Here is a 288358-nt window from a genome sequence, read left to right on the forward strand (position 1 = left end):
CAGAACCTGGGAGAGGCTTGGTCTCAGGGATGCCACCACATGCAGAGGAAGGTGCAAGGGACACGTGGAGCCTGAAACAAGGGGATTAACTGAAAGCCGACAGGAAAGCCATTGACTGCTGTCCCTCCCAACCCTACACCTACACACGGATTGCAAAGAACAATCAAATAATAAGAAGGGACTCTGAGAAATGAAACAATGAATACACAAATGAAAAATTCAATAGAATTAAAAGGTAAATTCAAGGAGATCTCCCAGAACATAAGACCAAAGTAAAAGAGGCAGGAAAATAAGAATAAAGGATTTATTTAAGGGTTTCAAAAACTGACTAATGGTAGTTCCAGGAAATGCTAATTTAAAAGAGGGGTGGTGTGGAAGGAAGAATTAACAAAGAAATAATACAAGAGATTTTCCCACAGCACAAGGACATGAGTGTCCAGACTAGATCACTGAATTCTCAAATTGAATGCATAAAAAGAAGCCACAAACAGAAGCCAATAAAACATTCAAGAAGAAAAATACACGTTACCCGAAAAGGACGGAGTGGCATCGAATGGCATCGAATGTCTCCTAATAAAATCAGAAGCAATATTTTCAATATCCCCCAAATTTTGAGAGGAATGATTTTCAACGAGAATTTATACGCCCAGCCAAACTTGGTCAACGTACGGAGAAAGATCACCTCAGAAAGTTTACCTCCAGTGCATCCTTTTTAAAGGAAGTTGCTTGAGAATGTGCTCCGGCACAGTAACAGGAGAAGCCAAGGAGAAGGAATACGTAATGTCCACAAAATGATGGACCAACCCAGAAAAGCAGCAGAGAAATTTCAGACAAGGCAATGCAGCAGATTGAAGGAGGAACAGTCCATACTGGAGATGCAGTCTCCTGGGAAGGGAGGCTGGGGACAATACAAATATGATCATGGCAAATAGCACAAGGGGAGGTGGCAGGTGGAAATTCCAGGGGAACATGGTCTTCAAAAAGGAAAATATGGCACATTACATGGCTCTGCAATGAACAATATTTAACAAAAAATTTTTTTAACGTTTACGTATTTTTGAGAGACAGAACATAAGCAGGAGAGGGGCAGAGAGAAAGGAAGACACAGAATCTGAAGCAGGCTTCAGGCTCTGAGCTGTCAGCACAGAGCCCGACGTGGGGCATCTTCAAATCCATGAAGGGTGAGATCATGACCTGAGCCCAAGTTGGATGCTTAACCGACTGAGCCACCCGGGCGCCCCTGCAATGAACAATGTTTAAATAGTGTTTTCTGTGAGCTAAACCCTCACCTATCACCGCAGGAATTCAATGAATAATGTCTAAGGTCTATAACAAGAGACAGAAATGGAAGCGTGTTACGGGAAGGTATCAGAAACACTATAAATAGTAGCTAAAGGAGTTGGAAGTTGCCTCAGGGGTGAGGGCTGGGAGATTAGGGTAAATAGGGCATAGAGATCTATTGTTTTTAACCCCTGAGTATGATAGTTGGATGTAATTTTTTAAATTGCAATTTCACTCTGGCTGCAGAGTGGAAATCTGACGGGAGGAGGTCAAGGCCAGGTACAGGGAGATGGGTTAGGAGAAGGTTGTGGAAACAAGAGTTTGTTGGACTAGATTGGTGGCAGTGGAGATGGGGAGACGATGGATACAAACTTGAGTAGGAGGGCACACGGACGGGACTTGCAGTGGGATGGATAAAGGGATGCCGAGAAAGACAGAGCCCCAGCCCCAGCTGTGACGCCTAGTTTCTTGCTTGTATATTTTGAGTGGACAGTGGAGCTGCCTACTGAGAATCCTGGCCAAGAACTAGGTCATTAGGAGAAAGCAGTGAGTTCAGTTGGACACACATTAAGTCAAGGTGCCTTGGGGACATCGAAGACATGTTAGGTAGACCGTTGTAAACACATCTCTGAACTCAGATCAAATATCCAGCGATAAGTCGTGACGAGAGCTGTTCATTCAGATGAGATCCCTTCAGGTGACAATATGATCCAGTGGCACTGAAGGGATGGAGTGATCAAGCTAGAAGTAGTTGATGGTGTAAGATTGACACGAAGTCTCACGTCAGGTACATCCAGCTCGTGGTTCCAGATGTTACAGGTACAGACATATTCACATGGTCACGGTGTCCTTACGGGCATTTTATAGCCCAGACGCCCAAAGATTACCCCTTCCTTTGTATTATGCGGATATTTTACACGCACGCTCTACCTGCCGTGGAAGGTCTTCCCCAGTGTGTGGGTGTCCAGACGGACTCCCCCGTCGATAGGCTCTATTCCCAGCCCCTGCCTGTGGCTCTGACCTCCAACTTCAGCTGTTCTCACCCACTTCTATCCCCAGCCACCACCACCAAAGGCTACTGTGTGAACAGACTTCTACTGAAGACTCGGGGCAGTGAGGACAGTTCTAGAACACAGTAGGAAGAAAATGAAAACTCAGCGTCAGACCTCACTACTCCTAGAAGTGTAATTTTGCATTGGCCGTGACTTTCCATGGAATCCCTGCCTCGTCCCGTGTTGGGTTCTCTTGCACTGGCCTTTCTTCCCACCTCCTTTTGTCTTGTCTCTGTGCTCCTCACCCCCTGCCTCCCAGGCCGTCCTTGCAAATTCTGCTGAGAAATCCAGCTCTCTCTTTGTTCCATCCCTTGCCTTCCAGGCCTTGCCAGGCCACTTACAACACCCAAGGGGCCAGCAATACACTTTCTGAAACAAAGAGCCATCTCCCCTGAGATGAATTATGTTTGTCCTCTACAGTGGTAAACTAGCTGCCTTCTGTTCATTCTCTAAAAAGCACTTACGCACATACACTCACATGCAGATACGCCCTCACCTTGACATTCACATGTACTCACATGTGGATGTGCACATGCTACTGCATGTACATACTGTGTCCACGTGTCTGCATGTGCATGTGTCTGTCTGTATGCCTCCTCTCTGCTGCTCCCCTCAGGTTATGAACTCGTGTCTGTGAATTCAAGTCCCATGTCGGGCTCTGTAGTGACAGCTTGGAGCCTGGAGCCTGCTTCAGATTCTGTGTCTCCCTCTCTGCCCTCCCCTGTTCACACTCTGTCTCTCTTTCTCAAAAATAAATAAACATTAAAAAAATATATATATATATATATATATATATATATATATATATATATCTACAATATGTATATATATATATATATATCTACACCCAACGTGGGGCTCAAACTTACAACCCTGAGATCAAGAGTTGCATGCTCGGCTGACTGAGCCAGCTGAACACCTGAGAGTGTTCCGTTCTTCTCTCTGAAGTGGTGTCTCCTTGGCCTTAAAACTAGAACTGAGCTAGTGAGCCAGAGATCACTGGGTCATGGCTGTGCCCCCAGGGTCTGAAACATGGTCTGTCACGGTGTCACCAAAGCAGCCCCGCCTTGAGCAAACAAACCAGGAATTGGACCTGTGGTGGTCCAAATAATGGTCCGCCAACGATGTGCGTGTCCTAATCCTTGGAACCTGTGAATATGTTACCTAATGGCAAAGGACCGTGGCACATGTGATCAGGCTGAGGATGTTGAGGTCAGCTCCGTTTAACCACAGCAGTCATAAGGGAAAGAGGGAACCAGGAGCATCTGAGAAGGAGATAGGAAGACGGAAGCAGAGGGCAGTGATGTGATGCTGGCTTTGGAGATGGAAGCCACGAGCCAAGGAATGCAGGCAGCCTGTAGATGTGGGAAAAGGCAAGGAAAGAATTCTTCTCGAGAGTCTCCAGAAAGTACACAGTCCTGCCCACATTCTCAGTTTAGCCCGGTGAGATCCATTCCAGACTTTGACCTCCATAACTATGAGATAGTAAGTTTGTATTAAGCCACTGAGTTTGTGGTCATTTGTCATAGCGACATGAGGAGCCTAATATAGGGGCCCTGTGATGTTGCCAGTTCCAGAAGGCCAGAGGTCAGGAAGCATGGATGGTAGGGAGGGAACATTAGGGTCGGACCCTGGGAGGAGGTCCCTGTAGGGGGACTCAAGGCCAGGCCTTCCTCACCTCCCTGTGGTTATCTGAGGGGCTCAACCAAGATCAAGGGGAAATTCTATGCCAGGGGCCTGGGGGACAGCCATAGGGGAGAGGGCTTCAGGGCCTAAAGGGACAGCCACCTCCCGGGGGCTGTGTGATGTAGCAGCAGGAGAAGGTTGAAAGACTAGAGAAGGAGCTGGGGCTCATCACCAAGAGCCCCTCCTCCACACCCCCTTTCCTGGAGGTAAACTTGCAGACATTGAGTTGCCTTCCAGTGGGTCTGTGGCTGAGGAAGGGGCAGATGTTGTCATCCCACAGGGCTTTGGATGAGACCTCAGGTTCTTTGGCCAACTGAAGCCAAGCCCCTGGGCTCAGAGAGAGACCAGTGTATTCTGACTAGTGTTAATTTACCGGATTGGGAGCTCCACAGGTGCAGATCTGTCTTCGGCCTATTTCTGGACCCCGTGGCAGGGCCAGCTCTTCAGTGGGTGCCACTGAGCATTGTGTAGGTGGCAGCAATGGACAAGCCCCAGACCAACCTGGGACAGCTCCAGAAGAGGATACTCTTGAGCCTATGCAGTGACTCAGCTATGTTTTTGGACCTCCCAGATAGAAGATTCCAGAGTACTTCCATCTTAGTTCCTCACACACCTGGATGAGATCCTGAGTATCTCCCTTGACTTTGTGCTCATAATTCCAGGCCAGGGCTCTACTGGGCCGTCTGTGGCACCCTCCAGTATAATCCAGTATAATCCTAAGAAATGACCCTGGGCAAATGTCTTGATTTCTGTGGTTCTCCATCTCATGGGTCTCTGTGAAATAGTATCAAACTCAAAGTGCTGTCATAAGGATTAAGTGAAGTAATGAATATAACTTCCTGGAATATAGTAAGTACTCAAGAAAAGGTACTTTTTCTTTCTTTTCTTTCTTTTTTTTTTTTCTTCATCTTTGATAGTCTGGAGAGCATGTTTCTGAACCACACTCTGGCTTACCACTATCTGATGCCCATCAAGCTTTGGCTATCCTAAGAATTTTCCGGGATTGGCAGGTGATCAGACCTCCAGCCCCTGCTGTCCTGTTGGTAGAGTTTCTCAAGAACAGGTAGGGAATCTTAGAAATTACGTCTAAGAATTTAGCTACAGATGCTGAAGGACAAGAAAGCTAAAGTACATAGTGGTATTTACAATGGTAGAGAACTGAAAATAACCTACCATCTACATGTCCAATAGTAAAGATATTTTTAAAAAACGAAAATGGATTTCAGTAAAATATTATGCATCCATATAAAGGAATCTGAGCATTTTCTAAAAATGATGATAATATGTATGTTTGGAAATGGAAAGATCCTCATGCTATATCTTGTAAAAAAGCCAATTATTAGAAATTATAACAGTAGAAGCCCATTTGGGGGTGGCTGCGTACGTGCATATGTGTGTGTATTAGATACATATGCATATCATAGATACATATACATACATATGTATTGTGGTTATATACACACATCTTAGATGCATATAGATAATATACATAAATATATATATCTCATATATGTATATGTGTGTTCATATATGTATATGTATGTGTTTGTGTGTATATGCATAGAAAATAGGAAAATAGTTTGAATCTAAATAGAGCAAAAAATTAGCAGTTGAATTGGTTATTAGTAGTTAGTGGAACTGTAGATGCCATTTATTTCCTTCTTTATAGTTTTATGCATGGTCTGCAAAACAATTTCACTATGTATGTACTAGCCTTTTTTCATATTTTTAAATAAAATGTTTCACACATATGGGGCGCCTGGGTGGCTCAGTCGGTTAAGCGTCCGACTTCGGCTCAGGTCACGATCTCGCGGTCCGCGGGTTCGAGCCCCGCGTCGGGCTCTGGGCTGATGGCTCAGAGCCTGGAGCCTGCTTCCGATTCTGTGTTTCCCTTTCTCTCTGCCCCTCCCCCGTTCATGCTGTGTCTCTCTCTCTGTCTGGAAAATAAATAAACGTTAAAAAAAAATTTAAAAAAAAAAAAATAAATAAAATGTTTCACACATATAAACAGTGTTGATAATGTAATGAAATATCATGAAACCATCAGTTTCAAACATATATTTTGTTGAAAGAATTCTTTTAAGTTATTTCAAAAATATGTGCTCGTTATTACTCAAACAATACAGAAATATATAAAATAAGGTCTCTCATCAATCTCCCTAACCACTGAATTATGAAAATTTATTGAAAATTTAAAACATAGTATAAGAAGATGGCAAATATTTTTAGATAGAAAATCTTAATATAAAAATGTCCATTTTCCCAACACTGATGTATAAATTTAATGTACTCCTTATTATAGTACCATTTTTAATTGGATGATTATGAAGTCCAGGTGGGAGAATTAATGTCTGACAATGGCCAAAAAATATTTGAAGGAGGAAGTCTTACCTTGTGGATATTAAAATATATTATAAAGCCACCAGAGTCCAATAATACAGTATTGGCATAGGATTATTGGATTGACAGAAAATTTTGAAACAATAAAAATATCCAGAAATACATCCCAGTATATATGAGAATTCAGTACATGCTAAATATTTTGCCTCAGTAAGAACAATAACAAAAAAGGTTAAGTAATAAATAATGCTGGAAAAAGTACCTTATCTATTTGCAAGGAAGTGAATTTGGATCCTCACCTCACAACATATAAAAAATTGAATCCCAATAAATTAATAGGGATTAAATATAAAAATAAAATATGAAAACCTTAGGAGAAATTTTAAGTGAATATATGTATAATCCTAGGATTAGAAGGGACATTTTTACCCATGATAGGAAACCTAGAGTCTATTAAAAAATTCATTTTTAACTTAAAATTTTTAAAAATTATTTTTTAATGTTTATTTTATTTTTGAGAGACAGAGAGCATGAGCAGGGGAGGAGCAGAGAGAGGGGGAGACACAGGATCTGAAGCAGGCTCCAGGCTCCGAGCTGTCAGCACAGAGCCTGACCCAGGGCTCGAACCCACAAACTGGGGGATCAAGACCTGAGCCGAAGTCAGACGCTTAACCAACTGAGCCACCCAGGCGCCCATTTTTAACATAAAATTTGATCTTATCCGGTTAACTTTTTATTTGATATTGTATGTTTTGGCTCTCGATTCCCATTTGCTTATTTTTATCATCTGTTTCTGTGCTGAGGTTTTCTCTTTGATTGTTCATGACTAGCATATTTTCTTCATGTCCTTGAACATAGTTACAATAGCTATTTTAAAGGCCTTGTTTCTCAATTCCAAGATCTGAGTCATCTAGAGATTGGCCTCCATGATTGCCTTTCCTCTTGTGTATGGGTCACATTTTCCTGTTTCTTCATACGGCTAGTTATTTTGGATTGTATCCTGGATACTATCAATGATAAGTTTTAGGGACTGTGGGTTCTATTGGAAGATGTTGATTTTTTTATTTTATCAGGCACTTAACTTGGCTGAGCTCAGACTCCAAACCCATCCCCCTCTCTGGTTGGCAGCAGCTGAAATCTCTCTTTAGAAGCCCCAGTTAGGCTTCTCAGCGTTTCTCCACTGAAGTCATAGTTCAGAAAACACCCTGATGTTTGGGTGAAGTTTATAAGCAGAATTTGGAACACCCCCTCCGTGGGTTTCTACTTTCTGGTATTACTTTCCCACCGCTACGGAAGCCCCACGTTACGTCCTCTGATTTCTCAACAAGTAAGAATTCAGATTTCTATCAACTCACATGGTATTGCCTGGGGCCTGGCCTTAGGCACAAAGAGATAAACATGAGAAACTCTGGTAATGTTGTTCACTCCCAAGTGTTAGTCCCTCTAATTTCTGCCTGCTTGTGATCACTTTCAGTACCTTTACATAGCCTTTTAAATATTTTGTCCAGAGTTCATGGTTGTTATCTGTCAGAGACGTCATCATTTACAAGGTATTCTGTCATTTTTGGAGGCGGTACTCTCCGAGGACATAAAATTTCAACTTTTTAAAATAATTGTTTTAAAGTTTATTTTGAGAGAGAGACAGCAGGGAAGGGGCAGAGAGAGGGAGAGAGAGAAGGAAAGAGAGAGGATCCCAAGCAGGCCCCATACTATCAGCATAGAGCCTGACACGGGGCTCAAACTCAAGAACCATGAGATCAGGACCTGAGCCAAAACCAAGACTTGGATGCTTAACCGACTGAGCCATGCAGATGCCCCAATAATTTTTTTTAACTTTTTTTTTTGTTTGTTTGTTTGTTTTGTTTTTTTAGAGAGAGAGTGTGTGTGTCAACGGGAAAGAGGGGCAGAGGGAGAGAGAGAATTTTAAGCAGGATCCATGCATAGTGCAGAGCCTGACACAGGGCTCGATCCCACGACCCTGGGATCATGACCTGAGTTGAAATCAAGAGTCCAATGCTCAACCAGCTGAGCCACCCCAGCGCCCCTAAACATTTTTTTAGATGGCTCAGGATTCCCATAAGCAGAACTGAAAGACAAACACTAAGTTGGGAGAAAATATTTGCTGTGCCTCATGGCAAGATGGATAAAGAGTTAATTTCTAGCTCTTACAAATTGTTAAGAAAAAGATGAAGCATCCAATAGAAGAATGTTCCCAAGGTATGAATCGGCTCAGAGAAGAGTAAACCCAAATGGCCAATAAACATATGGCTCAACCTCCAACTACTCAGGGAAATGCAAATTAAAGTAACTCCTTGCCCATCAGATTGGCAAAAATTCAAAAGAATGTTAACACCTACTACTGTTGGGGGTGAGAGGGAAGGTATATTTTCATAGTTAACTGGTGAGAAAGAGAACCGATGCTGCCTTTTTGGAAAGCAATATGGAAACAATCTGTTGAAAAATTTGAGTATACATACCTTTTTAACCCAACCATCTCGACTCATAAGAATTTGTCTCCTCCGACACCCCCACCCCCCAAAAAAAGAATTTGTCCCATAGAACTAGAAAGTGTCTATGAACAGGAGAGTGTTTAAATCATGACATATCCATGCCATGAAACAAGATACAGCCGTTAAGAAAAATAGATTCACTTAGGAAGGGTTTCCACTATATTATTAATTGAGAAATTAAAGAAATATGTGTAATATGATCCATGCTGTCAAACAGTAATTTGCAAGCCCTACATGTATATGACTGCATGGGCATATAAAAGGATATGAAAGGATGTATACCACACTTTAACTTCCGTGGGTGGCATATTAGAGAAGGACCAGGGAGATGGAAAAAGGCATAAGATTAAAAAAAAGAGTTTAGAAAGTGTTTGGTGTCTGGGGCGGGACCCATGTATGATATGATACACTTATATACAAATGGGTGAAAACAGAGTAACAGACAGGTGGTTGGGCATAATCATCAAAATGTGAATGGTTAGGTTAGGGGAGTTATTTGTTCTTTATACACTACTATTTAAAAAAAAATCTTTTAAGTATGTATAAATCGCATAATAGAAAACTTAAAGGTATTTTTTGAAGCTTATTTTTTTTATTTTGAGAGAGGGAGAGAGAGAGAGAGAGAGAGAGAGCAGGGGGAGGGGCAGAGAGAGAGGGAGGGAGAGAGAATCCCCAGCAGGCTCAGCACTGTCTGCACAGAGCCTGACTTGGGGCTTGATCTCACAAACCTGTGAGATCATGACCTGAGCCAAAATCAAGCTGAGCTTAACTGACTGAGCCACTCAGGTGCCCCAGACTTAAAGCTGTTTTTATCATGAGAAAGATTTTAGGGGCATCTGGCTGGCTCAGTCAGTGGAGCATAAGACTCTTGATTTTGGTGTTGTGAGTTCGAGCCCCATGTTGGGCATACAGATTACCTAAAAATAAAATCTGAACGAAGAAAGAAAGAAAAAGATTTTAAAACCATAGACATCTGGGGTACCTGGGTGGCTCAGTCGGTTAAGCGTCCAAGTTTGGCTCCAGTCATGATCCCGCAGTTCATGAGTTTGAGCCCCGCATCGGGCTGTCTGCTGTTAGCATAGATCCTGCTTCAGATCCTCTGTCCTCCTCTCCCCCCTGCACCTCCTCCACTCTCTCTCTCTCTCTCTCTCTCTCAAAAATAAATATTAAAAAAACTACGGAAGTTGACTTTCTCCCTAGATGATGTCCTCTTGGCCATGGCTCCCTGTATGCTGATGATTCTTGAATATTTATTTCTACTCCTAACTATATTCAAGAGGTACAGGTTCATTGTCTAAGGTGTTTATTCAGCAGCTCCACCTGTAGGGGCATCTCCAATGGGACAGAGCCAGCCCTGTGTGATTCTGTCCCCTGCAGTGGGCTCATGCCCCAGTCTTTCCCGTCCATTACCATTCAGCCAGTTGATCAAGACCTTTCAGGTCAAATGCTGGAAGTTAGTCCTGAATCTACTTGCTTTCTCCAATCCCGCGGTCAATCCATTCAGCCCCTCTCAGGTCTGTGTTCAAAACATGATCTCCGTCCTGCTATTTGCAAGGCTAAGTTTGGTTAAGGTGGCGGCTGCCATATTTTGCCTTTGTAAAGGAAACTTCTCCTCTTCGAAATCGAAAAGTCATCTTTCAAGTGATACTTTGAAGTTGTGTGAGTGTTCTCTGTCCCCAGCATTTTTTTTTTTTTCAACATTTTTTATTTATTTTTGGGACAGAGAGAGACAGAGCATGAACGGAGGAGGGGCAGAGAGGGAGGGAGACACAGAATCGGAAACAGGCTCCAGGGTCCGAGCCATCAGCCCAGAGCCCGACGCGGGGCTCGAACTCACGGACCGTGAGATCGTGACCTGGCTGAAGTCGGACGCTTAACCGACTGCGCCACCCAGGCGCCCCTGTCCCCAGCATTTTATCCAACAATCTTAATATCCATTAGTGAGCCTTACTTGAATCGGTTATTACTTTGGTGGTTGCAAAGTGGCAATTTTTCTAATTGTATCATTTCTTGTATTTTTATTCTATATTTAGTTCTGTAAAGGACTTTTCTTCCTGTCCTCTCTTTTGAGTATTGATGTGGATTCATGGATTATGCTTTAATTCAATGTGCTATAATCCATTTTTGTCATCTTCCTTTTTTACGCTCAAATTTTTAAAAGTTGGCTGTTTCTGGCAAGCTGTCTTTTGACATGTCCTCATCAGTCTTGCGAGACACGCTTGCTTTCTGGCCCAGCAGAATTGGGATAATTGGGAAAATTGAAATATAGACTTTATATTAGATTAAACTCGGGCATGATCATTGTGGTGTGGTTGTGTAGGAGAATGTCCTTGCTCTTAGAAGATATTCTGAGGTCTCACAGGGCACAGTGTTGTGATGTGTGCTACTGACTCTCAAATGGGGGGAGAGAAGGAGGAAACAAATGGCACAAAATTTCAACAATTGGTGAAGCATAATAAAACCATACCTTTCATTCAGCCTCTTTGTAGGGTGGCTGAGCTTTTTCAAAATAAAAGTCATGGAAAAGACAAGTCCTGTATCCAGCCGCTGGTCCTGCCCTCCCCCGCTGCCATGCTGATCGTCAACACTGTCGTGACCCCTGCACTCCTCCTTACTGGGCCCCGCTTCTTCCCTCCCCCACACTCCATTCTCGAAGAGCTGCTGAAGGAGGTGATTTTTTTTTTAATTTTTTTAATGTTTATTTATTTTTGAGACAGAGAGAGACAGAGCATGAACGGGGGAGGGTCAGAGAAAGGGAGACACAGAATCTGAAGCAGGCTCCAGGCTCCGAGCTATCAGCACAGAGCCCGACGTGGGGCTCGAACTCATGGACTGTGAGATCACGACCTGAGCCGAAGTCAGATGCTTAACCGACTGAGCCACCCAGGCACCCCTGAAGGAGGTGTTTTAAGACTTAAATCGAAACTTGCCATTCCCTTGCCTAAAGCTCTCCTTGACTCCTGAATAGATCTAAATTTCTTATTTAAAAATTTTTTTTATTTATTTATTTTGAGGGAGAGAATGAGTGTGTGAGAGCAGGCACAGGGAAGGAGCAGAAAGAGAGGGAGAGAGAGAATCCCAAGCAGGCTCCACATTTGTCAGCACAGAACCTGACGTGGGGCTCGATCTCACAAACCGTGAGATCATGACCTGAGCCAAAATCAAGAGTCAGATGCTTAACCAACTGAGCCACCCAGGCGCCCCAGATCTAACTTTCTTTCCAGGGTCTCTGAGGCCTTCCATGGTCTGGCCCTCCCCACCTTCTGTCTTCACCTCCCACCGCTTGCCCATTCATGCTCCCCACCCTCAGTGCCTTTGCACGGCTCTTCCCACCATCCGAACACTCTTACCCCAGATTTTCACGTGGTTTTTTTCTCATCATTCGCACTTCTGCTCAATGCCGCCTCCATCATGAAGTCCTCTCTGACCACTCTAACTTAAAATAACCTCCGCCCTAGTCAGATTCTATCCTTGACCCAACTTCATTTTCTTCTTAGTGCTTGTGTGTTGTCTGTCTCCCCTGCTGGAATGTAACATGCCCCAAAGCAGAGACCTTGTCTCTTCAGCACTGTATCCTTAGCACTAAGCACAAAGCCTAACACAGAGTAGGTGTACAATAAATACTGAATGAAATGCTGGAGACACATACCTAGATGCGTTTGCAACAAATGCACACTCACACACAGGCACACGCACAAATGTTCACAAGGTACACAGAGGGAAGCAGACCTGTAGAGAAACATCCATGAGCAGACATAATAATTACATAGTTCCTACACACACTTGTATGGTACATACGAAGACAGAAACGCTCACACAGTAATGCACATGTATCTTTAAATTTTTTTTAACATTTATTTATTTTTGAGAGAGAGAGAGAGACAGAGCACGAAGAGGAGAGGGAGACACGGAATCCGAAGCAGGCTCCAGGCTCCGAGCTGTCAGCACAGAGTCCGACGCGGGGCCTGAACTCACAAATTGCGAGATCATGACCCGAGCCAAAGTCCCAACCGACTGAGCCACCCGGCGTCCCTCTGTAAGCATATATCCACTAATCTGTATACGTTCACACATTGACGTGCACAGGCAGAAACATGCTTACACAGTCACACACACACACACACATGCACACACACACAAAGAGACAGACGCTCAGGTGTAGGGATGTAAATGAATACCTACCACCCTCTTGCACGTGTGTGCACACACACACTTCGCCTTTGCCTGACCTGCCGAGACGTTTGCGTCCTTGCTAAGCCTGGTTTGGGTGGGCGCTGCCGGGTCACTCAGCAGCCCTTGGCCAGGCGGGCCCCAAACCTGGAAATGCTCCTCTTCCAGGACAGATCCGGGCAGGCGTCGGGGCTGCTGGGCAGGTGCCCCTTGATTTATAACTGCTCCAAGGCCGCCGTTGGGAGCAGTCATGTCACAGAGGCCATTAGCTGTCTGGGGCAGAGCCGTAAAACACGGCTGGCTCGGGACCCTCTGCGCCGGCCGCTCTCGCCTCTGCAGCCACCCAGCCTCCCGGAGCGGCGCTCAGTACCAGAAGCAGTGACCTCTTCTAGCTACACACTAAGGAGACAAGGGCAGCAGGGGAAGCCGCCAGACTCCCGAGGGGTCTCTCCACGTGGCTGGGCCGAGAGTGACCCTGAAGGGAGGGGGCAGGCAGAGGGTAGTGGTCCCGAGGTAAACCAGTATGTCCCCTGCTCACATACAGCTAGGGCAAGCAGGGGCTGAGTTTGGAGAGGGCTGCAGTTACCAGGGGAGGAGCTGAGAGGTCACCAGGCCCCCCAGGTGGGCTCGGCTGGTGCCTGGAACTCCCAAGGCACACTCAGGGCCAGACCCTGGATCGCAAACCAGCTGTAGAACCCGGTAGCTGGTGCAGCTCAGGCTGTCCACCGCTACCTGCCTGGCCTGCACAGGACTCCAGTCTGAGCCCATGAAATCTTGGAGGCTGAATGTCTCTGTTACCCAGACACCCAGGTGGGAGACCCGGAGGAAGTCTTTGTGGCCAGCTCTCGCAGCCTCCTATTCATATGGGGCCTTCGGAAGCCTTTGGCAGGCTCAGGAAGTGGAGGGGCAGGTTCCCAAGGTGGTCCCGATGGTATGTTCAAAAGCCTAGAAGCTGGACAGGACGCAGTTTGTTCAGGGACTCCATGGCATAGCTGTGAACAAGGGCCAGCACAGTGGAGGGCCGGGGCTGGGGAGGACATGGTGTGTTCAAGACTGGAGAGAAGCCCAGCCCGGCTGGAAGAAGGGGTGAGGGAGTGAATGGTGGGGTGGGAGACCACAGGCAGGTGGTACCCAAACCCTGCAGCTCAAGACGAGGATTTGGGGCTTGAACCTAAAGGCACCGGGGAGCCACAGACAGGTCTAGAGCAGAGGAGTGATGTGATCTGATTTGACAGTGTTTCCTGCCATCTCACGCAGCACATCATTTCATTATGGAAGGGCAGAGGTGGACCAGGACAGGAAAAGGGAGGGAAGACAATCTGTACAGTGTTAGGGACTCTGCACCAGCCCTGTTTTCTGCCAAAGGAACACTGCACCCAGTGTTCAACCAAGAGGCTGGATTCCTTCCTTCCTTCCTTCCTTCCTTCCTTCCTTCCTTCCTTCCATCCCTCCATCCCTCCCTCCATCCATCCATCCATTCATCCATGTGTTCATGTATCCATCATCGTAGAGACCTCATGAAGATGAGAAATAAACCAGGGCCTGCCATCCAGGGGTGTTCCAGTAGAGGAAGAGGAAAGGGAAGATGCAAAAGCTGGGATCAGCATTTATGGGGCATCTATTGTATGCAGGACACCGAGTCAGGCAGCTGACATTCAAGATCTTTTGGTCACAATCATCTGGTGAGGGAGATCCTTCCCGTTCCGTTTTACAGGCAAGAAAACTGAGACCCAGGGATTGAAGCTGCCTGTCCGAGTCCTCACAAAGGGCTCTGGCCCCAGGCAGAAAATGCTTGGAGAGTGATACAGAGCAGCCTGAGGCACTTGAAGGGTCATTTCCGCCCTTGTCTTTGGGCCCTCTGAGGTTCTGAAGTTCCTAGAAAGGATGAGACCCTGGGGGATTGGACCAGAGGCCCTGAGCTGCCTCCCCCTCAGCCCGAGATTAATGCCTGACAGTCCTTCTACTCGCAGGGAACTCATCAGACTAATATTTCCTGATGTGAACTCCGTGTTGCCCTAGAATGAGAAATCCCAGCTCCCTCGCGTTCCGTGCCCCAGATGAATGGGCTCCCGTCCTGGGGCCTGTGAATGATGTGGCCCGTGTCTGCAGAGGGAGGTCGATAAAAGCCCTTCATCAGCAGAACTGCAGCCTCTCCCGCCTGGCCAGCAGACCCTGGTTCCCCTCACCATGCCTCTCCCCGGGGCCGGCCCTGGACTATCCATTGGAGATGGGGAGACAAGGTCAATGCCCAGCAGATGGGGAGGGAGGGTCCTGTGAAGGGAGGATCTTCTCCAGCCTTGTCCCAGAAATCAGGGCCCTTGGGGACCAGAGGGAAGGGGCAGGGCCTGCTAATGTTTTATGTAGACTTCAAAGCTCCAGTGAGCCCAAGGAGGGCGTAGGCCTTTAGCCCAAGGCTGTGAGCAAATGCCTGTTTAAGGCAACATAGGACCTCAAAGGCTTTGTGGAGGATGCTGGAATCAACTGATTTCTAGGAATAGAAGCACCAGTGGTTGTTGCCATAGTAAGAGAAACAAAGAAACAATAACCAGTACCATTTATTGAATGCTTGCCATGTGCCAGGCATGGTGCCCAACATTGATAATGCATTATTGCATTCAATCCTCATAAAGCCTTATGGAATAAGGTGGTATTTATCCCATTTACAGATGAGGAAAGTGAGGCCAAGAGCAGTTAAATGTCAGCATTCAACTCTAGATATTTCTACCTTCAAACCTGTGCTTTTAGCCATTCACCATCCAACCATCCCACGGATACTTGTAAAGTAGGGTCTGGGCTCCAGGCACTGAGGAGAGTGCCCAGAATACACCAGACAGGCAGCACCCCCGCCCTCACGGAGCTTGTGGTCTTGTGGGGAACCGACATGAAACAGAGCGGCTGCAGTGCCTCAGTGAGAATGTGGGTGCGGACAGGGTGATCAAGGAAGGTCTTATCAGGAGGAAGGGGTGTGTCTTGTCCTGCCCTAACACAGGGAGAAGCCAGTCCCAAGTCCCAAGTGGGGGTCTTGAGGACAAGACCTCCTTGAGGTGACCAAAGGTGGAAAGAATCTAGGGCCGAAGGTCAAAGCATCGAAGGCGAAGAGAGTGGCCCTCCCGTGGAGCCATTACCAGAGGACAGAGTCGGGATGTGGACGTGGATGGAAAGGAAACAGCCAGAAGGAAGCAAGGGGTTTCCTATATGCAGGAAGCAGCCACCGTGATCTGAGCTGTGTGGTCCCTGACTGGGTGGCACATTGCACTGGCCTGAAGGTGGAGGTTGCGAAGGACAGCTAGCCACACCCGAGGGGTGTCCTTCCGCAGGAGGTAGACAGCACCAGGGCCGTAGGTTCACCGGAGGTCTCCAGCCAGCTGCCAGTACCCCCAGAGCAGTTGTGACTTTGCGGGATGGGAGCTGGCAGGGATTATGCAGGAGATTCAGGCCCCAGCCAAGCAGGGTGGAGGTTCGGGCCAGAGTTTAAAGTTCAGCCGGAAAAAGGAGGTCCAGGGTGGTGGCCAAATCTGGGCAGACTCAGAGCCAAAGTGCAGGGCAGTAAGAGTAATGGCTGAGGCCACCTGCTGGAGGCGCCTTAGCCACCAGTCAGCTCTTCGCAGTCAGGACTGGGGGGAGGGGGGCTACAGCTGGGAGGGGCAAGGAGGCAGGGCCACCCCATTCCCGAGGCTGAGTTTGTCCTCTGCCCTTCTTGCTCCTGTCTCCACCCTGTTTCCGAACCTGCCGTGCATCTGACCTGCAGTTCATCCCTGACCCTTCCTCTGTCCCTGATCCCCATTCCTGAGCCTTACGCCAGTCCTGAAATTTCTTCCATCTCTGAGCCTCAGCCCCTCCTGGGCCCTCCATCCCCACCTCATCTCACCCCTCCTTATTCAGCTACCCCATCTCTGACTCCTGCCTCACCCCTGCCATCTCACACCCAATCCCAGATCCTTTCCCCGTTGTTCCCCTTGCCCCTGCCCTGCCTCTGAATTGGGCCCAAGATGTGTTGCTCCTATTCCTTATAAAGGATTTTAAAACCGAGAGGTTCCTGTTTTCTTTGGGGGCCGAAAAAACAGGTGGGGATTTCAAAATGCCCTCGTCAAAATGCCACATACAAAATCAATGCACAAGCTTGAGATATCAGAGTAGTGCCCCCCCCCCCCTTTGCGGGAGGAGAGAGGGCAGAGAATGGAGGGAGGGCGCAGGGGCCCATCTGGGGGTTTCTGTTATGTTTGTTGATAGCGGTGTTGGGTGCACAGGTGTGTTCAGTAGTGAAGATAAATCAAGCGATATGATTTGTGCACTTTTCTGTGTCTATGTTATACTTCCGTAGAAGGCTTTTTTAAAAACGCCCTGTAGTCTAAGCAGTTTGGGTCCTCAGGTCAATGAAGATGGCCCAAGGTCCCTGTAGCAGTTGGGACACAACCTGGGAGACTGGTCAGGCTGGTTCTGCCTTAAACGGACCCTAGAAAAGCACCGTGAGGTCCTCAGTGTTCCCAGGACAAGCGTTCACCCCGACGGGATGCTGACAGGTCCCCACCGCCCGACCATATGCCCCGCTGTCCCCTGGGACCGTGCCTCGGTGCCAGCTGCCTTTCCTACCCTAACAGCTGTATTTTTCAGGTACAATATGACAGGCTCAATCTATTCCTGTTATATATTTCCCAGTAAATGGACAAGGTGAAAACAGTGTCAGTTCAAATCACTATCATGACACTTAATTCTGATTTACTGTACCTTTTGCTGCAATCTTGAAAGTGCCTGCATCCGTGCCGAGCTGGATTGCCCAGCCAGGCCCCACGGGGTCGATGTTAAGATCAGCTTCAATAAAAGAATTTAGGGTAAGGCGGCCCCGGGTGGGCAGGGGGCAAGCCGGGGGCCCAGAGGACCAGCCGGCGGAGTCGCTGAAGCCGCAGCTCTCCCACGCCTCCCTCCCACCGACTCTTTGTCCCCAGCCCTGTGTTTGCAGCAGCTGGGAAATTTATGGAGGCTCCATAAACGGGTTTTACAGACAGCTGTTAGAGCGTGCGGAGCAAGGCTTGGCTGTCGGGGGACCTAGTCGCAGGCTTACAGCCAAGACACTTAAATATTATGGCCCTACATATATAAAAAGTGTGCCGTGCACGTCCTCTGCTACCTCCCTCCTCCTGACCCAGGAGCATGGGGTTGCCGGCTCGCCAGACGCAAAATGCCTGCAAGCCCTGGCTCCAGCCCCTGCCACCGAGGCCAGGAGCCTCTGGCTGGGCCGGCAGCCCGGACGTGGGGAGACATCCAAACAGCCGCGCCAGGCATGCGCCGGCCGCCTCCTCCCTGCCCTCCTGGCCTGCTGTGCCCAGGCTCAGCTCACCAAGTTCTTTTCCCCTCAGGGCCCTGCTCCAGCTGTTCTCTCCTGTCTTGAAACTCTCCCTTCCCCGCCCCCCACCCCCAACCCCCAACCTTTTCTTGTCCTGGCCAGTTCACACCGACCCTTCCGGAACTCAGCTCGAAACCCCTGCTTTCCCAGAGGCGGCACACCCACCCTCCAGAGTCGGGTGTCCCCAGTCAGAAAAGCGCCTGTCCTCCCTGGACTTCTTCATAACATCTATAACAATTGTAATTACATAATTATTGGTGCCATTATCTGTTTAATGTCTTTCTTCCCCACTGGACAATAAACTGTGAAAACGGGGGCTCTTTTCTGAATGTATCCCTAGTGCCTTGCACAGAGCCTGGCACTCGATAAATATTCAATGAATGAATGAATGAAAGAACAAACGAAGGCCCCGGGGATGAAACCCACACGGCACAGGGGAAACGGTGCTCAGATCTTAAGAGCCGGAGAAAGGTTTGTGGGTGTTCAGTAAAGGGGAGCCACTTGGCAAGGGCGAATCAGGAAAGGCTTCTAGGAAGAGGTGCTGTGGGACCTCCTGGAATAGTAAGGTGCTTTGATTCAGAAGTCCCAGCCGTGAAGGTTAAGGTGTGAGTCAGAGGTCCAGTCGCTTAGTTTCACTAAGCCTCAGCTTCCCTGTCTTTAAAATGGGACCAGGGTGGTGCTTACGTCAGGTGGTTTTCAGAAAGGTTCGATGTACTTAGCACAGCCCATGTAATAAGAGTTTGCTTAAGCTGCATTACTACTGAACGAAGCCGGAACTTGGTAATTCCAGGCAAAGGAAGCAGCATGTGTGAAGGCGTTTATGAGGGATAAAAATTCCATTTGATTCCCTGCTGCCTTGGAAGCCATGTTTTGTAACTCATACCCTGGGCCTGAGCTGCTTGGCCAAGGGGGAGTGTCTGACCCGGTAAGAGCCGATCACAGGCTGGCCAGCGACCTGTGACCTGTCGCCGGGCCCATCAGATTTCCTCTCTGGGGTGTTCGATTGAAGAGACTTGGGAAGAATTGGCGGGAGAGCTGAAGCTGAAAGACCCATGGTGGAAATATTGCGTAACAAAGTGTTAATTAGAACTGAGCACAAGGAAATCAGAGCGATGCCTCTGATGCTTCCGCTCCCAACCCATCTGTAACTTTATGAAAGAAGTTTCTATTTTTTTTTTTCTTTTTTGAAGAGGTGGGATAGCAGTACAATTAAATTTGACTTCTCACTCAAAGACATCTTAGCTGTGTGACCGTGGACGGAGGGCTTGGCCTCTCTGAGCTTCACTTTTCGTGTCTGCAGAATAGAGATCATTAAAGCATTTCTCTCAGCAAGTTGTGTAGATTCAATGAGATAAGATATTAGGCCATATTACTGTTCACTGATATCCTCCTCATTAAGAAAAACCAGGCTCATCTAAAAGATTGTGAATGCTTAAGCCTTAACTTCACTCTTTGGGTCTCTAATCTTTCGTGGAGAAAAAAGGCTGAGAAATATGCTCAACCCCCACACCAGGCGTATTTTCCAATGCTCTTGGGCACTTAAAATTGTCAATATTCAATTCAGCGTTCTATGGACATTTTGATCCATAAAAGTGGATTTTCACATGGTTGACTCTTCGAAAGGAAGGATCCCCAAGAGCCACAGAGAGCACTGGACTGGGGCATTCCTACCCACCCCTCCCCCGACCCCACCCCACCCCTGCCACCAGGAGATGGATGTGAGGCCTAATCAGGGAACATTCTCCATGCCCAGGGAACAGACCCCGCAAAATGTATGCCCAGAATGATTTCAGAATCAATAGAGCTGTGACTGTCGTGTATCTCCTGTTCTTGTGTCTTCAGAGTGGAAATGTTTGTGATGTCCTGTCCAGTTACACCGCAGTATTTGGGGCCTGTGGGGTGTGGGGGTGGGGAGGTATCTGGAATTTCTGGTTCTTAGATCTCAGAACCAAAATGACCCAGTTCTCCTCTCTCTGTTGGAGGGTATTCTAGGCATCATGCAGAAATCTTGGACTTTTACACCAGTGTTTGGATGGGACTTTGGATGGCTTGTCTAAAGGTGAAAAGGTTCTATATGGAGGTGATAGAGGGTATTAAATCTGTTGTGGCCAGAAGGGCAGACCGTGGTAGATTATTTTATCAGTCACTACCACCCCAGCCCCTTGAAGTCAGCCTTGGCCACGCAACTTAACTTTGGCCGGTGAGATATGTGTGCAAGTCACATGTTGTTCGAGGCAGAAAATCTAAGAGCTAGTTAATGCTTCGCCACACTCTTTCCTGCTGATGTAACCACAGCCGGTAATGTTCTAGACGGAAGATGCTTCAGACGCCTGCATCCTGGAAGAAAGCAAATATGTGGCCAGGCCGCAGCCAGTGTGCCCTGGACAGGTGGCGTGGGTGAGATACAGACGTTGGCAGTCGTAAGAACCTAGAAATTTCGAGTTGTTTCACCCTGCCACGCAGCTGGCTTATCCTGACTGTTAGCATGATGTGCTACATGAAGGGGTGTAGTTAACAATAAAAGTATAAAAGGGGGGCGGTATCATGGAGGACTTGAAATACAAGCCATATGTCTGGCTGAACCAGCATAGGGAGTACAAAATAAAGTCACTTTTTAATATTCCAGGAACTCCCTGAGCCCATCTCCCCGTAAAGAGTGTCTTTTCTTCTCTCCTCACAGCACCTGCCGCCTCTGTCTTCTCCCCTCACCCTGAGTTAAGTCTGGAATCCTCCGCAAAAGTCTGTTGAAGTTACTGCTCACAGAGAGGATCAGAAAATCTAGTCTGTCCACCAGAGGGAGGGCCTGTGTTCCCAGCTGCTGGCTTCCCTGCCTCATGGTGTCACTGCTGAAAACAGAACGGCCAAGGAACAATTGATAGATCTCTCTATACGAAAATGTAAAACTTCTGAATGACAACAGACACCATAAACAAGCTAGAAACAAGCTATAGCCTGGGAGAAAATATTTGCAATTTATATAACAGATAAGGGATTAGCATCCAGAATATATAAAGAATTCTAACAAATCAATAAGAAAAAGACAAATGGCCCAATAGAACACTCAGCAAATGATAAAAAACAGTCGATTTATGGAAAAGGAAATTCAAATGGCCAATAAACTTGAAGAATGTTCAATTTCACTGGTAATCAAGGAAATAAAACATTAAGCGACCATGAACTATATTTCACTCGTCAGATTGGCAACAAAAAAAAAAAAAAAAAAAAAAAGATTTGGTGTTAAATGTTAGTGAGGGTGTGTGGAAATGGGGACTCTGGGCCACTGTTGGTGACCATGCAAATTGGCACAGCCGCGTGGAGGGACAAGTCTACTTGCTGGTGTATCCCCCAGAGAAGGTGCTTGTCTATAAGGATGCCTGTGTAGAGACGTTTACTGCAGTATTGTTCAGAAGAGTAAAAACCTGGAGAGGGGCATCTGGGTGGTTCAGTCAGTTAAGTGTCGGACTCCTGATTTCAGCTCAGGTCATGATCTCATGGTTCGTGAGTTCGAGCCCCGCATCGGGCACTGCGCTGACTGCAGGGAGCCTGCTTCGGATTGTCTGTCTTCCTCCCCCTCTGCCCCTCCCCTGCTCTCGCTGTCTCAAAAATAAATAAATAAACTTAAAAAACAAAACAAAACACACAATCCCAGAAAACCTAAATGTCCATCGGCAGCCAGATAAACCCTAGCAGGCCTGCTATGCAGGCCCATGCAACAATTCACAAGAACGAGATCAATCTATGACATAACATCAAGAGATACCATTGGGTGAGTAAAGGAAGTGTTAGAAAATACGTAAAGTGTGGCATCGTTTGTAGAGACAGAAAGAGAAACCTACGTAATGCTTTGGAAGTTTTTTTATAGATATAAATGTATAAAGAATATTCGGGAGGATGATTCAAAGGGCAACGACAGTAGCAATCTTCGAGAAGAGGGAGAGGACCTTGCCTGGGGGCACTGGTGGGAAGGTGGTTGGTAGGTGGGGGGGGGGGGGGTGGGTGGTAAGAGGTCACAGGGGACTGAGCTTCGTTGCTGGTATGTCTGTACTGTTTTCACAGAAGGGAGAAAGGAGAAGGTATGTGTGAACTGCTCGTGTCATTAAAAACGAACTGTTCATAAGGAGAAGCAGGCTGGCTTGTGAACCCCCTCTTCACTGACAGAAAGACAGTGGGGAGCCAGGAGCACCACCACCCTGCTTCAGGGTGCAGGGGTGTGTGTGTGTGTGTGTGTGTGTGTGTGTGTAGAAACCAGTCAGGAGAAGGTAGCTGCTGGCACTGACTCCCCCAGCATCTCCGCGCCTCAACACAACCAAAGTTTCTTTCTCGCTCGTGTCACAATTCAGTGTGCGTGGTGGGGGAGGGGATGCTCTGCTCCACACAGTCACTCAGGGGCCCCGGCCCCTTCCGTGTTGTGCTTCTGTCATCTTGCGATGCCTTGTCTTCCTCTGCATTTGGCTGCCGAGTGGGACACAAGAGACGCCATGGAGGACTGCTCAGGAGATTTCTAGTCCTCTGGCCGGAAGTGACCAAACCTCGCATTCCATTGGCCGGGGCGTAGTCACATGGCTCCGCCTCAGTGCAAGGGAGGCTGGGAAATGTAGTCTAGCATGTGCTCAGGAAGAGGGAAGCAGCTTGGGGATCACAGAGCAGTCGCGGCTTCATTCAGCTGTGGAGCTTTGGCTCCTACACATGGTTGTTTCAGGCCACATGCCGGCCCACCTTCTGAGTAGGGCGCCGGCCGGCGTGATGAAATACGTGCTGGAGAAAGATGAGGAGGGGAGACTGGGTGAGGAGAGGAGGAGGGGGCTCCTGCAGGGGTCCCAGTGATGGGCAACGAGGTCTGTGTCCAAGCAGCAGCAGGGGTGGGGTGTGGAGCAGAGATAACAGGTCTTCTAGAGGCAAACTCTGTAGGACGTGGGGGTTACTGTACAGAGGCCACACAGGGTGGCTCCCTGGTTTCAGAAGGACAGTGGCCCCTCACACTGAGCTGGGGAACAAGTTTGGGTCCGGAGGTGGGTAACTCCAGGTCTGAGAGGTCTGTAGACACCTGTAGAGGGAAGGCGAACGCAGAAGCAAGGTGTGGGCTCCTGGCGAAGATTTGGGGGTTCCAGCTGGTACTTGAAGTGATGGGATCATAGTAAGTCTGTGTCCTAAGAATAAGACACACTCAGCTCTCCCCAAAACAGGCAAAGGACGTGTCCCTGTAATTCTAGCATCCTGAAGTCAGGGCAGCCGAAAGGCTGGACTTCCAGACACCGCGTGATTGCTGACACAGGGCAGAGGAGACGGACCAGGTTGGGGAGGGGGGGAAGCACCCGACAGTGAAGGGACCTCTGCATGGGCCCCAGTCTTTCTGAGAGGGAGGGGCTGGACCCAAGGAAAGAGAAGCTGCGAGCTCAGTCTGTCCTGGGGGCAGGAACATGGCCAGGACGGGCAGGAGATAAATCTATGACCTAACATCAGCTGTGCCCGCGTTCAGGAGCACCCCGTGCTTAGTTTAATGCTCTGCTACTGTCATTTTGACATTGAGAATAATTGTATCTTTGAATCTGTGGGGAGTTTTTTTCTTTTATGTTTATTTATTTTTGAGAGAGAGAGTGAGCACGAGCAGCAGGGAGAGGGGCAGAGGGAGAGACAGAGAATCCCAAGCAGGCTCCGAGCTCAGCACGGAGCCTGATGCAGGGCTCGATCTGATGACTGTGAGATCATGACCTGAGCCGAAATCGAGAGTCAGACGCTCAACCGACTGAGCCACCCAGGCCCCCCTAAACTTTTTATAAGTTTTATAAGTGAAGTCCAGTGGGACAATGGGGCATGCCTGCGACCAGAGGAGACAACACGCAGTGTTGGTGTCCACCGCTCCTTGCCTCCCTGTTGGCATATAGTGTTTGCTGTGCCCCTCGAGCACAGAATTCCGGTGGACCCACAACGGGTGGGAGCCCAATGAGACGCCAAGCAATTGAAAGGTAACCGTGTTCCTTTGACTGCGGGGGGCGCCCACAGCCTCCAGTGGCCACTCTTTCCCTTCAGTTAAGAATTTGCTTGGGGCATCTGGGTGGCTCAGTCTGTCGAGTGTCTGCCTCTTGATTTCGGCTCAGGTCATGATTTCACAGTTCGCGGGATCGAGCCGCACGTCAGGCTCTGTGCGGACAGCTGGGAGCCTGCTTGGGATTCTCTGTCTCCCACTCTCTCTGCCCCTCCCCCGCTTGTGCATACTTGCTCTCTCTCTGTCTCTCAAACATTAAAAGAAAAGAATTTTCTTGGAACGGTTGAAAGAAGGCGATGTGAATTACTAAGCAACCCTTTCGCATCCTTTCGCACTAGTGTTGTTTCTCTGCATTAGCCAGCCACTTCAGTCGAAAACCATGATACAGAAGGAACGGACAAGAGTGACCACAGTTCTTTTTCTTCTCAATCTTCCTACTCAACAGAAAGCTAAAGGCAGGTAGTGTTAGTAGCCCGTGCGTAGATCAAGAATTGTGAAATAAAACCACTTACGTTCATTTTGTGCAGCGTTCCTGCTATTCTGGTGAGAAGAAATATATGTACCTATATGAGCTACAAAATGGGTATATGGTTTCGGTGATTCTGTGTGGGAGTTAAATGCTCTAGTATTTGCATTTAACATTGGTATTGCCTAAGTGGCATTAAATCTCAAGTAAAAAATGTTCCGGTCAGTTGTGAGAGAGACCACTGAAAAAAAAAATTTTTTTTTAATTAAATTTCAAATCATTTTTCATTGTACTTTTCCCCTGCTCTTTGGACAGGGGGCCAACGTTTTCATCTTGCACTGGGCCCTGCCAGTTATGTGGCCAGCCCTGAATGCAGGGTTTTGCCTAGAACCTCAAGACCCAAGCGACGTAGGACAAATGTTTTGGCTCACCCACTTCTTGACCCAGTGTTTGAGATCCTCTGTAATTTGGCTCTGTTTCGGATCCCAGTGGCAGATTGCCCCACGACTCGGAGCTAGGCTTGAGCTCCGCTGCCCCAGCTCAAGCCTCAGCTCTGCTTTTGCTGGCCGTGTGGTCTCAGGCAAGTTACTTAACCTCTCTGTATCCCACTTGTGCCATCTCTTAAATGGGGATTTTGATAGTAGTACCTCCCTCAACGAGTTGTTGAGAAGGTTAGATGAGATAATAACCACAAAGTATCTGGAACAGCCCTTGAAACCTCCGGTTGGGGCTCGACGTGGGCGAGCGGTTACCATTCTAGCATTTTCTACAATTTTGCTATCTGGTGGAGGAAGTCCCTGGCTGCCCTCCCCTCTGGCATCTTGGTGATGCTGGAAGATGGGATCAAACTCAGCCCCTGTGCTGAAGAAGGGGCTGTGGAGAGTGGGGCTCCCCAGTAGGACATGGGCTTCAGGCCTGGGTGGGGGGTGTTGCCCTGAGGGCTCCGGGTGAAGCTGTGAAGGTGGCTGTGGGTCTGGGGTTGGGTTGGGAGGATGTTAGAGATCTCTTGGTTTCCACGTGTGTATTAATTTTCTAGGGCTGCCAAACGAAGTGCCCCAGACTGGATGGTTTAAACAACAGAAACTTATTTTCTCATAGTTCTGGAAGCTAAAAGTCTGAGACCAAGGTGTTGGTGGGCTGGTTTCTTCTGAGGCTCTCTTCACGGCCTGCAGATGGCTGCCTTTTTCCGGTGTCTTCGCAGGGTTTCCCCTGTGTGTGTGTCTGTGTTCAAGTCTTCTCTTCCTGAAAGGTCACCAGTCATATTGGTTCAGGGCCCACCCAGTGACCTCATAATCTTAATTACCCCTTGAAAGTCCCTGGCTCCAGGGGGCCTGCGTGGCTCAGTTGGTGAAGTGTCTGACTTGGGCTCGGGACATGATCCCACGGTTTGTGGGTTCAAGCCCCGTGTCGGGCTCTGGACTGACAGCTCAGAGCCTGGAGCCTGCTTTGGATTCTGTGTCTCCTTTTCTCTCTGCCCCTCCCTTGCTCATGCTCTGTTTCTCAAAAAAAAAAAAAAAAAAAAAAAAAAAGGAAATAAAAATAAAGTCCCTGGCTCCAAATTCAGTCACCTTCTGAGCTAGTAGGGATTAGAACTTCAACATGTGAATTTTGGGGGACGCGGTTCAGCTCCTAAGAGTGTCTGTGAATGCATGGCTGTTCGGTGGGTTCCTGTGACTGCCTGATTGCACACCCATGTGTTTGTGTCAGTGTCTGAGTGTAGGTCTGTCCATCCTAGTGTCTGACCTTCAAGACTTCTGGGTCTTGGCATGCCTGTGGTCATGAGGCCTCCACGGCGTTTGGGGTCAACCTGACCATTCTGTGAGTGCGTCTGGAGGTGGTCCTCCAGAACAGCAGAGATCTGGGGGCCTCGGGGAGCGGGATCTGCCCGCCTCTGGGTCCTGTGCACGCGAGCCTGTCTTGCGTGTGTCGATAAACTCGAAATCTGACCGGGCATGTGGCTGCAAGGCAGGATTTGAAAGGAAAGGGGAAGGATCATATTCATTTGAGATCTGAGAGAAGACAGCGTGTTTACAAAAACGAAAGAACAGCGGGTTAAACATATGTTGGCAATGACTGTGAGCCGACAGCAGCTGAGGCTGGGCTGGCTGCAGGGTGGATGCTGTGGCATGTTGGCGTCTTTAAAACTGTCACCAAACCAGATACAGAAGCAAAACAATGGGACTGAGCAGAATCCAGTGGGGGCGGGGAAGGAGGAAGCACCGGTGCCTGGGGGGGGGGGGGGGGTCATCATGAAGGTCACTGTCAGCACATAGCTGCTCCCCCCACCACATTGACCCTTTCTCACCCTCTCCACCCACTTCTTTCCAGCTGAACAGTCTGCACCCTGAGCCCTGGAGCAGGGGGCAGGCATGACGCCCCCACTCAGGCTGTGCTCAGTGCTTTGCAGGCGTTTACTCCTCCCTGTAAACCTGCAAAGGGGTAATTATTATCTCCATCTAAGAGTGGAGGAAATCGAGACCCAGGGAGACACAGGGCCTTGGTCAAGGCTGTAGCAGCTGGGATATGAACTGAGGTCTGACTGACTGTTCTCAGGATTCTTGGATGTGTTTGTTAAAAAACAATGAAAGAGAAAAAGAAGGGAGAGAGGGAGGAAGGAAGGATGAAAAGGGGGAGGGGAGGAGGGAGGAAGGGAGGAAGGAAGGAAGGAAAAAGAAGTATTCCCCATGCTTTGAGGTGGAATCTGTGGGCAGGCTCGGTTAAATAGTGTATGTTTCCATCCCTCCGTTTATTTCAGCAAACAGGCTTACATGCACAGTGCTTTCAGGAGGTTCTCTCATCTCCAGGTCTGGAGGTACAAATGTTCCCCTTGGATGTACCCACTGGGGCCTTTCTCTCGGTGACTCCTTTCCTTGTGGGCTTTGTAATTGTCTGTAAACTCACACTCAGCAAGGCTTGTTTCCCCTGGGGGCCCATGTGCCTGGGTTGTATCGATGGAGCACTTTGAAGCCTGCCTCCACTGGGGATCCAAGGTTTTTGTCTGGTCTTGGATGAGGTTGCTTTTTAACTTCCCGGGAGAAGTCTCCAGGCTCCAGGCTTTATGCTGGAGTGTGGCGCGGCCCTGAACCTCCCGTTTCCTTTTCCACTCCTGCCCCGGCTGGATGGCAAGTCTTTTGTCTCTTTCACGGAGCAGCAGGCAGAAATTTTCCCCCAGAAGTTTTGATAGGTAGAGTTTCTGTCCTTGTCTGTTTGTAAGAATGGTACTTTCTCATTTCTATGACAGTATCTTCTTGGACCCATCGTAACCCGGAATTGTCTTTGTGACCAGCCGATTTTCTCCCACACAGCTCCCACATTCATCCTATGCGTCGTCTTTCCTCGTGGTGCTTTTCAGCTCCGTCTGCAGCCTGGTTCTTCCACCACGGACTCCTTCGAGGGCAAAAGGCCCTCCGTCCGGGTGGCTTTGGCTCTGTTAATCTCCACGTTTTGCTCAGGAGTGTGTTCCAGCTCACGCCTTCTAATGGCGATTGCAATTTCGTCTTTGATTTTTCCTGGATTTGCGAGTGCTTCGTTTCCTTCCCAAGGTTTCCTTTTTCCTCTTTATCTTTTGTCAGTTCTAACAGACTTGCAAAGTGGATACTAACCAGAAAGGACAACTAGAGAGGTGTCTAGAGATGGTTTATTTAAGTTGAATGTTTAAATAAATCGACAGTGCCTGATGGTCAGGACGTAGGCAGGGAAATCAGGTGGCCAGGCGGGACCCCCTGCTTCGGGCCAGACTTGGCCAGATGCTCCAGCATTACTAAAGGTCCTGTGGCCTCTGGCTGCTCATAGGGAACACGGTGGCAGGAAAGCTGGGGCAGAGTTGTCCCAGTGCCTCTTTGTCTTAGCGAGCAACTCCCCTGGGGCTCCTGGCTCCCACCGCCCCCTCCCCAGGGAGCTTCTCAACCTCACTTCCGGCTCGCTGTCCTGACCCTAAATTCCCTCTTTGTCTGGCTCCTGGGGCTCCCTCTTTCTTGGCTTAGAGCTCAGCCACGCATTTATATCCTTTGGTTATATTTTATCTGGCATTTTGATGTAGAGTAGGAGTGGGGATTTCCCATATTGACCCAATGCACTACCTCCAACTAGAAGTTTGTGGCACAGTTAGCTATATACCTTTGAGCAAGACATTCAGCATCTCTGAACTTCAGTTTCTTCATCTATAAAATAAGCAGGTTTATGATAGGGATATCTACAAATAGGTTGTTACAAGGAGTATGGGAGCCAGGCATGAGAAGAGTTTAGAATATATGGTGCCCGGAACATGGTAGGCATCACATAAAAAGTAGGTGTTATTATTACCTTTGCTCCTATTTTCTTTTTTTTTTTTATTTATTATTTTTTTTTTAATTTTTTTTAACGTTTGTTTATTTTTGAGACAGAGAGAGACAGAGCATGAACAGGGGAGGGGCAGAGAGAGAGGGAGACACAGAATCAGAAACAGGCTCCAGGCTCTGAGCCATCAGCCCAGAGCCCGACGCGGGGCTCGAACCTATGAACCATGAGATCATGACCTGAGCTGAAGTTGGACGCTTAACTGACTGAGCCACCCAGGCGCCCCTTAAATGTATTTTTAATGTTTATTTATTTAGTTTGAGAAGGAACATGTGAGCAGGGGAGGGGCAGAGAGAGAAGGAGAGAGAAGATCTCAAGCAGGCTCCACGCTGTCAAGAGCAGAGCCCGACGTGGAACTCGAGCTTACGAAATGTGAGATCACGACCTGAGCCAAAACCAAAAGTCGGACCGTAACTGATGGAGCCACCCAGGTGCCCCATCCTGCTCCTATTTTATTTATTATATAAAGATCTCTTTATTATATAAAGATTTCGGGCTCAGAGAGATTAAGTAACCTGCCTAAAGTCACAAAGCTGGTCAGTGGAATAAACCCCAGATGTTTGAGTCTTCTCAGCCCAGGTGCGCGACATGTGAGTAAAGAGGTCTTTAGAATGAGCCGGGCCCCAGCCACCATCTGAATACACCCTCATGACAGATCCTAAATGAGAGGACATAGCAGAACCCCATCAACCCCTAGATTTGTGAGCAAAGTAAATGATTGCTATTATTGGACGCCACTGTTTCGGGAAGGTTTGTGGCACAGCGTTGGACACCAGGACCCCCGTTTGGTTGCTTACTAGGCACAGTGTACCCCTTGGATAGATACAAGGCCACGGTACCGTGTCGTTTGTTCGTTCATCCATCTACTGAGCAAATACATACTGAGCCGCCGTTCTGCCCGGGGCTCTTTTCTAGGCACTGGGGATTCGGCAGTAAACGAGACAGACAAGATGAAAAACAGACCAACAAATAAAAAAGAAAATACCAGGTAGTGATAAATGCCAGGGTGAAAATAAAACATGACGAGACAAAGTGACAAATGGAGTCTTTGCAACTTAGGTGATCGAGGAAGCCTTCTCTGCTACTCTTAGGGTGAGGTGAATGTCAAGAGAGTAAGAGCTGGCAGCAGAATATTCCAAGGCAAAGAATTGCTAGTGGAAATGCCCTACGGTGGGAATGAGCATGTTTGGGCATCCTTGGAAGGCCGGTGTGGCTAGAGCATGGTGAATGGGGGTGCAGGGGCCACGAGAAGGACTCTAGGAGCTGTGCGGGGGAACACGTACGGCTTCGTAGGCCCAGGAGATGATGGTGGGATTTTGTCCAAATGCAACGAAAAGGCATTGGCAAGTATTTTAGCAAGGTGGTGTGTCCAGTGAGAGTAGGACAGGCTGTGCTGCTATAACAGATAAACCCTAAAATCTCAGTGGCTTTCCACCACAGACGTTTGCTTTTCTTTTAAATAGCCGTCACCTATGTGTTCGGGGGGATTTCCTCTCAATGGCAGCTCAGAAGCTCAGGCTGCCTCCATTTGGTAGCTCCATTATCTTGTATCTTCCAGGTCACCGTAGGTCATCTACCTCGGGGCAGGTAGGAGGAGGGGACAGCGTGGGGAAGGCACACCAGGTCTTATCCGCCTTAGCCTGAAGCAATCCAGATGGCACTGCTCACATCCCATTGGCCAGAACTGGTCACATGGCCAAGCTGACCATAGAGAGTCACGGAACACGCAGAAGACCTCACAGATAACACCTGAGAGCTCCCGACAGCCTCTACCAACCAGAGAGTAATAGAACCTGATTTGTATTTCAAGTCGGCACTTGGGGTGACTGCGAGAAAAAAGTGACCCAAGAATTCCCGTTCCCATTGGGAATCCCAGCTATGAGGAGGTTCGGAAACTGTCGCCCAGCTGTCTCCTCTTTTGAATTTGTCACTCGTGGCCCTTAATGCTGGGCAAATTTTACCTGCTGGCACAAACAAGAAAAAAAGAAAGAAACAAAAAAAAACCCCACAAAAACTTGCATCTGGCTCAGGTCAAAGCTGGAGCCAAGATTTCAAAACCAAATGTTTCATCAGGGAAGCCCTGATTCCCAGACTTTGGCATCATGGAGTTGTAAGTTCCCAAAACAAATATGGAAACCAACAAGAGTTATTTTGTCTCATAAGTACAGGCTGTCACTTTATTTCATAAAATAATGGGCATCTTAATATTTATAAGTCAGAAGGAAATAATGGCACAATAAAGAACATTCTTTTTTTAATGTTTATTTATTTTTGAGAGAGGGAGAGAGAGTCTACGGCCATACCACCCTGAACGCGCCCGATCTCATCTGATCTCGGAAGCTAAGCAGGGTCGGGCCTGGTTAGTACTTGGATGGGAGAGAGAGAGAGAGAGAGCGAGAGAGAGCCGAGCAGGGGAGGAACAGAGAGAGAAGGGGACAGAGGATCCAAAGTGGGCTCCATGCTGACAACAGGGAGCCCAAAGTGGGCTCGAACTCATGAACCTTGAGCTCATGACCTGAGCTGAAGTCAGACACTTAACTAACTGAGCCACCCAGGCGCCAGAACATTCTTTTCATAGGAAAGACAGTTGACAACTTTACACAGGTCATACACATACATGCGTGCACCACGCACGTGTATCGTCACGCTAGGCCAATATGCACTAATAACGTATGTTCGTCGGCTTTCTGGAATTGCCCGTGAGAACCTTTTATCATCATTAAATAAGTGAATCTGTGCCATGAGCTACTGTGTAACTATTCTGAGTTGCTGTGTGAGAAGCTGCCTGAGGCAGATTAACCACTTTTCACTCCAAGAGTCACCCTCAAAACTTTCAGTTTGGGAGTCACGTTTGAAATCCCTGTTCGTCTTCTTATACTGTGATATCTTAACACTCACGCCATGCCCCTCTCAATTGGTAGCCATCCAGGCCTCTTCTTGTAATAACTGCTTACCAGTTTGAAGTGTCTTTCCCCTTAGGTGGGGCTCCTGAGATGAATTCCGTGCTTACCCTGTAGCCTAAAGTTTAAGCCGGAGCAGTCTCAACATTGTGCTCCCCTTCGGTATGTCCCGCCATCGTCCCGCGATGTCGTAACTTACGGACGGAAATGCAATATTCTGCTCGTAGAATGCCACATTGTCTTTATTTCTCTCGTTTCCCTCCTCGCATTTCCTGCCTCGTTGACAGGCACTGGGCCATGAACGGATACTTGGAGGCTACGGGACTGAGGGGACAAAAGCAGCCAACGTCCAGAGCCAAACGGACTCCAGGAGCCAAGGGTGGCCACCCAGGCCAAGCGCAGGAATCTGGGGCAATGCGGGGGGAGCAGGCACCTGCCCTGGTGGTTGGGGACAGGCCAGGGAGGAGCAGGGGGAGCTGGAGGGCTAGAGAAGCCTCGTGAGGACCTGCAGGAGCTGGCTGGACCCCACCTGCTTCTCCAGTCTTACTTCCCTCCGCCCCCTCCAGTCAGACTGACCCTGCTGGACCTCCTCTTCACACAAGACCTCCTTCTACTCTTGTGCCCTTTGAGCACGTCCTTTCTGCCTAGAGGACCTCCTTCTTGTGCCCCAACCCTCCCCGTTCTGCCGGGCCAACCCGTAGGCATCCTTCAGACGGAGCGTGCTCTGCCTTTTTTCCGCACGGCGCTCACTGGACATGCCTCGTTTGCTGCCTCGAGCCTCGAGGCTGAAATTCTGGATGTGAGGCATACGAGAAAGAGAGGGGGCCGAGATGGCCCCAGGTTTTGGGCTGAGCAACTGGAAAGATAGAGTTTCTAACAGGCGAGATGGAGCAGACGGAGGGAGGAGTGGGTTTGGAGCAACCAGAAGTGTGACACTGGAGATGCCCGCTACACATTCAGACGGGCATGTCGGGTGGGCTGTTGGGTAAAAACGTTTGCGGTTCAGGGAAGAGGACTGGGCTAGAGACAGAGTTGGGAGTCAGCAGTACCAGGCTGGTATTTAAAACCGTTTTTTTTGGGTCTGAGAGTCTGTGGGGTGTGGGTCTTTTTCTTTTTCTTTTACATTTATTTATTTTTGAGAGATAGAGCACAAGTGGGGGAGGGGCAGAGAGAGAAGGAGACACAGAATCGAATCCGAAGCAGGCCCCAGGCTCTGAGCTGTCAGCACAGAGCCCGACGCGGGGCTCGAACTCACAGACCGTGAGATCATGACCTGAGCTGAAGTCGGATGCTCAACCGACTGAGCCACCCAGGCACCCCCCCCTTTTTTAAAAATTCATTTATTTATTTTGAGAGAGAGAGAGCGTGTGAGCCAGGAGAGGGGCAGAGGGAGAGAGAGAGAGAGAGAGAGAGAGAATCCCAAGCAGGCTTTGTGCTGTCAACGCAGAGCCTGATGCAGGGCTTGATCTCACGAACTGTGAGATCACAACTTGAGCCGAAACCAAGAGCCAGATGCTCCACTGACTGAGCCACCCAGGCACCCTGGGATGCATGTCTTTCAGACGCTGTCCTTTAGCCTAGGACGGCCGGTCCTTCCAGCAGGCCCTGGGCCACCCCTTAACCTCACCTTCCTCCCTCCAGCCATGAACCCTTCACAGCAGCTCCAGCCATTCTTCAAGGACCACATCCTTTCTCTCTGTAGTCTCTTCCTGGAAGAATGAGTATTTCTGTTCTTTCTGTCACAACAGCACTTTGACCATATGTTATCGATACCCTTGGGCAGATTGCTTCACACTATAATGTAATACCTGTGTGGTTGATACATATTTTAGAAGATTACCCCAATGTGTTTTCTCCTTGGTAATTCCTTCTAGACCCTCAACCCGAGCCTCTTCCCTCCTTAAAACCTCTTTCCCAGGACTTAGTACTTCAGGGCAGAAATGATATAAAGTAAACCCAAGAACAAACAACCAACAAAAACAAAGGGTAACTTCTTGACTGTGAATTCTCAAATTTCACTATTAAAAATCCATGGCATTAAGAGAATAAGAAGACAAGCTACAGATGGGGAGAAATATTTCTAGATGATGGTGCCTGGCCCGTGGGTAAATAGATGCGACCCTCCCCTGTGTCCAGTTTATTTGGTTCAGGGTAGACCTGACCTCTCGTCGGGAATTAGAATTCTCTCCCCGTAAGTCTGGAATTAGAGCTTAGAGACACTTGTCTGTGTCTCAGATCACCGGAACTACGTGATGCATAGCGGACTGAGGGGGCCATTATGGCAGCCATGTTAGATTGGGAACCAGAGAGAAGAGAAAAGAGGTCTGTTTGAAAGGGGGAAGGATAGAAGCAGACACATGGGGAGAAGGAGTAACAGGAGGCCACGTGACCCTGGAAAAGCCCCAGAATTTTCCTTCCCTGTGACTGTTTTCCTGTTTGTTCCACAAATTCTCTTTTTTGCCTAAGCTGGAGTGCGTTTCTGTTACTGATAACCAGATGATCGTTAGCAACAAAATCTGAATCTCCTCCAGACTGTGTGCACATCTTGAGGGGGAAACCGACTCTCTAAGTCCAGAAGCCTGACCAGGACTCTCCGTGAGGGATTGAAGAAACAGGCACTGTCCGTGGAAGAGTAGGACCCCATCCACCAGAATGTTGTCCAGGACTCTGGGAATCCTGTTCAAGAATTGCGTATAGCAAAGCTACAAGCATTCGATTTGGAGTTTGACGCCTCTGACCCTCACTTAATCACAGCATGACTTAGGAAGCCCCAATTTCCATAGCTGTCATATGGGGATCACAGTCCCCGCATCACGGGATCCAAGTCGGCATTGAGTGAAAAAATTTACGCAGGAGAGCCGAGCCCGGTGCCTGGCACAGGGGGAATGCCTGTGAATGGAAATTGTCGTGATTTCTGCCATTGAGAATGACACTGTTCATCCAAGAAATATATGTTGAGTGCCTCCCGTGTCCTGGTGTGACGGAAAGAGAGAGAAGACTGCCAAGGTGCTTGCCCTCCTGAAGCCTCCAGTCTAAAGAAAAGGAAGTGGCTGCTCTGGAGTGCCTTGCTCGTGCCAGCTCTCCAGAGCAAGCTCCTCTATGACTAGGAAGTTTAGTGAAAGAATCTCAATTTGGGTCTGTCATTCTGCGGTGCCCCCGTGTAATAAAAGCAGTTCTGCACGTGGTTATGGTTTCTGAGTTTCAACAGCGCTGTTTGTGGTTGTTCTGGGTTTATTTTTCCTATCCTTACAGTCAAACTCTGTGAAAGAGAGCCAGCCACCTCTGCACCCCTGTCCCACAAATGCATTCAGCCCACCTGCCCGCCTTCTGCTTCTCCGGGCGTCTGTGTTCAGTCTGAGAGCACAGACCAGATCAAAATCTGTGCAGATCAGAGCAAAGTTCTGTTTCAGCTGGCAAGACTGATAAACTGATGAGATTTCCCCCTTGCTCTCTTAAGGCAGCATCCATCCATTCTAGTTCCCACGGATCAATGCCGGAAAACAGCTTGAGGAGTAATGATGTAGTTGTTAATTGCGAGAGCTTTAAGGGAGGGGGCAAAGAGGACAAAAGTGAGCGGTGGGGATCTCAGGTTCAGGAGGCTGTCTGAGTTGATGCTTGGGCCTGTGTGCTCAAGGCCTGCTAAGCTGCAAAGACCTGCTCCCCGAACTTAGCCACATGTCATTGAACACCCTCTGGGATCTCGCCATGTCTGAAATACACTGACTTTTTTCTTTCCTGATTAGATTCATTATTAAAATATTTAAAAAAAAAAACCTTAATTGTCTTCCTCCCTGATAAGGAAACTATGATTGTATTTTATTTTATTTTATTTTATTTTATTTTATTTTATTTTATTTTATTTTATATCTTTTTCCAGATTTTCTGAAATACAATTGACATATATATTGTGTAAGTTTAAGGTGTACAACACGATGATTTGATATACATACGTACCGTGAAATGATCACCACCGTAAGGTCGGTTAACACACTCGTCCTCTCCCACACTTAGCATTTGTGTGTGCAGCGAGAACTTTTAAGATCCACTCTCTTAGCAGCTTTTAAGTGTACAACACAGTGTTACTAACTGTAGTCACCAGGCTGGACATTAGATCCCCTGAACTTGATCATCTCATCACTGGAAGTTTGTACCCTTTGACCACCTTCACCCATCTCCCGCCCTCACCCCCCATGTCTCTGGCAGCCACTAATTTGGACTCTGTTTCTATCAGTTCCGTGTTTTAGATTCCTCATATAGGTGAGCTTATACAGTACTTGCCTTTCTCTGTCTGACTTCTTCTTTTTTAATGTTTACTTATTTTTGCGAGAGAAAGAGAGAGGGAGAGACAGAGTATGAGCAGGGGAGGGGCAGAGAGAGAGGGAGACACAGAATCCGAAGCAGGCTCCAGGCTCTGAGCTGTCAGCACAGAGCCCACCATGGGGCTTGAACTCATGAACTATGAGATCACGACCTGGGCCGAAGTTGGACGCTTAACCGACTCAGCCACTCAGGTGCCGCTCTGACTTATTTTACTTAGCATACTGTCCTCCTGGTTTGTCCATGCTGTCACAAATGGCAAGATTTCCTTCTTTTTAATGGCTGAATAATTAAAAAATGTGACCCTCCCCTGTGTCCAGTTTATTTGGTTCAGGGTAGACCTGACCTCTCGTCAGGAATTAGAATTCTCTCCCTATAAGTCTGGAATTAGAGCTTAGAGACACTTATCTGTGTCTCAGATCACCGGAACTACATGATGCGTAGTGGACTGAGGGGGCCATTATGGCAGCCATGTTAGATTGGGAACCAGAGAGAAGAGAAAAGAGGTCTGTTTGAAAGGGGAAAGGATAGAAGCAGACACATGGGGAGAAGGAGTAACAGGAGGCCACGTGACCCTGGAAAAGCCCCAGAATTTTCCTTCCCTGTGACTGTTTTCCTGTTTGTTCCACAAATTCTCTTTTTTGCCTAAGCTGGAGTGCGTTTCTGTTACTGATAACCAGATGATCGTTAGCAACAAAATCTGAATCTCCTCCAGACTGTGTGCACATCTTAAGGGGGAAACCGACTCTCTAAGTCCAGAAGCCTGACCAGGACTCTCCGTGAGGGATTGAAGAAACTGTTTCACTCTGTTTCTATCAGTTCCGTGTTTTAGATTCCTCATATAGGTGAGCTTATACAGTACTTGCCTTTCTCTGTCTGACGACTTCTTTTTTTTTTTTAATTTTTTTTTTTAACGTTTATTTATCTTTGAGACAGAGAGAGACAGAGCATGAGTGGGGGAGGGGCAGAGAGACAGGGAGACGCAGAATCCGAAGCAGGCTCCAGGCTCCGAGCTGTCAGCACAGAGCCCGATGCGGGCCTCGAACCCACCGACCGTGAGATCATGACCTGAGCTGAAGTCGGACACTTAACCGACCAAGCCACCCAGGCGCCCCTGACTTCTTCTTTTGTAATGTTTACTTATTTTTGTGAGAGAAAGAGAGAGGGAGAGACAGAGCGTGTGTGCGTGTGTGTGTGTGTGTGTGTGTGTGTGTGAAACTTTATCCACTCATAGGTTATTTCTGTGTCTTGGCTTTTGTAAATAACGCCACGGTGAATGTGGGCGTGAGGTGTCTCTTTGAGATCTTATTTTCATTCCCTTTGGCTATATACCTGGAAGTGGGATTTCTGGGTGACACGCTAGTTCTATTTTTTAATTTTCTGAGGAACTTGCACACTGTTTTCCAAGGGAGCAGTGATTTTAAGTGGCCCGTCAATAGGCCCAGCCTCAGGAGGTGACCTGATTGACAAAGCCGATTTCCTAGCGTCCCTTTACAGTTGTGTGTATGTGTGTGTACAGCTGGGAGTGGCCATGTGACCCATTTCTGGCCCATGGGATCTAGCGAGGTCTGCTGGGGAGTTTCTGGGAAAGACTTTGCTCCCTGTCCGCCTTCGTGCTATGAAAGAGGAGACCAGGACGTCTAAAGCTGGAAGAGCCAGCCGTTCTGTGCCCAGGAGGCCACAAGTGTGAGCATAAAAGACAAACCACCTGAGGGTGTCAGCAAAGGATGGAAGGACACGTGCTCTTAATGCCTTCATTCTCCTATAACAGGAAGACCGGAAGTAGATGACGCCAGGCCAGCAAAGTAAATGCCTGTTGTTCAAGCTGCCATTGGTGGTTGGTCCTGTAGTTTGTGTCCATATACCTAAGATGCTAAAATACATAGATATGCTAAAATAGAAAATGAAAATCTCTATCCTCCCCTTACCCATAGCCACTGTTAAACTATTAACGTTTGGTATACGTTTTCCAGGGGTCCAATGTATTCTAATACCTATAAGTATTTATAAATACATATAAAATTAATGGGCTCATAGAATAAATGCCTTCTGTTCTATACCCCGTTTTGGTTTTTTGTCTTACTTAACCAAATACCATGGTATATTTCGATGTCAGTACAGCTTTCCTTTTTTAATGACTCAATCTTCTATGGCTGGACATTTAGGATATATCCAATATTTTCTCATTATAAGCAATGCTGAAATAATTATCCTTGAACATACATCTGTGTGCACTTGCCTGATTGTTTGCTCTGGATAATTATTAGACATGGACAGAGGGTATGCACATATTAAATGTTGACACATCTATGTATTAAACAAATGTTTATTGAGGGGCTAGTATGTGGGGCACATTTATGCTTGATGAACAGATATCATGGTGGAGCTTTTAGTCTGGTGGGGAGACTGAGAATTGAACAGGTAAACAAATAGTAAATAGCTACAAATTGTGATGAGTGGTAAGAGGGAAATGAATGGATGTGGTATGAATACAAAAGGAAGCTACTTAGATGACCAGCGAAGGCCTCCAAGGAGGTGACATTTAAACTGAAAGTTTAAGGATGAGAAGGGCCCAGGAGATCACTCTGGTGGCTGTTTTCCATTATATGAATGGAGGCAAAGCCAGGAGACTGGTAAGGATGTTATTGAAGTCGTCTGGGCAAGATAGTGTGGTTTCGAGTGGAGTATTAGGAATATACAAATGGATCAGTGGACAAAAACTAAACATTCATAAACAGGGAACCCAGTATATTATAAAAGTGTGTATGCTTACAGTAGTGGCCCACAATTTTATTTACTGAAGTTTTACGTTACATTTTAATATGTTAGTAAACAGTATTAGCACTGCTCTAACAGACACTAAAATATAAGTTAAGAGGAGAGCAATATATAATATGAAATATGAGTTATAATGTAAGTTTTACATTATATTTTATATTCATTAGGATTACTATTCTTGTAAGAAATTTAATATAATCTTCAGTTTCAAAAATTTTCTGCATATTTTCCCATATTTATCAAGATCAGTTTTTTCTTGATGTTTATTTGTTTATTTTGAGAGAGAGAGAGAGTGTGTGTGAGCAGGGGAGAGGCACACAGAGAGGAAGAGACAGAATCCCAAGCAGGCTCCTTGTCATGAGCACAGAGCCCATCATGGGGCTCAATCTCATGAACCAAGAGATCATGACCTTAGCTGAAATGAAGAGTTGGACGCTTAACTGACTGAGCCACCCAGGCACCCCTCAAGATCAGTTTTAAAATAATTTTGTCATGTTCCATTGCACCCCTCCCCCCAATCATATTGGTTTTTTAATTTAGATTCCACTAAATTTATATATTGAGTTCGGGGAGATAGACATCTTTGCAATATTAAGACTTCCTCCCCAGGGACTTGTTATGTTCTTCCTTTTATTAAAGACTTTTATGTTTTTCAGTAAGGTTTTATGGTTTTCTTTCTATGGCCTTGCCGTTTCTTGTTAAGGTAAAGGCCAGGTATTTTATAGTATTCATTACTACTATGAATGTAATTTATTTTATTTTATTTTTTAAAGTTTATTTATTTTTGACAGAGAGACACAGAGCATGAGCGGGGGAGAAGCAGAGAGAGAGAGGCAGACACAGAATCTGAAGCAGGCTCCAGGCTCTGAGCTGTCAGCACAGAGCCCGACACGGGGCTCAAACCCACAGACCGTGAGATCATGACCTGAGCTGAAGTCGGACACTCAACCGACTAAGCCACCCAGGCGCCCCTGAATGTAATTTTTTTAAAAAAAATCATACTTTCTAAATGGAAATCACTGGTATTTAGTGCTGTATTTAGGGGATCCTATAAGTAATAACCTCTTTCCCTCTTCTGAATTTGGAAGAAAATTGAGGCATAGATACAGGAAAGAGACGTAGGAGATAAGTCCTGGAAATTGACAGGAAAATGTAGCTTTTGATCAGTAGCCAAGTAGGCTTTCTATAATATTTCCCCTTGGATGGGATGATTTACCTCTATAGTAGCAGGCAGTGCGGGACAATAGTATCTCTCTGCACCAGAAATAGGTCCATTTGCCGCATGGTAGAGAACACAGAAATACTTGCTGTCTGTGATCAGCCAAAGCCAAAACGAACACAGAATTCTTCTGTATAGAAAAGAAGTCTTGTCCCTTAACAGGAAAGTGATTGATTTCAGTGTTTATCTTATAGCTAGCCATTTTACCAAAATCTTAAGATTTTTGACTGATTCTCTTTAATTTTTGCTTTTAGGTACACACTTAAATCATGAATAAATAATATCAATTTTGTCTTTTCCTATCCAATACTTATATTTCTTATTTATTTTTCTTCTCTTATTTCATTGGCTTTAGTTTGTAGCAGTTATAGCAGGCATCCTTGTTTTGTTTCTGACTTAAATGAGAACACCTTTAGTGTGTCACCATTAAATATAGTTGTTTATGGCTTCTGATAAATAAATTTTATCATGTTAAGCTTGAATTTTTTTCCTCATTTACTAAGAGGTTTTAAAAATTTATAAGTAATTGGTGTTGAAGTTTATCAAATACTTTTAAAGCATCTGTCTTGCTGAACTATCCTGTGATTTATTTTTAACAATGCAATGAACTTATAGACTCCCTGAGGCTGAATTATTCTTGCACTTTTAGAATAAATCTTGCTTGATCATAGTGGATTTTGGCTTGTTTTCCATCAAGTTGGACTCAAATTGCCAACACTGTGCTCGGTAGCCTTACGACTATCATATACTTAAATAGGTTGGTTTATAGTAGTGATTCACATATTAGAGATAATTGGTGAACTTTGAAAAGGTGGTCCTGACTCAGATGAGTTTGAGAAATGCCATATTTTTTACTCCTGGACTTCACAGGGACTTTACTATACTCATACTTACTGTGGTTCTCCAGAAGGTAGACTGTAAATGGCACGCAGCCCTTTCTCAAGTTATTTGACTGTAGACCCTCTTTTTCAAACAACCCTTATTAAATTATCTGGAGACCAGTGTTCTATACTGATCTGCAGTTCTCCTTTTTGGTGTAATCTGTCGGATTTTGGTATCAGAGTTCTGCTAAATTTGGGAAGCGATATGGAATATTTTTGCTTTTTTTCTGTGTAAGTTTTTCTATTAAAAAACTTTTTTAATGTTTATTTATTTTTTAAATGTTTATTTTTGAGAGAGCAAGCAGGGGAGGGCCAGAGAGAGAGACAGGGAGACAGAGGATCTGAAGCAGGTTCCATGCTGACAGCAGAGAGCTTGATGTGGGGCTCGAACTCAAAAGCCGTGAGATTGTGACCTGAGCTGAGGTTGGGGCTTAACTGAGCCACCCAGGCGCCCCTGTTAAACATTTTAAATAACATCTAAACACTTCTGAGCAGAATTGCCCTAAAAAAGGGCTTGTCTGTGTAAAACAGAGCAAAGTGGAGTTGTCCTGGCTGAACTTGGCCACCAGCTGAGGCTATTTCCTCGGGGACACTGGGGAGGCTGACAGGAAGCCTGGCCTGGCCCCCTGCCCCCAAGTGACTGCCCACCGCACAGAGAACAGCTAAGTGCTGACGGCTTTAGGGGTCAGTCCAGAATGTGGGGCTCGAACTCACAAACTGCGAGATCATGACCTGAGGGGAAGCCAGACGCTTAACTGACAGAGCCACCCAGGCGCCCCTCTGTGTAAATTTAAATAACGGAGGGATTGTCTGACCCTTAATGGTTTGAAAGAACTTGTCTGTAAAACCATCTGAACCAGTGGCATTTCTGAGACAGACGCTTGGAATGCACACACTTGCCTGGCTTCCCCACAAGACATTTTCCCCGACAGCCAATTCTGCTTAGAAAAACCTAGAATGTGTGAAAATTAGACTTGATGTATTAGCAAATTGATGCCAATCACTCTTTGCATGGTCCTCAGCTCTAAAGGCTCCAGCCTTCTGACCACAGTTCTTTCAAATGGCAGGCCAGCCTCTGCCTGGGAATGCCTTGCTGGGGCTCTGTGGGGCATTTTTCGTTAAGGAATTATGCAGAGCCTGCTCCTGTCTTTGGTAGCAGCCATTCTAGCTGAGAGTCAAGCTCTGGACTCCACTCCTCATGCAGTCTTATCCTCTGGCCTATACCTTTCCCCGAGTACTGTAGGGCATCACTTCTGTAAACCTCTCCCTCTAGATGCTTCCTGAGGGCAGTCCCATGGCCCCTGTGGGTTGATCATTTGCCCCGCATAAAGGGGAGGCAGAGAATCGCTGGGAGATTGGGGTCATTATGAGAGGCCTGTTTTTAGTGGAGTCTGGGACCTGGCTAAGCTTGTATTGGGTCATTTGGGAGAGTGGGGGTCCCCTGAACGGAGTGAGCGGAGCTGAAGGAATGGCCTGCAGTTCACGAAAATCGAGGAGGGCTGGGTGTCCCTGCTAGAGGACAGCGTGTGTGTGTGTGTGTGTGTGTGTGTGTGTGTGTGTGTGTGTGGTGTTCATCTAAGGCGCCAAGGGGCCTGGGGGCGTCCAGGGTTCTAAGGCTGTGCTGAAGGACTGATCCAGTGAGGCCTAGGAGAGCTGAGCGGGCTGCGGGGACCCTGGAAGAGAACAGCTTGGCGGAGGGGATAACTAGTGCCCAGGCTCCAAGAGGCCTGGGGCTCCCGGGGCTCTGAGGCCGGGCTGGGGAGGGGAGCGGGTTACCCGCCGGCTGGGGGAGGCCGGGCCGGGGGGCTCGCGGGCTGGGCCGTGGGGGAGGCCCGGGGTAGGCGGGGTGCCGGCCGGGGCGGCGGCGGCGGCGGCGGCGGCGCGGGCTCCGGACGCGAGGGCTCCCGCTCCCTCCTCCCGCCCGAGCCAGCCTCGGGCGCCCGGCGCCTCCCCCGGAGCCAGCGCCAGAGCCGGGAGGCCCGGAGCCCGGCCCGCCGCCGCGGCCCGCCGAGGGAGCCGCCGCCGCCGTTGTCGCCGCCGCCGCCGCCGCCAGGCCGCGCCCCGCCCCTGCCGCCGCCGCCGCCGCCGCCGCTCCCCGGTGAGGCTCGCGCTCGAGCTGCGGCGCCGGCCCCGCCGCCTGGGCCCCGGGCCCGGCCCCTCCCGCGCCGCCCGGGCGATGAGAAGCTGCTTCTGCGTGAGACGGAGCCGGGACCCACCGCCGCCGCAGCCGCCGCCGCCCCAGCGGGGAACAGTTAAGTGAGGTCGGGCGGGCCGGGCGCCGCGGAGGCTCGGCGGAGCCGGCCCTGCTGCCCCGGCGGACGGGCGGGCGGGCGGGCGCGGGCCCCGGGCCGAGGGGCGGGCGGACGGGCGGAGCCGGGCCGCGCCGAGGCCTGCGGGCTCCGTGCCCGGCCCGCCGCGGGGACAGGCCCGGCGGCCTCTTCCCGGGCCCGCGCGCGCCGCGGCTTCCCGAACCCCGGCTCGGCCTTGCAGCGGACAGGCGGGAGGGAGCTCGGGGACCCGAGTGCCAGCAACGCCCCCAGGGCCGGGCAGGTGAGGGTCTCCGAGAGCCACCGCCGCCCAGGTGAGAGGTGAGGCGGCCCACCTGTGCCCAGGCCGCTGCGGCCACCTGCACAGACTGGGGACATTGATTTCACTGGCCTGGCCTGGGGTCCGGCCTCTCTGTGGTCACGTGGGTGCAGACCAACTTGCACCTGAGCCTTGAGCATCACCTGGGGTGCGGCCTCACCTGTGACCTGGGCACAGCAGAGAGGACACCCAAATGCCAGGGCACCTATCTAAAGGTGAGGTGCCCGGAGTGGGCACCCAAGACCCAGAGGACCCATCCTGGAAGTGTGATGGCTGTGTTGATGAGCACCCCACAAGGACTCCAGCCTAAGTGAGACAGACTTAGGACGGGGGGACATCAGATCCCCAGTGACAGGCCCAAGTGAAGAGGGCAGACCTATGTGCATCTTTGTTCTCTTTGTTACCAACAGACAACTCTGCCTAAGTTATCAGCCTCTCTCACCACTAAAGATGTGACTCTTCTTTCCCCTGCTTCTCAGCAGTCTCTTCAGCAAGGCGCAGAGGAAGGCCCCAGGAAGCAAAAGGCAAATGGCTGTTGCCCCTTCTCTGCTCCCCACCCCCACCCAAGAACAGATTTCTGCCACAAAAGCCACAACAGGCCAGTGACTCTTTAGGGGCCTTTGTCTCTGGTGGTTCCTTCTCAGTATAATCTCATTGTACATTTCTCGACAGCTGGCTGGATCTCATCTCGTTTTAACAGGGGGAAAAAAAAAGTCTTATCAGCTGCAGCAGAGAAGCTTTAGAAAAGTTAGGGGATAAGCTCTGCAGAAACCTAGGCAAACCGAAAAGCTCAGGGTCCTCAGAAGGTTAGTTACACGACACAGGTGACACCTTTCTAGCTCCCTGGAAATTGTTGCAGTGCTTTGAGATACTGGGCCATGCGGAGAATATTTAAATGGAGCCTCTGAGAGGTGGGGCCTCTCCTGGGACCTGGGCACCAAGACCCATGTGAAGCAGTTGACATGTGAATTACTGGTTCATTTGAATCCAGAATCATCTTCTCTAATCAGCATTTAAAAAAAATTTTGTTTAATTCATTTTTGAGAGAGACAGACAGAGTGCAATTGGGGGAGGGGCAGAGAGAGGGAGACACAGAATAGGAAGCAGGCTCCAGGCTCTGAACTGTCAGCACAGAGCCCACCATGGGGCTTGAACTCATGAACTATGGAGATCATGACCTGGGCCAAAGTGAGGCGCTTAACTGACTGAGCCACCCAGGCACCCCTCTAATCAGCATTTTTGATTCCTTCCTTCTAGCTCTTAGGCCACACTCCTGATTTATGCTGAAGGTATTTTCCCTGCCTGCCTCCATCCCACTGGCAGGCTCTTCCCACTTCCAAATGGAGCAGTGCACCATGGCTAAATGCAAGGGCTTTAGAATTAGACCTCAGCTTAATCCTTGGCTTTCCTACTTCCTGTGTGTTCTTGGGTAAACCAATGAACTTTTCTGAGCCTCAGTTTCCTCATCTGTAGAGCGAGGCTAATGATAATACGTATCTCATGGGATTATGGTGAGCAGTGAATGAAATATTGCAAGAGAAGCATTTAGCTCTGTGCCTGCCTCAGGGCAAGTGGTCAGTAAAGGTTAGTGGTTATTAGTAAGTGTTTGTTGGCTTATTAATCAGAAGAAGAGCTTTATTTATTTTTTTTCTTTAGAGTGCCTTTCTGTTTGTAGCTCTCCTTAGGGCAATCAGGAAGGGATGTTAGAGTAAGAAGAACACAGGGCTTGGATTTAGGGGTTTGGATTTGAATCTCAGTCTCCTTCCTGCAATCCCGGTGACCCTAGGCAGGTCATGGAACCTCACAGAACCTTTCTGAATTCCGATGTCCTTATATGTAGAAGTGGCTTAAGAATAAAACCTACCCCATAAGGCTGAATGAATTAATGTATGTGAATGCATGTGGCACTACAGAGGGTGTGGGGGAGTCCTCTCTAAATTTAGGTGGACTCCAAAGGCAGACCCTGGTTTTCTGGGTCCATCATTTAGACGATTTGGAGGTGGGAGGGGTTATAAGAAAAAGAATACAAGAATATCTTGCTTTTGTGCCTTTCACAAAACCACACGGCCATGTGAACGCATTTCTGGGTCCCCTCTCAGGGCCTTGGAAGGGGTAAAGGGTGGGGGTGGCTGAAGGTTCATTGCGATCAGTTTCACGGCAGATGGGCTTCTGGGGGCGTCAGAATCTAGAAGTCCTGGGCCCCTCCACCTTAGCAGGTTGGAAGGGTTCCACGCGTCCCGCTCGAAGAGCGACATCTTTGCCACACTGGAAAGTAATGATAGTGTTGGAGCCAAGCATGGGAAGTGTCAAAGGTGCTATTATGATCATGAAGATAACAAATGACTACATGGCTGGATGTGGTGGGCTGAGAACACTGTATTTAGTTGGTTGCGGTTGAATGAGCAGTCTCCTTTGCTAGTTGGGTTGTGGGAGGGGAGGCCTGGGGTCCCTGAACGAGCTGCCTCTCCCAGGCTGTTCTCGCGCTCTCAGAGGCCCTCCCTGGCCAACATTTTCCTGGCCAACATTTTCTGGCCCCACTGGCTCCGGTTGGCCTTCTGCTTGCTGGGCTGCCCTTGGGAATTGTGGTTTCCCTGCATCGTCTGCGCTGTTTGCAATGAGGTTGCCTATGTCAGACCTCCTCTCCTCTGCTGCTTGAGAGGCAGAGCCGCTGCGGGGTGTACTTGACATTGCCTCCCTTGTTGGGGACATCCTGCGGGCACGTGTTCGGTTTACCTGACACACTTCGGGTGAGATGTGGAGCTTGCGCTGGTGGAAATGTGAGAGGCCCATGGGCCTGGAGCCCCGGAGTCACATGCTCAAGCCTTGTAGCTCCTACCTCCCTGAGGACTGGGGGACCACCTTGTTGCGCTGTGGTTATAATCTTTCTTTATACATGAGATCTTTCTATACACACACGGACACAGACGTAGCTGTTGTTTTTTAAACAGGTACTGATCAGCAAAAGCAAAATACTCAGGAGAATATCCCTTGATCCTTTAGAACTACAGCAGAATAAATGAATTCTTAGTGTGCAAAATAACCCTAAGATGTGTATGAAAATGCAGATTCCAGGGCCTCACACCCAGACCTCCAATCGGAATATCTGGGGAAGGGGCCCTGGGATCTGTGTGTTGAGTAAGAAATGTGGGGTTGTGCTTCTGCTTCCGGAAACTTGAAAACCCCAATTGTGGAGGCTTTTTTTTTTTGTTTTAAAGTATACGACACACATAACATAAAATGAACCATCCTGATGGTTTTGAGGTGTGCAAATCAGTGGCATTAAGTACATTCACGCTGTCATGCAGCTCATCTTTGGAACTTTTTCATCTTGCAAAACTGTATACTCATTAAACAGCTTCGCTTTCCTCTTCCCCCAGTTTCTGGCAGCCACCATTCTCCTCTGTGTTTCTATGAATCTGACTAATCTAGGAACCTCATACACGTGGAATTATATAGTATTTGTCTTTCTAGACTGGCTCACCTCACTCAACATGATGTCTTCAAGGTTCATTCACATTGTGGCATATGTCAGAATTTCTTTCCCTTTTAAGCTGAATACTATGCGTTACATGTATATACCGTGTTTTGCTTGTCCATTCATCTGTCTACGGATACCTGGGTTGCTTCTGCCTTTAGGCTCTTGTGAATAATGCCGTTGTGAACATGGATGTACAGAGATCTTTTCAAGACCCTGTTTTCAATTCTTTTGGGTACATACCCAGATGTGGAATTGCCAGACTATACAGTAATTCTATTTTTTTTAAGTTTATTTATTTATTTTGAGAGAGAGAGAGAGAGAGAGAGAGAGAGAATCCCAAGCAGGCTCTGTACTGTCAGCACAGAGCCCGACTCAGGGCTCGAACTCATGAACCGTGAGATCATGACCTGAGCCGAAGTCAGAAGCTTAACCAACTGAGCCACCCAGACGCCCCTATTTTTAATTTTTTGAGGAATCACCCTACTGTTTCCCTTAGTGGCTACATTTCCATTCCCAGCAAACAGTGCACCAGGGTGCCAATTTCCCACGTCCTCGCCAACACTCACTTTTAGACTTTTGATAGTAACCATGCCAGTGGGTATGAGGTGATAGCTCGGTGTGACTGTGGTTTGCATTTCCCTAGTGATTAGTGATGTCGAACATCTTTTCATATGGTTGTTGGCCGTTTGTAGACCACTTTTGGAGAAAGGTCCTATTCAAGTCCTTTGCCCGTTTTTTTCCCATCAAATATTTAATTTCTGTTGTTGATAATTGTAAGAGTTCTGTATGGATTTGGATTTTCACGCCTCATCGGATATGTGATCCAGAGAAACTTGCTTCCATTCCATAGGCTGTCTTGTGCACTCTCTTGACTGTTTCTCTTGATGCAAGTTCTACAAGTTCCTTACACGACACAACCCTGTGAAGGAAATATTATCTGTCATTCCAATTCTGCTGGGGAGGAAACTTAGGCCCAGCTCAGCTAACGCGCCTGCGGCCACACAGGTTTAAATTAGTGCCGGAGCTGGGATTCAAGCTCGGGTCCCTCTGACTCCAGAGCTTGCACCCTCCCCATCGCTCTGCTTCGCTTTTCATTCCCGCCCTGACCTGATACTGTAAGGAGGCCCCGCGGTGGTCTGCAGGAACGGGGCGTTGGTTTGAGAAGCATTCGGTTACAGGAGAGGAAATAGGAACAAAAGACTTTCGAATCTCTTCCTTCCTTCCTGAAGCCCTGCATCATTGCTTGGACCTTAGAAATTGCAGAGAAATGCCAACAGGCTTTTAACGTTTTGTTTGTTTGTTTGTTTGTTTGTTTGTTTGTTGTTTAAGCACCTCAGAAGCTTGTTTCGGCCGTCCATCTGCCACCCACAGTTCCCCCAGTGGTCTGTTCACGCCGCTGCTGATTCCACGTCTCTTGCCCACAGTACCTTCACTGCCCTGCACCCTCTCTCTTTCCAGGAGGCCAGGTGGAGCGCAGGCTCTTCCCTCACATCTCCCTGACTCACCAGGCAGAAGGAAGCGGGCCCTCATTTGCAGTCTCTTTCTTTTGGGATGTTTCCTCTGGCGTGTGAGCTCCGTGGGTGGTGGCCACGTCTGTTTCATCGCTGTACCGCCCAGCACGGTGGCATTTCACCTGGGCTGTGCATTATCCAGTCTTGGGCCCAGCCCAACCCAATTAAGTCAGAACCTGGGGGTTGGAAGGGGCAGCCGTGGCTTTTACAAACCCCTTAGGGGAGTCTTCTGGGCGACCAGCCTGGAGACACCCTGGCCCCTGCCAGGCCCTCATCCAGCCTGCTTGGACTGGGTCACAATCACTTCTGGAGCTGCTGGGAGCTCTGCAGTCCCGCCTCCCTTCCTCTGCAGCCTGCCTGTCCCTGGAAGCGTGGTGTTTGTCCTGGGCTCACTGACGCCCAGCCTGGCGTTCTAATTGGAAGGGGCCCGCAGGTCTGCTCTTGCCGTTGCCCTTGCTGTTTTATGTGCCCACCTTAATTCAGCGAAACGTGGGCAGTTTGGGAGGATAGGAACTTGATTCATCCATGCATCCACTCACCCACCCACTCACCCATAATCCATTTATGGAGCACCCACCGTGACATAACACCTTTGAGCAACTAATGTTCTGCTAGGGAAAGTGTACTAAACCTTCTGAGAGGCAAGGCTGCGTGTTTCTGTGTGTGCATACATGCGTGTGTGCACACGTGTGTGCTGAGACCGTGTTCTTGGTGAGCGTCGGCGTTCTCAGTGACAGCAGCTGTGTGTAGGGGCAATCGAGGAAGGTTTGGGAAGAACGGGAGATGTGACCTAGGTTTTGAATGGTGGGGTGGGTGTCATAGGGGGAGAGCTGGGTGCTCTTGGCTGACCGTCTGGGGAGGGAGAGACCGAGGGACTCATTCCGAGGCTGTTCCTCATGGATAATTACCTTCGGGTTTTTTTCTGTTCATTCATTCGTCAGACATCTCATGAGTACCTGCTGTCTTGTACAAAGTTCAGATTGTGGACCAGCAGCTATTTGACTATCACCTGGAGCTTGTCAGAAATGCAGCTTCTCAGGCCCCATCCTACGCTTATTGGATCAATATCTCTGGGAGTGGGCTCCAAGAGTGTCTGTCTTAACCAACTCACCAGGTGACTCAGGCCAGAGTTTGAGAATCCCTGCTCCAGAATGTTAGATTTCCAACCGTCATCATTGCATACCCTCCCTCATTGCTTAGCACAAAGGCTCCCCATAAATGTTTGTGGGCTCACTGCTGTGTGCCAGTGCTGCTGGGTACTGGCAATGTGAGAGATGCTTCAGGGGGAGGATGGCATGTTCAGCCAGGACATACGGTGATGACAGCCAGCAGGACGCTAGACACCTACCACTGAGTCTCAGGAGAAAAGTCCGGGCGGTTGGAAGTATTTTGGAAGTCATCGGCGCACAGGTAGAATGATTAGATGACCAAATGTCTGAAAGTCAGAAAGGGGTTGGTAGTGATGGGACATGCCTGGTTGACCTGAAGCTGGGTGTTCTGATTCTGGCCCGAGAGCCCATTTGCTGGGTGTTGAGGTGACACATTGGCATTTTTACCCTAGACACTGGCCATCAGGGTAAGGGTGTGCCTGACCTTATGTCCCTGAATAGCAAGAGAGCATTTCTCTTGGGTCCTCCTGGGATGGCTTCATCTGTAGAGCATCTGCCTTCTGTTGGGGGTCCTCCCTCTTCCTTCTCTCCAGGGGACAATAGGGCACCAAAACTTGATGGGAGTGGGCAGGGCTGACCCTCATTTGCAGTGTTCGTGGGCAGGTCGGAGTGGGGCTCACAGTATACTGGAGACTGCCCCCAGCACCAGGCTCCCAGGTTTTGCAGAGTTGGGCCTGTAAGAGGCAGGACTTTGGCTACAGCAGTGCTGGAGAACTTGATCCCGGATTTATTTTTGGAGCGAGAATTCCAGGATCTAACATTGCACCGTGTGAGCTGCAGCACCCTGAACCCCAGGCCCGCATCACATGGTTTGTAGAAACTCTGTTTGGTATACAAACGGTTAATATAAATCTAGGCATAGGTCCGATAGAATGGATACATTTATTCAGCAGACTCTTTTATTAGAAGTAACTGGGGCCTTTACTGGGGAAAAGGAAGTGCTCGCCATTGTTAGTTTCCCTGGCTGGGAAATTCTTTGCGATCTAGGAGAGCTTAGAAAAATATTTGCCTTAGTTTCCTAATATCTTAGCAGCCTTCCCAGCAGCTTGTGGCCTATTGCCACCTGACCATACTCAACAGTGTTTGTCAGAGTGATTTGGCTTCTGACCAGGTAAGTGGTCCAGACCAGAGTGCAGGAGGCACAGGGATGCCATTCTGAGCTTCCACCGTGGACGCCTCTCAGCCTGTGCGCTGTCGTCCAGGAATAGTCCAAGAGCTGGCTGGCCATTTGCTTGGGTGCTGCGTGGACCCAGGCCTCAGCCTGCCATCTCCTAAGGAGGTAGGTCTCTGCACCTTAGCTGCATGGAGACCACCCAGCTTGCGTGTTTGTGTGTGTTGTGGTGTGCATTGGTGAAGCCTGGCCATGGGCTCCCTCCCATGGGAATGGGGCCGTGTCCTTCTGCACCTGCTGAAGATTTGTTAGCAGCAAGATGCCAGTAATCGGGGCAACAAGAGGGCCTCGGTTCCTGTAGACCACTACTGCCACTGGGCAACAGGCAAAGAGCTGCCCGATGTGGGCACAGCAGCAGCTTTTATTGGGAGACAGCCCGTTCTCAGTCTCCACCCTGCTGTTGGTCAGGTTCCCACGGCAAGTGAAATATTTATCCACTTCTCTTCCCCAACCCCGCAAGCTGGTGGATGTGGGCAGACAGTTTTATGTCTTTTGTGCCCTTGACTTTGGATTTCAAGCAAGCTGATTGCAAGTTCATCCTTCTGTAGGGATTTAATTAATCCACGGGTTTTGTCATTTCAATTACGGTAGCCCAGTTTAACCTGCCCCCCCCCCCAATACTTTGAAATTATTCTCCTCAAAAGTTGTGTGCAAGTCGCGCCTTCAGCCCTTGGCGGGCAGTGCTGGTGCTGCTTCTGAGCCAGCCTTCCTCACTGCGGCAGGGAGGCCGAGTTGGGGTTCCCGCTGCGCCTCCTTTGATGGCAGCGCCCCTTCCCCCCCTGCGGTTATTGCCCCCCACCCCACCCCGCCTCTAGAAGGGCCTCGGCGGAGAGAGGTCTGAGCTCTGTTAGTTGGGTTTTGATTTCAGTACAGGAGTTGATAAAACGAGATAAACCCCAGGCTCGAAGGGCCGGGGAAATTAAACAGAGATGATATCAAAGTTCCCCTGAGTTTTCAACTGTGATACAGTAGCTTAGTTTTCTCCCAGACTGGGGCCGGGAGGCACGCCTTTGATTCTGAAACAATATTCAGCATCAGTTAAGCCCAGCACTGCTGACTTTCAGGGATTAAGCACACTGTTGTAGTAATTCTTTGATCAGCTACAAGGGAGCAGTGTGCTGTCTGTATGAGAGGCTTTATAGTTAAAGTTCATTTCTCTGTGAACCTGGGATGATGGCATTGCCAGGGTGCTGCAGGGCTGGGCGCCGGGGCCTTCCCCAGGCACTGTTTGCAGCATTGCAGGCAGAAGCAGGAGGCGGATTTTCTCCTACCCACCCTTGTTGCATCGTATTCATCAGGCACGGCATGGAAAAAGTCCTCCTGGATTTTCCTCCGGAAAACACACCTCACTCTAACTGATCCCATGTAGCCCCCGTATGTACAGGCAACACACACACACACACACACACACACACACCCCACAACACATTTACACATATTCTTCTGTCTGGCGGGGAAATCCTCTCGGGGTAGACCCAGGAATAGCTGCCCAGAATAAAGCTCTGCAGCCCCTGGCCTTGGAAATGACGTAGTGGAGGCTGGCCACGCACTCGGGGTAAAGATTGGGATGGGGATTGGGGCCAAATGACCTGCAAGGTTAAATTGGGAGGACTAGCCAAGTCCAGTGTTGCCACTGCACTGTCCCTGTGCCCACGCGCAGACGTGACTCCCGGGGGGGGGGGGGGGGGGCATCACGACCCGTATTCCTCGAGTGGCATTTACCGAGAACTGACTTAGTTTCAGGTTGGTTCAGTCTTAGGGCTCTGAGAAATCTCCACCTCTGTCGTCTTGTTATCTAAAACACTGGTCAACTTTTGGCTTTCCCCCTAGAGACCTTCCTTGCAGCCACAGCTGGGATGGTAGAAGTTTCCCCAAATTGCTCCCCCCACCTCCTCCCGGTTGGCCTCGCGACTTCCAGTTGGTAATGGAGCCCCTGTGTGCTGTCGATTGCGCTCGCACGGTGCTATACATCAACCTATTCCCTCCTGTGCAGTGCTCGGATCTCCCTCATTAGGCCTAAATTTACCTCCGTCCTACACAAACATGGCCTTAGCTCATTTTTATTGTTGTAAATTATTTATGAGGGAAATGTTGAATCTTGAAACTGAGGTGTGAGGAAAATTAATCCCATGTTACTTTTATCTTTCTGTACTTTTCTCCCCCTTGCTTCACTTATTGGGCTATGGCTGAAGAAAGAAGAGCTTTGGCATTTTTAAAGATAATTAGTGTTGAAACTGCCTTCTCGATCTCTCGGACGGGATGTTGGTCTCCCTCGGCACAGTGTCACGGAAAGCAGACCAGACCTGGGAAGGAGGAGTAAGGGTCCTGTTTAGGTCTGCCAGCTGCCAGGTGCCTGGCTTCTGACAGCCATGGGCCTCAGTTTTGTCTTCTCTAAAATAGGGGCGATAAGACCCAGCCGCCTCCCAGGTTTGGTGTGATCATCAGTGGGGCCTGAGAAAGCTTTTTGAGAAATGCAAAGCACCATACGTATATAGTAGAGGGGTGTCAGTGTGTTTTGTGTGCAGTTAGGGTTTTGACACAGGGGTGGGTCTCTCTCTGCTGCGTAGCTGCTGAGGACGAAACCAGGGGGTTGTTGCAAGTAGGCCTTGGTATTTTACGTTTCAGACCCGCATTGCCTCTTGCCAGACAGGTTAATGTTGGTCTTAAACAGCCCGCTCCCCCCTCTCGGGCAGATCTGCTCCGCAGGCTTGCATTAATGGCCTCTTCTCCCCTCTCAGAGGCCTGGCCTGTGACCCTGGGCGGCCGAGTACTCGGCGGTGCCATCCCTTCTGGCTGGAGGCTCCACACAGCCCGGGAAACGTGGAGTGCCAGTTAATAAATGGCCTTTTGTTAGGAAGGTCAATTGAAGTGACGGTAGAGACGCTGTTAAAAGTAATTTGCAGTCAGAAAATATGTAATTCAGGGCAAGCTGCTTTGAGTGATTGCCTCTGCCATGGATATCTTGGGCGTTTCTCATTAAAAGCTTCCTTTGCCGGTGGTGGGGCTTCCTCCACCGCCGAGCCGGCCGCGGCCCCGCGCCGCGAGGAGTCATTTGTCTGTATTTCACAAAGGCTGCCTTGATCCCCAGGGTACAGCAACTGGGGGGAAAGGGAAGAAAGAGGCGTGCATCCGAGATGCTCTGTGCTCATGCTCTGCTGTCGCATCCTCCCGTCTGCAGGCCGGGCTGGGACCGTGCACGCGTGGGCACGGGCCGCCGGCTCCTTTGTCTGCCTCAGCCGGAGGCAGCCCGCGGCCATCTTGGAACCTGCCGCTGGGCTGCCTCCCCGGTGCATTGTGGGAGCGGCGGGGCTCCCGAGGCGAGTTTCCCCACCGCCCTTGACCGAGGGCTTCGGGAAGGGAGAGGCCTTGTCGTGGGCGTCCGGGGCCCGACGTCGTGACCCGGGGCCGGGACTCTATCAGCGAATAAAACCTTTCGTATTTATTCCCATGTTCGCCTCCTGTCTCTCTGTCTCTGCCTCGCTCTCTCTGTCTCTCATGGTAGAGGCGGTACTATCTTAATAATAATAATAATAATAAAAAAAGACTTACCTCGGATGTTCTTTATTAAATTCACAGCGTGGTATTGTAGCACTGGCAGAATTTGTACATTCTGCTAATGAGTTGTTAATTGCAAAGCGTTTGGGTAACCAACAGCAGGTACCCGTATTTTTCCAACTGCAGCAAGGTTATTTTCGTGCTACCATACTATGGGATTTTCCAAGTGAAGATACTTTTTTGATTAGTGTTTGCTTCAGATTGGGCTGGTACACTTATTTACCTCTACACCTTCTTTACTGGGGCACGCATATCTCCTCATTCAGTAAGTGTTTACTTCATGCCTACTGTGTGCCAGAAGCACCAAGCCCTGTGCTTTATATAAGCCTGGCTGGTAAATGAAATTTGAAAATAGAAAATGTGGCATGGTATGCTACCCCCTGCCCCGGGCTCTAGAAGCTTATTTTCAGTAGACTTAAGCATAACTTAGTTTAGCTTTTGTCATAAACAGAAGTTGAGAGTGTGGCTGCTGCCAGGTGCTTCCTAGCCTTGATTGGAGACTTGGCTCGATTTCATTGGCAGGTCTGTTTTCCGGAACTTTTGTGGGCTTCGGGGGACACTGATTACTTGGGTGACTTGCATATAGCATTCTGATTGTTCCTATTTAAAAGGCTGCAGTCATTTTTAGTGGCCTCCGCCTTTTCTGATTCTAGGCTGAGAACTAAGAGTATTTCTTCTCCCTGCCTGTTTGGTTTGCTTTAGAAGCAGTAACCAGCTTTGAGAGATCTGGTAGACCTACAACCAGTGGGATTTAATTGCTGCAGAAGGAGGTGGAATTTAACTTGCTCTTTTTCACTGCCTGTCCTTTTAAAAGAACTAAAAGTCATTTACATAAGGTGTTACCTCTTTTATTTGCTTTCTGGTGCACTGCCTCTGGAGCTGCCCAGACCCAGTGCTCTCTATATCCTACTTGTCTCCTCTGGTCACATCAGGAGGCAGTCAGCAGCAGAATAATAATGCCATTTCCCCTCCCTGTCTCCCAAAGTGCCCGGCAAGAATTATGGTCATTGTTAGTGTTTAGCTTTGAGTAAGTGCCCACATGACCTGCAGGATTAAACGCAACAGAGGCACCTGCCAGCCCTCCCAGGAACGGCACCTACCACGTTTCTAGCCAGGTATGCTGGACCTGTGTGCCCCAAGCCTGCCAGTCTCGTCTGCATTTTATTGAGTGCCTACTGTGTGCTAGGGACCCCTCTGGGCTCTTCATTTATATGACTCCCTTAGATCTCATGGCAGCTCTTTGACTGTCAGGACATTGACCTCTTGCTTGCTCAGAGTCATGAACCAGTAAGCCATGGAGCCTGGACGTGAATGTCATTCCTTTGCCTCCTTGCCCAGAACACTTTCTTCCATGTGTCTGGAAGCCTGCCTGCTCCACAGTCCACGCTTGGTTGTGGTGGAGGCTGTAGATTTGGAAGTCTGCACCTCCCCAAGGAGATAATGTACGGGAGAGAGGTGAACAATGCTGTTACATTTAGCTGTGTCTGATTTATCCTCAGAGAAGCTACTGGCATCTGTTCAGAAATCAGGCAGCTTGTCGAGAGAGTCAAGAATGGTTTGCTTTTGGGTTGGAGTCAAAGTCACTTCAGGGAGGCCCTCCCTAACTCTGTTAGCCCAGAGTTCAAAGCCAACTTGAGAAGATCAGGGGTCAGAGATAACTTGAGTTCTTGATCTGAGGAAAGGGTCAGGTAAGGTCAGGGCTCCTATAGCTGGTTCAGGTAGACAGAGCTTGGCTCCGGATATTTGCCCCAAGATTCTGGTTCTAAGTGTTTGAGAGACTTTGTATCATTCACTTTAAATGGTCAGTTTGAATTCTGTGCTTTTTTTTCCCTTCTTGGAACCAGGACCAGTCCACCATGCCTGAAGTCAAAGACCTTTCGGAAGCTTTGCCAGAGACGTCGATGGATCCCATCACGGGAGTGGGAGTGGTGGCTTCTCGGAACCGAGCCCCAACAGGCTATGATGTAGTAAGTCAAGATCCACTGATTCAACCGATATTTGCCTCCTGTGTTCAAGCCCCTCTGAACCTTGTACATAAATGTGCTTCTTCCCTCTAGGAACTTAAACAGAGGGGGAAGGCATCACCAGTGGGAAGTACGGGGAGTGCCCTAGTTTGGGAGTCCAAGGAGCTGAGTCCATCTGGGCTGTTTCCTGGCCTTGGCTAAATCTCTTGACTTCTGTGATGGTCAATTTCACCTTCTATAAAACTAAAGGGTTGGCCCTGTTGATTTCTAAAGTCACTGCTAGTTGTGACATTTCATGGAAAAGGATCCAAGAGCCTAAAAGAGCCGTGGCGGTTGGCATCGGTGGTCCCGCATGTGTTAATGTCATCAGTGTATCGCCCTATGTTTGTATAGCTCTTTGCAGTTTGCAGAGCGGTTTCCTACCTGGGAACTCATTTGGCTGTCACGGTTCTCTGGAAGGCTCGGAGGATAAGTAGCTTTATCTTCCCTTTGCTGATTAAGAGAACCCAGGCTCTGATAAGTGGAGTGACAGAGCCCCAGTCCTTGGGAGTGGTGACTCAGGACCAGACCCCCTTCCGAGTCCAGTGCTCTGCCTGATTACACCACTACAGTTTAGCAGAGAACTTGCTGTGCTTTTCAGCAGGTGTCTGTGGTGGTGTTCAGTAGATGGCTGGAATTGGTTATTTTGTTGTCTCGTTACATATGTCGCGATTTCGTGATTTGGCTCGGGCTTAAAAAGTGCTGAGTAACACGAGGAGGGTTTTGTTAACAGCGACTGTGGTCACATGTTCTGAGATTCTCAGGTGGCCTTATTTTTACTTTCCTCGTTTTGTTTAAGACTGTTTTATTCCTGTTTATTGAAAGCGTGCACCAAGAATACATACGAGTAGAAGATTATGGGTCTCCTTAGCCAGCACTGAAAACCTGCCGCCATGATTATGTTAGCATCTGATGTCCCAGGGGTGGGAGGGCTACCACAGCCGGGCCCAGAAGAAGCCCTAAAGCATGCTTTCTCTGCCTTGACACTGTTGACATTTTGGGCCAGATAATCAGAGACTTCTGTGTTGTGGGACTGTCCCATGCCACGTATATGGGATGCTTAGCAGCACGCCTGGCCTCTACCTACTAGATGCCAGTAGCACCCCCCCCACCCCCGCCCAGTTGTGGCAGCCCAAACTGTGTCCAGACATTACTGGTGTCCCCGGGTGGAAGGGATAGAGGGGCGAAAGCAAGCGCTGCTGGGAACACCACAGTATGTATCGGGCCAGCCAGCACTGGGTCCTGTGCAAGGCAGCAGCAGCCTGTTAAAATGCTCCCCATCACTTCCCCGACTGTTTGAAAGCTTATAAACATTTTAAAAGTGAAAGGGCGAGGGAATCTTTTCTGACAAAGATTTGAGTCTTACCTGCTGTCTGACTTCAAAGCACTGTTTGAATGTATAACTTACCATAAAATAGAATCATTAGATATGGCTCTGTGCCATAAAACTCTTGGGAAGCTAATAAAAATGTTCCTGATTTGAGAAGCCAAAGTGTCTTTTGATGAATTAGATATGAAGCAGCAAGTCATGAATCAGGGCAGGGGCTCAGCGCTCATGCTCTCTGGGAGGACTGGCTCGGGGGTCGCTCTCCTGGGAGGGCTCATGCGGGGGGCTCACCCCCAGGGCATGGGTCTCCGCGCCTTCTTGTTATTCTCCTCTGTTGATCTGTGTCTTTAACATTCGGCTTGTACCTTTGGGGTCATCTGGAAAGCTTGGCTGGTGGGTGGCGGATGGCCTTTGATAGTCTGGTTTTCTGAAAGTCTTGGGAAGTCTGACAGGAGCAGAATCTATCCCTATCATTTTCTCCTAACATCTAGCTCAGGGCAGAAGAGCGCAGTGTCAAATGAGTAAAATTAATAAGCACATTTCATGATTATGCCGTACCACGCATTATAGTAAAAGGTGAGCAGGGCAAGAGGCCCCCGAGGGTCAGCCTGGCAATTACCCAGCCTCCGCACGCGCAGATAGAGAGTGTCCGGGCTCCCTCTGAAAGCCCTTCCAGGGAGAGGGGTGGGAGTCCTCTCTTTGTGCTGACCACTGGATCGTCCTCAGGTAAGATCTGGTTCCCGAGAGGTCCGACCCCGAGTTCAAGGGGAATGGCGGGGAGGCCCATTCCTTTTATCTAGAGTTTCACAGAAACTCAGCCTCCAAACCGAAATATAAGGCGTTTTATGGTGGCGGGTTCAGAGTTGCTGAGACCCAACGTCAGTGGCCGAGGAAGCCCTGCTGTAGATTTGTGGCGAGACCCCTCTCTGCCCGTCACATCTGCTGTAGGATTAGTCCCTCCAGTGCACAGAGTACGTTAAGTGCCGTGACCACGAAGCCCTGAGAGTTTGGCACCGATGGGCTGCTGGGCCTGGGTAGCACGGCCGCTTTAAAGTGAGCACAGGCCTTGTGGCTTGCTTGAAGTAAAAGATGCCGCCTGTGTGTTTATAAAAATTAGATTTTGTAACTTCTCTTTCCTCCAGGGCAGGGGAAGCTTCTTAGGCTAAGGGGCTGGGATTATTTGTGAAGCTTCTCAGTTTATCGTCCCTATTTCTGCAGCCCTCTGTGAGATCGCCTGCCCCCCTGCCCTTTCTGTCCCACCGCCGCACTCTCAGATCTTAGAGCAACTGGTGCGGATGTTCCCTGGCGTCACAGGGCAGGCGGGTTGCACGTGTGACGCCGTGGCATCTGCGTCCCGACTCTGTTGTCGGTGCCTGGCATTTGCTGAAGGTAGCACATGCTGTCGTATCTTCTTTGGGTGGTCAGTTTTCCGTGACTCGGGATGCCAGAGACGCACTTCGTGCTAAAACTCTCCTGTGCAGAATTAACCTCTGATTTCCAAGTCAATCTGGGATGTAGCAATCTGAGGACATCAGGCTGGCCGTAGCTGATGACCACTGTGGGTGTATTTCTCATGTATTTCCGCTGAAATACGTCCTAATACGTCCTACCTTTTATTTACATTCTTTGGCCTTTCTAAACGAGTGTTTACAACTCGGAGACTAATGCCTCAACACCGTATTTATGGGGCGACTCTTTCCAAAAAGGAAATAGCTTCCTTTGACAATACGCTTTCCGGTAATATACTTTCATATGATAACATACTGCTTTGGCAAAAACTAATGAAACGAAAAGTCAACAATACAGACAAAGAATAATCAAACACTCTAGAGTGTTTTAATTAATTGATTTTATTTTTTTTTGAGAGAGAGCAAGCGAGCAAGAGGGACAAGAGGGAGAGAGAGAGAGGGAGAGAGATCGAGAGAGAGAGAGAGAGAGAGAGAGAGAGAATCTTAAGCAGGCTCCACGCTTAGCGCAGAGCCCAACGTGGAGCTCGATCCCACGACCCTGGGATCATGACCTGAGCCGAAATCAAGAGTTGGACGCTCAACCGGCTGAGCTACTCAGGCGCCCCTGGAGTGTTTTAATTTAAATTGTTTATTTATCCAGCCTGTTCTGTGAGTAAATACTATGTGCCGGCTAGGAACTGGGGATATGCTGATGCATGAAAACATCCAGTGTTCCTACCTTCACAAAACTTACAGTCCAGAGGGAGAGGAAGACAATCAAATGACCACACAAATAAATGTAAAATAAAATTGTGCTAAGTGCTTGGCAGGGAAGTCCTAACAGACTGTTGTGTTGATCAGATCTAGCTTTCCAGATCAGTCTACCTTTCTTGCTAAATTCCAGGTTATGACAGCATGAACCTGCTTCAGCTTCTAGAAATCCCTCCTTTTCTTCTCTACTCTGAGACCTGTCTGCCCCCTAGCTTTTTCTGAGACCCTCCCAGGGCGCCACCTCAGGTGTGCTTGGGGTTCTTAGCTCTGGCTCTCTCCCCTGCCTCTGCACTGTGCCATTTTTCCTGGTGACACCTGTGAGGTTGCCCTTGGCTGGGTACATACAGCTCCTTGCTAACCTGTCAGTGAGTGACTGCTCCCACCTTCTGCCTGACTCGGGTCGGACAGTGTGCCTTCTACTCTACCAGAGTCACTTTTTTTTTTTTTTCAGTTTATTTATTTATTTTGAGAGAGAGCAAGAAAGAGCAAGAGGGGCAGAGAGAGAGAGAGAGGGAGAGAGAGAGAGAGAGAGAGAATTCCAAGCAGGTTCCACACTGTGAGTGCAGAGCCAAAACTGGGACTCGATGTCATGAACCATGAGATCATGACCTGAGCCAAAACCAAGAGTCAGACACTTAATGGACTCAGCTACCCAGGTGCCCCAAGAGTCACTTTTAATGAGACTTACCTGGAACTTTAGGGGGAAGGAGAGTGAGAGAGTAAAATTCAGAGAATATGGACGCCTGCTACTGAGGCCCAGTGTCCTTTGACCCCTACTTGCCCAGACTCTTCTTTTATTCCACCCACCTCCCAGCAGCCTTTAGGGTTGAGTCCCAGCCTCGGAGAGAGTAGGAGATATTTTTCTTTTTCCTCACGGCAATCTAACACCGCCTCCATTCTCTTCGTGAAAATTCTCACCCTACACACAAGAGTCTTTGTGGCACAGTGACCCCAAAGTGACAGATTATCCCCTAGCTCAGTGAGTATTTTCAGATGTCCAGGTGGAGGATTCTCAAGATTTTGTGAGTCTCAATCCTCTGGAGGACCCCACGCCCCAGATTCCTGCTGCAGTAGGTCTGGGCAGGGCCTGAGAATTTCATGTTGACCACTTCCCAGGTGACGTAGATGCTGCCGGTCCAGGGGCCACACTTTGAGAACCACTGATCTAAATCAAATCATTCTTTTTATTATTTTTTTTAATTTGAGAGTGAGTGAGAGGGAGAAGGAGAAGGAGAAGGAGAAGGAGGGGCAGAGAGAGAGGGAGACACAGAATCCGAAGCAGGCTCCAGGCTCCGAGCTGTCAGCACAGAACCCACGGACTGTGAAATCATGACCTGAGCCGAAGTCGGCCGCTTAACCAACTGAGCCACCCAGGTGCCCCTAAATCAAGTCATTCTTAAACAGTCTCCACATGTGGCCACCACACATCTACCTCAGGGAGGGCTGTGCTAACTTTTTCTGTTGTTTTTCAGCCTCTCCTGATTAAGAGTTCTGGAAGTCTCTGGGGATGTGTGTGTATGTGGGGTTTGTTTTTTTTTTTGAAATATATTTTAAAAATATAAAATGGTACTATTGCTATTTTCCCAGCTTCTAAAAAAATAGTATATTGTGGGCATAGATAGCTTTCTATCAGTCCATGTAGGTATATCTCATCTTTTTTTTTTTATCTTTTTTTTTATCTCATCTTTTTAATGACGAATATTGTATTGTCTGGCTATGCCAACATTTAGCTAATCCCACGTTGAAGGGCACTTAGTTTGTTTCCCATTTTTGTTTGTAATACGCTAAACAAAATCCTTGTATATGTATCTTGCTGTGACTGTCCTATTAGCTCCCTAGAATAATTCCATAGGTTGGAATTACTGGGTCAGGATATTCACATTTTAATTTGATTAACATTACTGATTGCCTTCCAGAAAGGCTGTGACATTCTGTCAGTTTCTATTCTCATTAAGGTGAATGTGAATAAAATGAATTTGGGGGGGCGAGGGTGCAGGGGAATGAAAGGACTGAGTCTCCCCCTCCCCCCAGGCTCTGTGCCCAACTTCCGGTGGTGCTGGCACACCGCCAGGAGGGAGGGCCTCGTGATTCTATGACACTTGTCGCAGTGCTACCTGTGGATCTTCTCCCCACGGGGGCTGTCATCCCTGAGAAGCAGATTCTGTATAGGACAGAAATCCAGCTTTAATTTCACGTGATTTCAACGTTATCTTCCAGCCTCACGTCCTTCTAGTCGCTTCTTTGGCCTCATCGAACCTCTCACTTCCTCGTGTTCGGAATAAGCAGAAGCTTTATACCGTCGTACCGCTAAGTCTCCTTTTTCCAGAATTCCAGAATTCCTGTACCTCTCCCCCACCTTTCTGGGGTAGAATTTGACTTCTCCTTCAAAACCCCGTTTGAGTAGCTCCTTGGCGAAACTTCACCTGACATTCCTCATTCGCGTATTTATTCACGCATCGGTTTCGCGAATATTGTCGATCCCCAGCTGTCATGCGAGGCCCTGGGAATCCGAGGTCTGGTGAAAGGTGAGAGGTGAGCCTGGGAGGGTGGATGAGGCCGGACCACAACACAAAAGAGCCGGCTGCTCTTCTGAGGGTGGTGGGGGTCGTCAAAGGGCTTCAGGAGGAAGAGATTCTTAGATTTGTGTTTGCACAAGTTCACCTGGCGTGTGCAGCAAGGAGAATAATTGGAAGATGTAGGTACCAGGGTAAGGGGGGGTGGATTTGGAGGCCGTGTGCTAACGCGGGGTGAGAGACTGGTGGGCTAACCACAGCCGTGGAAACGGAAGACGTAGCTGGATCTGAGGGACAGGGGAACGTGGGACGTGGGCACCCAAAGACATATTCTTCCACAGAAAAAAAATGGATTCGAGTGGGGGGAGGCGGGCGCAGAGGCGAGGAACGGAAGGGCCAAGATGACATGTGGCTGTCTTGCTGGGCAGCTGGTGGATGCTTATGCTGTCGCTGAAATGGGAACGTGGACGGCCGGTGGGGGGGGGGGGGCGTTGCGGGGGGGGTGCGCGTGGAACAAGGCGATGCCTCAGTGTGGGGCACGCTCGGTGAGGTGCTTGTGTGACGTCCAGGACGTGGTCCTGTCGCATCAGGGTCCCCTGAAGCGGGAGGGGACCTTGAAGGCAGGGAGGGAGAGGGAGATGACAACGGGAGGGCGGCATGGGATCAGGAATCTTTTTTCCTTTGTGTACAGGCGGGAGCGTGTTTGAGCACGCCCAGTGGGGAGGAACCCGGGGAGAGGGGCTGTCTGAGGAAGCAGGGCCCACGAGGGGCAGAGGACTCGGCGTCCAGGGCCCCCCGGAGAAGAGCCAGGAAGGGATGCTCGCGTGGCTGCTGCTTCCTCCTGGCACCGTGAGCTGGGAAGCCAGCCTTGGTCACGGCCACGACCGGCGGGCGGACATGGGCCTCTCGTGCCTTAAGCCTGCGCTTCCTCCGTCCCCTTTCTCTCAGCACAGCTGCTTACTTCTGAAACTAATTAGACGACAAAACCTTTCTTAAAAACTGCTGGACCTGAATAATTTATATATGCCCTAAATGTATGTGGGATTTTCTAAATAATTAGAAGTTTCGAAGGCTTGAACTGTCAAACGTGAGTGGCGCTGGGGGGCCTAGGCGAGACCGGCTTCCCTCTGGGCCGGTGGGCTGTGTCGAGGGGGCACAGAGAGGGGTACGTTTAAAGTCCTATGCCCGCAAACGAGGTCCTACTTAGCACAGTGGTGAAAGAAACAGGTAATCTGCTAGGTGCTGAAGCAGGTTCCAATAAGCTGGTCTTCTTATGTAGCGCCCAAGGAATTCTTAAAAAGTCACATGAAAAGCGTGTGAAGACGCTAACAATATCTTATTAGAAACCTATGGTGGGGGACCCTGGGTGGCTCAGTGGGTTGAACATCTGACTCTTGGTTTCGGCTCAGGTCATATTCTCACCGTTCATGAGATTGAGCCCCGTGTCAGGCTCTGTGTTGAGAACGTGGAGCCTGCTTGGGATCCTCTCTATCCTTTTCCCTCTGCCCCTCCTCTCTCTCTCTCTCTCTCTCTCTCTCTCTCTCTCTCTCTCTCTCTCAAAATAAACATTAAAAAAAAAGAAACATATGGGGGACATCACATGGGAAATGTGGGGTGTAGTCATATGTCTAGTCTGATCCCAGCTGACACGCAGCCCTCCAGAAATCTGAGGTGCTACTTGTGACCAGAAAGCGGTCTCCTGACCAGAGCCCATGGCCTCGAGGAGCTGCCCCCCCCCCCCCCCAACTCTCTCTGCCTCCACGGAGCAAAAGCAGAAGCAAGGGGCAACAGCTTCTTCCTGCCGCCTCCGGTCCCCTCCCCACCGCTCTGCTGTCCAGAGCGGAAACCACTGCAGGCCGAGACCTGCCTCACACACGGGTTTATTTTCAGAACCCGAGCTTGTTTTGAGAAAAAGCACCAGGTGTTCCTCCCTTTTGTTTTGTGAGAAAATACATTAAACGGAGAATTACTAAAAACACGGATAGCGGTTTTATGACCGGCCCCTGAGCCTTTGTTTCCTGTGGCTTGGATTAGCCAACTTCGTGCAACGCTGGCCTCCTCCCTGCTCGTTTGCCTGTGCCCTGCAGAGCCCTGCCTGGCCTCGGACATCCAGGAGGTGTGCGAGAAGCGTGCCTTGTCTGCTCTTAGCATGAGTCTGTCAGAAATAGTGGCTCGGTCTGTTAAGTGTCCGACTCCTGGTTTCGGCTCAGGTCATGATCTCATGGTTCATGAGTTCGAGCCTCACTTCGGGCTCCACACTGACCACACGAAGCCTGCTTGGGATTCCTTTCTCTCTCTCTGCCCCTCCCCAGCTCATATGCTCGCTGTCTCTCTCTCTCTCTCTCTCTCTCTCTCTCAAAAAATAAAAAAAGAAACATGAAAAGAAAAAGAAAAGAAATAGTAGCTTGAATTGTCTACTTCTAGACTTCTGTCCCACCAACTCTGCATTTTGGTTCTGACCCAAAGACTTTTTTCTCACTAGTGACTTTCTCTGTAGCTGATTTTTCTAGACAGCGGGGAGAACTTGACAGCGCGGCATTCTGGTCCTTCCTCTTGTTCGCTCACCTTCCTGTTCACCACTTAGAAGGGCTTCTGAGAAAGAAACCCCAGTTAGCTGGGTTAAGGGAAAAGAGGGACCTGCTTTAATTTTCCTTTTTTTTTTTTTTTTCAGTTCAGCTTTTTATTTGGAGATCACTGTAGATTCACATGCAGTTGTAACGAGTAATACGGAAAGATCCCGTTTTTACCCAAGTTCCCCTTATAGTAACATCTTGCAAATTCAAGTACCACCTCACAACCAGGATAGTGACCCTGAAACAGTCAAGACACAGAAAGCCTCTGTTTTCAAATGGACCTGGGATTTTATTTTCACCCAGGCATGATGAGGCCAAAGGATCAGGCGACAAGTGCCGCTAAAAAGGTAGTTTGTTTTAGTCCCAGCTCCCAGGGGGAGGAGACAGGCCATGCCACTGCAGGGCCACACAGGGAAGCCCCAGCAAGGGGCAGGAGGCAGAGGGAGGAAGCAGGCGCAGGAGGCTTTACTGTGGTGTCTGTGCGAAAGGCAAGGCAGGTCAGGTGAGCAGACTTTGGACCGTCTGGTTGAAATCATTTCCGTGGGCTCTGGGCTGGAGGGCTGGTCTCCAGTTGTCAGATACCTGGCCCTGGGGTGATTTAGGCCAGGGGAACAGTGGAAGGAGCCTGGTAAAAGGAGGTGGGTGGGGATATAGACTCGGGGTTGGTCTGTGCAACTCAAGGTTGCGTGTGAACACTGTGCTCATAGGCAAGTTGTATACAATCTCTAGCAGTTAGCTAACCTCTTCCTTAAGCGCTGACAACGCTAATTTGTCCTCTGTTTCTATAATTTTGTCATTTCAGGAACGTTCTGTAAATGGAATCCTGCAGCATGTAACCTTTTGAGATTGGCTTTTTTATTGTTGTTTTTCAAAAACTCAGCATAAATCTCTGGAGATTCATCTATTGCGCTTTTCATAGCCAAATCGCATTAATTGGCGTGGCTGCACCACACTTTATTTAGCTGTTTACCTATTGAAGGACATCTTGGTTGTTTCCAGTTCGTTGCTATTGTGAAGAAAGCTGCTGTAAATACTTGCGTACGCGTTTTTGTGTTAACGTAAGTTCTGCTTCCTCTGGGAGAAAGGCCCAGGCGTGCGGCCGCTGGTCACATGAGAGGTGCATGTTTAGCTCTTTTAAGAAAATGCCAGATTCTTTTCCTGGGTGACTGTAACCTTTTACATTCCCGCTGGTAATGTATAAATGACCCAGTTTCTCGACCTTCTTTCTGACATTTATTATTGTCCTGTTTTTTAGTATTAGACATTCCGATAGGTGTGTAGTGATACGTCACTTGGTTTAATTTGTATTATGCTGGTGGCTGATGACGTCAGACGCCTTTTCACTTATTTGCCATATGACATCTGTCTCTTCCGTGAAATGCCACTTCATCTCGCACTCCTTTCCTGATTAGTTGTTTGGGGTTTTTCCTGTTTGAAGAGTCTATGTGTATTTTAGGTACGAGTCTTTTGTGGGTTATGTGGTTTAGAAATATCTTCTTCTGGTCCATACTTGTCTTTCTATTTTAACAGGGTCTCGGACGAGCAAACATTTTAAATTTTGACAAAGCCCCACTTACCAATTTTTCCATTTATCAATCATGTTTTTGGTGCCAAGTCTAAGAACTGTTAGCCTGGCCTTAGATCCTGAAGATTTCTCCTATTTTTGTTTTTTCCTACAAGATGTGTAGTTTTACATTTAAGTGATACATTTTGACTTAGATTTTGTATAAGGTGTGGACTTAGGTCTGAGTCCTCTTTGTTTTCTGCTGCGGATGAATGGTTGCTCCAGTACCATTTGTTGGAGAGGCAACCTTTCCTTTCCTCTTGAATTGCTTTTGAGCCTTTAGAAAAAATCAGTTGGGCGTATTTGTGTGGCTCTCTCTTAGGTTCCATTCTGTGTGTATAGCCCTCCACCAATACCACACAGTATTGATTACCGCAGCTCTGTAATAAGTCTTGAAATTGGGTAGAATGATTCCTCCCACTTGATTCTTCTTTTTAAAAATTGTTTCAGTTGTTCAAGTCCTTTGTCTTTCCATATAAATTCTAGCATGATCTTGTCCATATCTATAAGAAATATGCTGGAATTTAGATGGGAACTAACATTTAAAGGGGGTTCTGACCCAGTTCCAACATGGCAGGCGGGGGGGGGGGTTCCTCCACACCAACAACAAGCAGTTCTGACCCCAGCAGTAGGTGTACTCCAGATCAACCATGACACTGTCTGCCCAGAGATAGCATCACGTCCTACAGGTTGAAGGCTCAGTCCCGCAAGACTTCCCCCTCCCCCACTTCAAATGACCACCGCAGGCTGGGTTGTCACCTGTGCTTCTGACCTACCAGTTACAGATCAGAGGTTCCAACTACCGCTTCCCTGGGTTCAGTTAGTTTGCTAGAGGGGCTCACAGAGCTCAGAGAAACATTTTACTTATGAGATCACCAGTTTATTATAAAAGGATATAACCCGGGGGGGGGGTGCCTGGGTGGCTCAGTCATCTAAGTGTCCAGTTTCGGCTCAGGTCACGATCTCATGTGTGAGTTGGAGCCCCGCGTCGGGCTCACTGCTGTCAGCCCAGAGCCTTCGGATCTTCTGTTCCCCTCTCTCTGTCCCTCCCCCATTCCCGCACATGCTCTCTCCCCCTCTCTCGAAAGTAAATAAAACATTACATAAAACAAGGGATATAACCCAGAACAGCCAGAAGGAAGAGAGGCCTAGGCCAAGGTGTGGGGAGAGGGCGTGGGACTCCTGTGCTCTTTCTTCCAGTGCACCATTCTCCCCACATCTCCACGTGCTCACCAACTTGAACTTGGAAGCGCTCTAATCCCCATCCTTTTGGATTTTTGTGGCGGCTTCATTCCATAGGCATGATTGATTAAATCATTGGCCATTGCTGATTGATTCAACCTCCAGCTCCTCTGCCCTCCCAGAAATCAAGGGGTGGGACTACAAGTTCCAATCATGGTTGGTTCCCTGGGCAGCCCCCATCTTAGGTGCCTCTCCAAAGTCACCTGATTAACATAAACCCAGTTGTGGTGGAAAGGGGCTTGTTATAAACAGTAAGACACCTCTCTGACCTTTATGGCTCTGAAACAATTTCAGGAACTGAGGACAAGAGGCCAGATATTATAACAAAAGATGTTCCCATTACTCTTACTGTTCAGGAAATTCCAAGGGTTTGGGGAGCTATGAACTAGAAACCGTGAGTGAAGACCAAATATGTATGTCTTTTTTTTTTTTAATGTTTATTTATTTTTTGAGAGAGAGAGAGAGCGAGTGAGGGAGCGCAAGAGTAGGGGAGGGGCAAAGGATCCAAAGTAGGCTCTGTGCTGACCGCAAAGAGCCTGACACGGGACTTGAAACCACAAACCCTGAGATCACAACCTGAGCCAAAGTCGGATGCAGAGCCAACTGAGCCACCCAGGCACGCTACCAAATATGTATATTGATTATTATAAATCACAGTGTCAGGGGGCCCCTCGGTGCCTCAGTCGCTTAAGCATCCAGCTTCGGCTCAAGTCATGATCTCACATTTTGTGAGTTCGAGCCCTGCATAGGGCTCTGTGCTGACAGCTTGAAGCCTGGAGCCTGCTTCGAATTCTGTCTCTCTCTCTCTTTCTCTCACTCAAAAATAAATAAACATTAAAAAATTTTTAAATTACGGCATCACAATATTAAATCTATATCAATTTGAGGAGATTCACATCTTTACTATGTTGAATTTCCCAATTTGTGAGCATAATATTCTCTCCATTTATTTAGTATTTTGATTACTTTCACCAGTATTTTTTAGGTTTCAGCAGATAAGCTATATACGTTTGGTATAATTAAACTTAAGTACTTCATTTTTAATTTTGAGCAATTGTAAATGGAGTTGTATTTTTATTTATTTATTTGTTTATTTTCAAGTTTATTTATTTGAGAGAGAGAGAGAGAGAGAGCAAGAGGGAAAATCCCAAGGAGGCTTCCCACTGTCAGTGTAGAGCCTGATGTGGAGCTCAAACTCACAAACCATGAGATCATGACCTGAGCCAAAATCAAGAGTTGGACACTTAACTTACTGAGCCACCCAGGTGCTCTCTATTTTTAATTTTGATGTCTGTGCGTTCATTGCTATTATATAGAGATAGAATTGGTTTTTGTATGGTTATCTCTGCTGAACTCACTGTTGTATGTTTATCTTTGCTGAACTTTTGAGACCTTGCTGAACTTACTTATTAGTGTATATTCCTTGGGATTTTCTGTGTAGACCATCACATCAGTTTTTCTTCCTTTTTAACCTATATGTCTTTTATTTCTTTTTCTTGCCGTATTGCAATGGCTGGAACTTCTAGCACTGTGTTGCATAGAAGTGGTGGCAGTAGGACATCCTTGCCTTATTCCTGATCACAGGGAGAAAGCATTCAGTCTTTCACCATTAAGTATAATATTATCTGTAAGGGTTTTTTTTTTTTTTTTAATTTTTTGTCTGTTTATTTAGTTTAAGAGTGACAGAGACAGTACGAATGGGGGAGGGCAGAAAGAGAGAGGGAGAGAGAGAAAATCCCAAACAGGCTTTGTGCTGTCATCACACAGCCCCATGTGGGGCTTGAACTCACGAAACCATGAGGTCATGACCTGAGCCAAAACTAAGAGTCGGACACTTAACCAACTGAGCCACCCGGGCTCCCTGCTGTAGGTTTTTTTATAGATGCTCTTTATCAAGTTGAAGAAGTTCCCTTCTATTCCTGTTTTTCTGAGTATTTTTATCGTGAATGGGTGTTAAATATTGTCAGATGCCTTCTCTGCATTGATTGATAAGATCATGTGTTTTTTTTTTTCTTTAGCCTGTTAATGGGTGTATTACATTGATGGATGTTTGAATAATGAACCAGCCTTGCAAACCTTGAATAGATTCCACCTAGTTGTGGTGTATATTTCTTTTTACTTATTGTTGAATTCTTTTTGCTAAGACATTTTTTGCTAATATATATCAGTATTCATGAGAGATATTGATCTGATATCTTGATATTAATTTTCTTTTGGTACCATTTCTATCTGGTTTGGCAATACTAGATTCATAAAAGGAATTGGACAGTGTTTCCTCCTTTTCTGTTTTCTGGAGGGTATTGTGTAGAATTGGTGTTAATAAAATGTTGGATTTGAATGTTAGGTAGAATTCTCTAATCTCTAATGAGATAGTCTGAACCTGGACATTTACTTTTTGTATATTCTAAAATGATGACTTCGGTATCCTTACTAGTTATAGGGTTATTCAAATAATTTATTTCATATTGGGTAAGTTATGGTAGTTTATGTTTTTTGAGGAATTGATCCTTTTCATCTAAGTTATCCAATTTATGAATGTAGTATTGTTCATAGCATTCCATTATTATCCTTTTGATGTCTGCAGAGTCTGTAATAATACTCTCCATTTATGATATTGGTAATTTGTGTCTTCCTTCTTTTTCTCTTTGTCAGTCTCTGTAGAAGTTTGCCAATTTTATTAACCTTTAAAAAAAACCCAGCTCTTCATTTCATTGGTTTTTCTCTGTATTTGCCTTCTCAATTTTATTGATTTCTGCTTTTATCTTCATCATTTCCTTCCTTTGCTGACTGTAGGTTTATTTTGCTCTTTTTCTAGATTCTGGAGGAAGGAGCTTGGATTATTGATTTGAGACTTTTCCTCATTTCTCATGTATGCATTTAGTTCTATGAATTTCCCTGTCAATAATGCTTTAGCTACATCCCACAAATTTTCATACATTTTTTTAAAATTTTCGTTCTGTTCAATGTATTTTTAAATTTACCTTTAAATTCTTTTACCCATGGATTATTTAGAATTGTGTTATTTAGTTTACCAGCATTTAATGATTTTCCTGGAATTTTTCTGTTACTGATTTCTAGTTTGATTTGATTGTGGTTGGAGAACACACTCTGTATGATTTCAGTTATTTTAAATTTGTTGAGGTTTGTTTTATAGTCCATGAAATGGTCTATTTTGGCATACAGTCTATGGTCACTTGAAAGACTGTGTATTTGTTACTGAGAGGAATTTTCTTTAAAAGAGGATTAGATCCTCTTGGTTGATAGTGTTGTTGTGCTCTTCTGTATCCTTGCTGATTTTCTGTCTAGTTATTCTATCAGTTTTTGAGATCAGGGTATTGAAGTCTCCAACTACAGTTTTGAAATTTTCTTTTTTTACTTTCAGTTCTATAGTTTTAGCTTCATATGTATTTTACAGCACTGTTTTCTGGTACATACACATTTAGGATTGCTGTCTTTTTGGTGTACTGACCCATTATTATATAATGTCCCTTTCTGTCTCATAATTTTCTTAGCTCTGAAGTCCTATTTTATCTGATATTAATATAGTTATTCCTGCTTCCTTTTAATTAATATTTAATAACTTTTTCTATACTTTTACTTGAGCCTACCTATAGCATTATATTTGAAATAAGCCTTTTGTAGGCTGCATATAGTTAGATCATGATTTTAAATCTACTCTGCCAATCTCTGTCTTTTAATTGGTGTATTTAGACCACTTATGTTTAATGTAATTATTGATATTTTGGGGCTAAACCTGACATTTTATTTTTGATTTTCTGTTTTTGTTTGTTTGTTTCTGTGTTCTTTCTCCCATCTTCCCATGGGTCACTTGAACATCTGTTAGAATTTCATTTTTGCTTATCTAATTGTTTTTGAGTGTCCCTTTAATAGATTTTTTAGTGGCTTCTCTAGGTATTACAGTGTGTGTGTGTGTGTGTGTGTGTGTGTGTGTGTGTGTGTGTGTGTCTTATAACAATCTACTGGTAACCTCATTTTACTTACTTCAGGTGAAGTGTAGAACCCTTACTCTCTTTTATGTCCCTTTACTTTCCCTCATTTATAATATAATTATCTTAAATATTTTCTCTACATATATTTAGAAGCTTGTCAGTGTTGTGATTTTTGCTTCCACCATCAAACATAACTAGAAATTCAAGAGAAGGAAAGTCTATTTACCTGCATTTTTGCTTACCATATTTTTTTTCTTCCTTCCTGATGTTTCAGAGTTTCCACTTTTATCATTTCTGTTTAGAGGACTTCCTTTAGCCATTATTTTAGAGTATTTCTGCTTATGACAAATTCTCTTAGTTTTTTTAAATCTGAGAATGTCTCTATTTCCTGTTCATTCCTAAAGGATATTTCACTGGATATAGGATTCTGGGTTGACAGTTCTTTTAGCACTTGAAAAATGATGTGCCATTTCCTTCTGGCTACTGTGATTTCTAATGAGAAATCTGCTGTCATTTGAATTGCTCTTCCCTTAATAGGTAAAGAATTGTCTCTTTCTCACTTCTTCAAAAAAATGGTTTTTTTCCCCTAATTTTTCAGAAGTTTGACTGTGATGTTTCTTGGTGGGCATTTTTTTGGATATATTTGGACTTTGCTTACCTTTTTTGACTCTGTAGCTTTATGTCTGTTGCTAAATTTAGAGTTTTTCGCCATTATTTCTTCAGATACTTTTTCAAACTTACCCTCTTTCTCTTGTCATGGAACTTTGGTGGCAGAAATGTTAGATCTTTTGTTGTATTGCCACAGGTCCCTGAAGCTCTGTTTGTGATTTGTGCAGTCTGTTTTCTCTCTGTTGGGTAATTTCTGGTCTGTCTCCCAGTTCACTGATTCTTTCTTCTCTCTTCCATGCTGATACTGAGCCCACCCATTAACTTTATTTCAGTTACTGTATTGTTCAGTTCTAAAATTTCAATTCAGTTTTTTGTATTTTCTATTTCTTTCTGAGACTTGCTGTTTCTTTGCTAAGACTTTCTATTTTTTTTTTTCATTTGCTTTAAGCATGTGCATAATTGCTCAGTGAAGCATTTTCATGATGGCTGCTTTAAATTGTTTTTTTCCGATAATTCTAACAGGTCTGTCATCCTGATTTGGGCGTCTATTAATTATTTTTATTCAGTTTGAGATCTCTGTTTCTTTTTTTTTAATTTTTTTTTAATTTTTTTAATTTTTTTTTTTTTTTAACGTTTATTTCTTTTTGAGACAGAGAGAGACAGAGCATGAACGGGGGAGGGTCAGAGAGAGAGGGAGACACAGAATCTGAAACAGGCTCCAGGCTCTGAGCTGTCAGCACAGAGCCCGACGCGGGGCTCGAACTCACGGACCGCGAGATCGTGACCTGAGCCGAAGTCGGACACCCAACCGACCGAGCCACCCAGGCGCCCCGAGATCTCTGTTTCTTTGTGATGTTTTTGACGAGTGAGTTTTGATTAAAACTTGGAAATTTTGGGTATTATGTTGTGAGATGCTGGATCTCATTTAAACCTTCTGTTTTAGCTGGCTGCTTTTGACACAATTCTGGTAGGAAAATGGGAGGAAACTACCTCTTTACTGCCAGAAAGAAATAGAATTCCAGTTTCCCCACTTGGCCTCTGTTGACACCTGAGAGGTAGGGCTCCTTGTTATTGCTGGACAGAGGTAGGAGTTCTGACTCCCTGCTTACCCCCCACTTATACCTCCCTGATAGGAGTGCCTCATTACAACTCCCCTGTGGCTTCTAGTGACATCACATGGTTGGGAAGGTGTCCTTGTTAGATATCAGTGATATCTAACAGAGAGGTCCTGCCTGTCTGTTAGACCTCTTCAACATCACCCCATAGGGGAGAGGGAGAGATGTGGGGAGGGGTACCACATTACCATCCGGTGGGGATGAAAGTCCTGGCTCCCTACTTGACCTTCCCTGACACCGTCTTGGCAGAGATGTTAGGATGCACCATGACAGCCTGGTGAGGGTGGGAGTCTAGATTCTCTACTCTGACATTGCTGGCATGAGTGGGAGTGGGCACAGTATTTTATATCGTGTCTGGAGTAGATCTGTTAATGTCTAAAAGTTTCTGTCTTGCTAGGATGCCCCTTTGGCTGGAGAAAGCAGACTTTTGTTGGGGCTTTTTTGGTCTGTGTCTGTTGCTCTTTCTGGGTTGCTGGCTTCTTTAACTCTAAGACTGGGATATGTAGGGCAAAAAGAAACCCACAGAACTCACCATCATGTTGTTCCTTGGGTCCTGAGGTCCCTAGCCGTCTGCCTTCTTCTGTCACCTTCCAGGGTTTACTTATGTTTGTTTTGTATAATGTCCAGGGTTTTTAGTTGTACTTAGTGGGAAGAATAGGGAAAAGCATATGCATCCCATTTTCCTGGAAGTGGAAGTCCTGGCTTGCTTTAATTTTATGTTAATTCAGGGTTAACCAGAGAATCTGTTTGTTGCTACGCCTGTCGGAAATCTTTCTAAAACATTTATGTTTCAGCCTTATTATGTTTATAGGCAAGAAATATGCTACTGGGAGCTTGCAAAATACTTGCCAGTTACTCCTTAATGTCGACAAGACTCGAAATGCTTCAGGGCCACCTTTCTAATTTTTGTGGCCCACATTAAAGTATTAAGAGACTGTTTGCGTGAGGGATGGTGCATATTTGGAGGAGAACATGTGGTTGAAGTTGAGAATTGTGGGTGATGAGCTATGTTATTGAAAGATTGAGGATTACTGGAGGGGAGGAAGAGTCCATGAAATGTCTCCAAATAGGGGAGGTGACAGTGGAAGGCAGCATCTGTCCTGATTCTTGAAGTGGGTAGACACCCAGGGGTTCTAGCAACCAGGTGTATTTATTAAGTAGTTATTTGTAAAGTCTTGCTTTGTTTTAATAGCAGGTAACTATTAATAGTTTGGTCTCTATCCTTCAAATCCCTTTTCTGTGAATTTGAATATACAGTTGATCCTGGGCACCTGAGTAGCTCAGTCAGTTAAGCGATCAACTCTTGGTTTCAGCTCAGGTCATGATTTCACAGTTTGTGAGTTCAAGCCCTACATCAGGCTCCACACTGTTACAGTGTGGAGCCTGCTTGAGATTCTCTCTCTCTCCCTCTCTCTCTGCCCCTCCTGTGTGTTCTCTCTCTCTCTCTCTCTCTCTCTCAAAATAAATAAACTTTAAAAAATATTTTTAGAAATACAGTTGATCTTTGAACACCATGGGCTTGAAAAGTGCAGGTCCACTCGTGTGGATTTTTTTCAACAAGTACAGTGAAGTGCCATAAATGTGTTTTCTCTTCCTTATGATTTTCTTAATAGCAGTTTCTTTCTCTAGCTTACTTTATTATAAGAATATGGTATAGGATACATATAACATACAAAATATATGTTAATTACCTGTTTATGTTATCAGTAAGGCTTCCAGTCAATAGTAGACTATTGATAGTTTTTGGGAAGGTTGTAAGTTATACATGGATTTTCTGCTGCACACAGGGGGTGTTGGTGCCCCTAACCCCCACATTGTTCAAGGGTCAGCTGTACTTATATATAAAGAGAGAAGGTGTATAGTTTAGTGGTAAAAGCATAGACTCTGGAACCCACCTACCTGGGTTCAAATCTTGGCTCTGCCATTTATTAGCTGTGTGATCTTGGTCAAGGTACTGTAGCTCTTAGTGCCTCAGTTTCCTTGTCTCTAAAGTGGGGATTAATAACAGCTTTCCTCATAGAATTGTGTGGGGATTAAGTGGGCTAATGTTTGTAAAGTGATTAAAATAGTAACTTGTCTTAAGCTATGTAGCTGTTACTATATTATTATTAATATACATATGCTATACATAATATTTTTTGACTTTTCTCTTTTCTTAGCTATGTTTGTAGGAAATCTTTCTATGTCATGACCTGTATGTCAACCTCATTCCTTTTAATCACTGTTTTCCCACTGTGTAGTAACTTGTTAACCATTGTCCTGTGGATGCAAATTTATTTATTTATTTATTTATTTATTTATTTAGTCAGTCAGTCTTTGAAAGACAATGCTGTGATAAGTAATAGATGTCTGGGTGTGTGCTAATGGGTCAAAGGATAGGTACATTTTAAATCTTAGGAGTTCTTTCCAATAGCTTTTCAAAAATGCTTTACCAATTTATATATATTCCAGTAAATGACATACGGAAGTTTCTATTTGTCCTCATCTTTTCGATCACTCTTTATTAGCAGTCTTTATCTTTATCATCAGTCTTCTTATTTTTATTTTCCCCAATTAGGAGCTCACTGTGTGGATTTGTAGTATTGTTTGTATTTAGGTTGAGTATCTTTTCCTGTCGATTGGCCATTGGTATTTTTTCTGTCAATTTCCTGTTTTTATAGACATTGACTCATTTGGTTAGCTTCTTATTGATTTGTGGGATTCCCTCATATATTCTATTTACCAATTCTTTGCCTATTACATATGTTACAAGTAGTTTTCTCTCAGACTATCATTGTCTTTCAAATGTGTTCACAGTATCAAGTTTTATTGTTTGTTCATGTTATCAGTTTTTGGTTTTTATGTAGTCAACATCTGTCAGGTTTTGTTTTTGTTTGTTTTTTTTTTTTTGTCTTAATGCTTTAAAAGATTTGTCTGGATCATAAAACTTGTAAATGAAAATTTTCTGAGAAACAGTACATTTAAATAGTCTCAAAGTATCGCTCACAAAATATTTATTAATTACAAAAGAACAAAAGTGGGGAAACCAAACAGATACCAGCGTAAGTAGGTGATCCAAGTTAACATTACCTGTAGTGACACAAATAGATATCATGTGCCTCTTGATATGATACACTGTGAAGGACATAGCATATGAATAAATATGTGAATATATATATCGCACATATATAGAGAGAGAGGAAGAGAAAAAACAAATGTCGTAAAATGTTAACATTTTAGGGAATCTAGGTGAAGGGTATACAGGAATTATTTGTATTATGTTTGTGACATCTCTAAATCTTAAATTACTTCAAAAGAAAAATTTAAAAAAATTAAAGAGACGCAAAAGAGCCTATCTACCCCAGGATTATAGAAATATTATCCTGTATTTTTAGCTAATACTTCATGTTGTTTTGTTGATTGGGCTTTTTAAACATCCAGATTTTTGTTTTGGGTTACAGTATAACGTAGAGTCTTAACATGTTTTGTCTTAACGCTTTCTGAGCACTGTCTTCTACCTGTTGGTTTGATGTACTGCTGTTGTCATAAACCAGACCCCTGCATATTTACAGGTTGGAGCTTTAGACTGGTTGAAAGCTCATTTCTGGTCCCAAAGATGGAATTCAGCAGCTTCTTTTCCCTTAGGGACAGGGCCCTTATGCAGAGTGGAAGGCATGAGGCGAACAAAAATAAGCTGTGTTGCTGTCGCCTTCTGACCCCCCTGACCCCTAGCCAGCCCCCTGGGATTAGAGGGATGGGGGAGGGGAGGAGGGGAAGACCTGATCCTAGGGGTCTGCAAAGAATCCTGGGTAGGCCTTGCCTTCAGGGTTGGGATGTGAGGCTCCTGTGTGTTGCCAGTAGATAGGACAGCAGAATCTATACAGCAGGCCCAGGCTGGGGGGTTTAAAAACTCTCCGGTTAGGTAAGACTGTTCCACTAACAGCAAATCATGCCCTTAAAATTCAACCTTAGCTTTTGTGAGTAAATCTAGATCTACGGCGTCATGACAGTGTTGCAGCATCTTGCTGTTCACTTAAGGCCCGCGGGCCTCAACGGATTTAGAAAGCAGTCTGGTGACCACAGGGAGAAATCTTGTTGCCAGGTGGCATTTGCTTGAGCCCCAAAGGCAGGAATTTTTCCAGGCTATTTCTAGGTTCTGTTCCTTACCATTTATCCATTTCACCTGTTCTTCTACAACAACACACTGTTTCTGTTTTCGAGACTTTAGAGCATGTGGGGTTTTTTGAAGTTAGTAATTCTTTGATTTTCTGAAAATTGAGGTGAAGTTCCCATAACATAATATCAACCAGTTTAGAGTGAACGATTAAGCAGCATTTAGTATATTCTCAGAGTTGTGCAACCATCACCTCTCTCTAGTTCCAGAACATTTATTTCATCATCTGAAAAGGAAACCCAGTAGTCATCAAGAAGCTGCAGGCCTTTCTCCCCTCCCCCAGCCCCCAGCCCCCAGCAACCACCAGTCTGGGTTCTGTTTCCATGGATTTACCTGTTCTGGATATTTTGTATAAATAGAATCCTATACTATACGACCTTTTTCATTTGGCTTCTTTCACTCAGCATGATTTTTCAAGATTTCCGTAGCACATTTTGATATCTGATAGAGCCATTTCCTTCCTTCATGTTCTTTTTTTCAAAAAATTTTGGGTATTTACAGCATCTTATCTTTTTAAAAAAAAGTTTTAATGTTTATTTTTGAAGGGGGGGAGAGAGAGAGACAGAGACAGAGACAGAGACAGAGAGTGCGTGAGTGGGGGAGGGTCAGAGAGAGAGAGAGACACAGAACTCGAAACAGGCTCCAGGCTCCGCACTGTCAGCACAGAGCCTGATGCAGGCCTCAAACCCGCAAAAGGTGAGATCGTGACCTGATCTAAAGCTGGACACTTAATCGACTGAGCCACCCGGGCGCCCCGTGTCTTATCTTTTCTAAAAGAACTTGAGAATCAGCTTGTCACCTTCCACAAAATATTATGTTTTGATTCTCAGTACAGTTGCACTGAGTTAGCATGTCGATCTGAGGGGAATCTGCATATTTACAATACTGAGTTTTCCCGTCTAGGAATATGGTGTGCATTCTCTTTATTGAGGTCTTGTCTTATGTCTAGTCAAGTTTTATAGCGTTCCTCATATGTCTTGTCATTCCTGTATGTGCTTTTCTGTTTGTTGTGCATAGGTTCTTTTTTTGTATAGCTTTAGTGAGGCATACTTGACCTACAATATACTGCATAAGTTTAAAGTATTCAGTTTGACGAGTCTTGACATGTGTATGTTTACACCTATGAAACCGTCACAGTCAAGATCATGAGTGTGTCCATCACCCCCAGAGGCCCTTCAGTAACACGTCCCTCACTATCCCAGCCCCATCCCTAGAAAGCCACTGGTCTACTTTTTGTCGCTGTAGGCTAGGTAGCATTTTTTGGAAGTTTATATAAATTCTTTTTTTTTTTTTTTTGGTCTGGTCTTTTTTTCTCAGAATTCTTTGTCTGACTTTCTTCTCTCAGAATAATTCTTTCAAGATTCATTCACCCTGTCGACTGTATCAGTAGTTTTTGTGTGATTGTTAAACGAGTAGTAAGCACTTCATTGAATACTTACATGACAGTTTATTTGTTGGTGACTATTTGGGTTATTTCCAGTTTGGGCTAGTGAAAAATAAAGCTACTATGAACATTCAGATACAAATCTTTGTGGGGACATATGCCTTCATTTCTCTTGAGTAAAAAATGTAGGACTGGGTGCTGGATTGAATGGTAATGTACATTTAACATTTTAAGAAATTGCCAGTGTTCCGTATCCTTGTCAACATTTGATTTGCTCGCTTTTTTGAATTGTAGCCATCTGGGTGTGTACTGGGTGTGTAATGGCCGTTGATTATGGTTTCAGCTTGCATTTCTCTGGTAACGAATGGCTTTGAGTACCTTACCTTGTGCTTTTTTGCCATTAGTATGTGTCTATGTTGGTGACGTGTCCGTTCCAATTTTTTGCCCGTTTTTTATTGGGCTGGTTATCTCAGTTTGAAGAGTTCTTTGTATATTTTAAATACAAGTCCTTTGTTGGATATATGTTTTAAAAATATTTTCTCCCAGTTTGTAGCTTCCCTTTCAGTGTATTTGAAAAGCCAATGGTTGATGAAGTCAAGCTTATTAATTTCTTTTTTTTTTTATAGGTAATGCTTTTTGTGTAACACTTAAGAAATCCTTGCCAAGCCAAAGGTCAAGATTTTTGTCCATAATCCCTTTGAGAAGTTTTAAATTTTTAGCTGTTACATTTAGGCCAAACTTACTTGAAGTTAATTTTTATATATGATAAGATACAGGGATCAAGGGTCACCTTTACAAATAGCTGAAGTGAAGATTACCCTTCCTTCACTGAATTGCTTCGGCACCTTTGTGAAATATCAAATGATCACGTATTTATAGGTATATTGCTGGGCTCCATATTCTATTCCATGATGCAAATATCTGTCTACATGCTAAAACTGCACCCTTAGATTACTGTAGTTTTATGATAATTCTTAAAACCAGGCAATCCTCAAACTTAATTCTTTTCTAGCTATTTTGGTTATTCTGGGATATCAAAAACGTCCTTTGAATTTTAATATAAATTTTAGAATTAGCATGTCAGTTTCTAAAGAAAAGGCCTGCTAGGACTTGTGATTGGGGTTGTACTCAATGTATGGACCCATTTGCATAGAATCATCATCTTAACAATATTGAACCTTCAGATTTATTAACATGGTTCATCTCTTCATTTATCTAAGTCCTCCTTCGTTTCTCTGATAGATCCTTTTTGGTTTTCAGTGTACAACTCATGCAGATCTTTTGCCACATTTATCCTTAAGAATTTCATACTTTTTGGGGTACCTGCGTGGTTCAGTCAGTTAAGCGTCTGACTTCTGCTCAGATCATGATGTCACCATTCCCTGAGTTCAACCCTGGGGTCGGGCTCTGTGCTGATGGCTCAGAGCCTTGAGCCTGCTTCAGGTTCTGTGTCTCCCTCTCTCTGCCCCTCCTGCATTCGTGCACTGTCTCTCTCTCAAAAAAAAATAAACATTAAAAATTTTTGAAAAAAAGAATTTCATAATTTTGATGCTATTGTAAATGTCATTTATTTTCATTTTAATTCCATTTTAGGTTTTTTTTCATTTTTTTAATGTTTATTTTCTTTTGAAAGAGAGAGACAGAGCATGAGTTGGGGAGTGGCAGAGAGAGAGAGGGACATAGAATCCAAAGAAGGCTCCAAGCTCTGAGCTGTCAGCAGAGCCTGTTGGGGGGCTCGAACTCACAAACCTGAGACCGTGACCTGAGCTGAAGTCAGATGCTTAACTGACTGAGCCACCCAGGCACCCCTAATTCCATTTTAGTTTATAGAAATACAATTGATTTTTGTGTATCCATCAGATATTCTGCAACTTTGATTAGTTTTTATAGCTTCTTTGAATATTCCTTACAACGTTTCTACATAGACAGTCATGTTGTCTGTGAATAAAAACAATTTTCCTTCCTCCTATCCAGTCTGTATGCCCTGTTATTTGTTTGTTTATCTCTACCTTACCACACTGGCTAGAACTTCCAGTACACTTGGCTAGTACTCAGTACACCTGAGTTAACCTGGTGAAGGCAGACTCACTCGCCTCGTTCCGTGTCTCAGGGGGAACAGCATACAGTGTCTCACTTAAATATAGTGTTAGCTGTAGACTTTTTGTAGGTACTGTTGCATAGGCTTAGGAAGTACCCTTCCAGAAAGCTTTTATCGTACATGGATATTGAATTTTGTCAAATGCTTTATCTATATTGAGATGATCATGTAGTTTTTGCTTTTTAATCTTTTAATATGATGAAATATACTGGTTGCTTTTGGGATGTTAAACCAAACTTGCTTTTTTGGGGATCGACATCACATGGACATAATATGTTGTCCTTTTAACATATTGTTAGATTCAATTTCCTAAATTCTGTTAAAACAGTTTATGTACATATGCATGAGAAATATTTGTTGGCCTGCAGCTTTCTTTTCTTATCGTATCTCTGTCTGATTTTGATATTAGGGTAATGCTGGTCTCATATAATAAGTTGGGAAATATGTCTTCCTCATATAAGTTCCTCATATATCTTCTGGAATATTTGATGTAGAATTGGTATTAGTTCTTTAAAATTTTTTTTCTCTTAATGTTTATTTGAGAGAGAGAGAGGGAGAGGGAGAGGGAGAGAGCATGAGTGGGGGGAAAAGCAGAGAGAGAGAGAGAGAGAGAGAGAGAGAGAGAAGACACAGAATCTGAAGCAGGCTCCAGGCTCTGAGCTGTCAGCACAGAGCCCGACGTGGGGCTTGAACTCACGAACCATGAGATCATGACCTGAGCTGAAGTTGGACGCTTAACTGACTGAGCCACCCAGGCACCCCTAGAATTGGTATTATTTCTTCTTCAAATGTTTATGGGATTTACCAGTGAAGCTATCTGGACTTGGTCATGGGAAGGTTTTATAAACTCAAGTTTTTAAGTAGATATAATGCTGTTTATCTCTTCTTGAATGAGCTTTGGTAATTTGTATGAGGGAATTTTTCCAATTAACTGAAGGTTTCCAGTGCCTGGGCATAAAGTTGTTCATAATATTTCCTTATCGTCTTTTTAATATCTTCAAGATCCATAGGATGTCTTCTCTTTCATTTCCTATAATGGCAGTTGGTGTCATCTCTCTCTTTTCTTGCTCAGGCTACCTAGAGTTTTATCAATTTCATCCATCTTGAAAGAACCAGCTTCTGGTTTTATTGATTTTCTCTATTATTTTTTCTTTTCTATTTTATTGTTTTCTCTTTATTATTTTCTTTCTTCTGCTTACTTTGGATTTAATGTTCTAGTTTCTTAAGGTGAAAGTTATAGTCATTGATTTAAGATGTTTCATCATTATTAGTATAAACATTTTTAGTACTATGGATTTCCCTCTACACCTTGCACTAGCTGCATCCCTCAAATGTTGATATGTTGCGTTTAATTTTAATTCCATTCACAGTACTGTCTAATTCACCTTTTGGTTTCTTCTTTGAACCATAAGCTATTTAGATATGTGTTGTCTCACTCCCATGTATTGTGAATTTTTTAGATATATTTCTGTTAGTGATAACTTACTTCATTCTAGGCCATCAGAGAATAAACTTAGTTTTTGGCCTGGTGCAAGAGTCAGCAAACTTTTTCTGTAAAAGTCCAGATAGTAAATATTTTAAGCTTTGTGGACCAAATATGTATATTGATTTTTTTTAACCCTTAAAAAATATAGAACCATTTGTAATTCATAGACTGTACACAAACAGGCTACTGGCTAGATTTAGCCTGTGGGCTGTGGTTCAGGCCTAGATGATCTGTCTTAGTAAATGTTGTATATATACCTGAGAAAGTATATATATATATATTCTGCTGTTGTTGCAGTTGAAAAGTTTTTGATAATTGTTAAAATAGTTCTTCTTCACCTCTCCCTTTTGTGGGGGCTCTAATTACATGTATATTTGTCTACTTGATATTGTCCCAAAGTTCAAGTAGGTAGACAAATCCTAGAAGGAAATAACAAAAATGAGATCAGAAATTAGAAGTAAAGGAAGAAAGAATTGTTCATTGAGAATTGATTCTTTGTAAAAAGCAGACTAGATAAACTTGTAGCAAATATGGCAGTAAATGGAAATAAAATGAAGATAAGCAGAATTTTGATTGAGAGAAGGAAAGTAAGAGTATAAAAAGATTTGAAAATTGTAAGAGAATATGATGCGTAACTATTATGTGCAGTCTTATGCGACTAAAATTAAAAATCTTGATGAGTTAGATCATTTCCACTGCTATTTAAGAAGAAGAAATCCTATCGCAAACGTGCATTGAAGGAAGAAATTGGAAAAGTCATTAGAGAGTTATTTCTAACAAAAGCATCAGACCCAAATTGTCTTAAGGTAGCATTCCCTAAAATTGTCAAGGAATGGGTAATTCCCACGGTCTTCAAACTATCTTAGAGCTTTCAAAAAAGAGGGGGAAGCTTCTCCTTTTGTTTTACAGAGCTAATTTAATTGATAATTGATATTGCTATTGTGCATGGTACTATTTTTTCCCATTGTTTTCTTCAAACGATTATTAGTTTTGGCTTGCATAGTTCGTATAAAGGAAAACTAACTTTTAAAATACATTTATCATGAGATGCTGAATGGCTCAGTTGGTTAAGTGTCCGACTTCGGCTCAGGTCATGATTTCACAGTTTGTGAGTTCGAGCTCGTGTTGGGCTCTGTGCTGACAGCTCAGACCCTGGAGTCTGCTTCGGATTCTGTCTCCCTCTCTCTTTACCCCTCCCCTGCTCATGTGTGCGTGTGCTCTTTCTCTCTCTCATAAAAAATAAAAATTTTTAAATGTTTATTTATTTTTGAGAGAGAGACACAGAGTGTGAGCAGGGGAGGAGCAGAGAGAGAGGGAGACACAGAGGCAGAAGTAGGCTCCAGGCTCTGAACTGTCAGCACAGAGCCCGATGTGGGGCTCAAACCCACGAGCCGTGAGATCATGACCTGAGCCAAAGTCAGACACCCAACCAACTGAGCCACCCAGGAGCCCCAAGAAAAAAAAGTTTTAAATACATTTATCTTGTGTCCAACAACCTCATTGAATTATTTTATTGCTTCTGATTTCCCTTTCTATTCCTCGGCCGCCCCCATGACCCTTTGGACCATGGTTTAAGCAGATGACAAGTGTGTAAGGTTTATGCAGTAGGAAATGATATGATTGCAAATTCCACTGTGTTGTGAGGGGGAAGAGTTTAAGAAAGCATTGGCCTGCTGACTAAGCAGATGTCCATTAACAGCATCTCTACTCTCCTTTGCTGAGACCTGTTGAATTGTCTCCCCACCCATCTCCCTAACTCCATTCTGACCTCCAGTCTTCCCCATGTGATTGCAGATGGAAACTTTCTAAAAGAAGCAGACTACTCCTGCTCAGAATTCTTCTCCAGCTCTCTGTTCCTAGATTCAGAGGCCAGTTCATTGTTTTACTTAGATACCCGGCAGTTAACCCTGGGTAGGTGTTTATCAAATGGATGGGCTTCACTGGGATCTCAGACCTTTTTCTTGATTTGCCCCTTCACTGCCTTTCCACCCCCATCCTGCCCCCTTCAGCTCTGTGTGCTTCTCCAAATGTGCTGTTCCCATTCTTGCCTGTGTGCCCTTGGGCGTGCACGCCATTCCTCTCCCTGGGGAACTGTGTTGGCACTCTTTGTGTTTTGGTACTTTCCTCTCTTGCAGCTCTTACCACTCTGATTGCAGAGGTCTGCCCATGCGCACCTTCCTGTGAGGCCCCTGGAGGCTGTGGAACAGTGTCTTTCATGTGGCTGCACCCCCAGTTCCCTGCACAGTGCCTGAGAGTATACGTACCCCACCAGGCACGCAAAGAACGTTTATTGAATTGAATTAGCTGGCTCCTTTGTTCTGCCTTTCTGTGCCTGGGATAGCGGATGCCAACATCCAGCTAAGTTATGTTTGTGTTAAACATGAATTGAAATGCAATTACAGCTGGCAGTGTGGTTTGAGAGCCGAGCAGCAGAGTAAATAAGAAGGGTGACTTAGCCGCAAGTGCCAGTTCATCTCCTTTGCTTTCCTGCCTTCTGTCACTGAGTGTGACACATGCATGAGCAGCACGAGTTCAAGTGTCCTCCCTATACCCCAGCGCTTTAACTCTTTCCGTCCTCCTGGTCTTCTTGGCTCTCTTCCAAGGGCCCCTTTGTCCAAACCGGCCAGAGGCCCAGAGCCAGGCCCTGCGGTCGCAGGTGGCTGTCTCCAGCAGGAGGCTGCCCTCCCCACTGCAGGTGTCGCCCGAGAGCTGGGGCAGAGGTGGAGTCAGCAGCAGGGAGCAGGGGAGCCTGGGCCAGGGGTGCAGGCCAGCCTCCTTCCTGAAGGCCTGGGGGAAGCCGTGTGGGGTCACTGGATTTTCTGCCGATCCCAGAATTACTAGTTTTTGCTCTTTTCTTAACCATATCTGCTAGGGCCCCAGCTAAGGCAAAAACAGTACAGCTTACCAAAGACATTGCCTCCTGATCTTAGACCCATTTGGGGTTTTTTTGACTTTATTGAATTGCATGCAGAAACCGCATCTTATAAATGGACCTACCTTGAGGTCAGTTGAATTGGCCAGAGAGAGAAACTTCCTTCTTGTATTTGGGAAGGCACTTAGATGTCTTGGAGTGTCAAGGTGGGGGTCTCCGGAATCTTTCAGACCCGTGCAGTTGCTTGTTAATGAGCATTCATATGGCCTCCGTACATCAACTGGGCATGCTTCTTTGTATAAGCCTGCTCTCGTGGGCTCAGGGGCTTTCTGAAACTTTAGAGATGGAGCTGAAGGGGAGAGGAAATGTCCACTGACTGGCAGACATGTATTGAGCCCCCACCGAGTGTAGGTCCTGTGCTGGGTCCTGGGAATGGTGAATGTCAGATGTGGTCCCTGCCTGCGCGCAATTTACAGACCTGAACAAAAGGGAAGAGGTGCGTATCCTTGGGTAGCCCTCTTCCTTCCCGAGATTAATCTTCCCAGGAGAATCCTCATTCCCTCTCCTTCCTGCCTGGGTTCTTGCTTGTGAATCCCTCTCATTCTCCCTCCCTCTTCTCCCTCTTTGCCTCCACACAAACGTACTGCGGTCCCCTCTGTTCCTAGAAACTGATACAGCACCACCCCCATCACTTTCCTTCACCTTACCGTCCCCTCCAGCTGCTGTCTTAATAGTCCTTTCCCTCGAGGGTTGTTTCTGCCTCTCCTCTTCTTCATGGTCTCCGCTCACCCTTACTTCCGAATTGTCTCCCTCAATGGCTTTTTCCTAATTCTTACTCTCCTTGATCTCATCTCAACTTTGGACACCATTGGCCAGTTCCTTCCTTCCTGAACATAATCCGTTTTCTGAATGCAGAACTGGCCTATGCTCCCTGTGGACAGTTTGGAAGATAGAAAGTACAAGGAGGGAAAAAAGGGGTTTGTAATCCTACACTCAGAGGAACAATGCCAGTAACATTGTGACCTGTATTTCTTAGTTTTTTCTTCGGTGTGTGTGTGTGAGGGGGGTCAACAGTAATGGGATTCTGCTCTCTATTCTGTTTCTGATGTGTCTGCACCACACACTGTGCTTATCATTGCATTGTGTGTTTTTAGTGTATTATTGTACTATTTTCTTAGGTCATCAAATATTCTTCTATAGCCCTTCTTTCTTGAAACACTCTTATCCCTGAAATGTGATTTCAGCTGCTTTCTACGTCATTCTTCTCCGGTTTCCCCTCCCGTGTAGTCCCTCCCCAACACTACGACATCCCCGGGTTGTGTCCCAGCCTCCGTCACGGTGCGCTCTCCTCCAGCCTGGGTCCCAGCCACCCGGAGCCGAGCCGCATCCTCACGTGGGCAGCCTGTGCTCGGGCCGCTGTCGTTAGCCAGACCCATGTTTCCATCTGCCTGCCAGACTCGTCCACGTGTTGCAGTGGTGGCACTCAACCTGAGTATTCCCAGAATGAACCGTCTTCTGTTTCCTTACCACTGCCCACCCAGCCCCCCAAACCACAACCGCCCCTCCTGCCAACTCCTTCTACCAGGTGGAGACCAGACTCTTCCTGGACCACCCCCCCCGCCCCCGGTCACGGCCCCTACCCCTGGCAAACAGGTTCTTGGATTCTACCCCCGTGTCATCTTTTACACTATCCCTTTCTGTCTCTACTCTCACCGAGGTCAGCCTTCACTATTCAGGTCCCAGGTGGCCTCTTCCAAGAGGACTCGTCCCTCTCTTCTCAACTTCAGGGTTTGTCCTTGAAGCATTGGGGCGAGTCCTAACTCCTGCACCCGCTCTGCTCCCCCAGGTTCTGGCTCCTCCCACCTCTGCTCCTCAGCGCATCCCGCCTGATGCTGCTCCTCTAACTTTTTCCACGCCGCCCCCCTCCCTGCACCCTGATGTGCTTTCTCGTCCTTCCGAGCACTTCCCTCCATTGTGGTACTAAGGGAGCTCTCCTTGCTCTTCCGGTAACTCCGAATATCCCTGCTATGTCTGGGCCTGTGCTAGTTGTTTCCATAGACAGTATTTCCTTCACGCAGTGACCCTGTGAAGTTACTGTTGTAATCTTCTTTTACAAGAGGAAAACGAAGCCCAGGAGAGCTCGAGGGCTCTTCCTGAGATCACACAACAGGTGTGGATGAGCGGAGATCAAACCTTGGTCTCCTGCGTGTACACACTGTACCCCCACTGCTTATTCAGCTTACCTGTCGGCCTTCCTCTGAGGAAGGGACCGTGTCTGCTCATATTTGCATGTGCGGAAGAGCACCGTGCAACGCCTCGCGTGTCTGAGCGCTTAGTAAATATCTGCGGAAGGAAAAGTAAAGACGTGAATTGCACCCTAGCGATGACTACATAGGCAGGTAGGGGTCCCCGTTTAAGGCCAGATCAGCCTGCCTACCTGAGTGTGGGAAGGAGTGTTTCTGCTACATCAGCACCAGATTTGCTACTGACTAAGGGGTTACTGTGTTGTAGCCGCCGGGCAGAGCACTGAATTTGCACTGTCTCTTTTAATAATTACACAACTGTCTGAGATAGAATCTGTTGTTTCCCTTTACGGAGGCACAAGCTGGGGCTCAGAGAGGTTGAGGAACTCAGCCAAGGTCACACAGCTACTAAGTGGTGAAGCCACGATCTGAACTCACATCTGTCCAGTACCAAAGCCCGTGTTCTAAACTGCTACGTTCTCCTGCTCTCCTGGCCCAGGAGAGGAGGGACTGGGTGGTGTGAGGCATAGGTTGTTATCCCAGGGTCCCGTGAGGAAAGGGTTTTGAAATACTGTGCCATGGTTAGCAAAGACAGAGAGGAACTAGCCTTAGGAGCAGCTCCTGTTTTCTTCTCTCTTCTTCTCTTCATTCAGCAGACGCATCCTCCATAATAATTCTCTCTTACTCTCTGGATCCTGTGGTAGAGAGAGGATTAGTGAACCCTGCCCTCCTTTTTTTTAATTAAAAATATCTTCATGACATTTAAAAAATTATAAAAGCTCATTTCAGAAAATCCAAATCATATAGAATTATATGAACTGAAGAATGAGAATATTACCTTTCTTTTCTTCTTAATCCTACGCAATATTATTAGCAGTTTGGAAGTATCCTTCTAGGCTTGTTTTTTTTCCCCCCTTTTTTGCAAAAAAAAAAAAAAAAAGTATTTATTTTTAATTAAATAAGGGATACAAAAAAATCTTCTTATTTAAAAAAATCAAATAATACAGCCGAAAGCTCAAGTCACTCTCTACCACGCCCCTAATTTCTGCTGAAAGCTCAAGTCACCCTCTACCACACCCCTAATTTCTGTTAGCCACTCTCATCAGTTTGTTCTTTTTTTTTCCTTTTCCCTCGGCACTTACGTGTTTAAATGACTTACAGAACTATGTTGCTACAACTTGACTTTTTAATATAAATTAGATCACACAGCACGCTCTTGCTTTATTTTTCCCGAACGATGCGTATGCCGGTTAGATCTTTCTAGATTAATGCGAATAGGACTAACGCGTTCTCATTCCCTGGAGTGTGATGCTCCGTGGCAGGCTGAACGCTCTACACGAGCATTCTCCTGATGCCCAGCGTCATCCCTGTCCAGTTTTTCACTGCAAAGAGCCTCAGGGCACACCCCCTTGTTTGCGTTGCCAGATTTAGCAAATAAAACTGATCGGATGCCCAAAGAAATCTGAAAAATTTGAAAATTTTTTAAATTTGAAAAAAATTATTCACTGTTCCTCGTGTATCTGAAATTCACATTTAATTCAATGGGGCGTCCTGTGTTTCCTCTCACAACTCTTCGCCTTTTACATTTATGAGTATTTGAAGGCCCTACTCCTTTTTTTCTTAAGGTGTCTACGATATCTGATTTTTTTAAATGTTTATTTATTTTTGAGAGAGAGACAGAGTACAAGTAGGGAAGGGGCAGAGAGAGAGGGAGACACAGAATCTGAAGCAGGCCCCAGGCTCTGAGCTGTCAGCACAGAGCCCAACGTGGGGCTTGAACTCACAAACCGTGAGATCATGACCTGGGCCGAAGTCAAATCCTTCGCCAACTAAGCCACCCTGGTGCCCTGATCTGATTTTTTAAAATTAAAAATTGTATTACTAAATATTTCCTATACAGTTCTTGAATAAGGGGGCTTGGGGGCACTGAACCCCTCCACCACTGGCACAATTGAAAATCCATATATAACCGCTGACTCCCCAAAAACTTAACTACTAATAGCCTACTGTGGACCAGAAGCTTTACTGATAACATAAACAGTCAATTAACATCTTTTTTTGTTATATGTATTACGTACTGTATTCTTACAATAAAGTAAGCTAGAGGGGAAAAAATGTTATTAAGAAAACAGTGAGAAAAAGAAAATACATTCATAGTACCAAACTGTATTTATCTCACACACACACACACACACACACACACACACACACACAATTCGCAAAGAAGTGGATCCACACAAACCGGTGTTGTTCAAGGGCCAGCTGTGTATAGAAAAGTATACAGAGTAATGTAACAAATATCCATGTAACTATCATACAGCTTCTTCAGGTATTAGTATTTCAGTAAGTTTATGTGGGATCTTTGTTTTTTTTCAATAAGAGAGAGAGAGAAAACTTTATTGGTGCCTGTGTACCCTTCGGACCGTGCATCCTTCTTTACCCAGAGTAACTACTGAGTTTGGTATTTTTCATTCCTATACATTCTTCCTGTTTTCAGACTTTGTATAGGTGACTTCCATGTGGAATCCATTATCATATTGTGCATATTTTTCAACTTGTTCTTTCGCTAAGCATTGTTTTCGAGATTTATCCTTGGTGATACATACAGCTCTAGTCAATGTATTTTCAAGGCTGTATAAAAATCTGTTGCATGAATATACTATGACATATTTATTCATCCTTTTGTTGATAAGGATTTGGGTTATTTCTAATAATTTACCATCATAAACAGTGTTGCACCTAATACCTTCCTATCTTTGTGCTAAGAATTTCTCTAGGGAACACTTACGGTGTGGAATTGCTGGGTCATTTTCACCTTACTGAATTTAGTAAATGTGTTCTCCAAAGTGGCTGTGCCAGTTTGTGCCCTACTCGTTTTTGTCAGATATTTACAGGTTAGTCAGTGGTTTGCTTTGAATGATATAACATTGTCATTTTTAATTTGCATTTCCTAGAGAGGTTGAACGTTCCCTCCCGTGGTTTCTCCATATTGTATATCATTTTTCTTTTGGCTTATCTCTTTTTCTCATTGATTTGTAGGAGTTCTTTATTTATTTTGGATATTAATCCACTGTGAGTCCTGCATCGCTCACTGTCTGAGGCTTGTCTTTTTACTGTTTTTAGTGTCCTTTGCGGTACTGAGGTTTTAAGTTTCAGGGTCGTAAAATTCATCAATCTCCTCTCTCACGGATTTTTCCTACACAGGCATCCATTTCTTTAACAATTTCCTCTATTGAAATCATAAAGATTTTTTAACATTTTTTTGAAAAGCTTTAAAATCTCGCTTTCCACCTTTAATCTTTAACCCACCCGGAATTTGTTTTTATGTGAGGTAGGGCTCTAATTGCATTTTTGGTTTCACAGGATGTCTGAGTGGTATTGATTGAAGAGTGCATGCTTGACCACTGCTATGTCATCTGCAGTTCTGTCATAGGTTGTGGTGGAGAGGAACCCGCCTCTGTGTGGCTGCCAACCAGCCGCAAGGAAACCTGTTGCTGTTCTCGGTGCAGGTCTCCGTGTGGAGACCCAGGGCTGTGTCCTGGCCGGCCATCTGGGCGTGGCAGAGGCAGGAGCACTGTGGCCCCAGCCATCTTTCCCAATGACCCAGAGGAGCGGACATTTCCACTTTGCTGTAGCCGAGCACCCTGCCCGTGTTTGCATCCCATTTCCCCACTTATGGCTTTGCAGTCCCCAAGGACTGACTCCTCTGTGTGTCTGTCTTTCCCCGCCCCCCCAGCAGGTGCAGAAGCAGGGCTCCTGATTTCTGGGGGTGTCCCCAGGGGCCTCTGCTTTCTTCCACCCTGCCCCGCCTCAAGAAGCAGTCTTCTCTGTGCCTGCTGGAGTCACGGCAGCTGTGCGGCAGGTAGAATGAAGAAGGGTGTTCTGCGGAGCCCCTCGTGCCAGCCGTAGTTTGTGCATTTTCTCATTGCCCGCTCTTTTCCTTACTCACTCAGCCAGTTGGCAAATACCTGATTGTGTATCATCAGGGGGGCTTTCCAGGGCCAGGGGTCCTTCAGCCAGGCCCTAAGTGAGGAGAACGTTCCACACAACGAGGTTCCAGAGGGAGCCCCAGGAGCGAAGCCAGGGAGGCAGGAAATCGCAGAGACTAAGGGAGACGGGGCAGCCTCAGGGACAGGGGTGTGCATTCATTTCTTTCACTAAAAAATGTTAGACATCCCAGCTGAAAGTCTGTGGCAGACCTGAGCCGGCTGTTCAGGATACAAAATGATAAAATAGTGCAAATGGAATCAAAACCAAACAACAACCAAGAGTTTCTGGACTCGTCTTCAGTCAGATGGCTCTCTCCACTGTAGAGTTTTAGAAAGCCTTTTGGGCACACAGCCTGTTAGGGAGTCAGAAGGAAGGCCACTTGGGCTCCCATTCTCCATGCTGTGCCTAAACTGCTCTGACGAAGAGGTGAAATGGCTTCACGGTTGGCCACTGTCCGACCTGGGCCAAGTGTCTGTGTTTCCACAGTGGATGATCTAACACGTCGAGAGCCCTTTGAACTTCATTCTTATTCACAGTGTCAGCCAGATATTTCCTTTGGAATGTCTGCAGAGTTTCCCGGCCCCTTTGATTGTTTTGTGTCTGCCAGATACATCTTTGGATTGTGGGTGGGCTCCCTTAAAACACCAGGGTGTGAACGGGTTGGCCGGTCTGCTAGTTAGCCTGGTGGTGAGCCGTGGTGTCTTTTGAGAACCCCTCGTTAGGCAAGGCGAACTTGATGCTGACATCGAAGAACTGTTGATGGCTGCGAGGATTTACTGCACAGCCCCTCTGCGGGCAGCTTGGTTGGGTAGCTGATTTACAAAGTGTTTCTCAAGTTTAAATCCGACAGATCGTCATTTCTCACCCCATCAAACGAAGTCTTTTAGATTGTTGTTTTTATTATAAAAGCTGCGTAGAGTCAAAAGGTACAAACTTCCAGTTGTAAAATATGGTGTTCATGGGGAATGATGTCCAGCATGGCAACTATAGTTAATAATACTGTGTTGCATATTTGGGAGACTAAATCTCAGAAGAAAAAAAAATTCCGTAACTATGTGTGGCGATGGAGGTTAGCTGGACTTATCGTGGTGATATTTCATAGTATAGACAAATATCGAACCACTGTATTGTAAACCTGAAATTAATATAACGCTGTATGTCCATTATGCCTCAATTAAGAAAGAGAACACCAGAAAATACCCAGAAATCTCAACTGCTCACGACCAGACGGTAGTTAATGCTTTGCTTTATATTTGTCTCGATCTTTTTGTACACAGATGATTTTTAAGAAACAAAATATGACATTGTACTACGTAAATTATTTTGTAACTTCGTCTTTTCCCCTGAACTTTCCATGAGCCTAGATACGTGTCCTCAAAATCATTTCCAGTGGTGCTGAGTCATCCGTCTACTGTAAGGATGTTCTTTAACCATTAGAAATTTATCATTCCCCCCTTTTGCCTTTGTTTTGTTATTGTTCTTATTTATTCTTGAGAGAGAGAGAGAGAGAGAGAGAGACAGAGTGCAAGTGGGGGAGGGGCAGAGAGAGAGGGAGACACAGAATCTGAAGCAGGTTCTAGGCTCCGAGCTGTCAGTGCAGAGCCCGACTCAGGCCTCAAACTCATTACCTGTGAGATCATGACCTGAGCCAAAGTTGGATGCTTAACCGACTGAGCCACCCAGGAACCCCCCCCCCCCCGCCCAACTTTTGCCTTTAAACACTGTGCCCCAACGGACATATAGATAACACTCCTCCCGTCTGACCCCACTCTGATCACAGAGCCCCCCTTTCTGTCCCTTTGATCCATCTGCCTGGTTTCTACCCTGTCTTCATGGTAGCTGTCCCCTTGCCCTGCAAGGCTGTTCCTCCACATCTCACGTGACCGTTTCTTCTTGTCATCCAGGTATCAACACTGAGGCACCTTATCAGAGAGAGCTTCCCTGGTCACCCCCCTGAAGCAGACTCTTTTCTTCAGTCACTGTCCCCGTTCCCCTATTTTATAAAGGCACTTAGCATTCCCTAAAATTATCTTACATATCTGTTTATTGTGTGCCTTCCCCCATCGAGACTGTGACCCTGGGGGTCAGTGACCAGGTCCGGCTTGTTAACTGCCTATCATCTGCACCGTGATCAGAGCTAGGCGCTCAGAAGTTCAGTGTGAATGAACAAATGATGTGTGTATTCTTGTGTTCACATATGATCTCTTCCTGAGGCTCTCCGCCCAGGAGTAGAATTCTTTGGTCACACTGTGACCCATGTGCATGTCTATTTTTAAGGCATTTGATATGCAGCACCGAATTAATCTAATTTAAAGTTATACTACTTTATACTCACACCAGTAGCAGTTGGGGTGCCTCTTTCCCCCATAGCCTCCCTTGACTGTTGCCATCTCCCCTCTTTGAAACGTGTCTTTGGTAAAGAAAAGTGGCATCTTGTTGGCACTTGAATTTACTAAGTACGTAGGTGGAACATATTTTCGTGTTCGTTGGCCATTCGTCTTGCTTCTGTGAACCGCTGGCTCATGGCCACAGCCTGTTCCTCGACTGGAGTGTTCGTCTTGTCCCTGCGGCTTTCTAAGAGCTGTGTAGATAGGTTCCCTCTTAAGCTTCTTGGTAAGAAGATTTTTCCCCACACTTAATATACCATGGACACAATTATAAATATACCGCATCCTTTTTTTTTTTCAAAATTTTTTCCTAATGTTTATTTACTTTTGAGACAGAGAGAGACAGAGCATGAACGGGGGAGGGGCAGAGAGAGAGGGAGACACAGAATCGGAAACAGGCTCCAGGCTGTTAGCTGTCAGCACAGAGCCCGACGTGGGGCTCGAACTCACGGACCAGACCGCGAGATCGTGACCTGAGCCGAAGTCGGACGCTCAACCCACTGAGCCACCCAGCCACCCCTACCACTTCCTTTTTAAGAAGCGAGTAAATATTCTATGGCATAAGCATGCCATGATTGATTGAGCCAAGACCCTTTCATTCTTCAGTTTCCTCATCTATGAAATAGATAGTAACTCATTATCATTCATCGTAACTTGTAGTGTTGTTGTATAAATGCATTGCTTACTCTAATGATCTAGGGCGAATAAAATACTGCACTTAGGCTCCTGGCACACAGGATGTACACCATGAATGTTAGTGAGTGGGGTGTTTTTACCCACAACACGTGGGGGATGCAGTGGAGCAGACTGGACAGGTGTGGCATCAGGTAAAAGTCCAGCGTGCCCCCCACCCCGGGGAGGCCTGAGCTGGGTGTCGGCCCTCCAGAGAAGCAAAAGCGCTGTCTTTCACTGAGGTCGGCTTGCTCAGACTTGTCTTGGTTTCTGTGTGCTTGTGTACTAGTTCTGGTTGCATTTGCCTACCCTCCCCCTTACACAGGTGAGCTCCAGGACCTCTGTGTCTCGCAAGCAGAGGAATGCAGTGAAAACACGGGGCCTTGCCTGAGTGTAGACGCCCTTTTAAAACCAGTGGAACCACATGATCCTCTTAAGAGATACTGAAAAAGCATTTGACAAAATATAGCATTCTTTCTTGAGAAAAACCCTCAAGAAAGTAGGGATAAAAAGGATCATAAAGGCCATATATGAAAGACCCACCGCTAATATTATCCTCAATGGGAAAAAACTGAGAGCTCTCCCCCTAAGGTCAGGAACATGACAAGGATGTCTCCCTCTCACCACTTATTCAACATAGTGTCGGAAGTGTTAGCCTCAGCAATCAGACGACACAAAGAAATAAAAGGCATCCAAATTGGCAAGGAGGAAGTCAAACTTTCACCCTTCGCAGACGACAGGATACTCTATGTAGAAAACCCAGACTCCACCAAAAAACTGCTAGAACTGATACATGAATTCAGCAAAGTTGCAGAATATGAAATCAATGTACAGAAATCAGTTGCATTTCTATACACCAATAATGAAGCAGCAGAAAGAGAAATCAAGGAATTGATCCCATGTACAGTTGCACCAAAACCCATAAAATACCTAGTAATAAACCTAACCAAAGAGGTAAAAAATCTATACACTAAAAACTATAGAAAGCTTATGAAAGAAATTGAAGAAGACACACAAAAAAATGAAAAAACATTCCATGCTCATGGCTTGGAAGAATAAATATTGTTAAAATGTCAATATTACCCAAGGCAATCTACATATTCAATGCAATACCTATCAAAATAACACCAGCCTTCTTCACAGAGCTAGAACAAGCAATCCTAAAATAAATATGGAACCAGAAAAGACCCTGAATAGCTAAAGCAATGCTGAAAAAGAAAACCAAAACTGGAGGCATCACAATTCCAGACCTCAAGCTGTATTACAAAGCTATAATCATCAAGACAGTATGGTACTGGCACAAGAACAGACACATAGATCAATGGAACAGAATAGAGAACCCAAAAATTGACCCACAATCATATGGCCAACTAATCTTTGACAAAAGCAGGAAAGAACATCCAATGGAAAAAAGACAGTCTCTTCAGCAAATGGTGTTGGGAAAACTGGACAGCGACATGCAGACGAATGAACCTGGACCACAAAAATAAACTCAAAATAGATGACAGACCTAAACATAAGACAGGAAGCCGTCAAAATTCTAGAGGAGAAAGCAGGCAACAACCTCTTTGACCTTGGCCACAGTAACTTCTTACTTGACATGTCTCCAGAGACAAGGGAAACAAAAGCAAAAATGAACTATTGGGACCTCACTAAGATAAAAAAGCTTATGCACAGTGAAGGAAACAGTCAGCAAAACTAAAAGGCAACTGACAGAATGAGAGAAGATATATGCAAATGACATATCAGATAAAGGGTTAGTATCCCAAAATCTATAAAGAACTTATCAAACTCAACACCCAAAAAACAAATAATCCAGTGAAGAAATGGGCAAAAGACATGAATAGGCACTTTTCCAAAGAAGACCTCCAGATGGCTAACAGACACATGAAAAATGTTCAGCCTCACTCAGCATCAAGGAAATACAAATCAAAACCACAATGAGATACCACCTCACACATGTCAGAATGGCTAAACAACTCAGGCAACAACAGATGTTGGCGAGGATGTGGAGAAAGAGGAACCTTTTTGCACTGCTGGTGGGAATGCAAACTGGTGTGGCTACTCTGGAAAACAGTATGGAGGTTCCTTAAAAATTAAAAATAGAACTACCCTACGACCCAGCAATTGCACTACTAGGTATTTATCCAAAAGATACAGGTGTGCTGTTTCGAAGGAACACATGTACCCCAATGTTTATAGCAGCACTATCGACAATAGCCAAAATATGGAAAGAGCCCAAATGTCCATTGACAGATGATGGGATAAAGAATATGTGGTTTATATATACAATAGAATATTACTCAACGGTCAGAAAAGAATGAAATAGTGCCATTTACAACAGCGTGGATGGAACTAGAGTGTACTATGCTAAGCAAAATAAGTCATTCAGAGAAAGACAAATATCATATGACTTCACTCATATGTGAAATTTAACATACAAGACAGATGGATGTGAGGGAAGGGAAGCAAAAATAATGTAAAACAGAGAGGGAGACAAACCGTAAGAGACTCTTAAATACAGAGAACAAACTGAGGGTTGCTGGCAGAGTGTTGGGTGGGGGGGGGCGGGGAAGACCTAAAGGGGTGAGGGGCATTAAGGAGGAGACTTGTTGGGATGAGCACTGGGTATTACATATAAGTGATGAATCACTAAATTGTATTCCTGAAATCACTATATGTTAACTAACTTGGATTTAAATTAAAACAAAAATAAATAATAAAAAAAAAATAAAACTAACAGAGTCAATAGCTTAGACTTAAGTCTTACAAGATAAGGAAGGCGTTTCAGCATTAAAATTAAAATCACCATTTTCTTCCATACTTCACTACCAAAGCAAAACCCTCCAAACCTACATGCTTCCAGAAGTGTTCACAAGCGTTACCTTTTCTGCGGCATTTGGTACTGAGCTGAAGAAGTATGTTCCCAGCCTCCTTTCACTGTGGTGATACTGGTGGGTCTCTGAAGTGGCCCCGAGTGGGTCTTTCTGTTTGGATGATGTTCTTCTGGTATATTCCAGGTATGCCCCCATGTGGCTTGTCAAAGGCAGGGCCCATAGGTGTCCTGGTTTTGACCTAGCAGGTTGACTGTCCTTCCCTGGGCGGTGAAGGGTGACTGCTTCCTGAGTGTTGAGGTGGAGATGCAGGAGTGCACAGTTGGGCTGGTGACCCGAGAGGTCCCCCCATCTTGGTTTACTGAGTTGACGTTGCTAAGTTTGCCTCACTTCTCTGAGCCTCATTTTGTCACGTGTCATCTGTGGAGCAAACAGTACGTATGTCATTGGGTTGTTGGGAGACTTCAATGAGAAGTGCACGTGACTTGCTTAGACCCGTGCCAGGCAGACAGGAAGTCCCCTGCAAGGGTTCCAGCCCCACTGCCTGTCCTGAAACCAGGAGGATTTCTTACATTTGACTTCACGGTTCTGTTACAGCACCCGTGCCCCATAGGCCAGCTGTGGGGAGCCAGTCACACCGCACAGTGGCTGTTCGGGCTTCCCGTGTACACATTTTTTCCGTAACTGCTGCGCAGTGGTCCAGAGTGTGACCTCTGAACTTGGGCCAGAGAAGGATTCAGAGGCCTGGGCCGAGAGACAGAGGCTGAGTCCGGATCCTGGTCAGGCAGCTTCCTCTAAGGTCTTGTGGTTGGTTCTGCAGGGCTGGGACTATCACTCACAGGGGACCCCCAGGGTACCTCTAGGCGGATTCGAGCAGTAGAGGAGGCCAGAATCCTCTGTGCGCACAGCTTTGGACATTGTCACACTCTTGGGAACCCACTGAGAAGGTGACTAGCATTGAGGTCATGTTGCACCTGGAGGAACATCCCTGATGGTGGGGGTTTCCCTAAAAGGAATCGTCCATTCCCATAGTGTCTCCCATGATACATTTCCCAGCTCTCTGATTCTTTTAAGGTTAAAGTTCACTTTTCTTTCAACAAAAGGATACATAGGTTAAAAAAAAAAAAAATCAAAGAGTACTGAAAGGCTCAGAAGAACATGCAACAGCCCCCAGCCTGTCTCTTCCTTTTTTACTCCCCAGAGGCACTTTCAACCCTTAGATTTCTTCACTTCCGGTACTTTATCTCCACGTTTCTAGATAGTTTGAATGAACTACTTATTTCTTAATTTACCTGTCCTACACATTCAGTTCTCTTAAAATCTCCCCCAGCAGGCAGCCTCACAATTTTTGGTAATTTGGTGGTCAGTGTTTACGTATTATGACAAGGCAGACTCTGGGTACCGCTCAGTCAGGTAATGTACTATGGGTAGTTTTTCTTTCTCATGCATCCTTCTCATTTTCTTGGAATTAGTTATTGACTTGTTTCTTTCATTTTGCTTAACTATCTAGGTGCCTATTTCTTTTATATTCTAATTTTTAAATTTTCTTTTTAATGTTTTCCCAGCTATCATTTTTATTTTATTTTGCTGTGTTGTGTTTTGTTATTTTATTTCCAGTATAGTTAACATACAGTGTTCTGGTAGTTTCAGGTGTATAATGACATTCAGCACTAACATACATCATGACACGGCACTCCTTAAGCCCTGTGACCTATTCCCCCATCCCCCCTACCAACCTCCCCTCTGGTAACCATCAGTTTCTTCTCTGTAGTTAAGAGTTTGTTTCTTGGTTTGCCTCTCTCTCTCTTTTTTTTCCACCTTGCTCGCTTGTTTTGTTTCTTAATTTCACATAGGAGTGAAATCATACGGTATTTGTCTTTCTCTGACTGTGTCCTTTTGAATTAGTATTTTTGTATTTTGGGGGTGTGATTACTGGATCATAGGGTAGTTTTCTTTTTAAGGAACCTCCATACTAAGTGCCTATTGATTTTTACATACAGATTAAAAAATTTTTTTTTAATTTTTAAATTAATAAATTATGTTTTCAAACAGCTTTATGCCTGTGTTTTTCTTTTTCTAAGTGCTCCAGTACATCTGTCACACACCCATCCATATTTCTTCCCAGGGTTTAAGTACAGTTCCAGAAACTGTCCTAGCCACTCTTCCTCCAGATGTCCCACCGTGGCTTTCTCTCCTTTTCCTCACATCTAGGCCTGGGCACCCCTGTCGTCACCGTCCCATGTAGGATCTGTTTCCTGGGGTTCATGGTTTCCTCTTCATTGATTTCATCCCCAGTTTTGCTGATGCATTCTCCAGTAGGTTCCTAAGAGAGGGCTGCTGGAAGATTAACTTCTTAAATCCTTGTATGTCTGCAAATGTCTTTATTCTGCCCTCACATTTAATTGGTTTGAGTGGAGAATTCAAGAATTCCCCAGAATCTTAAAGACATTTTTTTCCCTTGTCTTATTTAGCACTCGGTGTTGCTGTCGAGAAGTCTGATGTGTTCTGATTCCCATTCCTTTTTATGTGACATGGTACTTCTCTCTGGAAGTTTTAAAGATGGTTTATTTCTCCCAGATTTGGTGGGATTCTCTCTTGTTTTGCTTTGGGGTGGGACTTTTTCATTCACTTTGCTGGAACACTCACGTCCTCCTTAGTATGGACACTCACCTTCTCTTCCATTTTTTGTTTCTCTTTCTGGAGATTTCATCATTTGGATGTTGTCCTGATCCCTCAGCCTTCTTTGTTTGACTTTCCTATAGTTTATCTCATCTTGGTATTCTGCTTTCTGGAAGTGATCCTCAATTTTCTCTTCCAGTATTTTTTTTTAAATTTTTAATTTTAGCTATAACTTTTTTATTTCTAGGTTCTCTATATTATTCTTAAATTGATCCTTTAAAATGGTTTTCACAATATTCCATTCTTTGGTGGTTGCAATATATTTATTAATCCCTTTGAAGATATGAATTATAGGTTTGGCTGCCTGTTTCTTAATTTTAATTGTTGCCTCATACTGTCTCTGCTACCCTCAAATGCCCGTTGTTCTTTTTTCTTTTTTTTTTTTAAGAAAGGATTCAATTTTGTTTCTTTTTTTTTAATGTTTATTTTTGAGAGAGAGAGACGGAGAGCGATTGGGAGAAGGGCAGAGAGAGACACACAATCTGAAGCAGGCTCCAAGCTCTAAGCTGTCAGCACAGAGCCCGACGCAGGCGGGTTATGAAACCCGAGATCATGACCTGAGGCAAAGTCAGATGCTTAACCTACTGAGCCACCCAGGTGCCCCTAGATGCCTGTTTTTCTAATTTGGACCCTGTCTATCATATTTGGGACTTACCTTCAGCACCTGGTGATCCTTTGCTGATGTTTAAGAGTGGGGCACTAGTTAGTGGGGGTGGAGTGCCTGGGTGGGGGTGGGGCCTGTGGGCTGGTGGGTGGTGCACAGGGTGATATAGCAGGGAAGTAGCTTTTGTAGCAGGAGACCCCGAGAGTCTATGCGTGCTGGTCTATTGTCTGGCACTCTTTAGTATCTCCAGAAACGAATCCTTTGGTATCCAGTGCTTAGGGGATACACACAGCTGCTGAGACACCAGAACCAGGAAGGAGGATAAGCGTGGTGGTAGCAGGGGAGGGGGGTCCACCATTCAGTATGCACGGTTTTCAGTCTGGAGTCTACATCCTCCTTATGTTCTGGAGCCTTACTGGTTCCATTTATGCAGAAAATGCATCTGAAATGGGGATGGGGATCTGGGAGCGTGACTGCTGTGTTTATAGACCTTGTTCCAATCTTCCTGTTTCGCCCTCATCCCCAGTGGTATCTGGTGGCTCTGGGACGGTGTCCCGGGGTGCAAGTCATTAGACCCTCCACTCTGCTAAATCCCAGCCTTTCACTTTACACATCTCTTTGCACAGACGGTTGTTGACATCTCTCTTGCATCGTGCTCTTCTCCTGCTCTGTATTTTAGTGGGTTCATGCCTTCTCCATGTGGTTGTCATTTGAGAAGAACATCGGCAGAGAAGGGAAACACCCCATGTGTTCAGTCTGTCACTGCCCACCTACTCCTCCCCACAGGCAGCTCCTATACCCAGGGAAATGCTGGAAAGACAGGGAGGGCATGAAAGGGTGAGTGTGTATAGGAGAGAAGAATGTGTATATGTGAGTGTGTAATTAAAGAGCGTGTATGAGAGAGAGAGAGAGAGTGTGTGTGTGTGTGTGTGTGTGTGTGTGTGTGCGCGTGTGTGGCACATGTGAAGCCCTGTAATAAATACTCTGAGCAATGCACTCAGCAGCAGCAACTCCAGTGATTTGGGGAACAGGGCAGGGTACAAACAAGATAAGCAAAACAATAAGGGACCTCGTTGTTGAAATGGGTATGTGGCCTCACAAAGTGGGGATTTTGAAGGGGATACACTCAGCTCAAGGGATTACATCCTGGAAACTTCATTTAAAATTTTTTGATTACCTTACTTGGGTAGCTAGCAAGGTGTGTGGCTTTTCACATTTTGACCCTGACTGAGTGGCAGGTTCGTTCACTCCTTCGACAAGCTTTGATTGAGCCCGTATGTATCAGGCACCGTGCACAGTGCAGGGGATGGATGGCAATTTCCATTTTCCTTGTGAAGCTTGTAGTCCAGGGGCAGGATAGTAGGGGGCAGGTAAACATTAAGTGCACATGTACATAATTTGTGTTTGAAGACCAAATCTAGTCCCAGAGATGGGGAAGGAATCCCAGAGGACCAGCTGAACCCCAGTGTGGCAGTTTAGGACTTTTTGAATCTTGACGTAGCACGACGTCACTTTAAAGGTGTGGTTCGATGTCAGACCAGCTGTCCTCATTTTCGGTTTTGACGTGTTAGTGCTGGCTCTCTGGGTGCCCCCTGCTGAGCACTGAGGCAGACGCTTTGCATGTACGTCATCTCTAACCACGGCGTCCCCAGGAGGAGGGGGTTTGCTTAAGCCATCCAGTGTCAGGTTCAGGTCTGCCTCTTAATTTCACGGGCTGTGCTGCACCTCTTCCTGCAGCCCTCAGCCCACCTCCCCATGGTCTCTCCCATCCCAAGATTCAGAGGCTGGCCACTGAGTTCTCACGGTCAGAGTTGAAACGTGAATTTCTGCAGGGGGGCCTGCGCAGCCTCCCACCTCACACGTAACTTATCGTGTAGCTCGTTAGCTCATCTAATTTGGGACACAAGCATTAAGGTTCATAAACACCTTTATGTGACTGGATTAGAAAGAAGCTTCTGGCTACATCTTATTATTACAGGGAAGGCGAGGCTGGGAATGCCCGGCCTTGTTACCCCAGGGCCACTTTCTCAGTGCTTCTGATGAGCTGGGACCCGGGACCTTCTTGCTCCTTGTTCTAGTCCACCCTCCGTGTGGGTCCGGGCTCTGGGCACCTCTGTGTTCTGCCCAGACACACACACACACACACACACACACACACACGTGCATACACACACATATGTGCTTGCACTCTCTCTGTCTCCCTCTCTCTCTCTCTCTCACCACCCTCCTCACCTCCCCTTGGTTGGGGTTGGAGGGCATTACACGTTTTTACTTCATTGCAAATGAGTTGTGGCCTCAGGGCAAAGCCAGGCCTTTGGTTGTGCATTTTTAATGCCTTTCCAGTGCAGGTTGGAGGGCTGTACCGCCTGGGCCTCCCAGGTAAGGGGCAATCCCGCTGCGCACCTGTTCTCTTTACACGCTTGCACCGGCCTCATTATCATAGTGAGGTGTCTTTTCCACCCAGAAAAAGGAAAATTCAGGCAGTGGGGTGAGCAGAGGGGGAACCATCCTTTTCAAGTCCTGGAAACAATAGCCTTGATTTAGGGTATACCCGCCCTCCAGTGGAATTACTAAATATCCAGGAGAGCCCTTCTGAACTCCATTCCCTTTCTGGTGGGAGGTTAAAGACAGCTCTGTTTTCTGAGGTCCCAGCCTGGGATTCCACAACCTTCCAGTGTTCTGCAGACTATTTTTTTAATGTATCGAAAATAAGGCATTTATTATCGAGAAACCACGGTTTGTGTAAGTTCCCTTATTTCTTTGTTCCTCTAGCATCTTTTATTTTCACATCTTCATGGTTCTGAAATTGGGATGCATCTTAAAATAGATCTGTACAGTTTGATATTTGATTTCCTTTTTTCCTAAAGGGTTATTCTTTCCATCCCTGAGTGATTCCCAAGTGACTACATCCTAGAATTGAGGAAGTACCAGAAAAGTACAGTTTGGGAAATAAAAATCTTTCAAAACTTAATGTGCTGACTTCTCCAGTCCTTTCTTGGTCCGTTGCAACGAAGGTTGCTCTTTTCTCGTTAGAACCACTCCATTCTCATGGAATCCACAGGAGAAAACAAACAAAAGAGATGCTTGGAGGTGGAGAGTTAGGGCCCCTGCCTTATAGCTCATGTTTTCCAAGAAACTTTATGTAAGATCATTGTGGGGGAAAGTGCTGATGAGGCCTGATGCTGTGCCAGGTCGTCTCTTTCTGTGGGGGTGACATACTTGGAGCAAACGGTTCCTGAAATTATCCCCATACCATTCCTCCCCCACATTTCAGGTCAAACATATTTGCACATGTAGCATAAGGATCTGTCTTTTTCTCGTGTTGCACTTGCTAATTTACGATTGTTCAGTTTGGGGTGGGGGGAAAGGCATTTTTCTTTTGCCAGTTGGCCTTTGGGCCTCTCTGAGGCAGCCTCCGAGAATGTGGCTGTGGGGGGCCCTGGGGATGCCCCCCACGCCCCCGTCCTGCTCATGTGACCACCAGAGGCCGTTGGCGTGCTGTGTGGAGAGTCCACGGGATGGGGCTGAGACCAGGCAGTTTTTGTGCAAAGAATGGAGGTGCTTTCAGGGATTTGTCAGATCGAGAACTGCCCCGAAGTCTAAGGCCCAACAGTATGACCAGGGAGACAGCAGAGAACAGATCGTCTTGGAGCTCAGTCTGAAACAGGGTGCTGCCCCCTCAGTCTTCCTGGATGTGCCCCCTCGGGATGCTGTCCTCTGGGGCTACTGAGTGAGACAGCAGAGCAAGCCCCGGCGGTCCGTGAATAGAACAGTCTGGAAAGAAATGGGGGGGGGGAGGGGAAATGCTGTCCTCATCCAGCCATTCCTCTCCTGCTCTCCAATCTCCTCGTCAGCAGGTTGTCCCAAAGCAGGGGCTTTCACGCTAAGCCCCCCGCCCCGGCCCAGTACACAAGTCCTTTAGGACTCAGATCAAGGCTGGCTTCATGCTTGAGCGCTTCCGAGAGGAACACCTCTGCAGCTGTGGACGGGGAAATGGCTTCTTAGTGAGGCCATAAACAAGGAGCTGAATCTTTTTTATTTTTCCATCATGATACAGTTTCCGACCTTGAGTACCACTCGTGGAGCCTGCGTACGGAGGAGACAGAGAGGAGCGGGCTTCCCTGGTACCCCACCCCCCAGCCCCCACTAGGGTCCCCTTGACGAAGCATCCTGGCTGGCCCCAGGGCCCTGGAGCAGGTGGTGCTCCTCTCAGGTGGCATTTCACACCCCATTGGACTTTTTTCTGCACCCTGTATGTCCCCCGAGTAAGTGGTAATGAGGAACTTAATGTGCTGACTTCTCCAATCCCTTCTTGGTCCGTTGCAACAAAAGTTGCTCTTTTCTCATTAGAACCATTTTTGTCAGGGTGTCTTTAATCAATGGCTTCCCTGGGGACAATATTTTTAGAAGTTGTATTTTTCACATTCTCCCTTTTCCCCTTTTGGAAAATCTCTTCCCAGTGCCTAGTGAAATGAACTAATGAGATGCCATGAGAGTTCGGGCCAGTGTTAATTGGCACAGGTATGGAGAAGATGCTCACACACGCCTCCTTTTCCAGCCTGCCTTACCTGTGCTCTTTTTCTCTGTCTCTTTGGTGTAGGTTGCACAGACAGCAGATGGTGTGGATGCTGACCTCTGGAAAGATGGCTTATTTAAATCCAAGGTTACCAGATACCTGTGTTTCACGAGATCATTTTCCAAAGAAAATGTAAGTCTAGTAGTGGTGTCCGTTTGCTGAGTGAGCACAAGGCATTTACGTGCCTGGCTGAAATTTCCTCTTTTTTTTTTTTTTTTTTTTTTTGCTGTTGTTGTTGTGGTTTATTTTCATTGCCATATTAATCTGTGGTTTTAGTGAACTGGGTAGAAACCAGCAGCTAGCGCTGTGTTTCATTTATTAACGGTATTATTAGTCACGTACCCAGGTGTACCGTGAACTCCATTAAAATGTGTTCTCAAAAGGGAACCAGGAAATTTCTCCCCCAGCCATCATTTGCCTACCTTTCCCGTAAGTCACAAATCACAGGGTAGTGTGGACGTGAGAGTTTGCTAGTGCAGCTGGATTTAAAGCCGGCCGATAAACGGAAGCATGGCTGGAAGGACACTCCATGATCACCTCTTCTCCCAGACACGGCCTCGTTTCCCAAATGACTTTCTCCCTGAGTCTCTGTGACGTTTGACATGTCACTGTGTCTGCAGGTAGGTGTCTACCACGTGTGGAGATGTCTTTCGGTGTGGTGTTCTTAATTCTTGGGCCCGTAAATTAGGAAACTTTAAAGCTATCCATTCAGGCTCTTCCAATAGAGTGTTTTAATGAGTGGCTTAGAAAAAAGGGAAGTAGCTTTCGTATCTACCCAGAGCTACTCTGAGTGAGGCCTCTTAGAGGCACTGCAAATAAACCTTTTCCATCCTCAGACAGTCTCTGCGAGTATTAGCTCCTTTCCCGAGATCAGAGAGTTTCTGTGCTTATCTAAGGTCACCTGTCTTCCCTCGCCCCAAACGGGGAGCTGTCAGACTTTGATTTTCAGGGGTGACATTGTATTTTTGGCCTAGATGTCATTGTCTCTTTCTAACGCAAAAAAAAAAATGGGGGGTTATTAATTTATTTTTATAAATTTTATTGTAACAGTAACAGAAGCTCATCGTTTAGAAAGAAAAACGATTTTTTTCAAACATCCTCATTCGGAAGTGGGAAAGGGGAACAGTCGGTCTTTCTCCCCATCACATACCACACGGACTGTGGTCCCATCCCTGGGTCCTCGGGTGTCCCTCAGTGATGTCTGGACGTAGACAGTCACGTGGTTCTGTGGCTTGCACACTCTCCCACCGGCCGTCCTGTTATTTATTGATAAGTCTTTGTTAGGAAAATCATTTCCTCATGTATCCAGGAGTGCGGCAGAAGTCATTGCTTTAATTTTTTCCCCCTAATTACGAGAATAACATATGCTGGTTGTAAAGGACAGGGTTCCTAATGGGGCAGGGACAGTCCCGGCACTAAACACTGAAGTCCTTCTCATGCATGTGGGAAGATGGCAGCTAAGGCTGTAAGGAGTCTGAGCAGGTCCCTGGGTGCCGCCCTGGGAGACACTGGAGGCTGGGTTGCCTTTCCGGACGGACGTGGGCTCGTGCAGTTAGGGGTGCGTGGCCCCATTCCTCCTCCCTGCATCTGTGTCCACACTCGGTACACTCTCCCGCCCCCTTTGTCCCTGAAGTTGACCTAAACCCGCTTTTGAAATGATTGATATTTCTAGCTTTTGTCACCTCCGTCCTGTCTGCTGGCTGCCACTTTCCGCAGGTCAGCTCATTCACTGCCACTTAGGGCGGGATGGACGAACTCCCCGAGGAGTTGAACAACTCACTGTGGCCTGGTCTCTCGGCTCATCACTGATCTCTGCTCAGCCTCTTCTCCTGACCGAAGAGGCTGCAGCTCCAAACCGTAGCCTCAGAGGACAGCTACGATGTCTTTGATAGTTTTTGATTTCTAGAGTTATTTTGTTTGATTCTTTGTTTGTTTTTGCATTTGCCCTGAAGGCTGTGGGGTGTTGTAGTCTAGGCCAGAAGAGTCCTGGATCCCTTGGAGCTGGGGATGGTGACAAGTCAAAAAATGACAGAAGTCACCAACGCTTGTTAATTTTGGGTGTCCCGGGTAAGTGTATTACATATTATAGAAGATGCATCGAGTTTATCAGCCTTTGTTGAACATCAAAGAGATCTTACTGAGTGCCTGCCTTGCAGGCCTCACTCCAGGAGGGCCAGGCGTGGGGGGGTAGGGTGTTAGCAAAAGGCTGGGGGAGAAATCTCGCTTCCCCTCTGAAGGAGTATAGGAAATCGGTGCATTTTCTTTTCCGAGGAAGAATGACTGAGTCCGGGAGTGAGATCCAAAGGGATCCAGACGAGGGGGGGTTGGCAGGGACCCACTTGCCAGCTCAGGAGCACAGGAGGAGTGGGGCGTGTTTTAATCCCATACAGCCAGTCTGTCCTGGTTGTGCTGTCACCACCAGGACTTTGCATAGTGTCATTTTTTACAACTGTAGAGGAGGGATGTGGGATCTCAAGACTGGACAGATTCTTAATTAGGCGGCTCGAGACTCCCAATGTAGGAGTTTTGGGACACTCCTTTGGAACCTAAATTCCTTTCCCCCAATAACGCTATTAATACAGAAACCTGGCTTTGGAGTGACATTGCTTCCTGGGGAAGGATCGAGATTAATTGCACTTTTCATGCCCTGTACTTTCTGCATTACCTGTAATAATAATGTACATAGATTAGGTAGGGAGGATATTAAACAGAAGGATTTATGAACATTTGAATATTAAGTTGGTTATCTGTGGCTACCTTAAATGCAAGGTTGTCAAAAATAATTACAGTATACTAGCAAATACTGGCTACCAGAGACAATATAAATACCCTGAGTCAGTGCATATTGGGCTTTTGGCATGAATCATTTGCTCAACAAGGATTGGGAATACGTTCTTCATATTTATGAGGAGGAAATGAAAGAGAGCACGGGATGGGGGAGGGGAGAGGAACAAGCAAAATTAATGGTGTCGCAGACCTACTGTATTAAACCCAGTACAGCAGCAGCCCCGTGCACGGAGGGACCACACTTGGGCTGCGGGCAGCTTTGACAGTGCAGCCTCCCGTTTTGTATGCATGGGAGGGTTTTTGATGCTTTTTTTAATGGCCACACCACTGATGTTCTGGTTTTATGATCAGGGACATTTGTAGAGTGTGGAGGGTGAGGTCGCTAAGTGGTTTGCAGTTGACTTCTGTGAAACCCAACTTGTCAAGTAAAAGACATTTGAGAAGGATATTGATGAATGCCCATCCATCTACGGGGCAGGAAAACACAGCCAGTTGTTAATTTCTCAATGCAGAAAGCAGTGATGACACGGAAAAGCAACTGCCAGGGGAAAAAAAATTATGATAGATTAGATCAGGCAATTCTGAAAGCAGCTGATGTTTTCGAGTTAGGTTAACGGTTCAAACCTTTTCTACACGGTCAGAGATTTATTCTGCATTAGTAAGGCTCCCCTTTCCACTTGCTGCACTGCACTGGGCATTGTTTCCCTGAGACCCAGCTACCTGAAATGTAATAATATAAAATAGTCCTCAAACACGATCGTTCAGGGAGAAAGAAACGGTTTTGCGACAACAGGGCCATGAAAGCACTGGTCACAGTTTGCACTTGACATGCCGACCTTCATAATTAAATCTGGAGAAAGTATTTCATTTGTGCACTTTTGGGGTATGATGGGTTTATCAAATATACTTTCATTTTTATGTTTATTTTTATTGTTACTTTTGTTTTTGCTGATAGTTTTTTTTTAATTTTTTTTAACGTTTATTTATTTTTGAGACAGAGAGAGACAGAGCATGAACGGGGGAGGGTCAGAGAGAGGGAGACACAGAATCGGAAACAGGCTCCAGGCTCTGAGCTGTCAGCACAGAGCCCGACGCGGGGCTCGAACTCACGGACCGCGAGATCATGACCTGAGCCTAAGTCGGCCGCTTAACCGACTGAGCCACCCAGGCGCCCCGCTGATACAGTTTTGATTTGTCATCCAAGCAGATCCAATCTCGTTGCTGACTCTGGCCCACTCCGTTGAAATGTGCCCCCCAAACGTTAAATTGTTCAGATCATTGTTGAGCACCTGCTGTGTGCCAAGAACCGTGCTAAGCTTCGGTTTAGAGTAATGACAGATGGTTTGGGTCCTCGTGGTTCTTGAACCCCAGTGGTGAGACAGACGTTAAACGACTAACCTCACAAAGATGCCATGACAAATTGATACGAGGGAAAATAGAGAGTGACCAAGAGAGAACGTAGCGTAGAGTTTAGATGGTAAGAATCCCCTGACTGGTTTTCTGAGGTCTTGTTGGCACTGAGCGTTTCCACCCGAAGTGCGGGCTGCAGGCACCAGTATGTTTGCAGACGGCCCCCTCTTGCAGTTCCAGAATGGGATGTGCTGTCTGCAGGAGGTATTTTTGCACTGGTTACGGAAACTGCGCACTGTGGACCACCATGTACTGCCACTGAACAGAAACTTTAAGAGGCCCTTGGGCATGTCATTTTAGGAGATGTGTAATACTGAGGCAGCAGGGCTTTTCACTCGGTATCAGTTTATGATTCTTGGGATTTTACGGAATACATCTAGCAGCCAAAACGTGTCAATATGCAGACCGGCCATCGCGCAGGAGTGTGACTGGTTCTCCGTTAGGCTCCGATGCAGCTCTCTCCTGCTGTGGTGACTGCCCCGGGAACGTGCTCTTTCTAAAACCCGCTGGCCCCCCCGAGAGCTGAGGCTCCAGGCTGAGTGGCAGCCTGGTCCCAGGACGCGTGAGCACAGCTGCCCTCTGCTGGGTTATGTGTCGAGCGTCTCCCGGGTTGCTGTCTAGCCAACTAACCAAAGCCGTGGCTGAGTGAGTGGCTTTGAGGTGCCGCAGATGAAACTCCTTCCCGGGGGCCACACGCGTCCCCGTGTAACCGCTGGGGAACATTAAGTGGCACCTACTCTAATTAACCTGCTGTCGTAAAGCTGCACCAGTCATTGTGTTAAATATGCATCTCGAAGCCAAAATGGCAAACCCACCACAGGGGTGTTCAGATTAATAGTCTGTATCTCTTTTCTTTCTTCCCAAGAGTCATTTAGGGAACGTGTTAGTGGATATGAAGCTCATTGACATCAAGGACACTCTGCCTGTGGGCTTCATCCCGATTCAGGAGACGGTGGACACACGTGAGTCTCCCTTTAGCACCACTCATTACAACGGGACTTTTCTTCCTGCAGGTGTATTTTTAGAGGTTTTGCATGGGCATTTTTCTTTGGGAACATTTTAGGAGGCCTTGCTGCATGCCCGTGAATAAACCTTGCTGCTTCTGATGCGTGTCTGACTTGGTTCTCCAAGGAGTTTGTGGTGTTCTGGGGAGCAGCGTGTAAATGAGCAGAATGTCCTTTTCTCTTACAACGGGCTCCCTGCTGAATCGGCCCCCTCAGGAACACAACGGTGAAACTGCTCGTGGTTCGTGGTTAGTCCATCCTCTGGCGTTAACGGAAGCCAACCTTGGCGCAAGACCCAGAAGCATCAGGAAAAAAATCAAAGACGCCCAGGGAACACAGGTGCAATAATGTCCTTATTTTTGGCTCTTGGAGCACACGAGAAAAGTCAGAACCAGAAAGCCTGCGCTAGAGGACACGGGGTTCAAGTGTGAGCGAATACTCTGACCCCTGAGCCGCAGCGAGCAGAAGCGCGTCCCCGACCAAATAGAAGCTTCTTCAGGATCCTGGAGTGCTTTGAGGTTCTTGTCAGGCACGTCAGTTATTAAATCATGCTGGAAAACCTCTGGATATTTGAGCCTCCCCATTTTGATACAACTTAACTTGTTTTATTTTTAACTACTGATCCCAACTTTAGGATGTCCCCAACAGCGAAGCAGCAAATGGAAAACAAAGAATCCTTTCTTTATTACATATGATTCACTTATGAAATTCTGGATCTCATTCTTTGTCATACATGCTTTATTTTTCCATAGTTAGTCCCATTTGGGGCCCACAATTTTTTTGCTGTTTTCTTGCTCGCATTTCATATAGACCAGACTTTGCATATCTACACAGACGCCACATAGCCATTTTTTTTTTTAATTTCTTTATTGTAGAGAGAGAGCACATAGCGGGGGAGAGTGGCAGAAGGACAGAGAGAGTGAGAGAGGAAGGGAGGGAGAGAGAGAATCTTAAGCAGGCTCCACACTCAGTATGGAGCCCGCCACGGGGCTCAATCCTGGGATCACGATCTGAGCCGAAATCGAGAGTCAGCCGCTCAACCCACATCTGAGCCACCCAGGCACCCCCCCACCCCGCCACCCGTGGCCATTATTTTAATGAAACAAGGATATCCCATTGTACAGCATATTTTTATTTTCTTAATCGTCCTCTCACTTTTGGCCATTTTGTTTTTACTTGTTATATACGTATTAGCTAATAATCACGAGAGCGGACATGTTGTAACCTAACAGATGCTAACCCCTGTGATAAATGGTTCCTGACTTCACTGAATCTTCAAAAGACCCCTATTTAGAGATGAGCATTATTAAACCCATCGCATATGAGAAAAATGAGGCACAGGAACTACTGAGGGTTTGAAGAACTTATCCAAGATTCAAGTGGGGGGTAACTGGAAGACACACACAAGTCAGACTCCAGCCATACTGTTAGCCACAGAGCCGCCCTGTAACAGCATGTGGTTAAGTGCCTTTTACAGAAGGGTTTCATATATTTATGCATCAGGGTTTTCTGGTAACGGTTCTATTGAGATATAATTCACCTACCATATAATTCACCCGTTTGACGTATCCATTTCAGTGGTTTTTAGGATAGTCACAGAGTTGTGCAACTATTACCACAATTAATTTGGAAACATTTCATCATCAAGAGAACCCTCTACTCATTAGCAGTCACTCTCCATTTCTCTCCAGCCCTCACCTTGCCACCCCTTCCCAGCCCTGGGCAACCACTAACCTACTTTCTGTACAGACTTGCCTATTCTGGACATTTCATGTAAACGGGATCCGCCAACATGTGGTCTTTTGTGATTGACTTTTTTCACTAAGCATAACCTTTTCAAGGTCCACGTTGTAGCGTGTGTCAGTACTTTATGCCTTTTTATTGCCGGATAATATCTCGTTATCCAAAGGTCCCACATTTTGCTTCTCCATTCAGTTGGTGGACATTTGCACTTTTGGCTATTAGGATTGATGCTGCTGTGGGCATTCATTACAAGTTGTTGTGTGGTGTGGACTATGTTTTTCTTGCTCTTGGGTGCATACCTAGGAGTGGGATTTCCAGCGTCATATGGTAACTCTGTATTTAACTTTTTGAGGACCCAGGGGAGCAGCACGATTTTGCATTCCCACCAACAGTGTTTAAGGGTTCCAGTTTCTCCACATCTTCACCAGCACTTGTTATTATCATTCTGGCCATCTTGGTGGGTGTGGAATGGTCTCTCCATGTGGTTTTGATTTCCATTTCCTGATGGTTAACGGTATTGAACAGCTTTTCACGCGCTTGCTGGCCATTTGTATATCTTCTCTGGAGAAATGTCTCTTCTGATCCTTTGGCATTTTAAATTGGGTTGTCTTTTTATTGTTGAGTTGTAAGAATATTTTCAGATATTCCAGATATAAGTCCTTTATCAGTTATATGGTTTGCAAAATTTTCTTTCTTTGGGTTTTCTTTTCACTTTCTTGACATCCTTTGAAATGCACAAGCTTTTTATTTTGGCGGAGCTCGGTTCATTTACTTTTTTTCCTTTGTTGCTTATGTTTTTGGTGTCATACCTAAGAAAGCATTGCTTAACTCAAGATTACCAAGATTTATGCCCGTGTTTTTTTCTGAGGGTTTATTGTTTCAGCTCTTACATTTATGCCTTTGATCTATTTTGAGTTAACTTCTGTGTATGGTGTGAGATAGGGGTCTAACTTTATTCTTTCACATGTGGATGTCATGTTCTAGCACAATGTGTTGAAAAGACTATTCTTGCCCCCGCTGACTTGTCTCAGCATCCTTGTTGAAGATCATTTGACCATAAATGTGAGTTTGTTTCCGGACTCTTGAGTTCTCTTCCATTGATCTGTATGTCTTTCCTCATGCCAATAGCACACAGTCTTGATTACCGTAGCTTTGTGGCAAGTTTTGCAACCAGGAAGTATGAGTCTCCCAACTTCATTCTTCTTTTTCAGGATTATTTTGGCTATGCTGGGTCCTTTGAATTTCCATGAATTTTAGGATTAGTCCGTGTCTGCAAAGAAGCTAGCTAGGTTTTGATAGGAGTGGTGTTGAATCTATAGATCAGTTTGGGTATGGGTAAGATTTTGAATGATTTTCTTGTGATGAGTTTCCGAGTACTTGAGGCTGCAGGGTCTTAGGTCCGCTCTGGTCTGCTCCAGCCTTCTTCTACAAACATTTTCCTTCTCTTCAAGCACTCTATACTTGACCCACACTGAGGTACTCACTGTACACTCTTCACTCCTGTTTCCTTCCTGACTCTACTTATTTGCTGTATTGTTTTCCTTGTCTGAAATGCCCTTTCCCTCAATTCTGAGCGTCCACACCCCTTATCTTTCAAGGGCGAGCTTTAATTCTGCCCCCTGCGTGAAACCGTCTCTGACCCCAAGGTACCAGTTTCCAGTAAGTTCGCTCTCCTCCACGGTCAGCGGAGATTGATGAACGCCTCCGTAGGCACCACAGGCTTTGCGAGAGAAGGTGACTGACTAAGATACTGGCCCCTCCCTCCAGGAGCTCCGTCTGGTGGGTGACCTGGCCCTGAAAACAAGGTCTTGCGTCACAACGTAACCAGACGGAACTGTCATCCGTCAGAGAGCAGGGGCCAGCTGCCTCCTTTCCCCTTTTCATCACAGCCGGCACAGCACATGTTTAGTGGAGGGAGGGAGCAACGTAAGCACTGCGGTGCAGCGGTCGGAAGCCAAAGGAAGCGATCGGGTTTGCCTCTCAGTGGCCCCCTGTTCTCTGTCAGGACACGCTGCGGCTTGGCGTGGGGGAAGCACGTGGGCTCCGGGGTCAGACTCACTCATACAGGGTCTGGCTCTGCCACTTATGGCTTTAGCACCCCAAGCACATGACTTCACCCTTCTGGGCCTCAGTTTCCTCATCTGTAAAACGGAGGGGGGAATATTAGATACCTCATAATGTTTTTAGCTTGCATTTTAGCCCCGTCTATGTCTTCTGCGCGTCTTTGCTACTAACCTTTTTCTCTGAGGGTGAGATTCATGTTTAATTCATCGTCGAATCACCTAAGGCACGTACCATACACAGCACCTTGCTCGGAGGATGGGCTTCATAAAGATAAGCTTTAGTGCTCTCTGTTGCCAAATTAACTTCCAGAAATACCAGTTCACGGTGCCACTAATGATACAGGCTTGTTCCTGTTTTCCAGAGGCCTGTCGGCGTAGGCTTTAAATTTTTATTCAGTTTTACTATTCTAATTTTATTTAATTTTCTCGTCATCATTTATTAGCAAGACCTGAACATTTTCACACGTGTTTGCTTGCTGCTTTTGCTTATTCTTATGTGACTCGTCTGTTTAGGAACTAAAATTGCCTTGTGGACTTGTATTCATTTCCCACTTTTCCCCCGTGTTTTTCTTAGTTTCAAAATTTGCCTTGGTGTTCGTTTTTGACAACTAATTGACTTGTGATGTCTTTATATCGATACCCTGGAGAGCCACGAGGGATTTCCCATTCTGCATTTTCCTCCTGATTTGTTGAACCAGTTAAGTGAGGAGGCCCAGGGCCGCGTCCTGTCTGGGCCTGTGGTCTGGCTGCGGTGCAGCCCCCGTGATCTGGGTGGGAAGCCTCTTCCCCGTGACTGGGGGTCTGTCACTTGGCTGCCCGTGGACATCCTGAGGGCAGGTCCTCGCATCACCAACAAGTGTCTTACCACACACGGAGAGGGGGTGGGCTTAGGGTAGCCTCTTCATTTCGGGTTAGATGTCGTTTCCTAGAGCCTCTTCCCAGGGGCCAGGTGAGCCCAGACCGACCGGAAAGACCTGTGGTCAGCTCTGTGCAGTTTGCAGCGCCTTTAAGGCCCCGATTTTATGAAGTCAGCCAAAAAACAAAAAAAAGATATGAGACTCTTGTAATAAATTTAAAATAGTTTGTTGCTATCCACACAGTACTTAAAAACTGGAAGACTGTTTGTTTTAGTAAAGTGCTGTATCCTTCCTCTGTGTTCATTAGCATGACTGAACACATTTCTATTGACTCTGTATAATGTGTTTACTTAGAATCAGGCCTGTTTAAGCGTGTGTAATTAGTGGCTCCGTCTCTTACCCCGAGTTGCTGTAGATGGAGGAATGGAGCAAAGAGCAGGGTGGCAAAGGCAAGTAATATGCCGGCCTTTTCGTTTATTGGAGGAAAGGTCTCACCTTCTTCACGCATTCAAAGGTCCCATCTTACCGGCTAATAGTTTCTGAAGGGGCAGGGTCGCTACGGGTGTTTTCCCGCCCGGGGTAACCGTCCCTGCCTTGTGAGGTACAATGTCTGGGGTCTGGATTGAGGACGTTACTACTCCTACCTCATAGATAGGATCTAGCCCTCAGTTCCCTTCCCCGGGAAAAGAACCCACCAAGTTCCTGAGTTTCCTCCCCTCCCCACTCCCAAGTCTACAAGGCACCACCACTGATGGCGATCCCCCCTCGGTCAAGCCAAGACCAGCGGCGGGACTGCCCTTCCCTCCCCGTTCTGTTGTCTGATTTGAAAGTGCGTACTTTCTGCCCCAGAACTGAAAGGTCCTGAAAGTCAAGGCCATACACTGACATAAATTGTGTGCTAGAGGTTTACTGGTAATAATGACAATAAGAACATTCATGGCTGTGCTTTATCGAGCACTTACTATGTGCCACGCACTTGGCTAAGTGAAGCATATGATGTGATATCACATTTCATCCACCCAGTGTCCCTTTGGGGTGGGGTTCCATTAACTCCCTTTTGCAGATAATGAAACCCAGGCTCAGAGAAATTAAGTCATTCGCCTAAGATCATAGAGCTGATGGCGGAATTGGGACTTCAACCCAGATACATCAGACTCATGTATTGAGTGGCTGCAATGGATTGAAATTCTTTTTTAAAACCACAAATGGGGGTGACTGGGTAGCCTAGTCGGTTAAGCATCCAGCTCTTGGTTCCAGCTCAGGTCATGATCTCATGGTTCATGACTTTGAGCCCCGAGTCAGGCTGTGTGCTGACAGCACAGAGCCTGCTTGAGATTCTCTCTCTCCCTGTCTCTCTGCCCCTCCCCAGCTGGCTCTCTCTATCTCTCTCAAAATAAATAAATAAAACTTAAAAGAATAAAACCCACAAATGAACAAACCAAAAAACACCTGGTTGGTCACCACTGGAGGTTGCTACATCACCAACTCATTGCTCTAAGATTTAATAGGTAAGAGCAAAGAATCATGTGTTTTTCTTTCCTTTCCTGTACCACGCCTTTTTCAGGGAGACCAAGTAGTTGACAAAGAAAAGTTATTTTTTATGTAGAAGAATTCCAGCTAATAAATGCAGAAGGAATCCCAGAATTAGAAAACGGTCATTTTGAAAACTTTAATGAGATTATGGATTTAGGTAACAGTCCTCAGTGGATGAAAACACTGCTCGAAGAAAGGTTGTTGGGGACTTTATAACCCAAGTTCCGGGCCAACTCCATGGGAACCTAGGGTGGCACAGCCGGATGCCATACCTCATGATAGGACACTGTTGGACATATATGCACCACTTGTGAAGCATTCCTACCTAAAAAAACAACCAAACAAACAAAATCTAACCTGAATCTAATCAAGCCTTCCACTCTCACTGCCACCTTACAGGAAATACAGGAGAATGACCCAGTCTTCCCAACTTATCAGTGCCCTGAGGAAGAGGAGAGGGTGGAGAGGTTGTTACAGAATAAAAGGAACCTAAGAGTCTTAACAACCAGAGCTGGTGCATAGACATTGTTTGGATCTTGATCCAGGGAAAGCAATAGTTAAATGATATTTTTTGAGAATAATAAAGAAAACTTAAATATAGACTGTCTGTTCGTAATAGTTAGGAGTCATTGTTCGTTTTGTTAGCCATGATAATGGCACGCGGGTCATATGAAAACTGATCATTTGCTTTGGATGCCTACTAAGATATTGATGGGCGATATGACACGGGGCGGGGATTCATTTTAAATCCTCCAGCAAAACTACCAGGGAATGGGGGAAAGAAAGAGGTGACAGCAGCTTGTCCATTGTTGACAGTGTTGAAACTGGATGATGAGAACAGGTGGATTCATTCATTCTGTTGTTCTCCCTACTTTGGGGAATGTTTGAAATTTTCCATAATAAAAAGAAAGAAGAAAAGCCCCGGTGGCAAAAAGCATTAATACTCAGGGTGTCCGTGGGTATGTGCCTGATGGCTTGAGCAGTGAGCAGATGATGGTTGTGGCAGTTATGTGGCTGTGAAGCCAGCTCCACGGGTTTATTCCAAGCTGCTTCTCCTTGCAGAGGTGTGTGCACCCCGGGAAGCCCTTCCCGGCAGGGGTGTCTGGGGTCAGGTCCCGAATGCAGGGCAGGGCTCCTGGTGCCCACCCTGCAGTCCCAGCCTGTGGAGGGCAAGAGGGGCGCAGCCCAGTGGCTGGGATGACCGGTCGCTTTTGCTGCCAAGAAGGGAGCGTGACAGGAGACACGGCGTTCAGAATAGAGATGTTGGCGTCTCTGGTAGACTCATACCTTTTCTTGTCCTTTTCTTCAGAGGAAGTGGCTTTTAGAAAAAAGAGGCTGTGCATTAAATTTATCCCACGGGATTCAACTGAAGCTGCGATTTGTGACATTCGGATCATGGGCCGGACGAAGCAGGCCCCCCCTCAGTACACATTTATTGGGTAAGTCTCAGGAACGCTGATCTCCTCTCTTCTCTCTGCCAGGAGTGCTCAGGTCACTCCCAGGGCTCAGGTCCCGAGACGGTGTGTGACCCGCGGGGCTCTCGGCCACCTGCCTCTCTAGCCTGAGCTCTCATTGCTGCCCTTCCTGCTTACACTGCTGCCAGTCCAGACGCAGAGCCCTTGACCTCTCTCTGTGCCTCTGCTCACACTGCCTGCTCCATCTAAGGGACTTTCCTTCCCTTGTCTTCCTGTGTGTTCGTCCTTCAGGCTTCTCGGGGGCCTTTCCACATACCTGAAAGCCCAGATATTCGCTCCTTTTTGACCACTTGGCCTCAACCCTCTACATTGTGTATTCGCCCCACCAGAGTTTAAGGAGCACCCGTTTTGTCCCTCAGGGCCAAAGACCCCGGCTGTGGTGCTGAGGGAGCAAGCAAAGACCTGCTCTCATGGAGCTGGTCTTCTAAAAGGGGAGACAAGCAGCAAACAAGAAATAAACGAGACCATTTCAGTTAATGGCGAAAATGAAACAGCAATGAACGGAGGCTACTTCAGCGAGGGTGTCAGGAGGGTGACATTTGACAGAGATGTAAATGTCAAGAAGAAAGCAGCTCTGCAGAGACTTGAAGGCAGAGCCTTCTAGGCCCAGGAGAAGAGCGAGTGTAAAGGTGGGAATGGGTGTGGCATGTTGAGGAGCAGAAAGCAGCCCAGTGTGGCCGGCACGGGCAAGCGAGGATGAGCCGGGGTTTGGAGTGGGCGGTTAGCAGGACCTCGCACAATCGTGGCGGAAGTTTGGATTTTATTCCCAGAGCAATGGAGAGCCATCGGAGAGTTTAGAGTCGAGAAGAAACATGAATATTGCATGACTACATGATAATTCCTTGTGCAGTTCTTTAGTCTGATGCTCATCCTCCCTGATAAGCAGAGGACTACTGAGGGCTTGACCCACTGTGTCCTATTCACCCGGTACCTCAGTACCAGACGTGGGCCCAGCTCTGTAGCTGTTTTATAAATACTAAGTACAAAGAATCTCAGGATTTCACTCTGGGCTCTAGATTGTAAGTGACAAGAAACCCAACCCAGGCTGGCTTAAGCAAAAGGAAGAATTCGTTGGCCGACGTAACAGCAGAGATCAGAGGGCAGGATGGCTTCAGGTGTGGCTGGAAGTAGGTGCTTAGAGGACATCCCTAGGACCTGGTTTCTGCCGTGTTTACCTCCTTTCCCAGATTCCTTGGGGTAGATACCTCTCTTCCACAGGCTCTTCCCCAGTGGACTCATGGTGGTGTGGGAGCTCCGCCTACTCATCCTCCAGGTTCAAATTCTGAGGCAGAGAGCAAGTCTGTGTTCTTGATCATTCAAACAAGTTCTAGAATTCAGTCTCAGAGGTCCTGATTGATCTCACTGGGGTCATGTGCACCCTGAACTCATCACTGCTCCCTGGAAAATGTCATTCTCTGAGAAACCAGGCCTGAACCGGAGGCAGGATTGGCTCTGTTGGAACCCAGGGGCTACGACTGAGGAGACAGCTGCCCCCCAGATATGGAGGGAAAGCAAAGAGTCAGAAAGAGGGACGAATGGATGCTGGATGCCCAAAAGATGACAGGTGTTCATTATATTCAGTCAAGTGAAATTCAGGTCTCTCCAACCAGTGAGTCCCATAGATCATTTTTGGTGCCCCCGGCCACGGGCCTCTCTCCCTGTCCAACTTCACAGGTACCATGCCCGTCCCCATGGGCCCCCATGGGTGCACTCTCCTACTTGGCTTTTGCAGTGACCTCTATATCCGGGTTGTGCTCTGTTTTGCTTCTTGTTCACTTGAGCCCAGGTCTTCACTCTACAAGCCAAGCCTTTCTCCGCGGAGCAATCCCATGGGCAGTGGCTGGGAATGTGGTGTTTGCATGGAGCACCTGGGGAGCAAGTGTCTCAGGAACACCTGATTTTCATCTTGGTGCACAATTAGACTCTCGGCTGTGGAATCTGAATGCCCTGATTCAGGACTTTGTGGTCCCTAAGAAGGATTCTATGATCATCCTCTTCCTACACACTGAAAAGTCCTGTTTTGCAACATGGTTTAAACTAATTATATAAACAGGATTACAGGAGGAGGAAATAGTTAAGAGAATGACCATACTTTAGGTATTTTAGGAGCAGATATTTACATACAAATAAAAAGTCATTTAATAATGAACTTTTTTTTTTTTTAATATTTATTCATTTCTGAGAGCACGAGTGGGGGAGGGTGGGAGATACAGAATCCGAATCAGACTCCAGGCTCTGAGCTGTCAGCACAGAGCCCCATGTGGGGGCTTGAACCCACGAACCGTGAGATCATGACCCAAACCGAAGTCAGATGCTCAACCGACTGAGCCAGCCAGATGCCCCAATAATGAACTTTTAAAGTCTAATTTCAGTTACTATGTGTATTTTAAATTACAAGCTATAGTACTTTAAAAGACTCCATTTTTAACCAGTTTAATTCTAAAGAATAGATTGTTACCATATGTATCTTGATAATCAAAACTAGAGTCTTCTTTCTTTTATATCATTTTGAAAAGATTGCTAAATTAGCATATTTGGTATCATCTTGGAGCAAAAATTCTTTTCCATAAGATGACAATTCCCGCGTTGTTTTTTAAAATATTTATTTTTACGTAATCTCTGTACTCAACGTGGGGCTTGAACTTACAACCCCAAGATCAAGACAAGAGTCACATGCTGCACCAATTGAGCCAGCCAGGTGCCCCCAGTGTTATTGTTAAGGAAAGAAGGAGAACGGTGTCTAGAACTCTGAGTCCCCTTGTTCTTAAAAATGAGCACATATATTACTTTGCAAGAGTTTGAGGTTGTCGGCTGGGGGAAACACACCTCAGCCTGACAACAGCTCCTCCAAGGCCATTGCCAAGATGTGATGAAATCAGCATAGCTGATGGGAATCATCCATCTAATAAGACCTGTTTGTGGTTTAGAAGAGTTCCTATAGTGTGGTGAGGAGGTGCTAGAAGTATCCACTGCAGAAGTCTGTCCTCATGGTTTGACGAGATGCAGTTCTGTGGGGCAGCTGAGAAGTTGTAAATTGGATGTGGCTAAAATAATCCCATTCCGGCTCCAAAGACCGAACCAGTCTCATAACCACTCCTAACTGGGTGTTGCGGGGGTGGACTGCAGTGGGTGTGCGGATCACGGAACAAGAAACCTGATGTGGCATTTGTCAAGCCCTTTTGCGACCACTCTTGGTTGTGGTGGTCTGTGGGGCACATGCCTCAGGCTTTGTGGCTTGAAGAGATCTCCCAAACTGACCACGAGAAGGAGGCCAACCGCTGGTGACATCCAGGCAGTCGGAGCTTTATCCAGAAGTTGGGATGTGTCCTTGAGCGGGGTGGGGCTAATTCCACACCCCCCCACCCCCCGCCCCGCCGTTGTTAAAAAGCCAGGCACACGCATCCATTCATCCATTGTTGCCCCATCTGTCTCATGCTAACCAGGTAAAGGACTTCAAGTGGATCATTACATAATTACCTACAGTGAAATGGCAAAATGAAAAGAATTTTGAAGACTGAGAACTAAGGAAAATGTCCGTAGTATAACCGGGAAGCAGCTCCGGGGTGGCTAACGATGGCATGTCAGAGAAACCTGCCTTGTTGGGACAGTTGACTTCACATTAGGCTCTGAACTGCGACATCTGGAGCACAAAGGGAGGTGACATAAGTGATCATTGTGGGCAAGAGTGGACTCCCCGGTATTTGAGGCTATGATTCTTTTCAATGAATCGGTTCACTTTGTTCCTCAGGTAAATGCTTTGTGGTAAACCACACCATGAAGATTTCTCTTTTCTCCTAAAGGGAACTGAACAGCATGGGGATCTGGTATCGAATGGGCAAAGTCCCCAGGAATCATGACTCATCTCAACCCACAACGCCTTCCCAGTCATCTGCTGCTTCCACCCCGGCCCCCAACCTTCCCAGGTGAGGCCCTGTCAATGGTATCCTATGCTGTTACGCGCGTTACGGTCTCGTGGTCTCGGGTCTCAGAACAGCTCCACTTAGTGTGTGCTGAAAACTGCAGAAGCAATAAACCGTTAGAGGAGATTTTTAAAAACCCAATTAGAAATGTTTGCATTACACGAATGTAAAGGCCATTCTGTATTCTGTTTTGTACGTATTCTGCAGGCTCCTAAAATAGCAGAATATGCAACTTTAAATGGGCTTGCTATTCTAAAGAGCTCATACCTGCACACAAACGCGTGATTTATAGCCACGTGGTTGGGAACACTGGCCGTAAGAAGGTAGAATTCCTTCTCTGCCTCGGCCAACAACTCATTTGAGGGTTGGTAAGTAATTTTGTTCATTTTCGTATCATTTCTTTTCCCAGTGAGCCACAAACTAAGAAATGGGTAGTTTGGGTATGAGAGAACAGTGAGAAGGTTTTCAGGGCATGTTGGTTTCAGTAATCCTGCAGAGAAGCTTAGGTGAGCAAACTGGTCACTCTGTACCTGATTTCAGTTGTAATAGACGTAGTAATGGTCTCTACGCTTTCAGCAAAAAGTAGATGGTGAAAAGAATCCTGTCAAATAAAAACTCTTCCCTCTCAGCCCTTAAACTTACCGTGGTGAGGATTGCCTAACACATTGAATTGTCAATTTCGTGTGCTGTGCACCTGAAACTAATAGAACGTTGTAAGTCAACCATAGTTCAATAAAAACAAACAAACAAACAAAAAACCCCTCTGCTTTACTAGTAGTGAATTATTTGAGGGCAAGGAACAAACGGCCGTGAGGGATTAAATTTGAGAAAGGGATTACAAAAATAAATAAAACAAGTAAGAATTGGCGAGGCAGTGCTGTTTGGGGATTGATGTAGCACAAATGAGGAATCTAAGAGCTTCCACATGGGTGAATAGAGATGAACAGCGTCTGTCGGGAACAGATTGTGGGGCTCCTCCTGGGCCCCACGGACCACACCCTGCCCTCCAGGAGGTGCAGAGGAGAGCCTGGTGTAGCCACCGGTTCTCCGCGCACTGCTCCTCTAGCTGAGCGCCCGCCCCGACCTTGGCAGAACACCACTGGCGTGAGCCAGCAGCTCAGAGGACTCTGTCTCTCGGGACATCCCCCATAAAGCCAATCTGGTCTTTCCTCATGACAGTTTCACAAACCCTGAGCGATACTTAAACTTGACCACCCGGAATCGCCTGAAACTTTGCAAGGAGTTTTCAGCCTCCCTCTGGCATGAAGAGACAGGAATAGCCAGTGAGCTTCCCAGAGTTGTACACCGAACAGTGGATGTCTCTGGTTTAGGAGTACCAGGCCAGCACAGCTCAGTTCAGTTCAGCGCTTTCTCAGTGCCCAGGGCACCTGCATGGCTGTGGTCACTGTCAGCTGCACTGGGGGACAGCCCAGGCCCATCACCTGTGCTCAGGTCAGCTGAAACCCATAGCCCGGGAGTAGTCACAGCTGCTACCTATTGACATCACGGGGTCTGGAAGGGGCTAGATATGGGCAGCACCTCCGGGCAGGCTCTAACTTTTTGTTGGATAAAGAGCACTGGTTCGCTCAGTTAAAGCACGAAGAGCTCCCCCCACAGAAGCTTGCCAGTCAGCCAGAGAGCACGGTCACCAGCGATGGAAGCAAGAGGGCCCGGGAACACTGGCCACGGGGAACCAGGTAGAATTGGAGATTCTTTGTATCAGAACGAAGGGTTTACAAGGCTTGTATATTTTATACAGAAACTCTTGTTGTGGTTTGCAATGGCTCCAAGGAATTTGGCTCAGTTTTGTTTTACTTGCCAAATGAAGCAGATGTCAGAATAGTCCATATAAAATGTATTGTCCTATGACTGAGTTAAGTCTGCCACTGTGCAGTAGGATAGTCGAATGTTACATTAATGCTTCCCAGTAAAAGCCACCGTCTGTCCCAAGCTCTCCTCCGGCACTGGGCAGCACTTCCTAGGTGGCGTGCACATCTCTGGGAGCCTCCTAATGCACGGGGGCGGTTTTGGCGTCTTTGCTTTTTGTATTGTTTCCCTAACTAGTACCTTTGACTTTTAAAAAATGAAATGCTGATGATTCACTCAAAATGTCCACTGAAGATTTATGAAACGATGAGTATTTTCCTGGAGGCTTCGGGTCTGTCGTGTCTCCAGCAGAGGAATGTGATAGCTTTATCTCTGTGGGCGATGCTCGTTTTCCCATGTTGGGGTCTGCATGGGGCCCATGGGGTGAAGGCCTCCAAATCCAGCTCCTGTGAACTCTCTCCCATCCCGAAGCTTCAAACTTTAAGCTAAAATAGTACTCTTGTCTTCCCTTCCTTTTTCAGGCTTCTATGCCTTTGCTCATGTGGAAGCCTGTGTGCAACAGGTGTGTCTTAGATTCCCTGCTTTAGATGTCCGCTCAAATGCTTCCTCTGCCAGGAAGCCTTCCCTGAATGCCCTGGGGCTGGGCCTGGGCTGGGCTTTTCTCTCTGAATGCTTCTTCTTGGTCATCATGCCTTCACTTTGGGTTGTGGTCATGTTGTGAACTCCTTGAGGGCAGGAACCATGTCCGGGATCTGTTATCTCTAGCGCTCTGCACAGATCTAGGCATGTACTCAGTTTTGCAAGAAATGCTTCTCTCACAGCCTAGGACCCTGTGCTGCAGTCCCACCCACCCCACCCCCACCTCCTGCCCCTGACAACTCCTGAGTCCCTGAGCACTTCTTGGGCCCTTTTCTGATACTAGCCCAAGCTTAAGAAATACTTCCAAGTGCGGTCTTTGTGTGGACACAGGGATCAGGTGGCAAAGCCAGGCTAGAGAGAGTGTGCGGTGGTGCAGCGCCCTCTACTGACCAGATCTGGAGGTGGCCGGGAGGACCGGCAGGCCGGTCCGAGCAAGGGGCAGCAGGCCGGTTTTCCCAGCAAATCTCGCTGAGGGGACTGGAAGGGACCGAGGGAGGGGCCGGTAAAGACCCTGTTGCCTGCTTGAGCTCAGGCTTTTGCCTCAGAAGCTAAAAATGTGTGCTCTGCCTCCCATGTCTTATGTTGTCCCTCATGTTTCAAAGAATCCCATGCCGTCTTTTTGGAGCACTGTTATCCCCAGCTTATTTCAGACCAAAGGAACGGTTGGTGGACTTTTCCAGAGTTGATGGGTCATCACCTGAGGACCTCATGGTCCTGGCAGAACTGCCCTCTCTTTCCAGAGGCAGTTCCTGACCCCGGGAGCAAGCACTTCCTGCCTGTTTCCTTCCTGTTGTTGCAGAGAATGATAGTCTTTTCCTTTCGGAATGGTCAGGCCCCCGCAGAGACGAGGGAGCCCCTCGGTTGTATCCAGTGAATGGACACAGTGTTTGGTAAAGTTCACGGCAAAAGGCAGGATGAGGCGTGTTGGCAGTGCTCTTTTTCCTCATTCAGGAAACCTTTATCTCACACACATACATCGCTGCACACGTTTGCCAACCACTTCCAGGCAAAGAAGGACCTGCCTCCTCTTCCAGGAGCATGGAGCCCATGTTCTCTCCGGGCATCTGTGCGGCTCCACCTTTGGCCTGTCCATTCCATGCGCCCCGGTCAGGGTGGTCCGGCCTTGGGGCTGAGACACAGTCCCATCTCCCCATCCGTCCTCCGAGGCGGCCACGGCTCTGCGAGTCCGCCTGATACATACAAGCAGACGATCGGTCTGTGGATCCAGGCTTTTCTGGTTCTCTTCCATGCCGCTGCCTTAGGGCAGGGGGAAGCGCCTTCCTGCTTCAACCAGAGCAGCTCCCGCTGCTCCCTCTCACCCCGGGTTCTTACATGTGGTTCTGCTGCCCCCGGCTCCGAGGTTTGGAAAAGCTCTGGGAGGCAGGTGGGTTCACAACTGATGGAGCACCGGCGGCCCCAGAGTGTGGATAAATGAACGGTTCTGTGTTGTCCTGGGTGGGGGCCCCTGGTGGACCGCTGCCCCCTGGCTTGCTGAACAGTAGAACCAGTGGCTTGATAAAGACATCAGAGGCACGCTTATCAAATTTGCAGATGACACAGAGTCATTAGGGAGTGCTGATGTGCCGAACGACAGAATCAATGCTCTGCATCTCCTCTACAGCTAGAACACCCTGCTGGAACCAGGAGATGAAAGGTGATGGGTGAAAACGGATGGCATATCACCCCCCTCCCCAGGTTAAAAAAGTCAGTTGCACAAGGACCAAACTGAGGAGACCCGGCTTAGCAGCGATTTGTGTGCAGCGACCAGGCTGGGCACGAACTGGGGTTGTGTGGAATGCAGCCTGGTGTGCCCGGTGGGGCATGTCCCAGGAGGTGGCGTCTCACACCTGTCGGGTTCGTTGGGAGGGTCACGTCCATTGCCACGCACCTCCTTGTGAAAGTTACCCAAATTGAGCACCGAATTAGAGTATGAGGAACTGCTGTTTTGACCTGAGTAGAGACCTGGCAGTTGGCTTCAGGTGTTTGAATGGTCAGTGGGTACAAGGCAGAGAAGTGTTTCCAGGTGGGGATGGGTCGTGGGCAATCCCAGAAGACAAAAAATCAAGGCTTTTCAGACCTGCAGGGTTCTTCATAAGCCTTATTTAAAAAGTATATCCCGGGGCGCCTGGGTTGCTCAGTCGGTTAAGCGGCCGACTCCGTCTCAGGTCATGATCTCACGGTCCGTGAGTTCGAGCCCCGTGTCGGGCTCTGTGCTGATAGCTCAGAGCCTGGAGCCTGTTTCAGATTCTGTGTCTCCCTCTCTCTGACCCTCCCCTGTTCACGCTCTGTCTCTCTCTGTCTCAAAAATAAATAAACGTTAAAAAAAAATTAAAAAAAAAAAAGTATATCCCATCCCCACCCTCAGATTCAGACTCCTTGCCAGAGGTGACTCCAGGGAGCTGTGGCAGGTGGAGAGGGCGCAGAGCAGTGGGTGTTTGTCTCCGTGGTCTGCTCTGTGTGTGTGGCTTTTAGTGCTTCCTCATTGTCTGATTTGTGGCCGTTGTCCCCTTCCCCTCACCAGGGCTGGTGTCTGGGGAGGAGGCTCGGAGAGCTGTGGAGGGCCGTGTGGCACCCTCCCTGGGATGGAGGGCACAGAGGGCCCTCTGCAGTGCTGACCTGGTGTCTGTGTCCCGGCCTTGGCATGGATTTTGTCCCTTTCCAAGTTCGTCTGAGATAAGTAGTCTGGACTCCCAGGTGCTAGAATTTCTAGCTTTATGTGGACACCGGGCTTGGGCTGTCCTGGGAAAGGTGGAATGTGTGGTTCCAGGAGCTCCTGTCTGCCCTTCCCGCCGGCCCGAGTCTAACATGTCATGTTTCTGAAGGACAAGCTGCCACCTCAGGCCGTGGGCACGTCCTACGATCCTCCGCTGGCATTGTCCCTCCCCTGGGAGAGGGAGCCACAGAGCACACGCTCCTCTGCCAGCTGTTGAGTCCTGCCCTGCAGCCTTTGCCTGCGAGGTGCGGCCTCTGGGGAGCCTCTCCCAGGTGCCAGGCGGGGCTGAGCTTCCCTCATAAGGCGCGTGTCACTGCCCTGAGTTGTTGCGGTAATCTTCCGGTGATTTGTCAGCTCCCAGCGAGTTGTCAGTCACAGGTTCCAAAGTATGTTTCTTAGTGACAGACATAATTGTACTTAACTTTTTGCGTGGATGTTATCAATCTGTGACAGATACTCTGGGAAATGGGGCATTTTGATTGCAGAAGGTCTGTCACACGCGTTTAGTCTTCCTCTCAGGGACACCAGGATTCAGTCACAACTTTTGCTTGTCGATGTCAGGTTTTGAGAACATAGATCCTTGCTGACCTCAAAAATCGTTCCGTCACTCCGATCCCAGGGCTGTCATCGGAAAGGTTAATGGCTCTTCCTAAAGGAGAGAGAAAATCGCACTTCGAGGATCTGGAATTCAGGCCGTGCACGCCCAGGCCCAACCCCCCCCCACCCCCCCATCACAGCCGTTGTCAGAGGCCCCTGAGCCGCCACACTCTGTCCGGCCTCCCTGACCCCGCCTTCCTGGGGATGTGGGATCAGCTCCGCCAGTTGATCAACCCGGACGGAGCCTCGGCTCATGGGCTGGCATCCTGTTGTCGAAACTGACAGCTTAAACTCCGCAGGCCGCCTCTGTCGGTGGTCAGTTATGAGATGGTTTTTGTGCTGTAGATGACATGTGTCACCTGCCCTGTTGTTGCCGGACTTGAACGGGGGGTCCAGGCTGGCACCGATCAGGGAGGCCAAGTTTCCCTGTTGAGGTGTTTGCCACCGGCACTGGAGATCCTGCCTATCGGGAGGCCCAGCAGGCTTGCCTGGTTTATAGCTTTGATGCGGGAGGCGCAGCTGAGGGGAGGGGAGGGGAGGGGACGGGACGGGTTTTCAGAGTTGAAAGCTGTTCTTTAAGGTTCCTCACTTATGAGAAGGGCTGTCTGTGTCCTGCATCAAGGTGAGATGAGAAGGCAAGACCAAAGATGGATTCTGTTGTTTCTCTTCTTCCCCCATAATAGTAAACCATAGGGCCTGGATTCCGAGCTCCCTTCCACAGAAGCAGGACCGTCTGGGGGCACATGAGCCCCGGGGGAGCACCCTGGCTTGGTCCCCCTGAAGGAGGGCTTGGGGCTGGCCGGTCCAGCAGGGCCCTCAGAACCTTGCACCTCAGCAGGGGGTGCCCAGGCAGAACTGTGGGTCTGGCTTCACTTGGGATCATTAGACTTCCTTTTCCTTCACACGAAAACCACACACATTTTTGTTGGTTTAACTGTGAAGATGGGATACACATTTTCATATCCTTCCGTGCCGTGTCACCCCTTTGAAGATGAAGACTTAAGGCAGATGTTTCTCACACGTAGAGCACAAGCATGGGCATTCACCGTGTATTTGAGTTCTCCTCTGCGCCTGGTACCTTCCACCCACCCTGTTCAACAGAACCAACAGCCGGGGCGTCTCGGAGGAGAGCCGTCCACAGGGGCAGGACCCGAACACCAAATCAAAGTGAGATTAGACCCTGAGCTTCCTGGGGCTCAGGTATTACTTCAGGTCAATTGCTCACCTTTTATATTCTCTGCCTGGAACTTCAAAGTCCTGGGTTGCCTGCTGTCCCACTGAGGTTTTTAGACTTGCACGTGTTCTTTTTTCTTTCTGGAACTTTCACTGGCTTCCTGTTATCTGACCTATCTCCCATATCATCTTGCATCAATCCAGGTGAATCTCTTGACTCCCGAGCATCTCAGCCTCATTCCAGAACCATCTCAGCCTCATTCCAGAACCATCTCAGCCTCATTCCAGAACCATCTCAGCCTCATTCCAGAACCATCTCTGCTCTGGCCATTGCTGTCTATCTCCCCTCGTGCCTGCCCCAGGCCCTCCTGGAAGAGGCAGGCCAGACTCCAGAATACTGAGGCTTGGTCCTGTCCACCTTCCGGCCTAGGGTAGCCTTTGCCTCTTCTAGAAAGCCCGGCCCGGGCTGCTTTCCCCCTTCCCCTCCTCCCGTTTCTCACACCAGACAATTTGGCATTTCACATTTCCCTGTCATTGCTACGTATATTTATGTTTGCTCTTATGACTAGATCTGCTGGCTTATTGATAACAGGGATTCTCCTGTTTCCTTCCCTCATAAAGCTTCGGAAAAGGTTAGTCACACAGAAATACAGATGATAATGTACTACCGTGTATGGAAATCCAGCAAGTTCTTTTGGCCGTGTCAACTCAATTCAGTTAAGCGTCAGTGAAAAATGTGTGGCCCCCAAATGGCAGGGACTTTTGAACACCAGGTGCCTGGCACATGGTAAGCACTCAGAATGTGTATTAAATGTATAAAGTGAGCTGGTTTAGATACACAGGACCAGGTATCCTGTATTATCCTTCTCCACCTTCCATTTATTCTGCCAGCCAGCCAGTACAGACTTGCCTTTGCATTTGCTGGGTCTCCAACACTTTGCAAGTGCTTTTACAAATAAGAACTCATTTAATCCTAATAACAGCTCTGTGAATTAGGGTACTGTTATTCATATCCACTTCAAGATGAAGAAGCTGAGACCCAGGAGGTTAAATTCCTTTCCCAAGGTCACACAGAGCTCGGATTTGGACCCGAGCAGGTGAGCTGCCTGTGCCCGGGTCACTGGCTGTGGAGCAGCCAGCCAGGTGTCCCAGCCGTCTTCACGTGCGGCCTTTCCAGGCTCCTGACCAGCAGCTGGGAGCCGGGGGCTTCCCAGAGTGTGCACGTGGGGCTGGGGGAGCCCATTGTCTTCCTGGGCTCCTCTGGTCGGAAGCTGCCCTCGCAGTCTGCACTCACACCCTCTCGGGAGACACACGGATGTTGGCCGGGGTCCAGTCTGCTGGTGCCATAGATGGTGGCCGAGGAGAACATGTGGACGCCATACACGAGAGGGTCCTGGCGTCACAGCTCAAATGGCTCCCGAGCCCGCGATGAAGCGGGGTTACAAGCAGTTTGATTTATTCTGGCGATGACGAGAGCCCTGCGAAAGAGACCTACAGGGGAGGGTTCTCTGAATATCTCTCAAGTGCCGGTGTCACCGAGCTGTGACTGCTCTTGCAACAGTATCAAACTTCGCTTTGGTGTCAGTAATTTTGAAGGGGAAATTTCATTAGAATGCAGTTTGGTATTGTTGGATATGAATGATGGGTTTAGGCTGAGCAATACACTTTTTGATATTAATTTTTAATATGGCTTCTTGGGAAGTCAGAGCTTCTATTTAATGAAGAATTGACTATTAGTCAATACAGCTCCTGCCTCTGAGCCGGCCTTCTTTGCTCTCACTCTTCCACATCAGATTTTGACAAGGTATTTGCTGCTTGTAAATGTGGTATCTTTGTAATTTTTGTGACTCTGTGAGTGTCTTATTTTTCTTGGTGGTTATGATGGTTCTGCGTGCTTCTTGTTGTCCCGGAAGCAGGGCTGTAAATGTGAAATGATTTCCTCCTGTGCCTGGTTCGCAAGTGCATGGGGCTCTTTGTGCAGTTGGTTTAAAGCTCCAGGGTTTGGAGAAAGGCCTTTTTCAGGATTATGAAAATAGTTTTCCGTGTGTCAGAACAGATTTATCAGTTCACTTTAGGGTCGGTTTTGTGAACCAGACCATTTAGAAGAGGATATTTTACCTTTTATCAGAGTGGAAGCTGACAGTCTATTTGCAGGTAGCTCTATGGAATATTTCACCTGGATCTTTCAGTGTAAATCTAGCCGCCAAACAAAGTAAAAATGGGCGTTAAGCGAAATTTCCTGTGATTTTACCCACCCCAACCCCCACCCCCGGGCTGTTCTATTTCAAGGCAGGGTTTCAATTATTAATTTGGATATTTAATAAAATCCCTTGCTTGCAGTAACTTTTAAAAGTCCCCTTGAATTTTATTCGGGTCGGGTTTTTGCCCGTGGGTCGGGTAGCATTCAACTTGAATATCTTTCTTGAGCAGATGTTTTGTTTCCAGTTGAATAGTAATATTAACAATCGAATAAACGAAATTATCATCATCATTATTTCAGCTACAATTTTTTGAGCATCTTGTGCCGGGCACTGTGCAAACACTTTACAGATATTGTTTAAATCTTTCTAACCACGCAGTGAGGTGCGTAGTGGAAACGAGCAAAGCTTTTAAGAAACCAGCAAACTGCAGCCAGGAGAGGTGGCGGCTGACCCAAAGGCAGAGCATCAGGGCTCAGAGGAGCCAGGGCTGGAGCCCAGTCCCACCACCCCTGCCTGAGTGTTAAGACTCTGGCCTCAGTGTCTCCTGCGGCCTCGACCAGGACCAGACACAGCCACAAGCCATTTCAGCCCATGGTTCACATCGTACCTCCTTCTTAGTCATTGCTTCATTTTGCTCAGCAAATTGTTTTCCACAGCTTCTGAGATTGATTGAGCAAGGAGGAGAAGAATGCGCCTTTGATTCTTTGTTAGGGTTTGTTATTTTCGGCTCGGACTGTTCCCCTGCCCGTCCTGCACTCTCACGCACGTAGCCTTTTATGAATCTGAGTTTGGCAGTGTCGCTGCTCTTGAATTTTGGAAAAGCGGATATTTTAGTAGGCTGGAAGAAGATGAAAAGCCAGAAGTGCCCATATGTTCCTTGTTTTTAAAAGTAGGGTCAGTGAGGTTTAGAGACTCTTTAAATATTTCAGTTTATAAGATTAGACTAGATCATCTGGAATGGAAGTGTGGTGCCCTGGGTCCCAGACTTCACTTTTTTCTTCATTTCTTTTATATGGGAGGTAGGTGTTTTGGCATTGCAGGGTTCAAGTGTAATAAAACTTAAATGTAGTGAATAAATACCATGATTTGGAGTGTTGCAGCAGCTATGAAGTTAGTTTCCTTTCTTTTTCTTTCTTTCTTTCTTTCTTTCTTTCTTTCTTTCTTTCTTTCTTTCTTTCTTTCTTTCTTTCTTTCTTTTTTTTTTAAGTAATCAGTGACTTGAAAAATAACAGTTTAGTACAAGGATGGTAACTTAACTGAAAACTCCAAAGCCTTAAATTTGAGAATGCTTGTTGAGTGCACCTGGGTTTGGACTGTACCCACCCCCCCCCCCCACCTCCACCCCCTAATTTATATACACAATGCTGGATATAACTCCAAACTCCAGAGTCGAGTCTTTGGCATTTTCCTAAGGAAGCATGCTCTTCACCCAGTTAAATCTTTGCAGGTTGAGATTAAGCCTCGCTCCTGAAATGTCTATTTGAGTACTCTGAAATTGAACACAGTGGTGCGTCTTGTTAAACCCATGCCATCCTTTGTCCCCGTACCCTCTTGGTAAGTGATGTGGTGGTGGTTTTTCTTGATCCCGAGGTATCTGTAGAAGCCCACAGTCTGAACAACTGCCTACCCCAACCCCAAGTTTCCAAATGAGGCGCCCTTGGAGGTGACTTAATGCCACGCACGTGGAGAGAGGCAGGGGGGCTGGGACCAGGTCTCCCCTCCAGTTATGGTCCAGCTAGCATTTTATACTTCGGGCTGTGAGGTGTGACAGACAGCACTGTGCTGCCCTTGGTGACCCCACACGAGGTCCTGGGAGAAACCTGGCTGAGGAAGGGCTGTGGTCACCACCCTGGTACAACCTCTGAATACCCAGAGAGGAGGGACCTTGACCTTAATTGTCTTCCAGGGCCCCGCCCTTCTCCACCTAGAGTAAGCAGAAACTTTGTGCTCCCTGCATTTCCTGTCATGTTCATTCACTCTTCATACCTCTTCGATTTCTAAATTTCAAGAGTAATTTGTCACTTTAGAGGAGGGAGTCATTAATAACCATTATTGAGAACTGTCGAGCCTTCCTCTCTGTGTGTGAGTGTCTGAGTTAAGCATCCAAAAAATTGGCCTTGTTGGTGGCAAACAGGGCCTCAGTATTGACAGATCAGGACTGCCCCACCCCCACTGGTCTTTCTCACGTTCTAGTTTTTCCAAGTCTGTCTTTAATCACCGAGAGAGTGGCGGCCGAGTGGTTAAAGCATGTCCTCCTGGAATTCATTAGTATTATTACCAAAGACCGTGTTGTAAATTGTTGATTTTTTTTTTTTTTTTAACTGCTTGGAAAAAATTTCTCAACTATTTCATTTTAATGTGCTTTAAGGGTAAAAAAAACAGGGGGGGGTGGGGGAGAAAGATTTTCCTCATCAAACATTTGAAACAAAATAGTTCTGAAACCCTGGCTTCAGATCTCTCTGGGTGTGGGCTTTGAGTGGTTGTCCTAAAAGAAGCTGAAAATAGCATCTCCCTCACCTCAGGCTGTGGGGTGCTGGCCGGGAAGAACCCCCAAACCTTCTGAAAGTGGTTAAAAAGAATTGACATTCAGTGTATGTTAATGCACATTGTTATTCTTTAACATTAAAATTCCACTAAAGTAGTAATAATTACTGTTAATATCTTCCAGTGGAAACTTACAGTAAAGGAGCAATAGTAGAAACAGTATTTAAAGGAGAGCTGCAGCGTGATAAGAATGCAAATAAGTGTTATTAGCCTAATGATTTTGCCGTCGCCATGGTTGTGCGGCACCAGTGTTGTGAATATGTCATCCGGCACCCGTGAATTTGGAAAGTGTGTCAAAACACAACTTCAATTAGTTTGCTCTAATTATGGCTCTGGAGAGTTTGTAACTACATCACTCCTCATTAAAAGAGATTTTCTTATATGGATTAATGTAATATACAAAGGAAAGTTTCAAAGTTCCCGACGCCGTTTGCTCCCGCAACGAGGCAAGCTCAGAGCGGGGCTGTGATGGATCCTGGGTCTGCTGCTGCCACCGGCCTGGCCGAGGCAGGGGGCCGAGCGGCGGCTGTGGCCGGAGGGGAGCCGTGCAGACTCTGCCTGGGGCAGCCCATCCCTCCGTCTGGATAATCGGCCTCCTGCTGAAGTGGCCAGTGCAAATGGAGTTTGGACGATTTCCACAAGAGGGTAAATGAACCCATCTCAAGCCTTTAAGAGAAAACTGCTGATCTGCAACGAGGAGGATGTCCCTCGCCCACAGCACCTGTGGCGTCTGGCAGCCGGCTCAGCCGAAGGAACTCAAGACCTCCCGTGGCCATGTGCAGTGTGTGAAGTCAGCCTTTGGTCCTGTCCTGAGGGCCTTGAGGGAGACTTCCCGCGAAAATTTACTTTGGGTCCCGCGGAACCCCAGGGCATCTGTGAAATGTCAAAAGTCTTGTCCCAGAGTGAAAGACCGTACTCGAAGGAAAGGATATCTCTTGCCTAAACCGATAGGTAGTTACAGATGCGATTGTGGAGCTGTCGCCGTTTTGAAAGAAGAAAAGTCCACATTTTCTTAGGCTGTTACTGACTTCCCTCCCCTTGGACCCCTGCAGCGCCCACCTCTGCGAGGCCTCCCCGCGCAGGGGCTGGATGGCTACCCCAGGCCTCCAGTCCGCTGTACGAGGACGTTTCCTTGAGCTCTGCTGCCCCTCCCCACGCCCCATCCTCCTGAGCAGCTGGCCACAGCATCCTTAGGACTCCCCAGTGTGGGGAGCCCGGTGGTACATTTTGAATCCAAGAGTTAAATTGGAGAATGCTTGTTGAGTGCACCTGGGTTTGGAATGCACCCCCCCCCCACCTCTACCCCCTTATTTTTACACCCAATGCTGGATATCTAAAATACAGCTTTGAATACATTTGTACTTTTTTTTTTTTTTACCTCCGTTTCTCTTTGTCCTTATTTCTGGTGAGTCCGGGGCGGGGGGGGGGGGTGTGTAATGAGTGACTTGGCCTTCTTTACACCACTCACAAGCAGTGTTCCCTCGAGCGCGTTATCTTGCTACTCTGAGCCTCCGTTACCCCTTCTGTGAAGGTGGGGATAAGACCGTCTCCCTTGGAGATTGTTCTGGGGACTAAATGGGGGCCACATGAAAGTGCCCCACCAGACACACCGCGGGCCCTCGTGCACGTGGCCTCCTGTCTTGGTCCAGGGTTTCTTTCCGAGTCCGGTCGGAGCGTGAGCACCTCATTCCCTGAGACCTCTCTGTTGCCACCACTTGGCTCCTGTCGGCCCCAGCCGTAGCTTCAATCACACCCCCCTCTCCGGCCCAGTTCTCACGGAGCCAGACTGTGGGCGCGGGGGGCCCCCGCAGGGCTGGGGCGGGGATCGCTGTGCTCACAGGTGAGCAGCTGGTGAGGGGTTAAGATAGTAATTGTGTAAGTCTTCCAGGCTTTCTCCCAGTTCTGCGATAATTTGATGAAGAACTTCACCCTAATTAAATATTCAAATTAGGAATAAGTGTCAATATGGCTTCCCATTGCCTGGAATGATGATTAATTGTATTCAAAACTCTAGTGGCCCACTGTAATCTAAACTGAACCGTTGTTCTTGATTATTTCTGCACCACACTTGCCATGTTTTTGTTTTAAGATTTAAACTAGTAATTGATTTGCCATATGCTGTCGAGCTGCACATACTTTCAAGCTGCACGTTGAGGAACTTGGGGAGTTTGGAATTGTGATTTCCTTAGTCTTCCAGTGGCAGTTTTCCTGTCCAATGCAGAGTGATTTGGTTGGGAGAACGTGGTGTCTGTGTTGCCCATGAGGAAAACTCATTATATAGTCAAGTTGGTAGGCTGAAGTTGTATTGATCGTGGCACGCGAGCTGCTTGAATGGAAAATGAACAAATCCGTACATTTGGTTGGTGCTTTGCGTGATTTCGGCAAAACAGCATGTTCTAGTGGAAAAAAGGATCGGGTCAGATCCCAGCTCGGCCAGTTTCTTTAGCTCTGTGACCTTGGGCAAGTCCCTTAACCTCTCTGAACCTCCTTTCCCCTGGTCAGTAGAGTAATACTTACCTTGCCGGGTTGGGCCAATTAGGGATGAGTGTGAATCGTGAAGAATAATTGAGGTGCTCAGTAAGTGGTAACTGTCCTAATAATAGATGATTGCAGGAACAAAGGCTTCATGTCATGCACCCCCCTTCCCCACCTCCTGACCATCAGGAGTCTGAAACCACCTCCCACTTTCCTGACTCCAGGAGCCACCGTTGCTGTTTCTTACCTTGTGGCATCTCCTAGCTCATTGTCTTGACTCATGCTTTACTGTCTCATTGTTGGGGCCTTTTCTCCCCCAACCCACGGTCTTTCCTCTTAGCAGATGGGACCACAGCTTCCATGACCCTGCACTGGACACTTCCTAGGGTTTAGCAGAGTGCCTGGTGCAGGGTAGGCACTCAACAGATGTTTGTTGTTTTATGCCATTGCTTTAAAATTAAAACCTAGAACCTTACTTGTATACCTTCTATTTAGAGCTTTTTTACTTTGCAATATAGGCAATTTATGTTTCAATTTACTTATAGATAAATTCCTAAAGAGGAAAGATAGAAGTCTCACATGGCTCTTTTCATTTTTTTTTTTTTAAACTCTATTCTTTTAGCACAGTTGTAAGCTCACTCTAAAATTGAGGGGAAGAGATTTTTCATATATCCCCTGTCCTCACATGTACGTAGCTTCCCTGTTATCAACATTCCTCACCAGAGTGGTACTTTGTTTGTTTGTTTTTAAACCGGGGATGAAACTACACTGACACATTGTAATCCCCTCAAGTCCATAGTTTGGGTTTGCTCTTGGTGTTGGACATTCTGTGGGTTTGGACAGATGTATAATGACCTATGTCCGTCGTCATAAAATCATTCGGAGTATCCTCACTGCCTTGAACATCCTCTGTTCTGCCCATTCACCTCTCTCCCAGCCCCTGGAAACTAGTCACCTTTTTTACTGTCTCCACAGTTTTGTCTTTTCCAGAACGTCCTAGAATTGGAATCCAGTAGCATGTAGCCTTCTCAGATAGGCATCTTTCACTTAGTAATACGCATTTATCATTTGGGTTTTCAAACGATCTCTGTGCCAAACCTGTGCTTGGCATATAGTAGGAGCTCAGTTAAAAACTGGCGGACCGAGTCAGTCGCAACATATGACTATGGCAGCCTTGTGTGCCTGCCGATACCTCAGTCCGTCTGCCCTTGGGCAGCACCAATTCATTGGGTATATTTGGAATTCAGTTTCAAGGCTGAGCATAGAAAGTCTGTGAGGTCGTGAAGATCATCGTAGAGGAAATAGGTCTCTTAGGTTTTACAAAACCTCACTTGACTCTGCTGGTGTCAGTCACAAAACAAAACGAAAAATGTCTCATCGGCCCTTAAAAATGGTAGTGAAACTTACATGTGGTAATTTCTTTCTGAGGTTGCTTCCAAAATCAACGAGAAAAGAAAACTCCCCAGACCGAAAATTATTTTAGGCCCTAGAGTCCTCAAAGTCCTCAAGACTTTCAGTCTCAGTGGAATGAAATTGCAAGAAAAAAATCGCAACATTATCTCCCATTATCTCTGGGTCTTCACAGATCTAAATCTAACTCAGAACTCAGTTTGGAAGCACAGGGGACCTGGAGTGGGAACCCTCTGCGAAGTCTTTGAGGATACCGGTGCTGGTCGGGCTTTCCAGCTGAAAATGATTCATTTTAATTACCATCCAGGGCGATCTGATACCTGAGCATATGGTCCTTAAGAAATAAGCTTGCCCAAACTGTCAGCGAGTGTGGGCAATGGTCAGGGACCTCATTCTGACACCGTTGACCAGCCTTGGAGAGCGGACGCTCTAGAAGGTGCTTATTAAAATGCCAGCAGGTGCAGCGAGGGTCCCCTTTCCTGTGACTCCCTCACCCTGCTTGTGCCAGGTGTTTTATAAGAGCCTTTTTCTTCATTAAATGGCATTCATTAAGCACGTCCTTACACCTGGCACAGAAGCTGTGTGTCACAGATGACTTCTTCCCAATGGTGTTTTGCAGGAATAAAGTGGAATTTCATTTAGCCATTTGCCGTGTTCTTTCTCCCCCGACCACCTCCACTCAATTATTGTGGCTTTTGCATATTCTATTCCTCCTCCCCCCTCCCCATTGTGTTACTTTCTTTTGCACGCTACCTCTGGTCCTTGTCCACCAGCAGGCAGGTTAGCTGGAAAACAAGATGTTCCTTTAGCACCGAGTGCTGTGCTGTTTGCTTTCGTATACGTTTGCTCAGCTAACACACCCGGCAACTTCTGGCCTCTGCCGTCTTCCTTTTACTGATAAAAAGAAGAATAACTTCCCATTAGAAAAAATTAACACATAAAAATATATGAAGGGGGAGGGGGATCCACACTCTCAGCTCAGACGTCCGTGGTCCACACTGTGATCCCAGCCCTGCCACCAGCCCAGGGCCATCTCTGCTGTGATCTGATGTATCCTTTCAGGTCCCTTTGGTTCTTGGGTGCCTGTTACGTATATGGGTACCCACAGAAATAACAATGTGTGTAGGGTTGTTTCCTACTCAGGGTTTGTTGTGTTTCATTTTGATCAAACAACTGAGTCTTTGAGATTTGGCTGTGGTGATAGAAAAAGTCTGGCATTTTCCTTCTTCTTCTGTCCTAGTTCAGTATTAAAATGAACATTTTCCCAATTCACTGCTCTGACAAACACAGCTGCAAGGATGCATCCACGCCTCTCCTGCAGCTGAGTTCACGCTCCCAATAACATGGTCAGCACCCTCCCCCAGTTCCACCCAGAAAACCTGTAAACATCATTTTATATCTGCAAAGTATTTTGGATCAGAGACTTTATAATGTTCCATAAATTATGTCATATTTATAACCTAACGCTCTGGTGTTTGAGTAGAGCGTCACGATTCTGAGCTGAATTTTGTAGTTTTCCCCGTCAGGGTTCAAATCCAAGCTGTGTCCCCCCACCCCCCCAGGCAAGCTGCTGAGCCTTTCCGAGGCCATCTGTCAAACAGAGATGATCTCAGCGCCCAGTTGTAGGATTCGGGTGGGGGTTATGTGATGCATGTGAAGGGGAAGCCCTCCGAAAATGTCGCTAAGGTTATTTGCCTGTTTTTATCTTCAGTAAGTCTTTTCCCACATTTCCGGTTATTTCCTCAGGCTCCATTTCTAGAGGGAAAGAAAAAACGCAGGGCCTTTGTTCTGCTTTCTTCCCCACTCTTAAGTCTTAACTTCAAATCCTTTGGCGCATGTTGGAATGTATTTCTTTCAGAGAAAGGGACGTGAATGGTCTTACTTTGTCAGCGTCTTCACCTGTGAAAGACAACTTGAGGGAATAAGAAATTGCTGGAATTCAGCGCTGTCTTCCTTCAGAACCTCTGTGGCTCCTTTGTCTTGAGGCAAGTAGTATGATAGAGGAAAAGTCTGAAGTCACTGTCGGTGTCTGCCAGGATTCGTCTCGCAGTGGGTCTCTCTTCACTGCCATTTCTGGAGGACCGTCAGCCCGGTTGGCTTCTTTCTTTAGGTGTTTTTGTCTTCTTTTTTAGATCAGGGAAGTATTTTCAGCTTCACTAAAGTATACTCAATCTAGGATAAACTGCACCTATTTAAAGTAGAATTTGATGAGCTTTGACATATGCTGCCATCACCAAAATCATCCTGGAATATACCCACCACCCCCAAAACCTCCTTGTCCTCCTTCATAGTACACCCTCCCTCCTCAGGCAGGCGCTGATCTGCTTTCTATCCCTATGGGTTAGTTTGCATTTTCTAGAACTTTACATAATATAACGGAATGATCCCACATGAACTTTTTACTTTATTTTTGACTTGGCATAATTATCTTGATATTTACCCACCTTGGGTTTGTCAGCAGTTTCTTTTTTATTGTTGAGTAGTATCCATTGCATGGATATACATACTGTGATATATTTATCAAATCACTGGACATTTAGCTTGTTTTTAGTTTTTATTATTACAGATAAATAGCTGTTTAGTACATTTGTGTATAAATCTTTTTTTTAATGTTTATTTTGAGAGAGAGTGAGCAGGGGAAGGGCGGCGGGGGGGGGGAGGTGCGGAGAGGAGAGACGGAGAATCCCAAGAAGGCTCCACACTGTCCGCGCCGAGCCCGATGCAGGGCTCAAACTCAAGAACTGTGAGATCACGACCTGAGCCAAAATCAAGAGTCCGACACTTAACTGACCGAGCCACCCAGGCGCCCCCTGTGTCCGATTTTTTGTACAGACTTATCCTTTCATTTCTCTTGGGTAAAAATCAAGAAGCGTAATGGCTGGCTTGCATGATGGGGTATGTCAAACTTTCTAAGAAACTGCAAACTCTTTCCTGCAGTTGTACCATTTTACATTCCCACCAACGACACATACGAGTTCCAGTTGCTCCTCGACCTTGCCAACAGATTGATATTTTTAGCCTGTTTAATTTTTGCCATTCTAGAAGATGTGTGGTAGTATTGCACTGAGGCCTCAATCTGTACTTCCTAATGATCAGTGAGGTTGAACATCTTTTTGTGTGCTGATTGCACATTTTCTCTAGTGAAGTGTCTGTTCCGATCTTTAGACCATTTTTTTTTTTAACTGGATTATTTGTCTTGTATTAAGTTGTAAGAGTTCAGTATAAATACTGGCTATAAATTGGATATGTGTTTTGCAGTTATCTTCTTCAGGTCTGTGGCTTGTCTTTTCATTTTTGTAACACATCTTTTATTTATTTTATTTTATTTTTTTTAATTTTTAAAAAATGTTTTTATTTATTTTTGAGACAGGGACAGAGCATGAGCGGGGAAGGGGCAGAGAGAGAGGGAGACACAGAAGCAGGCTCCAGGCTCTGAGCTGTCAGCACAGAGCCTGACACGGGGCTCAAACTCACAGACTGTGAGATCATGACCTGAGCTGAAGTCGGACGCTTAACCATGAGCCACCCAGGTGCCCCGTAACACATCTTTTAAAGAATAAGAGTTTTGGGGTGCCTAGGCGGCTCAGTTAGTTAAGTGTCTGACTCTTGATTTCGACTCAGGTCATGTTCTCCCAATTCGTGAGTTCAAGCCTGGCATTGGGCTCTGTGCTGACCTCAGGAAGCCTGCTTGGGATTCTCTCTCTGCCCCTCCCCTCCCAATAAATAAATAAACATTAAAAAGAGTTTTAGATGTTGAAGTTGATTGATTTTTTTTTTCTTGTATAGTTTGTGCTTTTCTGTGTCTTATTTAAGAAATTTTTGCTAAACCTAGGGTCACAAAAGTGTTCCCCTTCGTTTTCCTCTAAAAGAGGCCATGCTATGCCTATGAAATCAAGATGCATTTAAATTAAAGTATCAAACTCTAGGACTTCTAGACTTAACAATTTGCCCCTTCTCTTTCCTTTTTTCTTTTTTTAAATTTTTTTTTAATGTTTATTTTTGAGACAGAGACAGAGCATGAACGGGGGAGGGGCAGAGAGAGAGGGAGACACAGAATCGGAAGCAGGCTCCAGGCTCTGAGCCATCAGCCCAGAGCCCGACGCGGGGCTCGTACTCATGGACCGCGAGATCGTGACCTGAGCTGAAGTCGGACGCTTAACCGACTGAGCCACCCAGGCACCCCTCTTTCCTTTTTTCTAAGAACAGTTCTGTGAGTCTCAGGTCATTTTATCAATGGTGTGAGGAAAACCTCAAGATTCATTTATTTACGTGTGACTATCTAGTTCCAACACCGTTTGTTGAAAAGATTACCCTTTCTTCATTGAATTGTCTAGGCACCTTTGCTGAAAATCCATGGATCGTATATGTGTGGGTCTATGTCTGGACTCTCCATTCTGTTGCATTGATCTATAGGTCTATCTTTATGCCCTAATACCACACTGTATTGATTATTGTAGCTTTATACTAAGTCTTGAAATTAGGGAGTCTGGAAGTCAGGATTTATTTAGCCATGAGTCTTTATTGATTTTTGCTTGGAATGCTGGAAGCCCTGTTGACTTCTATATTTGGTTGGGTATTTTTTTTCTTTTGATTAGGCAAGCTTTAAACTTTTTTTTTTTTTATGGTTGTTACTTTTAATTATTCTGATTTCTTTCTAACACTGAGAATGTTGAGATTGGTTTTCTGTATTTATCATAGTTTTCCTCATCATCTCTGTATTCTTTCTATACATTCCGGAAAATTTGGGGGGATTTCCACGATACTACTGATACAGGTTTTCTTAAATTTTATTTCTGTATTTCTAATGCAGATAACTTTCTCTGTATCCTACAGTAAATTCTTTTTTTAGAGCGAATTTCTTGTTGTGTGACCTTTTTTATAGACCTAGGTGTGAGGATATGTATTTCTAGACTGGGTGTTGACCAAATGGCAGGATGTATGACTTCTCCCCACATCTCATTTAAGTGCTCATTACTTGGGAGACATCCTGAATCTTCATTACCTTTCTCTGTCTTCTTTAGTTTTTGTAGAGTCTCTGTGAGAGGAGACTGGCCAGAGCCATCACTGGCCCTACAAACCCTACAGTCCTGGTTTTTCTAGGGCACGTACGCTTTCATCCCCCTGATTTGATTTTTTTTCAACTGTCAATTCTTTGTCCCAGTGTGAATGAATAAACAACTGTTATTCCCCCGTATTTTGAAGATCTGCTGTTTCCATCCAGAGCGGTCTGCCACTTCTGGCCTTGTCCCCCAAATACAAGTTTATATTCTCTGTTTGCTCACTACCATTCAGAAAAGGGATTCACAGGCTCATCGGGGAACTGTGAGGTAGCTCTCATGTGACGAGTGTCATGATCCAGTTACTATAGCCAGACACCTGACTCTGACTCCTCTTTACTGGCTGGCCGTCTAGGCACTGTCCCCTTCCCACTCTGCTGAGGCTGTTAAATCAAGATGCATTTAATCAGAGTGTATCAAACCCTAGGCCTTCTGGACTTCATAATTTTGTCCCTTCCTTTCATCTTCTCTAGAATAGTTACTGTGAATCTCTTGGGTCATTTCCTATTTTTATTCCTGCTGTGTCTCTTTTCCTTTCTATATGTATGTATATAATTTTTTTTTTTTTTTTTGACAAACATGTTCTAGCTCTGCGATTCCCCCTTGCAGGGTTCAGGTAAATGAATAATAGGTTAAAGCAAAACCTTCAAATATTTTAGACTACTTTATTCTTTTTTTTTAATTTTTTTAAATGTGTTTATTTATTTTTGAAGGAGAGAGAGACAGAGCATGAGCGGGGGAGGGGCAGAGAGAAAGGGAGACACAGAATTCGAAGCAGGCCCCAGGCTCTGAGCTGTCAGCACAGAGGCCGACGCGGGGCTCGAACTCACGAACTGTGAGATCATCACCTGAGCCGAAGTCGGACGCTTAACTGAATGAGCCACCCAGGCGCCCCTAGACTACTTTATTATGAACTAAATTCTTGGAAATAGTTACTTGCTTGGCCTTAGCAAGTAAGTCTTGTCCTCTCTTTTTTCCGCTTGTGAACATTTTTTAACTTTTGGCCACAAGCACCTTTTTCTTTAATGAAGAATACTAAGACCAAGCCTTTGTTCTTTTTCTTACTACTCTTCTAAACCCCACCCCACCAGCTTCAGACCTCAGGCTTTTGCAGAGTTCCAACACATTGTCCTACAATAGTGGTCTTTAAGCTGGTTGGTCTAAGACTTTCATAGTTTTAAAAATTGGGGATTCCAAAGAGCTTTTTGTTTAAGTGGCTTATGTTTATCTATAATTACCTTATTAGAAATTAAAACTGAGAAACACGTGAAACACAAGAATATGCAAGGAGACATCAGAGCGAGCGATGACCTCAGAAGTCCTGCAGCTTCTGAAAACTTCTTTCTGCTTGTAAGAGGAGGGGTGTCTTGGTATTATTATTTTTTTTAATGTTTATTTTTGAGAGAGAGCGAGCAAGAGTGCAAGCAGGGGAAGGGCAAAGAGAGAGGGAGACAGAATCCAAAGCAAGCTCCAGACTCTGAGCTGTCAGCACCGAGCCCGATATGGGGCTTGAACTCTCAAACTGTGAGGTCATGACCTGGGCTGAAGTCTGATGCTTAATCGACTGAGCCACCCAGGCACCCCGGTGTCTTGGTATGATTATGAAAATAGTTGTGACCCTATGGACTCCCTGAAAGTGTCCAGAGGTCCCTGGAGCACACATGGAGATCTCCTGCCCCCCCGAAGGTGGGTCTAATACAGCTGTCAGCCCCGGAAAAACAGAATGGGAGCTGTAATTTCACACCACAAAGTTTGTTCTGCATATGTGCGTGAACATGTGTGCACCCACGCGTATATAAGAGGTGAGAGATAAAAGTGACGTCTGTCTCCCACCTTGAGTCTGCCTCTGCCTCACCAGCCACCGTTCCCTCCATGCTGCCCTCTGACAGTTCGAGAGGACAGCAGGCATCACGGCCGCCTGGGCAGAGCCATCTTCATTATATGTGGCCACTGGGTCCAGAAGATTAATGGTAACATTTTAAAAATTCACACAGACCTGGAATCAGCACTAGAAAATACAGATTTAAATTAACAAGGAAAAAGCAGAATCCCATCAAAGGAAATAAATCGTGCTGGCAACTATTGTCACATAATAAAATGTATTCTATAACTGAGGGGCTTTTATATGGAGCTGTCTGCAGCTTAGTGGCCATGTTAATTGAATAAGGTGCCTAAAACTGACTTGGGGGAAAAAAAATGAAATTTCCCTCAGCATCTATTTAGCCAGAGCCCTTGTCAGCAGCATGTGTGATGCTGACCTATTTGTTACAGAACCGCCAGCCCCTCCTGCGGAGAGAGGTGATCACTCAGCAGGGCGTGCCTGTCTCCTCCAGGCTGTTCCCCGGTAGGGAATGGGGAGGAACATTAGATAAAGCTCCCCTAGGATTTAGGGGCTCTTCTAGTTGGAATTCCCCAGTTACCAAACAGATTTGGGAATAGTGAGCCATCATTTGAGTCAAGTGGCAGAGATTGTTGGCCTCTGATGGTCGATCCCTTGTTCCAGTGGTCCGAGGCCTACTAGGGATGGTTCTAGAAGGTCTTCATCTCTAGGTGCCCCCCTAGGTAGAGCGGGTTTCCTGAGTCTTGGTGTCTTTCTGGCCTGCTAGTGATCTTTATGAACACTCTTAAAATCTAAAACACATTGCTCTGCTCACAGAGTAATCAATGACTTTGGGGCCCCTTGAAGTGACTTCACTGAACTTGGTGTCTTTGGGGGCACCAGCAGCCATCACTGTCTTACACTTTTCAGTTTTGTTGGATGCCATGGAGTACTCGTTCTTCTAACCCCTCTGGATTGGGTGCTTCAGAAGAGCATCTAGTGTCCACGGTCTGCTGAAGCACCTGGCTGCTTCCTTCTTTCCTCTGCCAGCAACATCCAGCATCATGAATGGTGCGTTCCCTTAATCTCTTTAGACCATGAGGTTATGGGAAAGAAGCCAAGGTATTGAGTTAACCAATCACAACTTCAAGTGTGAAAATTAGGCCTTTGTATCTTCCCACCAGATGCTATAGTAACAGGCACGGGCTCTGGCTGTTACAGTCTTCTAAAATGTTTTAAATGGCTGTAAAATTATTTGGTCAGACAGTTGTACCATAATTTTTTAACCAGTGCCCTATTATTTGATATTTTATTCCATTTTTTTGCATTTTAAGCAATGCCGCGATGAATGTGTTTATGTTTATGTAAAAATATTCATGAAGCAGAAATAGTTGCATTTTCCAAACACTTAACCAACCCTGTCCTGGGGATGAGAAAGAGACAAATGGGAAGTTTTCCCGTAAGTCTCCCCACACTGTCTCTAAGTACAGGTCAGAATCAGATTCACCCTTTCGTTCAGGCATTAGGTAATCTTACAAGGCTCTCATATTTTTAAGCACCCACTGTGTGCAGGGCACTGTTCTAGGCACTAGGGCTTTGGTGGAAAGAGAAAGTGTAGTGGAGATCATGTTCTGGTGATTTGGAAGTGAATCGGACAGTCCTGCAGAGTGGGAGGGGTCTGCAGAGAAGAAAGTGGGGTGTCATAGGAGCAAGCGGCTGGAGGAGAGGTGCCCCAGCAGACATCTAGGGGGTGGCCTGCGCGGGGGAGAAGCCAGCTTCTGGAGAGCTGGGGGAAGTGTGTTTAAGGCAGAGGGAACAGCAAGTACAGAGGCCCTGAGGCAGGAATGAGAGTTCAGGTTGCTGGTTGGAGGAGGTGAGTGCAGGGACCGTGAACAGGACAAGTTCAGAGAGGAGGGATGGGCTGGAGCTGGCAGGACGTCCCAATGGTGGGGCAGTGGGATTTCATTCTCCCGCAGAGAGAGGACACCAGTGGGTTCTGTAATGGTCCTGGGCTGAGGCCCTCATGAACAGGACTCTAAAACAATGGCAGGAGCAGGAAGAATCAGAATAGGATCTGTATGTGAAATTGTCACCGACACTGACTGTCTGCTCTGCCTCGTAGCGAGGTGTGCACCAGCAGGCAACATACCCTCACTGAAGGGCACCCAGCGCCTAGGGCGGTGCTGGGGTTTGAACCCGCGTCAGGCTGACTGCAGGGCCAATACCGTTCACCACCGCCACCGCTCTGCCTCCCTGGGTTTGTGGTTGGGCCGTGGGTTGTCCCACGCTGTTGTTTTTCCCTTTGTGAGGTGGTATTAGAGGGACTGTGGCCTTCCAGGGTCCTCAGGCTAGCAAGTGGCAGAGATGTTGCGTCCTTGACCTCACTTTCAAGAGGGGCCTAGGGATGGACCGTGCAGTCCTCACTCTGTGTAGCCGGTAGTCAAGACGATACATCAGGGCAATTTTCGGGTAACGGTAATAATCTCCGGAGGACACATAAACTAACCTTTTCATTAATTCCCAGCTTTCTGTTTGTCAGCTTTACCTCAAAAGCCCCAGTCCCCTGTTCTATTGAATAGAGTTAACTATTCTTATCTGAAAAGGTTGCTGGGAAGATTAGGCGAGGGGTATATGTAAAGAAACTCAGCCCAGTGCCTGGCGTGGGGTCCCCCCTGACCCCGGGGGACGTAGAATTTCCTTTTGCTCTGAGACGCCGCTGAATGCAGAGCCTCCCTGGTTCCTGTCGTCTGTCATTTTCAGGCTAATCTGACACCGCAGCGCCCCTGGGCCACTTCTCCTTCAGCAGGTGACTTTTTCTTCCTCTTTAACCACAGGTTATCTGTCCCCTCGGCCCCAACTGTCCATCCTCATTAAGGGAGGCCTTGCTGAGCCTTTTCAACCTCCTGTTTGTTCCCACGTCCCCTCCTTCCTGTGGCCAAACAACAGAAGCGAAGGGCCTCTATTTGCAGCATAGGGAACTCTTCTCCCCAAAGCTGTCTCTGGTCCGGGGCCTCTCTTCCTGCCCTCTGAATGCTGCATCATACTCTTGCAGGAACAACTGTAGCTGGAGTTTTGGGTAACTTCATTTCAGTTCAACACGTTGCTATGGAGCAATGACTCTGTAAGAGGCACAGCTGGGTCTGCAACTTGAATGCTCTTTTAATTTCACATGGACTGTGAAAACCATACATTGTCTAGAGTAGGAGATCAGAAACCTCTTCTCTATCCTCCCCCCGCCCTCCACCTCCCATAGATTCCCGACCACCACGAGTACTGATCTCTTCTTCCATCATGCCTGTTTTCCTCAGAGCACAGAGGAGTGGGATGCATGGTCTCAGAGGAGACTGCTTGAGTCTAATTGGCAAACACACATGCACAGAAACAAAATAATAGATGCTATAGCCATTTATGTCAAAAAGATCCAAAGGTTTTAATGGAGTAGGCTGAGCACTTAATGTGGTCAACATATGTTCAACAGTTGTCTACCCTAGGTCAGAAATCGTCCTAGAAAATGGAGTACAAAACTGATGAGCTTTGGCCCCGCTCTTGAGGTCACAGTCATGTTAGGAAGGCAGACTCGTATCAGATGCTTCAAGTATATTGTGAGAACTGGAGACAGCGGCGGGGTGGGGGTGGGGGGGACCTCTGTGATCCCGGAACAAGCCCAGGGAAGGTTCTAACAAAGAAGATATGATTAGGTGGGGTCTTGAGGGATGGATAGGAGTTTGGAGGGTAGGTAAGGAAAAAATGGAGATTCTAGGAAGGAGAGCAGCATGGATAAAGAGTCAGACTAAAGCATGAAAAAAAAAAACATGGCATATTCAGAGGTTTACAGGACTTTCCCTCTTCCTGGTAGAGGGAAAAGTGAGTGACAGGAGACAGAATTGGGAAAGGCAGGCTGGTGTGTGAGGGCAGCTTGAGTCAGGGTATGGATGCAGGTTAGGTTGCCCAGGGAAATCGTGCAGAATGGGGCGCGTGCTAAACCAGAACCCTTACAAATGGCAACTTTTTAAAAAGTTGAAGGAGGAGCCAGAAAGGACCATCTGCAAGGAAGGGAGGCTGGCCAAGGGAGGGAGGGCTGCAGAGCCTATCAGCCGGGCACAGCCTGATGCCCCAGGGAAGCAGGAAGGTTCAGACCAGGGAGTCCACGTTGAGTGGGGCAGCTGAGGAGCCCCACACCTGATTTCTCTAGCACATCCTTCATGTTTAAGTCCTTTGTATTCTAGAAGTGCCCCCAAACCATTCATTTAGAGGGCTGCAGCAGGACCCTTTGGCAGGAATTGTTAAGGGTCTACACACAGTAAGTGCTGAATAATTGCAATTGCGTGATAATCTCCGTTGTAATTTGCTGCTCCGTCCCGTACCGTGGCGTCTCCGCTTTATTTCCTCACTTTCCCACAGGCGGGCATTCTTTTAAAATTGCAAATTGGATCTTGTCACATCTCTGCTTCAAAGTCCTCCTGGATAAAGTCTGAGCTTATGCAGGGCCCTGCTGTGCTGTGGCCCCGTAGCCGTCTTCAGCCTGGTCCCACACCCTCTCCCGGCCTTCAGGCTCTGACCACTCCGGCCTCCTGCCAGTTAGGAGGCTAGTTTTGCCCTTCTGCCTGTCTGTCCTCCATTCCCTGCCCCCCCCCCCCGCCCCCAACACAGCACTTCCTGCTTTCCATGTGCAATCACATTTGTAAGCAAGCGTTCCTGTAACGTGGTGGGCATTTTCATGTCCCCTCCCTGCCTGCTCTAGGGTGACCTCTGCCCACACAGGTGCCCTGCCTGTCCTGCACCCCTGCCCCGGGCCCCATCTGTGTGTTCTCGCTCCAGACCCCTTGGCCCGTCTCTAACCACTGAACGGCTGTGCTGGCCCTGTCTTCTCTTCTGGCTGCTTGTTGACTTCTTTGCCACCGTCCAGGTCTGCCGGTCTCCTGAAGTCCCGCTAACACCCACCTCCTCCACGAGCCTTCCTTGAAGGCCTCCAGGCCCTAGAGTAGCCACCGCACTGCACAGATGTGTGATGTCCTTAGTTTGCTTGCATGTAGCTCTTGCAAGTGCTTTCAAGGCTTGGAAATCTTAAGGAATGGCAGCCCTGCAGTGTAGTCCTTCCCTGGCTTCTGGAAATCCCCTCACTGGTGCAATATCAGTGTCTGCCTCAGCCAGCTTCGTGGATGTGCCGCCGGGACCGGTGCACCGGGGCCCAGCCTCGAAGGGCCCCACGCTTGGCACAGTGCTCTGCTGTCTCCATCTTGAAATTTCCAGTGTTTGAACCGGGGCCTCCCATCCTGCACCGGGCCCTGCACTCGCCTCCCAGGGGCAGCACGAGGAGCCAGGAGAGAGTGCGTGAGATCTGCACACCCCGAGGCCTGGCACACGGCGAGCACCCTCTGCAGGCTCACCTGTCATCATTTCTGCTCCGCTCAACCACAACCACAGTCAATAATTCATTCTTCTGTTTGCTCAGCTTCATTGACTAAGTGCTGTGGTCAGAGGCGCCGATCAACTGTGTAAAACCCTTCTGCAGCTGCTCTTCATCGTCTCAGGGTCCCAAACCTGGCCAGCCTTCAGAGTCACTGCTGGAGCTTGTTAAAAATAGATTTCTGGCCGCACCCCAGGCCCGCTGAACCCGACTCCCCAGGGGCGTGGCTGTGACTCTGTAGTGTTATCAAGCTCCCAGGTGGCTCTAATGCCTTCATTTGTGCTGTGACGGGCGGAACAGAATCGGGAACCTTCATCCTAGGGGATAGAAACCTTGCAGTAACGCATTCAGTGTCCTTTCCAGCGCCGTTTCCACGTGTTCCCTGACCCTGTGCCAGTGTTGGCTTTCCCTGACTCTCCACTGAGTCCCTTGTACTGTGTCGAGACCCACGTCCTCCTCTGAGAAGGGGCCACTAGAAGCCCATCCCCTTTGTTGGAACTCTTGTGCTCACTCAGCACGCGGGCGCGTGTCCTGTTCCACAGTGGCTTGCTTCTGTACCTCAACACCCTGTAGCCTAGGAGCTCCTTCAGGGAGCTCCCCTCTGCATCCTTAGTTAGCATCAGTAATGAGCAGACATTCAGATTGACTACACACACACGTCAGGGTCTCCCTGTGCTTCTGCCTGCTGGTGGCCCTACACTGCTAAGTGCAGCCTGTGCTCAGCAAAGCCCTCCTCCTCCCCCCGCCCTCCCGTCTTGGTTCAGCCAGGCTGTTCCGTGACATAGGTGTTTGCCTCCATGCTTAACCCTGCAGCCCAGCAAACCGAATGCCTCTACAGCCTTAGGTGCTCATCTTGTAGCCAAGAGGCTTCTGCTCGCTCCTGGCTCTGCGGAAACAGGTCTTGCCTAGAGAACCTTCCCTCCTAGGAGCCTGGGTGTACAAGAGTCATTCCTGGAGGTCACACGTTTGTTGTGTGAAAAAGGCAACATGTACAACGTAAAGCTTGCTTGATGTAATAAACGTTCCCTTCCTCCGTCTTTTCCCTTTCGGGAATGACTGAGTGTGGCCAAAACTCTGGCTCCTGAGCTATTTCAGGCCACCTCCCAGTCATACCAGGAAGAGGCTTTATTGTTTGTTTGTTTGTTTGTTTGTTTGTTTGTTTTTTCTATGCAGACCTGTTGGGTTTGAAATATATTTCCTATCGTTTTCATCTTTTTTGCATTTGCTAAAGGCAGCTGATGACCACACTAAATGGCTTATCTACTTTGATTGAATACTCGCTTCTGCTCTGTGCGCACTGTGAGCTTTAATGGCCAACACCTGTGCCATAAAAGACAGTGTTGAATCAATCAAAGGTGCTTTCCTAAGCACCTACTGTGTGCTTCTGCCAGAGGGGGGAACATGCAGGCATAGCCGTTCAGAAGAGCATGCCATTCTGATTCTCAGTGGTTGTTAGTTTTCCTGGACTCACATGGTAATAATAATGCTCAACACCTTTGTTCACAAAGTGCTTCCTGCACGGTTATCCTCAGTGGCTCCATGGGACAGGTGTGAAAGCCACTGGGTGGATAATGAGCCAAGATGGCAGAACAAACCGAGACGCCTGTCCAGAGCCTAAGTATTTGCTCCTGCTGGTATATCTTGCCCCGTGGGCAGAGGTCGAGACTAAGTTGCCCACCTCCTTCAAGCACCTGGGGTTGGACATGCCATGAGGCTTGGGAAACCCTTTCCTCCACTTGGATGTTCTTTTAGGAATTAGAAAAAAAGGTCACTTCTGATGCCTGGAAACTTCGGAATTCCTTGGGGGAATTCGAGCCGTTGGGGGGCCTGCTCACCAGGGCGCCCCCACCTCACGCTCTGTGCTGCTGCGGGCCGTTGGTGGTGCGGGGGCTTTCTGGGCCTTGGGGAGTGCTCTGCGTGCCCTGTAACCTCCTTTCTCCTCCGTCTCTTTCTTAGGCACATCTCTCTAACGCTCCCTGCTACCTTCCGAGGCAGGAACAGCACTCGGGCTGACTATGAGTACCAGCACTCCAATCTGTATGCCATATCAGGTACGTGGGGCCTCCGCTACTGGCCAGCTACCGTGTCTGTGTCCCGGGCACCACCTCCCTCTGCGTGTCTCCTGGCTTCGAATGGCATCTGTCTTCCCTCTCTCGTTCACCCTGCAAGGGGCCTGTTCCCTGCAGAGATCAGCCCTTTCCTTCCTTTGTGTCGCCTCAGCACTTAGAGGAGGGCCAGATACTCCGTGTGTTTTGAGACTAACGATGAAAAACAATGTGTGGATTTCACAAGCTTGAAGGGAGGCTTCCTGAGAATAGTCCCTGTATTAGTCACCTGCCAGGGCCAGGGCAGATTGCCCCTGGGGTCTTGGGAGCAGCACAGAGCCCAGGCCCGGTCTGCTCACCAGCCCACATCCAGGTCTGTCCGCACCTCTCGTTTCCCAAAGCCAGATTTGTGGCCCGAAGGGACACCGGCGGTCTCCCCTCCCAACCACCATCGTGGGGGTCTGCGATTTCTGAACCCGGCCTTGAAATTGCTGGTGTTACTTTGGCAGGAACGTCAGCGGCGTGAGTCTCCCTTTTCACCTTCACCCGGGGAGGGGGACTCCTGCAACCCTTATTACAGAGTGGAGATTCATTAGGTGCCTGGCAGCACAGGTGACCCGCTAAGAGCGGAGGAAACCCGCAGGCTCACCTCCGATTATCCTCGGCCTCCAGTCAGGGGCGTTTGTGTATCAGGGGAAGTAGCAAATCGGTGCCACTTACCAGCGCACACCCTTAATGGTGAGTGACGTTTTGAACACGGGAACATGGCATTCATTCATGTACCATAATGAATCCGTTATTTAAAAGGTAATCTTTTTTCTAAAAATTGCAACTTGGGGTTACTAAATAGATGAAATAGAACAATGGTATAATTCATGTCAGTATCAGTTTCTCTTGTTATGATCACTCCCTAATAGGTTTGGAAGTAGAAGCAAAAGCCCGTTGTTCGATTTCTGGGTGGGGAAAGGGAAGGCCAGGGATGTTCTGAAAGCCCTGGTCGCCCCAAAGGGTAGAGGGAGCACGTTGTCTCAGAAAAGCACCTCCAGAGAGGATTTCTTTTGTGCTGTGGCCATTTCAGCAAAGTCGACAAGGAGCGTAACGAGTGTGGAAAGATGACCTATTTTGTAGAAAAGCTGAATATTTCCCCAGATGCTTCGTGGCATGGTGGTGCAAAACAGGTCTGTGAAATCCAGCAGGGCGACCCCGTTCCGAATGCGCATGAGGAAAGCTCAATCAAAGCAGATGACTTTTTCCCTCCAGCTTGCAAATCTTTTTCCAGCCACGGTGTTCAGCTCCCCCCACCTTACCTGGGTTCTCTGATGGCTTTCCCAGCTGTTGACATTTCTGCAGAAAAGGGCCCACAGAGTGAAATCTCCCCTGGTTTGGCAGGAATGTTCCTGTCTGCCTCTGGACCACTGCTTCCTCGCCCCGCGGCTTTGATGAGGTGTTGTTAGTTTAGCAATACCGAGGTAACGGCCTCAAGACACAGGGGAAGCCATTCAGAAACTTCCTGTTACATTTATGTAAGTGGCAGTCTGTTGGGTTTTATCTTCCAAACGTCTACCGTCGAGGCTACGGCAGGGCCGTGGGCAGCCCCGGTCTCCTCGGCGGCTGCGGGCACCAAATCGCTCCACCCGGGTCCGGGATGGCTTTGTTGTAATGCTGCCAGGAAGAGTCCGCAGGGCCCGCTGCCTCCATAAGGCCTGCAAGCTCAGCACTGGGCAACCGTGGTGCAGCTGGGAAGCCTGCCCGCCCACCCACCAGCTGCCTGCCTGCGAGCCGTTCTGGTAGAAGGGAACAGAGACCACCCCCACCCCCACACCCCCCGCTCCGTATGAACAGGATCTGGCGCTGAGTGGCACATCTCAGTTTGGTATCGCAAAGTTAAGGTTTCAATGGTTTATTCTAAAGACACTCAAGGCAAAGCATGCCCAATGCATGGTGATCGGAGCTCTGCTGGTAACCAAATGAATGGATCATCCTGTTCTGGACCGGCTCTCTGGTGCACGTTCACCACAGACTCCAGGGGCCAGGCCTTTGGCACACACCCCTGGTGCACTCTGGTTCCTTCCTGAAAACATTCAGTCATGGCTCCCTTCGTTTGTAGGCCCTTCCAAAGGAGGTTTCCAAACTAAGTAATCAGAAAAGCGAGCCGCCCACTTGTAACTCGTATGCGTCGTTACTAAAGTAATATTTACTCTTACACCTTTTCTCAAAGGCACACCTGTTAATCTGTCCTCTTTCCTGTACCTTCCACTGAGACGGTTCGCGTGTGTCAGGCCTGCAGGGGAAGAGACGGTGCTCTGAGCTGCTAGAGGAAGGGGAGGAGAGAGTACGGAGCCCTGGCCTGAGCACACGGACGTGTTCGTGAACTGTTTATGGGAGGGAGGAAGGAGAGCCTTTAGCCTGGTATCTGCCCTGCTCGGGAATCCTCTCTCTGACCCCTGGGGCAGGCGATCATCCCGATTGGCCGTTCGAATGCCTCTGGCATCTGTGCCCACTACCTCCGGCCAGCCCGTTCTGTCTCTGTGGGGCCCTCCCTTGTTCAGCTGGGCCCTGTCTTTCCACATGTTCATGTTCATGTTCATTCAGCCGTTTGGGGGTCCAGATGCAATCCATCAGCCAACACGTGCCAACTGTTCCGCCAATAGTTCTGTCTTGCCCACGGAAGTGGGATGAGGGGCTTCTGCTGACTCAGTGCTGAAATCCTGAGAGGCTCCTGTCCCCCTGCTCAGACACCCTGTACGCTCCTCACGCGGCCACAAAGCACACCTTTGATCCTCCCGCTTCTGCCAGTAAGAACTTCAGAGAAATACTTAGCGGTGTACGAAGAGACTCATCCACAGGGATGAGCCACGCCGCTTCTTAAAAATGATAACACTCAGGCAAAGGGGTTGGGGGATGGAGCTCGTAAATATCCAAAACAAAAGCAAAGGGTTAAGTTATGAAACGTTCTTACAATGGCCTTGTCAGGCATGAAAAAATGATGTGGATAAAAAAGTGTGCATGGATAGTAAGTGGCAACCGGAGTGTGCAATGTGATTGCATTAAAAAAAAAAAAAAATATGTGAAGTCTGGAAAGGTCTGGGAAGGTACCTGCCAGGGTGTTTCCAGGGGTTTTCACCAGCCTTGCCTGCTCTTTTTTTCTTTTTTCCTTCTTTGTAGTGTCTCAATTTTCTATGTTGGCAAGTGTTGCTTTTATAATAAAAAGCTTAGGCCCGGAGTTCATTTGGCATGCTCTTGGCCCCACTGGCCCCCGTAAGTGCCTTGTCCTTTCTGAGAGCTCACAAGCCTCCTGACTCAGAACGGGCTTCTAAATTCTACTGGAGATCGCTCGCAGGCCACAGGTCAATTATCTTCTTAGGGTCCCCTTTTGAGAATATGTGGGTTTTTTCTATTGCCCAGTCCCTGGAATCTCCTGTCCGCCGATATCTCCCAAAGACCGCTGACTGCAAGGCTGACAGCATCTGGCCTGTTCCACTGGTGGTACAGAGGCAGACTGAGCATGAGAGCCTGGCAGCTTGGGCCATCTCCCCACATCACCATGTCCCTCTATTCATTAGGGCTTGAGGATGATTTTCCTGGAAAGAGGAGCTAGAAATGAAATGGTGGGTGCCTGGTGTGGCCCACTTGACTATCCGTGTATGTGAGAGCTGGCAAACCACTTTTGTTTAATTCTTACATTTGACGAATGGCAGCTCGTGGGCTCGTGCTCTCCTGGCGACGTTCTAACCTGTGTGTTCCCCTCAGTTAGGTGCCTCTAAGACCTTCCCTCCAGAGAGGGCTCTCCTCGGGGCCACATTGATTTTTCTAGATTCCATCCCGCATCCCTGCTCCTGAGTGTCCTCGTTCTGTCTCTCGATGCTGGTTTTCTTTTTCGGAATATCTTCTCTCTCCTGGGAAGTCTTCTGTTTTAGTCCCGGACAATAGCCTCCGACCCTTCCTTTTCCCCCTTGGAGCTGTTTTAGATGTCTAGATGTCTGATTCATTTATATTCCACCTGTTCCAGACAGATAGAAGGCAGCTCCAAAAATAACACGTAACCAAATCAAGGTGGAAGTGAAAACGGAAGCGTGAACAAAAATATAGATTGGAAAAGAGGGGGTGCGGCTGTGGGCGAGGTTTTTCACAAAGGGGATTCTGGGTTTGGCTCTAAATCAGGACAAGCTCTGTATGGATAAGAATAAAAATAAGCTGGTTGCTTGGGAAGAGCCTAACTATTCCTTTTACGGAATTCTTCCTCATAAAGCGGGCCCTATACGATGCTGTCTGTGGACGGCAGAACAGCCCCTGTCCAGGGAGTTTGAGAAGGCCAGCCTGGAGGCCTGTGTACTGGGGGATCTGCTCGTGTTTGAACCCCTAACATGCTTGGTGGTTGAAGGAGACGTTTTCAAAATGTTCTTGTGCCTTAGGGACTGGAGCCGTGGGGAGTGTCAGGAATGAGGAGCTCCCTGACCTCCCGTCCACCCTGGACAGCGCACCTGGGCCATAGGCTCCCATACCGAGCGGCTCTGCCACGACATGCCCGCGATCACTTTTTCTAGCCAAGGAATGTCTGCTATCGGACTTAGGGCAGTTTGGCTTAACGAACAGGAGGCAATAGGCATGGGGAACCACGCTGCGCTACCCTTTTGTTTTGTTGTTATCAACTGATTTAGACCTCCAAGTGCAGATTTTTCCCCAAAGAACTCCTTTGTCTCCCTTTCGGGGAAAAAAAAAAAATTGACATAGTAGTGTAAAATAGTAAAACTATGCAAATGCATATAGGAACTGGCATGCAAGAAAGACCAAAATCTCAAACAGTCCATGAATTCCGGATGAGCCACAGTGCAGAAATACCCGGAAGCCTCACCGCATGGGGAGCCGAGGGGCCCGGCTTCTCTTCCCTTTGGTACGTAGGCAGTTGGCCTTGCTGATCTCTTCATTTGTCCATCAGCATGGGGCTGACCACAGAATTGATTGCCCACACCATCACTTTTGAGAGTAGAAGGGGTCCCCACTTGCACCCGGACAAAAGCTATAACCTGGAACTGTCCCAGCAGATGGGCAGGGTGGGGGGGGGGGGGGGAGTCTCCCCCCACCTTTAGTGTTCTTGGGTCTTCTCATTTTTTCCAGAGTGCTTTCTGATGGCTGGAAAAGCCCTGCTATTGCCCTCTACAGCTGTGCCCTCTTAAAATCCAGCCCCCTTTCAAGATGTTGGGCCAGGAAGCCTGTGAGCACGGACAATCTGAGTCCATCGACTCCTCGCCTTGACTCACAAGACTTGCACAGAGAGGAGAAGGATTTCATCTGAAACAGAACCGTGTATGAGCTGTGTAACTCTGACATCAGACCAGGAAAGCACAGAGCAATTAAAAATAATTAATGATTTCTGAACATCAGCCTTCTCCATGCAGTTTTAATCTAGTCCTCATTTAAATTGGAAGATGGACATTTAATTATCAGCATTATGAAATTTATGATTTATATATTTCATCCAATTGGATAAAATTTCTGCTACCAGCTCATCTTCTTCCAAAAAAAAAAAAAAAACTGTATGTTTTACAGTGTGATCATTTAAAAACTCCTCTGCCCCATACCAAACAATTAGACCCACATTTTTCCTTTCATTTGCAGTGATTACATTATTTCTGTCTTTTAGGGAAAAAAAAAAAAAAATCTCACCTGGAAAATTGAACGTAAACCTAATCCTTTAACGACCATAAAGTATGGTCGGGTTGGACAATGAAGCTAAGAGACCAAAACAATAGGGGTGCTCGAGAAAGACGGTTTGATTTTGTTTCTGTGTGAGACGTTCTAACCAACAACTGCTTCGCGCCCAGCGTTGCTGGTATTCTGCAGGATTTGTGTCCGCATCTGCCGTGTGCATGCCCCTGGTTCTCCTCTTCCCCTGTGTTTGGGTGCGTGTCAGCCGTGCGTGGGTTGAGGGACGATGTTACCAGTAACCACAATTGAGGGAACACCACTGTCTTCCAGGGGAAGCCCCCACCTAAGAACGCCAGGCAACCTCTGCGTTTGCAAACGTCCCCCATGGCCTTTGTCCGTCATGGACGTACTCGTGTGCCTTATGTGGCCTTGTATTCAGACCCCCGCTTTCCTTCATCCTCCGCCGAGGATTTTCAGAACCACCAAGGACTGGTTGGAGAAGGTGGGGGCAGGATGGGGGAGAACGTGGAGGGGAGGGTGGCCAGGACCCAGGAGAGAAGCCTCCGTTCGACACAGCCATAGATAATAGCGGACGGGGGAGATTCCTGAATGAAGCGAAAGAAATATTTATAATAAGGGTGCTCAAATCAAGGAGGAAATAAGTCATTTTAAAGGCAAATAAATTTTTATCATCACCCCTAACAGCCATGCGTCCCTTGTCTATCCATCTATTCTTGCCCTGACTGACAACAAAATCGAGCACAAAGAAAAATATAATAAGAAAAAGAAGAAATGAATGGGAGCGGATGGGGAATTGATCGCATAGTGTATTTGTATATCCTGATGTAAAAGGTGCAGTTGACAGGTGGCCAGGTTTGCTCTGTACACAACCATGTGTGTGCTGTCACGCGCACGCACGCTGCCTTGTTTCGATTGATGAATTGCCTGCTTTCTTGATTAAACCTTCCGTCACTTAAGAAACAAAAAGCCTGTGTTTAGATGGCAGAGTGGGACATGTCAAAAAAATCTGCCTCCTTTACCTTTGTGCAGATGTTGGGCACAGACTGTAACATGTATTATTAAAATGAATGTGGCATTTACTGTGCATTATTCCTTTCCTGGGAGAAAGGACTATAAATTATATGCTAATAATAAGCTTTAACCCTTTCGAAATGCAAAAGATTTAAGAGTGCAAATATTCATGTAGGCCTGGCTAATTGGATGTGCTTTTATACACCCACCGTGATGGCTGTGTCACCGAAGTTAATGAACAGCGTGTGCGGGCAGGCACACGGGGCGCTTGGGGAACTCTCGCCTCCTGGAGGTGTTCCGCTCGGCAAGTGCCTCCTCTAGGATTTCACAGAGAGACCCTGAAACCCCTCAGCTGGGCTCGGGATCATCTTACTTGGGATTAAGTATGGATCTACAGCCATGGTGAGTGGCCCCAGCTAGTCTCCTAGAGCTAAGCGTCAAGGGTGGTCCTCTCCTGACTTTCCTGCCTCCCCGCTTGGGGCTGGCCACGCTCGGGCCGGCAGGACCAGGCGTTGGTGCCTCGCACTTACTTGTCTGTCTTCCTTTACCTGGCTCGTCTACCCTCAGTCCGGTTGCCCAGGTCACAGACTCCTCTCCCCAAGTAGAACTCTGCAGAGCAAAACCTTCATGCCTGCCCCATTCCACCGTGTGAATTCACACCTCGCTTGCCCAGCATTGAGGCTGTCTGGTGGCCAGCCTCTACTTTGCCGGTGCCTTCTCTCCATTGCTCTTCACCTGTGCTCCCCAACCTGTGTCACTCCCGTGTCCTCAGCTTTGTCTCTCTGTGCGTTTGCCCCTGCCGGTCAAATGGCTCAGATTGACCTACCTTCTCTGTGGGCCCATCTTTGAAGGCCTGTCCCCAAACTGCCACTAAGCTTTTCTGATTCTCTTCCGTCTGGGACTGCTCTCTTCCTGGTTTATATACTCCCACGCTGTTTTGCGTTGGAGAGATTTCACCTGTGAGCGCTTGGAGACAACAAAGGTTTATGGGCAGTGAGGAAGGAGGCTGCCTTCCATTCTTTTTTTTTTTTTTTTTTTAATTTTTTTAAATGCCTATTTTTGAGAGCTAGACAGAGCACGAGCAGAGGAGGAGCAGAGAGAGAGAGAGAGAGAGAGAGAGGGAGACACTGACTCCAAAGCAGGCTCCAAGCTGTCAGCACAGAGCCCGACGTGGGGCTTGCACCCAAGAACCACGAGATCATGACCTGAGCCAAAGTCAGACGCTTAACCGACTGAGCCACCCAGGCACGCCATGCCTTCCATGCTTCCTGAATCAAGGAGGTTGTAATTAAACTAAGGTGAAAAGAAAGGTTGTTAACTCCTTTATTTGTTTAGCAGACCCTGAGAGCTCCGTGTGCCCAGCCCCATGCTCCCTCCGAGGACCATAGGAAGCCTGTGGAAGAAGGTTCAGCAGGTGACTGAGGGGACATTTGCAGTCAGAAGCACATGTGACCATCACACAGAGCCACTGCGAATGACCACACAGGTTGTGCACCACACAACACGTGTGGATGGCTCCCCACCAGAGTTGTGCCAGTGCACGGGCATACACTAAGTTACCTTGGGCAACTCACTCCACGCTAGGTGCTCCTACCTGTGAAACGATTCAGTAAGGACTGCCGCCTTCCCAGCATCAGTGTGAGGAACCAGGGGGTAGAGGAACATTTTAGAAATCGGGAAGCAATACAGGAGTGTCCCTTCTCTCCATCCCCGCCTCCCCTGCAGGGCTGTGAGCAGAGCAGGAGCCCAAAGACTTGTTGAGAGTTACCACTCGGGACACACTGGCTCTTGCCCAGCACGGTTTTTGTCGTCTTAACCCGCTCTTCTATGATTTTGTATGTAAGATTACTTCTCTGTAATCACAGTGCTCGGAGAAAATCTCGTCGTCAGTCCGAACAAAGTTGCAATAAAGGCTCTCTGGCATGGCTCTGCTCGGCACCCCCTGGAAACGGAGACATTCTGTCACGCATCGTCACTTAGAAGTGGGCTATTTTCTGTGGCTGGCAGCCCACGAGCCCTTTCTCAGGAGGGTGACGGAATGATGGCTTGGGGCAGGAAGGAGAGAAGTGGTTGGCAGAGTGAGCCAGCAACTTCTATAAAATCGCCCAATGTGGCTTTGGATTTTTTTGGAAGAAAAGTACGTGGGGCAGCGGGGCCGCCCAGGGGGCTGCTGTCTACTCAAGGCTTTCATTTCTGCCTTTCCTGTGCTCCACGAGCAGGAGAAAGTTGAAGACTTTTTCCAGTTTCGTCATTGTGAAAAAAAATTTAAAAATTATTAGGTGACAGATACTCCGGTGCCCTTGAAGGGGTAGCCCCACCCTCCCGCTGTGCTTTCAATTCTCTCTCTGGTTTTTAAGCAAGGCCGAGCTCAGGCAGGCATTGGTTTAATGGCCCGCATCCCCTGCTTCAAGCCAAGAGCAAAGCAGCCAAGGGGCAGCGGGAAGAACCAGGGCAGGAGCCAGAAAAGCCAGATTCAGGCCCCGTTCTCCCTCTGATGAGCCCCGAAATGGCAGGCACAGCACCAAGCCTTCCTGGATCTGAAATCCCAGATCTCTCCCGTCTCCGTTGTTGCAACAACAGCATCAATAATTGAAGTAGAACGGTGTCTCGGCTCGTGTTTCCTGGAAGCTTCCTGTGCCTCACACGTGGTCTCGTCTCCGGGGTGGCAGCGGCCGCCCCCGCCCCCCAGGGTCGAGGACGCCGTGGGAAGGAGCCTTGCGGGGTTTATGGATTCGGTGCCCACTGTGTCACCGGCAAGTGTGTGCGGTTGTTGCCCCCAGACCATCCAAACACTGCTTTGACTGGGACGTCCCCGAACGCAGGAACACCTGGAGAAAAACCGGCTCTCTGAGACCTCTGTCCCCGTGTGTCCATGTCCCGTGTCTGGTTGTCAAGCAGGAACATGCCTCCCTTTTGCCGTCCTACGTCCCCTCCTGGTAGGCAGCATGCCTGGGAGCCCACAGGGTCCTCTCTGCAGGCCTAGTCCCAGAAATGCTGGAAAACCAAGGGAGCGTCTTGAGCCCCTCTCTTCGTCTGCCCTTTGCCTTTCTTCAGAGGGTTTCTCTGGGGCAAATGAAGCAGCCTAGTTGGCCCAACACACAGTCCTGCCTCAGGACAGCTGATACCAGGGCAGCCTTTCTGTCTTTCTCTAGCTCTGTCTCCCTCCCGGTAATAGGCTGTTGGCTGGGAGGGGGAAATGCCATAATTAAGGCAACTTCTTTAATTTAAACACATTTAGGGAGCTGAGGTGGTTTTTGCTTTTATTAAAATGGATTAGATTAATTTACTTTAATAATACCTAACCCTCCTCGAGCACTTAGCCCGTACAAGGCTCTGCGTAAGCACCCTGCTCACGTTCTGTCCTGTCACCCCAACAATCCTTACCAAGAAAACCTTTAGGGCTTGTACCATTACCAGTATCTTATTTTATTTTATGTTTTTTTAAAAGTTTATCTTTGAAGGAGAGACCGAGCACAAGTGGGGGAGGGGCAGAGAGAGAGGGACACCCGGCATCCGAAGCAGGCTCCAGGCTCCAAGCTGTCCGCACAGAGCCCGACGTGGGGCTCGAACCCACAAACCGTGAGATCATGACCTGAGCCGAAGTCGGACGCTCAACCGACTGAGCCACCCAGGCGCCCCCATTATCTCTGGTTTGTAGGCATAGGCCCAACTGCCCGTGTTGCCGAGCTCCCATGCTCAAACCTTGTGAGACACATCTCTCTTATAAATAGCTTTATTTTATCTTTATAAACATTTTTATTTTACAGATGGGGGAAACGGGTTTTGAGAACTTTCGATCTCTCCACAGTTATGCTGCTAGTAAGGGGCAGGGCCGAGATTTACCCCCAGGTCCCTCTGATCCAGCCGCTAAGTTCCAAATCCCCACACCGGGGAGGCTGCTCGAGGATGTGCGTGGCCATTTGCTCCCCGGGCCAAACTGAAGCTGAAAACGGCACCCACCCCTAGAGAGAATCACTCTGGGACTGACTTGGGATATTAGATCTCGGCATTGTTCAAATCTCAGGTGATTCCCTGGATTGTCCTCTCTGAAACCTCATCAGAGCGAGGTCCTTGACACTGGGCGGATGACCCCTCCTGAATCCACAGAGCAACTGAATGGTGGCTGTGGCCCCCCGTTGGCTGTTGCTGGGCAGAACGGTGAAAGGATAAGGTGCAGCTCCCTCACTCAAGCTAAGCGGCCTGAGTCAAGGAGCTTAACTTTCTTGTGCCTAAATTTCCTAATCTGTTCAATGGGGATGACCGTGGTTTGGGGTGAGGCTTAGAACCATAGCTGGTGCACAGAAAGTGCCCATAGATGTGTTGCTGTGATTGTAATTATTCCATGGCCCCTTGTTCCCACTGCTTCTCGGATCTTTCCGGACCAGGAAAGGGAATATTCCAGGAACCTCCTCCCCCATCAGTAGGTGGCTCTACCACTGCTCTTGCTGTTGGTGACCTTTGGGGAGCTCTGGGCACCTGGATTCTCCCTTGCCGTGGTCTTTTCTTAGCCCTGTGGTGAGAGTGGGTGGCCCAGACCCACCCCTTCACTTAACTAGGACTGAGCTTTAGCTGTTCTCCCCTTCTGCCCCAGCGGTCCTGGACCAGGCCCACAATAGGACGTTTGTTTGAAGTGACAGTCACCTGCCCGTGCCTCCCCTGCCTTGCAGCTTCATTCTCTGGCTCGGGGCTCCTAGGATGCATCCAAGCCCGAGGTGACTGACCCTGTGGGTCCCTGTCGGCGCCCAGCCCGTGCTTCCCTCCTGCCCGGGTCCGGCTCCCCGAGCTCTGCTGCTGCCACCAAGCACCCGAGCTTTGACCTTGCCGACTTAGACAGCAACCACGGGGTCAGACTCCAGGTTGAGTGCATTTAAACACCTGACGGCTTCATGAGTGAAGTTGGGGGCATTTGGAAGAAACGGGAGAAGTTGGACAGCCACGGAGGATTTGGGGGTGAGATCAGAAGTTATCCTTCATCACACAATGTGAGCATCCTCACTTTTGTGGCAGAATGAGTGCATTCGCTGGCTCACGTTAGGACAAAAGAAATTCTGATCTCTTTTAGAACAAGGAAGCCACCTTTCCTGTGGACAGAATACCTCAGTCTATTCGTTGTGGTGCATTTGGGGTTTTGTGTCCTGCATATCCACTGCATTTTCCCTTTCTTTTTATTAATGGCCAACAATGGTCCTCACTTGTTGTATTTAAAAAAAAAAAAAAAAAATCTCCGTGCTCCAGCCTACATTTGGATGGAATATATTTGTCACATATCCCAGAGAAGGAGGCCCCTTATTTCCCAGATTTGTCTTTCGATTGTCTCTAAGACAATGAGTGATGCGGAACTCTAATTCAAGGCTGAGATCCTTTGTCAGAGAGAGGTTTCTCACGCCTGACTTGTTTTATAGTGTGAACGATCTCATGATCCACTGGCCAGACAACATCCATAATTTTGAATGAGAGAGTAAAGCTTGCCTCGTCGGCCCTAAGCATCGTTTCTGGTGAGACACTTAGAGGTACTTAATCGCTTGCTACCTAGAGGCAGTAAACACACCCATCTTGATGTTCCACTGCCCTGCGTGTTTACCTTAAGTGTGCCCCATGCTAACAAAACACCCGTGTCAATCCTGTCGGAAGGTCCTTTGGCTCGTGAATTACAGAGTCCTCATTCACCCTTATTCTGCCAAAGATGGTTGTGCCTTTTGTAGGCCCAAATGAGCAGCTTCTTTGGTCAGAAGCCTCTTGGCTATTTATGCTTCTTATAAAACTTTGGCTGTCTGATTGGTTTCTCAATTCCAAGAGAGTTGATCCAGCTTTGGTCGTAACATCTCATTCGGTGCTGAGTTCACTGCTGGAATTCAGGGTCCCTTCTGGGATGCTGACACAATGGTGCCCCTCATTCACTGGGATGGGTCTAATGCCCAGCCCAGGGCCCGGGGGCCAGGAGGCACTCAATGATATTTGTTGTTCGATCAGTTCTCGAGATTCACCCTTTCCAGCTGCATTGACTGCGTGACTTTGGACATTTTATGTGACATTTCAGTTCATTTTCTGTATTTTGAGGATCAGCTAATGTATGGGAAGTACCTAGTACTGGATGGGCACCCAGAAATTGTAGCAGGTATGACTGTCATAAACACTGTTATTCCAGCAAAGTGCTACTCATTATTCAGGAAGCACTGGTCTTACTCACCCTGCAGTTTGACATCCCACAACACCCCCCCCCCCCCGCCACCCAACCTAAAAATGCAGTTGTCGGAGGGAACAGCTGCTTCCCTAAGGAAGAACCAGAAGGGAATTCACACCTTCAGGGACCCTGCCAAATACGGGGGACTTCTCGGTGGAACATAAAGCAAAACTTCCATCCTAGTCCAGAAATCAGTAATTGCTTGAAATGTTAGTTTGCTACTGGGTAAAACAATTTTAAAGAAAACTTCTCCGCATTGAAATCAGCCTCTGATTTTCCGTATCCCTTCTCATCCAGTTAGCTCTGATTGAGAAAGGATCATAGCTATGTTCAACCCTTGAAATGGTTTGAGTTTGACTTTGTCTTTGCCATTTGGTTTGTGGCTTTCTTTCCTGCCCCTCCTATCCCAGAACCCTTTGGGAAAAAGGTCCCCAGAATCCTTACAAAGCTGTGAGCCAGGGCTTGATTTCAGGGTATGTAGTCCTACCACCCACCAAGCTGATCTCCAAGTCCCCTGCTCCAAAGCTCACGGCCAGGCCCAGGGGCCCCCAGGCTCTAAGACACCACAGCCTGGCGACACGGCCACACCAGGCATCCAAGGCATCCTTGCTCTGCGTTTGAGAGTAGATCAAACAACTTTCCTTGATGTCCCTATCTTACGAGAGGTCACGAGGCCTATCTATTGATGGTGAGGAACTGTTCCTTTCTTCAGGCTACGTTGTTTTTTTTTTTTTTTAAAGATATTGTACCTTTTACTTGGATTTAATGAGGACAGACATTTTAATCAGAGGTTAGTCATTTATTTTTGCAAACTATTGTTTTGATTCATCATTTTTGCAGATAATTAAATGGTTCAGTTGGCACAGTGTGTCTACTTTATTAAAACAGGTAATTTTGAAAAAAAGAGATGCTATTTTTTGGATCACTGCACAGGAATTGCTTCTATCTTCATCTTTGAGCATAGTTTCTCATTGCTTTGCCAGAAGGCTCTCCTGTTCAAGCATTTGGTGCCCTCTCTGGTCTGGAGAGGCTTGCCCTTGGATGATTGGGGTGTTAGCCACTCCGCCCTTTGAAACGGGAGAGGAAGAGTAAATTCTGTGCTGTTACCTTTTAGAAAGACTCCGGGGTTTTAATTGGATTGGGGAAAAGAGCCTACAAGTTATGAACTTGGCAGAACAGCAGCCGTGGTACTGAAAACAGATTAATTGTAGCCCTCACAGTGGGTGGAGTTTAAAAGTCAATTACTGCTTGTCCTATTCTAATTTACACACCTAAGATTTGAAAAAGTCTGTCACTTAGTGTGAAAGTGAAAAGGTTATGTTACTAGTTTGAGTATACCTGTGTCTTTTCACGTGTAAATGCTTTAGCGACATATATTTGTAGGTAGGCAACTTGTAGCTGCACGGCTATAATATAACTACATCTGTGAGCGCGACTCCTTATGAGGAGTAACCTTTAAGAGTTAGCTCCTTTAAATCCATAATGGCTTAGACTATCGTCCTTTGTCTTGCGGTGCAATCTACTTGTAGGCACGGGGGCCAGCCCCTGCGGAGCCTGGGGAACGCTCCGCTCCTGGGTCACGAACCAGTAAGGGAATGGCCCTTCGGGAGTCCATTTTTTCAAAAACAAATGGCTCATGACATTTGCTTTCTTTGATTTTTCCGTGTTTGTGTCCTGAATCAGTTAATTCACTCATTAAAAGGATTTATTTTAGGAGGACCAATTAAAACTTTGGAAGCTAATTTTTTGCTGAGCAGCGCAGACCTCTGAAAAACACAATTTATAACATGGCTTCTGCCCTTTTCCAGCAAGAGCCGTCTGATAATGCTGCAGCCTCCGGTGCTCCTGGAAGTACGGAACCGTTGTTCTTTGTCCTCCCCTCTGGGCGAAGCTGCCGCGTGGGTGGGTTTCTCCCAGCCTCCATTGTTTTAAGGTGAACGGGCAAGTCTGGAAAAGTCCAGCCCAGGAGTGGCACCCGCCGCATTTGTTTGCTCGCATCAACCCCATAGTTTAATTTTTTTTAATAGGAAGCTGCTGTGTAGTTTGGATATTTAAACAGTTATTAACCGAATGACAATTAACAGATTGCATAGACAGATTTTCTTTTGAAAACCTCTGAAATTGAGTACAGTTTGCAAAACTATCACGGCATAGTAATGACAATGAATTTTGATTTCCCGGAACTGATATTAGACTCCTTATTAAACTATGTGCATCTGCTTTTAATTTACTCCAAATAATTGGAAAATGCAATGAAGCTTTCCAATTAAAGCACGGCTTTATGCTGTTTAATAATACCCCCATAATATTATAGCTTATGAAGTGACAGGTGAGTTGGTGTATGAATAAAACATAAAGGCAGCAATAAGGGACAGAAAACCGGAGACAGTTGTGGGGATTTTAAATGCTGGATGTAATTTGCATATATTAATCTCTTCTTTTCAGCCTTATCAGGCCTTCTTCAGTATTTGAAGTTAAAATAGCGTTGACAGGCGGGAGTACGCTTAGTTTTTTCAAGGATTTATTACTTGTATAATTTCTGATCTTTAATAAGCAGATATGACTGATCCTCATAGTTCTATAGAAATCGGTTAATTGTTCCAGATGGCGTGTACTGATTATGCAAAATTACTTTTCACACCATTTTTTTTGTGATGGAGTTTGGAGTAAAATTAAATTTTTTATAGCCTTCTTATCATGCTGTTTTACAGTGGTTTTTCCACAGAAGTTGAATTTAATCTACTATATTACATTGACCAGCACAGTTATTCTAATGTAGCATTTTGTGATTTGACAAAGAATAATAGAACACATTGCTCATTGTTCATTACTGTGTCCCTAATAAAAAGGAGCTCCTGTGTATAGAACATAGCTGTTATTTATGAAGAATGCCTAATTCATACAGTTAAAAACGCAAAATTGTACTATGAAGTAGTTCCTTTTGGGGAGAGAATATCTGAGAGAAGGAAATGGCCATAGGCACGCTACAGATTTTACATGCTGAAGGAGGGGTCCTCTTTAATGAGCAGACTGTTTAAATTGTGCTACTTGCTTTTTCTTCGAAGGGGGGGAAAAAGGGGGCCAGATAATCTCATTCTATTAAGAGAGGTGTCATCAGTTGACTTGTCTTGATTTACATAATCCCAGAAGCCTTTCATAATTGAATAGCATTTATAAAAGGTGGGATAAAGTATCAAAAAAAAAAAAAAAGTCCAAAAAGCCTCAACGATAATTCGTCTCTCTCACATTTCCCGAAGTGTTGATTGTCGCAAAGCGTCTTGTGCCAGGGTCAGAGCGGAGTCCGGGTCGCAGGTGACATGGATCCGGGCTTATCCGTGTCCAGGCTCTCAGATAACATTCTCTCTACAGTTCAGCGGGTGGTGGGATTTGAAAGACTGAGCAGATTCACCCCAAAATGGGATTGTAGAGCTGTTATCTCGACGCAGGGGCGGATGCGGTTTCCAAGGCGGTGGGAGGCGATAGATTTTCCTGTTGTCCCAAAAATCCCGCCTGGGTGTGTGGTATTTTATATGTAGCAGATAAAGGACAGTATTTCTATGTATATGATCTGAAGTTTAACTTGTTTTCAAAACAGACCTCTGCGTATTAAGTCTTAGAGGAACTTTGAGAGACTCTGGATATAGATTTCTATTTTGGAGTCACATCCCATATGCAGAAACACTGACACAGACCGTTCTGTGGCCGGCCCAGCTGCTTGCTCCAGGTAGCACGGTCCTGGCCCATTACCCACCTTGGTCGTCCACAGGCCTTGAGAACTTTTCATCGCTTGAACTTGAGGTGGATCTGGATCTGTTTAAAGAGTTTCATTCCCCTAGGCCCCTGGGGTGTCAAAAATATTCTTCTACAGCAACACTGATTGCTCTTCACCAGAGGGGTCCCTGGAGTGGAAGCAGGACCTCACTGATACCTCCATGAAACAGACAGACATAAATCCGTGAACCTCAGAACTCAGAGGGTAGCTGTCCGTCTGGGTCTGTTGGCACTGAGGCATGGAGTGCAGGATGGCAGTCGCTGTCTGGGAGTTTGAGATCTCCCCCGACCAGTCGAGAAAAGGATTCAGTTGGATGCCCAGGTGTTACCACCACCAGGGTCCTGTAGTATGTACTGTGTACCTTGGCCTTCGGGACACCTTTGATTAAATCCTGCTCTGTATCTAGTCCAGTCTTGAAGGAATATATGCTGTATATTTGGCTACCTGTAGTTCTACAATGGCGAGTTAAACCAAACATAAATGTGATCCACAGCCCGGTGCAGTTCAGAAAGGCAGCACTGGTGAAATTCTGTATTCACTTGACCTCCTTAAGTACTTCCAAAACTTGAAACCTTTCACACACCCTCTTTGGTCAACTCAAAATATATTTTTGTGAGAATGAAAATTATATGAAAAAGAGAATGCATAAATCAGACATGATTAAAAATATTTGTTCTAATGCAGTAATAATTTGGTAGTAATGCTTTCATCAGTATAGCTTAAGGCTACATTAAGTGGACAGACTTTATATGGATTCTCTAATTTTAATCTTCAAAATGCTATCTAATGTCTCATTAAGACTTGCATATAATGTATCTTAAGTACAGTCATTAAATATAGTTTAGGGAGATTTATGTTCAGATATTGCTTAAAGATGTTTTAATAGGCCCATTTACTCTGATGATATTAATGAGCTCTTAATACAGACTAAGCTTCTAAAACTAGTGGTAAAGACTCCAGCCTGAACACAACAACTTGGAATTAGTGCCTGGTTTGGACAGTCGCCCACAGGTTAGCCCTGCTAACATTCCCGGGTCAGCACAAGCCCTTCTGATGAGCCCTGAGTTCTGGAAAAGGGTCTGCTCTTCCTGCTTTGTTCTGGCTGTTGACCCCAGAGCACTCCCGTTCTTCCGCATGTCTGAAAGCAGTCCTCCTTTTCCCCAGAAACTGTGCACAAGACACGTGCTAATTTGGCCAAATTGTACATCTTCAAGGTCATTTGAGCGGCATTGACGCTCTTAGCGGTGTTGCTGGGGCACGGGAGGGTTAAAGGAGGTCTTTGCCGTGCTTCCCGTGTAAGCATCTGCCAGGTAAGGTGTGCGCAGTCTGGCATCGTTATGTGAACAGCTTCGATCTGCCATAAGTGAACTGTAAAAGGTCACAGGGGTGTGCTCTCATCTTTGAGGCATTCGTAGTGACTGAAATATACCTAATAAAGCAGTCCTGCTAATTCGAAATTGGAAAGGAAAAGCCCAGCCCGACAGCAATCTCTGTGTGCCCCATGCTCATGCGTGACCGTTCCCCGGGCCCTACTTTCAAACGTGTCGCAAAAAAAATCTGCGTCGGTAGTTCCTTTTCTTTCAGAGAAATATTGAAAAGCACGTTTTGTTTTGTTTTTTTTTTTTGTTTCCATTATTTTAAGGGAGGGGGGGAAAGAAAGAACCTATGAGTTCAGAGACTTTTCTAATTACTAAATTGGTTTGTTATAAAAAGATAATAGCAAATTTCTTCTTTTCATAATTGGACATTTCTTCCCTGTAGGCTAATGCACGCACAGCCCGTGCATGCACAATAAGTTGTGCTTTTGAAAAGCCATAACTAGCTAATAACAGCTACAGTGTCATCAGAGAGTAATGGTGTGCTGATTAGCATAATTAATGACAAATGGTGGTGCGGAATTGGTGGATTGGTTTAGCGGATGATGAATGCGGGGAGGCCCGGGCTGGGGCCTGCCAACTAGGCCTCGCTGGCTGTCAGCCCTTCTGTTCTCACCGAGGCAGCCCTCATTAGTCACGATGGGAGGTGCCAGTTTGTATTCTGTTTGGAGCACAGAAAACTTAATAATCCAAGCAAATGTGGCTCTCCCTTTTTCCTCAATTTACTCACAAAATTCTCCGCTCGCCCGTTTCCGTCGCGGCCGAACCATGAAGACACAGCCGTTTCAAGATGCTTCCCTGACACTTGAAGGGGAAACGAGGTACCGTAATAGACATTCGTATCACCACGCTTTCCTCCGCCCGTAGATGGATTGCTCCCGTTACGAGGGCTTCTGCTTCGTGGACTCTGTTTATCTGAGTATTTATAAGGGGAAAAGAGATGAACTCAGGAAGCTATACATTCTGTCCTGAAATAAGACTAGCACATTTATCTCTGACTTGATTAATCAGACCTAATTTGCATTCTCAAATGAGACTGATAAAAATGGATTTACCTTTTAACCTTTAGAGGGGGGAAAAGTATTTCTCTGCAAGATTTCTGGGGCTATCTTTCCTTAACCGATAAGAAGCCATTCCTTTATCAATAAAGATGAAAATCCTTAATTTGCATTAGTGAATGAGACTAATTATTATATAGTTAATTAGCATCTGGAAATGAGGATTATCTTAATTACAAAGCACAATTTCCCTAATAGCTACAAAACTGTAAGTTTGATCCGTGTGGAAATTGGTAACTATTATTATGTAATTAGAGATAACATTAATAGTATAGAGTATTTAGGCATAATTTGCATATGCAAATGTAATTTACCTGAACCAAGCAAGTGGACCGTTAATGATGGGAGTGCGATAGAGCCGACTGAAAGTTTTAGAGAGCTGAGTGGTATCCGTTATGCCAAGTATCTAAATTACAAAGTGATAGAGCAGGTATGGACCTTTTGTATTTGGAAGGTCAGAGTTTAAGAAGAATCAGTAGCTGGAGGGTTAAATAATGAATCCAACTGCTTCGGGAAAGAGCTGGCCACATGGTCCTCTCCTTGACTTCGATTTCCGCATGCTTCCCAACACGCCTTGAATCTCAGATGTACTTTCCTTACGTACGTGAGCATTTCTGAACATTGGGTCTATCTTCTGACTGACATGTACTCTTAAAGCAGTTATACACACACACAAGCACAGCAAGTTATGAAATTGACAGTGGAGCTTACAGTTCTTGGGGGAAATTCCAAGCCTTCTGAATTTCATCTGCATGGTCCTTGAGTCGGAGATGCTGCTTGAGCTACGTATCCTCTGGTACCCATCCACTTCCCTCCTTCAGGCTGTAGCCGCGTTTCCCGAAAGATGGGGTGGGTACCCATGAGGGAGAATGAGATGTGAATGGCTTCTTTAACCTTTTATTTCCCCCATAATAGCATATCAGTGAAGATCATTGTTTAGAATGAGATCAAAGTAGGTATATTAATGAGTCTTTGGGTTAGGCTGCAGTAACAGGCCCCCAAATCGCAGTGGAGTACAACACCGCCATTTGTATGTCACTCAGGTTCTAAGTTGGAGACTGTGGGTTGGTTGGGGTCCTGCTCCATAGGTCTTCTTGTTCTGGGACCCAGGCTGAAGGCAGCCTCAATCTGCAACATGCTGTTGTTAGAGAAGAGGGGAAAGAGCAGGAGCCCCAGAAGTAACACCCAGTGGCTCTAGAAGCTTCTGGTCAGGCATGGCAAGGCATCTAGTCCAGTCAGCATCAGTGTGCAGGGGTGTGTCGTCTTCCCCAGGAGGCCCTGACCTTCCCATGGCGCTGGGTGGGGATGGTCAGAGTCTCACAGGAAAGTGGGAGCGCTTCCATAGGGGTGGTGGTTTTGAGTTTTAAAAATGTTTCAAAAAAACAATAAGATGGCAATAAGTACACACCTGTCAGTAATTACTTTGGAGCTTTTAGTCCATTTACATTTAATCAAAAGACATAGGGTAACTGAAAAGATAAAAAAGAAGACTCATCTATATGCTACCTACAAGAAGCTCATTTCATATCTGAAGACCCACACACACTGAAAGTGAAGGGATGGAAGAAGCTATGCCACACAAATGGAAATGAGAAGAAAGCTGGAGTATGATACTCACATCAGATGAAATAGACTTTAAAACAAAGACTGAACAAAAGACAAAGAAGGTCATTACATAATGATAAAGGGGTCAATGGAAGAAGAGGAGGCAACATTCATAAATATTTATGTACCCAACATAGGGACACCTAAATATATAAAGCAAATATTAACAGACATAAAGGAGGACATTGACAGTAATAGAATTATAGGGGACTTTAATACCCCACTTACATCAACGGACAGATCATCCAGACAGAAAATCAATAAGGAAATACTGGCCTTAAACAAGAAATTAGACCAGATGGATGAAATAGATGTACACAGAGCATTCCATCCCAAACCTGCAGAGTACACGTTATTTTCAAGTGCACGTGGAACGTTCTCCAGGATAGATCACACGTTAGGCCACAAAACAAGTCTCAATAAATTCAAGATTATGAAATTATAGGGGCACCTGGGTGGCTCAGTCAGTTAGGTCTCTGACTTTGGCTCAGGTCATGATCTCATGGTTATGGGTTCGAGCCCCATATCGGGCTCCATGCTGACAAAGTGGACCCTGCTTGGGATCCTCTCTCTCTGCCCCTCCCCCACTCATGCCTACTCTCTCTCAAGTAAAAAAAATAAACTATAAAAAATATTTTAAAAAAAATGAAATTATATCAAGCAGCTTTATCAACCACAATGGTATGAAACTAGAAATCAGTTATAAGAAGAACACTGGGAAAAACACAAACATGTGGAGACGAAACAAGCAATGGGTAACAAAGAAATGAAAGGAAATCAAAATGTATCCTGAGACAAGTGAAAATGGAAATACAGTTTTCCAAAATCTATGGGACGTAGTAAAAGCTGTCCCAGAGAGAAGTTCATAGCTGTACAGAGCCTACCTCAAGAAACAAGAAAAATCCCAAATGAACAATCTAACTTTATACCTAAAGGAATTGGACAAAGAAGAATAAACAAAGCCCAAAGTTAGTAGAAGGAAAAAATGATAAAGATCTGAGTGGAAAGAAATGGAATAGAAACTACAACAACAACAACCACAAAATAGAAAATACCAATGAAACTAAAAGCTGGTTCTTTGGAAAGAGAAACAAAACTTATAAGCTTCTAGCCAGACTTAGCAAGATAGAGTCCCAAATAAAATCAGAAATGAAAAGTTACAACTGCTACCACAGAAACACAAGAGATCATAAGAGACTACTACAAACAATCATATGCCAACAAATTAGAAAACCTAGAAGAAATGTATAATTTCCTAGAAATGCCCAACCTTCCAACACTGAATTGTGAAGAAACGGAAAATCTGAATAGACTAATTACAAGTAATGAATTGAGTCAGTAGTTTTAAAACTCCCAAAAAACAGAAGTCCAGGACAAGACAGTTTGGGTGAATTCTACCAAACATTTAAAGAAGAGTTAGTACATATCCTTCTCAAATAATTCCAAAAGATTGAAGAAGGAGGAATGCTTCCAAACTCATTTTATGAGATCAGCATTACCCTGATACCAAAACCAGACAAAAGTACGACACATCTCTAACAAAATATTGGCAGACTTAATTCAGCCATACATTAAAAGGATCATACACCATCATTAAGTGGGGTTTATTCCAGGAATGCAATAAATCAGTGATAACATCACATTAACAAAATGAAGGATGAAAAAAATCATATGATCATCTCAGTAGATGCAGAAAAAGCATTTGATAAAATGCAACATCCATTTATGATTTAAAAAAAACTCTCAAGAAAGGGGATGTAGAAGGAAATTATCTCAACAGAATAAAGGCCATATATGACAGGCCCGGAGCTGACATCCTATTCCGTGGTGAAAAGACAAAAGATTTTCCTCTAACATCAGGAACAAGACAAGGATGCCCACCCTCACCACTCTTGTTCAACATAGTGTTGAAAATCCTAGCCACAGTAATTGAGCAATAGAAAGAAATGAGAGGAATTCAAATTGGAAAGGAGAAAGTAAAATTGTCACTATTTGCAGATGACATGATATTATATACAGAAAACCCTAAAGACTCCACACACAAAAATGTTAGGAGTTAGTAAATAAATTCAGTAAAGTCACAGGATACAAAATTAGCACACAGAACTTGATTATGCTTGTACACACTAAGAATGATCTATAAGAGAAATCAAGAAAATCCTATTTACAATTGCATCAAAACGAGTAAAATGCCTAGTAATAAATTTAACCAAGGTGAAAGACCTGTACGCTGAAAACTGTAAGACACTGATGAAAGAGATTGAAGAAGACACAAATTAATGGAAAGATCTTTCATGATCATGGATTGGAAGAATTAATGTTGTTAAAATGTCCATCCTACCCAAAGCAATCTATGGATTCAAATGCAATCTCCATCAAAATTCCAATGGCATTTTTCATAGAATTAGAACAAAGAATCATAAAAGTGTTCATGCAGTCACAAAAGACTCCTAATAGCCAAAGCAATATTGAAAAAGAAGAATGAAGTTGAAGGTATCATGCTCTGATTTCAGACTACTACAAAGCTCTAGTAATCGAGAACATATGGTACTGGCATGAAAACAGACACACAGATCAGTGGAATAAGATAACAGATACCGGAAGTAAACCCACCCACATAAGGTCAATTAATCTACGACAAAGGAGGCAAGAACATACAATAGGGAAAGGACAGCGTCTTTAGTAAGTGGTGTTGAGAAAACTAGACAGCTACATGTAAAACAGTGCAACTGGACCACCGTCTTACATCATATACAAAAACACATTTGAAATGGATTAAAAGCTTTGAATTTAAGACCTGAACTCCTAGAACTCCTAGAAGAAAACACAGGCAGTAAGCTCTTTGACATTGGTTTTAGCAACACTTTCTGGGGCCACTCTCCTCAAGCAAGGGCAACAAAAACTTGAACACCAAACTAAAAAGCTTTTATACAGAAAGAAAGCCATCAACAAAATGAAAAGGCAACCTACTGAATGGGAGAAGGTACTTGCAAATCATACATCTGATGGGGGTTAACCTCTAAAATATATAAAGAAGGTATACAATTAATATCAAAAATACAATCCAGTTTAAAAAACGGGCAGAGGACATGATAGACATTTTTTATAGAAGACATACAGATGGCCAACAGGTACATGAAAGGATGTTCAACTCCTCTTCAGGGAAATGCGAATCAAAACCACAGTGTGATATCACCTCACACCTGTCAAATTGGCTATTATCAAAAAGACAAAAAAATCACAAGTGTTGGCAAGGGTGTGGAGAAAAGGGAACTCTAGTGCACTGTTAGGGGGAATGTAAATTAGGGCATCTGCTATAGAAAATCTGGAAGTCCCTCAAAAAATTAAAAATAGAACTACCATAGGATTCTGCAGTTCCACTTCTGGGTATTTATCTGAAGAAAATGAAAACACCAATTTGAAGGGATCTATGCACTCCTATGCTGATTGCAGCATTATTCACAATAACCAAGATATGGAAGCAGGCCAAGCGTCCATCGATGGATGAATGGACAAAGAACATGTGGTATATACATACAATGGACTATTACTCAGCCATAAAGAAGAATAAAATCTAGCCATTTGCAACAACATGGATGGGCCTTGAGGATATTATCCTAAGTGAAATAAGTCAGACAAAGATAAATATGTGATTTCACTTATATGTGGAATCGAAACCAAAAAAAAAAAAGAGGGAACAAACAAAATAGAAAATGAGTCGTAAATATAGAAGGCAAACTGTTGGTTACCAGAGAGGACTGTCGGGGGTGGGGGGGGGGGGGGGGGGGGAGAGGCAGTAGGGGAAATAGATAAAGGGGACTAAGAGGTACAAACTTGCAGTTATAAAATAAGTCATGGATGGGGGCAGTACCTGGGTGGCTCAGTAGGTTAAGTGTCAGACTTTGGCTCAGGTCATGATCTCACAGTTCGTGGGTTTGAGCCCCGCATCTGGCTCCGTGCTGCCAGTGCAGAGCCTGCTTGGGATTCTCACTTTCTCTCTGCCTCCCCCCCCCCCCCCCGCCACTTGCTCTTTCTCAAAATAAATAAATTTAAAAATAAATAAATAAATAAATAAATAAATAAATAAATAAATAAATAATAAAACAAGTCATGGGGATGTAATGTATAGGAGAGGGAATATAGTCAATAATATTGTAAAAACTTTGGTGACAGATGGTAACTAGACTTATAGGGATCATTTCATAATGTATAAAAATATCCAATCACTGTGATATACACCTGAGACTAATAAGATATTGCATGTCGTTTATACTTCAGTTTTTAAAAAGTGAGTTTCAACCAAAAAAGTTTCAGGAAAAAAACAAAAATAATACAAAATAAAATCAAAATGTTCATGTAAGAATTTTTAAAGTGAGTTTTCAGATGTAATGAAAAATACAAAGTTAGTTATTATACTGGAAAAAATAAGTGAAGCGGGACATGAGACATGTCCAAACTTGCTAAAGTTTGGGCAACATTGGCCTATGGTTTCTGTAGCTTATTTCAACAGTCAGGAGCTTGATTCTCCTGGCATAGTTAGGTATTAGCACAGGATTTTCACAGGTGTTCCAGTGTGGTGGAAATAGCGTTGCCCTCTGGGGTTTAAGGCTCATTTTGACCTCTTCCAAGCTTGAGAAGGTCACTTCTTTGGGATTCAGTTTTCCCAGCTGCAAAATGAAGCTGTTAGACTAGGTGGTGGTCCTTCTTACTGCTCTGCCCTCCCAGCACCCCTCTGAGCACCTGTTGAAAGCCAGGCACTTTGCAGGGGCTGGAACAGAGGTGTTCCAGAAAATGCTGTCGCAGGGCTTGTGGGACTCAGCAATTCCTATAAGAACCTTAAGAAGTTTGTTGTTAGAACAGTTCATTGACATATATATATGTATGTATGTATATATAATATATATGTATGTATATAATATATATGTATGTATATATAATATATGTATGTATATAATATATATGTATGTATATATAATATATGTATGTATATAATACATATGTATGTATATAATATATATACATATATATACATACACTGATATATATATATATATATATATATATATATATATATACACACACACACTTTTTAAATCAAAAACAGACACAAACTTCTGTGAATTGTAAATTCAGGCAATATTTTAGGATATATCTTTTAACCTTTTTTTCCATGCCATATATATCTTTATATAAATATTTCTACCTAATTGTCCATTCTGGTTTTTTGTCAGATTTATTGAGATATAATTTGCATACAGTAAAATTCACCCCTTTAATACGTATAGTTCTAGGAGTTTTGACAAACATCCAATGACATGCTAAATGTCATGTAACCACCCTCAGAAACAAGATACAGAATTTTTCCTTCACACCAAAAAGTTCTCTGGTTCCTCTTGCGGGTCATTTTCTGCCCCACCCCCAGTCCATGTCAATCACCCATGTTTCATGTATCATAAATAGAGTCATACAGGATGTAGCTTTATGTGTTGCTCAGCGTCATGTTTTTGAGATTCACCCATGCTGCATGTATCGGTAGCTTGCTCCTTTTTGTCCCTGAGAATGTCTGGTCCGTTCTGAAACCTGGTCACAGACTTCCTCCTTGCCTTTCAGTCATCTGCCTCAGGGCAGATTTAATGGTTGTGTAATCTTCCTCAAGGCTGCAGAGTGCACTCGATCTAACGGGTCCTCTAAGGCTGGATATTTACATTGTCTTCACTTCTAAAGTACTTTGGTGAGCTTTCCTTTAGATAAATCTCTGTTCCTTAGGGTAAGTGTGCATTTTTAGGCATTTTAATATATAATGACACATTGCCCACCAAAATGGTTTAATCCATTTGTACTTACACATGTGTGAAAGAGCTAGGCTTTACTTTCCAAAATCCTTATCAGTTTGAAAGAGGACATGGCATCTCACTGTGAGTTGATGTTTCCAGGATTCCTGGTGAAGGGCTCATTTCCCTGTGCTGATTGGCGGCTGTTCTTTCCTAGTCCTTTCCTGTTCATGCCCTTGTTTCTTTTCTCTCGACGTCCGGCTTTTGTTTATCGAGCTGTCACAGCTCCTTATGGAGCAAGTTCTTTTTTCGTTCTCATGTTACTACTTCTTTTTTCCAGTTTGTGGTTTCTCCTTTAATTTTGCTTCCCCCCCTCCTTTAATTTTGCTTCCCCCCCCCCTTATGTTTTGTACCTTTGCCATCATATTTTAGAAAGGACTTCTCTGTCTTATGGTATATTCTGTTACCTTTTTTTTTTTTAATCTAAAATCCATCTGTGATTTGTTTTGATATGTGACATGAGGGGGGTGTCTTGGTGGCTGAGTGTCTGACTCCTAATTCCAGCTCAAGTCATGATGATCCCAGGGTCGTGGGATCGAGCCCCCCATCAAACTCCACGCTGAGCCCTTTATTCTTTTGCCCCTTCCCTGCTCACATGCACATGCTTGCTCTCTAATAATAATATATAATTATATATAATATATATATGTACATAAATTATATATTTATGTACAATTATAGAAATATATTTATTATATATTATATATTTTATACATATATGTATATGTGTGTGTCTATGTGTGTGTGTGTGTGTGTGTGTGTGTATATATATATATATATATATATATATCTATATATATATCTATCTTAGCATGAGTAAGGATCTATGTTTTTCCAAATCATCATTGTCCTAGCATCACTTATAAAATTATCTTTTTTTTAACCAACTCATTTGAAAACAATTTTATATAAACCTATTAAGTACTATAATAATTTTGCAGCTTGTACCCTGTTATATTTTGTTGACTGAATGCATATTCTGATGAAAGGACCATCCTTTTAACTCTTATAAATGTATGTGTTTGGTATTCTGTCTTATTATCCTTTGTAGTTGGTTTCAAAATATTCCTAGTAGTCCTAACTCAAATTTTTACCCAGTTAAAATTCAGAATCACTTTTAAGTTCCAAGGAAAATATTTTCAAGATTTCGTTTGGGAAAATATTGAAGCTGTAAATTAATTTTGGGAGAATAGTCACCTTTAAAATACTTGATCTTTCCTTCTAGAAATGTGATATGACTCTCCATTTATTTGAATGCCCTTTTATGTCATTTAAATAGAATATCAGAATTTACTTTCTGTTGATCTAATGCCTAGGTTGCAAGTTTTTGTTGTGGTTGCTTTGCCCACTTGGCTCTAACCGGGGGTTGCTTATTTATATATTTTAAAATACTGTTGGTTATTGAATTTTTAACTAGCTACCTCTTTTGTATGTGTATTATTTCCAGTAGCTTCCAACTGATTTCCTTGGGTTTTCTCAATAGACACCAATAGCACCTGCAAATACAAGTTTGTTTCTTTGATAACATTTACGCTTCATTTCTTTTTCTTGCTTTATATTGTTGGCCAGAACGTCCAAAGCAGTAAATGATAGTGGAAATTGTTTGCATTCTGACCTGGTTCCTGGCTTCAGTGGGGATGGATGTTTCTAGTGTTTCAAGTCTGAGGTAGGGAGAGAGAATTTGATCATGTTAAAGGAACAATTCGTCTATTCCCATTTTCCTGGGAGTTTTTTTTTTTTTAATTCAGGCACTAATTTCAATTTCAAATAAAAATAACTTCAAAATCTCTCCATACAGTATTGTATTTTTTTCTCATTTGACTTACTGTTACAAATAATTTTATTTTGGTGATATGGCATTTAGAATATTGCTATATTTCTACAATAAATCCTTCCTTACCACAGTGCATTATTATTAATGCTAGATTTGAGCTGCTCTTATTTAAATTAGGATTTTGGTATTTATATGAGATTGGGCTTAATGCTTATTAAGATATTATTTTTGAGTGATCCAAGAATCAGAATTTTTTCTTTTAAATATGAGAGTATTTTTAAAATATTGTAATTTCTGTTCCTTTGGGGGGGGGGGGAGAAAAGGAAAATGAAAAAAAATTCCCTGTAAAAACTAAATGGACCTGGCAAGCTAGCAAGGACTTTGGGAGGAGGGACAATAATTTCGATTTCTTTCACAGTGTTTTTTTTCAGGCTTTCTGCTTTTTCTTGAGTTAGTTTTGTCATTTACATTTTCTTTGAAAGAAAAACCAGCCCTTTTACCTGAATTTTAAAGTTTCGTGGTATAAAATTGTGCCTAAGAGTTAATCTTGATTTTAAAATTAATATGCCTGCAGTCATAGGTATTCCTAATTTTTTCCCCTTGGTCTTGTTAAGGATTTATTTGCTATATTTATCTTTTCAAATAACTAGTTTTTGATCTATTTATAAAGGCATTAGGCTTTTCTGTTTCATTATTTAATTTTATCCTTATTCCTTTTTTCTACTTTCTTTTGGGTTTTTTTTTTTATAGCTGCTTGAGTTGAATGGTCACTTCATTTGTTTTGGTTTTTTTTCATTTTTTAATGTAATCTGTTGTCAAGGTATCTAACATACAGTGTATACAGTGTGCTCTTGGTTTCTGGAGTAGATTCCCATGATTCATCACTTATATACAACACCCAGTGCTCATCCCAACAAGTGCCCTTCTCAATGCCCATCCACCCATTTTCCCCTCTCCCCCGCTGCCCCCTCCCCATCAACACTGTTCCCTGCATTTAAGAGTCTCTTATGGTTTGCCTCCCTCTCTGTTTGAAAGTATTTTTCCCCCTTTCCTTTCCTCATGGTCTTCTGTTAAGTTTCTCAAATTCCACATATAAGTGAAAGCATGATACCTGTCTTTCTCTGATTGACGTATCTCACTTAGCATAATACCTTCCAGTTCCATCTACGTTGTTGCAGATGGCAAGATTTCATTCTTTCTAGTTGCCAAGTAATATTCCATTGTATATATAAGCCACATCTTCTTTATCCATTCGTCAGATGATGAACGTTTGGGCTCTTTCCATAATTTGGCTATTGTTGAAAGTGCTGCTATAAACATTGGGGTACAAGTGCCTCTATGAATCAGCACTCCTGTATCCTTTGGATAAATTCCTAGCAGTGCTATTGCTGGGTCATAGGTAGTTCTATTTTAAATTTTTTGAGGAACCTCCACACTGTTTTCCAGAGCGGCTACACCAGTTTGCATTCCCACCAACAGTGCAAGAGGGTTCCCGTTTCTCCACATCCTCGCCAACATCTGTTGTTTTGGTTTGACTTTTAACAAAAATATTCAAAGCTGTGGAAATATCTTTGTGTATCACTTTGATGGAAGGCTGATATATAGTAATTACATTTATAGGGGCACCTGGGTGGCTCAGTCGTTAAGCATCCAACTTCGGCTCAGATCATGATCTCACTGTTCTTAGGTTTAAGCCCTGCATCAGGCTCTGGGCTGACAGCTCAGGGCCTGGAACCTGCTTCAGATTCTGTGTCTCACTCATGTTTGTTCTTCTCTCTCTCTCTCTCTCTCAAAAAATGAATAAACGTTTTTTAAAAATTATAGTAATCACATTTATAAATACACAATAATTTTAGTTTTGATTGCCTCTCTGACTCAAGTGTTAATACTTTCTCTGAGTGATTGAGATTTTAACTTGTTTCTAATTTTATTGCACACTGGTCAGAGAATATGGTCTCTGTAATGTTCTATTTTTTCAAGTCTATAGAGTCTTTGTCATCTAATATATTAGCTGTTTTAGTAATTGTTCCATTGACACTTGAAAATATATCATCTTTCTGTAAGGCACAGTGTTTGAGTTATACACACAACTCTTCAGGTAGGATGGATGGATATATCCGTATCTTTATCTCCATCCATCCTGCTTGGCCAAAAAACGATAGCTTTTCTTGTTTTGTAAATTTCTTATGTCTTAATCATTTCTAATCATTTTATTTTGTATATTTCACCATAGTGCCATTCAGGCCAGGAAGGTTAGGACTGTATATGTGACCTTTCATCAGAATAAAATCCCCCCTTTCTGTTCCATTTGTGTTTTGTGCCTTAAGTTCTAGGCGGTCCTTGTCGCATATTGGCTGTCGGGTGTTTTGCGGGCCCCACAGCCTGGCTGTGAGCTCTGTCACACTCCCCTCTGCTCTGGCCAAGTGAAGCTCCTCCTGAGGCTACTGCCCACATAGGCCTTTGCTTGGTTTTCCTCGCGCATCACAGAGAGCCTTTCTGTTCCCCCGTCCACATCCCCACCAGCCTCCAGCCTGCACTGTAGCCGGCGACGCCCTTCCTGGAAGCCATCCCTGGCGACTCCTATCCTCCTTGTGTGAGTGGCTCCAGCCTGCCTTTGTACTCAAGCGTAAGCACATCTCTCTCAAGTGCCCTCCGTATGCACATCAGCCGCCCCGAATCCCCTCCTGTGGGCAGGAGTCCCCTTCCAGAATTCCCTTACTCAGACTGGAACGTGGGACCAAGGCCCGCTCCGGCTTTCTCTCCCACTTAGTCACTTTGTTATAAAGGAATTGATTGCTGCTACTAGACTATTCTGTTTTTAAGAGTTCATCATGAAATAGTGTCTGATTCACTTTTTTTAAATTACTTCAAGAGCCTTACTCCAAAATTTTGCTCATTAGTGCCATTGAAAGCTTTCCCGCGTCCCCTGGTGATTCTCCAGGGACACGCACAAGAACACTAGACGGCATGGTGTAGAAAAGGCAGCAAGGACTTTGGAGACCCCCGACCTTCCGGGTGGGCACCATCCCGGTCACCTGTCTGTGGCAGGCTCCTTGTCCCTCCTGCACACAGGGCTGCGAGGATCAACAACTCAGTCAGCAGCCACTGAGCAACTCCCGCGTGCCAGCCCAGCTCCAAGTCCGCCTGATAACGTCCACGGTGCCAGCAGAGAGCCTGGGGACGGTGGTCGGGGACTCAGAAAGCACGGGGCCCCTCACCAGTTTGCTGTGACCTGCCACCAAAACCGTGCAGTACAAACCGTGGAAAGCAGATTGCTCTTTGGTGCGTTGAGGTGGGTCTCCGCAGAAGGCCCGGTGGCCACAGGTGCATGCGGTACAGGCGCTTCACAGGGCGATCCTGGGCCCCAGAGATCCGCGGGCCCTTTTGCTCTCGGCTGTCTGCCTGACAGACAGCACGGCCTCCCTGGTTTCCTGTCATTAGCGTGGTTTCTTTCGGATGACAGCGAATATGCCCACAGCACCTCCTTGCTAAGGCTCATTTCCAGAGGAAGACAGAAAGTCATTCTTCATGGTCAGAAGTAAGGACAGCCTATAATTTGGGCAAATTTAGCCACTTCCTACCTTTCCTGCCCGGAGAACGAGGAGTATTTCTGAACCTGGAAGGCCTGGCCTGGTAGGCCCCGAGTCCCATGGGCAGCTGTCCTCAGGCTGGGATGACCGTTGAGTCATCACCCATAGTGAGAATGACTGGTTTCTGTCTCTCTTGACCAGCCTTGCCTTGGAGGAGCAAATACTGTGAGTGTCTGGTTTCGGGGATAATAGTCCATCTTTATTGAGTTAAATCGCCTTCATGTGTGAACTTGCTTAATCTATGCAACCACCCTGGGAGGCACGTGGGATTACTGTTAGATCCCCATTTTATAAGGGAGGAACCGAGGTTCAGAGAGGGTAAGTGAGTTTCCCGAGGCCACACAGTAAATCACAACAGTTCCACAGAATTCCGTCATAGCCTTTCATGCTCTGCTCTTAGCTTTCTTATTTCCTAGGCTGGATGCTCCACGGGGGAAGTGCTTGGCTTTATCGGTCTTTGCATCCCAGCTCCCTGACGTATAGCGTCAGAGTTGACTGAGGGCTCTGCAGTCAAGTTCATTTTGCGGTCTGGTCTCCGCTCCGGCCAACAGCCTGGGCCTGGGCCGTGGCAGCGGCTGCAGAGAGGCAGAGGCAGGAAGGCTCATTAGGTGCTGAGCACTGCCGGTTACCTGTGCCACGTGGGGCGTAGACGCAGGCCATCCCTGGGAAGGAAGACCTGGCTCCCACGCAGGTGGCAGGCAAATTCCATTGCCTCTCATTAGGCAGCCGAACTGATGGCCGGCTGAGCCTGCAGATCTGTCCAGGGACTGGTGGACACTCCAGCTTGCTCCCAGAGCAGCCTGGGAAGCCAGCCCCCTTTGGGGTGGCACAGATGGCAAGCCCAAACGACAAAGTAAACTCCAATATGTCTTGGAGACACTGTCAGCCTGCAGCTTATTTGTCATGTCATGGCAGCCTTGTGGATCAAGGGCACCCTCCCTGCCCACCCTGCTCCCTCCCCCGTGTGAGGATTATTTACAGGAAACTGATTTTTATGGGGTTGGGGGGGGGGGGTGCACGGTGACGGAGGGTTTCCAGAATGGACACTGGTCATTTTCTTTTGCCTTTGGGAAGTGAATGATGCTCATAGCAAACACTTACCCAGCATTTAGAGTATCAGCCCCTGTTCTGAGCACTTTACCTAAACTGTCCCTTCTGCCCTGACAGAAGAGGTGGGGGCGTCCTTAATCCCACTTACAGCTCCAGAAACCAAGGCACAGACAACTGAGTTCACTTACCGAAGTCACACAGCTTAAGTGGGTTGGCTCTGCACCTGCTCTTAACCTCCACGCTCGGGTCCCTCAGTTGTAGAAACAGAAATGGAGGCGTGAAAAGCTTCCTCCAAGAACACAGTGAAGATTCAGTGAGATACAGCCTGAGATGCCGTGGAGGGGGCTGGGGAGGCAGGGAGAGGAGACTGGTTTGGAAAGGTCCACCCTCTGGTGTACCTGTGGGTGGAGGAGTGGTCGGGACAGGCCGGGGGGCACTCGGTGAGAGAGGGGTCCTGAGAGCCCCACCCACCCGCAGTCAGGAGCAGCCCCGGGAGACCAGAGCATAGCCCGGCTTGGAGAGGAGTGGATTCCGTGAAACCCCACAAGCAGCAGGAGTTCAAATGAGGGCGACAGAAGCAGAGGGAGCTCCGCGGTGGGGCTGCCTTCGTCTCGGCTTCCCGAGGGAGGGAGAGAGAGAACGCGCAGGGGCCTGGGCTGGGTGCCCAAGACACGTGTCCTTTGAAAGCATTTACTTATCTTTCTGATTTAGCTTTAAGGATGCCCCAGAACTCACCGCCTGCGGGCACAGGTAAGCAATGAAAAGCCAGGCAGAATATAAAGAGCAGATTAGGCGATCCATGGGATCGAGCCCGAGCTGTTGGCAGAGTCCCTGTGTAAATTCCGTGTGGGTTGGTTTGATTGAGGACATCTGGAATGTCGTGAGCTCGGTGGCTATGAAAGTCACACCGTTTCATTCCTCAGTCCCCCTTATGGGTTATGGGCAGCTCCTTTCCAAGCAGCCCCCTGTGCGGGGTGGGGGAGGCAGGGGGTCAACTTGTCCCAGCCTCGTTCAGACTTTGGAGGTGTCCGTGACCAGCAGAGGCACCTTCGCCTGCTCCGGTGCCTGCGAAGAGGGGAGACGTCACTGGGTGCTGTGGAGGATCTTCCTTTTGTGTGCGTGCCGGCTTGCAGGTGTGCACACACACGCGCACCACACGCGTGTGCACATACGTGCACTTACAACAGGCTTCCAACTAGAATTTGCATTGTGAAAACGCAGACCCAGCTTAGTGCCCAGAGTTGAGTGTAGGCCTCTCAGCGAGCCACTTATTAAACCCTGAGGCCCCACTTCCTGCCAGTCACTCTGCTTCATTCGGGGCCATAAAAGTCACAGAAGACAGGTCCTGCCTTTGGCCCAGGGCGCTCTCCTTCCGTGTACAAGGCCAGGACTCAGCTTCGGGTGTGCATAAGCCTGAAGGTCCTTGGAGTTGGCCTGAGAGCCAGGAATTGTGCTCCCCATTAAAGCACAGTCTGTATGGTGACTTGGGGGCAGCCAGCGTTAACAGATTCCACGGGGCCTCTGGCTTGTTGGTACGAGACATTGGTTCTCTTCTGAATGTTGCTGGAAATAACAGGGCAGCTGTCCAGCCTCTCTGTGCTGGGTTAATAGGTAGAAAGTGTTCCAGCCGGCAGAGGAAGGGGACAGTTTTCAGGAGCTATGCCCATGCCTTTGCCCTCAGACGTGTGTGTCCGTGAGAGGATGTGATTTGAGTTTGGTGAGTGTTTTGGCCGAAATCACTGGAAAAGTAATTGGAATCTCTTACGAAGGAGGAAAGGAAGGAGGAAAGGATGTTCAAGGGTAGTTGCTGATTGATACCAAAAACAAAGGAGCTGCGGGATGCTTAGCAACTTCCGGCTCTGCAACTTGTCATCTGGTTCTTTCTCTGGGACAAGTGGCCTGTCGTGGGGCGTGGGATGGTGACTCTCAGATCAGATGGTTTCATTTTAAAGTGCTGGACCCACATAACAGCTCTGCCCCTAAGACAAGCCCCTCACTCCCTTTGAGCTTCAGGTCAGTCTCTGTTAAGTGGGGATTGTAGGAAGGACGAATTAAGGCACTTGTAGTGCATCTTTTCTTCTCAGCTGTGAGATACACAAGGATGATAAAATCCCGATTTCTTTAACGCAGGAAGTTTTTATTGAGCATCTATTTTGCCTGTGCTGGTGTCATGGACACAATCCCACCCATGAAGGTGCCGCCTCCCTGTGAGCTCTCCTCGAACAACTGGTCCTCAGCATCCCTGCCCACGAGCCAGCTCGTCCCTGGTGAATGAGAAGCCAGCTGAGCGGGGGTGGGCCAGGGGCCTGGCGAGGGCAGGACAGGGACTCTGGGGGCTCATAGGCGGGATGGCAGTCATCGTTTGCCCATGAAGTGTTCTTAAGCTTAGAGTTTTATTTTTAACTCCAAGGTTGGACATATCAGTGACCGTTTCTTCTCTGCTCACACGGACTGGGAAGGAACTCTGTTTCCTACAGCGCTGGCCCTCTGGGTCCCTTGGTGCTTCATGGAAGAGGTAGTTAGTCACACAGGCTTGGCGTCTACTCTGCTACGAGGCTCCTGTGGTTGCTTTCTATACACACATGCACACACGGCCTCCCTTTCCTTCTGGAACAATATCGTTATCAACCTGGATGCCATCCAGGCCTGGGGTGAAGGCTTACTAGAACCGACAGGGCAGAGGGAGTGAGCGAGAGAGAGAAAACAAACATCTCAGGTCCCGTTAGGGACCATCTGAGAAAGAAATGCGGTAACACAGAGGAAAGCTTCCGGAGACAAACACGTAGAACACATCCCCCTAGATTGGTATGACTTCCCACCCATTAGCACTTTCCTTTGGTCCCTTCAGTTGGAAACCATCTTTCTGTCCTGAAAAATAGCCTCTCTGCTTTTATTTCCAAACTTCAAAGATGACTTTTGAAATAAAGTTTTCCAGTAAAATTCCAAAGGTTTTACACATGTGTGAAAGGAGGGGTCTGGCTGTTAAAATGTGTTTCCTCTGCCCCGTGGTCCCCTTAACCACAAAAGCCCTGCAGCTGCCTCCACTTTGTTCTCTTAAATATTCTACCAGCTTGCCTCACCACCCTGCAGCAGGCCGCTTTGGTCTCTTCCCTTCAGCCCCTCCAAGTCTTATTCAGTAGAGCCTGGCGGGGCAAAATTGGCCTTTAGTCTCCCCGTCCCCCTCCACCCCGCCCCCGTCCCTCTGATCGCTGGAGGAGACCTTCCCTATCTGGGCACTGTTCACAGCTCTTCAGCTGGCCCCAGGAACTCCAGTCTCTAACTGGAGGCCACTGTGGCCCCAGGCTGGGCCAGTGGAATGGTGGGCCCTGGTGAAAAGAATTTCCCATTCCAGAGTAAAGATGAGTTTTCAGTGGCTGGCGGTGTGGCCGTGGTGGGTTTTCAACCTCTCTTCATGTCTTCCGTCCCACAAAAAACCCAACTGAATCATTGGAATGGGGGGCATTTTTGAACTTCGAGTGCACTGTGTTACGGCTCTGAGGTCATGGGTGATTCTAGAACAATAAACTTGGACAGGTCATCTTGAACGTCTCTTCCGAACACAATAATTAGACCATAGGTGCTTTTGTAGGATAATTCTCCACCATATTCCCAAGTGCCCAAGTTTAAAAACCGCTCTTCAGCACACAATTCTCCCACGAAATGTAGGAACATAAAAAGTGAAACATTTGGGTGAACTTTGAGAACTAATGATTCTATAAATAAGAACTGACGTCATTTATAAAGTTATTTAAATAAATGTTGTCACTAAAATAAATTCCTCCGTATATGACGTCACCATTAATAATAATTTTAACCGTGAGTTCTGTTTATGTAGAAAAGAATTGGGCCAGGACCCAAGGTTTTTCTAAGCAGGCTGTCAGTGTGCTTGGCCGAGGTTCCCATTTTTGCCCCTGCAAACCACCCCCACCCCGCCCCCCACCTCAGGATGTTCAAAACGTTGGCAGGAACCTGGCTGAATATAAAGACACCTTCAGAACCAGGAAGGAAACAGATCAGCTCTGTTCAGGCCACCTCGCCTCTGTCTGAGAAGGCTTTTTCTTTCAGCAGAGGCCAGTTTGCTCACCATTGATCACCAGTGCTGTCCAAACACCAGTCCTTAAAGCTGTGTTAGTGATTGTTTCATCAGCAGCTTCCCTGCAGGCTGCTCCATCCAGAGTCCCCTCCCCCCCCTTCCTTCCTTCCTCCTTCCCTCCCTTCTTCCCTTCCTCCCTCCCTTCCTTCCTCCCTTCCTTCCTCCAGGCCTTCTTCCTTCCTTCCTTCCATACCTCAAGTGCAGGGGGCTCCCTCTCGGCAGTCCACACTCTCCCCTCGCCCCTTCATTTTCTTCCTCCTTTCTCACGCCCTCTTCCATTCCATCACCAGCACTGGCCTCCTTGGTGGAGTCCATTTTGAAGAGTAAGAAACCATCACCTCCAGAAGGTTCCCGCTTTTTCAGGAAAAAAGCAGAGAGCAGCCCAGCTGGGCTGAAATTCAGGTGTTGGGTGTCAGTTGGGCCTACTTGCTGGCCGAACGCCCCACACCTGGAATCGCACTTTGTCCTTGAGCAAAATGACAAGGTAGTTCATGTCCTGATCTTCAGGATTTCCACCAACAGTGGGCACCATGAATGTTGTGTTCTCAAGTACAGGGGAGGGCCTGCTGCAGGGGTAGGGACGCAGCTCCCTCTGTGTGTGCCTTCTCTGTGTTTATCACACCTCAGATGGCCCCCTGGGGGTCTTCGTGAAAATAGAGAAGTGTCACGTCTCCTAGATGGCGGGGTGGGGGGGGGGGGGAAGGTGTGCTGGAACAGCTCCCCTAGCTCCTGGCCATTTGGGATTTTACAAGCGGGGCATTTAAAGCCACCTTGTGTTTTCTCAACCTTAGGTGAACATGAAGTCACAGTTTGGTGTTTGTCCAACAGCCTGGCCAGAATCAAGCTGAGAGCGCCAGTCAGCAGGCTAGCCCCTCTCTCCACCAAAAACTAAACGAGAAAAACAAGCCAAAAAAAGGTGTGCTTTCAAGGTGTTCCTGCCAGAGACAATTTGGAAACTCTTTCATAATAAAGACTGAGCAGACTATTAATGACACTTGTCCTCTGGACCCCCATACCCCCCCCCCCCCCCCACCACCACCACCAGCAGCCCTGAACATTCTCTCCCTGAGAGGCAGCCTTTGACTTTGGCATCAGGGGTCCCTTCCAGGCCTCTGCTGAAATGGTTTTTCCATTGACCCAGTAAATGATTACACAGCAGTCAGGAGGCCCATAGTCAACACCTGGCTCTGTTACAGGCCCACTGGGCTGCATAGAGCAGGCCCATAAACCTCTCTGAGCTCCGGTGTCGTCATGGCGACCGCGGAACAGGGTCAGCCTCTGGGGCACAGGGTAGAAACTAGGATAAAGGAGATAATGGGTGTGCGATCCAGAAGGGAAGTTACTCCACAGGTCTTCCAACTTGGGGAGTGTGAGTTCTCTCATTTCTAAGCGGCCCTCACTCCACACTGGCCGATAGCTTTGTCTACCTGCAGGGTTTCTGTTTCCCCTTCTGGTTTTTGGTTTGGGGTTTTTTAATTCATGTAATATTTCCCCTTTCCTGGGGCTTTAAAGTATTTTTAAGAACATGCCCCTGCTTTCCCGTTGAACCTTGCGTTTCATGAGGTGCCCCCTAATTCCTGCCTGCATTGCTTCCTCCCCAGCAGCTGCAGTGGCTCTGAAAGCCTCGTGGTGGAGAAATCACTTACACATGTCTTTTTAAGCTGTTAGGTTCCACTGAAATGTATCTTTCGTACTTTGTTCTGACCAAAGGGTCCCTTTGAAAAACTCAGGGCAGATTTTCAAGTGGCTGGAAGTCATTACCCAGGGAAGCCCAGAAAGGTTGAAGGATCCAGTACAAGTTAGAAATGGGCTCCTTAGCTTCAAAATATAAAGAGCTCAACTTGAGTTAGTCAGAGAGAGGAAAAAAAGAAAGCCTTCTGTCTGGATTCCAGAAAAGACCATCATAAGCTAGTTGAAGATTACCTTTCTTTCCTACTGTTGAGGGTAAAAGCGATTCAAAACCCTGAGGACTCCAGGGGCACTTGGGTGGCTTAGTCAGTTGAGTGTCTGACTTTGGCTCAGGTCATGATCTCGCCGTTCATGGGTTTGAGCCCCGTGTCAGGCTCTATGCTGACAGCTCAGAGCCTGGAACCTGCTCGGTATTCTGTGTCTCCCTGTCTTTCTGCCCCTCCCCTGTTCATTCTCGTTCTCTCTCTCTCTTTCTCTCTCAAAAATAAAAGACAGAAAGACAGAAAGAAAGAAAGGAGAGAGAGAAAGAGAGAAAAAACCCTGAGGACTGCAGAAACTCACTGCAGATATAAAGATAGACCAACGACCTTTCTGGGTATCTTGCCCATGGAAGATCTGAACCAAGAGATACCTGTGGTTGGGTTACATAATACGTGATTAATAATCACTTAGTGGAGAGCCTGGTTGTGCTTTGGCATTGGTATTTCTTGACATCTTGTCTTAAATTATGTAGGAGTGTCAAAATCCTGAGCTTCTAAGCTAGACGTGCTGGCCTCCCTTTGGACTGGAAGCATGGCTCCCTTGCCTCTCACCGCCATGAGACAGGGTGACCCCCATTTGCCTCTCTGGGTTGTGATGTGGTCTAGCATAGTGCCTGGCTTTTGCCAAGTGACAGCAGTGGCCAGTACTGTGGTACTGCCTGGCCCTGCCACAGTTAGTCCTTATGGGCAAACAGAGACCTGTTTGTGCATAAATCTTCAGGAAACTGTAGCCCTGAGACCCTCATGGAAGCACTCTCTGGCTCCAGGCACAGGCTGGGGCTTCTCATGGTGCCATTGAGCCAGAGTCTCGAGGTTTGGGGCTAGGGATTTTTGTATTTTTCAGGAGCATCCCAGGTCATTCTGACACATTCGGAAGTCTGAGGACCTGTGGTTTGGAGAGAGAGGATGTGTCTTCTGGAATGTGGGGGCCAGCTTTGAAGACACCATCTTTATTTTTATTTATTTTTTTTAATATTACTTACTGTTGACCTGGTTTCCGTACAATACCCAGTGCTCATCCCAACAAGTGCCCTCCTCAATGCCCATCACCCACTTTCCCCTCTTCCCCACCCCCCATCAACTCTGTTTGTTCTCAGTATCCAAGAATCTCTTATGGTTTGCCTCCATCCCTCTCTGTAACTTTTTTCCTCCCTTCCCTTCCCCTATGGTCTTCTGTCAAGTTTCTCAAGATCCGCATATGAGTGAAAACATATGGTATCTTTCTCTGACTTATTTCACTTAGCAAAATACCCTCCAGTTCCATCCACATTGCTGCAAATGGCTGGATTTCATTCTTTCTCATTGCCAAGTAGTATTCCATTGTATATATAAACCACATCTTCTTTATCCATTCATCAGTTGATGGACATTTAGGCTCTTTTCCATAATTTGGCTATTGTTGAAAGTGCTGCCATAAACATTGGGGTACGTGTGCCCCTATGCATCAGCACTCCTGTAGTGCTAAATTCCTAGTAGTGCTATTTCTGGGTCATAAGTTAATTATATTTTTAATTTTCTGAGGAACCTCCACACTGTTTTCCAGAGCGACTGCACCAGTTTGCATTCCCACCGACAGTGCAAGAGGGTTCCCGTTTCTCCACATCCTCCCCAGCATCTATTGTCTCCTGATTTGTTCATTTTAGCCACTCTGACCGGTGTGAGGTGGTATCTCAGTGTTGTTTTGATTTGTATTTCCCTGATGAGGAGTGACGTTGAGCATCTTTTCATGTGTCTGTTGGCCGTCTGGATGTCTTCTTTGGAAAAGTGTCTATTCATGTCTTCTGCCCATTTCTTCACTGGATTATTTGTTTTTCGGGGGTAGAGTTTGGGGAGTTCCTTATAAGGGTTTTGGATACTAGCCCTTTATCCAATATGTCATTTGCAAATATCTTTTCCCATTCCGTCGGTTGCCTTTTAGTTTTGTTGATTGTTTCCTTTGCAGTGCAGAAGCTTTTTATCTTGATGAGGTCCCAATAGTTCATTTTTGCTTTTAATTCCCTTGCCTTTGGAGATGTGTTGAGTAAGAAATTGCTGCGGCTTAGGTCAAAAAGGTTTTTTCCTGCTTTCTCCTCAAAGGTTTTGATGCTTTCCTGTCTCACATTCAGGTGAAGACACCGTCTTCAAAGTGCTAACAAAGACCACGCTTACCAGTGCCTGCCTTACCCCCCTCGCTTGTCTGGACCGGCCCCTCTCCCACAGGGGCACCATCTCCAGAGACGTGATTGCTCTCCAGAGAGAGGGCTCCTGTGCTCAGGGCTTGTTTTCCGTGGGCTGGCTCCCCAGGTGGAGGTGCCCTGCCTGAGAAGCAGGGTCTCCTGCCATTTGCGTTACCTGTCTGGACTTTTCACTTGGGGGCTCCTATTTGAAACCACTGGGTTTTTTTTTCCTGCCTGTGGCATCTACAGTGTCATATACGCGTCTCAGCTGCTCTAGAGGATGCCTGCCAGTCTCTCTGAGAGGCCCCAGCAGTCCCCCAAACGAATCTGCCACCGCACGGTCTCTAACCCTGGCACGCCCCCACCTCGCTGCGTGTGCTCTCAGTGGCTCTGTTCACACCTCCCTGAGGGGGCAAAGTGAGGCTGTGCCCCTGCAAGTGCTCCCTGCACATGAGGCAGGTCCTGGGTGGAGGCAGCCTGGGGCCTCGGGCGACCAGGGCTTCAGCTCCCACTTTGCTGGAAATGTCCCCGTGGAAGTCGTGAGCACTTGGGCCCCAGTGTCTCCACCTGGAAAAGGAAGGCATTCCAGAGGATAGGCCACCAAACTAAACCTCTGGCTTGGACCTTCCCGGGTCCTTGGATTTGTTTATCAAATCTCAACGCACCCCATCTCAACGCAGACCACATTGATAGTTGTGCCAGTTAGTAGGAGATTAGAGTGACGCGGAGCAGGCGATGTCAGGGCCAGAGGGGCGGGCATCCCCCGTGTCCAGGACTGTGGTCCAGAGAGGATCGAGAGGCTCTGTGGTGTCGTGGGAGGGAGGCAGCTCCTCGGTTCAACTCTGCTTCTGCGTCTTGCTGCCGTGTGCTCCTGGCAGGTTGCCTCAGTGCCCTCAGCCGGAGCGTCCTGTGTAAAATTGGAGGGGGCTGGGGGTGACGAGAATGAGTAACGATACATAACTCAGGATTGTCATGAGAAATCCATCAAGACACAGAAAGCCCCTAGACCAGGGCCTGGCACAGAGTAGGAGTTAAACTAACTGTGAGCCGCCACCACCGCCCCCCCTCTTTGGGATTTAAAGTACTGATGACAGGTGCAGGAGGGGATAGGGGACAAGTCCCTACTGTCCCAGGCCCCGGGATCAGACATCCAGGTGGGTGGTAGAGCTTTTCACTGGGATCCGGGAAACAGAAGCAGGAAGCTTGTAAGGGGAGAGAGATCCACTCTTTCTTCTCTGTCGGGGGGGGGGGGGGGGGGGGGGGGGGGGGGGGGCGGGACGGGAACAATGCCTCACTGCCTGTTGTGTTGCGTCCCCAGTGGACGCGCCAATGCACGTGGCCGGCAGAGAGTCCCCCGCGATTCCGCCCGCTGGCTGGTTCGGGGCTCATCAGGGACTGCGTCTATTGTCTTCCAATCACACTGCCACGGAGTAGTTTGCATAAAGTCCCAAGTTTGTAATTAAAACAATTGAGAAACAATTTTCGCTATATAAAAAAAAAAAAAAAAGCTGAACAGGAAGTGTCTTTTAAGCAGATGTTGTGCTGTGAGCCATGTAGAAATATTATTTTACCATCCACCCAAAACGGTTATCTCAAGACTTGAAAACTAAGGGAACATCTTTTCTACTAACCCAGCGTTTTTTAGCGCCCAATATCATTTCACATTTAAAGGTGACAGCAATATCTTTAACGTTTTTCTATTGGATTAATAACATTTAATGTTCAAAGCAATAAAGTGAAATGTTTTCGTGAGGGTGCTTTAGATCGCTAGTGGAAAATTCAAGTGGGGAAAAAAAATTTTTTTAAAAAGACCACACACACAAAGTAATAGACGTCGAGAGCCATAAACTGGAAAGGGAGCCCGGGCATGGAGGTGGTCTCGAGGAGCTTGTGGGTGTGTGAGGCTGGGGTCCCCGCCGGCCGGGCGCCAGGAGGGGCTCCGTGCTCTTGGCAGTGAGCGCTGGGAGCCCTCGCCCCGTCCCCCAGCCATTCATCTCCACCCAGCAGCGGAATATGACAATGTTAGCATTTTTCATTTCCCTGACGTTACCATTAATAAAGCGATGATCCAAAAGGGGCTTTGCTGAGTCTGTTCTTTATGCTACCATCACTCACGACTAGATAATTTCACACAGGATCGTTTTAAAATTAAATGACGATAAAAACGCTCTGCTGTTCTGTGTTCACCAGTTCATAGAAGTCTATCAAGTCATTAATGTGTCATGACAAACTGCTCGATGGATACAAGAGTAATTAATTATTTGAATAAATAACAAGTTGAACTTGGGGCTTTGAACCACAATGACATACGCATCCCATTAAGGGCGTCTTGGAACCTTTTCAGGGCACTGGTATGAAGAGTTAAAATGCAGGCCAGGGTCTCGGAAATGATGAAAAACAACTTCGTAAACACAGGGTAATATTTTACAAGGAGAGAGCCAAAATGTCACATTTCAGCGCCCACATGTTGTTCGGCGTTAAAAGTTCTCTGGCAGCGGCCATCTCAGGATCCCGCTTGATCAGTGATGATTTCAGAGAACAATTACACAGATTTTCATAATCACCATTAATCTCTGCATATTTTTCAAGATAATTACAGCAATTATTATTGAGATTTCTCTTTTATATGCCCATTGTGGGAAGGAACAAGTGCTTATTACACCGGATAGTTCAAAGGACCCTGGATTAAAATTCTTTGTCATCTCTGCGCTCGCTATTTCAACCCGTGTTGCCTCTGAAAGTTCATCAGCTCTAGAAATTAGAGTCCTATTAGCAGGCTCTATTATTAAATCTCAAGGCTGAGCTTGGGTCGTGGTTAGAGTGGATGGTTGAATTGTTCGCTCGTGGGGCTGCTGGGTTCGGTTGGAATTACTGTCAGGTGGCAGGAGACGTCTGTGACAGGTGTAGTCAGAGACGGGTGGCAGCCTTATACCTATTTCCGTGATAGACTTACAAAGTGAACTAACAACCAATATTTAGAGAATACATTTTTGTGACATGCCCTTTAAAGGTTAATATTAAATCTGAGATCTGGGTAATTTATGGCATTGTACTTCACAGACACGCCAGGTTTAACGGAAGGGAGCACACTCCCTGGGATTTCCACGTCAAGGTGGGTGTCCGCTCAGGCATCGTTTCTCAGAGCTTCCTCTTCAGATCACCGCTGTCCAGAGAGCCCGTCCGCAGGACGGGAGTTTGTGGAAGGTGATAAACTGCTTTCAAGAGAAGCCGTTTCCTGGGGCGAAGTTTCTCGAAAACGATGCTGTTTGGAAAACGCACCGCGGTGTAGATCCGGTGTGCGTGCTCCTGCGCCCCATCCCAGCCACGGGCATTCAATTCTAGTCTCCTGTCATTCCATGCCCTGCCGTGGGGGCCGGCGGAGCCTGCCCACCTCCACCGGTAGAGGTCTAGCTAACGTGAGACGGTAGAGATCTAGCTACGTGAGGCGGACGACGGCCAGGCCTTGGCTGCTGAACTGGGAAGTTCAGGATTTGAGCTTTCTGTTGAGGGAGAAAAACGCAAGACCTAAAAGTGCCCCTTTTTTCCCTTCCAGCTAAGTTCTGGCCTGGTCTGAATGCACGCAAGCAGCGCGGTCTTGTGTAAGTTCAAGTTCGGTTTAGACTGCCATCAGGCTCTGCGTGGAGGTCCCGTTTTATTGGGCCCGTCCCTGTCCGCCACTGTGCCTGGTCTCGGAACCACCCAGCAGCTTAGGGAGGCTGAAGCCTGGAGCCGCTCAGGCAGCCTCTCCCACGGTGGCTGCGCCTCGGGGCCCTCGTCCCAGAGTGTCTCCTTCCCTGGGGGATGCCCAGGCCCTGGGGAATTTGATCCCGCTAATCAAGGTCAGAAGAGCTCGGTGCGGTGGTTCCAAAATGCCACATTTTGCGCCATTTCTCTTTAACCTATAGGCAAGCTCTTTTCAAATCTTAAATAAAATGTCTAATGGGGTCCTACCTGTCCTCTTTGGGGGATATTCGAGCCCACTATCCTGTTGATAAAGTGCGTGGGAGCTCAGACCATTAAAAGCTTACCTACGAAGTGGAATCATGACATCGGAGAACGAACGGCAGAGGCGAGTCTATCTGCCTTGGCTGTAAGGGTGTCCCCTGGGAGAGTGCCCCGAAGATGCCGCGGGCGGTGGCTCCCAGACCTCTTCCACCTCCACACGCCTGCCACCCGCTCTCTCCGCTTCTGGATTACAGTCCGCTTCCATTTGTCGGTCACGTTTTCATTTCTTGGAGGACATCCCCGCCTCATCCTTCGCACAGCGGGAAGGCGGCGGACTTGGAGCGAGCATCCCCGTTCCTGCCCCAGCCCTGCCACTCACCAGCTGTGTGGCCCTGATAAGTCCCTTCCCTTCCGCGTTCCAGGTCGCTTTGGCAGGGTGGGCATGGCAGCACCTCACAGGGCCATCCGGAGGTTCAAACGGGGCTGTGTGCAATGCCCTGGCCCACTCCTCTGTCCCCCGGGCGGGCACACCTGGGGCAGCGCTCTCCAGAGAGCGGTGGGTCCGGAGCGGCTTCAGACGTACCGAAACCTGGGACACCTTCTCTCCTTGCTCTTTGGTTCCAGCAAAGGGAAGGGGAGGCATCTGACCAGAACCCGTTACAAGGCTTTGTGAGTAGAATCTGGTCGAGGGCTGGAGAAGTCAGCAAGAAACCAGCTGTTACCTCCAGGGGGGTTGAGAACTGTATCTTCTGGGGCTTCATCCCGGTCTCAAATCACCGATACGTATTTAATATGATGCTTCTGTGAGACGGAAGAATGTCCAACTAGGAGGGATTTTAGACTTCATGTAGCCCAAGGCTGCACCTCAGACCCACCCGGGAGCGTTGAAAAACCTGCTACCCGGGGCCCACAGCTCAGAGCGAGCAAATCAGAACCTCCTGGGGAAGGAACAGCAGGTGGCATTTTTTTTTTTTTAAGTCGCAGATGAGCACCGGCTGAGACATCTGGCCCAGCCCATTCACTCTCCGATGAGGACACCGAGATGTGACCGCCACGCACGTGGGCCTCCTCACTACAAGGCTGGTTTTCTTTTCACTGTCACTGCGTCAACAGACACTGTCCCCTTCTCAGGGCATCCCGTCAGGAGATTTGAGATGTTGGCATGACCCAGCTGGGATCCCCTGCCTATGGTGCTGTTCGCCGGGTTTCTTTACTGTAAAATTAGCGTGTTTCCTTTTGTGGCGGATATGTAATTAGTGGGAAGTATTTGGGGGCTACGTGAATAGCTCCCTCCTCATCAGATAATCCACCAATTTTTGTAACTCTGTCATTCCTTCGATAGGAGTTGGCATTTTATTGTAAGGAAGAGCTTCCCCTTATCCCCAGTTTGTGCGGGTTGGGTGTGCACTGGTGCGTTCTTATTCATTGTCGTCATTACTTTGACACTCAAATTGTTCGACTGGCCAGCAGGAGCCCCTTCCCACTGGCTCCCGGATCCTTCTGCAGACTTTCCCTGATTCTTTGAGGATACCTTTCTTTCTGGTACAACAGCATGTCCCAGACTTGTCCCTTCCCCGCCTCCCTTCCATCAGCCACTTCTCCACAAAGAGCCCCTGTTTCTTCCGGAGGAGAACACCAGAACCCAAAATCTGGGCACTAGGTGTGGCTCACGGCTCCTGGGCTGTCAGCGGATAGAGATATACCTACAGTTGTGTATGTTGGGAGTGCGTGTGCATACATCTAAGTGCACAAGTGTATAAACACATATGTAACTATGTATGTTTATGTATCTGTATCTACTTCTTAACATCAAGCTTATGCTGTCACCTCCAGGTTTGATCCAGCGCCATTCTAACCCCCTGGCCGATTTATCTTCCTCAGCCCGAGCATCCGATGTCAGCAGTCCTCAGTCCCCTGTCGTGGGCCTGCCCTCTTTCCACCGTGTGTTTTTCCCAGAATGTCTCATCTTCTCTCGTGCCTCAGTCACCAGCAGGCTGGAACCCCCCAGTCCTCCCCAGCCCTCACTTCTGTATTTCCATCTGGGCGGTCCTTACCGACCAATGTTGCATCTTGCTCGTGACGTCCCAACCACATTCACCAGTTTCTCTCTTGGGTTGTCTTGCAAGCCTCTCAAATCCAACACAGCCAAAAGGGCCCCCACCAGCTTACCCTGCACTCCTCTCCCGGTCCCCCGGCCCCCTATTCTCCCGATGGCCAAGCTGGAATCTCGGGGTCACCCTCGCCTCCTCCCCCTTTCACTGCTGCAGCCAGTTGCCAAGTCTCTTGGTCCTGCGTCTGAATACCTCTCGATCTGTCCCCACTACTCCCTTCTTACTCTCACAGTCCTAGATGCCACCACCGGCATCCCGCACCTCTTTTCCTGCCAAGAACCTCCTCCCTCATGGTCCTGCCTCCAGCCTCACTCCCTCTAATCCATGCTTCTCTCCACAGTCAAAAAAAGACTTTCCTAAAACAAAACATGACCATGTCTCTCTCCAGCTCAAAAACCCTTCAGTGGCTCCCCAGGGACCTCATGGTGACATGCAGGCCACTTAAAATGGCAGTCAGGGCTCCTTATGAGCTGGCCATTGGTGGTCTCTCCACTCTCCTGTTCAGCTGTTAAAAAGACCAAGATACGTCTGTCGCTACCAACATGGGAATGCAGATAGCTATTGAAAAAAAGGCAAAATTCAGAACAGTTAGCTCTGCGGTGATACTGTTTTTATGAAAAACACAGGCACATGCAAGACAAAATTCTGTATTTCTTCTCTACGTATGCAAACGGGTCCGTACGTGCATGTATTCCGCACATGCAAACAGGTTGGGAAGACCCCATGGGCCGTGCATAGACCACATCCAGGGCTAGCCCTGAGGAGGGTGTGGGATCAGGGCTCTGAATTCAAGGGGTGCTTTAACTCAGCTATACTTTTGGAACTGTTTGTTCAGAAAATGTATTCATCTGGGGTGCCTGGGTGCTATGTGCGGTTGGTTAAGGATCTGATTCTTGGCTTCAGCTCAGGTTGTGATCTCAGGATTGTGAGATGCAGCCCTGCCTGGAGCCCCACGCCGAGCGTGGAGCCTGCTTAAGATTCTCTCTCTGCTCCTCCCCTCTTCTCCTCCCCCACTTGCTCGCGCTCTCTCTCTCAAAATTAAAATGTATTCCTTTATTGAGGGGGTTAAAAAAATACGACTTAAAAATATACAGGTCTTCCCCGTCTCCCTGTGGGGTTACGTCCCAATAAACCCATCGCGGGTTGAAAATGCATTTACTATACCTGCCCTACCGGCGTCATAGCCTAGCCTAGCCTACCTGAGACGTGCTCAGAACACTTAAGGTGGCCTACAGTTGGGCAAGAGGGTCTAAAAACCTACTATATGCTGCTAAAGTGTTGGCTATCTCTTGTAATGTGTTGAATACTGTACTGAAAGTGACAAACAGGATGGCTATTCGGGGACAGCATGGCCGTTGGCTCGTGGTCACCTGGCTGCCTGGGACCTGCCGCCCTGCACCACGAAGGGACCGTTCCGCTCGTCGCTAGCTCAGGATAGGATCAAAATTCAACATTTGAAATCTGGCCTCCACCAAAAGCACGTCCCTTTGTACCATCATAAAGTGGAAAACTCGTAAGTGGAACCGTCTTAAGTCGGGACTGCCCGTGTACGAGTCGGTCTTGAGAAGATGGGGAGGCGTGTGTTCCTGCCCATGCGGCCGAGCCCTGCCCGCATGCCCCGCACCTGACGTTCCGGCGCTCAGCAGCTAGAGGCCAGGCTGTCCCGCGTCCGCACTTGGCCCCCATCCCCAACTCGCCGTGGCCTGAACTGCTTGTTCAGACCGTGCCTGTGTTCCGGAGGACTGTGGTCGCTCCCAGGGGCAGCAGACCTTCGCTGGCCCTCCATCTGCTTCTTCTCTGCCTTTACAGAGCCCCTTTTGTTACGCTCCAGCTCGCTTAGGAGTTTCTGTCCCGCACTGGGGACATTTACCCCGTGGCTCCTCAACTGTCCAGGAGCCTTTTGCTCATGGGGAAAAGTGTCACTTAGTTGGATTTTATCTTTACCTTGAGCAAAACTAGTAGGTCTCTGCCCAAGCCACTAAATACTCGTGAAAATTTAAAAAGCATTTCTGGGGGCGCCTGGGTGGCTCAGTCGGTCGAGTGTCAGACTCTTGGTTTCGGCTCAGGTCATGATCTCACGGTTCGTGGGTTGGAGCCCCAAATCAGGCTCCGAGCTGGCAGTGCAGAGCCGGCTTGGGATATTCATTCATTCATTCATTCATTCTCTCTCTCTCTCTCTTTCTCCCTCTCTCTTTCTCCCTCTCTCTTTCTCCCTCTCTCTTTCTCCCCCTCTCCCCGCTCCTCCCCTGCTCACTCTCTCTGTCTCTCTCTAAATAAATAAACTTAAAAAATTGAAAAGCATTTCTGCAGCAGAGGGAGGAAGATGTCCTTGTGCACAGGCCTAGAGTTTCCCGTGGCTGTGGAGTGCACGTGGCCCAACCTCTCTGGACTCCTGCCCTCTAGGCTCCCTCTGCTCAGGCCCCAGCTCCCGGGCCCCCGAGGGGCAGCTCTGGAAGTGGGGGCACAGATGTTGGAGGGCTCTCACTTTCCTCCCAGGGATGTGGGGGGATGAAGTGGGCCACATGACTAAAGTGACACTTACTGGTAGGTGTTGTTCTGTGTGGGGGACAGGGAGGCCGAGAAATGAAGGGGGGAGACTTCCTAATTGCCCCCACTCAGTAGAACCTCAGAGAATATTCATTTGTCAGGTGAAGCCACCTTTACGTTGAAGAATATGCTATTTTTCATGGACCTGGCACCCAGGGGCAATTTTCTTTACTTCACTTTTGGGACTCTTTCCTGGGGGACGTGAAGCAGCCTGGGCCCAGCTTGGGCCTTGCTCCTACTTGAGCTTGACCTATAATGCCAGAGATGGCATACCCCAGGGAGAGCCATGGTCGGGGGGTGGGGGGCACTGAGGTACTCCAGGGCGGGCACTGCCTCCGCACCTCCAGAAGCCTCTGGATTGGGACTCACACCCCCGGATTACAGAACTTAATGTGGCTGCACGTAACGTGTTGATGTAAAAGGTCGAAAACCATAGAGGTCTACTCTCTTGGAAGGGCATTCTCCCCAACTGCAGTGGCGATGATGGTCATGGTGACCGTTATCGAGCACGTACTTTGTGCCTGGGGCTTTATCTCCTTTAAGCTTCACAGCGATCCAGGTATGATCCTTTCCTTCTACAGTTGAGGAAAGAGAGGCACAGAGAGATTAAACCCTTGTCCTGAGTCCGAGGTGGACCGGCCTGAATCACGCCTCTGCAGAAGCGGGGGGCTGTTGGTATCTGCGAATCACTGGTAACTACCGCGTGCTCCGTGCCCACTGCAAGTGGGGCCGTGCTCTGCCCTCTCTCCCCTGCGGGTTCATCCCCAGAGCAGTGCTGCAGAGTGGGCGTGGTTAGTCCTCTCCCTTGTGACTTGGGCCCAGTGACTTGCCCAGCGCATCCCACAGCCAGCAAGTGGCTGAGCCCAGCTCAGGGCTCACACATGTCTGACTCTGGCACCCACTCCCTCCTCCCTCAGGAGGTCACTGTGGCTAATAAGTCAGTTCTTTGGGCTTATGAATAACTGGAAAAACAAATTGCTTTGGGGATCCAGAACGAGGTGGTCGGCCTTATGTGGACTCACTTGGAATGTCACTGAGCAGACAGTCCTGGAGGTGTCTACAGATACCTTCCAGGGAATATCCCCAAAGTGAAATCACCAAGAAGACAGAACAGGCTTGGCGTTTGGGTGTGCAAATGAATTTTGAGGACCGGCCTTGAGATCTTGAGGTGTTGGCATCTTTCCCGTCACAAATTGTAAAGGACTCTTGAATCCACTGGGAAGGAGAGAAGAAAGGGTCAGGTTGCTGATTACTTACAAGCAGGTACCCGGGATTAAAGGCCTTGCACCATTCCAGCTGCATTTACCTTTATTCGGAAAATGACCACCTGCCAATAAGCCACCTCGTTCGCCATCGTCTGTGCAAGTACTTCTGAGCTGTTGTGACTCCAGTTCACGTTACAGGGCTTTACCTATAAGCGGACAATACTTGAGATGCTGGGAATGGAGTCTTTTCCTTTAAATATCACATTTTTTGCCACGTGATTTTATGACCCTTCGTCAAGCATGGTGAAATTAACACATGCATTGATTAGAGCACTTCCTCGGTGAGGTGTCTGTGAGGGAAGGGGTGGGCAGCCCCGAGCAGCTGTGGGTACCCCAAGGCAATGGGGTGGCCGTGGTTCTGGAGCCCTCGGGAACTGGTCGGCGGTGGGTTTGCATAGAGCCCGCAGAAGTCCGATGGTGTGTGATTGGAGGAGAGAGTCAAGGGACGGCTCTGAGGGAGTGCCTTCTCGAGTGAAGCGATAGTCCCCGTGCGAAGGGAAGGTCCAGGAACTCTAAGCCTGTCCCATCCCCAGCCAGAGTTCCTGCAGTGTCCTAGCTAGGCTGCCTGTGTAAGCAGGAGTCTGATTCTACGTCCAAACAAATACGGTGTGCAAATTGGACTTACTTCCCCCAAGAATAGCAAAGTCAGGTATTCGGGTCAGTCGGGGGGGAAAAAATTCCCCCCTTCTCCTTCTTTAAAATAGGGGGTGGTATTAATACGGTAGCAGATTAGAGCTTTATTTGTTTAAACCTTGCAGATTCTGTAAGCATTCACAATCCTCTTGACTTGTAGTGCCTGATTGTAAAAAGAACAGTTGAATGAGCTCATTGTTTCCTGGGTTTTTTTCTTTAATGTATTTTACAAACACTCCGGTGACAGGCCTGACACGCTGATTTCTATGTACTCGCACTTCAGTCTGGGATTACAGCATTAATAACAGAGTTCCGTGCATCATGCCATTTTTAAGCATGATCGTTATGATAAAGGGCATATACTTAATTACAGGCCTGCTTAATTACAGCTCTGTTGAAGCTCGTTTGTTTAGGAGAATGCTAATTGCACTACGGAGCCCGCGGCACATCCTGGCTTTCATGTGCTGTATGCTGCTCCGTGCCGTGGATCAGCATTTTGTTAAAACTGCCACCAAAAATAAAATTAAAAAAAAAAAAAGAAGAAGGAAACACAGTCCTGGTACTAAAAGGAAGCCTGTCTGGCGCGTGGCTGTAGGTCGGGGCGGAAACCACCATTTGCGGGCCGGGGGCCTCGCTTCTCTTGTGACCGGGGTCCCTGTCACCCTCACACAGCCTCCTGAGAGCTGCGTCTTTCCCCCCATCTCACAGGGTAGCCGAGGCTCAGAGTGGTGGGGCGGCCTGCCAGGCCACACATCCACACCTGCTGAGTTGGAGGTAAGGCCCAGGCAGTTGAACTGCCAGGCCCACCCTCCCGCCGCAGCCCTACAGTGACACAGCCACTGTAAGCTGTACTCTGTACTCGAATCCTGGCACCTGACTGCTCTCGGCCTCGGCTTCCTTTTTTTTTCTTTGTAGTGTTTTAATTGTTTATTTTTGAGAGAGAGAGTGGGGGGAAGGGCAGAGAGAGGGAGACAGAGGATCCGAAGATGTCGGCACAGAGCCCGATGGGGGCTCGGACTCCTGAACTGCAAGATCATGACCTAAGGCGAAGTCAGATGCTCAACCGACTGAGCCTCCAGGCGCCCTGCGGCTTCCTTGAGTATAACTTGCAAGCGACCCGTGTTGAGGCTTAAGTTACTTGCTACGTGTTCACCACCCAATATGGAGGAGGTTCCTATCCTCTTGCGTCGTTTGTAGAACTGGGAGCAGTTCTGTTACCTCCAGGGTTTGGCGGTGGGTGGGGAAGGGGGCTTTGTCGTGTCCCTGGGAGCCAAGGGGCCTAGAGAGGGGACTGCCGCGTGCCCCAGGAATGCCACCTTTGGTGCCAGCAAGAAAAGGACAGGCGTTGTCCCTGCTTCTGGGTTGTGGCCACGGACTGGCCAGGCGGTGCCTGCCTGAGATCCCCCACCCAGACCCCGGCTGCCTGGGAGGGCAGCCTGGGGGATCCGAACAGTGGCTCTATGAGAGCAGGGACCCCCTCGCTCACAGCTCTCACTCCAGCTCCCCCACGTGTCTCTCTGAGTAGACTCAGCAATAGACTGAGCGAGTGTCACAGTCTCTGAGCACTAAAGAAAAGTGAAGACAAAACACTGGCTTCAGCTAGGGGAGAAAGAAAGGAAGGAAGTAACGTGGCTCCCCCATGAGTAGCCAGGATGGAGATGATTTATGAACACTCTTTTGGAACACATGAAAAATGTGTGCCATTGATTTTAAGAATTATGTTTGGCAAATCTCTAGATATTTTAAAATATGGAATGGCTGCCCAGATAAAGAGTAGAAATGGATGTTACGGAATTAGAAGGGGATTCAGCAGTCCCACAGGTCAGCTTTCTCCCCAACACATAAAATCCCGCCCTCACTCCCCAGCACGTGGCCTCTGCCTGGACCCTGGTCAGCCAGCTCTGCTGTTCCTCCCTTTCGTCCTTGCCCCATCCCTCTAGCCCTCGCCCTGTGGTAGCTCTGAAAATACGTGCAGACATTTGGTTACGATCACCTTCGAGTCTTCTCTGGACCAGGATCCCCATCTTTCTGCACTTCCCCATGTGCTGGCACAGTGCTGGGTTCTAGAGGGTGAACAAAAATGGACAGGGATGACACCTTCCTGGAGCATGAGACCTGATGGTTTCCTCCCCTCTCCTCACGTGGTCTGACTTCAGGTCCCTCACCATCCTGGGACTCCTTGTAGGCCACCTGAGAGGACCCTTTGAGAGATCAGTCCCCATACTGAACTCACAGTCAAGCCCAGAGCAGACCAAGATGGCGGCTGTCTCACCAGCACCAGGACTGTCGCACCATAACTTACCCATGGCACCCCTCCTGCCTGGTTGAATACCAAATCACGTTACCGACTTGTTCAGCTACAAACCAGTCTCTTTTCATGTCTTCTGTTGTGATTTCACATGTCCTTCATCCCATCTAACACAGTAGGTTTTTTAGACCTAAAGTACAGGACTTACTGGCATTGACCTTCAGTAAATTCCATCGTTAAATTTAGCCCAGGATCCCAATTTTTTGAGATCTTTATTGGATTTCTCTCTGTTACCCAGTTCATAGACTCTCCTCCCAGATCTCTCCATCAGCCACATCCTAGATAAGCCTACTAGGCATGTCTTCACTGAACTAATTGATAACGCCCTGGGCACCCCCCGGAGAGGTCAGTTGAGGTCGGTGTCAATCTGTTAATCGGCTTCTTGAACATCTAGTCCAGCTAGTTATGGATTCCCCTCCCCTTAACGTTGTCCAGCCATATTTATCTGTCTTGTCCACACAGGTAACGTGAGAAATTTTGCCAAGTACTTTGCTAAAATCCACATTCTTTCGGCCTACTCAAACCTTTGATATACTAGATTTTTTAAATAAATGAAATTTGGCTGGCAGACCGTTGAGCAAAGTTTTATTGGCTCCCCTTTTAAGGGGCTCCCCTCATGGCGACAGCATCCTGTTCCTCTCGCCATCTCCGTCCAGGAACTTCAGCCCACAGGATCCTATCAACTTGCTTTCTCTTTCCTGCAAGCCCGTTAAAAGTCTGTTTTCTGGAACATGAGAAGCATCCAGCCGTGCCCATCTTTGTATCGTGAACTCTAAAGTGGAAATTTATCCCAAAGTTCCCATCTCTCTCCCTTCACCAGTCAGCTCCCCTTGGCAGTCAGACTGGATCTAAGTGGTCCTTCCTCCCCACCATCTCCTCTGCCACCGAGCCCGTCAGCAGGGCACCAGCCATGGGGCGAGCCAGGCCAGCATAGCTCTGAAGGCTACGGCTGCCTCTTCTCACACAGTCTCGGGGTGCCTCTTCCCTCCCTTTCTTCTGTCCACAAGGGCTGCCTTTAGTGTGGCCCCATAAAGACGTCGCTTCTGGTCTTCTGCCTTCAGCCTCCTCGAGAAATTTGCTCTGTGAGGAAATTGCCTTTGACTCTAATCGAGGACCAGAAGGAGTACCTTCATCAAACACCTTGATGTTCACATGGGGGACTGGCCCATGGCCCCAACATATCCCCCCCATTCTCCAGGTCTGGAAGTAAGGTCTCCACCTGGGGAAGGGCGTGGTGGGGGAAGGGCCTGAGGGCGTGGTGGGGGAGGCGCCTCTGAATGAAACTCCCTCCAGGCAGCTGAGAGACCTACCCACTTCCTCTGGTCTGTCTCAGAAGCTAAGACGGGCCTTTTGGAAATGCTGTGCGTGCGTGTGTGCCTCCCTGTCCTAACCTGAGAAGGAGTAATGCGACATTCCAGGAGGCCAGGCCACCATGGTCCGGAGAGCCAGATCTTCTAGATCTTTCTTTTCAAAGGCATGACCGTCAGTTGGAAGGAGAGAGAAAAACACACTGCTGTGGGGAATAGAGGGAAAGTGCTGAGTGCTGGGGGATGACTCTGGAGGGGGGAAGTGCTTTGGAAGAAGAGACAGGTGGTGGCTGCTCAACATTGTGAATGGACCAGATGCCGCTGATTGTTCCCTCTAAAATGATTAATTTTATATTCTGTGAATTTCACCTCAACGAAATTTACTGAATTTTTACTAATGTGCTAAAAATTTTTTTAAAAGCCCAAGTACTCCTCCTCCCTGCTTAAATCTTCCCAGTTACTAGGGGAAGATGGCAGTCAGCAGCTCACCAAGCCCCCCCCAGGGGCTTAGGTACGTGCCCTGTGGGGCCAGCCACCGAGCCCCTCCGGGCCCTGCCCTGTGCCAGGGATGCGGGGATGCAGAGGGGACTCTCGTGGACTGCCAGGAGAGGAGATGTGGCCCCGGCCAGGTCCCCGGGGAGGAGGGGGAGCGCCCCTGGGACGGCCCACCGCTGGAGGGGCACTCAGAAGGGCAGCCAGGGGTCAGCACGAGAGGGGAGGGGAGAGGGCGTTCTGTGATGGGCTCGCAGGCCCTCACGTGCCAGTGAGGACCCCCACCTTAGGAATCCCCCCGTTTGGGGAGCTGATGTGCTCCCAGCTTGGGACCTCCCTGCCTCGCCCCTGCGCCCACTGCTCCCCAGGCCTCTCGTTTCCGGGGGTGATCAGGCCATTGCACGTCACCCCATCTCCAGAACACACATTCTCTAAACACACATGGGCCTTCAGATGCAAGCACTGTCATCAGCGAGGGGGAGTTCTTCACCTGGCTTCTCGGAAGCCCCCACACGCCAATAAGCCTCGTGAATGAATGATCAGGGCTTCTCCGCTCGGGGATGTGTGCTGAAGATGGGCTCGCTGAAGACTACACCGGGCCCTGGGTCAGCGTGCTTCCTGCGTGGGGTGCGTGGGGCGAGCAAAGGGAGCTCGGCCTTGGACCCCGCTGCCTAACAGGCGGAAAGAAACGGCAAGAGGTGTGTGTGTGCAGACGTGTGTACAGAGAGCAGAGTGACGTGGCCCTGGCGGGGGACAGCAGTGGGAATTTAAAGGAGAGGCAAAGTAGACCGTGGCTTTCACCTTGACTTGGGACGGCCAGAAGCAGGGCGACGCGTGGCCAGTGATCGGGGAGGCCTGGGGAAGGGCGGGTCTGACTGAACTATTCTCGCACACACCCACTTCCTGGCCCGGGTCCGATCAGGAGGAGCTCGTAGAAGGGCCACCTGGAGACTTAGGGAGAGCATGACAATGGTCGTCAAAACCTTGAAGAGGCCCTGGTCTGGAAGAGGCAGATGTGTTCTCAGAAATTCCATTTAAACCTAATGGAAGGGTCAGAGGATTTGAGTCACTGCTTGCTACCTGTGTGCCCTCAGCAGGACCCAGTCTGTGACATGATGGCAAGTGCTAAGTGCTACGTGCCCACCCGCCTCTGTGGCACTGAGACGGGGGCAGGGGCTCAGGGGTCAGAGAGCCATCGGGGGTGAACCTTGGCTCACAGCCGGAGTTGGGAAGATGGTGGCAGTTGCTGGGTAGGGATCGTGGCCTCTTCTTGGATTTTGGGTGGGACCCTGTCCTGTCCTCTAGAAAGCATGTGGCCTTTCAGGGGTCATCTGTTCACTGATGGGTTCTCGCGGCTATACACAAGCATGCACGCATATGTGCGCTGATGTCACCTGTCACGTCCGAATGTGTGACGTACTCAGAAGATGACTGTGGGCTTCTTCCCATCACCCCTTTCTGGGGGAAGTGTCACACTGTTCCTGGCCCTTAGCTGGAGCTCCTCCAGGCAGCCCCAGCGGCTTGTGGGGACCCCACAATGGGAGAAGACCCCCCCCCCCCCCACCGACCATGGAAGTCTCTATCTGAGCCAGGGGGCAGGGGGACAGGCCTTGGACAGCAACCTTAGAAAGAAAGGAAGCTTCCGGTGGTGCAGCAGCTGGGGCCAGCTGTGCTATTTCCTTTTCTTCAGACTTCCCAGAGAAGGCTTCATTCTTTTCCTCTCCAAAATAAATTACGAACATAGAGTAAAATGATCCTCTTGGCGATCAGACCTCTCTGACTCTGTCCCAGACTTCTCTCTTTTTCTCCTGCTTTTCTTCTTTTCGCTCCGGCGACTCTTCCTCCTTAGGACTGAAAGAAATTGCCACCTGTATGCCAGGGAAGCCCCATGTGGATGCTGGGGGAAGCCACTTCCCAGGGAGCCCACTCACCACGTCTTCTCCACGTCCTCCTCGGCCACAGTGCGCCTCAGGACCATTGCCGGCAGGGCCAGGGGGAGGGAACCGCACCACAGACCCTGGTGTTTCTGTTTGCTTGGGACCCATTCCCATTCTGCTGTCCCCTGAAGACAGCAGTCCATCTAAAAAAGCCCAGGCCCGGGGCACCTGGGTGGCTCAGTCGGTTAAGCGGCCGACTTCGGCTCAGGTCATGATCTCGCGGTCCATGAGTTCGAGCCCCGCGTCAGGCTCTGTGCTGACAGCTCAGAGCCTGGAGCCTGTTTCAGATTCTGTGTCTCCCTGTCTCTCTGATCCTCCCCCGTTCATGCTCTGTCTCTGTCTCAAAAATAAATAAATGTTAAAAAAAAAAAAAAAAAAAGTTAAAAAAAAATTAAAAAAAATAAAAAAGCCCAGGCCCAGGGGACGGAGACTGAACCACAGTGGCCACGCTGCCCCCACCCTGCTCCGTGCCGGCCACCACATGTGCCTCCAGTGCACACGCACCCTTCTTCACAGGCCCTGCCATCCTCCTTTTAAAATGTAACTTAAGCTCCCTGAAACCCACAGGCAGGATTCAAACCTAGTCCTTCTGACGCCCAAGTCACTCTTTCCTCCAAGCTGGACCTTTCCTGTGGGCCCGGCAGCCTGGAGGGTTGTGCCACTCTCAGCTGAGAGAACGTCCGCTGCCCACCTCGCAGAGCACAGCTGTGTCCCCTCCCCGCCTGCCTGAGCCTCTGTTCCTGCCACCAGCCCCTTGGTGGCCCCCGCTGCTTATAGATCAGAGGCCTGACTCCTAGGTGGCCTCTAGGCCCTTCTCTGCCCCCACGGCTCTGGTCTGTGCCTCTGTGTGGTGCTCTGGGGGCGTGTGAGGTGTTGGCCTTCTGCACCGGGTGTGTGTCCTAGGTGCAGGGGTGGTACCTGTGCCCGCGTCAGCTTGTACTTCGTCAGCATCTCAAGTCCCTGAACGTGACCGGTGTCTGCAATGCCGTTTCCTCTCTTCTTTTGCAGCAATGGATGGTGTGCCTTTTATGATCTCAGAGAAGTTTTCTTGTGTTCCAGAAAGTGTAAGTGTTCTGCATGATCTCCCTTCTGTCCTGTCACCCCCAGCCCGCCTGTGTTCCCTCTACTCATCACACAGGGCCCCCCCGGCAGCCCTCACACCCCGGTCCTCCCTCGTGTTGTCCCAACTTCCTCTCTGGGCCCCTTCAGCTACGGCTGCACGTAGCAGGTGCTTGGAGAGTTAGGGAAAAGCAGGCACGAGGGGCGGGGAAGGAGCGAGGCAGACAAGTGGAAAACCTCAGATTCGGCCATGGCCAAGCCTTTTTTTTTTTTTTTTTTTCCCAAATGTGACCATAAATAGGGCTCATTGTGAATGTTCTTGGTTTCCAAGCTCAACTTCTTAAATTTTTTTTTTAAACGTTTATCCATTTTTGAGAGAGGGAGGGACAGAGGGTCCAAAGGTCAGGACAGCGCAGAGCCCGATGTGGGGCTCAAACTCGGAAACTAGGAGATCACGACCTGAGCTGAAGTCAGATGCTTAACCGACTGAGCCACCCAGGCGCCCCCAGATTCAACTTCATTTTTGTTTTTTTTTATTTAACCGTGACGACATTTTACAGAAAGAAGGCTGCCTGGTTTTTTCATGGTCATTGCCGGATGCTGGGATAACCACACTCTCTGCTCTGGATTGGAGGGAGGCCTCGGAATGGCAGGGCCGGCCGGCTAGTGTGTGTGCCTGCGGCTGTGCTCTCCCGCTCACTGTGGGCCCCCAGGAGCCCCATGCTATGCACCGGCCAGCTGGGGCCCCTGAGCTATCTCCGATGACAGGGGGCCTGAGGGGGCTGGTTGGGGGCCTGAAGGCCCGATCCCAGACTGAGGAGCCCACCCCATCTGACACTCCTGGGACCCTGTCAGATGGTGCCCCCCACCTTGGGTGCAGAGCCCCCGCCCTCAACTGTTACAGGCCTGGCCCGTGCAGGCTCGACAGACTTGTTTCAGGGCTTTTTAAATCCTTTTTGCAGAACTTTGCTTCGAGTAGCTAATAACCGTGAGGGCCCCAGTTTGGGCACCAGCTAAAGAATCCTTCAGTGTATTTCTTGGATCCAGCTTAAAACCACCCGGCTTGCGATTTGACCTGCTCTGTAGTTTCCATTTTCATGAAATATAATAGGCCTCCTCTGAACCCTTCTGGTAAGCAGCTTAATCTTGAAAAATGCTCGTGACGTGACATGCGGAGCATGAGTAACTTCAGCCGACGCCACTTGGCCGCGTTGCCATGGCAACGCTGGCGCCTCTCCCGCCCCGCTCCCTCGGAGAGGCTGTTGTGTCCTGCGCACCGGCTCCAATCGGGAAAGTTTAGTGGGGCAGTTAGAGCCTAATGATGCAACAGCTGGACCTCTGCTGGATGGCGGGCAAGCAGCCCCGTTCTTGCCACTCGGGCTGGCAGCGGGAGAGAGCCAGGCTGTTTTGTGGCTACTGGCAGCGCAGCCCCGGGAGCGGAGTGCCGACTTCGGTGGCCCTGCCCCAAGATCGCCCTCGCCAGCTCGCTGCTGCCCGGCGCTGCCGACTCAGCACGTGCCCGAGGCCCGGTGGCTTGGGCCAAGCCCCGTGCCGCACACCCCCTGTGCTCTGTCCTTTAACCTCCCCCGCCAGCCCAGCCAGGACGGCCCCGCCACCCTGCTCCGAACAGGAGAGGAGGCCCCACCTCTGGGCTGTGGCTGGGAACCACGAAGGCCTGGGCTTTTGTCTGAGACTCCGGTTTCACCTGTTCGTCCCGGCTGCCTGTTTTCGGTCCCCCCGCCCCTCGGGAATATGAAATGCCCAATGTGCCCAGAGAGGGCTCAGAGCAGGGGCCCCAGGGACCAGGTCCCCTCTCACCATGCGTTCAGCCCAGGCTTCTCCGGGCTTCCAGCTGACCCTTGTTGCCATGTGCATTTGATCTTTCATGTCGTCTGTTGAAAAGCCAGAGTTCTCAGAAAAAGTTCCCATCTTCATGAACTTCTAGAAACGCCCATTAAAACGCAGTGTTACCAGTTTTCACCACGACTGATCATTTCTCATTTCTCAAATGATAATTGATGGGCACGTCCTTCATTCCCCTTGCATTTCCAGAGGCCTAGAACTCCCTCCGGCTCCTTCCCTGGATGTCAAGGAGTCCCAGACAAGAGACTGACCATCCTACCTCCTGGAACTGCTTAGACCCATCCCACCACGTAGATGGAGCAGTCAGGGTGGCATGTGGTGAAGCCCTGTGCCCCTCCGGCCCCCCAGCTGTGGAAGGAGCAAACCGGCTTTTGACATGGGCATGGAGAAGAGGCGGAAGTGATCAGTGACAGTCACTGTCTTTTAGGAGGGCTGTGACCTTGCTGGGTGCTGTCGATAGATGCCCAGGCAGGGTCCCTGCCAGCAGGGGCCAGCCCTGTTGTCGACCGGGTTTTCTGCAATATGTGCTCCCGTCGCTCACCCTGTACCCTCAGTGATCACTAGAGTCCTGGTGGGTTTCCACTGAAAGAGAATAGAGAAAACGCTAGATCACATAGGGTGGTTTGAGATGTCACCGTCGTCATGCATAAAAGCGAATGTGAAACAGCATTTTCCAGCCGTTTAAAAGGATGCCTTGATCTGTGTTTACAGATGCAGCCCTTTGATCTCTTGGGAATCACCATCAAATCGCTGGCAGAAATTGAAAAAGAGGTAAGCAAGCTGCCAGAGTTGGGGGCAGGTGGGGCCCGGGTCTGCGGTCCCAGGATCTGGCGGGGGCGGGGGGGTACCTAGGTGTGGGGGGGCCTCCAAGGAAAACACTTCCGTGTCGCTCAGATTTATTCCTTAGAAAAAGAAACTCACTTTTAACGTGTTTTTTGCTTCAAATCACATATGACCAACACCTCCTTGTGTTCTCTAAGCCGGAAGGTTTTAAGTGGCAGATGAAACAATTCGGCCTCAATGTTTTAAAATGCTTCCATTTTTAAAAGGTGGAGGTTGGGGGATAGGCCCGGAGTCTCCTTTCCCTCTCCTCCTCCTGCTTATTTGTCATGAGGAGGGGTTTGGGGAAACATCCGAGGAGCCTCTTCCAGGTTTAGAGCAAGGATCAGGATACATTCCGTTATGCCTGATAAGCGAGGCCCCATTCGGCTGCCTGGTTCCACATGGTTTGGATGTTTTCCTAATAAAAGAGAAACAAATCCAAGACGCCAGCCCACGTGACAACTCTGAGGAACGAGAGCCGAGAGGAGGGAAGGAGCCTGGGGTCAGACCCGCCGGTCAGTGTTTTCCCTGTTTGCGTAAGACATCACTGGAGTGTGTGTGTCGTCTCTTATGTGTAGACGGTCGTTAGGCAGAGTCACATGCTTGCATCCGGCTCTCCTCTGAGAGGCACATTTGTCTCCAAGATGGAAATGGTAGAACCATTTCAATATTCTCAGTTCCTTTGGGTTTTCTCCTGTATACCCAGCTAGCAGAAGCAGGTTGCATTATTGAAAGATGGCTGAAATCAAGGAAAATTGAATCAATGTAGTACAACAAATTTCTAAAGCTGTCATAGCAAAAACAAGACAAAAAAAGTCCCCCTTTGTCTTTGATTCTCACTAAATCATAAAAACCAACCTGATTGTCATCTATAGATTTGGGGGGAGGGGGCGGGAGCTGGGCAGTGAACTTGGGGAAAAGAATGGCTGGCCACCACATTGGAGATGCATAGGCTCCGTGTATATATGTGGGGCCCCGTGCACCCCCTTCTCAAAAGCAAGCAGCCCCAGACGGTTCTGCCTGCCGCCTGTTCGCAAACCGCCTTCGCCTGGGGCCCTGCGCAGGGTGGCACCAGTGAGCGTGTGCGGAAGGTGGCTCACTCTTTCAAGGTGGCTTTCAAGGTGGCTTTCAAGGTGGCTCACTCTGGCTGCAGGGGTAAATCAGGGGCACGGCCTGTGACCCCTTTAGGACGGACAAGGTCACACAGACGTCTCACCCGGCTCCACGCTGACCGGGGGCAAGCGGTCCCCTCTCTGTTTGAAGCTGGGATAACAGTAGAAAGCATGCCATGGGGTTTTCAGGAACACTTCACGAATATATGCGAACGCCAGGGCCTGGCACCACGGACGGGGCTGAGGGTGCGGAGGTATTGTGTGCTGGACCAAGGAGGCAGCGTCTGAATGTCGTGTTTTCTCCTGCCTCGGGCCTCCTGTGCCACAGCCATAGCCCCCTTTATTTCAGCACCTGCTCTGTGCTCACCTTCAGCTCAGGGCTGTACGTACATTCCCACTGGTTCCCACCCCCAGAAATTGAGACTCTGGAGGTGAAGGGTCTTGCCCAAGATTGAGACCCAGCAGTTACACTCCAAACCCTGCCCCTTATGACTTAAAGTCTGTGGTTTCACATCCCTTGAAGGGGCTGATGGGGACAACGGTGCAAGGGAGGCCGGTCGACCTGGCGCTGGCTGGGCCTGTGAGTCACCGGGAAGGGGTAAAGTAGGCGGAGCCTGTGTGAGGCTCGGTGCGGGTGGCAGAACCCACCAGAAACCACCAGAAACCTGAATTCTCATGCTGAGGATGAAAATCTGACCCAAACACGTGTCTTGTTAGAAGGTGTTGTCTTGACGTCCGGTGCTCTGAGCAGAGGCTGGCGGGGGAAGAAAGAGTTCTGGACTCGGCCGCCCCGGGCTTAGATCTGAGCAGCGCCACTTAGCTGTTCTAAACCTCCGTCTTCCCCCCCGTAAACTGGGAGAGTAATAAAAAATCCTCACTGCCAGCACTTACGGGGTTTGACCGAGATGGTCGTGTACAGGGCTTAGGACGATGCCCAGCATGCGGCTGCCGTGGTCTCAGTCACGCTGGTTGTGACTCTTCCCTATTACCGTCCACAGGAAGGGGGGCGAGCAGCGTAAATCCATCCCGTGTCAGCACGGCACGCCGCTCTGCCGCTGGAGGCTAAGCAGTGACGTCCCGCGTGACCACGCCAAGCTTGATTTCTTGTTTAAGTGATGGGTTAAAAATACTCGTCTGTGTTCTGCGTTGAAGGAAATTAAAGTGGAGTTAAAATGAGGGGAGATGGGGGAGGTTGGAAACGTTAAATAGGATATAAAACCGTCGCAAACACCACCACAGTCAAGAATGCTGTGGTTTTTTCGTTTAATCTGAGGATTTAGAAGTTACTTACCCAGGCCATCCGCGTGCATTTCATGGTGATTAGTATGTTGATATCACACTCTGGTGAACGGGCTGCTGCTTTGGCAACAATGGCAGAGAATTTTCTCCATAAACAATCATGAACTTGCTCCTTTTCGCCCCTGAACTAAGCATAGCTCACGGAGTCGGAGGCCGAGGAGAGAAGCTGGGCCCCCAGCCCCCTGGCCCCGGCTCTTGGCTCCGAGGGTTGGGCCTGCGTCACTGGGTGTCCCTTTGGTCAGGAAGATTTTGCAACTTTCCATTCCTGGCAAATCTGGCTGCCCCTGGGGGCTACCCATCCCGAATACCTCCCCGATCTCTTGGGCAGGGAGAGGCCGGCATCCATGGAGGCTGCTTTGTGCTGGCATGTGCTGTCCTCCTTCACTCTCCACACCCTGTGCAGACAGGCGCTGTTGCCCCCGTGCAGAGCAGAAACCTGGGCTCAGTGGTCCCAGCTGTGAAGGAAGTTCAAGTGCAGTCCCTGATGGCAACACATCGTTCTGTCTGTCCAGAACCGGGATGGGTCTGCTTTCCTGCTGACCTTAACTTTACGTACCCTGCTCTGCCTGGGGGTGTTTCTGAATTTAAGCCTGTGCCCTATCACCATCATTTGGCCGCAGGGATAGTTCACTCCATGAAGGAGCCCCCTCACCCTGGCAGCTTTGAGCTGGGTGGTTAGGGACCAAAGGGAATACCCCAGCAGCCAGCGCAAGCAGGGACCCGCAGTGCACCCCAGCCTGCCACACCCGAGAAGCACCCCAGTAAGAGATGGAGAGAGACCAGGTGTCACCCCAGTTGTGAGTGGGCAGTGCACCTCCAGCCTCCCCTCCCCCCAGAAGCAGGCGAGCTTCAGGGAAAGTGTGACGCTGGGCCCTGGCCAGGCCAGCAGGAAGACGCATGAGGCCCCCCCCGGCAGTGTGGCTAACAGTGTGGACTAGAGCCACCCGCCACGTTGGTGGGCAGATACCGGGTGTTTGCAGGGACGTATGTGGACCGTGTACACGGTGGAGGCAACGTGGTTGGGTGGAGAGGGCACAGTTTGCGAGTTTGGATACCTGGGGTAGCATGCCAAATCTTTGCATCAACGTGACCCTGGGGCAGGGCCCCTGGCTTCCCCCACCCCAGCCCGAGCGCTGGTCCCGCATCCGTGGTGATTGTGGCGTATGCAGCACTTGGTTAAGTTTCTTGAAAGACCCCCAAGAATGGTCATGTTTAAGGTCGCGGCTAAAACCTGTGTAGATGCCATCGAGCAGAAATGGGGGGGAGGGGGCGGAATTCTTCACAAACAGGAAACCCGCACGACTCAGAACTACTCTCAGCTGTGGGTGTTGACAGTGGACGAAGCGGTGCTTACTAAAGAAATTCTCACTTGAGTGCCATCACTCTCCTGGTGCTCAGTGGTGACACCAGCCTCCTTCCTGCCCAGCCTGTTGTCCAGCAGCCATATTCCCTGCCGTCCACGTCCGTGCCCGGCCGGGAGCAGGGCCTCTGCTGTGTAAATTAGTCCAAAGCATGAGAAAGTGAGTTGTTGCTCCTCTCCCCTCAGCCACAGGAGGTGATCGGTGGCAGTGATGGGGAGGTTTTCTGGCCCAGGCCCCTCCCCGTGGGGCTGAGCAGCAGGAGAGTGGTGGTGGCCCTGGGGGACCGTGTCCCAGTGAAAGCCTTACTGTCCTTCCCACTGCCCGGACAAAAGGTTGTCTCTGTTTAGGAGTCAGGAAAAGTGTAATTTTGCAGCCAATCCCTGTGATGAAGCATCTTCTCTCGGAGAAGATGGACATATAAATATTCTCTGTCTCTGCTGCTCTTTATGTCCCTTGTAAGCAGTTGACCCACTTCACCATCTGATGGATTCCCCGTCACAGCCAGGCAGACGCGTCCCAGCTCCACAGTCCAGGCAACAGCCCCTAAAATGATCCCGGTGTCTCTGTTCCCCTTACCATTACTCTGCATCCTTCCTCCCCACCCACTGCCCCACCTGCCCCGTGGCCCCGGCCATCCCCAGTCTCGCCCCTCCAGCAGACCCTCCAGCCCTCGTCTCAAGAAATAACGGCCAAGAGACAGCGGCCTTGATTGTAGATTTCACGCTGCATGCATAACAACCTGCAAGCCTTTGACAACTAGGAGCCAGCAATTCCTATGATGAAGTGGCATCCAGCACCCGTCCTGCCTTCCAGCTCAGTGTAAAGCCATTTCCCCACCTGCTGCCGACCTCCCGCAGGAAACCACGATGCTCACCCTCCCTTCAGTGGGCGCCACGCTGAAAACTGAGCACGACGAGGGAAGCTTTATCAGCCCACCGTGCTTCCTTGTAGGGCGCACAGCCTCCATTTTCACCCGACTTTAAAGCTGAAAGACACGGGAGAGTCTAATTAGTAAAGGGACGATCTAATATTAATCACTCCCTTAAAATTGACAAGGGAGGCAGTTCATTTAACCACTTAATTGCTACAGGTTTTTATGGGCTGCTGTCTGCAGACGTATTTAATGAAGAAGTTATAAATCTAAGGGAGCTTAAAATTTTAATTTTATACCTAAATATTTTCCTTGTTCTCATGTTTGTAGTCAACCCTCAAGAGTGTAGTCACGTGGAATGTTCTTTAAATGAACATATTTGCTAACTGGCGTCATTTCAGTTTTTAAAACATTGGTTCCAGCAATTAGGCATTTTTCTCAGTTCCCAAATGACTAGAGAAATTCGTCTTGATTATAATTGCTCTTAGCCACGCATATCTAATTTGTGTCTTTTTAAGTGTTAATTAGTAAACAGTTTGAGCTGACATCTTTATGTGTTTGTGTGTTGAAAAATGGGGCTCATTGCTTATTTAGCTTGGGGCCGATTCCACTAGCATTTACGTCACGACATTGAGGTGAAATTAATGGAAACACGTGTGGCAGCGCAAGGTAAAAAGAATTTTCGAATTCAACTTTTGGGCATCCACTTTGCATGGGCTTCTACAGGCCCCTTCAAGTAGATGAGAGTAGATTTGGGACCTGCATATGTGGGAAGAAAGCGAGGCGGAAGATTTTTGTGTCAGTAATGAAATGGCAGAGTCCCAATTTTATAAAAGCAAAATGTTCACGTCCCAGCACAATTGTTCATTCTTTCTACTTTTGGAAAGCTTTCATTGTGCTTATTAACGGTAAAGGATTTTGTGGAGGGAGAGGTTGCAAACTCTGCGGTGTGGTCCCTTTGCACCATCTAGTGGTCAGGTCTGGAACTGCAACAGGAAATAAGCTGCCTTCTGTCTGGATGGAAGGTTTTCACCCCCCAGAATCTTTTTATTTCTCAGTGAGGAAGCGGATACGTTTTGGGAAAGAAATTTTCCTGATTTACTTATTAAATAAAATTTAGTTAAATAAACAGAAGTTAGCCTGTTCTTCCTCCCTTTTTCATTATTGCACCTAGCTGCCACCCACATTCTTACTGAGTTGAGATAATTCCAGCCCCAAACAAAGAAACCTAATAAATTAGTTTAATGGTTGGCCTTTCTGAAGGCTCACGAGAAGTGTTAGGCTTCTTCTGAAATATGGGACGTAGCTTGGGGACCGCCACTTCATAGACTCTCCGGGAGTCTGACCACAAAGCTTAAGAACCAGTTTGAGGCCACAGACGAGATTAGTTCCCTCCCCCATTAATTGTAGCAGATGTCTTGGACAGTTGATCATCTTAAGCAGCTACCCTGCCAGTCAGAATCTGTTTTTTAATATTTAGGGTGTTCCGCTTGAGTTCAAAGGTAGGTCGTACATGTTTATAAAACTGCAAACGTCACAGAAACACGTAAAGTAAAAGGTGGACGCACACGCGTGAGGTAGGTCACACCGTGCGTGATCCTCGGTACCTGGCTTTGTACTTGGCACAACCTTCCACATCATTCTGCACAGACCTACCTCATTCTTTTTAATGACTACATGTGGTTCCCTTTTATGATTATGCCATAATTTATTTAAGCAATCCACTATTGATTGACTTTTGAGTTGTTTCCAATTATTCACTCTTACGCTGCTGCAGTATATTTCTTTGTACATGTGTCTTTTCTCCCCTGGGTCTTTCTTTAGAAGAATATATATTACCAATTTGTCTTCCAAAAAGGGTGTGCGCATTGAAACCTCCCCACCCCACCCCACCCCGTAGTGTATGAGGGGGTACCTGCCCCCCCACATTCTCTAACTATAGCTGAGCAGCACCAGGATTTAAAGGTGAACATTCTTTCATATGGTTATTGCCTATTTGTAGTTATTTTGTGAATCTCTTCTGTTTGTGCCCTTGCCCAATTTTTTTCTGTTGGCTTAATTTTTTTTTTTTTTCATTTGTTTTTAAGAATTCTTTATGCCCTTGGGACACCTGGGTGGCTCAGTCAGTTGAGCGTCCGACGCTTGATTTCAGCTCAGGTCTTGATCCCAGGGTTGTGGGATCGAGCCCCCCATCAGGCTCCGCACGGAGCCTGCTTGGGAGTCTCTCCCTCTCCCTCTCTCTCAAATAAAATTAAAAAAGAAGGAATTCTTCGTGTTCTTTATAACCACTTTCTGTCGTATGTTCAAACACACACAGTTTAACTGGTGGTTTTTCTTCTTGTTAATGATGTGCTCTGCCACATAATAGTTTTCATTTTTTCATGGGCACTTTTGTTTTTGTTTTAATGTTTTATTTATTTTGGGTTTTGTGTCATAGATTATAAAAATAATCAGTCCTATTTTCTTCCACTCTCGTATTTTAATATATTAAAATACTAAATTCTTTTCAACAACTTAATCCATCTGAAATTTATTAGAGGATAAGAATAAGGACCAGCTTTATTTTCTCCTATAGCATTAGCCAATTTTCTGAATACTGATTGCTTTCTTCGGTGAATTTTTTTTTTTTGAGAGAGAGAGCGAGCGAGCAAAAGAGAATGCAAGCAGGGGAGAGGGACAGAGGGAGAGGAAGAGAGAGAATCTCAAGAATCTTAAGCAGGCTCTGTGCTGGCAGAGCCGGACACAGGGCTCGATCTCACAACCATGAGATCCTGACCTGAGCTAAAATCAAGAGTCAGATGCTTAACCAACTGAGCGACCCAGGCGCCCCCCTCCCCCCCGACTCCAGTGAATTTTAAATCCTGGCTTCCTCCTATTGTTTCGTTATGTAAGTGGATCAGTGGACCTTTCTTTTGACCCTGTTCTCTTTATAGTATTGCCACCCTGTTCTGAATCTTATAACTTTATAATAAGCTTTAATATATGATAGAGGTTTCCCTTTATGACCCCCAAATGGTCCTAATTATATTCACGTGCTTATTCTTCCAACTTAACTTTAGAATCTTTGGGGGGCGGGGGAGGTTCCAAAAACTCTGTTCTAGTGTTTACTGTAACTGAATTCACTACACAGATGAACGGAGGAGTGATCGGCGTTTTAGATGAAGAGGCTCCGTCCAGAGAGCAAAGTAGAATAGTTGTTCTTTGTAGAGATCCTGCACGCTTCTTTCTAGGTCATTCCAGGTGTTTTATGTTTTTGTGGCTCTTGTGAATGGCTCTTTCCTTACATTTTATGTCCCCGACATTTGTGTATCAAGAAGCTGCTGGCTTCTCACCAACTTCTTCTGTTGTCTCTGCTGGTTTTTCAGCTGCTTTCCTCTGGTGTCCCTGTCCCTGGCAGGCAGTTGTCACCTGCGAATACCCATGTGGCCTCCTTCCCTGGGTCTGTCCCTTCTCCTGCAGGCCTCTGCCAGGGACCTCGGCCACTGGGCCTCCTTGTCTTACCTGTGGGTTAACAGAAGTTTCTAATTTCAACAACCCATAATGCTGCTTGCTGTGGCTTGCTCGTATAGACGTCTTTTTTTTTTTTTTTTTTAATCTTGTTAAAGAATTAGCCGTCTATTTCTGCTTTTCTCAATGTTTTTTACCAGGAATGGATGGTGGCTTTTGATAAATGTCTTTTAATCATCTATTGAGATGATCATATATTTTCTCTACAGCATATTAATATGCTGGATGATGTTCATAGAGTTCCTAATTCTGAGAGTCTCTGCGCCCCCAGCCGCCACCGCCCCTTTGGTTCCACAGGCAGCGTTGTCCCCCCCCCCCCCCCGCCCCGCCCCCCACGGCAGCGTCCTCTCCCATAGCATTTCCCCCACCCCCACCCCAGCCCACCTAGCAGCAGCCACCACCCAGACAGCTCCCACAGGGGCCCGGGGCATTCATCGTAGAAGTAAGAGAAGCAGGCTGAGCCCGTGGAAATGAAGCTGATGCGGAGAGAGCGTTCAGCAGACAGAATCACCTGTCCCGGTTGCCCCCGTGGGGCATATGCTTGTTCCAACTGAGGTCAAGGTGAATACGTGGTCTCCTGCCAAGTCCTTCACGAAAGGATTTTCCTCTCCATGGTTTGAGAACTCTCATCCCCCAAGTTTTAAAGTAATCTCCCCCTCCCCCCAAACTGAACTCTTACAAGGTTGCCCGTCATGTAGGTAAAAAGCATGAAGACAGAAAGATCAGGGAGAGCACTTTCCCAGAGCGACCACACAGCCTCTCGTCTTCCAGTGCTAGAAAGTGGTATTGTTTTTTTGTGGTTTTTTTTTGTTTTTTTTTTTTATTTTTTAATATATGAAATTTACTGTCAAATTGGTTTCCATACAACACCCAGTGCTCATCCCAAAAGGTGCCCTCCTCAATACCCATCACCCACCCTGCCCTCCCTCCCACCCCCCATCAACCCTCAGTTTGTTCTCAGTTTTTAACAGTCTCTTATGCTTTGGCTCTCTCCCACTCTAACCTCTTTTTTTTTTTTTTTTTCGTCCCCTCCCCCATGGGTTTCTGTTATGTTTCTCAGGATCCACATAAGAGTGAAACCATATGGTATCTGTCTTTCTCTGTATGGCTTATTTCACTTAGCATCACACTCTCCAGTTCCATCCATGTTGCTACAAAAGGCCATATTTCATTTTTTCTCATTGCCACGTAGTATTCCATTGTGTATATAAACCACAATTTCTTTATCCATTCATCAGTTGATGGACATTTAGGCTCTTTCCATAATTTGGCTATTGTTGAGAGTGCCGCTATAAACATTGGGGTACAGGTGCCCCTATGCATCAGTACTCCTGTATCCCTTGGATAAATTCCTAGCAGTGCTATTGCTGGGTCATAGGGTAGGTCTATTTTTAATTTTCTGAGGAACCTCCACACTGCTTTCCAGAGTGGCTGCACCAATTTGCATTCCCACCAACAGTGCAAGAGGGTTCCTGTTTCTCCACATCCTCTCCAGCATCTATAGTCTCCTGATTTCTTCATTTTGGCCACTCTGACTGGCGTGAGGTGGTATCTGAGTGTGGTTTTGATTTGTATTTCCCTGATAAGGAGCGACGTTGAACATCTTTTCATGTGCCTGTTGCCCATCCGGATGTCTTCTTTAGAGAAGTGTCTATTCATGTTTTCTGCCCATTTCTTCACTGGGTTATTTGTTTTTCGGGTGTGGAGTTTGATGAGCTCTTTATAGATTTTGGATACTAGCCCTTTGTCCGATGTGTCATTTGCAAATATCTTTTCCCATTCCGTTGGTTGCCTTTTAGTTTTGTTGGTTGTTTCCTTTGCTGTGCAGAAGCTTTTTATCTTCATAAGGTCCCAGTAATTCACTTTTGCTTTTAATTCCCTTGCCTTTGGGGATGTGCCGAGTAAGAGATTGCTACGGCTGAGGTCAGAGAGGTCTTTTCCTGCTTTCTCCTCTAAGGTTTTGATGGTTTCCTGTCTCACATTCAGGTCCTTTATCCATTTTGAGTTTATTTTTGTGAATGGTGTGAGAAAGTGGTCTAGTTTCAACCTTCTGCATGTTGCTGTCCAGTTCTCCCAGCACCATTTGTTAAAGAGACTGTCTTTTTTCCATTGGATGTTCTTTCCTGCTTTGTCAAAGATGAGTTGGCCATACGTTTGTGGGTCTAGTTCTGGGGTTTCTATTCTATTCCATTGGTCTATGTGTCTGTTTTTATGCCAATACCATGCTGTCTTGATGATGACAGCTTTGTAGTAGAGGCTAAAGTCTGGGATTGTGATGCCTCCTGCTTTGGTCTTCTTCTTCAAAATTACTTTGGCTATTCGGGGCCTTTTGTGGTTCCATATGAATTTTAGGATTGCTTGTTCTAGTTTCGAGAAGAATGCTGGTGCAATTTTGATTGGGATTGCATTGAATGTGTAGATAGCTTTGGGTAGTATTGACATTTTGACAATATTTATTCTTCCAATCCATGAGCAGGGAATGTCTTTCCATTTCTTTATATCTTCTTCAATTACCTGCATAAGCTTTCGAAAGTGGTATTGTTTTAAATACTTCCTACAAGTCGCTTAGGAGGGAGGAAAGCCTGGGGAGGGAAAACGCAAATAGCTGCTTTTTTAGGTAAGATCCGGGTGAACCCTGAAATGGTGGCCCAGTGAGGGGGAAGCCCCCACGGCTGCCCGCAGACACAGAAATGGCATTTTCAGCAGCAAAGGCACTGTCCTTCCACGGAAGAGCAGACAGGCTGGTCACACAGGCGCCCACCAGGCCACCAGCCCCGAGGTGAGGTGGGGGAGGGGCAGGGACGGAAGACGCCTTCTGTGTCCTTGTTAATCACACAGCAACCCTCGGTTCCACCACAAAATGTGCTCTCCCCCCATTTTCCTAAAAATTGCATGGCCTTCTCAGTCTTTCATTTTCATACTTGTAAATAGTCATGGCTACAAGAATTATTTCACTTTCTTGCTTCCTTTGTCCCCATCACCCCCACACACTCACAACATCAATCACAGCGATAACACAGCAGTTGCCACTGCCTGGCTGGGCAGTTCATAGGGAGGGGTGGGGAGTGTGGCAAACCGGAAAATGCACGCTTCTTGAAAAGCAGCAGCCTGCAGTCACAAAAACGAACATCCAGAGTTGCCGTAGCCCCCGTTTGTCTAATAAATGCTGGAAAATGTTGGCATTTTATGCATTCTCTCAACTTCTCAGTGTTTATTTTTAAATACCCCACGAGCCAATAATGTGTGAACCTCCAGCTTGTACACAGTGTGTGCACAGAGATGCCAACACAAATCACACTTAGACTCATAATCTTGCATTCACAGGGGTGGTGTGGACAAGCACCAGGCTCAGGACTTCACATGCATGAGTTAAATACCACATGATAGGGTGCATCCCACCATCCTGCTCAGAGGGCTGTAGGAATTCAGAAAACCCACACTGGACTGACTGCTGCTTCCACAAAGGACTGAAAATCAGAATGACCTCTGACCTGCCTGAGAATATAGCCCCTGAGCTACCTACCTTCTCTCCTTTGCACTAGGCTGTTCCCAGAGACCTGCTCTGTCCCTGTACTCACCCATCCTATTCCATCCATCCACCCATCTATCCATTATTCATCCATCCACCCAGCCACCCATCCATCCACCCACCCACCTCTTCTGGACCACAACCTCCCCAGGCTCTGGAGCTACAGAAATGGCTGTGGCCCATCCTGACCGTGCACCGAGGGATATGGGAAGTGTTGTGGAGGCCCAGGGGTTGTGAATTCTCCCCAGGGGAGAAGGGAACATGTCTCAGAACAAGTGCCCCTTTAGCTGGGCCTTTAAGGACAGTAGGGTTTAGCTATTCACGGGAGACAGTGTCCTAGTGTTCAGAAAGGCACCAAGGTATGACTGGGCCCCGGCCCATTCAGGACTTGCTTCTGGGCAGTAGGGGAGGAGAGGTCCAAGAGCTTTCATGGGGAAAGGTCTCAGCAGAAACCATTCAAACCTCACTCCGGAAGAGGGGGGATCCTGGGGCTGTGTGATGGGGCAGGGATATGGGAGTTAATGTTCCACTCTTCAGAGCTCTCCGACGCTCCTCCTCCTCCGTTGGCGTCCAGCTGGAAGGTGCTTTGTGAGCTGAGGGTGCCTCTGGAGTGGGGGGGGCTCTCCTGGCACTGAGCCCAGGGAGGCAGGCTGCTTAGGGCAGTGAGTGGATACCGCCATCCCCTCCTGGGAGTCCCAGGCTTAGAGAGGGAAAGGGGGGAGGTCTGGGTGCTGAGGATGAGAGGGATCTGGATGCCCCAGAGTGGAAAGATGCAAGGGCTGAATCAGTGGAAGGTTGCACATTAATGAATTCAGCAGCTGCTTTCAGAGCCCCCCTCTGGCTGGTACTGTGCCGGGTACAGTGCCCAGGCAGACATGGCTCCTGCTGGAGCAGGTGCATCTTGGAGGGGTTCTTCTTCAGACCATCATTTAGGAGAGACGCAGCAATGGGCCTGGGTGGGCTCAGGGCCCCGACTTGGGGTTGCTCCTCTCTCAGAGCCCAGGAACCCAACAGAAAAGCCAGAATGGACACAGCAGTGGCTTCCCCAAGGGCTTGCGGGAGCCACACGGACCCCTCTGTGGAGTTGATGTGGGACCAGAGCATCTATACCCGACCATGGTGGTGGTTAAAAATGCCTCCCTGCAGCGCCCCAAGCCCCGGTGGCATCAGAAAGGCTGCTCAGCCTCTCAGAGCCCCGGTTTGCTCACCTTTAGTGGAATGACAGCAGTACCAGCTTCCTGGGACACAAGGATTTGGTCCCAGCTCGCTGACTCAGGACGTGGTAGCTCCTGCCGCGCCCATCACCTTACTAGTGACCACAGGGGTCACGGTTGTAATCCATGAGCCCTGAGCTCCAGGCCTGTTCTCCAGCTCTAGGGTGTTCTAGAACCTCAAGAATGGGGAGGGAAGTCCTGGTATCCCCACCCTCCCCTGTGCCCTCAGGCCGCACAAGGACAGCCCTCCTCCAGATAAAGCAGTTCCACATGCTTGTCGGGACCCCAGCGCTTCCCCTGCCTTCCCCCAGTTTTTCAGAGATCTCTGTAGAACCATAGTCCGAGTGAAAAACAAGGACTCCCGTGGGAGAAAAAATAAGAGACCACAAAGTGTCACAAGCCTTGGGCTTGGTTCTCAGTCTCCCCTTCAGGAGCTTGAAGGGGTGGACATATTCGGATTAGCTGGACAGGCCTCCCCGGTACCCAGACGAGCTGCCCTATGGGGACGTGAGGCCCTTCTGTGCCCGCTCCTCACAGGGGCACTGGCTTTGACCTCGCACGGGGCGGCTGGGTGCCAGCAGCCAGGCTTCTGGAGACAGAAGGGGACTCAAGCCCTTCAGTGAGGGGTAGAGGCTTCCATCGCTGATATTCTGAGAGGGGTTGAACCGTGGGCACTAAGAGTGAAGGCCTGGGCTGTGAGGAATGAGAGCAGGTGCCAGGACAGGCTTGGGAGGGCAGGGCCACTAAGAACCTCATCCACCTTCCTGTCTGTACGGGGCCAGGCCTGTGTGAACGAGCCTTAAGTGAACCGGACTTCCTGTTGACCTGAATCTTGGCCCCTTCACTTCTCCTCCACCCGCCTCCACCTGGCCAGGCCTCCGAGGCCCAGCCTGGCCCCTCCGGGCCTGTTCTCAGTGCGCCCTTCCAGCTCTTCCATGATCCACCCCAGTGCCAACTTACACTGGCTCATCGGTTCACATTTGCCAGTCTGCCCCCACCTCCGAACTGCACCTGCACGAGAGGAGGGGGGAGACGCTTGTCTGACGCCAGTTGCCCCACCAGCCCTGCACCTGTCCGTAGGGGCTACTGTGGGCCTGGTCCAGCTTTGCCCTGTCTCTCTCTGGACCTTTGGGAAGTCTGATCCTCCCCTGGGCCTCAGCTTCCATATCTGCACTAAGGCACTAGAAATAATCCCTTACTATCTTTTCTCCTCTGGAGCCTTTGATTTGATTGATCATTACTGGATTCAGGGAGGAAGGGTATATACTTGCCCTTTTTTCCCTCCGCAGATCTTCCTCAACTTACAATGGGGCTTTCCTCCCAGTAAATCCATTGTAAGCTGAAAACACCGTGCGTGGAAAATGCACTTAATACACTTCACTTACCGAATGAACATCCTCGCGTAGCCTGGCCTACCTTAAACTCCCAAGATACACACAGTAGCCCACAGTTGGGCAGAAGCATCTAACACAAAGCCTGTGTTGTAATAAGCTGTTGACGATCTCCTGCAATTTGTTGGATACTGTACTGAAAGTGACACGCAAGTTGGTTGTATGGGGACAGCATGGCTGTCAGCGTATCGGTTGCTGAGCCCCGTGGCTGAGGGGCTGCCGGGGAGCTCTAGCTGCCAAACATCAGACGCCAGGACGGGCTTGGGAGGAGTTTCGTTCAGCACATCACTGGCTGGGAAGATATCAAAATTCAAAATCTGAGGTATGGTCTCCACTGAACGTGTATCGCTTTTGCACCTTCTTAACGTCAAAAACATCCAAGTCGAAACGTCGACATCGTAAAGTGGGGACTGTATTATATGCGGTAAAAGTTTTCAGGCAGTGATTCTCCGCCTGCCTAACCAGTAAGATCTCCTGGTGCTTCTGGAAAATGCTGATGCCAACAGGCCAGGCCAGTTGAACCAGAACCGTCCCACCGGGGGCAGGGCCCGGGGATCGGTGGCTTTGGTTAAAAACCTTGATTCTGATGCATCAGGAGGACTGGTTTTTTCATTCTCAGGGTGCTTTCACACGAATTGTCCCTGGTGTTTCTCACATCTCTGTGACCAGGTGAGGGTTTGATCGCCTCCTTTCTGCCAGCGAGGCTGCAGCTAAGCAACTTAGCCTCCACGGTGCAGCTAGAAGCCAAGGTCGGCATGTCCCATTTACCAGGATGATGCCCTTGCTATGGCAAAAGGCTTTTGGAAGCTGGGGCGCACGCACTGTAGCTAGAGAGGCCCGATGCCTCAGCTGCAAGGTCTCCCAGACAGAGGCACACGGTGCCTGGGCCCCCGGAATGCCCCAAATCGAGCCCCTGACAGTGACGTCTCTTTTCCTGGAGAGACTGCCAGGCCCGGTTGCTGTGATGGCCTGTGTCCACCAGAGGGCGCCATGACCTGGCGCTGCTCAGCTGGGCTCCCGGCTCTGCGAACCCAAATGCTTTTTAATTGAAAATTTTTTTAATTCAAAAAGGATTTGCTGTTTGTACGCGAGTGCAGGTTTTCCTTATGCAGGAGACTAATGTCTTGAGTAAACAGATCCGGGCCCAAATCCACCTTCAAAGGTACTCGCTGTTTGCCCAAGGGAGTGAAAGACCTTCCAGAAGCGGCCCTAGTCTCTTGGGCAAACACTTTGGGGCCAGCAATCCCCGGCAGAAGACAGTGTCTGTGGGAAGGGTTATCCGCAGCCTAAGGGGGATTATGTCTGGGGACATATGTTGAAATTTCATTTGGGGAGTTAGAGAAAACAAGAGGTGGGGGGGAGTAATGCTTTTCTCCAGCCAAGATAACCTAAAAAGGGAAAGCTCCCAAGGGTAAGATTGGGGGGGGGGGGGGGGGGTGCGGGGACAGCAATCTGTGCGCTGCACCAGGAGCCCTGGCCCGCTGGTGGGGGGAGGGGCGCGCGCGGGCTGTGAATCAGGAAAAGGCAGTGTGTGCACCCGGGACGACTTCTTCGTTCGCGAGGTGCCTTCCGTCCGCCGCCCCAGGCGGATACCTCCCAGACGTGGCCCTAGAGCAGCCAGAGTGGGAGGCCTCTCCTGAGCCTTGCCATCTCGGCCCTCTGCCTACCCGCACCCACACGCATTCCCACGTCCCGCTTTTGGGTCACAGAATTGCCTGAACTAGTCCCCAGAACAGCAGCAGGCCACCTGGCAGTTGGGTGACAATGTAGGATCCTGGGCTCTGCCCCAGACCTTCAGAGTCAGGACATGCGTTCTACCAGGACCTCCAGGGGATCTCCATGTGTTCAGGGTTCATCAGCCTGCCAGTCTCTTGCTCTGGGTGCCCTCTCTCCCCGCCCCTGAGGGGTAGCCACGCCGGCCAGTCCACACTGGCACCTTGGCCCACCCAGAACTGCTCCTACGGAGGCCACTAGGTGTTTTCAGCCCCCCCAGCCCCGGCCAGTGCCGCTCTGGCGCTCGTGCCTGCCCTCTGCTCCCCTCGCGGACCCACACCTCCGGGTCCCCCACCCCCACGAGCAGGGCCCGTCCTCATCTTCTGACCCTGTGTGCTTCTCTTGGAGCATCTCCACATCTGTCACTCCAGCTGCCCTTCCCCCCGAGTGCTTCTAATCCCCGACCTTTTATCCCTGGTTCCACGTCTCCCCAGCCGGGCTCCTTCCCTTCGGTGCTGCTGGGGACCACCCTCGGCCACTGGCCGAAATGCACTCCTGCCCTCCCACAACCTGCCCCTCCTCCTGTGTTGCCCCCTTTGGTTAATGGCGCTGGCACGCACATGCTCTGGCCCCGTGCCCAGCACCGGGCGGAGGCGGTGGGTGCTGGTGGAGTCGAGGAGGGAACCTTCCCTGTTGTGATGCACGCGAGCAGCCACCAGGTGGCGGTATTGTCCCAGGCTTCGCCCAAAGGCGGCCTTGTCCGGGGCTGCTCTGCTGGGCCAGCCTCCTGGGGCAGGAGTCCAGCCACGGCCTGTGCCCTGGTCATCAGGGAGCCCAAACGCGAGCGGGTTGGGAGCTGCTTTAATAGCTTTTTCCAAGTAGCCAACAGATGTGCGGTGAGTGCCTGCTTGGCGCCAGGGCCGCACGGGCCCCTAACCTGCTGTAGCTCACGCCGTCTTCCCAGTTGGCCCTGGGAGTAGATTGTGACCCCACTGACTTTTGTGAGGTTTAACTGACATATACCACGAGCTTCAGGTGTCCAACATAACGAACCCATATTTATGTAGATGGCAAAAGAATCACAATGAGTCAACATCTGTCACCATGGTGACAAATTTTTGTGATGAGAACCTTTAAGATTTATTCTTAGCAACTTCCAAATAAGCAACACAGGATCAACCATAGTCGCCACGCTGTGTGTCACATCTCCTTATTTTACAACTGGAATTTGTACCTTTTGACCCCCTTCGCCCATCCACACGCCCTCCCCTGGCGAGTACCGGTCCGTTCTCTGTACCTGTTAAGTATGGGGTGTTGTGTTTTTGTTTTGTTTTGTTTTCTAGATTGCACAGATCAGTGAGGTCACATGGTATCTTTCTCTGACTTACTTCACTTCACACGATGCCCCCAGGGTCCAGCCCTGCTGTTGCAAACGGCAAGATTTCGTTGTTTTTTTTTTTTTACGGCTGAATCATATCCCGTGGCACATACACGCCACATCCGTATCCCTTCATCTGTCAGCGGCCACGGAGGCGGTCTCTGGCGTGGCTGCTCTAGATGGTGCTGCCGTGGACGTGGTGCTGCAGGTATCTTGCTGAGTTAGAGTGAAGTGGAATCGCCGAGTCCTAGGGGAGTCCTAGGTTCAGGGTTCTCGGGGTCCTCCAGGTGGCGGCACCAGTATGTGTTCCCAGCAGGGCACAAGGGTTCCCTTTTCTCCACAGCCTCGCCAGCCCTTTCTTTTTAATCTTTATTTTGGGGACAATGGGAGAGAGAGAGAATCCCAAGCAGGCCCCGCGCCATCCGCACAGAGCCCGACGCGGGGCTCGAACCGGCAAACCGTGAGATATGATCTGAGCCGAAATCAAGAGTCAGAGGAGCCTCAACCGACCGAGCCACCCAAGCACCCCAGCACGTATTTCTTAACGTGACCCCACTTTAGAGATAGGTTCACTAAGGTGCAGAGAGGGGCAGAGACCTGCCTGAGGTCACCCTCCAAAGCCCTTCCCTCTCGCCCCTTCTGGCAACAGACCTTTGTAGGGACCACAGTCACAGCTGCGGTGTAGGCCCTGTGGCTCCGGGCTCAGGAGCCACTCGAGGCTCTTCAACACAGGGATAGGATGGGGCCAGTGCAGATCTGTGTCCGTCTGTCCTGGGTCAGCCCTTGGGGCCCTTCGGCAGGGGTGGCCTGCTGGACTGCCTACCCACCCTTTCTACTTGAGGGAAAAAGCCTCAGAGGTCTACTCCCCCTCATTCAGGACTGACCCCTAAAGCCGTCAGCGCTTAGCTGTTCTCTGTGCGGTGGGCAGTCACTTGGGGGCAGGGGGCCAGGCCAGGCTTCCTGTCAGCCTCCCCAGTGTCCCCGAGGAAATAGCCTCAGCTGGTGGCCAAGTTCAGCCAGGACAACTCCACTTTGCACTGTTTTACACAGACAAGCCCTTTTTTAGGGCAATTCTGCTCAGAAGTGTTTAGATATTATTTAAAATGTTTACAGGGCGCCTGGGTGGCTCAGTTAAGCCCCAACCTCAGCTCAGGTCATAAGCTCACGATTTTTGAGTTCGAACCCCGCATAGGGCTCTCTGCTGTCAGCATGGAACCTGCTTCAGATCCTCTGTCTCCCTCTCTCTCTCTGGCCCTCCCCTGCTTGCTCTCTCAAAAATAAACATTTAAAAAATAAAACGTTTAACGAGCACTGACCTGATCCAAACTCCACACTCCTAAACCCCCAGGACCACAGGGCTGCTTTGGCACATAACGGGCCGGGCCGCTCGCCACAGGCCCACTCCCAGCCTCTGAAGCTCAGGCCGGCAGGCCCGTGTCTGCTGGAGGGCACTCCTCCTCGCCTGTGTCGCTCTTCTGCCTGGCACGCCCCCCCCCCATTTCAATGCCCACCGGGTCTTCGGGGGGAACCACGGGGGCTCCCCGACCCCCAGCAGAGGTACTTGCCTCTCTGAGTCTCCATTAGACTCCGAGCCCACCTATACATGCTCCTGGGATCTAGGGTCAGGTAAGCTTCCGTCTTAAGCATGAGGTGGCACAGGGCACAGATGTGCCCCTCCGGGTGCCACCCTGGCCCAGGCTGGGTCGCCGGTGTGGGCGCTGCCCCCCGGGAGCCTCGGCTTTCATCGGCTAACCAGGACAGTCACCCACCCTCCAGGGAGCAGCTCTGGGAACTCAGAGAGGTACAGGGACGTGTGGGGTGCTGCCCCTTCCCCGCGCCGCTCGGGTGTGTCAGCAGCCGTGCCCAGAGAACACGGAGTCAGAGGGCCCCCGGGCAGTTGCGGGATGGCGTGTACCTCGCGTGACCCTCTCCTGCAGGCAGCCTGGCCCGGGGGCAGCGCGTGGCTTCGGGCGCTGCAGCCCCTGGACCAGGACTCCGTCCCCACACCCTGGGCGGTCAGAGCGCCGTCTGCGCGCGCACACGCACGCACGCTGGCACCACGCGTGGGCGCACGCTCGGCAAGGTGGCACCGGGGCCTCCGCGGGCCGGGCCGAGGCCTCCCTGCGGCGTCCTCGCGCACTGACCACGCTTCTCTGTCCGCTCCCTCCCGCAGTATGAGTACAGCTTCCGCACGGAGCAGAGCGCCGCGGCCCGGCTCCCGCCCAGCCCCACGCGATGTCAGCAGATCCCCCAGTCCTGAGGCCCGGCCGCCACCCCGCCACCCCGCCCCCTCGGGGAGAAGACGCAGCCGCCCGACTACTGAGCGCCCCTCCCTCGCCCAGTCCAGTCCCTCCTGCCCGCCCTCACCCCCCCCCCCCCCCGGGGGCTCGCCTGGGAGACTCCGGGCGGCTGAGCGGTTACCTCCTCGGCCATCGGCTTGCCTGACGGGACACCCCCGCCTCCCCGGGGACACTGTTCATAATCTCGACTAATCTGTGTTTGCTGTAGTGACCAGCAGCTCCTGGCGTGTCTGTGTGACGACCAGCCTCCTACAGGCGACCCCACCCACCGCGGGAGCCACCCGAGGGCCCCACGCAATTGCGGAGCTTCCCGGTGACCCGCTGGCTCCCTGTCCTCCTGACTGTTGCCTGCCGCTAAGCTCGCACGTTCCTCCTGGAAGCCTGAGGCGGGTGGCAGCGGGGCACAGCCCCCCCCCCCCCGGGGCTCCCCCCGCACCCCAGAGCTGACAGCGACAAGCACCCTGAGCGTTTCACGGCAACCCTGAGGACACGAGGGAGGAAGCGGCCCCAGGCCCCACCGGTGGCCACCCCTTCACACTCGGCCCCCAACCGACACACTGGACACGCAGAGGTCGGGGCACAGCCGCCCGGCTGCCCCCACAGCGGACGTCCCCGCTGGGCGAGAAGGCCGAGGGACCTGGTGCTTGCTTGGAGGGGAGTTTTGCTGCCCGGGACACTGTGCTCACCCACCACCCGCCCTGTTCCTCCCAAAGGGCTCATCTCTGCAACGCCCACATGCCCTGACCCAGAGACGGGCCCTCCCTGGGCTGCGGGAAAAAGACCCCGTGGGCTGGTGTCCAGCCGCAGAGGGACGCGGGCACGTGGTCACCCAGCTTCGCAGAGCCAGGCTGCATCTCGATGGGGTCTGCCCACAGCAGGAGTCGTTTGTAAAAAGTCCGTCTGAGCCAGGTCACTGAACTGGGGCCATGACTGGCCAGTGGCCACACTGGCATCTCCCACAATGCCGGCTGCCAAGCTCAGCCCCACACGGGTTCCCATGAGAACAGGGCTGCAGCCACCCCTGGGGGGCTCAGGCCCCCACCTCGACGGCCTGCCTGGTCTAGTTACCAGGGTCTGTCTCGATTCCACAGAATGTTGGGATCTCCCACCTCGGAGGTCACTAGAGGGCAGGAGCTTTGGATGGGAGGCTTGACGTGCATGGGGGGGGGGGGGGGGGGGGGGAGCGGGTTGAGGCCTGGAGAGCAGGGAGGTGCCCCCCCACATGAAGGTAGCACAGGAGAGCCACAGCCAAGGACGCTCCCCGCCTACCCGTGGCTCCTGGGATGGCACGTGGTGGCTGGGGCAGAACTGGCCAACAGTGTGGAGGGTGGCCGCCGGCTCAGAGGTGGGGGTGGGGCAAAAATACCTCCTGTACCTGCCGTCAGCAACGCCAACTCCAGAACCTCTACCCTCACCGCTGTCGCCCCGGATCTTCAAGGCGATACCTCCTGATTTCTGTGCATTAGAGAAGTGGGCACCTCTCCCTCCCTCCGCCCAGACCCGGGACGTCCTTGGTGGAGCTGGCCTTCCTGTGCCTCCCACACAGCAAAGCGGCAGGAAAATGCAAGCAGTGCGTGGAACCCCCGGGGTCCAGGAAGCCAAGGGCTATGGTGCTCACCCAGGAAGGAGAGAGCTTCGAACTGGTCTCAGATGTACACGCCGAGATAAGCTAGTTGCGTTTCTGGGGAAACTGGAGGAGTCCCGTGGGGCCCAGAGAACCTGTGTCTCCTGCTGCCTTTTGGACGGGTGGCTGGTCCAAAACCGCGTGACCCCAAGCCCAACACAGAGGGGCGACCAATTCCTTCTGTACCGTTCACTTGGTGCGTGCGCTTTGTTCACGGCCTGACTGGAACATTACCATCTGACAGGCAGCGCCCAGCAGCCCTTCTCCCTTGACCGACAGCCAGGGGTTTTAGCGGCTCTCAGGGCCGAAGATGACCACGTGGGAGCCCAAGCGTGGGTGCAAGAAGGCGGAGCTGGGCAGGGAGGGTGGCTGTCCCCCCCCCCCCCAACTCCGGGGCCATCCTGCAGTTACGGGATGGGGCTGCGGGGCCACCAGGGAGAGGCCAGACCGGTGTGGATGCAGGCGGCCTGGGGTGACGACCTCCACTGCATGGTAGACATAAGCTACGTGTAACGGTGACTGTCACCCTAAACCATTAGGACAATTAGGCAGTGACCGTGTTAGGGAAAGGTTGGCGTCTGTGGTAGATTTTAGGCTGCTCCCAGCCCTCTTTGCCTCTTGGGGGGGTGGGGGGGGGCACGTGCAGACAGGACAGCCCGGACCCCTGGCACACCACTGGAACAGAGCGACCTTTTCTTTCTGGGAGGGCGCATTGCCTCACAAACCCAGGGAAGGACAAGGGTTCTTGCAAGTGTGAAGGGCAGGGGCCGGGCCCTCCATCCCCCAGCGCTCCCCGCCGCTCCCCCAGAGACCAACGAGAGCACAGGCCTCCCTGCTGCCTTCTCTCTTCCATCTGAAAATCCATTCTCTCTCCAAAACCCTTGGAAACGGCATAGTGGTAATAAGGGGTAAGCAGGTTGCAACGTGTTCATTTGCAAATTTTTATCAAGGCTTTTCCTGCCCCGAGTCCCGGAACCAATATGGGCCACACGCCCCTGCCACCTGGAGAGCTGGGACCAGGTCAGGACCCCCGCCCGCCCCGGCTTCCTTGCTGGCAGTTCTGACCTCCGCACAGTTGGCCACCAGGAGCCCCTGACATTTGCTTCCCCACCCCCCACCCCCCGTGCTGTTCAGAAAGGCAGCGCGGCGGGCGACAAGGACTAACACAGACTAAGCACCTGCTCCGTGCCCGGCAGTGGCACATTTCTCCTCTTTAAGCACAGTTTGTCCCGTTTTTCTCCCTTGAAAAACACCCAGAAGTGGATGTTCGTTGCTCCCGGTTAGAGATGAAGAAGCGGAGACCAGTCCGCGGCACAAAGCTGGCAAGTGGCAGAGACCGGATTTGGGCCCGAGGCTCGTCGGAGCCCAGAGCCACCGTGCCGGCTGGTCCAGCATAAGCACACGCCTCACAGCCCCTTTTGGTTCCGGTCCCGTAACGGACCTCCCAGCGCCGCCAGCCACGCTGGTTCCGGCGCGATAGCGTCGCCGCTGCGCCATGGTGCTCGGCAGGGGGCGAGAGCCCAGCTGCCCCCCCCCCCCCCGCTCCACCCCGACGAGGGCTCCCCCGAGATCCAGGGAGCCCGAGAGCAAAGCAGGGCCTCGACCCGGCAGCCGCGTGCCCACGGGGGTGCGGGAGCCGAGCTCCGACTCCGCTCGCTGCCGGCCCTGCCGCCGGGCCCGGAGGCGGCGGCCCCTCCTCCTTCGCCCGTCCGGATGCCGCCCCACAGCGGCCGTCACCGCCGGGAGACGGGGCTTCTGTTCTCCCCGCGACGGGCGTGTGGGCTGCCATGGGACGCTGGGGCCACGGCCGGGGCCGCTGTGCCCTCGCCATGGGAACGACGTCCTTACCGTATTTATTTGAGGTGACTCTGTACTTGGCGAAGGGAAGTTTCACTGTGTGATTGTCTGTCTTAATATAATTTGTTAAATAAACGTTTTAACCTTTTCCCGGCTTGCTGCTGTGGCGCTACCTGAGCGAGGTCGGCGTCCCTCGGGGAGGCTCCAGCATCTTCCCCGGCTCCTCCCAGATGCTGGCGGCGGGGGGGGGGGGGGGGGGGGGGGGGGGGGGGGGGGGGGGGGGGGGGGGGTGGGGGCAGACAGCCACCTCCCGGCCTTCCCACCCGCTAGAAAGAAGCCGTGGGCTTCTCTGCCCCTGTTTAGTTTAGAGACCTGGTTACGAACCGGAGGAGTTCACGAGGGCCTAGAAAGCCCTGCCGTTCTCTGGGAACAACCCTCAGGAATGCTCCTTGGAGGCAGAAACCCCAGTTGCCACAAAAGCACCTGAAACCCGTGCGCGTCAACAGGTCGCCGACAAGAATGCGCTTTCATGTGCGGCTTGCCCGGGGCCCCGTCTGCGAGGGGTTCGGGGCGGCCGGGCTGCCGGAGAGGACACGCGGCCCCCGTGGTTTCGGTCCTGTCCCGACGGCTCACCGGCTGGCGAGACGCCACTGCGAACGCCGGCGAAGGGACCAGAGGCCCGCGGGACACGGCCCAGGGCTCCGTGCGAGGGCCGTCACTTCAGATCTCACTATCAAAGCTCTTTCCTTCCTTTGTAAGTAACCTTTGCATTTTTGGGCTTGACGTGACAACCTGAGCTGTCACTGCCTCCAGCCCTGTTTACGGCAGACTCAGAATGGGGCCCACCTTTAGCTCACCTCTCATCAGGGCCATGAGAGTCCCCCAAGTGTCCGTGCCTCCAGCCTAGGACCCCCACCTCTGGCATCTCGCAAGAGCGAGGAAAAGCAGCCCAGAGAATTCCACGAGAAATCCACAAGGAACACTCAACGCAGGGTCTGAAGAGCTGGATTCAGATTCTGGCTCTGCCACTGCCTGACCACGTGGACGTCACTGGTTACCCAGCACCTGCAGGAGAGGGTGCGTCCCTCCCGGCTTACCCTGGGAAGATGGGAGGAAGGGCTCTTAGCGTCAGCAGAGACCACGTGACTTGCCAGGTCTCTCTTCGGGGGCCAGGGTTGGGTGTTGCCATCCACAGCCTAGTGCCGGGTCACCCAGGAAGTTCAAGTGGTGGCCTCGGACTGACATCCAGGGCACAGAGTCCGTTTGCAAGAGGCCTCATGCACTGCTCAGACAGACAGACGGATTCCCCAGAGCCGGGAGTGGGAGGCAGCTCACAGACCTTAGGGCGGCAAGAAACCAACACCTACACGCGACAGCCTAGGCCAGGGAGGGGTGAGTGGCCAGACCCAGAGGAAACTTGGAACCCAGAGCAGGATGCAGCCAGGCGGCACCTGTTTCTGCCTCATCTGAGCATCCGCTTCTAGTTCTCTCACACTCGGGCCCTCCTTCTCACGCGCTCTGTCCACCAGTATGCACGGCACATGCGTCTTTGTGTGTATACACAGCCACTCGAGCTTACGTGTCTCCGTTCAGAAGATCCAGAGGCCAGAGTCCCAGGACAGACTCTGGTTGGCCAGCCTGGGTCACGTGACCCTTTCTGCCCCCAGCGACTCTGGCCTGGGGCGGGGAGGGAGTGTGTGATCACAAAGTATCTGGAACAGGTCTAATTTATTTAGACCCTCATCAGGCATCTGCTGCAGGGGAGCCCGAGGCTGTGCGGGGAGGGGTAGCACCTCTTCCCCGGGGAGACAGAAAAGCACTCCATCAGCAGCTCTGTGCCATGGGGAGAAGCCACTGGGGTGGGTGGAGGGGCATGCATCCACCTATCCGTCTGTTCTCTCAAACCACGTTGTAAGAGCACCTTCCACACGTAGGTGAGAGTGTGGGCACCGGGCAGTCAGCAGTGACCCAACACCACAGAGGTCCCCCTCCTGGATCCATCCCGCTTACCCCCTGCCATGTCTCTCCCACTTCTCCCCTGCTTCTGCCTGTTGTCGTTGTTTCCTAGCCACCCTGGCTCATCCCTAAAGCTCTGGGCTCCCTGAGCCCCACCCTGACCTTTCTCTCCCCTTCTGCACCACCCCCCGCCCCCAGACCGCTGGGGCAGCCCGTGTCTTTAACTGTGCTCGGCTTTGCTGCCGGCCCCGCCTGCGAGGCCCCACCCGGGTGTTACCCCTTGACGTCAGCACATCCCAAGCTGCTCCCCTTCTCCTGACTCCCGGTCCTGGAACAGGCCCCGCCATCTCCCACACCTGGAGGCCCCCCCGCTGCTGCCACCACCACCTGGAGCCGCCTGTGATCACCCCGTTTCCAGCTGGACAGCTCCCCCCTCTACATGTGCATTCAAACTCAGCCACTGTTTCCTCTTCCTGCTGCTCCTTTTTAAATTCTGCCCCTTGACGCTTTTCACCTGGATTACAGCATCAGCCCCTTAGCCGGTCCCCTGCCCCCAGCATCTTCCCCTCCCAGCCACCTTCCTCATAGCCATCTGTCGGGATGCCTCCACTTACAGTGCCCGCCCCCCAAGAATGAAATCAGAGTCCCTCAGGTTTCCCAACACCATCCTTCCAGGTCTGACCCTGCCTCCTGTCCCAGCCTCACCTCCTGCAAACCTCCCTGATGGATTTTGCATGGTTCTTCACACCCTAAACTCTGTACTTCCTTGCTTTTGCATATGCTGTGCCCCCTATCTGGGATGCTTGTCCCTCATTTTTCTGTCTGGTCAAGTCTTGTTCATCCTCGAAGCCTCTGCCCAGACACCTCCTCTGTGATGTCGTGCTTGACCCCCTGGAGGCAAAGCTAACATTCCTCCCCTTCAAGCCACTCCATACCTCGCACACTGGAACCACTGACCCATGGGCAACACTGCAGCCCTCTAGTCCTTTCATTAGACGACCTGCTCCTAAAGGAGGGGGAACAGGTCTCGTTTATGACACCTTCCTCCGTAGCCCCATGTATACGCACCCAACACAGGCCTTGAATGAAAACAGGCAAGAGCAAATGCTCAGTGAATGACTAACTCAAAGTGGGTAGGGCGACAGGTGGGCTGGACTCCACTGCTGAGCAGCCCAAGAAGAATGGGCCCCGGTGGCCCTTGCCGCGAGGTTTGTGACCTCGGACACAAGGTCTGTGATGACCAGCAGCAGCCCTCCCTGGACAAGTCCCGATGCTGGCCCCAAAGCGACGAGAGACAAGAGAACTGGGCCCTCACCTGGCCCACCTCTGAAGCCACGGCACCCAACAAGATCCATGATGGGGGTGCAGCAGGCAGGTAACGGCCATGGGCTGCTAGATGTCCCCCTCAAGCCCCACTCAAGGGGCTGCCAGAGAAAGAAAGACGATCCATGGGTCACAGGAGCCAACACTAAAGCTAGGGGGGCTTGGGTCTAGGGGAAAGCAGCAGAGCAGAGGGCAAGATGGCCCCTGCCACCGACGAGAGGCAGTGTGGGGGCGGGGGGCAATTTGCTGGCTGTGCTCGTTCATCTCCACCCCCCCACCCACACACACACAGGCACGCGCGTTGCGCCGGGTGGCTCATGTCATCCCTTCTACCAAAACAGCAGCGTGGCTGACCCCTAAGCTCCCTCCCTCCCTTCTCCTCACACCTTGGGCCAAGTAAGTGCAACCAGAGACACGGGTCTTGGGAAGAGTGGTGCCAAGCAGAGGTCTTGGCCCTTTCCCTTTGGGTCTGGATCTCCTGAAGGGGAAGGGCACGCAGGTGGACGTGGGCACAGTTGAACAGCCGAGACACATCCGTCCCTCCTCCCTCGTCACTCTCGGGAGGGGGCACAGGACTCACAACCTTAACTGCACAGCGGAACCACCTAGAGAGTTTTTAAGACTTCCTGTGCCCAGACCACACCCAGATCAGTGAAATCAGAATCTCCAATGGAGGGACGCAAGAGTCCGTCATTTTTCAGTCTCCCCGGGTGATGCCAGCGTGCAGCCGAGTTTAAGAATCACCAAGCTAAATTCTGGGCTTTCCCAGATGCATGTTGCTTCCCTCAAATACACGTTACCAGCGATGGGGCTTAGAGTCCAAAGGAATAAATCCACAGGAGAGAAACAGACCCCAGAAGAGCTGGTCCACCAAAAGGAACACAAGAAGCTGACCAACCAAAAACAGAAGAAGAACGAACAGACCGGAGAGAACGTGCGTTTAGTATGAACAAAAACTAGCCCCCAGGAGAAGAGGACACTGGAAACATTAGGGGCTCATTCAAAACAACTTGCTTCTGCCCATCAGTCCTGAAATGCTGATAGGCCAAAGAGGAAAGAAACCGATATGTCAGCAATTGCACTTGAAGATTTTACTACACCTCTCCCAGAAACCAGCCAAGTTCATATAACACAAGCAAATACGAGGCCAGCATGATCCGGATACAAAAACCGGGCAAAGACACCACAAGAAAATTACGGGCCAGTATCCCTGGTCAACACAGATGCAAAAAATCCTTAATAAAATATTAGCAAGCTGATTTCGATAGTGCACTAAAAGGATCATAGACTGTGATCGAGTGGAATTATTCGAGGAATGCAAAGACGGTTTGACATCCGCAAAGCAGCCCATGCTACACCACATCAATGAAATCAGGCTAAAATATATGCAGAGAAAGCATTGGACAAAATTCGACATCCATTTGTGATAAAAAGCTTTTAAAGTGGGTATAAAGGGAACGTACCTATATGTTCCTGTACCTATATATTCTCTATAACATAATAAAGGCTTTACAGGACAAGCCCACAGCTAACATACTCAATGGTGAAAAGCTTTCAGCTTAGAGGGAAAGCTTTTAAGATCAGGAATCAGACAAGGAGTCCCACTCTCTCACCACTTTTATTCCATATAGTATCAGAAGTCCTAGCCAGGGCAATTAGGCAATAAAAATAAAATACATCCAAATTCGGAAGAAAGAAGTTGTCATATTTGCACACAACGTGATAGGATATAGAGAAAATCCTAAATTCTCCACCAAAAAACTGTTAGAATAAATGAATTCAGTGAAGTAGCAGAATATAAAAATCAGTTGCATTTCTATACACTAATAATGAGCTATCGCAATGAGAAATTAAGAAAGCAATCCAATTTGTAATTACATCAAGAAGAATAAAATACCTAGGAATAAATTTAACCAAAGAGGTGAAAGACCAATACACCGAAAACTATAAGACACTGATAAAAGAAATTGAAGAAGACACAAATAAATGGAAAGATACTGCATGTTCATGAATTGGAAGAATTAATAATATTAAAATGTCTCTGTTTCCCAAAGCAATCTCCAGATTTAATGCACCCCCTATCAAAATTCCAATGGCATTTTTCACAGAACTAGAAGAAAGGATCCTAAAATTTGGATGGAACCACAAAAGACCCAAGTAGCCACAGCAATATTGAGAAAAAAGAACAAAGTTGAAGGCATCACGCTCCCTGATTTCAAACTATATTAAAAATCTATAGTAATCAAAACAGCATGATATTGACACAAACCAGATACATAGATCAACAGAACAGAAGAGAAAACCCAGAAATAAACCCATGCATACAATGACCAATTAACTTAGGTCAAAGGACCAATAACATACAATGGGGAATGTACAGTCTTTTCAATAAATGGTGTTGGGAAAACTCGTCAGCCCCATGCGAAAGAATGAACCCGGACCCCTTTCTTACACCATGCTGAATTAAAGACTTAAGTGTAAGACCTGAAACCACGGAACTTCTAGAATACAGCAAAGGCGGTAAGCACCTGGACATCAATCTTAGCAAGGTTTTTGATTGGACTCCAAAAGCAAAGGCCACAAAAGCAAAAATAAACAGGCGGGACTACATAAACTAAGAAGCTCATGCACAGCAGAAGAAATCATCAACAAAATGAAGAGGCCACCTGCTAAGTGGGAGAAAATGTTTGCAAGTCCTATATCTCCTAAGGTGCTAATATCCTAAATGTACAACTCAAAGGCAAAAACATAAATGAAACGATCTGATTAAAAAATAGAGGACCTGAGGGGCGCCTGGGTGGCGCAGTCGGTTAGGCGTCCGACTTCAGCCAGGTCACGATCTCGCGGTCCGTGAGTTCAAGCCCCGCGTCAGGCTCTGGGCTGATGGCTCGGAGCCTGGAGCCTGTTTCCGATTCTGTGTCTCCCTCTCTCTCTGCCCCTCCCCCGTTCATGCTCTGTCTCTCTCTGTCCCAAAAATAAATTAAAAACGTTGAAAAAAAAATTAAAAAAAAAAAAATAGAGGACCTGAATAGACATTTTTCTAGAGAAGACATCCAGATGGTCAACAGACACATGAAAAGATGCTCAACATCGCCCTCGAGAGGGAAATGCAAGTCAAAACCACAGTGAGATACCACCTCACACCTGTTAGAATGGCTAGTCTCAAAAAGACGAGAAATAACAAGTGTTAGAGAGGGGTAGGAAAAACCCCGTGCACTGTTGATGAGAACGTAAATTGGCACAGCCGCTATGGAAAACAGTAAGGGGGGTTCCTCAAAAAATTAAAAATAGAACTCCCTTGTGACCCATCAATTCCACTGCGGGGTATTTATCTGAAGACAATGAAAGCACTAACGTGGGAAGATACCTGCACCCCTAGATTTATTGCAGCATCATTTACAATGGGCAAGCCATGGCAACAGCCTAAGTTTCCATCAGTGGATGGATGGATAAAGACGCGGTGTGTAAATACACCTTAATAGTATGCCACCGTAAAGAAGAAAATCTTGCCATTTGTGACAACACGGATGGAACTTGAGAGCACTGTGCCAAGTGAAATAAGCCAGACAAAGACAAACACTGTATGATCTCATTTATAGGTACCATATTTTAAAAAAGAAAAAAGTTCGCAGATACAGGGAACACGTTGGCACATGCTAGAGGCAGGGGGTGGGAGCAGGAGAAAACGGGTCAAAAGTACACGCTTGTAGTGATAAGAGAGTTAATCGCGGGGATGTAGTATACAGACAGCATGGTGACTATAGTTAATACCGTTTTGCCTCTTGAAAGTGGCTAAGAGAATAGATCTTAAAGGTCCTCTTACAAGAAAAATGGTTAATTATGTATGGGTGATGGATATTAACTAGATTTATTGTGGTGACTATTTCGCAAGATATACAGCTATTGAATCATTATATTGTAAACCTGAAACTAATATGTTATATGCCAATTATACCTGAATTAAAAAATACACATGAGCGGGGCACCTGGGTAGCTCAGTCAGTTAAACCTCCGACTCCTAGTTTCAGTTCAGGTCATGATCTCATGGTTTGTGAGTTCAAGCCTTGCACTGGGCTCTAGACTGCCAATGCAGAGCCTGCTTGGGATGGATTCATTGATTCATTCATTCATTCATTCATTCTCTCTCTCTCTCCCCCCGCCCCTCCCCCTCACACCATCTCTCAAAAAAATTTTTTTTTTCCCAAATACACATGAGCAGACACATAAAAAATTCAAATAGCCTAATTACGAAGCACAGCACTTTCAACCCAACATAGAGTCCATATCCCCTTAAAATTTGCTATGTACTAAGCCACCGGAGAAGTCTCAACAAATTCCAAAGCACCAACATCATACCTAAGATCACCTCTGATTTGGGTGATAGGATTAGAAGTGTGTAAAATGGGAGCTCCTTAACATCACATACAAGACAAAACACACAACTGAGTAAGAGAAAACCATAAGGGAAATTACTGAGATCTCATCATGGAACGATAATGAAATACCTACCCAGGTCAGAACCTTCAGGACACAGCTGAAGCAGTAAATAGAACAAAACTTAGTCTAAATTTATCCCAAACCAAGAAAGATCGAAAACAAACAACCTCAACTGTCCACTGAAGAAGGTAGGAAAAGAGCAGTCAGTCAAGGCAAAGAAACAGAAAGTAATGACTAGTGAGGGTAGAATCAATGAAATAGAGAAAACATACAGAAATGTGAACAGCGTTTTCTCTGAAAAGAGCAAAAGACAAATTTCTGCAAAGAGAGACGATACAAATGAAAATCAAAACGAGAAATAACCACGGACATAACAGATTCACAAGTTTTTTTATTAGGAACCCTATGTTACATATCTGAAAAAATGTAAGATGTCAGAGTGACATAAGAATTCTAGAAAAAAAATATGTCAATTATATATCAACTTAAAAAGAGAATGTCTGGGGGCGCCTGGGTGGCAAACATTAGAACATCAACTCCAAACCCTGGTGAGCATGTGGCTGTGCTGCGCAAGAGGGAGAAGTCTCACTGGATGTGGCTTCAGGGGACAGGGTTTGGATCCACGAGTGGACGCAGCAGGAAAGCACATCTCCGTGTGCCCGGAGTTGTCCGGCCACGCAGGGGCTCCCTCACAGACAGTGAGCGCCCCATCACTGCAGAAGCGGAAGCCCGCTTGTGGAGGACACTGAGTGCACGGGGGTGTCTCATCGGTTCTCACTCATCAGGGGGTGGATGACTTCACTAAGGTCAACGGTTTTATGGTGCCGTGTTGCCGTCATTCCATTGCTTTCTTTCACGTGTGCTTTTTTCTTTTTTTCTTTTTGTTACTGAAGGGTAACATTCATACCAAAAAAGTGCCCAAGTCATAAGCGTACTACCTGATGAATACTCACAAACTGAACACACCCATGTAACCAGCCCAGACCAAGAAACAGACTCCACCTGCCTTCGAGGACCCCCCCGCGCCCACCCACCTACCATCCCTCAGAGGCAGAGGAGCACTATCCTGACTTCTAAGCCCACCGATCAGTTTTGTTTTTGACGCCTACGGAAATGGAATCCTAGGGCCCCTGGCTCTTTTGTCCCTGGCCCCTCACCCTCGGCAGGATACCGTGAGGCTCACCCGTGCAACACGTGGCGGGGGTTCATTCACTCTCTTCGGCAGGTAGTAGGTCCGCGGTGTGAATGCACCCGTTTCCCCGCCCCAGTGCCAGCGGGCTCCTGAGTTGTTTGGGTTCGGGGCCTGCCGCGAGCAGCACCGTGGACACTGGGCACGTACACCTGGTACGTGCAGACTCATCGCTGTGGGGATCAGAATCGCCAGGAGCGGAATTGCTGGAGCGCAGAGGCGGCGCGCGTTCGGTGTTGGTAACACTTCCAGACGGTCTCCTAAGACGGAGTCGCGATTTACGCTCCCACCAGCCATGCGCAGAAATTCTAGCTGCTCCGCGCCCTTAACAAAACTTAAGACTTTGCAAAGTTGGCCGTCTCGGTAGATATGAAGTACTATCTGACCGCATTTGAAATTTGCTTTTCCCTATTGACGAATGAGGTTGAGCGCACGTTCATGTGTTTCTTGGTCCCTTGAGTATCTTTTGTGAAGACCTAGTCTCTTGCCCATTTTCTACTGTATTGTCTTTTTCTTACTTTATTTCTTAAGTTCTTCATATGTTCGCAAAATGAATCCTTTAAAATATACATATATATGTGTGTGTATACACACACACACACACATACACACACACACACATATTTGCAAATATCTTCTCCCAACTGTGGCTTGCCTTTCCTCCTTTTTAATGGTGTCTATCGATGAACCGAAGTTATTCTCCTACAAATCAATAGCAAAAAACCTAAACATCTGATTTGAAAACAGGCAGAGGATCTGAATAGACGTTTTTCCAAAGACGACATACAGATGGCCAACACATACATGAAAGGATGCCCAACATCACTCATTACCCGGGAAATGCAAGCCAAAACCACAATGAGATATCACCTCACACCTGTTAAGATGGCTATTATCGAAAAGACAGAAAGAGCAGGCGTTAAAGAGGACAGAAAGAAAAGGGAACGCCTGTGCGCTGCTGGTGAGAATGTAAATTGGTGCAGCCATTATGGAAAACAGTACGGAGGTTCCTCAAAAGTTAAAAATAGAATTACCATATGATCCAGTCATCCCCCTTCTGGGTATTTATCTGAAGAAAATGAAAACACTAACTCGAGAAGATATCTGCACCCTCACGTTCAGCACAGCATTATTTGTAATATGCAAGATGTGAAAACAACCCAAGTGTTCACTGATGGATGAATGGATAAAGGAAATGTGTTATGTGTGTTATACACAAATATGTATACGTAATATATGTTACACACACACACACACACACACACACATATAATGGAATACTATCCGGCCATACAAAGGAATGAAATCTTGCTATTTGGGACAACACAGATAGAACTTAAGGACATTATGCTAAGCGAAATAAGCCAGACAAAGACAAGTACCATATGACGTCACTTATTATGTGGAATCTTGAAAAGCAAACAAAAACCCAGTTCATGGATACAGAAATTAGTAGTTACCAGAGGCGGTGGGGGGAAGGGGTCAAAAGGTACCAATTTCTAGTTGTAAAGTAAGCAAGTTATGGGGACACAATGTACAACATGCTAACTACAGTTAGCAACACCGTGTTGCACGTTTGGAAGTTGCTAAGGAGACTAAACCTTAAAAGTTTTCACCATAAGAAAAAAAACTTTTATGACTACGTATAGTGACAGATGTCCCCTAGCCCTATTGTGATAATTTCACAATACATACAAATACAGAATCACTCTGCTGTATACCTGAAACTGATATATATGTCAAATATACCTCAATGTTAAGAACTATAAAAATTTTAAGACGTTATCAATATAGTCCAATTATCAATCTTTTCCTTATATGGGTCTTGAGAAGCTGCCTATCCTCACAAGCAGATTCAAAAATGGCTTTTATTTCCTGCCAGTACCTTCCCTTGGAGAAGAGCCCTCAAAGACAGGAGAGGACAAGCCCCTGGGGGAGATGACGTGGGTGCTGAGTGTACATGGGGTGGGGGGTGGGGCCTGGGTTGGAGGATGTTCCCAGTGAGGGGGAAGCAAGTGGGCGGTGGGGGCGATCACATCTGTCCACACAGCATCACAAACACCCACGCGCCGGCACCACACCTGACCTGTGTCATCACCACAATCCTGCACTCAGGATTCCCCCATCCGGCAAGTGGGGAGACTGAGGCTCCAGAGAGTGCTGGGAAGCACGCAAGCAAACCAGGGCCAGCTCGGGGTGCCCGATCAGAGAATGCCCAACTCCTGCGCTGGGCCGGCACGCAGCCTGGATGGAGTCCTGCCAGAGGGAAGCGTCCCATCAAGTGGTGGTTACAGCAGGGATACCTCCCTCGGAGGTCAGAGGGGCCCCACTCGGCACGCAGCTCTGCCACCTCCCCCGAATGTGACCCTGGGGCTCCGGGATAACAGCAACTAGCCACCCAGGGCTTTCCCGAGGAAAAAGAACTCAGACCCAGAACTTGCTTGGCCCAGGGCAGGGCACAGTGCCAGGGGCAGTGGAAGGAGCCAAAGGCATTTGGCCACGGGGAGGCCCCACAAGGCAAGAAAGGGGGCCGAATGACCGTGGCCCACCCCAGACCTGTCCACCTAGTGTGGGAGCCTCCAGCCTAGTACACACCGGTGCCCCCCTCAGTGTTCCGTGGCTGAATCTTGCCAGAAGGCCCAGGTACTCTGGAGCTGGCTCTGTCCAGGCTCAGTACTGGCCTCGCTGTATCCATCTCAGCTTCCTGGTGGATAATGAGCCACCGCAGCCTTGTCCAGAGCTGCAGGGCTGGACCCCCACCACCCCGCCGCACAGGCTAGACGCGTTCCCTGGAGGGGCCTCCTGCAGGAGCTAGGACGGCCTCTAGCAGCAGCTCCCGGGGAGGCGGCCCTTTGCGGGGAGGCAAACCCCCCTCTGAGTTCCACTTCCCGGCTGAAGAACCCGGGAAGTCTCTTGCACTTTTCTCTAGCCCGCTTTTCTCTAGCTCCTCTGTAAAATTAGGGCCGCCCTCGAGGCTCCCTCTCAAGGCCGCTGGGCAGGGTCTCAGCAAAGGGCCTAGCCTGGAAGGCCCCCTCTGCCCGCAGCCCCGGGGCGGAGTCGGGCCGCCGGTGCGCACACCCGAGTCCGGCCGCGCGGGGGCGCTCCGCCGCATCTGGCCGGCCCCCTCCGCCTTGCTGACGCTTCCCACCCTTCCAGAAAGAAAGCGGAGCTGCGGGAGTTGGCCTGACTGCCAGAAGGAAAACCGATCCATCGTCTTCGCGCCGCAGACGTTTGGTTGGGTGGCGGCCAGCCCGCAGTGCCAGCCTCGTCTGCACCCCTCAGGGGTCCCACCCGGCTCGCGGGGAGCGGCCCGCGTCGGTTCTGAATCACCCGGATGGAGGACTCGCCCGACCCCGCAGCGCTTGCCCTACCCTGGAATCCGGGGTCTGAGCCAGGGCTGTGGGACGGGAAGCCCCCGGCCCCACCCTCCCTTGAGGGTGGGCTCAGACAAGTCACGTCACAGAGCCTCCACTCGGAGCCTCAACTGCCACATCCCTAAAATGGGAAAGTCCACAGTCCCTGCTTTGAAAAGTTGCTGAGAAGGTTAAGGAGTTGTTGTATCGCCGTCGCCCACCTTCCTGGCCTTAGGCAAGCCACCTGCACCTCCCTCCCTCATCCTCAGTTTCCCTGGCCATAAAACGGGGATACCAGAAGTCCTTACAAGGCCCCTGTAGAGAGGGGATGGCAGCAGCTGCCTGGCACCCCTCGGTTCTCAGGAAAAGCAGCTCCTGGGGTTGTTCTGGAAGCTCAGCAGCCCCCCAGTCTGGCCGCGTGCCTGTGCTCCAGAAGCCCACAGGTTGTCATTTAGGGCCCCAGGCCACTCAGCTGGGGAGCTGCTGGCTTAAGGCACAGGTGGTGCTCCCTCTCGCGCCCGCCTCGAACGGGGTGCTCCCGTGCAGCCCACAGGCGTCTGAGCTGGTCTCTGGGCCCTCCCTGGTTGAGTCGCCAGGCAGAAACACTCCGCTTTTTGACACCATCCAGAAAATGAAAATGTCCCAGGCGTCTAATCCTTCCCTTCCTTCTGGCAACTGAAACTGCCCCGAAACATAACCGAGGTACTGGGTGCAGCGCGGGGTCCATCCTGGAGTCGTGGCCTCCCGCAAAGCCAGCCTTGGGACTTGGGGAGCAAAGCAACGCCTTGGCTCAGACTCTGCCAGGCCAGGCAGGGGGTGACCCCTGACCCCCACCAGCCCACATCACAACACGCTTCCAAACTGGCCCCAACCTGACGGGCATGCGGAGAACCCAGACTTCCTTCCCAACTAGGGCTGCCGCCTGCCCCCATTTCCACCCCCCCCCAAAATATTTGGAATGGTCTTTGACTGAAATGAGATTAATCCTCAGTTCTCTGACAGTGTCTTTGGGCATGTGTTTTTATAACCTCTCTTTCAAATGAGAACCATTTGTCGCCGGGAAGCTGGGGAGGCCCAGCCGCAACTGCTGGGCCAGACATCACCGGCACCTGATTGAATGTCAAGGACAGTGCAAGGGGGCAGGGCTGAGGTGAGGGGCGGGACATAAGCAGTGATTACCTGTCCTTTGCTGGTCTCTGCCCTGTCCCCAGCTCTAGCCAGTGGCAGAAGCCAGAGGATCTGGCTCCAACCCCGCCCGCCCCTCGACCAGCCACATATACTGGAGCTAGTGACTTGACCTCTCTGAACCTTACTTTCCTCCTCTGTAAAATGGGAGTCACGTGCCCAACCCAGCAACTAGAAGGCGGCAGACCCTAGATGCTGAAGGAGGCTTTTGCACAGTCTCGGCCCCCTTGGAACTCCTGGTGGAGAGGCAAAGTACTCCTGGCTGGGGCCTTCCAGGGGGCTGCAAATGTCTGCCGTACGTGTGGCTCGAGCCTCCTCCCCCTTCCAGGCTTAGCCCCGGGCAAGAGGGCATCCCTGCCCAGAACTAAGTTGCTGGAGCTTTAATATGGAGAGGGCTGAGTTTATAGGAACCACAACGCAGCCTCTTTAATTAACTCCCAGCCCTCTGTCGGTGGCCTCCCCCCTCAGCACGGTCTCTCCCCCAAGCCCAGGACCTGTTTGAAGTTTGCAACCCCTCCCACCCCCCTTCCTGCTGGCCCTGCTTGCTGAACCAACTACAGACCCTTCGGGCTCAGCTGGGAGGGATTTACTGGAGAATTTCAATCATGGGTTCTTGGCTCAAACATGTTGCTTCCCCCAAAATCTCCCCACAGGAGCCTGATGCTTGTGGAACCAAGGCTTGAAGGAGGGACTCTGATGACCTCAGAACTCGGAATTCTACCCGGGCCTGTCAGACATCTCCCAGCCCCTCACTTGGAGGAAGGGAGCACAGAAGAGCAAGAAAGACGCAGGTTGCGGAGACGATGCAGAGGTGCGGGAATCCGTTCACTCCTAAGGAGCTGCTTAGAAATCATTCCACCTTCACCGCCACCCCCTACCCCTGCAGGGGCACGTTCGGACAGGTGTCTGCATCTCTGCGGTGTAAGTCCCCGTTGGTCCTGGAGCTGGGGGAAGTCTGGGAAGGAATCGGAGAATCCCGATGGGTAGAATGAGACACCGAAGCCACGGAGACGTGCCATTTTTCTTAAGCTGTGTGGCTTGCCTCCCCCAAGGCGGTCCCTCAGCATTTTTCAGATGAAGGAGCCCACACCCTTCCACGGGAGCCACGCCAAGAAGGTCCTGGGACAGCGGGCCCCATATGCCGCTCATTTTCCTCCCCCGCTGGGCAGGGCTGACTCGTTCCATTTCTCAGACGGAGATCTTTGCGAAAATGATGGATAAGCCACGGCCCCAACTGCTGTGGCCCTGGGGAGAAAAAACATCTTTTGCAGTTTCGAGTAAAGCCTCCCACTTCTCACTTAATAAGTGCTGAAAGCGGCACAAACAGAAAGAGCCCCAGCTTTCCATGACTAACAAGATGACCACATCAGGCGGCCGCGCTGGGGGCTAAGAGCGAGCCGGCCGAGCGTCCCCGGAGTGAGGTGTCCGGTTCCCTCCCAGGATGCTCCGCCAACAGGGCTTTGAAGGCCAGGCCTGCCGGCCGAGCTCCGGCGCTCCGACGAGCGGAGGGGGGCAAGGGCCGGGCCTCCCTCCTGCACGGTGGGCACAGATTGCCCGAGATAAAGGAACCACAGCTTCATCCAACTTGTGCTGATTCGCTCTTTTCAAAAGCCCTTTCAGATGGTTTCACTTCTCCGCGCGCTTTTGTTGAAAGATGTAAAAATTTCAAACCACCACAAAGTAAACATTTCAAAACTCGCTCTTTTCAAAATCAGTCACATTTTCAAAAATCCCTTGAATTCCATCTCTCTGCACCGCCCCCCCCCCTTTTGCTCTCTTTGGATTTGAGTGTTTTTCATTAATTTAGGAGCAGTCCAGGTAAAGCTGGTGTTTGCGAGCCGTGTTTTACGGGCGGGAAGTAGCTTTGTTATTTAAGAGATGTATTAGATAAGTCGGTGTCTTGTCAAAATCAAGCAGGTTTTCTTTATTAGGGTGAAATCGTAATGAACTCATCTGCTTCTAATATTTATAAAGAGAAGAGAGGCCATTAATTCTACTGCTCGTGAATAAAACCATCTGTGATTTCTTTCCATTTGATGGGTTTTGGTTTTAATATACATTTTTCACAAATAAGCGCAGGGATTTTTTGGTGAAAATGTCACATTCAGGATCTCATAAAGAAAGAATGCAAAGAGAGGAAAACGAAATGTTTTGTTAGCTAAGTAATTTCTCACCTTGCAGAGTGGGGAACATTTGAGCCAACTTTAGCACATTAGGTGATAGAATCGCCCGTTCAACGCTAATGCAATCCATGACATGTTACAAGGCAAACCGCGTCCGTTTTGAAGTTTGTTTTCCTTCGGGAATTACACAGTTCATTTAACCTAATCTGTCCTGACACTTGAATTATAATATTATGAGCTTCTTCAGGGAAGTAAAACAGTAGTTGCCTGCTTAAAAGCAAAGCAGAAGTTAATAAAGTGGGCAAAATGTCAAGGAAAAGGGGCTAATCGAATCATGGTGTCATTCTCTAGAGAAAATACAGTCAAGTTGTATTTTTTTTTCCAGTGGAAATCTTGGACGCCTAATGACATATTTCTGTCCAGGAAGAAATCTGAACTCTGAAACCGAACTTGATTAAACCCCAAACTGCAAGACCTTGCCCAATGGGACCACTCGGGGACTTTGACTTCTGGGTGTCAGAGCTTAATTAAAATATTCATCCAGCTGCTCTCCCCTCACCAAGGGGGCCCAGAGGAATTAAACCAATAAGCTTAATTCTATTAGTTCACCTGCCTGTGTACACAGAGATGCAGAAAGACCATTTACTGGTTCAGAAAAAAATCATCAGACCCACCCTGTAAATGCAGCATGGGCCGTCACTGCCTCACCAAACGGTCCCCCAAACAGAGGTCCGCACAGCACTCTGGAGTCGCAACTCCCGACTCCAAACATACACAGCTATTTTTAATCTCTCTTCCGAGAAAATGAAAATGCCAAGCAAGTCCTTATAAGGACTTCTGCGTGTGCTAGGATTTATAGGTCATTTATAATAACATAGAGCATTTACTGGATTCTCTGTGCCACCATGCCGAGCCTTCCCCGTTCAGGTCTCCGGGAAATCTTCATTTCCCTTTCATGAAGTAAACGCCACTCAGTACCCCCATTTGGCAGATGAGAAAACTGAGGCTCAGAATTCTCAGGCCTGAAGGGACCGGAAGCCCAGAATTCTCAGACCAGAGTCTGAGCTCTTAACCCCTAGTAAAGAGGGCTTCACGGACATGTTTATCCTGGAGTTTTAATTTACTTTATATCTGCCACACACACACAGAGGGTACAACGTAAAAGGTATAGGGGACACGAAGGCAAACGTCAGTCTCGTGCTTTCCCTTCCTCAGCGCCCCCTGCTCCGCTCCCCAAGGCTGCCGCTGAGGGCAACTCCCAGTGTCCCCTTCCAGAGTTGAGGCTTATCCCAGCAAGTATGTGCATACTTCCTTTTTTAAAAAAACGCATATGGAGCACAACAGGTACACCACGCTGCAGCTTGCTTTTTTCCTCTCGCAGTGGGTCTTGGGGAGTTCACCATCTCATTCCTGAGACAGCATTCCATTCCATTCAATAGACGTAACAGACTCAACCATGAAGTTGTCCATATTCAGCCAGTTGTGACCAGCAAAAATGGTAACTCAACGTGGTTCTGCTTCATAGGTTTCCCCCCGGTTTCCTGTGATGCACGCTTAGGTGGTTTCCCACCTTGTGCACCTACAAACCGCTGTGCTTAAGTATTACCTGTAGGACAGATTCCTGGGAACACCACTTCCCTGTGATGTGGGCTCGGCAAGTCCCTTCCCTGGGCCTGAAGTCTCCGAGACGAAGCTGCCATACCGGATACTTTCTGAAGCCCCCCGCAGGCCCTATTGTTCTGGAAGGCTGTAATCCCCACATCTGTAATGCCACATCACAGCGATTACCCACCACCACCTCGTGGAACACATCCACGGGCTCAGGGTCCCCCAAATCACTGTGGCAACAAATGTTTTCCACCAAACACTAACTCCCCCCCTGCTGACTGTATTTGTCAGCCAGGGAATGAGACATTTCCCTGTGATCAATACAAATGGGATAGAAATCTATCCCAGGCAGCAACAGCAAGACTTGGTTTTTTAATAAGGGGACCTCCAGAGGATATTGCATTCCTATGACAACAGCCGACAGACCTTGATTTTTAGTGTCAGAACCTGTTTAAATGCAGAGGTCTGTGACTGAGGGCCAGCCGAGCGCTGGGTGGGTGTCTCGGGCTGGAAACAGACTGGTTCTTAAAGGCTGCTGCGAAAACCAGCCGGCTGTCCCGGCCCGCCGCCTGGCCTCAGCCCCCTCGGGCCACCTGTTCACGAAGGCAGCCGGATTTGCCAGCTGGGCTGCAGCGGAGCCGGTGAGGCTGGCCGGCCGGCCAGAGATATCTGCAGCCACAGACCTGGTTATTTACGGCTTGCCGGTGGTCTCGGGTGACCGGGCATCCCTGGGATGACGGCAATTGGCCTTAAACAAGCCCAGGTTCCCCAGGCAAAGGTGGCAGCGAGCACGAGCGACCGTACTGACCGGACTCCTGGCTGTAAATTAATCTGGTAACAGAGGGACTCAAAGAGCCACTCTGAGTTGGTTACGGTTTGAAAAGACTTTGGGAAGGGCCAGGTACACACCGTGCAGGACAAACAAGGATGTTCTGAAGACACGATTGTTGCCCCAACGGTCTAGATGCCTCTGGGTCGCCTCTCCCGATTTTTCTGCCTCTTTTAAAATTATCTGCTGATACAGACCAGGCAGAGAGAGACGGCAGAAAACAGGAAAACAGCTGGCACATAAGGGAGATGGGATCAGCAGTGATTTACTTCCAAGGATCTGATATTTTAAGTTATTGTTATGTGTGTGCAATAAATCATATTTTAAAGCATCTGTTAATAGAGTGTTTTCTGAAAAAAAAATAATTAAAAAAATTCTTTCAAGTGGATGGGTTGTTTTGAGAGGCTGAATCCTTGGGTTATTAAGAGATGTGACAATAGGAATGTGTCAATACATTTTTCCTCTGGGAAATTTTACCACCCAATCTTATCATCTAGAAAAGGTCCCGTCCTTTAAAAAATTGGAAGAAAAGAAGCCTTAGATGGTATTGCTTCAAATACTTTGTTTGAATATATGTAAATGCATTTAGTCCTTTGGCTTTTTAACCACTGAATTCATGTTTAGGAATTTTAAATACCATGATGGGCTCTCTCCGAGTTTCAAAAGGCAACTCTCAAAATTGCATCTACCAAAGCCCTTAAAATCAGGCACAGAGGTCCCCCAAGGAAGGTCTTGGGGGAGGATTACAACATCCCTTCGTGTGACACAGTGCACCCCGCTCGTGGGCACACTCAGACCCTCTGCTGAAAGGAACTAGCTGGGCTGCAGCTTAAAACTAATCTTGTCCACGGCTCCCTGGCAAGAGGTCAGGAGGCGACTCTTTCAGAATATGATCTCCGGCGAGATCTGAGGGGCTCCAAGATATAACAAGTTGTAAAAGGGCAGGGGGGTGGGGGGAGAGAAAGAAAGAAAAGAATAAAAGCAAAATTAAATTTTTACAATTAAGTATATATTTTTTTTCATTTAGTTAATTTCCAGCCGCTCACGTTTATTGCACATTAATTATGCATACAGCTTTTGTGCGGCTTAAAAAGTGAAGAATGAGATCCTTATCCTTTTATGGAGGATCAGGCTGCCTTGCTGGAGGCCCCGCCAGCCAGCCGCTGAAGAAGCTTCGGGTCAGAAGGAGCAGAGGCTGCTCCCCCTCTGCCAGCGGCCAGAGCCAGGGCACTTCACTCCTGGTCCAACACTCAGATCCCCCCACCTCGACCTTCTTAAAAGGGTTTTCTTCAGCAGGGGTGGCGATCAAGGGCCCTAGAAGGTGGCTGCAAGGGTTTATAGGCCAAATCTAGGGAAAAGAGCCCAAACTAGCCCCCTGACTGGCCCCACTTAGTTTGTCTTGACCAATATCTGCGTTCAAACGCACTGGCCCGGGCCCAGGTGTTAAAGTAGAATGCTCACAAGGCCTTTGTGGGGACGGGTATGGGGGACACACTTCCTCCCTCCCAACCCCTGCCCCTGAAACACGCCAAAGGAAGCAGAGGATATGGCGGTCCAAGGTGGGAGTATTCGCGGGCCCCAGCCTCAGTCCCCTCCCCAGGGACCTCAGGAAGGGACGGGCAGGTGGCCCTCTGCCAGAATGCTGTGTGACAGCAGACCAGGGCCACAGTGTCTCTGTGCCCTTCTCTCAGGACCTGCGTGGAAGCTCCTCTGGATGGCAGCGCGTCCTGTGCCTCTCTTCCCGGGAGGGCTCCCCAAACCTGCTGCCCCCCACTTCGGCTTCCCAGCCCAAAACTCACCAAAGAGGGCCCCACCACCCAAGCAGATGTGGGGATTCATCCAGACAGTCCCTGTACCAGCTGCCCAGACTTGGGCAAAGAGCACAGACCCAGAAGCCCAAGGCTCCTAGCGCGAGCAAGGAGAGACCCTCGGGGGCCTAAAGCTGCCCCATTTGGCCACAACCCTTGGGCCCTGCATGGAGCTGGGCTCCCTGCATCAGTGAAAACCTGCCCTTCCTCCTCAGCCTGAGGCCGTGTGCCAGGTCACCCACCTCATCCACCTGGATACCAAGCACCCAGCCTCAGCTAGCCAGGGCGGGGCAGTCACCCTACTTCCCGCACAGGTTTAAGCAGACAGACCGCAGACCCCGGCCCAGCCCCACGTTCACTACTGGGCAATTTGGGTAACAGGACTCCCTCTCTGATCCCAGATTCCTCATCTGAAAATAGGGAGCAGAACTGGACACAGGGCTGTCCTGGGGTCTGGGTGGAATACTGCCTCTGAAGCACCCAGCCCAGGGTGAGCGCCTGCAAAAGGAGAGCTCACAGCTCTGAGAGGCGGAGACCGATTTCACAGCTGAGGAAACGGAGGCTTTTGGAGGGAAGGTACGCTGCCCAGCCGGCAGGACTAGCCCCGTGACCTCAGTGGCCTCTTAGGTTCCGTTCCTCTGCCCTCAGCTCACGAGGGGCTGGACTCTGACTCCTTCTCCAGCCACTGACGGGAAAGACCAGGCGAGAGTAAAGGAAACTCGGGTAATTGGAACCTCTCCCCCTCAGGACAGCTTCTGTGGCTGCTGCTGGTTTGCCGGGCCCGTCCTTCCCCCCGCAGGAAGAAAGGCTGGCACACAGGCTCTTGGCCCCGGCACCCTCCACTTAGAGCCGCAAACCAGCAGCTCTGATACGGGATATCGCCGAAGGAACAAAGACCACAGGAGCGGCCGGGCTGGAGGGCTTGGCAAGCCGGGCCTGCAGGAGCCGGCGGTGACCATCGGGGTCAGGCGTCAGGAGCGCACGAACCGGGGCCCCCAGCGCAGGCACGGCACGGGCTTTGGGACTGGGCTGCCTCCTTCTTTTTTGGTCTTTTAATAAGAAGTGCTCTCCCCATAGCCCTGCAGGAATAAACTGTAAACTGTCCCTCGGCCCTTCTCTTCTAGATTTCCCCCACCCGTCCCGCGGCTCTATGACGGACTTTGAAAATAAAATTGTCATCATAAAGAAATCAACCGTACATAATAATAAACAACATGTTTAACATTTATTAGTCCGCCTTCTGACAAACCGAAACGTGAAAACATGCCAAAATTCTGGTTTCATAAAACAATTTTTCATCAAGTCCTTTCCTTTGACAAAATGCCTCGGTTTTTCATTCCTGGCTGGTGAGATTCACTTCCAATGAGGCACCGTTTCCAGAAACAGGTCTTGGGCCTGATACTCCCAAGTATCTCTGGCTCCATTAGACTTTCTCTGACAACATCCTTTTTCTTCCCCCCCCGCCCCACTTTCCTTTCCAACCCCTTTTCCTTTTCCCAACCCCACTTTTCTTTCCTGTGGTAAAACACACGCAATATAAAATTCACCATCTAACCATTGTTAAGCGTGCAGTTCCCTGGCCTTAAGTACGTTCACGTTGTTGTGCAACCATCCATCTCCAGGACTCTTTTCATCTTGCAAAACTAAAATTCCATACCCATTAAACAACTCCCCATGTCCCCCCCCGCCGCCGTCCCCCCAGCAACCACTAGTCTGCTTTTGTCTACGAATCAATCTGAATTCTCTAGGTACCTCCTGTATGTGGCATCATACAGCATCTGCCTTTTTGTGACTGGCTTATTTCGCTCGCTGTCCTTCAGGTTCAAACGTGCTAGGGCATGCACCAGAACTCCTGCCTCTTTAAAGCTCGATACCGTCCCGTTGTACCAAAACCCTATTTCTAACATCCCACAGCTACTCAGTCACATACGCAAGTAGATGATCACTTTCACAGATGCACATTACAATGCTCCCCTTCGGAGGGGCCACACAGCGCCCAGGAAGACACCCCATCTCACCCCCACCCCAGCCCCGCTTTGACGGCCCTGAGGGGAGCTGGGGATCTGGGGGTACCCCAGTCAGCCCAGGTCTCACAAAGATTCAAACCCAGCACCAGTCTGCCTGCCAAGCCCCTACTGTCCTCACATGCCTCTGTCCTCTGAGCAGGGGCAGGGCCAGAACAGGCTCCTCTGCGATCCGGGGGAAGGGCCTGGGATGGGAGGCGCGGTGGCCTCCGAGGCAGTCAATCAAATCGCTCCCAAGCACCTACTGTGTGCCAGCAGTCCGCTCTCTGAGAGCTCACTGCCTCTGTCACCGCACGTCATTCCACCCTCCTCCTAGCTGCCCCAAACGGGATCGAAATCAAAGGAAGCTTTTGAAATAATCCTGTTCTGCCATGCCTTTTGTTCTTCTGAGGTACCATACGGTCCTTATGTCTAATTATGAAAATCCCACCCTCTCAAACTACCACTAATTTTCATCAAACGGGAAGGGTGTTCCGGTTACAGAGGAAACTACTGTCATCTCAGAAGATGCACACTGGAAATATTTAGGGCTAACACAGGAAACTTACTTTCAAAGTCAGAGCAAAAAATACTTGTAGATCTATGGATCCCAGACGAGGCAAGTACGGCAAAATGTTTACATGTGGTGAATCCAGAAGGCCGGTATACGGGCATCTGTATACTCCTCTTTCAACTCTTCTATGTGTTTGGGTGTTTTCGTAATAAAAAGTCTGGGGGAAAATCCTTCGCTTTCTTCATGCCTCTCCCTTTACTATGTCCCGCTGCACTCACTTCCCACAAATGTGACCCAAAGGTCAATGACGGGACACGAAAAGAACATTCTGCCAGGCAGACGAGCAGGTATGCCCAACCTTCCATCTTGTAATGGAGGCGTCACGTGGCCCTGCCCGAGAGCCGCCCAAAGAGGTGGTTCAGATGGGAGCCTGAAGCCGCAGCAGGGGGACTCTCCCATCATACACCATGCCTAGGAACTCATAAGGACGATGGCCAGGGCTGTCATCGGACACCAAGTATGAGGTAATGTCCACAGTTTTCTCTCCCCACGGCGTGGCCACACTCTGGGCTGTCCCCATCGTCTGTGAAGTGTGTGGCACAGAACCTGTTGCTCATCGGACTCAGAAACCCCTCTACGAGCGCAGGCACCACACCCACCTCACTCGCCGCGGTCTCCGGCCCAGAGCCCGGCACAAACCGGGTGCCTGATGGAATGAACTAAAGCTTACGACTGAGGTTCTCTTTTCACAAGTTACAATAAAGTTGAGGGCCTTCCTCACAGCTGACCACAGACGGGGGTGAGGGGCCGGGAGGGTGGGCATCGGGTACACCTGCTGCCCGTCTTTCTGAGCAGCTGCCGTGGAAGGTAAGCAGGCGGCAGGCCCGAGGAGTCTCGACCGGAACGCCTAAAGAGCAGACAGCTGGGATCAGGGGAGGAGAAAAACAGGTGAGGCCAGAAGATAGGGGTGGTGTCAGACCAGCCGCTAGATCAGTGACAGACGTGACCTGGTCAGAACTGGGGATCCAGGTGAGCCTCCCCAGAGCAGCCTCTGAAACCAAGCACTCTCCCATGCAAAGGCCCTGGGGTGGGACAGCCTTCCTCTGGCCACTCAACGTCTGCCAGCCAGTAAGGGGGACCGGAAGAGGAGGGGGGCCTCCCTGACAAGGAGGAACCACCTAAGAGGGTGTATTTTGTAACCATTAGAGATCACAGACAAGCACGCTGGGCTGGGGGTGGGCCTCCTGGGGCCCCGGGTGGCCAGCAGGCAGCCAAGAAGAACCTAGGGTGCCAGGTTCAATGCTCCCTTCCCTTCCAGAGATGCTGCCCGGGGCAGTCAGGGCTCGGGGATAACAGATTCAGTCCTGTGCTGACCCCGACCAGCAGCAAGCCACCTAGCTCCCGGAGCCTCCCTTTGCTCTTCTGTGAAAGGGGCACAACACTGCTACTGTAGTCAGTGGTCCTTGTCAAAAGACCTGGCACAGTGCCTGGCCCAGAGTGAGCGCTCAATGAGGGGTGAGCGTTATTATCGCGGCCGCTGTTATTGCCGGCCGTGTGCGCTCCCCACGCCAGCGAGCTCTGTGGCTGCTGGGGTTTGCAGAGATGCACTTTACACAACGCTGATCCCCAGGGCCGGGAGACACAGCGTGACGGCAAGTAGGTCTCAACACTGCATCCAAAGCCCCCTCCTCACCCACTGCCTGTGTCCGAGGTCAGCATTCCCAGTCCAGGGGCTGCCATCTCCCTCCACCCCCCCACCCCGACCAGGAGCTAGGATGGCCCGTGTCCCCCCCCCCACCCCGAGGACGCAGGCCAGAGACTTCGGCCTCGCTGTTTGCCACGAAAGAGCAAAACCACTGCAGGGTTCAAAAGGAAAACCTGGTAACTCGTCCCAGACGGTCCGTCCGCTTTATCAAAGCTGATTCCAGGGAGCAGCGTCCCCACCGGGAGAGGCCACAGCCTCATTAGAGAGTTCTGGGAACGTTGAAATGACCTGGCCGCCGCGCGTCCCGGGACAATTAGGACCGTCCCTGGGCCTTCAAAGGCGAGCGCCGTGTGCGTGGGCGCGTATGGGTGTGCGTGGGCGCGTATGGGTGTGCGTGGGCGCGTATGGGTGTGCGTGGGCGCGTATGGGTGTGCGTGTCTTCTTCCTTTAGTGCCTTTTGGCTGTTTTTCTCTTCTCGGGTTTCGCCCCCATCAGCACCGGCTCCGTGCGTGTCCCAGCAGCCCCGTCTCCGACCCCCGGGACACCCCCAGAGGTCCCAGACCTGGCAAAACCTCCCCGGGGAGGTTTTGCCCGCATGTCCTTGGAACAGGCCCCAGGACGCCGCCCTGAGACACCCAGCTCGGCCAAGAGATGGGAACCATGCCAGCTCTCTGGCCAGTTCCTTCTGCTGCAGCTCCCCCATCATGAGTACAGAATGCAAACTATTCCCCCACAGCAAACTCCCGGCTCTGGTTTCCGGATGCCTCCCTCCGATGCTGCAGTCTAAGCCGAGATTCTTCTCCAAATCCCGAAGAGCACCTCCCCCGCCCCTTTCCTGTGGAATGTTTCTTACCCACGTCAGGAGGCATAAGCAGGGACAGTAATACGTTCCTCCGCACCCCTGGACGCTGCCGGGGCCTTAGTTTGAGAGGCGTCGTGCCGTCCGGAGACACGGGCTCGTTTTGGAAATGCCCTCCCCCCCCCCCCAAAATAGATCCAGGCCACGCAACACGGGCCTGCCCAGTCCTGCCAACGCTGCCGCCCATAGCCCAGGCCCCTGGCACCATGGAAGTTTCCTGTAATCGATGACTCCACTTGTGAGACGCAGATTCTGACATCGGGCAATTATTGGAGGGGATCCGCATGTTGCTTTAAGTGAGAAGGCAAATTCTAGATACTTTTGTCATAACACCAGAGGAAGCAGGCGCAATATTTGCAAAATTGGAAACAGCCTTGGGTCTCAGCCCCTCGCTGATGGCACTCAGGTATTAATCCATTAAGGCAATCAAAAGAGCTTAAATAAAAGTCTGAAGCCTGCAATATACATGTCCATGAACAAGCGGTAAAACTTCCTGAAAAGGTGATTTCAAAGCCATATTGCCCACGCTTGGCAAATTGCATATTTAATTATTTTGTCAGTCCCTCTTTCTCCTCTAATCTTTGGGGAAAATGCCCTGAGACATACGAAACCAGTTAGGATAATTAAGGTACGATGGAATTAGGTGTCGGCTGATTTCTCAGAAAGATGCCATCCTCTAACCTGGTAGGAGATGTGTGCAGGCCCCAAAAAGCAGTAACGTCTGTAATGTCTGCCTTTCTATGGAAAGATCAAAGGTCTTTTGCCCCTTTCAGGATGTTTGTAGAATTTGTTTCCCAATTATCCCACATTTGCGCACTGGGACATCCTAGTTAACTCTTTGATGGCACCTCTGGAATTGGGCCGTAATTGACATCAAGCTGCACCTCCAGGCTCCAGGCTGGGGGCCAAGGTTCTGATCTGGAGTCTATGCTCCTAGAGGAAAGAAGATGGATGGAAGATAGAAAGGGGGTAAAGGCTGAGGTTTGGGTCCCTTAGAGCCTGGCTGCCACATTCACTCAGTGATGAAGGACTCTCCATTATTCAGACTTGGCTGAACGCTGGTAAACTCCTCTGCCCTCATTCTGGTATGAATTTGGGCTAGGATTTGGTCTTTGCATAGTTTTGCCATCTTAAGATACAGACACGGAATACACTCAACATGTTATTTTCCCACATCGGGATATTTCTTCTTGTCCAGAAAGAGGTTAAAAAGGGGAAAAGCCATCAAATATTTTGGAAAAGTGAGAAAAAGTCATCAGGATTTGAAGTTTTAGTTATGGCAATTTGAACCTACATGTGATTAGGATAGTATGCCGAGGTATAAAGTCAAATACTAAAAAATTTTAAAGAAAATATGAAGACTTTTCCTAGCACGTATTTCTTTTACTTTTTCACTATTTCTTCTTTTCAGGTCTGTCGGTCTTTCTGGACTCTGCAAATATTTTTTTTCCCCGACTGCTTAGTTCAAATAATTTGTCTTTAACATCTTTGTCTTAGGTTAAGAGAAAGGGAGAAAGAAAAAGACAGACCTAAATCTATTTATATGCCAATACAATGGCCCTCCTGGAAATAATTTTTTGAAAAAGCCCTCAATAATTTGAAAAATGAAATACCATTGGACTCAAGGAATCACATCCTAAGAGCTGCCCCAAGAACTTGTGGTGGTACTTTACCCTTTTCTTACCTTCCATATTATCCCTTAAAAATCCACCTGTGTCCCAGCAGATTTTTAATCAAGGAGATGAACTCCCAGAGCATCAGAGGGAAAAGTTTCCCTTAAGGCAGCTGTTTTCCATATTCTCACAGAGGACCCAGAAATCACAGAGGCAGCCTGTCGGCACTGCCGCGTTCTCTACAAACAACGAACTCAAAAATGACTCGTTTCCCAAGTAATTTTCATTGTGAAGAAGCCCCCTACAAAAACATATACTGAAAGAAAAATAGCACACGGAAATGCATTTTCTACTCTTTGCAACAGTAAAGGGGTGATTACGGTCTCTGGCGTTTCCAAATGCTAACAGCAAGTGCTTCTAACCCGGGTTCCTGCTGCCTTAAAAGGCCCTGGAAGGTTCTGCCTAGGAGGGAACAGGCACCCCAAGCTGGGGAAAGGGCCCTAGAGTTGTCAGATTTAACAAGATGCAAATACATACCAAAAAAAAAAAAAAAAAAAAAAAAAAAAAAAAAAAAAAAGCACCAATTAGTATTTCAGATAAATTAGAAATTTTTTTAGTATAAATGTGTCCCAAATATTACATTGGACACACTTATACTAAAAAATCATTCCTCGTTTTCCGAAATCCCATTTGCAAAGAGCACTCTATTTCACCTAACAACCCCAGCCCTGGGTTCCAAATGGGATACAGGAAGCAGAGCAGAGACATCCGAGTTTTCCCACCCAGAAGCAGAATTGCGTCCATCCAGAAAACACCGTTTAGGGTTTCGTCGGGAACAATGCTTGGCTGCCATCATCCTGCTGTGTGACTCCCACGGACCTGTCTCAGTATCCCGGTTTTCTCATCCAGGAGTTGGGGGTTGGCGTGAGGTCTGAGGTTTGCAGGAAGGAAGCTACTAGCTCTACGCCAGCCCTCAGGGGGCTTGGTAGCATCTCGCCTAGCCCTCCCTACACAAGCCCCCGTGTCCCTGATCAGAGGGAGGAAGCACCAGGCTGCTGATCACCCAGTGAGAAGACAAAGCCTTTGCTTAGGGCACCAGCTGAACATGGACACCCGGGAATTTTAGCTGAACTGTTTTAAAGCGCCAATGTACTCATCGTGGGGAGACCTGGCACTTTGTAGGCCTTCCTAACACTTCACAGTTCGGTGCGGTTTTATTTTGATAAACTGTGGGAATTGGGGGGGGGGGGGTGCAATCATGACAGTTTAGGGGTTTTGACAGCTGAAGGTCTTGACTTCTGGGTCTGGCGGTCCCTGGCCTACGTGGGTCCAGGCCTTCAAGATGTGGGGTTCCCCCAGACCCCTCACTGCTCAGTGAGCTTCGGGAAGTGACCTCAGAGGCTCCTGTTGGAGGCTTGCGATCGGAGAATGCCAGCCCTGCTGGGGTGATCAACGCAAATCATGTCCGTAGGGGAAGAGGGTACGGTTCTTCAAGGCCAACCTTCCACATTCTCTCTCTCTCTGGCCCCAGGCCCCACTTAGGAGCTGCTGTCCTGTTTCTTCTGACAGCGCCTCAGAGGACTGCCCTCCCTTCGGTCCAACTATTCCCTCAGCCAGTTCTTTCTCCTATCCCCCCTAATTCCCTCCTGCTGTAGAAGCTCTTGTGGTCCTGCTGAGCCTCCAGGGGGACAGAGAACAGCTGGTCAGCATCTGGTGCTCTCCATTAGCCAGGGCCCCTGCCCCCTGGGCCTTCCGCTCCCCGGGCGGAATAATCCCGCTTCCTCTAACCTTTTGGCTGGGTCCCGAGCCCCAGGGCTTTCATCATGTCCAGTGCGGCCTCTGATGCCCCTCCAGGCTCCTTAGCCCTCCTATGGCTTCTGCTGGGCCAGGCCAGGCTGACCGGCTAGGGCTGGGTCAGGGGGTGAATGACCCCTGCTCTCCTCCCAGCCCAGAGAAGTTGGGGGGGGGGTGGAGGGGCAGCTGTGTCTAGGGGAAGGAGGCAGAGGTCAGGGCCATGCCAGGTTCTCCCACTGCCAGGTGAGCCAAATTTTTTCGTCTAGAAATTGGGGACCCTATGATCTCCCTCGAAGGTTTGGTGGGAGGACACCAGCAGGGCATATGGGTAGAGCCTTTTGCTTCTGTTCCAGGCCATCCTGAACTCCTCTTCCTCTGTTGGGTGATTTGGGGCCAGTAACCTTGCCTCTCAAACCTGAGCTTCCTCGCCTATCAAGGAGCAGTTAGGAAATTCTGGAGATAAACCTGCAACGTTCTTGGCCCTGCCCCCACAGCAAGAGCTCAGAGATGTTAGGATGTGTGTCGTTGCTGGGTGCTGTGAGCAGCGACAGTATCATTATTTGTCATCCCAGACCAGAAGCGTGCACGTCCCAGAGGCCCAGCCCTGCCTCCCTTCACAGTCCTTGGTTCCGGGTCTGTCGGATTCTGCTGTCACCCCTGGCTGGGAAGCAGGGGTCTGCAAACACAGTGGAGTTAGCTTTCCCACCTCAGTGCTCCCAGAAAGACTTGAGGAATCTCCCCTTTCCAAAAGTTTCCGTGGCCTCAGTGTGGTGCCTCTACAGGCCCTGAGGGTCAGAGAATGGCTGAATCTGGTGGTCCTGTCCCTTCCCTCCCTTGGGGTGAAGTGTATGTGCCCCAAGCCAGCATGGGCACCGAGCCGGCAAGGTCAGTGCTGCTGAACTCCAATGCTCAGCATTTACAGACTTGAACAAAAAAAGCTCACAGAGTTTCTGGCCTCCGTACGGACCTCGGGTTCATGTCCCTCGGGAGACCCAACACTATATAAGGGTCCCAGAAACGCCAGTTGTTCAGGGTCCAGAAGCGGCATAAGCTGTCGGATTTAGGAATGAGCCCTCTGGTCCTCAGGGGTGGTTCGTCCTGGAAGGGGCTGCAGAGCCACGCCCTACCCGCACCGTCTCCCTGGGGCCTCTGTGAGGCTTGGGAGCCAGGAGCTTGGGGTTTGCTCTCCAGCTCTCGTCGAGGTTAGGAAAGAGCCACTGGCAACGTCCCCAGCTCCCCTGCTACATGCCGTCGCATCTGCAGGCACAGCTCTGCACCCAGCACATACCTCACGATTAATTTGGTGATCACAACTTGGAAAGGATCCCGGAGACTAGAACGCTATTTATTAAATGCGAACTTCTAATTACTTCGCGGAATGCCGATGAAACTGCTCCTTAAGTAATCTTTTTTTCTAGTGACTGAGCCGCAACGTATTTTTCTAGCAATTATTTTTAACATCCCCCCAAAGTTGCCCCGAAGATATGCAAAACACATTTCGTACGAATCGCACTTAAGAGAGACAAGCTCTCTTTTCCCTCCATCTCAGTTATTAAGAAAATGGGAAGTCAAATTTGTCGATAATCACATGTCCGCAACAGATCCTACTGGGGGTGGCTCCCCCACAGCAACCAAGGAAGGGAAACCAAGAAATAAACCAGAACACATGCCTTCAATGTCTGTGTGTGTTTGCCGTTCCTGCCAAGGTGTGTCAGTTCCAGGGCGGAATTTTCCTGGCGTCAAATGGCAGCGAGTCCCTGGCTCCCCCCAGGCTCTGCAAGTGGGTTGGATGGAGTTTAGAGCCGTAAGAACTTACCTGCGGGCGTCCCGAGGGGCAGGCTCGTCTCCGAAGCTGGCTGTGCCAGGGCTGGGCGACAGAAGGTGGAGGTGCGGCGTGTGGAGGCCCTTTGTGGACAGGTGCACGGGCCCATCCCTCTCCGAGGCGCTACCTGCGGTTTACTGGACGTTTATTAGAAGCCCACGCAATATCATGGAGCACCTGCAGGCAATAAAACCCCTTACATGTGTGAGGCCTTGAGGAAATTAACGGCTCCTCCCTGGGGATGCATATTTTGTGAAGATGTTTATTACAGATGAAGTGCTCCCGGGGTGGAACATTAACAAGTTGTACAGTGATAAAAGGATTTTTATCCTTTTTCGGTGACAGAAGTAGGAAGAAGGCTTTAACGGAATCCATAAAAGGCCGACTTCCTAATGAATTTTCTTAACTCTTTATTAATAGGGTCAGCTGAGTGGAGTCGGGGTCCTTGGACCGCTGGACAAGGGGGATGGAGACAAACGGGGGGCCGAGGGCCTGGAGGCTGGACAGAGAACGCACAAGAAGGGTCTGGGTTCGAATTCCAGGCGACAAAGACCATCTGAGAGCCGGGTGCATGAGGAATGCATTCGGCCCCAGGAAACTCATTTGGAGGCCCCTCCAGGTGATGGGGTGAGTCAGGCCAAAAGGCAGGTTCCAAACCCCTCTTTTTAACCCCCTGTTCCCCACTCCGGCCTGCAGGCCATTACCAAGATGAAAGCCCAGAGAATGCCTTTGGACCATGACTGCGGAATCTAATTGAATTATATGAACGCAGTTAAACGTCTGCTTCAGAGAGGCAGGGCTCACTTTCAAGACTGGATGCTTCAGGAGTTAATGGGCTATTTGAACAATACAGGCCAAGAGCCGAACACAGGTGGGCTGTGTTAATAACTTTATTTAGACCCGCTTTTTCTTTTCCCTTTGAGGCGCACAAGCCTTCCATTAATGCATTCATTAGAGTTTATGGCCGGGCTCTGGTTTTCTCCTAATGACACTGTCCAGACCCGGCTCCCCGGCTAATTGAGGCCAGCTGCCCGGCTGCCCCGCCCCGGCCTTGGGACCCAGGGTGACCAGGATTAGCTGCTGGAGCTGGACCCGGGCCTGGGCAGGGCTGGGGAAGATAGCGGTTGAGGGAGCGAACCCTGCTGCTCCCCCGCCCCCAGTAGCTACGGGAGAGAAGGGGTCAAGGGAGCCTGTGGGACACCCAGCCCCACCCAGGCACAGAGAAGGAACCCAGATGGGTGAGCTTCTATTCGTTCCAACCCACCCCCCTTGCCATCTCCACTCCGGCCCCCTCCTGGCCCCCCTCCTCCCCATTGCAGTCACACTGATGTTCCAAAAGGCCAATCAGATCCTCTCAGGTCCTGCTGAACAGCCGCTGGGGCTCCCCACTGCCCTCAGAGGAAAGTTCAGACTTTGTCTCGGCATTCGACGTCGCTTCTGTTGTCCCCGGCCTCATCTGTCACATCCTGTGCCCATCCTCTGCTTGTTGTGAACCATAAGCCAGGAATGCCTCCCCTTTATCCCCATGGGCACCCCCCGACCTTCTCTCAAACCTGCCAGACCCAGTTCAAATGCAGCCTCCTCCAGGAAGCCTTCCTTTTCTGCCTGAGTCAGAATCCTATGGATGTGGGTATGTCTTATCATTGGCTCCCTCTGTCCACTAGACCATGAATATCCTGAGGGCAGGGTCCATGTTCATTGTTACTATCAAAAGAACTGTAACACACTAGTTGTTCCCCTTGTCCAGCATTTACCGTATGCCGGGTGCTTTATGAGCATTAGCTCATTGAGCTTCCACAGTACCCTGGGAGATACAGTAATTGTCCCCATTTTACAGATGAAGAAACTGAAGCTCAAGGACAAGAAATCCCTTGCCCGAGGATACCCAGCTCTCTCATTTACCAGACCTCACTTCCCCTCCCTGATGACAGCATCGACATCATGGGACCGTAGCAGCGGGATGCTGGAATTGATCGATACCAGCTTGGAAGTGCTGCTTGTTTATTTTCAGGAATTCATTTTGTGAGCTGGTTGTTAAAAGCAGCCGCTGTTAGAAATTAAATTATATAGGGGCGCCTGGGTGGCTCAGTCGGTGAAGCATCCGACTTCCGCTCAGGTCATGATCTCTCAGTCTGTGAGTTCGAGCCCCGCGTCGGGCTCGGTGCTGACAGCTCAGAGCCTGGAGCCTGCTTCCGATTCTGTGCCTTCCTCTCTCTCTGCCCCTCCCCCACTTGCACTCTCTCCCTCTCTGTCTCAAAAACAAATAAAAACATTAAAAAAAATTTTTTTAAGAAATTAAATTATATAAACTTACAATTAAATAAGTGATCTGAAAATCAAAGGTAATAAATACTCCAAACCCATCGATTCCTATAAATTCACTTCATTTTACTCTCACCGATGCTCTTGACATTGTCTCTGTCCATTGTCTCTGTGTTGTAAAACTACCATATGGTGGTAACTGAACATCCCTTCCCAGCTCCACGTTTGGTGACATCATGTTGGTAGCTTGAAATCAGCCACGGGGTCAAACTTTGTACCGTGGAAATTGGCAAACTGTACAAGTCAGGGTTGGTTGACTTGTTCTCCAGAGAGCCGCTGGTAAGACGTGTACAAACATACCACCAGATTCTAGAGAAGAGTCAATAAAGAATCTAACTAGAGCCCTGAGCACAGGGCCTGGTACCTATTGGGCACCCAGTTAAAAGTTGGTTTGAAGATCATGAGTGGTGGTCATGGCAACAATGCCAACCATGTCATACTCCCCATGTGCCACCCCCCAAACCTCTCTCCACCCCAGTTCTGTCTCCTGAGCTCCAGACCCGCCTCGCCCCAGCTTCCTGGACACCTCCATTAGCATGCTCAGGAGCTCCTTGGAGTTGACACGTCCAGAATGGAATCTCTGACCCACCCCCGGGACTCCCCAGCTCAGTGAATGGCGTCTTCGCCCCCCAGTGGCCAGGCCATCCCTCTTGCCTCCACCCTGTCTGCCAATCCCCACCACCAGCCCTTCACCACTACCTCTTGCCTACACTGGGGTAACTCACCATCAGTGTTTGCCGATCTCACTCCCTCCAGTCCACACCCTTCCAGTGGGCATAAGTCTAACCCTATTACCCAATCACCTGCAGAAGAAGGTCCAAGCTCCTCCCTATCACCTAAGGCTTGCCCCAGCCTCCTGCTGCTAACTACAGGTCCTCATCTCCCACCTCCTCCCTCGGTACATTCTGCTTCCTGCGATGCCAAACCACTTACATTTATTGAGCACATTCTTCTGGATGGCGTTGAGTACTGGGGCTACAAGAGTGAACAAGGCAAAGTCTGAAACTCGCACTTTAGCAGACAAAAAAAAAAGTTAAAAATCATATATATATATATATAGCGGGACACCTGGGTAGCTCAGTCAGTTAAGCATCCAACTTTGGCTCAGGTCATAATCTCGAAGTCTGTGGGTTTGGGCCCCCCTCGAGCTCTGCGCTAACAGCTCAGAGCCTGGAGCCTACTTCGGATTCTCTGTCTCCCTCCCTCTCCCTGCCCCTCCCCTGTTCATGCTCTGTCTCTCTCTCAAAATAATAAACATTAAAAAAAATTTTAAATCATATATATATATCGTATGTGTTAGGATATATATGCACACATATATATGTGTGCATATATATGTGTATATGTGTACATATGTATGTGTATGTATACTGTCAGGTGGCTTTGCTAGCATAGAGGAAAATAAAGCAGGATGAGAACAGAGAGTAATAGAAGGGGTTATTTCCTATAGGGGTAGAGGACAGTCTCGCCAATTGGTGACATTTGGGCAGAGACCAGGAGAAAGTGCAAAGGCCCTGGGTCGGGACCATTAGGGCTATGCAAGGAACAGCTATGGTTAGAATAGAGTGATCAGGTAAATTCAGAGAAACACAGGGCTCATATCACATCAGGCCTTGTTGGGGCCAAGGACTTGGAATTCATCCAGAGTAAGCTAAGAAGCCATTAGCAGATTTTCAGCAGGAGAGTCACAGGATGCATTAGGAGGCAAGTTCAGGTGTCCTGAGGAGACGACGGGGGCTATGCTGGCTCCTCCTTCTGTACCTTGGCTCACGGTATCCTGTCAGCCTGGAATGGCCGGTCCCCACTTCTCCTTATCAAGTTAAGTCTAAATCCAGGGCCACCTCCTCCAGGAAGCCTCTTTGATTTCTCTCCCTGGGTTGGGTCAGGTAGCCCTTTCCCATCTTCTCCTGATGCCCATTCATATCCCCCTCACTGCAGTTACCTCACTGTTTATAAGGTCTCTCTCCTCACCTGTTTCCCCAACAGCCAAACAGCAACTTAATTAAGTACAGGGCCTGGGATTCTTTCACCACAGGGCCAGCATACAACCAAGCCCAAAGGAGATACTTAGTGAACATGTGTTGACATAAACTAAAAGATACAACAATATTAACAGAGTGAATGCCATTCAGCAAAAACTCAAAGAATACCTTTAAAAAAATTTTTTTTAACGTTTATTTATTTTTGAGACAGAGAGAGACAGAGCATGAACGGGGGAGGGCCAGAGAGAGAGGGAGACACAGAATCAGAAGCAGGCTCCAGGCTCTGAGCCATCAACCCAGAGCCCGACGCGGGGCTCGAACTCACGGACCACGAGATCGTGACCTGAGCTGAAGTCGGACGCTCAACCGACTGAGCCACCCAGGCGCCCCAAAGAATACCTTTTAAAGGGAAGCTTCGGAGCACCTGGGTGGCTCAGTCGGTCAGTTAAGCATCCCACAATTGATTTCAGCTCAGGTCGTGATCTCGTGGTTCATGAGATTGAGCCCCACTGCTCTGAGAGTGAGGAGCCTGCTTGGGATTCTCTCTCCTTTTCTCTCTGCGCCTCCTCCATGTTTGTTCTCTCTCTCTCTCTCTCTCTCTCTCTCTCTCTCTCTCTCTCAAATAAACATCTAAAAAAATAAAAGGAATCTCCTACAGGCTGTCAGAGATCTTGCACTGAACAAACAAACATGTTCCTACCCTCTTAAGTCTCCCACTCTAGGGTCTGGAGAACTTCCAGAAGGTAGGTATGGCCAGAGTTGAAGAGAGGGAGGGGGAATGGTGACAGCTGATGCAAAGTTAAATCATACTGCATAGGCTAAAGAATTTGTACTTTATCCTGTAAGCAATGAGAAGCTGTTGAAAGCGTGTGGACTAGCCAAATTTCAGTTCTGGAAAGATGACCCTAAAATGGCACCAGGCCCAGATGGCTTTATGAGCTTTCACAAAGAATAGATACTTCACATGCAATTAATACCTTCCGGGGAATAGGAAAAGATGGAAAGTTTCACTTATAATCCTGTGAAGCTAATACTAATCGGATACCATAATCCAACAAAGACAGCACATAAGCCCTATGGATCAATGTCATCTGAAATGTTGATGGGGAACGGCACCTGGGTGGCTCAGTCAGTTAAATGTCTGACTTTGGCTCAGGTCATAATCTCGTGGTTCATGGGTTCAAGCCCTGCATCGGGCTCCACACTGTAGGTGCAGAGTCTGCTTGAGGGTCTAACTCTCTCCCTCTTTCACTCTGCCCCTCCCTCACTCATGCTTTCTCTCTCTCTCTCTCTCTCTCAAAAATAAATGAACTTAAAACACTTTTGAAATATTGATGGGGAAATATGAAATCCAACACTCTCAAAGAGAATCTAGAACATTAAAAGTATAATACACCATGATCAAATAGCATTTATTCTAGGAATGCACGTCCAAGATTGGATGGTCAACCTGAGGAAAAGCTACTTACAGTGTCCATTACATTCAATGCCCATTCTCAATTTAAATATTGTGGAGACTTCATGCTTGAAAATGAAACACCAGGTTGCTGGCAAGGATGCATCTGTGACATCATCCTGGCTCAGGAGTCTTCCTCCTTTTGTCTTCATGACACAGACACACTCACCCTTCTCTTCATGGTCACCCCCAGGTGTTGAAAGTGGTACTCAGCTTACTAATCCTCGCCTGAAGTTATTCGTGATTCCCAGACCACAGATTTAAACCACCCACTCCAAATAATCATGACCTGCCAGGGAGCTAATGGGAAATATAAATACTGGGAAAGAAAGTATGACCATTTTTTTTTAATTAAAAAAAAATTTTTTTTTTTATTTTAGAGAAAGCCAAGCAGGGGAGAGGGGCAGAGGGAGAGAAGAGAGAATCCGAGGCAGGCTCCATGCTCAGTGCAGAGTCCAACATGGGGCTCAACCCCACAACCCTGAGATCATGACCTGAGCTAAAATCAAGTCAGACACTCAACCAACTAAGCCACCTAGATGCCCCAGTATCACCATTTTCAAATGAAGATGCTGTTTGCTATAAACTCGACACTTAAATAAAAAATTATTAGAACTAAAAACAGAGTTTGGTAAAATAGCAAGTGGTTAGATAAGCAGAAATAGCTTTCTATATTTCAGTGACAAGCAGTTAGAAAATATCATGGAAAAAAATCCCATTTATAGAAGCCATAAAAAGTAGCAAATGGCTACAAATAAATATAACCAGAAATGTGTAAGACCTATACAAATAAAACTAAAAACCTTTATCAAGGGACATAGTACTCTTGAATAACTGGATGGGAAGATTGTTTATCATAAAAATCTACAAAATGCTTATCTTCTCCAAAGTAATCTATGAATTTAACCCATATACAAACAAAAATCAGGAATTTTTTTTAATTAAATAAATCTGGAACTACAAATGTATTAGAATTACCAAACATTTTTTGAAAGAAAGATTTATGAGGAAGGTTTGCTTATACAATAACAAAATATATTGTAAAACTATAGTAAATAAGTCAGGGTGCACCTGGGTGGCTCAGTCAGTTAAGCATCCTCCTCTTGATTTAGGCTCAGGTCATGATCTCATGGTTTGTGAGTTTGAGCCCTGCATTAGGCTCCGTGCCGGCAGCGCAGAGCCTGCTAGGGATTCTCTCTTTCCTCTCTCTCTCTGCCACTCCCCCAGCTCATGCTCACTTGTGCTCTCTCTCTCTCTCTCTCAAAAATAAACAAAAAAAAAATTTTAATAAAAGAAAATAAATCAAGAAGACACTGACAGAGGAAGAGACAAGCATGTCAATGAGACTGATCCAAAAACAATGAGAAGTAAACACAGCGAAATATATAATTCAAATCCGTAAGGAAATAATGGAACTTTTAATAAATAAGTGAAAACATTAGGGAACTATTGGGAAAAAAATAAATTCAATTCCTACCTTCCATGAAAATAAATCCCAGATTTACTAAGGATTTAAGACTTACTTTAGAAAGGAACTTATTTAATTACCACAAGAAAATATTGCTGAGCATTTTTATAATCTTTTTTTTAACGTTTATTCATTTTTGAGACAGAGAGAGACAGGCATGAATAGGGGAAGGTCAGAGAGAGGGAGACACAGAATCTGAAACAGGCTCCAGGCTCCGAGCTGTCAGCACAGAGCCTGACGCAGGGCTCGAACTCACGGACCGCGAGACCATGACCTGAGCCGAAGTCGGACGCCCAACCGACTGAGCCACCCAGGCGCCCCGAGCATTTTCATAATCTTGAGTGTGGGGGAGATCTTTCCAATATGACCCAAAGACCGAAAAACTTTTTTTAAATTGCTATATTTAGCTACATAAAATTATAAAATATTTGCTACATATATAACAGAAAGAAGTAAACAAACTTACATATAAGAATCTCTTACAAATCCAAACATATGATAGAAACAATTCACATAAAAAGAAATTAAAATGGTCTGTGTATGTAAGAAAAAGTGCCAACCTCAGCCATGCTCAAAAACAGCAAATCAATATAACATCGAGACAGCAGGTTTTGCTCGTCAGATTGGTTAAAATTCAAAAGAATAATAACACCCAGTGCTGATGATGATGCAGGGAAAGAGACAGTCTCATGCACAGCTGGTGGGAGAGTCGACTGGTGCAGCCTTCTAGAGGAGGCAACATACACTAATTAACTGGCCTTCTAGGACTTTATCATGAAGAAACAGACAAGCTCCATGCACAAGAGTGTTCAGTGAAGCACTGTTTATAAATAGTGAAAAATCAGATACAAACTCAAAGTTTAGAGAAAAGGCTAAATAAATAGTTACACATGCATCCTAAGCAGCGTTAAAAAGAATGAGGGAGACCTTTGTGTGCTGATACGGAACCACCTACAAGACTATCGTTAAACATGAAAAGTAAATGCCAAGCAGTGTATATAGGGTGTTTGTAGTTGTGAAAAAATGTGTATGTATACGTATATGTAAATGTATATGTATACGTATATGTATACACACACGCATACATGTATAGGCACAAACGTTCTAAAAAGATGTCCCCCAAATTGTTAACAGTGGATTGTTGTGGGGGGTGGGATATAAGCCATTTGTACTTCCAAATTTTTTATCTTGTGATTTTTTTTAATATACAAAAATAAAATGAGAAAGCTATGCCAAATATGTGTGTGTGCATTTTCACGAGAAATTTGTCAAAAATTATCAGTTTACTAAAGCACAAATAACATGATACCGTCTTTTTAAAAAAGAGTGTGTGTGTGTGTGTGTGTGTGTGTGTGTGTGTGTGTGTGTGTGTTGTATGTATCTGGCTTATTCATTACTTCATCTCACCGTTGGGCACAAAGTTGGGGCTTAATAAACATTTGCTGAACAAATCAAAATTTATATTCCTGGAAGATATATGTTCCTATTTTAAATGGTGCTGGTTCCTGGGTGATGGGACTATGAATAATTTTTATTCTATTTGTTGTTTTCCCCTAAAGTTTCATAGGTATTGTGTGCATTACTTTCATAACTTTTTTGATTCAAAAATAGAAGCTAATCATTACTCTAGAAAATTGATAACAGGCTGGTCAATGGGCCAAGTGGTCGAGGTCTGGGGCCACCGTGGAATATGGGGACTGGAGAGGCCAGACGTCCTGGCATAGTCTGCCCAGGGCACAGTCCAATAAAGATCCCTTCCTCACTGTCCTGATTTCCATCCCAAACAAGCATCACACTCACCTGGAAGCTATAAAAACAGTCACACTGCCAAGCCCGGGCCCAAACCGGCCAGCTCTCTGGAGGTGGCCAAGGGCACTGTGGTCTGGGGCTTCCAGAACCAAGTGTGATGCCAGGGCACAGGCTAGCCTGACCATCGGGGTTGGATACTACTGCTTTACTGATATCCCACATTCGAGGCCTCTCATGACCTGGCCTCAGTTTACCACTCCAAAGTCAAATGGCACCCTGTCTCCCTTGAACCACATTCCCCTCTACCCCCATTAAACCTGTCACTCTTCCTGAAACAGGCCCTGCCCCTCACACCTTCACATGGACAACTTCCCGATCTGGGATGTGGCCCCCACTTTGCCTCCTGGCACACTGCTAACCATGGAAGCCGATCTTGAATGCAATTCAGAGATTGCATTGCAAAGGGGGCTGACAAAGGGGGTCTGGAAATAGCCAGCAGCCACACTGCATCCAGAGTCCCGGGGTCTCCAGAACAGCTCACCTTCCCCGGACTCCGATCACCCCTCCCAACCCAATTCTGGGCAGATGGCCTGCAGCCCTGAAACTGCGGCCGGCATGCCGCGTCCATCCTGGGGACAGGATGCTCAGGCACAACGCCTTAGAACCCTCCTCTCTTACAGATGTGGTTACTGACGCCCAGGGAGGCTGGCGCTATCCCGACCACCCCCTCACCCACCACAACTGCTGGCTCCTAGACAATTCTCACACATTAATAAACAACAAACATCCTGCCAGAAAACGCCAATCTTGGGGCCTCTGGGTGGCTCAGTCAGTTAAGCGTCCGACTTCGGTTCAGGTCATGATCTCACGGTTCACGAGTTCGAGCCCCACGTTGGGTTCTGTGCTGGCAGCTCAGAGCCTGGAGCCTGCTTCGGATTCTGTGTCTCCTTCTCTCTCTGCCCCTCCTCCACTCTCAAAAATAAATACACATTTAAAAAATACTTTTAGAAAGCTGCATTTAAAAGAAAACACCAATCTTTCAATCAGTGCGTCGTGGGTGGAGTGAGGGCTTCCTGATCTGCACAGAATCTCTGCTGGCTCAGGGGTCTCGTCCTGGAATTGGGGGTGGGGCCCTGGCTTGGTCCTGGCCCATGGGGGTTCCGGCCGTCCTCCCTTGCCCCTCACCCAGCCCAACACCTACCCCGAGCCTCTCCAGCTAGGCACAGCACCGAACACCCAAGATTTCTGTGTCCTCTTCCCCACATCTCACCCCCCAGCCGGTGAGGGCCGAGCCCTTGGATGTCCTCGTGCAGGACTGGAAGGATGAACGCGATTTGTTGGGAGGAGAAACTGAAGGGCCCTGGATGCTGGGGACGGGGTGAGGTAAACGGGGTGACACTGGACCTGTTTCTGGAGGGCCAGCTTCTCTCACCGTCTCTCTGTTTGGATCTCAGTGAATCTGGTGGCCCCGGGCCCAGCCACTTGGTTGGAAGGGTGTCCTGGAGCACTCGGCATGACAGAGAGCAGACCTCGGCAGCGGGCAGGGCCACAGTGGGCAGCGAAGCCACCCCGGTGACGCACGCCCACAGCAGAAGAGCGCAGCGAGCCCCTGGGGTGAACCTGAACCTGATTCCTTGCAAGACCCCAGCACCCGCCCCAGATGAACACAGGCTAGGAGAGAAGGAAAGACAGAGCAAGTGGTGTCGAGCCCAGCACAGAGGGGCGGGGTCTCACAGGATTCTGTCCTGGGCGACGTGAGCCCTGCCAAAGGCCTGGCCTCTGGACATCAAATCCCACCACTACCCTTGACTGGCTCCTCAGCTGTGTGGCTTCAGGCAAACTCCCATCCTCTCTAACCTCACTTTCCTCCTCTGTTAAATGGGCATAATGCTCCTGCCTCATCACTGGGTGGCTGTGTGGACGAAACGAGAATGTCCACGTAAACGCTCAGCCCAGCACTGGCTCTGAGTGAGCAGTCACCTGGTGACGGGGAGGCCTCGCCAGGGCCATCTGGTCCTCTCCTTGGGCCCCCGACTCCAGGCCCTCACCCACTGGCTGGTCCCCAACAAGCTCCTCTTCCCAAGGCAGTTGGGGCCTTCAGGTGGGAAGCGCCCTTGACTTCTTAGGGCCCCAAACAAGTCCCCCCACCACGGGCCCTGCCTAGCCTGTGGCCGACGCCTTCTGCTGGGCTCTCCCTCCAGGCCTCTTATCTCTCTCTCCATATTCCTGTGGCCCTAACCCTGCTCTGGTCTCCACACTGAAAGGAAAAGTCCTTGGACTCCCTCCAGCAGCATCTGGGCCCTCTTGCTCACCCCTGCGCAGGCACACTCTCAGGAGGGTCCTCGGCACCCCTGCTCCTCACATCTGCCCAGGTTCTGCCCACGCCCCCTCGCCCACCCCCACCTCCAGGCACATCTCTGTCCTGTCCTGGCTTCTTGAGCCAGCCTTCCTTTGAGATTTTTCCTTCTCTTGGCTTCTCTCTCCCTCCACACCCTGCCCCCCACCAACTCTCTGGTCTTCACAAGCAACATGCATCTTGCTCCTTGCTGAATCCTGAGCACAACTGAATGAATAAACAGAGAGAAGCCAGAGCCCGGTGGGAGGGAAAGGGATTGAGAAAGTCACAAAGACAGAGCGAGGCAGGAGAGGCCGTCATGATGGGCAGAGTGGGCGTCACTGTGCAGATAGGGACCCGCAGGAGGCTGAAGACACTAGTGATTGAAGGTAAGGACCACGGAGCCAAACACACTGGATTCTAACGCTGACTCTGCCTCCACTTCCTCGTCTATAAAGTGGGGCTAATAACCCCCCTCAGAAGGCATTTAGGAAGATTAAGCAAGTGTATGATGCCAGTACGCTCCTGGCTGGTGCTTGCTTTAGGTGCCTGAGATCATCTCCTTCTCACCACAAGCCTGGAAGGTCAGATTACCGTCCCCATTTTTCAGATGGGAAAGCCAAGGCCAGAGAGGTTATGTGGTTTGCTCAGGACCACAGGGTTCGATTCAAGAGTGATGGGGATGGGATCTGAACCCAAATGGTCTGACCCCAAAGCCACTGCTCCCAAACACAGCCCAGCAGCCCAGCACAACACAGGTGCTCCAGTAGTGAAGGTGTCTACCCAGCTCGGGGGCTTATTCTCTGGGGCTGCCTAGAGGTGAGGTCAGTAAGGAAGCCCACAGAGGTGAAGTCTTTGGCTGGAAAGTAAGGACCTAACAGGCTAGATGAGAAAGGACAGAGAACTTCACACTCCAGTCTGGGAGTCTGAATGTGAGCCAGTGGCCATAGGGAGCCAGAGCAGGTTCTTGAGTGAGGGAAGCCCTCCAGTATCAGTGGGCGAGGTAGACAGAAGACACTATATCCATGGAGCAGAAGTTTATCCTGTAAGAGGACAAGGCTCAGGCCTGGCTTACCCAACCATTCAACCCTCTGCACCTGCTTAGTGCCTGGCACATGGTAGGCAAACTAGTGATGGATAAATGAATGAAAGAATGAATGAATGAGGTTGCCACATTGAAATGGATTACGCCTTCAACCCGACAGGTTCTCTTCTGGGAATGACGTGTGTACAAGGTTCTTCCACACACCTTTGTTAATAACAACAAAAGACAGACCACGGTCAAAATGTCATCGCAGTGGGCTGGTCAAATAACTCAAGGCCATATACTCAATGGAATACTGTAAAAAGAAGAGCACCTTTCCACAGCAACACGGAAAGATGTTCAGGACCCAGTAAGTGAAAAGGGCGAGGGAGAGGTCACGGTGCAGGGTTTTGTACGTTCGCATCTTACCATCATACGAAACATCCGTGTGCATAGAGAAGCTTGAGAAACCCTGACAGCCGTGGCTCTCTGTGGCAGGTGGAGGTAGGAACTGGGGACCTCGCCCTTCTGTCTACAAAAAACTTTGAGCCACATTGATGGTTATGTATCAAAATCATTAAATTTAAAATATTTTGTGATGGGTTCCAGGGTGAGGCAGGGTCCAGGCAGAAGAGGGTAAAGATGAAGACTGACCTCAGCCCTGCTTTCTGGCTTTGAGGAGCCAAAGCCAAGGCCATGCACGCGGCGCCGGATGCACCACGGAGCGCCCCTCAGGCCCCTACTGAGGGGTGACTGGGGTGGGGGCAGGAGGTGACGAACCGGCAGGGATCACACCTCTCCCCCGCACAAGGGCAGGCTACCCTCCTGTTGGATGCCCCTGATGTGCAGGGGAGGAAACTGAGGCACACAGGAAGCAAGACATTTGCCTGCCGGGTCCCTGGCCTCGGAACGAAGTCAAACTGGTACAGGAACTCCTGTACCAAGTTCAGGATTATTCATCTACTTCACTCGCCCATTCATCCATTCAGTCATTCATTCTCAGATAACCCTTGAGCCCCTGCTCTCTGCCGGACTCTGCACTGGATTCTGGGGACTCATATTTAAATCGCAAGAGGGCGAGGAGAGACACCTAGGGCTGGGATTTGAACGACTCATCAGAATCCATGGATGGGAGACTGGGCAGAGGGAAGAAGTACCAGCAAAGCCTGGGAGGCGGGAGGGGCGCGGTACCACCGGGGACGCAGGCATGGGTGGCCAGCCTCACCCTTCCACTCTTGATTCAGCCTCCAGACAGAGCCGGAGACCCGCCCAATCCATGAACACCCCAAATTGGAAACCTCGGGCTCCATGCCGGCACCCTAGGGGAGGGGCAGGAGAAAAGCAGGAGCTGGGCGACTGGACGGGGCCAGCAGGCGTGTGAAGGCAGGGCAGAGGGCTCAGACCCGTGAACAGAGCAGCTCGCCAATGTGCGCTGCAGCGGTGAGGGGCACAGAGCAGGAGGGCGCTGGTGGGGGTGGGGGCGGAGGGCGGTGGCAGCTGCTGTCCCTCTCTAGACGGGCGATGCGCAGGGCTGATAGCGGCACCGCTGGGCCAGCTGAGGGGGGCTCACTGTGTCCTCCCCCCAAAGTTCTTTATCAGCAGGATGCGACGTTGCCAGGGAACCTGCCTCGGGCCCTGCTCCAACCGTTGCTGGGAGAATTATCAGAAAGATTTGAGTCTTTTTAATTAAATCGGAGCCAAATGCAATCCTGTACCCGCCGCCCAGAGAAGCCCATTCAGTATCCTGTCAATGTCTCTGATAGCTTTGTCTCGCAGACCCTGCTATCAGGCCACCTATCTGGTCGCAAGGCGGGCACCCCTGTCCCCAGCCTGACAGCGGCAGGCACCTGGAGGGTAAATACATGGAAAGGCCCCCTCTGCAAGGTACTGACTGGCCTCCAGGGAAAGCACCCGGAGCCAGGCAGGGAACCAGGCATCTCTAATCCCCCTACTCAGCCTTCAAAGCCACCTCTCTGGGCCACAGTGCCCAAGCCCACACCTCTTGAGCTTTTACTCAGTGCTAGGTGTGGTACCCCACTTGCAGATTCCTCAGGCTGCAACTCAAAAGGAAGGTTCTGTTATCATTCCCATTTGACAGAAGAGAAAAACAGAGCCCCGGGGCGGGGAAGTCACTCACCCAGGTCCACACAGCTCGAAAGCGGCAGAACCAGGATTCAAACCTGGATCGTTCCGACTCCAAAGTCGCCACTCAATTGCCGCATCTCCCCAGCTTGGGCTTCCCCAACCGTCCCAACCTCCCTCTTGCCAAAGGCCTCCTGGTCTCCTTCCAGAAGCTCCCACCACTAGTGGTCACAATACTGACATTACTAACAGCCAAGACTTTCTGAGAGCCCACTGTGTGCCTCATCCAGCCCCCCCCCCCCCGCTCCCAGCCTCAGGGGGCAGATTCAGCCTCTGCCCCATTTCGTGACAGAAGAGTGAGTCACTCGCCTGGTCCCACAAAGCCAGGGAGAGTCCTGCCCAGGGCTTCCTCGTTTAAAGCTGGCCATCTCAGCCTGGCTCCTCCCCAAAGGAGACAAGTGCATGCCTCGCACAGCCCGGGAGCGGGAGGCAAGTCAGGGTTGGGGCTTGGAGTTGGTTCACACTGTGGCCAGAGGACAAAATTAACTCAATAAATAATGTGGGCACGTGGGGGTGGGGGTGTTCTTTTTAGAAAACCCGGCAGCTCTGGGCACCCACGCCTATGCGCTGACTTTATAGAGCTAAGTTTTAATTGCGGGCCCCACACCCTGGCTGCAGCCGCCCGGCAGAGGAGGATGTGTGTTCTTTTTAATTAAATCTGTCTGTTATCTCAGTGTATTGTTGTATGAAGGGAGGCCCATTAGTGGCTCGTGGGTTGCTGGGAAACCGCATGCTGCACTGGACACACAGGCCCTGCAAAATCCTCCCACAGGGCCACGATCGCTGACCCCTCCCTCCCCTGTCCACACTGTACCACCAGGGACAAGCTCCTGGACAGAGCCCTCTCACACTCAGCCCCAGTAAGCTCCAGGCAGGCATCTGCCACTCGGAGCTCTTGCTGAGTAGGGGAGCCCCTCACACCAGGAACTGGGAGGAGCTGGGCTCTGGGGTCAGAGAACCCTGGGCTGAATCCTGGCTTGGCCACTTGTTTGCCGTGGGACTCTAGGGTGGTAACTTTACCGCTTTTGGTAATGGTGATGATGGGCAGCTTATATTTGCTGGATCATCGTGGTAGGTAATCTACAAGCTTTTTGTGCACAATGCTGTTGACCTTACACAACACCCAGAAGTAGGGACCGTTGTTATCCCCATATACAGGTAGGGAGACTGAGGCTCAGAAACAAACTATTGTGGGTCACACAGCTTATATCATGGCTGAGCTAGGATTTGAATGGACGACTGCCTCGATTTCCCCACCTGGAAAATAGAGATAACAATCCTCAACTGGGAATGGGGGCATTATATAGGACAGTGAAGGGCGTGGAACAAGTTTCAGTAAATGATGGTTTTCATTTGGCCTTTGTAACTTAAGTACAGGAGTAGCCATTAGCCCCATTTTCCAAAGGGGAACTGAGGCTCTGGTCCCCATAGTCCCTTGTACACACTCCCCTGACATCACCTCACATCTGGACATCCCAGCAGCCTCCTTATCAGGTTTCCTGTCCTGATTTCATGCCTTTCAATCCTTTCTCCTCTGGGCACCCAGAGCTATCTCTCATTCTACCATTAAAATAATGCATATTTGATTTTTACTTGATTATAAAATAAAATCAGGACAAATATGTATAAAGACAGAAAAGTATAAAAAGAAAATTTAACTCACATGTAATCCAGGTCGCCTAGGTGGCTCAGTCTATTAAGCTTCTGACTCTGAATTTCAGCTCAGGTCATAATCTAGTGAGATTGAGCCCTGAGTCAGGTTCCATGCTCAGCATGGAGATTCTCTCTCCTCCTCTCTCTCTCTGTCCTCTCCTGCCCACTCACTCTCTCTCTCTTAAAAAAAAAATTAATTAAAATAAGTAAATAAATCACATGTAATCCTATACTGTTATCTATTTGGGTTAACTTCTGTCTGTAATTTTACTGTTGGCTCATTCACTCATTCATTACTTAGTTAGCCCCTACTCTGTGACACGCCTTGCACATGATACTGAGGGGAAATGACCAGACGGACCTGGTCACTGCCCTCAATGAGCTCAACATAATGAGAGCTTATTAAACAGACAAGCACATCTATAACATTGAATCTCAAGAGTAAAATGTGCTGCACCACATATTTAAAGGATTATACACCATGACCAAATGGGATTTATTCCTGGAATGCAAGGGTAGATTGACTGAAAACTGATCAACGTAATGTACCATATTAACATAATGAAGGGGGAAAAAACACATGATCATCTCAGTTGATGCAGAAACAGCATTTGACAAAATTCATCACCATTTAATGATTTAAAAAAACACTCAAAAAACTTGGAATAAAATACAACTATCTCAATATAATAGAAACCATATATGAAAAACCCACAGCAAACATCATACTCAATGGTGAAAGACTGAAAGCTCTTCCCTAAGATCAGGAATAAGGCGAGGAAGCTGGCTTTTGTCATTTCTATTCAAGATAGTACTGGACATTCTAGCCAGAGCAATTAGACAAGAAAAAGAACTAGAAGGCATCCAAACTAGAACAGAAGAAGTAAAATTATCTCTGCTCACAGATGATATGATCTTATATGTTGAAAACACCGAAATTACACACACACATACACACACACATGCACACGCACACACACACACAGGCAAAAACATAGTTAGAACTAATAAATTCAGCCAAGTAGCGGGATACAAAGTCAACCCACAAAAATCAGTTGCATTTCTGTACATTAACAATGAACAATCTAAAAAGGAAATTAAGAAAGCAATTCCATTTACAAAAGTATTAATAAAAGAATAAAATATTTAGGAATTAACTAAGGAGGTTAAAAATTTGTACAACAAAAACTACAAAACATTTCTGAAAATAAATTAAAAATGACAAATAGATGGAAAGACATCCCATGTTCATGGATAAGAATAACTAATATTTCTAAGATATCAATACCACCCAAGACAATCTACATACTTACTGCCATCCCAACAACTTTTTTTCAGACATAGAAAAACTCATCCCCAAAACTAAAATTCATATGGTATCTCAAGGGACAGCAAATAGCCAAAACAATCCTGAAAAAGAACAAAGTTGGATTCACACTTCCTGATTTCAAAACTTAGTTTCATCAATTAATCAAAACCATGTGGTACTGGCACAAAAGCCAATGAGGTAGAACAGAGGGTCCATAAATAAACCCTCATGTGTATGGTCAAATGACTTTTGACAAGAATGCCAAGACAAGTCAATGGGGGAAAGACACTCTTCAACAAACAGTGGAAAGAAAACTAGAAAACTAGATATCTGCTTGCAAAAGAATGAAGTGAAACTACATGATCGAGCAATTTCATTCTGCGAATAAATATACTCAAAAGAACTGAAAGTAGGAAGGCAAAGCGAAACAAGGGAAGAGAGAAGAAAACTCAAACTTCTGAATTTTGTTCCACATGCCTTTTACATCTATGATTTTTTAAAAAATAGATTACATTCAAGAAATAAGTAATGTGTTTTTCAAATCTTATGATTTAGAATTTTCTCTTTTTCAATGCTTATTCATTTATTTTGAGAGAGAAGGAGACGGACAGAGAGACCATGAGTGGGGGAGGATCAGAGAGGGAGGGAGAGAATCCCAAGCAGGCTCTGTGCTCATAGCAGAGAGCCCGATGCAAGGCTTGAACTGTGAGATTATGACCTGAGACAAAATCAAGAGCTGGACACTCAACAGACTGAGCTGCCCAGGTGCCCCTAAAAACTTCTCTTTGGGACAAAGCTTTGCTATCCATTCACCTGGATTCAAATCCTAAACCCATCACTTCCTGGCTGTGTGACCCTAGCAAGTGGCCTCACCTCTCTGAGCCCCAGGTTCTTCGTCTACACTGTTCAGATGGGAGCAATCCTTTGAGAAATGAGAACAATATGTATTAAGTGCCCAGCACGTAGTAAGTACTCAGTTCTTCCCACCTGAACTTGACCAGGGCCCTCACACTCAGCTCAGCCTGAGCATCCTCACTCCCTGACCCACACCGGACCACCTCTAGCTCCGGCTTCAACCGAGATCTCTCCTTCTGGGGGTAGCCCTGAACAGATCTGGCACCAGGTGTGGCTAGGAAGTCCCCTCCACATTGGACAGGGGACTGGAAACCGTGGCCCCAAGGAAAGGGCTCTCCCTCTGGGGACCTACAGCCCCATCCATCCCCTGCCAGCCAGCTAACGCATCTGACGCCCATGTGTGTGCTCCCTCGGCCAGGGGTTTGGGTTCCTTGTTTTATGGTTTTCTAATCTTCACTTGGCAGAAAGGAAGCGGTGGGTCTGCCGGGCCGTGCAGAGAGTGGCCAGAGGATCCGCAAAAGAAAGATTCATGAACCGTCAATGGGAGTGCCTCCAAGGCTGCCCCGGCCCTTCACACGGAGATAAATCACCGCTAGGGAAGGAAGATAAAAGGTGCTGGGATGCAGGGTCCGTCTTATGAGAAGCAATGTGCTGAGGGGGACTTTTCCCCTGAAAAGAGCTGGACTAGTGATGCAGAGCTGGACTAGTGATGGTCCCAGGGGCTCCTGACCCACGTCTTCCCCAGACCCAGAGGACACGTGGCCTGTACAGTCACGCAGAGCCTTGTACTGAGAAGGGCCTCGTGCTTGGCTTAATGTTCTGCTGTTGCTGCCTTGAAACTCGTAATGACTTTTGAGCCGAGGCCCCACATTTTCATTTTGTGCTGCGTTCTGAAAATGATATACCCAGCCGTACCTGGCCGGGAGTGGCTTTGGACATCTGATGCCCCACACCCTCTCTGGTGGATTTTTATCTGGCACAGCTTGCACACCTCCAGAGACAAGGGTGGCCCTTGTCCTCCTGGGGTGGCCTCAAGTCTGCTAACAGGTAGCTGAAGCCCAGAGAGCTTACCTCACAGTGGTTGAAGGAATGATCCCGGTCTCATAGTCCTGGCTATTAGTCCTGGCTAATAGTCCACTGGCTATGTAACCTGGGGCATGTTATTGCACCCCAGTTTCCTTGGTTGCAGAGTAAGGTTAATAGGGCTATTGTGAAGAGTCCAATGAGACGATGCATATATGGTGCCTGGCATATACTGCTCCTGTACTTAATCAATGATAGCTGTTATTATACATTATTGTAAAAGGTCTCCTTCTATCAGGGTGGGATCTGCAGACCTGAAGAATGGTTAGAGGGAGGAGGCAGAAGATGGTACATGCAAAACACATACACTCTCTCTCTCAAGTCAAACCTATGAACTTCACCTGGGCTCCACCCATCAGGTACCTTGTTCTCTGCTGCCATCTGCTGGCATGAATCAGGCACTGCACCACAAGTGGCATTGCTGGACACCAATTTTCATTTGTTCTAAGAAGAAGAAGATAATCAAATCATTTGACAGTTTACAGAGGGCAGGCTCTGTGCAGGCACTGGGGACCTCACAGTGAAAAAAAAAGACAAAGTCCCTGCCCTCTTGGAACTGCACTTTTTGTGGGAGAAATGGATAATAAGCAAGAAAACCAACAGTTTGATTTCCGCTGGTGATAAGCACAATGAAAAGAAGAAAACAAAAAGGCAAAAGGCGGGGAATAGAGCCAGTGGGCCCTCAGTGGAGCCAGAAGGACAAAGTCCATTCTGGGGCAGGGTCAGAAGGGTGACAGGCTGAGAGGCAGTCATGCAGAGGGACATGGGGTGGGACACGGGGTAGAGCTCTGAGGCTTCTCTGGTCCCATCGGCCTGGCTCCTCAGCCCCGCCCCCACTTCCTGAGCAGCTCTGGGCAACTTCCTCCCCTGACCCAAGACTCAATTTCCTCATCTGGAATATGGGGAGAATCACAGCCACGTCTCAAATCAGTGCTGTTGGGTGCATTCAGTGAGATCCTGGAGGGGAAAACATTTTGTGAATTGCGTTATTCTTATCCATTATAATCCGATTGTCAGTTAACACTTGTTATGCACCTACTAAGGAACCCTGCTAAGCTCTTTGGTAAATTACTTCAGTGAATTCCTTTTAAAAAACCAACAACACCCCCTGCTCTGTAGGTACTGTGATGATTCACCACTTACAGCCCAAGGACACGCAGGACAGTGGCAGCACAGGGGCTTGGGTGAGAGTTTGGGGACAAGGCTGTCAGCGGGAGGCTGAGTTTCTGGCCCTCCTCCAGACTAGGTCACCTTTACTACCCTTGGGGCTTCACCACCCTGAGGTGAGACGGCGGGAGGAGAAGGAAGGACCTCCCCCACGGCTGGCTGGGCTCCCACCTCCACGACTCAGGGAAACACCACCTGTTGAGCAGGACTCTCCCCCACACAGTGCCACCCTCCAGATGCAGGGGCGACTTCCTGTATCCATGCAACCTGGTCATTGACTCTAAGCCACCCCATCCGACCCTGGATATGCTGCCTCTTCTCTCCGGTCTCAAGTTTTCTCATCTCTAAAGTGGGGGCGGGCGGGGGGGGGGGAGAATGAGCAGGATCACTGGGAAGCTTGTGAAGTGCAGAGTTAAAGGTGACAGAAACTGAAGTACAGTGCACACAGGCCCCAGCTATCCGTGCTTCTTTCCTTTTTTCAATTTTTTTTAACATTTATTCATTTTTGAAAGACAGAGAGTGCAAGCAGGGGAGGGGCAGAGAGAGAGGGAGACACAGAATCGGAAGCAGGCTCCAGGCTGTCAGCACAGAGTCCGACGCGGAGCTCGAACTCACAGACCGTGAGGGAGATCATGACCTGAGCCAAAGTCGGACGCTTAACCGACTGAGCCAC

General features: G+C 48.3%; 1 protein-coding gene and 1 long non-coding RNA gene across 12 annotated transcripts; one reads left to right on the forward strand and one right to left on the reverse strand.

Annotated features, from left to right (window-relative positions):
* Positions 1-37208: 37208 nt before the first annotated feature.
* Positions 37209-234007, forward strand: MVB12B (multivesicular body subunit 12B). Of its 11 annotated transcripts, XR_006196141.1 has the most exons (11): positions 43371-43510; positions 56574-56696; positions 105847-105954; positions 110885-110981; positions 118529-118658; positions 122495-122617; positions 152433-152527; positions 211188-211243; positions 213813-213872; positions 228106-228529; positions 233472-233554. XR_006196141.1 is itself a non-coding variant. In XM_042914051.1 (10 exons), the coding sequence occupies exons 2-10, from the start codon at positions 56586-56588 to the stop codon at positions 233556-233558; spliced, it is 867 nt and encodes a 288-aa protein (XP_042769985.1). In that variant the 5' UTR covers positions 37209-37226; positions 56574-56585; the 3' UTR covers positions 233559-234007. The 11 variants fall into 11 exon arrangements, 10 of the variants coding, with proteins under 10 accessions (XP_042769985.1, XP_042769979.1, XP_042769981.1 ...); XM_042914051.1 differs by lacking the exons at positions 43371-43510; positions 228106-228529 and adding an exon at positions 37209-37226 and having other exon boundaries at positions 233472-234007; XM_042914045.1 differs by lacking the exon at positions 228106-228529 and having other exon boundaries at positions 233472-234007.
* Positions 108704-120228, reverse strand: LOC122205571. The gene is made up of 2 exons (XR_006196142.1): positions 119870-120228; positions 108704-109147 (listed from the first exon to the last, which is right to left on the reverse strand). It is a non-coding gene; the product is annotated as an uncharacterized LOC122205571 (long non-coding RNA).
* Positions 234008-288358: the final 54351 nt, after the last annotated feature.

This window comes from Panthera leo, chromosome D4, assembly GCF_018350215.1.
Source record: "Panthera leo isolate Ple1 chromosome D4, P.leo_Ple1_pat1.1, whole genome shotgun sequence".
Lineage (NCBI taxonomy): Eukaryota > Metazoa > Chordata > Mammalia > Carnivora > Felidae > Panthera > Panthera leo.

Excerpts from the sequence above, each read along its gene's own strand:
- MVB12B (XM_042914045.1), top strand. The coding sequence starts at position 43,436 with ATGAGAAGCTGCTTCTGCGTGAGACGGAGCCGGGACCCACCGCCGCCG. Across the intron at positions 152,528-211,187 it reads CAATCTGTATGCCATATCAG|CAATGGATGGTGTGCCTTTT; the intron begins GTACGTGGGGCC and ends CTTCTTTTGCAG. Across the intron at positions 211,244-213,812 it reads TTTCTTGTGTTCCAGAAAGT|ATGCAGCCCTTTGATCTCTT; the intron begins GTAAGTGTTCTG and ends CTGTGTTTACAG.